We start from the raw sequence: 265,726 nt of genomic DNA on the forward strand, positions 1-265,726 counted from the left end.
GCCCTGTCAGCTCCGAACTCGCACTCCAGGGGCGCCCAGGAGTCCCTCGACGGGCGGCCTGTCTGATGGAAGTCAGGGCCCTCCCCGGACATGGTGTCTTCTCTCTGTCACGCCCAAGGGGGCCAGCTCTCCAGGGAGGTTCCCCCCACCCTGCCGGTCCCTGCCACCTCCTGCCCCCAGAAGGGGGGTCTTTGCCTCCCAAACAGACTCTAGTAAAATCTCTTACCAAAAGATTCCTCTCAGTGTTCAGGAACTTCGGGTTTGGGGGCAGAGAAACTCGGAGCAGCCTGGTCTCTTACTCAGGGGGTACACCTGCCCTTCCCAGAAGCGGCATGCGGGAGCAGCCCCTCGGCCCTGGGGAGCTGCTGGGCTCTCTCCTGAAAAATCGAGGCACTTGGCCAGGACCCCTTGGCCCAGAGCTTGGCCTTCCAAGCAAGAACACACTGGAGGCAGCCGCATCCTGGGGCCCGAGGATCAGGAGGGGTGTGACCCCGCTTCCCCGACCACGCTCGGCACACTGGCTGGGCCGCCTCAGCCCTCAGAGACATCTGGCACCTGGAGCGGGGCGGTGGGAGCCAGAATGGGCACACACAGGGGTTGCCCTGCTCCACTGATGTCAGAGAAACAGGGCAAGTCCTCCTGGCCCGAGGTGGCCGAGTTTTGTTACCCAGCCCGAGCAGACTGAGATACATGCCTTCTGGCATGTAAGTCTAGTGTGCAGCTGGGCCCCAAGCCCAGCCGGGCCTGGCACCGAGTATGGCCATCGCGAGCGGAGTCTGGCCAGGCCTCCCACGCCCGAGGCCCAGTGGCCCTACCCAGCCCACGTGGGACAGAAGAGGCTCACCCAGAACCGTGGTCTGGGCCCCATGGCACCCTCGGCTGCGGCACCCGGCCCTCAGCCTGGCCCTCCGGCTGCAGAGCGGAGCCGGCCCAGCCTGGCAGCTGAAGGGGCAGGGTGTGCCGAGCTTGGTCACTGGGTGGGCCCCTGGGCGTCAAGCCGGCGCAGGCGCGGCAGCAAGGCGCCCTCCTTGCCGGAGGGGACAGGGCAGAAGGCTGTGAGGATAGGATGGCCTCCCGGGGAGGGCTCTGCACCCGGTCCCCGTGTGTGGAAGGACAGCGGCCGGCGGCCTCCCGGCTGATTAGGACCCTAAAAAGGAAGGAGTGAACCGTGCAGGAAAGGAGGTCTGGGCAGAGGCTCAGGGCGCGGGTGCAGCGCACGCGGGTCTCTCTCCCTCCATTTTCTGCCCATCAGCGAGCACCTGCCAAGGAGCGGTACGAAGCCACTTAGACCCCGCCCGGCCCTGCCGGTTGGGGTCACCAGCTGCCTTGGTGCTGGCCCGAGGGGCGCGGGCCACACTGACAGAGACGGACGGAGGCCACCCGTGTGCCCAGCACCATGAGCTCTTAGGGGCCAAAGTTGGTCCAGCTTTCCCTGCCTCCAAATGCCCAGCCTGCCAGCACTCGGGGCGGCACGGGGCCCCAGAGCTTGGCCACCGGGCAGCTCTCTTGGGCCTCCTTGTTCCGGAAGGGCAGGAGGGGGTCCTCGCAGAAGGGGGTCTCAGGGCACGGGTTGGCCTGCTCTGCCCACGGGGCCTCAGCCGACACCACCCCCTGGGGTTATAGGCACGTCTGACCCGTGACACGGCTCCCACTTTCCTCAGAGTGCATGAGGGGGTGGCCCCAACTGAGGACACAGCCACAGCAAGGAGAACACAGCCGGGTGTGCCCCCGGGCCCGACTCTGAGAGGGGAGGGTGCCTCGCTCAAGATCTCCCTGCGGGCTGCGTCCCCAGCAGGAAGGACAGCAGGGCCTGGGGACCCAGGGGTGGGATCAAGTCTCACTCAGCCAGAGCCCAGCAGGCCTGGCCACCGGGTGTAGGCCCCTGACCCACATCGTGCACCCCAAACTCTGCCTTGGCCTCCCTGTCTGGAGAAACTGACCTGCAGCAGGTGGGGCCTAGGTCAAACCGGTCACTCTGAGGGATGGCGGGCTGCACACTCCAAACCTTTGGGGCTGGCCAGACCCTGAGAAGGCCCCTCCGCTCTCTTGCGTGGGGGGTGGAGCCAGAGGCAGGGAAGTCTGTAAGCACCCCATTCCCTGGCTCTCTGCCCCTGCGGCGTGGGGCACTTGGTCCCAACCTCCAGCTGTGGGGGGTCACCTCTGGAATCCAGTCCCCCCCTGGCACCTGAGGGCCGGCCCCCAGCTACTTGCCTCCCTCTTAGGTCCTCTGTGTCTTTATGAGCTTGTAACTTAACAAAGAAACTCATTACAGTCATTTTAATGGGGCTTCCAAGGGGCCAAAAGCAAACGCACACGGCTGGTTTGTCCCCAGTGGGTCCCTAATTGCCCAGTCAGCCTGGCTCTGAGCTCTGACCAGTCCTGCAGGGAAAGGAGGGAGCCTGGAAGCCTGGGGTCCTGTGTCCGGGGACGGAGGGGCCAGACCTGCCTCTCCTTCCTTCCTCTGCTCCCTTCCCCGGGTGTTCCAGGCCAGACCCTTGGGAAATGTCCGTGCCCCCATCTCAGGAGGCTTGCGGTTTGGAGGACCAGAATGGTGGGGTTCCAGAGGCTTTGGGGCCTGGGGACTCCCTAGGGCCTGGCGTGGACGCCTGCTGTGCTGCGCTAGGGGACAGCACCCCACCCCTGCCATGTGCTTCAGTCGTTCCCCCCAGACGGGTTAGGGCCCCTGGTGCGGGGGTCCCACACCAAGGGGAAAGTGAAAACCGTGACGGGAACCCGGGGCCCCGCGTCTCCCTCCCTCTTCCTCTCCCACGGAGCCGACCGGGTGATTTGGAAATGCGGGAAAGGACTCGCTGTCCTTCCTTCGGGGCAGCACGGGAGAATGAGCTCTGAAAAGAACCCCACCCTGAGGCCACAGACGGCCCGGAGAGGAGGAGGCCTGGCTGAGCTTCCGGCAGAACCGTGGGAGGAGGGGCTCTAGGGTGCAGGGTTTCCATGGCAACCATAGCTGCGGGGAACCACAGGGCAGAGGCTCAGGGAACAGACCCCCTGTGGGCGAGGGTGAGGGTCAGGTGGGGGCGGGCAAGAGGTGTGGCCCCTTCTCCTGCTTTCCTAGGCCCCTCTCTGCTGCTGGACCGAGAGCCAGACCTTGCGGGGGGACCCCACGGAGGCAGGCAGCTCCTCTTGGCTGCCTTCCCGGCGGCCCGGTCCAGGTGTAGGTCTCGTCAACACGGGGAGGGGCACTGCGTGCTTCCTGAGATCTCCTATGCCGGTTGCCCTGGGGGGCTGGCCGCGTCCTCGCTCGGCCCCAAGTCCTGTGCCCCCCATAGCTCCCCACCCTGCTTCCTGTGCCCGCCGCTGCCTGCCCTGAGTCCCCGTTCTCACTGTGCCCAGGCCACGGGCCCCCTGAGCACCGCGGTCCTCCCACCCTGCCCCAGGCCGTTGGAACATGTCCCTCTAGCCTGCCTGGCCACCTGAGGCCTGAGTGGGGGTGACCGCATGTGAGGGCAGAGACAGGGCAGGAACCGGGGTTCTTTTTCTGTGACACCTGGAGGTAGGTGGGGCCTTCAGGGAGTCTGGCTCCCACAGATGCAGGTGCACGTTGGGGGGGGGGGCCGCGAGAGGGAGGGGGTCCCACGGAACCAAGCCTCCTCCTGATGTGACATGTGGCTCCCAGGTGGTGGGCACCCAGCACTGGAGGGCCGAGCCTGGGGGAGGGAGGGAGGGAGGGGAGGAGTGCTGAGGGCGAGGCCCCTCCTGCGGGACGCAGGGCCCTAGGGATTCCTCTCATTCCAGCCAGGGCTCCAGACCCCTTACTAGCAGGCCGACCCAGTCCCTCAGCCTCTGGGGGCCCCAGACACGCCCAGTCCCCCCCACCCCCCCCTTGCTGCCTGAGAAGGACCCCGCTGCCTCTGCCCAGACCTCCAGGCCAGGCGGGAAGGGTCAGGCCGGGGAGGTGGGAGCAAGTCTCCTGGTGACAGCCGTCCCTTGCAGAGCGTGTGGTGTGTTCTAGGCCTGTGCCAAGGGCTCCCCAGCAGCCCATCACTCTCCAGGCTTGTGTTTGGGAGAGGAGAGAGACCCAGGGGAAGGCTGGGGCCCAAGCTTGTGAGCTGCTGCGCTGGGCCGGGCCTGCTTCCCCGCCTGTCCCCTGCTCCGGGGGGGGGGGGGCGACATCAGCACGGGCCTGTGGTGTCCCAAGCTGCACACTGTCCCTGCATTCTAGACAGGCGGGGTCCCCACGGTCAGAGGTTTTCTCTCGTGTGACGGCTCTGTTCCGGGAGCCGCTCCCACCCCCAGGACCCCGGGTGTTCCACTTCCCCAGGACAAGGGGGAAAGGTGTGGTGAGGGCCTGGTCAAGGAGCCGCGGCGTACCCACGGACGAATGTCACAGAGCCCTGCCCCCAGTCACGTCTGCGCAGACCTCTTTGTGAGGCCTGGGTAGAGCTCGTGAGCTAATGGTACCCGGCAAGAAGGCCACAAAACCACGTGACCTGAGTCACGCAGCAGCTGTTGTAAGGAAGCACTGGGAAGTGAGGGGAGCGGGGGTCCCCCAAAGACACCCACCTGGTGTCAATGTGACCCAGTTTGGAAAAAAGGTCTTTGCAGGCGTACTTAAGTGAAGGACTTCAGGATGAGACCGTCCTGGGGTCGGCGGCGCTGCGTCCGATGGCCTGTCCCTCCAGAGAAGGGGACAGGCCCTCTGAGGATGGAGCGGAGGTGGGGATGCCTGGAGCCCTGGAGGCTGGGACAGGCAGCGAGGACACTCCCCCGGAGCCTCAGGAGGGAGTGCGGCCCCGGGACACCTGGACTCTGCCGGAGCCGAAAGAGAGCAACGTTGTTCTCAGCCAGTCGGCGTGCCTCGTGGGCACACCAGCCCCAGAGACACCACAGAGGGCTTCGCCCCATGTCCACGGAGCCTGGCGGGTGCTCACAGCGCCTCACCCACTGTCCTGTCACATCACCACCCTAGGGCCGCCGGGACAGGTGCCAAAGGGGCAGGGAGCTTGGCCAAGGTTGAGGGGCCAAAGGGCTGGGGGTGGCTTTTAGCCCCGGCAGCACTCCTGGAATGGGAAACTGGTCAGGGAACCCCTGAAAGGGGAAAACCCGCTGCCTTTTTTGTCTGCCGTCGAGGGCTTCCTCGGGTCGGTTGGGGTGGGACGTCTCCCCTCCACTCACACACACCATCATGGGAACCCGGAGCCCCCAGACTCTGCTGCAAGGGTCAGCCCTCCCTTTCTCTCCGTGTCTCCGTCTCTGTCTCTGTGTCTCTCTCTCTCCATGTCCCTGCATCTGCCAGGCCCGGGCTGGGGACACAGATGGGTCGGGCATCACTGAGGCTGAGCCGCACAGACTGACCTGCCCTCGCCGCCAGGCGAATGTGTCCCGCCTCCCGCGGCTCCGGGGGCGTGAACAGCCGGCCAGCCAGGGCCACAGGAATGCCGCGTGGCCGGCTGTCGTGGATGTCTGTCGTGGATGTCGTGGGTGGTGGGTGGCCTCCCTCGGACCTCCAGCTATTTCCTGGGCACGCGGTCCCGGGGGTAGGCAGATAGACCGTTTCCTGCCAGCTCCCCGCGGCCCGTGCCCGTGCAGCCGCACACCCGCCTGACAGACCCCACTCTCTAAGGACTTTTGAAGGGCCCCAGGAGAGAGGAAATGGCTGCGGGGTGACCCATGAGGGGTCTCGGGACCACGGGAGCAGGCACTCGCCCGGCAACTGTGTGGGACAGTAAGGTCCTTCTCCGGGTCATGAGATCGTCGGGAACACAGTACACCTGAGTGATCTGCTCTGGCCGTGCTCCAGCTCCCACTGGGCCCTGCGGGAACAGCCTTGCTGCAGAGGTGGGAGCGGAAGGCGGGGGGGGGGGGTTGGTCTGGGAGACCACAGGCGAGGAGCAGCCACCCTGGCCACAGGAACATCCCCATCACCCCCGGCCTCAGCCAACACCCAGGGGGCCTCGGGGGCCGCACACCCTGCTAAAGCCTGTATGCCCGTCTGCTCGCCTTCGGATCCTCCAGGCAGCCTGGACACCCTCCACCGGCCTGGCCTTCATCCCGGGCCCGTGGGGAGCCTGGAGAGCCCACCAGGTCTCCCCACTTCCAGGGGCTCAGAAAGAACCCTGCAACCATCCACCATCATCTCCCGCCAGGCATGTCCTGGGGACAGATGCAGAGGACAGATCCAGGAAGGGGTGAGGCAGGAGACCAGGGTGTGATGCCGTCCGTGCCCCTGCAGCCCAGTCACCTTGGCCCAGTCGGGAGACCCGGGACGCCACCGCTCTGTGTGCTCGCCTGTACAACAAGAGGGTGTACCGGTGAGGCAGGGTGCCAGAAAGGCTGAGTGGTGAAGGGCAGGGCAGGCACGTGGCAGTGCCCTCGAAGGGAGGGAGCACCGTGGCTGACGCGTGCTGACAGGAACGCCCGGGCCCTCCGGATGCCGTGTGTCAGCCCTCGAGACCGGGTGCCTCCCAGACCGGGGTCAGCGTTGCTGCCTGTGCCGACCCCTCACGTTCCGCTCAGGGATGTGTCTGGGCAGGAAATTACTTTCCTTCCCTCTAACGCTCCTTTGGGAATGAGGCCCATTAGGGATGGATGGCTGGATGGATGGCTGGATGGACAGAGGGCATGTGCTTACGGCCTCCCGTGGGAGCGCTCTGGCTGGCTGGGGCACCTGGCATCATGAAGTGGGGAGGCAGTTACAAGGCAGAATGTAAAGACGTGCTCCCCCGTCTCTGGGGAGGCTGGGCAGGGTGAGCAGAGCCGATGGAGCTCCAGGAGCTCCTCCCGGCCCAGACCTGTCACCCAGGAGCCCCCTGCTCTCCGTGGACCAGTGATGTGCTTCGTCTCACAGGTGGGGGGCCGTGTAGGCAATGCACACTGGCCTGTCGCCTGGTGGCAGCCCTCATCACAGGCCATCTCCCTGCACGGGTTCTCTGGGCAGGAGAGAGGAGTCAGGTCCAGCCAGGACCACCAGCGGGGCCCAGCGGGGACCAGGCCCAACCGCGCAGGCAGAGTGGTCCCAGTGCCGGTGCTCCTCAAGCTCTCAGCGCACCACGGACAGTGAGGAGCAGCATCCACGCCCCCATGGGCCTTCACGGTCCCTGCAGGAGCGAGCCACTGAACCCTATTCCCGTGGCAGAACTGGGGCTCAGAGAAGGACAGCTTGTGGCAGCTGACCCGGTGCAGGGGACGGGGGCAGTCCTGCCTGGCCTGGCAGCCTGAGCTGTGGACCAGCTCACCGCACAGCACCCCTAGAGGGTCCCGGCTCCCCCAGGAAGCTCTGATATAAAGCAGCGACTCTCCCAGCCCAGGGCCCCTGGCTCCCCAGTCTGCCTGTTTCCAGGAAGAAAAACAAGGTGCAGTGGGTTAAGCCGCTGCCTTCGGCTCAGGTCATGATCTCAGAGTCCTGGGATCGAGTCCCGCATCGGGCTCTCTGCTCAGCAGAGAGCCTGCTTCCCTCTCTCGCTCTGCCTGCCTCTCCATCTACTTGTGATTTCTCTCTGTCAAATAAATAAATAAAAAATCTTAAAAAAAAAAAAAAAACAAGGTGCCTTCCCCGCAGCGACCACTACGGTGGCCGCACATTTCTCCCCCATTCTGCCATTCACATCCCGTCGCTCTGAGGGTCTTCTTGGCACCAGGCCCCCCCGGCTGTAGACCCAGGGGACCCACAGGAGCTAGCAGCTGCAGCCTCCTGGGGACGCTGAGCTCCGGTCTGGCAGAGGTGGGGCCCCAGCCTCAGAATGATGCCCGCTCGGGAGGCACCCCAAGGACGCAGGCCTGGGGCTGTAGCAGATAAGGGTGGTGGCTCCGCCCACAGCCCCCCCACCCCCCAGCCAGCAGCCTGGCCCCAGCCAGGGAGCGAGGCCTTGCCCAGCTCCTGTGGTCACGGGGGAGGGCGAGTGGGATGAGCTGCCAGGCCGCCAAGGCTTCGGGCACAGATGGTTCTCATTCCCGCTGCCTCTCTTCCGTAGGAAAAACAAACTAGCCCTGGGCCAACAGGCTCTTTTCTATCTTCTGTTTAGTTTTGTTGCCGTTGGCCTCTGCCTGTGGGCTGAGGGTCCCGCCGGAGGCCCTGGCATTTCCCTGACCTCAGGGCAGCTCTCCTGGGAAAGTGGCCGCTTCCTGCTCCCAGAGCTGTTGCTGTCCCGTTGGGCCTCAGCCACTCTTCCAGGGTCCGGAGTCCCCTGGCTGCACCAGGAAAGCTGGGACTGAGAACCGCAGGACAGAACCAGGTGAGACCCAGGTGTGCCCAAGGGGCCTTCTGCGTGCCCGCACCCCCTCCCCCCAGGCGCTGCCCTGGGGAAAGGCCCCGAAAGCCCTGCAGAGCCCAGAGTGGGAGGCCGCAGGGTAAGGTGTAAGGTGTCAGCAGGCCCGGCTCGCAGGCACCCACAGAGGCCCCGCGGGGACACAGGAGGGCGGTGGCAGTGGGGGGCCTGGGCGCAGCGTCCCTGCACTCACATTTCACAAGTGAGACCATGGTCCCGAGGCTGAGGCCCAGGCGGTGATCCCAGGTTTGGGGAGTAAGAAACAGCAGGGTGAGGGGCTCCTGGGGCCAGGCCACACAGGTCGCGGTGAGTGCAGATCCCAGGCCCCCTCCGGAGGACCAGGGGAGTCAGACAGGGCCTTGGAGCAGTGTTTCCCATCAGCTTCCCGGCTGTCTCTAAGGCAGGCAGAGGGTCACCCCAGGGCCAGCACCCACTGCCAGTTGAGACGGGGGTGGGCATGTTGGAGCTGGACATGAGGGAGGCAGGGGACTAGCAAGGGGGGCTGGCCGCCTGCCAAATAAAGGCAAGGAGGCCTCAAACGCCCCCCGCGTGGGGGTGGGGAAGCCGGCAGGGCTGCACGGACACCCAGGCGCGCCGCGGGTCCCAGAAGAAGAGCCCAGAGCCAGGCCCCTGCCCCCGTGCCCCCCTAGCCCCGAGCTGGGGAGAGAGGGGGTCCTGGGGGGCAGAGGCTCTGGCTCAAAGGCCCCGCCCCCTCCCCCGGGGCCGCGCGCGCGGGGAGGGACCCGCGGCTCCGTCCGCGCCCCCTCCCCTCGCGGGCGGCGGTGACATCACGGCCACGGCGGGAGGGGCGGCGCCCCGCGCGCATCACTTCCTCGGCGCCTCCCGCGGGCGGGCGGACAGACCGGACAGACCGACGGAGGGACGGACTGACGGTGGACGGTGGGCGGCGGACAGCGGACGGGGACAGGCGCAGGGCGGCGCGCGAGCGGGGTGGGGGGGCGTGCGCCCCCGGCCCTCGGCGAGCCCAGCCCCATGGCCGGTCCGGCCCCGCCCGCCGCCGAAGAGCTGCCCGGCCCGGCCCGGCGCCTCTACTCCAGGTAGGCTGGGCAGACCGGTGGGGGCCTGCGGGGACCGGCGGGACGCGCGGGACCGGCGGCAGGAGGCGGGAGGCCCGGAACAAAGGCTGCGGTGGGCGCGCAACGGGGCGGAGACGCGCCCTCCCTGCGGGCTGGCGGCGGTGGAGGCGCGGGGGAGGAGGGGTGCAGGGGTGGGGGCGCCCGCGGGGGCGGGGACTGGGGAGGACGGGGTCCTGGGGTAGGGGGCACCCGGGGTGAAGGAGGAGATGCAGAGGAAGGAGACACCTGGTGGGGGAGGTGCCCGCAAGGGTGGCGGGCGTGGGGGGGAGGACATGCAGGCATGGGGGGCACTGAGGGGGGGGCTGGTGCCCTTCGGTCGCCAGAATTAGCCAGTGGTCAGGATGGTCTGTTGGCTGGGGTGGGCTGCTGCTTGCTGGACCGCCCCCCACCCTCTGCCCTGGGACAGTGGGAGGGAGACCCTCAGCTTGCCAGCTGCGCTCCTGACAGCTGGGCAGCCTGGCCCAGCAGGTGTGTGGAGGGGGCCCGCCAGGAGCTCCCTCCCAAGCCCGGCACCACCTCCCCACAACAGCGGTTTGGGTTCTCTGGAGGCAGCATGGCTGAAGGAACCCGGCTTTGTCCCCACGGCCCCACTATGAATCTGTGTTCAGGGGACCACAGGCTGGAATCCAGGCTGCAGAGCCAGCCAGCCGGGTGGGGTGTGTGTCTGCCTGAGAAGGCTCCAGCCTCCGGGCCCCTGCATGGAGGCCGGCGGCCCGCGCTTTCTGAGCTGACACCTGCGGGCGTGCCTGCCTGCTGACCCTGGGCCAGGGTGTCCTGCACGGCAATGCCAGGTGTCCGAGCACGTGGGCACCAGGTCCTCCCAGGGGCATGGACTCTGCCAGGAATGCCGGGGGCCCAGTACAGTCGGCACAAGTGCCAGGCAGGGGCTGGACTGGCTGCCTCCAGGGCGCCTGACGGGTCCCCAGCTTGGACTTGGACGGACACCATCATTCCTAGGACCTGGCGGCCTCCCCAGATGCTGGGCCTTCAAGGGGCCCAGCCTTGCCCAAGAGGATTCTCCAGCCCCAGCTGGCCAGTGCGTCAGCAGCAAACGCCTGTTTTACGCGCCCCCCTCCTCGGCACCCCCCCCCAAAGTGCAGAATGAGGCCCTGGTGGTGAGTGAAAAGGTCTGCCGCTCCTCCCACCTTGGTCCCTGTGCCACTGGTCAGACACAGCCGCCATTGTGTGGTCCCAGGATTGAGTGCTGAGCCCCCCGGCCTGGCTTCTGGGCCCCATGTAGGGGGAGGGGTGTGCGGGTGGGTTTCCTGGCAGCTGACACTGGAGGCCCGCCCTAGAGGATCCCCTGCACAGCTGAGCCTGGGGTCCCTTTCGTGCTGGTCCACATCCACAGTCTCGACTTGGCAGTCGGGAGTGTGGGCCGGTGCTGGGGCCCGGCAGTAACACGCCAGGCAGGACACTGACGGGGGGAGCCGTCCTTGGCAGGGACAGGGCTAAGAGGGGACGCTGGCAGAGGCCCTGAGCCCGGCCGTCCTTGCCAGCCGAGAGCTGAGTTGAGCTCGAAGGAGTGAGCCGAGCACAGACTTGGGGTGCGCTGCCGCAAGCCCTCCTGCGGGCCTGCGCGGACACCCCTCACAGGGGTGTTTGGGTGGCCACAGCCAGCTGTGGGCAGGGTGGGTCCCGCTCAGTGCCGGCTTTCGGAGGCCGGCAGGCAGGGGCGGGAGTCGGGAGCGTGTGTGGGCGCATCCTGGACGGGTAGGGGCTGTTAGCTGGAGAGGAGGGAGGCCCTTCCTCTGGGCGGGGGGAAGGCGTCAGGAGGCCGTCCACCCCCTGGCCAGGAAGCCCACCTATGGCAGGGCAGCGGAGGGGCCCTGAGCGGCCGTTTGGTTTAACCACTCTGCAGACAGTCGTTCGGGGGCACCTCTGGGGGAACCTCCCCCAGCAGCTCCTTTCCCATGCCAAATTCCTGCCTGGTGATATGGGGTCTGGGGGACTTGGGCTCGGAATGCACCCAGAGAGGGGTGTGAGTGTGCCCGTGGGCCCAAGGAGTCCCCAGATGGGGCCCTGGGGAGGGGCCGGTGCTGGGGAGGCAGAGGCTCCTTCCTGGAGCAGGGGTTGGGGAGGGAGGGGCCGACAGGGCCTGGGAGAGGAGAGTTCGAGGGAGGGGCAGGCGGCCAGGAGGTCCCTGAAAGTGGGGAGGCCGGGGGAGTGGTGAGCGCCCCCACCGTCGGGTGCCTGTCAGAAGTGGCTCCCAAGCATAAGGTGGCCAGACAGGGCCATCCTCAGGAGTGGGACGGCCTCCTGCCGCTTACCCGTCCCCACCGTGGCTCTTTCCACCGTATCCCAGGCACCAGCCGTGGCACGGCATCTGCAGGCTAACGGCCTGGCCCCAGGGCTCACTAGAAACGCAACCCCCAGCGCTTTCCCAAGCTGGGTGACACACATGTTCTCCACCAGCAATTCCTGTTCCCACCATGCTCCCTGCCCTGTGCTGTCCCGAAAGCTCCATGTGGAAGGGAGTCAGGATGGCTTTGCTTTTGGGGGCAGCGGGATGGGGTGAGCGGGGGCCCTGGCACATCAGCTTGATGGCCCGGACTGGGGCAGACATCCCTGGAGAGGGAGGACAGTGACTGCGTTTAGCAGAGGAGGGAGGGAAGAGGGACACAGCCCCCAGGGAGCCCTGTGCGGTGGGAGCTGGGGGCCTGGCTTGGAGACCAGCCGTGGTGTCTGCCCCCGAGGACCCCCGCAGAGGCTGGCGGGCCAGGTGGGTGAGTGCAGGAGCCTGATGGAGAGCAGAGCAGTTTGGTCCAAGTGAGGCTGGGCTGACGGCTTCTGTGGGGTGCTGTCTTGGATGCCAAGGCGGGGCTGGAAGGGTGTGGGCGCGATGTGGCCAAAGAGTAAGGGTGGCCACCGGGGAGTCCATAACCATCTCATTAACCGGTCAGCCTGCGGGCGGGCGGCAGGAGCTAGGCAGACGGTGTCCTTCCTCCCGGCCACTGTGGTCCGGCCGCTGGGCACGCCGGCCTGGTGGGCCCTTCCTTGCAAGGAGAGGCGACGCATCCCAGGTGGGAAGGCCGTCCCTCCCAGGGAAGGGAGAGGCTGCCGGGGAGCTCAGGCCACAGCCCTGGGGAGCTCTGCAAACTCTCGTCAGCCCAGCCCAGAGCTGCAGGGGCTCTCGTGCCCCGAAAGTGGGTCTCCTGACAGCCTGTGCGGCGGACGGACAGGCCCCGGGCAGTCCTGCAGGGAAGACGTGAGGCTAGAGGGCAGGGAGGTCGGCTCCACAAGCTGGTGCTGCAGTGGGCGGTCCAGCGCGGCCGCAGACCGGTCCCTCACTTGGGTCAGCGGGCACATGCCAGGCGACGGGGCAAACAGCCACAGGCCTGCAGAGGTGGTGTTGGGGCAGAGGCTCCGGAATCTTCTTCCTGCGCAGGGATGTGGGCCTGGCCAGCCTGGGTGGGTCTCAGGCAAGACAGGGGAGGGTAGCCTGTCCTTCAGGCGGGCCCTGGGAGGCAGAGTGGGGGGCCTGGGGTTGATCTGAGGGTTTGGAGCTCTAATTCGTGAATAGGAGCTGGGTGAAAACGCGGTGACCCAGGCCCGCCCTGTACCTGTCAGCTGAGTGGTCCTGGGGGGGTGGATGGGGGTATTGGCAGAAGCCTTAGCGTGGTGGGGCTACTCGGTCGGGACACTGGGAAGCAGGACGTGGTGTGGCCGGCAGCCTGGGACCAGATCCCCCCATCCCTGTCCTCACCTGCCCCGGGCCCTCCGAGACTCGGCCTCACCAGAGCCCGCCGCCGAGTGAACAGGGCCCCCAGGGCCAGTGCTGGCCGTGAGATCCTGCACCTGGGCTGGTCTTTGCCCTGGGCCTCCCCCACTCCCTCGTGTTTCGGTTTCGCTGTGTGCTCTGACTCCAGGTAGTTTCGGGGTCAGAGGGAGCCCCAGAGCGGCACCCCCTTCCTGTTCCCGTGGTCCAGAGCTGCACAGCCTTGGAGGCCTCTACCACCCCCATGCCCGTTGCTGAGCTGGGCAAGTGGCCTGGCAGAGAAAGCCTCTCCCCCGCCTGGGCCCTGCCCTGCCTGCTGACGGTGCTGATCCCCAGCTCTGAGCTGCCCTGATCCCTTGATCCCCCTCAGTCCCCGGGAGGCCCTGGACAGCCTGCCTGAGGACCCGGGGTCTCCTGGAACTTGGGACGCCAGAGCCTTTGGCCCACCGCTCTGGAGTGGGTGGAGGCAGGGGGACCACGAGGCCGGGGCATCCCCGGGACTAGCAGCCAAAGTGCGCCGGGAGCTGGTGAGCCAGGAGGGAGGCCTGGGGCCCCGCCATGCCGGCTGCCTCTGCCGAGGGCCAGCCTGTGGCCCTGAGCCTGGCAGAGAAGGCCGTGTGCAAGGTGGTGTACGGTGCCCCGCGGCCCCGCCCCCTGCTGCTGCCCGTGGGCCTGGAGCTGTGGCTCTACGTGCAGAAGATGCGTAACCTGCGGAGGAAGAGGTGTGCTGGGTGGTGACGGGGGCAGGGGGGTGGGTGCTGGAGGTCAAGGGGCATTGGGGGGCTCTCGGGCTCAGTAGAGGGGGTGGGGCTCCTGGCCCGGACTCCCTGCCTGCGGCCTGTCCAGGGGGTGTCCTCACGATCCTGGAGCCAGGATTGGACTGGCCTCTCTGGGACTCAGGGTGGCCACGCCCGACACCCCTCCGTGGACCCCCCACCTCCTGCTTCTTTGGGCCCCAGGCCCTTCCTGCACCAGAATCCTCCTTCACCGTGGTGTCCAGGCAGGCCCGGGGGTTGGGGGCAGACGCTCCCCCTCTCCTCACTGTCGACCCGGTCAGAGCCAACAGGGTGAGCTCGGTCCGGACACGGCAGCGTCACAGCCCCGAGGCTACTACGTCCCTTGGGAGGAGAGGTTGGCCCACGGCGTCCCATGGCCTGGTGCCCAGCTGGGTGAGGCCTGGCAGGCCTAGATTAAGGAGCCCCACGCGTGGCAGTGGTTCCGGGGGAGGCCGCTGGGGGGCTCCTGCGGTGCGGCATCTGGATGGACCTTCCCAGAGCGGGCGGGTATGAGGCCAAAGCTCTGACCCCCGGCTCTCGGAGGGGCCCCCCAGGCTCGGCTCGAACCTGGCGCGGGCAGGGCGGTGCCAGGTCCCAGAGCCCAGCCCTCCCGGGAGGAGTGGCCCTGATGCTGGGGGTTCGAGGCAAGCAGTTCTGTGAAGGTGGGGGGCTTCCCAGCAGAGAGCTCTGAGCCCATGGGGTGTGGGGTGCTGGGCTCAGCATCTTGGGGCTCCACAGGTGCGCCCTGCCTCTTGGTAAGCGGTGCTGTTGGAAACGCTGGAAGTGCACGTTTTCCTGTCAATGTAGAGGTGAAGTGGGCCAGGCGCCACGGTTTGTATCGAAGGGGGTTTGGTCAAACGGTGGAGAAGCACTGCCGTAGACAGATTTGTTGGTTGGTTGAGGGGAGCCGTGTGCTTCCCCACAGTAACTGCTGACCACTGCGCAACCCAACAAAGCTGAGGGGCAGGTGCCCTGGGCCATGTGGGCCGTTTGGTGTGGACATTTTCAGTTACCTGTAGGCTTTCCACGGACCCGGACGTGGGACGTCGGGGTTGGCCCTCGGCCGTGCGGAACGTGCCCCTCACTTTTCCAGGGCCAGGGTGCCCTCCAGCTTGGGGCCCTACTCTCCCACCCAAGGGCAGGGCCATGGGCCAGGCCTTGAGCTGGGAACCCACAGGACCAGCCAGAAGAGGACGGAGGAGGAAACCAAGGCTCTGAGTGGTGATGTGGCCTGCCCAGGACCCCACAGCTAGGAGGGCCCGAGCCAGGGCCGGCCTGACTGAGTGGCCCCACACATGAGGCTCCCGTGATAGGTGGTCTAAGACCCAGGGACCACAGGACCTAGGCTAGCAGCTGGGGGGCCCAGACCCCACCTTAGGGGCCGAGCAGGGCCCTGCTTCTCTGAAGCCCCCGCCCAAAGGTCAGGGGAGGAGGGTCTGGCGCAGCCTCCGGCTAGGGCCTGGGTTGTCACGAGGAACTCTAGACCCTTGGGGTCAGGCTGGCTTCAGGGGCCAGGAACCTGGAACAGTTTCCAGGGGTTGGGTTCATCCTAAGCGTGGTCCTGTCCTGTTCTCCCTTGGTAGAGCCATGAGGTGGGGGAGCCGCTGTCCATCAGGCAGTCGTGGCCGTGGGGCAGCTGAGCGCTCCTCGGCTCCCAGGGCTGGCTGACCCTTGGCTCCGATGCGGCCATGCCTCCCCCAAGGATGGGAGGTGAGAACAGATGATGCCTGAGCCCGCAGCCCCCCATGGAGACCTTGGAGGCTCGGGGCGTACTCTAGGATGAGGGGGGGTCAGGTTCTGCCCGTGTGGCCTTGGCCAGCTCTCCAAACCTCTCTGAGCCTCGGTTGTCCTTGGTGACGCTCAGGGCCCATCCCAGGCTGCTGAGGCCACCCTGGAGGAGGGATGTGGCTCCAGGGGTGGCCCTCACCCAGGCGCCTGAGACTTCTTGGGAGGCTGTGTTTGGAGCTTGGCCGCCATGGCCTGAGGCCTTGCTGTGGTCACAGACTCACGCCTTTACCCAGAGCCCCTGAGCCCTGGTAGTGGTGGGGGGGCAGTGAGACGCCCTCGGTGAGGTGCACAGGTGTGCCAGCTGGGGGACGGGCGTGCCACCGGCCCTGGCACCTGCTCCCGGGCACAGCACGCACATGTGCAGTGTGGGTCCGGCTGTCGGAGGGCCTCGTGGTCCTCGCGACGGCAGGGTGGAAGCGCGCGTCCCCGGCAGGGCCGCGTGAGAGGCAGGCTGTGACTTTCCTCCCCTCCGCCCAGGATGGAGGCCTCGTGCCTGGAGCTCGCCCTGGAGGGGGAGCGTCTCTGCAAGGCGGGGGACTTCAAGGCAGGCGCGGCGTTCTTTGAGGCGGCGGTGCAGGTGGGCACGGAGGACCTGAAGACGCTGAGTGCCATCTACAGCCAGCTGGGCAACGCCTACTTCTACCTGAAGGAGTACTCCCGGGCCCTGGAGTACCACCGGCACGACCTGCTGCTGGCGCGGTGAGCGCGGGCGCCTGCCTCGGGGGCTCGGGGACCTGGAGACCGGGACCAGCCTGTCCATCGGCCCGTGGGCGTGGCTGGGGCCTGCTCTCCCGACTGTGTCCGCGCTTGTGAGCCTGCCTCCGGGACTGTGTGTGTGTCGGCTGGGGGGGGTGAGGGGGGGGGGGGGGCGACCGCCTGTGCTCCCGCAGGTCCCCACCCTCCCTCAGCCCCCCCGGCCTTGGCTCGAGCTGCTCTCCTTCCCGAACACCCCCCTGCTTGTCTCCCACCCTCTGCCCCTCCTTCGCACGTGCAGTCAGCAGCGGGGGGGCCCCTGAGAGGGAGTGGAGCTCCCCGGGGCTCCCACCAGTCATGCCCACGGGCCCTTCCCCGGCCAGCGAGCCCCAGGTGTCCTCCGCACCCCGCCAGCATGTTGAAAGTTACACTGCCAGGTGCCCCCTTCTCCCCGGTCTCCATCCGGCTCTCCCGGTCTCCATCCGGCGGCCCCCAGGCCCTGACAGCTGCAGGCTGGGCCCCGCAGAGAAGTGACCCCCAGCTGGACTCCCCATCCTGGGGGCTGCCCGAGGGGGCCTCGCCCGCCAGCACAGGACCCCTGCCCAGCGTTGCCCCAGTCCGCTCAGGGCCGGTCCTGCCAGGCCAGCCCCACCCCTGCCCGGCGTCCCCGCGGGACTCAGCGTCTGGAGCCTGGCTGCTCACTCCCCACTGCCCTCCAGGACCATCGGGGACCGCATGGGGGAGGCCAAGGCCAGTGGGAACCTGGGCAACACACTGAAGGTCCTGGGCCGCTTTGACGAGGCCGTCGTCTGCTGCCAGAGGCACCTGGACATCGCCCAAGAGCAGGGGGACAAGGTCAGTCAGTGGCTCCCTGGGGGGCCGGCACCCCCGACCTGTGGCCCCACGCTGGCCCCCGTGGGAGGAAGGTGGGAGGGTGGCCTGGCCCCTGCCCAAGCTAGAGGCCCCGCCCCCAACATCCATGTCGGCTCTGCCTCTCACCGACCTCCCTGCTCTGGGCTCCAGAGGGAGACGTGGCCGCGCAGCAGCAGGGGATGGGGAAGCCCGGTGCGGACGCTTGACTGTCCTGCTCCGTGACCTCCCTCTGTGACCCTGGGAGATCAGCATGGATAAGGAAATAGGGTGACTCACCCCAAGTCACAGCTCAAGGGGGCCAGGCCTGGCTGGGAGGCCCTTCCTCTCCCTGGGCAGCAGAGACCAGAGGGGTGCCCGTTACCAGGCATGGCCACCCCTCCCCTGTGACTCAGTCACTTGGGGTGTCCTCAGAGAGCAGTTGTCACCCGCGAGACCCCCCAGCCCTTCTTGGGGCTCCGGCCCTACCTTAGCGTCTGGATGTGGTGATCGTCCCCCTCCGGGTCCTTGCCTCAGGGGATATATGGACCGGGGACAGTGGGCTCCTCGGGGGCCCGGTCTACAGAGGTCCCCCAACCTCGGTGCCACCCTCAGGTTGGGGAGGCGAGGGCGCTGTACAACATCGGCAACGTGTACCATGCCAAGGGCAAGCAGCTGTCCTGGACCGCCGCGCAGGACCCCGGGCACCTGCCGCCGGACGTCCGGGAGCCGCTGCGCAGAGCCTCCGAGTTCTATGAGTGAGTGGGGTGGGCGGGGGCGCCCGCAGAGCCGGCGGGCCGCGGGGTGTCCACGCTTTCCCTCGCGCTTCCTGACGCCCCGCTGCTGGTCTCGGGGCGCGGCAGGTGCCCCTATCTGACCCCATCGGCTCTCCACAGACCCCTGCATGGCGATGGCCCGGTCAGCAATCCTTCCCCACCCCCGCTGCACCTGTGCTCAGGGTCTGGTGGGGCTCCTCCCCAGCCCCCGGTATCTCCCCACGCGTCAGTCATCCACGGCGGTGCGGAGAAGCCACGTGTGGCATTTAGAAAACATTTGGCTGCAGGAAGGCCAGGGGCGTGGGGCTGAGTGTCTGTGCATGCGAGAAGCCTGGGGCAGACGAGCCCCAACTCGGCCTCAGAGCTCACACGGCGCCCGCTGGGGTGCGCTCCTGGGAGGAGCCAAGCGGAGGCTGCCTGCTCATCGCCCTCTAGCCTGGTTGGGGGGCGGGTGTCACGGGGCCCCTGCTTCCCATGCACTGAGAGGGGCGTGGCTCAGACAGACGCGACCCCCAGGAGGAATCTGTCCCTGGTGAAGGAGCTGGGCGACCGGGCGGCCCAGGGCAGGGCCTATGGCAACCTAGGCAACACCCACTACCTACTGGGGAGCTTCATGGAGGCCACGGCCTTCCACAAGGAGGTGAGTGCACCGCGGGGCTCCCCCAGCCACCTGGCTTCGCCGGCGCCCAGTGCAGGGACCTGGGCGGACCCCTCTGCACGCGCAGACATTGGCCTGGCCGCCCTGGGCGGGTAGGCTGTGTCTGCTGTCTGCCTCGGGTCCCAGGGCTGCTGTGTGACCACCCGGGCCTCGGGTCTGTGTCCTCAGCGCCTGGCCATTGCTAAGGAATTTGGAGACAAGGCGGCCGAGAGGAGGGCCTACAGCAACCTGGGGAACGCCCACATCTTCCTGGGGCGCTTTGACGTGGCTGCTGAGTACTACAAGTAGGCAGGCCTGCCCGCCCGCCCCCACCTGCCCAGCCCAGCCAGGGGGAGGGGGGCCCCCTGGACACCAGCCCAAGGTCAGAGGTGAGCCTGACCTCCCAGCCTTCCCAGGGGCCACGTGGGGGGTTCTGGGCCAACCCAGAAGGGTGTCCTGGCAAAGCCCTTGTCCGGGGGCTGCCAGGGATGGGAAGAACAACCTTCACTCGGTAAGTGCTGGTGGAAGCCAGCCCGGGGCCCTACACCTGCCTCCATGGCCTGAGCGGGCTGCTCTGGAGAGCGGCCCCTGGCGCTGGCTGTCAGAGGAACCCCGGAGCTGCCTTTGCCCCTGACGATGCCCCTAGGGCGCAGGTGTGGTCCGTCTTATAGGGACTCATAGGGTAAAGACCCACGGGGGCTCCTGGGCATCCCTGGCTTGTGCTGGGAGGCTCTACAAGCCTGGCCTGAGTCGCAGAGGCCGGGTCACCAGCCCCAGGTCCCGTGCCGAGCCCTGACATCCCAAGTAAGGACCCCGAGCTGGGATGTGCTGTCCCTGGTCCTCTGCGGAGACCTCTGTGGGACCCTGGGGCTGAGGGCTCTGAGCAGACGGACTGCATCTCTATTGCCCACTGTCCGCCCCGCAGATGGGGGCCCCCCAGCAAAGGGGGCTGCTAGAAACCCTCCTCCCCGGGGCTGACCCCGTGCCCTCCTCAGGAAGACGCTGCAGCTCTCGAGGCAGCTCAAGGACCAGGCAGTGGAGGCGCAGGCCTGCTACAGCCTGGGCAACACATACACGCTGCTGCAGGACTACGAGCGCGCGGCCGAGTACCACCTCCGGCACCTGCTCATCGCCCAGGAGCTGGCCGACAGGTGTGCGGGGCGGGGACTGGGGGGCTGTGGGGGCGCTGGGGGCGGGGCCGGCCCCTGGGGATTCTGGCCGGTCCTCGTGGGCTAAGCCACAAGCTGCTTCCAGCGAGGCCCTGGCCTGCTGCTGACCGCCAGGCGACTCTGAGCAATGCCTGGCCTCAGCCTCCCTCCGTCGCGGGCCCCACCATGCACCAAGTGGGACTCGGTGAGACCCGGTGGGCGCTGGGCCAATTGCTGTGGCAACACTGGGGGCGGGCTGGTTGGGGGTGGGCCCTCATCACCGCGTCCGTCCGTGGCCCTTGAGCACCCTGTGTCTCCGAGGAGACACAGGAGTCTGAACACATGGGCAGGTGTGGGCGGCAGCCAGGGCAAGGGCCTCCGAGCCGTGGGCTGTGCGCCTCTTGCGGGGAGGAGAGGGCTACTGGCCGGCTGCCCTGTCTGGGGGCTCCAAGTGGCCAGCTCTTGCTCCTGGGGGGACGACGTTTTGGAACCGGACAGTGACGGCTATGGATCGTTAAGTGCACGGAGCCCCTGGGCTGGCCCTGAAGGGGTTGCCTTTATCTTGTGTGATTTTTCACCTTAATTGAAAGATTAATGACTTGGGGAGTGCCCCTGTCCTCAAGGATGGAGGGAGCCATGGGGGTGAGAGCCTGATTGGCCTGTAGGGGGCCAGTGAGGCCCAGCAGGCCACGGGCTGTACCTGTGACCTGTTTCCCGCCCTGGCAGAGTGGGCGAAGGCCGGGCGTGCTGGAGTTTGGGGAATGCCTACGTGTCCATGGGGAGCCCCGCACAGGCCTTGACTTTTGCCAAGAAACACCTGGAGATCTCCCAGGAGGTGAGCCCGGCCTGCCCTGCCTCCCCTGCCACCTGTCCCCCACGGCTGCCTTCGCTGGCCTCAGAGGCCTCCCAGTGCCCAGCCCACCTGGGACCAGGCTCCTCTGTGTGCCCTGGCTCCTGGCTGGACATTCCTCCATCCCTCCCGGGCTGTCGTGTGCTGGGCGAGTCTTCAGAGGCCGGTGGGTGCTTATCTCTGCAGTCAGGGCATCAGGGGAGGGGAGCAGGGGGCCTGTGTTCCACCCCTAGAGTGTCATCATTCCCTGTGGGCCCACCCACGCCCGGGTCCTATGTCCCCGATGGGACCTGGCCAGGCCAAGGTGGAAATGACCTGCCACAGGCAGCCCAGGGGAACAAAGTCATGGCCGCCCCCAGGCTCTTCCCCCCGGGAACCCCCAGCTGTTCACCCTTCTGGGGATGGGAGGCAGGGTCTTCGAGGGACCCTGGACCCAGGACCCTCCTACTATGATCAGGTTGTCCCAGGTGGCCTCTGGCTTCCTGGTGCCTAGCCTGCCCCCTTCTCTTGGTTCCATCCTCGGCCCCAGTGACACGGCCACATCCCCCTAGCACACACTCAGTGCCCACCCAGACCCATCACAGCCCCATGCCTGCTATTGGCAAGACCCATAGGCGCCCCAGTGGTGGGGAACAGGGAAGCTTGGGTCAGGAGAGCCCATCCCAGCAAGGCCGGCCCCATGGCCCCCTGAGCATAGGTGGGGGCCCACCAGTGGCCCCAGGGCTCCACTCGAGGTCTGGCCATGGCCCACTCACCGTGTTCGGGCTTGTACTCTGGCAGTGTACTCTCCCCTATGCAGCAGGGCCATCCTCTGCTCTGACCTGGGACCCTGGAGGGGGCCTGAGGGGCCCAAGGGGTGCATGGGAAGCTCCGGGACTGAGAAAGGTGGGGTCTGGGGCAGGCCACCTGCCCTTGAAGGGCGCTCTGGCAGGAGTGCCCCACATGGCACAGGGCTGGCTGCCCGAGGCCCGGGCATTCCTGGGGTATGGAGGTGCTGCTTGGAGCCCACATGGCCCCCCGTTACCCAGGGCCAAAACCCCCAGACTCCATCCCTGAGGTACAGTGAGGCATGGTTCCCTTGGAGGCTCAGGGCTCAGCGACGGTCTGCCAGAGCCTCCTGCTCACCTGCGCACTAACTGGGCCCCGCTCGGCTGCAGGTTGGGGACCGCAGCGGGGAGCTCACAGCCCGCATGAACGTGGCGCAGCTCCAGCTGCTGCTGGGCCGGATGCCCAGTCCCGCGGCCACCGAGAAGCCAGACCTGGCTGGTTACGAGGCCCAAGGTGAGTTCCCAGACAGGGTGGGCAGGGGTCTGGTAGGAGCCCCCCCAGGGCGCGTGGGGCATGGGCGCAGTTGACCCGAAGGTCAGTGGGAGAATTTTGGACAGAGCTGCCCAGTGAGGGTGGTCCGCCCCCACCGCGGGAGTGTCTGCACGGGCACCCCTTCTTGGCCCTGCTCTGGAGCACCCAGATGGGGGGCAGGGGGTCCAGGGTCCAGGGTGCTCAGGGCACAGACAGACGGTTCTATTTCCCCGGATCAGGCCAAGAATTGGGAGATTGGAAAGTAGGGGGTAGAGAGGCATTCAGGGGCAGGGACAGCTTGGACAAAAGTGTGGCCTGAACATGAGGCCTTCAGGCCAGTGCTTTGTTGTCTGCGGCAGTGAGGGCCTGCACTCACCCTGAGCGCCCCTGGCTCATCACCTGGTGACGCCGTGGGGATGGGGAAGAGGAGGAGAGGGCCACTCACCGCCCCTGTCTCGGTGATCCTCCTGCTCCGGGCTGAGGGCTGGGGAGAGGCTCAGGGTGCTAAGCTCAGGGTGGGCCAGGGCAGCTGTAATGACCTCATTCACGGGCTGCGGGTCCCCCCACACAGGTCCACATCATTAGGCACACAGGGGCACGTGGGGACAGAATGTTCCTTGCAAAGCAGAAAATGGATAAAAAGTGTGGGGCCGGGGGGAGGGAGCTGCTCCCTGAGCTGGCTTTCCGGGGGCAGTAGGTGGGTGCGGGGCAGGGAGCTAGCTGCCTCCTCCCTGCCTGCACGGACCCCAACCTATGGTTCTTTGAGTTTTGACCCCAATCCCTTCATGGCCGTGTTCCCCAGGGGTGCCTGCCCGCCCTGCGCCAGCCTCCAGAGCCCGTCAGGCCTGCTGAGGAGGAGGCTGGGGAAGAGGCTGTGGGCGGTGTGGAGGGGCCGCAGGGTTTCCATGCCTAATGCTGGGAGTTTCTGAGCTTGCCCTGTCCTGGGAAACGGGGCACATGTCGCTCCCACTCGGGTGAGGACAGGAGTAGAGGCGCAAAGCCTTCGGGGACCCCAACCACCCTCGTTTTGGAGTGCTGTGGCTGAAGGGGGTGGGGTGGAGGAGGGCTCCCCCTCCGTCCCCGTCCTGCCCCAGGATGCATAGGACGGTATCGACCCTTCGGGTGGGGTTTTCCTGAAGGTGGGCAGCTCTGCGTGGAGCCCCTGGCCCTGCGAGGCCCCCGCCGAGGAAGCCAGCAGCAAGGGAGGGCGAGGCTGGGCTGGGTTTCTGGAAAGGTGCCCCCGGGGGCGTGGCTAGTCCAGGTTGTGCGGCTCTTGTCCCCTTCTGCGAGCTGAGGAAAGGCGGGGCGCATCACGGGCGAAGGGCTGGCTGTGCTGGGAACAAGGCAGCTTCTGTCCTCCCCAGGCCGGCTCTGCTGCCCTGCCCCGTGCCCAGACCCTTCCCAGCCAGGGCCTCCGGAAGCCCCCTTCCCGCCCGCTGCCAGGGCTGGCAGGGGCCGCTCTCCAGAGCAGCCCGCTCAGGCCATGGAGGCAGGTGTGGGAGCCCCGGGCATCTCTGGGGGCCTTCAGACCCTGCAGTGCAGCTTCTGGGGGCAGGCGGGCCCCTGGAGTCTGGGCAGCTCTGAAGGAGAACCCCTGTTCAGGTGAGCCTGGCAGGGGCTGGGCCCTGTGGAGGGGGCACGCGGGACACTCCTGCAGGGGCCGGATCACTCCCTCACGGACTCCGTGCCCATACACGGAGCGTGGGTGGGGGCCTGGCCCAGTTTCCAGAAGGGCGCCTGGAAACGGACCCTCCCGGCCAGGGATGGTGCCCTTGTGTGTACAGCGTGTCAGTCCTTGGTGGGGGTGACGCGGAAGGGGGCCAGGGGAGATCAGGGAGGGGGCTTACCCGCCCCACGTCCTGGAACCCTGGGAGGATGTGAAGAGAGGCCGCGGCGGGCAGGGCCACAGCGGGCAGGGCCGCGGTGGGCGGGTGGCGGACTCGAGCTTTTCTTTACTGTTGCGAGAAAAACAAGAGTCCTTTATGCTTTGCGGCTGGAGGACCCAGAGCCTGGCGCGGGGCGTGGCTCAGTCTGTGGCTCGATCGTGGGTCCAGCCTTGCAGCCCCGTCCCAGCAGAGACCCCAGAACAAGTCTGGGTGGGCACAGGCTCCTCCCAGCCGGCCGCTGGGGCCTGGGCCTGGGCCTGGGTCCGGTGTCCTGCCGGGCGTGAGCCTGCCCTTTCCGGCGAGGGCGTGTCAGATGCAGGTTCCACTGCACCCCCCGCGGACGTGGCAGCCCGATCAGTTCTTAAGAGGGTGGGGCCGGTCCTGAGCCCTGGGGAGCTGGACCCAGTGGTTTTGTGTCTCACAGGGTATGGGCCGTCCATGGACCCTGTGTTTGGCCACCATAGCGGGCTGGAATGTGCGGCGAATGTCTGAGCCACAGATGCGGCTGCAGGCCCTGGCTCCGCCCCGTCCTGGCTGGCGGACCCCGTCATTGGACCCAGCTGTGCCCCACTGTCCCTGCCTGGGAACTGGGCCCACTGTTGTCCCTGGGGCGGGCTGAAGATGTGGACACTCCCCTGTCCCTCCGCACACTCAGCAGGTGGCCTGTCCCCGTTCACGAGCCAGGCACCCACGACACACGGCCGAAGACTTCGAGGCCGCGGGGGTCCTAGCTGTCCTCATGTCTGTCCCTTTCCTGGCTGCTCCACGCTTGACCTTCTGGAGCTTGCCAAATGGACCTAACCTCTCACGTCCTGACCCTGGCTCTGCGTCTCCAGGCCCTGTGACCACGGCTGGCCGTCTCTTTCTTGAGCCCCCGTATCCAGGGTCTTGGGAGGGCAGCCGGGTGGGACGGGCCCCACGTAATGAACACCCAGAAACACAGGCTGCGCATCACGGAGCAAGCCTGCCCAGGCGACCAGTGGTGACAATGTGTGGCAGGCAGTAGTGGACAGATAACGCGCAGCAGGTGTTTGGGAAGAAGGAGCAGCGTGAGGCTGAGTGTGAGTGGCGCATGGCCTTGTGGGGGCCGCCGCCTCCGTCAGCTTGGGAGCAGATCGGAACACCGCAGACCGGGAGGCTTGAAGGCCTAGATGTTTACTTCTGATGGTTCCGCTGCAGCTGGGGACTGGAGGTGTGAAAGCAGGGAGCCAGAGGACGGTGGGGTCTGGGGGTAGAGGGGGCTCTGTGTTTTCTCACAGGGGCACCCACCCCAACACCCGCAGGGCCTCAGCTCAACCCTGATCACCTCTCAGGGTCCTGCTTCCTGTCATCACGGTGCAGGGGCGGTTTGGGTCTTCAATATGGAATGTGGGGGACACAAACATGTGGTCCATAGCAGTGACATCTGATCAAAGACTTAGAAGGGGAGGAGGGAGTGAGCCTGAACTTCAATGGAGAATAGCTGTGCAAAGGCCCTGGGGCCTGGGTAAGCCTGGCTGGGAGGAGCAATGAGGGGGAGGGGGCCCCTAGAGGGTGAACAGAGGAAGCAGATCCAACACGCCCTGCAGGCATCTCTCTGGCGCCCCCAGCGTGGACAGGGTCCAAGAGCAGGGAGGCAGACCCCAGTAAGGGTGAGGAGGGCTCAGATTCTGGATCTGTTTTGAAGGTGGAGCTGCTGGGATTTTGGAAGAGACTGAAGGCAGGGAGAAGCTGGGGGGACACAGCCACGCAGTTAGAAAGCAGGATTGCCCGTGTCGATGGGACAAGCTGCACGTGGGAGGGGCAGGTCGGGGCTGGGCGCAGCACGAGACTGGTAGGGCAGAAATGACGCCGGCGCTGGTCAGACGCAGGCGGGAGTGGGGGTGCTCGGGGAAGTTTCCAGACCTCACCCTCTGGGCTGGGTGGATGGGACGCGTGCCAATGCCTGTGTGGCCGCACGCCCCAGTGAGGGCAGCCCGCGCTCCCGACAGAGGGTGCATTTAGCCAGGCTCAGAGGGCCACGAGGGGACCCGCCCTGGAGCCGGACACAAGCCGTGTCTCAGAGCGGCAATTCAGCCTCCACCGTGGCCTGTGCCTGACCGTCCAGCCAGGCAGGGTCCAGCACACAGGGTGGAGACATCGAATCGGGCCCTGGGGTATCAGGGAGCAGAGAAGACAGGGGCCACCAGCCCGCCCATGGCGGGAGATGGAACCAGGTTGTCGCTGGCTGTGGTGAGTAACGGGCTATGCACAGAGGCCTGCCCATCCCAACGGGCCACTCAGCTGTGGGTGACTCCCAGAACGGAGGTGCCCCTCCATTACTGCGATGGCTGGTCGCGACCCCCAGGCACCAGCTGGTGCAGGATGGATTCCAGTGTTTCTTCAGAGCCGTCTGCCTAGTCTGGGGTGGGGGTGGACGGGTTGGGGTGGGTGCCCTTATGAGGAAACACACAGAGGGGACGCCCCCTCTGGGCCTGCTCTAGCTCCTTCGGCCACACAACGTGGGGTCGACACCTGGGCGCTGCCTGCTGGCCAGGGGCTGCGTGCAGGGGGCAGAGGCAGGCTTGGCCCTGACCGTGGCAGCTAAAGGCACGGGGGAGGGGCCGCGGACAGCCCCACGTCCTGGGCCCAGGTAGCTGCAGGCCACCATCTCCTGGTCAGGCTGCTGCAGCTGTCCCCTCCCCGGCCTGCTGGGACAGCAGTCCCCAACGCCCTCCTCCGAGAGTCACTGCTTTTTCACCCAAGGCCTCTGGAGTGTGGGGGGCAGGGTGTGGCTTCTTCAGAACCCCGGGGCCAGGACAGGGAGAAGGGCTGGACACCTATTCCGCTTTTAGGAAGCCCTGGGCGTTTGGTTGGGCTGATCTGAATGACCTCCTGAGCCGGCCCCTCTTGCTCTGGGGACCGTGTCTCAGGCAGCACGTGTGGGCCCAGGGTGGGGTCGGCCTGCGCTGTCCGCCACGGGTGTTCGCGTGGAGCTCCGTGCCGTGCCGGGGTAGCTACGGAGGGCAGGCCGTCCTCGAGATGCAGCCGAGGGTGTCCACAACACGCCAGCCGCAGTCAGACGCTTCCCCGGGGCTCCCTCCGCACCGCCGGCGACAGGCCTGCAGGCCCGGTCTGCCAGGGGCACCGAGCCCGAGGGCAGGCCGTGGGTCCAAGGTCCGGTGCTGCCAAGACAGGACCCTGGAGCGTCCGCCACACCGCAGGCCTTGCTCACTCTACGCATAGCACTTCCTTGCCTCGCACAACCCCACGCTTGCACAGGGGCCCCCAGCGGGGGCCCAGCCTGTGTGTGGAGCTAGAGGGGTGTTCAGCTCCTGGGAGGACCTGGGCGTGTGTGTGTAGGTTGAGGAGTGAACAGATTAGGGTCCGAGGCCCCATCTGCATGGAGTTCAGTGGGGGAGGCCCCGGGCATGGCAGGAGCTCAGACACAGGACCTGTGGGGAGCACCAAGGCCAGACCCTGCCCAGGCCCTAGGGAGTCTGCCCCACCCCCACTCCCAACTGCTTGTCCGTTGGGGGTGCAAGGTCATACGGACACTGTGTCTGCTTTTGCAAGAGACCGTGAGGTGGACATTCCCCTGCCAGTCCCCAGGGTGCAGGCTGACACCCTGACCCTCCCCAGAGAACCCGGTGGCCTGGGCCAGTCCACCTCTCGGCCCCCAGTCAGTGCCAGGCTGACCGGGCCTGCTGTCTTCCAGGTGCCAGGCCCAAGAGGACACAGAGGCTGAGTGCAGAGACCTGGGGCCTGCTGAGGCTCCCCCTGGAGCGGGTGAGTGGGGCTCGGGGTGGGCGGCTGGGGCCCCGGGGCCAGAGGGGCAGCCCCTGGCGTGAGCAGCTGAGCGCGGAGAGCAGGTCCCCCCGAGGCTGGCCCAGTACTTGCTGAGCCGCCTCCATCCCCCACCCCAGTCTGTGTCGCATCCCCACAACCGGAGACCAGGGTGCCCTCCGCAGCCTGAGACGCAAGGCCAACCACTGGCCCCCGGAGAGGCCCCTGCAAGGCCCTGTCCCCGCCGCCTTCATCCCAGGGTCCCACCAGCCCTGTGCCCCGGGGGACAAGCCCCAGTCCTTACCCACTGTAGACCCCAAGCCCCCACCCAGCCACGGTCTCCAGTGTCCTGGGAGGCTCCCACTCCTGGGTGCTCCCCGCCGTTCCAGATGGAGCAGCTAGGCCTTGGCAAGCCCCCAGGCGACTGGACACGGGGCAGGGTGGGGCTCTGGGCCCACTCTGTACCTGCCAGAAGTGGGCACTGTGTCGTCCTGGGGGAGCGAGCTAGCCTCTTTGAGCCTCTGGTTCCTCCAGCGTGGACGGGGTTCAGTGTGGGGGTCTGTTGGGGAGCAAGGCGCGTGGCTGCCGTGGTCACTCGCTGCTCAGTGTGGGGTCAGCTGCCTCGCTCGCAGCTCCTCCAGGGCCGTGCCCTGCCTCTCCGCACCCCCAGGCCCTCTCGCCCTCCCCTCTCCGACCCCTGAGAGCTTAGGTGCAAGTCTGGGAGACAGGGCTGCTGCTCTCCCTTCTTGGGGTCCCGTGCCGGGGAGCATGGGTTTGGGATTGCTGACGGCCCCCGCCCATGCCTGGCCTTCCTCCCCCTCCCCAGGAGCAGAATGGAGACAGCCACCAGGTGGGGGAGTGGCGGGGACCAGGCAGGGACGTGCTCCCTCTCCCCGTGAGGAGCAGGAAATACCAGGAGGGGCTGGAGGCTGCCGAGAGGCCCCGAGAGGGCGGCCACTCCCCGCTGGACAGCGCAGACGTCCGGGTGCAGGTCCCCCGCACGGTAGGCGACCTCTTCTCGGGTGCCGTCCTGGGCTGCAGACCTGGGCTGGGCCAGGCACCCACCCCCCACCCGCGGGGGGCAGAGGCCACGGCCCTGGGACGCCCCCAGGCCTGAACGCAGGGCACTCGGTGCACGGACAGCACTCCATCTGTTGTGTCCTGGCCTCGGCTGGGCCCAAGCCGTAGAGAAACTGGACTGGAGGCCTCGTGTTTGGGGGTCTGTAGGACGACCTTGCGGGGACCGCAGGCCCTCGGGCCGGCCAGCAGCCCTGTCTGGGTACACAGCGTCGGGAGCCGGAGGCGGACGGATGGTGGGTGAGGGAGCGATGGGCTGGCAGTCAGATGCAGAGCAGTGGGGGCAGGGGACAGGGACCTCCCGCTCCTGGGGGTAATCCGCGAGACGGGGCTAGCCCATCTGGGCTCACGGAAGCCGGTCAGGGTTTGGGAGGCCCCGCGGAGCCAGGTTCAGAGGTCAGCCTAGAACACCACCCCTCACCACCAGGCATGCAGAACACCTGGGTCCAAATGCTTGGGAATTAGTCTAAAAACAGTTTCCTTTGAGGGCTTAATCAGCACCTGCCCCGACACTGAGGAGCGTGGGTGCCGCGCTGGGTATTCTTAGCCCCGGAGGCTGCTCTGTGCCCGTCTTCCCCTTGTGCCCGGGAGGGCCTCTGCCAACCCCGTGTGACCCCGGCACTGCCCTCCAGCCTGCCAGCCAGGGTCTGTGTCCGTGGAGGGAGAAGGGGGAGGAGGGGGGCGCCACTGAGACCCCAGCAGAGTGGGGCTGCCACCCACACCGTGCGTTTGGGGCCCCCAGCCCTCAGGGCAGGGGCCTTGCCACCATCACACGGGGCTTTGGGGGCCCCGGGAACTCCTCCTGGGGCAGAACGTGGGATCAGGACTGCGCCGGTCCCGAGTGTCACGGTCCCTCCAGAAAGTGTCTGGCAGGGGAGGACCCCCAGGCACCAGGGAGCCACAGCAGGCTTTGAACAGGAAGGCCTTTCTCCATGGTAACCTGGCCCTAGCTGCGTCTCTGTTGCTGCCATCCGTGGGAGGGGGTGCCCTCCACCAAACATGGATAGTAGCCAGTGTTCAGGCTTGCCATGTGTAATCCGTTTACAGCAGCCCTAAGAAGGAAAACTGATGCACAGGGCAGCCGAGGGAGGTGGCCTGAGGGCACCCAGCTAGGAATGGTGGAGCTGGGGTTCCAAGGCCGTGGTCAGCTCCTGGAACCCCAGCTCTGCTCCTCAGAGACCTGGCGGGCTCTGGGCTGTGGGGACACCTTTGCAGGAGATGCCAGTGGTGGAGAGCCAAGGCTGGCCCCAACTGGAGGCCTGGACCCCAGTGGCCGCCTGATTCCCCTGTCCCGAAGACACTGGCCCAGCTCCCCACCGTCAGAACTGGGGGCAGGCCCTCCTTCCAGGGCTCTGAGCTCCCTGTAGGTGCAGGGCAGAGAGGGCCCTGGGGGCTCTGCGTCCCCTTCCTGTCCTCCCCTCCTGCCAGGGCTCCTACCCAGTTCCCCCCAGTGCCCCAGGGTCGGCTGGCACTGGGCCCTGGGCCAGCACGAGGAGAACTGTCCTGGGGGCCAGCCAGAGGCCGAGGCTCATCAGACCGCCCGGTGCAGGGAAGGGACCCCGTGGCGGGTGGCAGGGGCGGGGAGGGCGCTGGGCGGGGGTGGAGCCCCTGGGGCTGCTGCACAGGGAGCGGCCACACAGCCCGTGCCCGTGGGAAGGGCCAGCATCCTTCTGGCTCCTCATGCGGCCACGGCAGACCCGGCTCCGGCCTCAGGAGTCAGGGCTGAAAAAAGAGACGACTTCTGGGCTGACCCAGCTTGGAAGGAAGCCGGACCCCCGTCAGCGGCCCCTGTCCATGGGAACGCTGCTTCCCAGACGGGTTCCATCCCCCTCACCCCTCGGCCTGACCGCCCGTGGGCCAGAGCAGGAGCCCTCTGTGCTGGAAATAGTCTTGAGTGTTTACAGAGCGTATGCGTGTGCGTCTGCCTCGTGTGTGAGTGTGCGCCCGCGGGAGTGAGTGAGCGCAGGCAGGGGGGCCCTCCGGGGCGGGGACAGTGCGCCCCTGGGGCCTATTTAAGCACTGAACCTACGGGGGCAGCACAGACGCCACATGGCCCATGCTGGGGACAGCACATAGTGCACAGCCCGGTCACGCCGCTGGAGGGGAGCTGCGGTGCTAGCGTGAGTGTCGGGTCCCGGGCGCGGGAGGCTCAGGGAGCACTGGGGGCCCTGGGACGCTGGAGGGGGGTTGCAGAGCAGAGCTGTTGTCCGGGGGTTGGTGCTGTTGGGGTGAGCTCAGCACCTCTGCACCCAGCCAAGGCAGGGGTGCGGGCAGCCAGCAAGTCCCAGGCCAGAAGTCCGGCGGGACCCAGGGAGCCCGAGTCAGGGGCCCACGGAAAGGGCACAGCGTGTCCTGTGGGGACCCAGGGTGGCAAACCACGAGAGCAGGGCCTCTCTGTTGTCCAGAGCCTCATCCCAACACACCCCCAAACGACGGAGGCCCTAGCCCTTCCCAGGGTCCCACGCAGCTCTGCTCTGGGGCCCTCTCTGCGCAGCCCCAGCTACAGGGGTGATGGGCCAGGGGAAGCCTCTGGTAAACAGTACCTAGCTCAGCCCCGGGAGGCTGGAGTGCTGAGGTCCCAGATGTCTAGAGAAGAGGGGCCCCGCGGCTACACCTTTTCTGGGAGAGGTTGGCTCCCTTTACCTGACCCACAGTCCACCTGCGGTCCCCAGCAGTAGGGGGGTGCGGCATGTACCCCATACCTGGCTGACCCCAGGGCCCCAAGCAGCCTGTAAACAGCCCTGTAGGGAGGCACCTACACGACCCCCACCCGTGCAGAGCTGATGCTTGGCCCTGACCGGCCCTGACCACCCCCGGGCCCCCACCCCGGCCCAGGCCCCTGTGCACTCTGTGCCAGCTTTCGGTTCGCTCTGGGCTCTTTGGGGTCTTGGGCCAGGATGCAGGACAGCAGAGCGCTGAGTCAGAGGCTCCTCCAACACCCTCAGCCTTGGGTCTGGGCCCACGCTGGTGGGACAGGGGAGGGGCCGCTGTCCTCCCACGTGGACCACAGGCACGGCTCCCCTGTAGGCTGTGTCAGGACGACCCACGAGGTTGGCCCTCCCTGGATCCCGCTTGGCTTTGGGGGACCGTACCACCCTGGGGGCCCAGACTGGGCCTGTTTGGGGGATCCCCAACCGAGCTCCCCCGCCCTGGTACCTGCCTCTGCAGTGGGGTGGGGGGGGTCGTCAGGAGATCTGGGCTCCAGCCAGCGCTTAGTAGGTGACACTATTGCTATTGTGGTCTCTCCGTGAGCGAGGCTCTGAGCAGGTCCCAGGAGGCCCCCTCAACCAGCCAAGAGGTGGACAGGCCAGGGCTAGGCAGGGGCCACTGGCGTCAGAGGGAGCAGGGGAGGACCCAGTCTGTAGCCAAGGTGGCTCCTGGAAGCCGCCCCCTCCACCAGTCACCCTCGGAGCCCTGAGAGACCACTGCCTCCAGCCTCCCCTCCTATGGCTGTGTAAACTGAGGACCAGAGGGGGACTGGGTTTGCCAGCTGGGACTCAGGCAGGTCCAGTGGCCCGGACTCCGCTCGCCATCCCCCCTCACTCTGAGGACAACCGCCCCCTCCCTGGCCTCATCAGTGGGGCTTGCCCCTGGGTCAGCCCTCCCCACCACCCGGGCTGCGCACTGAGGCATCACCTGGGCTGCGCACTGCCCCCCCCAGCCACTCAGAGCAGAGCCTGGACACCTCAGCCAGCGTGCAGGGGGCTGGGGGACGGCTGCACCTTCTCTTTAGCCTGAACATCCTGCACCCAGGGTCCTGGCCGCCACACATCTGTCCTCTGGGCCTGCCCACGGGTCTAAGCGCAGAAGGGGTGGGACTGGGGTGGAACACAGGAGCCCTCACCTCCCCCAGCTGTGGCTCCCTGCCTGTGGTGATATGACCTGACACTGCTGGTCCCGGATCCGCCGTCATGGCTGCCGGGGCCCTGGCACAGACAGGCCACTGTGATACGGGAGCTGGACAGCAGGGCTTCCCGCCGGCCCAGGGTCCAGTCACTCACTCGCTACTGGTTGATTCGTGTGTTCGGCTGCCCCGGCGAGTGCCATGCTGGGCGGTCGGGTCCCAGAGCTACCAGCACAGCTGGAGCTCGACAAGCATGTGATAGGGTCCCATGCGGCAGGGGTGGGGGACGTGGGGCACAGGGACGCTGCTGGGAAGCGCTCCAGGAGGGCAAGCGGGGGTTGGTGGTGGGGTGTGGGAGGAGGATGGGCAGGTGGGGGGACGGTCCTGACCTCATCCGGGCGGAGCGGCAACCTCAGTGCTGTCTGGGGGCCTGAGGAGCTGGTGACCGGAGCCGGGCCACCGTGGCTGGGCCAGAGCCAATGCTGACTGCATCCCCCCCTCAGAGCATCCCTCGGGCCCCATCCTCCGACGAAGAGTGCTTCTTTGATCTCCTGAGCAAGTTCCAGAGCAGCCGTATGGACGACCAGCGCTGTCCCCTGGAGGAGGGTCAGCCTGGGGCCTCCGAGGCCACAGCTGCCCCCACCCCGGAGGAGAGGGTCGGTGAGTGCCCCCCATGGAGCTCCCCTTGTCCTTGCCACGCTCACTCCCCACCCTCCAGCGCAGTGCCCCCCCCCAGCCCTTGCTCCCGAGGGGTGGGATACCCCGCTGCAAAAGTGCCCCTTGTCACCACCTCCTCCCCTGCCTCCCCCAAAGCTGCGTCCCGGGAAGCCTGTCATCATACCTGCTCCCTGGGGCATGCCGTGTCGGGGCACCGTGGGCCAGGAGCGGGCGTGGCCAGGAGCAGGTGTGGGAAGCCAGGCTTTCTCCCCGGCACCTCGGAGCCCCCGTGGGTGGGCGTGGGGCCTGTGGCAGGGACAGCCCAGGGCATCTGGGGTCACTGCTGGGAGCCCCGTGTCCCCCAAAGTGTGAAGGGTGGGATGGGGCCCTGGCCTGACCCGGCCCGTGGGGGCCCCCCCTCCCCACCTCGCCCCCCAGCCCAGCCCTCGCGGACGGCCTCCCCGCAGACCGAGGAACTCCTGGACCTCATCGCCAGCTCCCAGAGCCGCCGGCTGGACGACCAACGGGCCAGCGTGGGCAGCCTGCCTGGGCTGCGCGTCACCCACAGCAACCTGGGCCGTCTGCGTGGGGATGGGGATCCACAGGAGCCAGGGGACGACTTCTTCAACATGCTTGTCAAGTGCCAGGTGGGCCTGCGGCTAGGGGACTGGGGGTACCCTCTTCCCCTGCCCGCCCCGTCTCCCTCCATGCCCGCCCCGTCTCCCTCCATGCCCGCCCCGTCTCCCTCCATGCCTGCCCCGTGCCCCCTGTGCCCTCCTCCCCGTGCCCGCCCATCTCCCACCATGTTCGCGCATGGCCCCCCGCGCCCGCCCCCCCGCGCCCCCGCACCCCACGTCCTCCTCCACCTCCAAGCGCCCAGGGCCCCTTCACCTTCGCACGGGATGGAGGCTTCTCAAGCCTGTGGTGGGCTCCGGCCGGTCCGGCTCAGGCCGGCTGCACTGCTGTCACCGGGTGCCCACAGGTGCACCTGGGCCCCCCCCGGACACCCTTAGGCTGGCTGTTCCTCATGGGGCAGGAGCTCTGGCTGGGGGGCACCGCTGGGGCATGGTGCAGCCCCTGGCCCCCCAGGCAGGGCGAGACAGCGGAAGGGTTCAGGGACCTCATGCAAGGCTGCGGGAAAGGCTGCAGCCTGGGGCACGGTGTGCTTTCCAGACGTGCTGTTCGTTCCCACAGAGCAGAGGAACGCGTGGCCCTGGGCGAGTCCGGAAATCCTCCAAAGTGGCCCCTACAGAGAACCCCCGAGCCCCTGGCCCACACGCCCGCACGCGCCAGCAGCTGCACCGGCTCCCGGCTCTTCTGCTCCAGGCCCTGCGCAGGAGTCCCAGGGCCTCCCCAGTCCTGCCCCAGACCCCTGGGGAGCTTTGCACCTTGGGCTCAGGGAGCTGCAGCCCCCAATCCTGCCCCCGGGGCTCCTGAAGGCATCCCTGTCGGGGGGTCTTGGGTGCAGTAAGGGAAGGCCAGCCGGCAGCCCCGCAGCCCGGCCTGCTCGCCCATGCCTGGCGGTGACTCAGTCCTCCCTCCCTGGGTGGCCTGGGCAGAGGCTCCTAGTTCTTGAGGCCGGGGCTCCCAGCACTGCCCGCAGGGCTGATTTTATCAGTAAATGCAGAGAGAGCCACTGGCCAAAACCCCCACGTGGGCCTTGTCCCCGAGACCAAGGACCACTGGGCCCGTGCGCGAGGCCAGGCCCTCCGAGGCGGGGGAGGCCCGAGCTGCCAACCGACGAGTCCGTGTCTGCCCAGTCCTCCAGGATCGATGACCAGCGCTGCCCGCCTCCTGACGTACTGCCCCGCGGCCCCACCATGCCCGACGAGGACTTCTTCAGCCTCATCCAGAGGGTGCAGGCCAAGCGGATGGACGAGCAGCGGGTGGACCTTGCCGGGAGCCCCGAGCAGGAGGGGGGTGGGAGCCCCGAGCCCCGGCAGCAGTGTCAACCCGGGGCCAGCTAAGCCCCTGCAGCCACGGCCAGGCTGGCCCCAGCCCAGCTCTGGGCCTTGGGGCCAGGGGGCTCACTGTCACCTGTGATGCCCACAGCCCCTCGAGAAGCCCATTCCTCCAGAGGCCATGGCTGAGGGCAGGCTCTGCATCCCCTGTGGCCGATGCTGGGCACACGGCCCCCACAGCATCCCTCTCTTGGGGGGACAGGCTCGGGCCAGGGCTGCCCTGGGTGGGTGGGGCCTGCCTCTGTCCTGGACTGGCTCCCACGTGGGACACGGCCTTTCTGCCCGACCTGCCTGGCCTGGCCTTCTCCCCACCCCCACCCTGCCCCAGGTCTGGCCTGTAGCTTTGCTGGTCCCTAACCCTCCCTGGCCTCTCCCCGCTCTGCCCAGCTCCAGCCCTCTGGCCCACCCGGCAAATGTGAAGACTCCACGGCTGCCCCTAAGCCCCCAAAGGCTGCTCGGAAGCCACAGCCACGGGGCCCGCCAGCAACATGGACGCTTCGGTCCTCCCGGGGAGGGTCCCAGGGATGACAGAGCAGACATGCTTGGCCCAGTCCCAGCCCCTGGCCTGCCGGCCCCCCTGCTTGCCTCCTCTGGGCTGGAGGAGGTGGAAGGCCAGCTGGGAAAGCCTGGAGCCCGACGGGACGGTGCAGGCGGGCAGGGGTCCCCACACACGGTCGCCGGGCCCTGGCCCCCAGCCCCAGCTGGCCCCCAGTCCAGAGCAGGCAGGGGCCTTGAGGGAGGTGAGGGGAAGGGTGGGGATAAGCTGTGACACCCTAAACCCTAAGCCCTGAAAGCCCAGGGACGGAGCAGGCCCGGCTGGAATGCCAGCGGCAGCGAGAGCTGCTCCCTCACCACACCAGGGCCGGGGCGGCCGGCAGAAGCCGGGGGTGGGGGGTTCAGCTTGGCTCAACCCTGTGCCTCCAAGTGAGCACCCAGCCCTCAGCTGGGAAGATGACATCACTGCCTCCTCCTGTGGGGAGGGTCCGCCCGCACACACCATCAGCCCACGGGATTGGGCAGGAGACGGGCCTTCTGGGGGGCTGCAGCCCTGGCCTGCCACCGGCCCTCTGGCAAGCCCCTGGCCCCGCACCTCAACCCTGTGGCCCCTAGGGTGTGGGGGCTACCTTCTCCCCAGGAGGTGCCTCAGCCGGGCTCCTCGGTCTTTCTCTGAGGCTCTCCAAGCGTGGAGAAGCAGCCAGACCCCCACCCCACAGTACAGCCTGGGGGCCCCAGGCCCACAGCGACCATGCTCTGAAGGGTGTGGGGTCCGACGCCAGAACACGGGCTTCTCCCAGGCCGCCCCACATACTTGAATGTACGTGCATATTTATTGCTCACGCGTTGTCTGCCATGCTGTCAGTGGGTCCTTTCCAACCCAAGAGGTACATTTTTTTTTGTTTTTCCCAAAAAAATAAAGTCTGCCAAGTGAATTATGTCTGTGTCATAATTAATCCTAAGGATGAGGGGATCTGAGTCCTTTAGGGAGCCCCAGGTGATTGACCTCATCTGGGTAAGCAATCCTGCACTGTGCAAAGGGCCTGGGGCCACCACTGTGCTACAAGCCCACCCCCACAATGGTGCCAGCCAGCCACCTGGTGGCAGGTTTGTTCTGTTCTCCACCCTGGGAGTGGCTGGCTGTGCTAAGTGGACAGAGTCACACAGTGTCCAGGAGCACTTGCGTCTCTAGTCCTGAGTTCTCAGCAGTAGCAGAGCTGTGGCCCACCCGTCCAAGACCTGCTCGGGGCCACGGAACAAGGTGCAGAGCACCCATGATGTCACACCCCTGGCACCATGGCCAATGAGTGCAACGGAGCCATCTGTGAAGATGGGGAGCCCGCTTGGGGAGCACACCCCCAGCAGACACCCCAACCCCCAGCTGCTCTATGGCGCTGTGTCCCCAGGAGGAAAACTGAGGGGTCCGGGGACCCAGCGAGGCACTCCTGCCTCACTCACCCCTCCTGTAGTGCCCCACCGGGCCCGGGGCACCCGCCTGACCACAGGAGGCTGCACAGCCGGGCGGGAGTGGGGGTCGGGAGACCCCTGAGATGCGGGTGGACCGGGGAGGCCAAAAGCAGGTTGGGCAGGAGGTCCGCAGGGAGGACCGCAGTCAGGACACGCCCACAGAGGGGGCGGCCCCAGGGGCCCCGCGGGGCTGTCACAGAGCCCCTGACCCGACAGTCCTTGGTGCTTTGGGAACCCGGGCGCCCAGAGAAGGCGGCTCTGCTACGGGGCGCCGCACTGCCACTTACTGCCTCCAGGAGCTGTGGCTTCCCAGGGACGCAACAGTGTGGACCGTCTCAGGAGCTCAGTAGTGGGGCCCTCCTTGTTGGCTGGTACCTGGCCATGGGGTACGTTCAGCCCGTCCAAGGTCGGTGGGGCCTGGACGTCAAGCATCAGAATACAGGAAATATAAGCATGGCCTATCCCCACGTCCACACCCCGGCCTCAGTTTCCCCATCTGTGGAGAGCAGAATTGGCCTGCGGCCGCAGTCCTCTGTCCAGCTTGGCACGGTCAGGTCCAGCGGGCTCCCAGGGGACAGCAAGGCAGCCAGGCAAAGGCCCGGCCCTGCCTCCCGAGGCCCACGGGAGGGGCAGGCGCAGGGGCTGGCTCAGCCTCCAGGCCGAGTCTCCGGGAGGGAGGCTCTGAGGGGGCTAATAGGTGGTTGTTTGCCCGGGGGAAAGACAGGGGGTAATCGAGTCACACACACACTGCCAACGCCCCGGGGAACAATGGCAGCCTGGGGCGCTGACGCAGTGCTCCAGTGCTCCAGGACCTGCCGGCTGTGGCTGGTGATTAATGGTGAAGGTCACACTTCTGGAAATACCCGCGCTCCTCCCCTAAACAGCACATCCTGAACACACCGTCAGACAGGGCTGGGAGACAAACCGCACGGCCCTGGGGGCAGGGCACCACACGGGGCGCGCAGCCCACCGAGACTCCCACCCCCGTCTCGCCACCGCGGCCCCCCAGGCCCTCGTGGTCACGTGAGCAGCCTGATGTGCGGATCCCCTCTGGCCCGCAGCCAGAGTCAGGGTCAGGGCCGAGGACTGCGCGGGCTCCCTGGTGCCCTGCAGGAAGTATCAGGGTAGGCCGGGGCGCGGGAGGAGCGGGGACTGGAAGGACCTCCCCGTGTCTGGCCAGACGGGACCCAAGGTGGGTGCTGCCCCCCAGGAAGAAGAGTGGCTGACTGGCCATGCCTTCCAGGTCCCCGCCAGGCCCAGCAAGCCCGGGGGCGCGGCCTGCAGAGCTCACCCCCACTGCCCCCTGCCTGTCCCACGTTTCGTCTTCACGTCCTTCCACCTAGCAGGGTCTCCCCTCTTCATCCGGTGGGAAGGCACAGTTCAGAGAGCAGAGGGACCCGTCCGGGGACGCCGGCCACAGCCAGGGGGCTCGGGCTCCCCGCCCCGTCTCCTCCCACACAGACACAGCTGCCAGCAGGCAAGTACAGGGCCCGTCCTCTGCGCAGAGGGACCGTGGAGGACCAGGACCACCACCTGGCGGAGGCTCCCGGGAGTCCTTCTGACTCCGGAACCAGGGACAAGAAGAAGGCGCCAGGCCCCACCATCTCCAAGGGACGTGTGTTTATTGAGAGAAAACAGGCCAGCCCGGGAGGCCCCGGGCCGAAGCATCTTCCGGAAGGCAGAAGACAGAGTCAGCTGGGCTCCGTCTTGCCAGGATGAGTGGGGTCCTGGTCCTCACTCTCTGGAGCAGGGCTGGATCTGGGGTTCCCGGCAGCCTCTAAAACCAGCTCTAGGGCCCCCTCGCCAGCCACTCGGCACACCTTCTCCCCTCTGGCCGCCAGGATTTCTTCAATATTCCTGAGAGAGAAGGAGGTGTCGTGACCCTCCCAGGGCCCCGACCCTGTACCTGGGCTCTTCAGCACCACCCAAGGGCAGCCCAGGAGCCGGGAGCGTGGGTCCCCACGCTGGTGTGGCCATGAGCCCCCCACATGCTGACCTCCGGACTCTGCAGAGCCCCCAGAAGCAGCTTTTACCAACCCGCCCTCAAGCGGAACAGCCCAGGACCCCCAGCCAGGAGGCACCTGCCCTGGGGGGTGCACACCGCCTCACACACACCCCGAGTCTGGAGAGACCGACCAGCCTGCGTGGGCAGAGGACGCAAGTGAGGCACTGGGCCCCCGCCGGAGCTGACCCTCCACACCCCTCTGTGGGGACGAGGGAGCCCATGACAAAAGGGAATCAGCCCAGCGCGCCCCTCACTTCACAGTCCCGGCCCCGACAGGCCGGCGGTGAGGGCCACGCGAGGCTGGGCCCATCCCGGCCCCAGTCATACCTGGTTTCCCCTAAACTCAAACCCAAAGCCCAAACCCAAGGAGGCTGGGGGCGCAGGCTCCCCGGGGCTCCCGACAGGAAGGGGGCCCGGCGGACGCCGCGGTGGGGCCCCGAACCCGCAGGCCGGCGGGGCCTGTCCTCCCACCCTGCCCGCAGGGCCTCACCTCTTCCCAGCCAGGTCTGAGAACCAGCCCAGGTTGTCGGCAATGACGTGGTGCTTCTGGCAGCCGGGGCAGGTCACAATGACCACGCCCCGGTGATAGGCCAGCTTGGAGATGCGCTTGGAGGACCGGCTCCCACACACCTGGGGACACCCGCAGCCCAGGTGACGCCGTGTGCCTGGCCCCGCCCCTCAGGAAGACCCCGCCCCCTCTGAAGATCACTTCACCCCGGGGCCCGGCCTCCTCCGCCTCCTGAGACTGCGGCACCGAACCGGTGTGCTGGGCCCCGCCCCCGGGAACGGCTCCACCCGCTCTCGGAAGGGCCCCGCCCCCGGGGACGGCTCCACCCGCTCTCGGAAAGGCCCCGCCCCCGGGGACGGCTCCACCTCTCTCCTGGAAAGACCGCGCCCCCGGGGACGGCTCCACCCACTCTCGGAAAGGCTCCGCCCCCGGGGACAGCTCCACCCCTCTCCCGGAAAGGCCACGCCCCCCGGGACAGCTCCACCCCTCTCCCGGAAAGGCCACGCCCCCCGGGACAGCTCCACCCCTCTCCCGGAAAGACCCCGTCCTCGGGGCAGCTCCACCCCTCTCCCGGAAAGGCCACGCCCCCAGGGACAGCTTCACCCCTCTCCCGGAAAGACCCCGTCCTCGGGGACGGCTCCGCCCCTCCGTACTGTCCTCGGGTCGCGGGGAGCCAGTTTCGCACCCGTCGCACGCTCACCTTGCAAGTGTAGACAAGCTGGTAGTGCGCGGCCCCGGGCCCCGAGCTCAAACGCCGCCAGCCCCAGACCCCGACCCCGGCCTGCCTGCTCTCCGCAGCCTCCGGGCCGCCCCCGCGTCCCCACAACCCCCTCAGGCCGGGCCCCTGGGGCCACCTGCGGCTCAGTAGCGGCGGCACGCGGCTCAGCGCAGCCCGCAGCATTCCGCCCCCCGACGTCGGCTGCCCCGTCCCGCCCCGCCCCGCCCCCGCCTCCACGCGGCTGAAGCCGCGCTGCCGCCATCTTGGAAGCGGGCACGCGGCGTCAGCGGCCCCTTTCGGCTTCCGTCCGCCGACGGGCAGGCCGCGCTGTGCGGCCCCCTGCAGGCGGGAGGTGCGCGCGCGGCTCGGGGTGTACGCGGGAGCGAGGCGGGCGGAGGACACGGTGCCGGGAGCCCGGTCGTTTATTCACGGCACTGCATGTGACCGCGCTGCCCGCCCAGAGGACGCCCCCGGCCCGGCGTGGTCCCCGCGCGCGGGCGGGCTAGGAGCCCTCGGTGTCGGTGTTGTCGCTGCCCGTGGTGTTCTCCCAGTCCGCCTCCGCCGGCCGCGCGCCGGGCTGCATCTTCCGGAGCGCGCGCTTCCTGCGGGGCGAGCGCGTGTCCGCGGGGCCGGCCGCACCCCCGCCCCGGCCCGCCGCCCCCCGCCCCCGGCCCGCCGCCCCAGCCCGCGCGGCGCACCTGCGGTAGTTCTCGAAGCTCTCCTTGAGGCGCCGCCGCTCCTTCTCGGGGGGCTCCCCGCCGCTCGGGCCCGCGTCCTGGGGGAGGAGCGGGGCTCAGGCCGCCGGAGCGTTGGGGGTCCCCGCCCCGCGGCCGCGCAGCCCGCGTCCGGGGGACCGCGCAGAGCCGGGACGCACGGCCGCCCGGAAGCCGCGTCGCGGGCCAGAGCCCTGGTGCCGCCGCGCCCCGGGGCCTCGAACACGGGCTTCCGACGGCTGCCACGCCCGGCCCGCTGCCCCCCGGCCCGCTGCCGCCGACAAGGGGGGACTCGGCTCCCGGCTTGTGCAGCCCAGAGCCCGTGGGCGGAGACCCCTGGCATCACCCCCAGGCATCCAGCTTGAAGAGTTGGCCTTCCCAGCTTGGTCACACAGAGGCCCGTGCCAGCGGCGCCCCTGGGCAGCAGGGACCCCGGGGCAGCCTTACATTGGGGGTCAGGGAAAGATGCTCCTCCTGCAGAGCCGCAAAGGGCTGCTGTGGGCTGTCCCCGTCGGCCGGGCCACCTGGAATGGAGGAGGAGGCCTGTGGGTCCTTCCCAGCTGTTGGGACCACACCTGGCCGCCTCCTCTCCCCAGAAGCTGCCAGCCAGTCCTGCACCATCTCCTGGGGCATCGCTTGAACCCCAAAAGGCCTCCCGTTGTTTACACAAGAGGACTGGAGCTCAGATGTCAGTGCCCACTCCGGACCCTCTAGGCAGGCAGAGGCTGCTGGAAGCCCACCAGGGCCCCACCATTGAGCTCTGCTCCGAGCAGTTGGGAGCACAACATTCCAAGCTGCCTGGTCCCTTCAAGATCTGCCAGGGCCTGGACAGGCTCAGGGCTCTCAGGACCGTCAGAGGAAGGTGCTAGATGGACTGGTTCTCCTATACTGGCCAGGATGGGAGCCTGGACATCCAGTCTCATGGACGTCACAGGGGGAGAGACCCCAATCCGGGTCTCTCCCGGGGCTGGCGCTTTCCCTTTCTCGGCCTCTGACCCTCTAGCCCGCCCCAGCTCCTTCAAGGGGCCCCACCAACCCTGGGCCGGGGCTCCCAGGGTCTCCGCCTACCACTCACTGCCTGCTGGGTCCTGCCCACCTGTCCCCACGTTGGGGCTCCATGGCCTGAAGTTCAGGTCTCTGGGCAGCGCTGGACTGCTCTGCTCCCTCACTTCTGCACTGGCTGTCCCTCTTTTGCCTCCCTTGGAGGCTGGTGGCAGGTCTGAGGCTGAGGAGGTCTGTCTGGCTTCCCACGCCACCTCCCCACCTCCCCTCTGGCAGCCACCTTTAGAATGAGCCCCTCGACCCCTTGTCACCCTTTGTCACTCCCCAGGCCATCCCTCTGCTATCTCTGTGCCTGGCCCTGAGACGCTCCCTTCTCCCCTGTTTGCACCTCCCACACTCGATGGCAGACTCCCCCCAGGACCCCTCCCCGCCCCAGCGGAAGCTCAGGGAGAGCAGGGTGCCTCAGCGCTGCATTCCTGGGCCCAGAGTGGGCTCCGATGGAGGGACGCGTTCTCAACATCAGAATTGGGGTGCAGGCCCCCCACACCTGGCTCTTGTTTGCTTACTGGGGAGCCTGGGGGTCACTCGTCCCTCTAAGCCTCAATGTCCCCATCTGTAAAGCAGGCTTGTGAGGTCAGTGGGAGAGAGCTGCCCCCTGTCAGGACTGGTGCTGAGTAAGGTGACAAAGAGGCCTCGGCCAGACTCGTCCATGAGAAGCTGTCCCCCGCCTCACCTTTGTCTGAGAGCTGGATGGCCTCCAGGTCCAGGGGGAGCGAGAGCTACCAGGGAGAGAGATGGGCGTCCAGTTAGACCGCCACCCGCCAGGACCCACTGCACGGTTTCTCAGCGACCTGGCAGGAAGGGCCTTCCTGCCCCAAGGACCCAAAGGCGGTCAGCCCATCCGGCTGGGGCCTGGGAGGAGAGCAACTGGCCCAGCTCCCGTAGGGGATGGTGGCCTAGAGCCCACCGAGGGTCACACGCACCTCCTGGGAGTTCCTGGGTGAGCTGTCCTCCAGGTCGGAGCTCTGTGGTCACAGAAGGAGTCAGTCAGCAGGCTGGGGGGAAACCCAGCCTCCCCCAGGGTTTGGGGTGGGGTGGGGCTTGGTGAGGGGGTCCCAGGCCAGCCCCTGTCCTCAAGGGGGCCTCTCTCCAGGCCGTGGCCGGCGCTGGCACCCCAGAACACCCCTCCCTCCCCCTCCTGACCCCGAGAGTGGCCTGCCAGGTTCTGAGCTGTGCCCCCTCCAACCTCCTAGGAGGAGGACCCTGTACAGAGGACAGAGGGGGCTCGGGAAGGCCTGGGGCCTGCCCTGGGGCCACCCGTGGTGCAGTAGCCAATCCAGGCCTGGACCTGGGCTGCCTGGAGTCCCCTCCTTTGGGCTCTGGTGTCTCTGGGGACCCCTTTGCCCCTGAAGGCCAGTCCCCTGGGCTCTACTATGGCAGGGCTGCGGCTCTGAGCATGGGCAGAGCCCTCGAAGGCCCCGAGCCCCCAGGAGGCCCACCAGGACGAGAGCGTCCAGCTGTTGCCGCCTGAGCCTGCCCTCCGCGGCCAGCAGCTGGCCCTCGCGCTGGAACAGCTGGAGCTGCAGGTCGTCCGCCTTCTCGGCCAGCTCCCGGACCTGCTTCCGCAGCGCATCCTTCTCCCGCAGGCTCCTCGAATGCTGTGCGTGCAGCTCCTCCCGCGTGGCGATGGCCTACAGGGACCCCGGCGCTGGGAGACCCCAGCCCCGAGCCCCCCTCCCCACCCCCCGCAGCCCAGTCTGTGCTTGAAGGCTCGCAGGAGTAAGGGAAGCCGAGGGTGCCGGGAACGTGTGGGTAAATCTTCCAGCCCCAAACCCAGAAGAGCCTCCGCCCGCCCCCAGGCAGCCCAGGGGCACACCTCCCTCCCCCGCACTCATGCCCCTCGCATGGCTTTGCTGGCCTGCGGGGGACTAACTTGGTGGCTAGCAGGGCGCGCCCCGTGCTTTACCGCCCGTCCCTCTGCGCACACTGGCCAGACCACACCTGGGGACACAACTCTGACCCCTGCCGAGCGGCCAGTGGGAGCTGGCCCGCCTCCCGGAGGCTAACTCATGTCCCGTGGGGCCCTCGGCCTGAAACAGCCGGGACTGGAGGAATCACTGCGAATGCCTTCATTTCTGTCCCTGCTTCTGACTTAGGACCAGCCAGAGAGAATCCTAGCTGCTTACCGGGGCTGCCCGGCTCTAGCGTCCCTGGCTAGTGGCCTGCCTTGGTGGCTACAGTGACCCCCTCCTCTGCCTGCCCCCGAGGGAAGGTGGGAGCCCCGCTCCCCGGCCTGGTAGTGCTGCTTCCTGCTTCCCACCACCTTAAGGCAGCTCCCGTGCCCCAAGCTCACTCTGCACACTCCAGCCCCCACGGGGCGGCTTTCTGACATGGGACTGAGGAGCCAGAGGTCCCTAGCACAGGCTGCCGGTCCCCTCCGGATGGTCACTGAAGCACCCACCATATCTGACCAGAAAGGACCCCACATGATGTGGCGGGAAGGTGGCGGAAAGCAGTGATGGGGAACCAGTCCAGACAGACTCCCGCCCCTGGTCCCCAGGAGCACAGCCAGCCCACGAAAGGGCCAACAGTGTTTGAAGTTAAAAAAAGCTATTTCTGGGGCACCTGGGCGGCTCTGTTGGGTGAGTGTCCCACTCTTGATTCCGGCTCAGGTCATGGTCTTGGGTGGCAAGATCGAGCCCCACTCAGCCAGGAGTCTGCTTGGGAGTCTCTCTCCCTCGCCCCCCCAACCCACTCACGCTCTCTCTAAAATCAGTAAATCTTTTTAAAAAATTAAAAAAAAAAAAACCTATTTGCCAAACAAGAGAGCTTCCCATTTTGTAAGACAAACATGGACCTATACGTACTTTGGAAAGAATCTGGAGGTACGACCCGCCGGTGGAGTGGTTTTCCTGGCGGCGGGGGAAGGGGTCACCTTCCGGGTGCTCCCAGTTGTCCCCGAGCTCTCTGACAAGCGCCCTCCCCTGAAAGGGTGAAGGGTGAGGTACCCTGCCCCCGGGGTGGGAGGCGGCCTACCTGGTCCCTCTCACCAGCCACCTCCTCCATCTGCCGCAGCACGGCCTCGATGCGGTCCTTGTACATCTCGGAGTCCTTCCGGAGGGCCAGGCACTGCAGCTCGAACATCTCCTTCTCCTCCACGCACTGCGGGAGCGGGCGGCTAGCCCCCGCCCCGGCCCCACGCCCGCCCGTTCTGGCTCCCAGTCAGGCCCAGTTGGGGTAGGGGGAGGCCACAGGAGCCCCTGGGTCCCTGCCAGCCCTGAACTTCCAGATCAAAGCCGGGGCCTGGCCATCCTGGGGGAGTACGGGCCAGGAGTGGGGTGAGGAGTCCATGCCCCTGCACCTGCAGGAAGGGGTGAGGTCGGGGTGTGGATCCCAGGGGCTGCGTGGACACGGGGCAGTCCCTCAGCCCAGCCGGCCACATACCCGGGCATGCAGGGCCTCGCCCTGCCGCAGGGCCTTGCGCAGAGACAGGATGGTGTCGGCCTGCTCTTGGTGGTCCCGCAGCGCCTGCCTCCAGTCCCCCTCCAGCACCTGGACGTAGGGGCTGCTCTTGTCTGGCTTCCCTTCCTGGGGGTGGTGAACAGGACGGAGCGGCAGGAAGCAGCGAAGCGTGAGCGGGCCCTGCTCTGGGACCAGCGTCCTGCAGGGCTGTCCAGCTTCCCTGAGCACCGCCCCCACCCACCCGGGGACCCCCGGCTCCTGGCAGGGCCTGCCCCGCCGGCCACCCCCCACCTGCACGGTGGCCTCCAGCTCCTGCACGCGCGCCCGCAGCAGCGTCTTCTCCTGCTGCAGCTCCCACACCAGCTCCTGGCTGGGCCGCTGCTCCACGGCGTGCCGCAGCTTCAGCGTGTTCCTGCGCTCCACCCGGCAGTCGTCCTCTGCCTTCATGAGGCAGTGCTTGAGCCGCTCCACCTGCGGGCAGACGCGTCAGCCGGCCCGCCTCGCCCCAGCGCCCGGCCACCCTCTGGCCGGGGCGCGGGCACCTCGAGCTGCAGGTCGCGGCTGTGCGTGAGCGCGGCGCCCTTCTCCTCGCTCTGGCGGGCCAGGCGCAGGGCCAGGTCATAGTTCTCCTCTTTGCAGCGCCGGAGCTCGCGGGCGCCGGCCTCGCACTCCTCCCGGAGCCGCTGCACGCGCTCCTGGTGCTTGCGGAGCAGCCCGTCCTTCAGCCGCAGCTCGGCCGCCAGCTCGTCCCGGGAGCCCAGCCGCTGCGTCAGCTCCTGCACCCTCCTCTGCAGCTTCAGCACCTCGCTCATCAGCAGCTGCGTCAGGCCCGACTCCCCCGATGCGTCTGCAACGGCTCGGCCGCGTCAGAGGGCCCGCCCAGCCTGGGGCCGCCCCGCCCTGCTGCACCCCAGGCCTGAGGGCCGGCCGGGCCCCTCCAGGAGACAGGGGGCCCGGCCGAGGGGCCACCCCGAGGTGCTGGTGCTCCCCTTTGAGGATGCAAGCCGAGTCTCCCTGACCCACCCTGCGGCCCGGCCGGGGCCCACCCCCTGGCCCACCGCCAGCACGGGAGCCCTCAGGCCAGGCACACTCCTGCTTCTGTCGTGATCTTGATTGGGAGGCGAGAGGACATGCGTCTAGGCTGGGGAAAGCGTGGCTTTGCCCGTTGGTAGCGCCAGTAGACGCCCGTCCTTCTAGGAGCCGAGGCTTTGGTGGGGTCAGGCAGAGGGGTTCTGACCTGTAAGTCAGTCTGTCCCCGCCACTCCCCCCAGCGGGGGCCTGCCTTTCCTCCAGCAGAGAGAGGAGCAGGACGGAGCCCTGCGCCCCTTACACTCGCTCTTGTCCCCGGTCTGTCCGTCAGGAGGCCAGCCTCGGTGGCCTGCCTGCGGGGTCCCATGCCTCACCGATGATCATGGAGAAGACACGGGTAGGCTCCTTGCCCGTGACCTTCTTGTAGAGCTGCGGGTAGTAGAGCTCCAGGCTCTCGAGGAAGGCTACGTAGCCCTTGTGGCCAGTCCGCTGAAGGATGTCCAGGAGCACACCTGAAACCCACAGGGCCTGGCTGGGCCGTGGCTGTCCTGCCCGCCCGCCCTGGGCTCTCCCCTGGGGCCTCTGCTGTGCCCAGAAGCGCCACCGCTCCCCACAGGCAGGACCAGGTGCGGGTGCTGGGGGTGCCCGCTGCTGTGCCCGGCGCTCCCGGCTGAGGCAGCACTGACCCACTTTCCGCTTGCGGATGACCAGGTTGGGGTCACTGAGCACCTGCTCCTCGTCGTCGGGGCTCAGCACCTTGCACTGGCGCAGGTAGGGCGTGATGCGCGAGGGGTCGATGATGGAGATGAGCTTCACGCGGAAGCTCTCCAGGGCGCCCCAGCACTGGTCCTCGTTCTCGTAGTCTGACATGGCGATGGTCACGGCTGCAGTCAGCGGGAGAGCTGCTGGGAGGGACAGCTGCACGCCGGGCCCTGGCCTCACCCGCCCCGGCCCTCCCTGCTCTGTGCTGGTGCCGAGACCTGGGCCCTGCTGCCACTCCCCTGGAGCCCAGGTTCTCTGTCCCCGAGTCGCTCTGATGATGGTGGGGGAAGACGTGGAGGGCTCCAGGGACCGCTGGTGTCTGAGAACACCGCACGCCCCGCACCGTGGCCTGGCTCTGGGCTCTGCACTCCCTATCCCGAACGTGTGGGGCTGCTGGGCCACCGCCTCCTACCCACTGGCTGGGCCTCCCCAGGCTGAGGCCACGAGCCTGAGGCAGTGACTCGCCCGCCTGTGCCTGCGTGCCAGGCAGGGCTGTGGGGGACTTCCTCCTTCCTGGACGTGGCACCCACTCAGCCTAGCCCCACCACCTCCTCTCTTTCCGGCGGCCGCAGGCGGCTGGTGGTGCAACCACGGACCGCCCACGGGACAGCCAGGCCCGCCGTCCCGGGAGGGGCCACTGCATTGCCCACAACCAGCCCCAGTTGCTGCTCTGGTGCCCTCTGTGGGCTCTCAGGTCCCGGGTGCCAGACACCTCGGGGGTCCTCTCCCTCTCCCACTCAGGTACCATCGTGCCGGCTTGCCAAGGGGGCCATCCGTGTTGGGGGGACCATCCACTGTGGCTCCCTTCCACCAGCGGGAGTGGGAACCACTGTCTGGAGGCCTGGGCCAAGCCAGAAGCCGGCTCCTGGTGGCGGGACCAGAGCTGCTGACCCGCCGCCTCAGAGAGCCCTCAGCTGGTGTGGGAACGTGGTTTCCAGCCAGAGGAGCTAGACAGCACTCCCCAAGCTCCAGGGGGCAGCCAGAGGGGTCTTCGCAGGAGTCTGACTTCTCGTGGCCCTCAGTCACGCCATCCAGCCAGAGGCGGATGGCCAGCAACTCAGCGGATGGCCCTTGGGACATTCAGCCTGCTCCCTGCCTTTGCTGCAGCTGACCCCCTGCAGCTGAGTGCACAGAGATGAACGAGCAGGTGCCATGTGGCCGTGAAGGCAGACGAGGCAGAAGAGTTGAGGTCACTTGTTGCCCTTCTGGGGTTTGTGCCCCAGGAGCCCTGAGCAGAGGGACAGGCGTCTTCCTGGACACCTTCAGAAAGAGCAGCAGCCCTGCCTACCTCAAGGTCCTGGAGGGGCCCCTGCGCGGTGGGATGTGGGTCAGCCTGGGCCACCCTCGTCCGATGAGCGGGAGGAGGTGCTGCCGGCCAGCCGGCAGAGCCCGGGAGGAGAACCGTGCCTTCCTGACGGTGCTGGGGAGCTCCACGGAGCCTGGCAGGTCCTCCCCGAGGGAGCCGCTCCTGGGGCCTGCCTTCTGATTCGCCTGCCTGGCAGGGCCCGGGAGGCGGGGCGGAGGGAAGTGGAAGTCTTGCTTAGAGGCCTGGAGGCCCAGCCCTGGCGCCCACTAAGTGGAAGTGTGAGCAAAGACCCTCCCTGGAGCCAGAGGAGACCAGTGCACCGTCCAGTCTGCTCTGGCCTGGACGCCGCCTTCCAGAGGCTTCTCCAGCAGGGACTGGCTGGGAACCAGCAGTGCGGGCAACCTGCGAGAGGAGGGTGGGAGTCCCAGCTCCGGGCGCTCCGCCGGGGCCCACACGTGCAGCCGCCCACCGCGGGGACGTGATCCTAGGAGGGCAGCGTCCAGAGGGCACACAGCTGGAAAGGCCGCTGCGGCCGGCAGGCCAGGGACCTGGCCACGCTTGTCCCATGTGGTCTCCAGCCTGCACCACAGCCAGCACAGCACAAGCCCGTTTCTTCCAGGAAGCGTCTCCCCTCAGCCAGCTCTCTGCAGCAGGTTCCTGGGAGCCTGACGCCACACAAACTGCTTTCATAAGCGCTGTTCCCCCGCCGGCAGAGGTCGGGCCTACCGTCAGGGGAGAAGGCCCCCAGCCCCGCTCCTGCCGGGGAAAGCCCCCGGCCAATGCATCGCCGGCTGGAGGCGCTGGCTGCCAGGTGGAGACAACAGCTAGGGAGAGGCCGGGCAGGCGGAGAAGGTCCAGACCAGGGCTCCGGGCTCCACCGCCCCGACAGTGCACCTCACCGCACCAGCTCCCTGCCGTCCTCCGTCCCTGGGCCTCCGGCGCGTCGGAGTCTGGCGGGCGCGGGCAGCCTGACGCCCACCCCCCACCCCCGCGGGTCTCCGGGAGGACAGAGGCTGACCTCACGCTTCCAGGACCAGCTGGTTCTGGGCCCTTGATGGAACTGCGACCACCAGTGTCCCTGTCACAGTGGGTGTTTGTAAAAACTCAACGATGGAAGCGTCATGTGATCAGGAACTGGAAATCCGTAACAAAACGCTAACTGGAAAACCCCTAAACATTTGAAAATTACACAGAAACCTCTAAATAACCACGCGTCCAAAGACGCCCGCAGGAAAAGGAGACACGAGCTGAAACAGTGCCAGGTGCAAACTGGAAAGCGAAAGGGCGTTCCCAAGGCTGCGTGGTGGGGGGGCACCCCCGCAGGTGGAGGACGGGGTGCCCGGGGGAGGGTCGCGCGAGGAACGCAGGAACAAAGCTTCTAGAACCAAGCGCCCTGAAAGGCTGCGCACCAAGACCAGAGCTGAGCGTCCCTCAGCCGTGGCGGGGCCGGGGTTTGGGCTCCTGCCAAGCAGCAGCCGAACGGGAGGCAGGCTGGCCTGGGGCCGCTGCGGGCTTTGTGGGCAGCCAGGCTGTCGTTGCTTCCAGGCACCCACCTCGGTGGGCAGTGTGGTCCAGAAGGCAGTGCGGTGGGTCCGCTCTAGGCCCCGTGGCCGCACCAAGACCAGCGGCCACCTGGGAGCTCGTGGCAGGTCCCTCGGTCCAAGGCACAAGAGCGTCTTGTGGAAAGGCCCCCCCCCCAACACTGAGGCCTGGGGTTCAAGGGGCTCCTCAGACTCAGGGCCCAGCCAGCCAGCTCCGGACATGGCCGGAGGAGACTCCAATCCTCTGCACACGCGCAGTCTCTCAGGACATCACAAGAGCCTAGGGCTTGCCTTTTAATAAAAAACATTAGCTATTCCTTTATTCCTTCAAATGTCCTAATTTGTGCCCGAGGGCCAGCCAACCCCTGTGGTCACATGGTCCCTGCTGGTGGAGCCTCCCCAGCCTCCAGCTGCTTTGGCTGTTTCTCCGGAAGCGTCGGTGCGGGGCTCTCTGGGTGGGTAGGCTCACGAGGGTCCAGCACAGCTCCTGCATCCTGGAACACAGAGAAGCCTGGATGGTGGGGACCCCCAGATGGCACTGTAGGGCAAGAAGCACAGGCAGGCACCGTGCCCCACAGAACCAGGCTGGCTGCCCACCTGCAGTCCATGCAGGGACCCTGCTGAGGGCGGGCCCGGGAGCCTGGGTGGGCTTCTCATGGGACATCCCATCCCCCACTGCCAGCATCCCCTCTGTGGACCCATCTGCCCTAGTCCCAGACCTAGGACCTCTCCAGGCACAGCCCCCACCGTGCTCAGAGGAGCCGACTCCTACCTCCGGGAACCTGTGGACCTGGACGTCCTTCCCTCCGCGGGATCTCCACCCCATAAACTCAACTTATCTGTGCTGAGTGCCTAGTTGGTGCCTGCCATCCGCACACTGAGGCCCCAGCAGCACCAACCACGTTACTGCCTGCATGGGCGCACATTCATGCCACAGCTGACACTTATAAAACACGTCAAGTGTAGAGAGGAGAGTGCCAGCAACACAGACGGGTGCCGGGACTGTGGTGCTACCTCAAAAAAGCCACGGGTAGCATCTCTGAGCAGCTGACCACTGACCAAAAGAGACATGATTGAAATAAGAGAAAAGCCTTACAGACAGAGAAGAAAGACAAACAGCACAGCAGTGCAAAGGCCCTGAGGCACACACATGCTAGCAAGCAGGAAGCACCACAGCTGGAGGCGTGGAACCCAGTGGCAAAGGGAGGTTAGATGGCCCACCCCAGGGCCTCCAAGATCCCAGAGCCCTGTATATACCCACACCCAACCTAAGATCATCACACTTGATAGGAGCTCCCAAGGGCCAGCCTACTCTGCACCTGGACTGCTATTGGCTCCCACACGCCCAGAGCATGGCCACAGGGAAGGCCTGCGCTTACCCTGCGCTCACACCAGCCGCCTCCTCTTCCGGGCATGCCAGGCATGCCGAGTTCTCAGCACATCAAGGTTGTCTAAACTGTCTAGGCAGGAAGAGCCCTGCCCAGGGTCTGGGGCTTCCTGTAACAGAACCCAGGCAGAGAAGGACAAGAGTGACTCCCCAGCAGAACATGCCAGGGAGGAAGCTGTGTCCTGACACCGCAGCACCAGGGACACACGGCTCCCCAGACCTGTCCCTGTGGAGATAGGGTGGCTTGTGGATGAATGGAAGCCACAGAAGTGTAGACATGTCCCCCTCCCCAAGCATCCCCACCTGGGGACTCCAATTCCCTTGGTGACGCCAGAGCCAGCGTCCCATGTCCTGGTTCTCCCAGCCAGGCCAGCAGGGCAGCGCCGAGGAACACAGGTGACTGCCAGTGGAGAGCCTGCAGGCAGGACAAGGGACAGGAAGCTCTCCCTCCCATAGCCCCAGCCCCAGCCCTCCCTCTGCTGTCCTGACAGCACAAAGGTTGAGTCCTAGCCGCAGGAGACCCCACAGCCTCCCTGTTGTGGCACACAGTGAGAGATGTAGCTCCCCTGCTGGCCCCAGGAACAGGGCCAGAGGACACCTTGCCAGGAGCCCCGGGGCCACCACTTCCCGTGTTTGTCAGGCTTTTTGCCAGGGAAGAAGGGAAGCAGTCTGCAGCCGTGGCTCAGAAAGCTCTTCTGGGGTACACAGCGCCAGAGCTGGCGGCTGGAAGAATCTCGGTGTTCCCAGACACGCAGAGCCACCTCTGCATAGCTGGTGCCCCAGTGGAGGGTCTGTGTGCACATGGGGTGCCGGGACCCAAAATAACCCACTCCCTCTGGTGAGGCAATGTGGTGGGGCCCCAAGAGGGGCCGAGGGGCTACAGAGCTTCCTTCCTGTTTTCCACACTGGCCTCAGGGCCTCGTCCACAGACTGTGCAGACCTGGAGTTTGCTTCCTCCTCCTCAGCAACCCGCGGGCCAGGACTCCCGACTAGGTGCGGGCGCTGCCGCTGGTGGCGGGGCGGGGGGGCCCTCTGTGCCCACGGCCACCTACCTGAGGGGGGAGAGAGGCCGCCGGGCCGGCCTGAGGACCTCCTGCGGAGCAGCCATCTCTGAGCTCCAGCTCCTCCAGGTCACTCTCACTCTCGGGCTCAGCCCTCGTGGCCACGGACAGGGTGGTGGGGACGCCGTGTGGAGACAGGGTGGCCAGGAGTGCGGGGAGGGTGAAAGTGGCCAGGAAGCGGGCCTTCAGCAGCAGGTAGGCCGGGCTGTCCTGGAGCTGCCGGTGCACCTGTCCCAGTGAGGCCTGCAGGGCTCCAGCCGCCCCACTGGACGTGAGGGAGGTGGCTTTCCGCTCCAAGGCCTTCTTGTGGAGCAGGAGTCCCGACAAGGCCCGGAGGCTGTACAAGGCAGGGGGCTGGTAGGGCAGCCTGGTCCCTAGTGGGGGCACACACACCCCCTGCTGTCCCCTCAGCCACTCCCGCACAGCTGCCTCACTCTCCTGGGACAGGAGGTCCAGGTCCAGGGCACCCCTCTCAGCCCCAGGCCGGGGTGGGCGTAGCCTTTCCGGGCCCAGAGGCCCTGTGAGTCCCCCTGGCCCTGGGGACCCCGGTGTCCCTCCTGGGCCACTCCCAGGGCCAGTGCCCGCTTGCAGAGGTAGCCGGCTGCCCGAGGGGTGTCTGGCTTCAGGGCGGTCAGCTGTCATGGTCTGAGAGGGTATCCTGGGCTCGGCTATTTCCCTGGCCGCTTGGGCCTCTCCAGGGAAGGATGATCCCCCACGCGCATGGGACCCGTCACTGCCCACTTCCACAGAACTTTGGGATGGGCAGAACCTTGGAAGGGTCGCGAGGTCTGTCCTAGAGGGAGGATCTGAGCCTGTGTCCACGGTGGCTGGGGGCCGCCCAGGGTGGCTCTGCCCAGGGGGCCTGGGGCCCCGGCCTGCCTGCATCCCAGGCAGCGCGGGCAGCAGAGGCGCGGACAGTCCTTCGGGGTCAGGGGTCCCCGCTGGCCTAGGAAGGCCCACCACGGCCGGCACTGGGAGCAGTCCCTGGGCTGTGAGCACCCAGGTGACGGGCAGAGAGGCGCCGGCTGCCACGTGTGGCCCGCCCTGGTGCGAGGCCAGAGCTGGCGTCAGGCCGAGGGGCTGGACGGGCAGCCGGGCGGGGCTGGAGCCGGCAGGGGGGACGAGCGGCACCTCCGGCAGGCGCGGCTTCCGGGATGCGGCGGGGGCCCGAGCCTGTCCCGGGCCGTCCTGATGGCCGCTCCCCAGGGCCTGGCTGGGAACCGGAGCTCTGCAGGCTGCAGGAGCAGCCTCTGTGGAGGCCAGGCCGCGGGCCCCGACGGGCAGGGAGGAGGGCTGCTTGTCCTCCGCTGACGCGCTCAGGCCCGTGGCTGCAGGGTCTGCGGCAGCCGGGCCCGAGGCTGCGGGGCTAGGGGGCGCCTCTGGGAGACAGGGCTGGAGCACGAGTGGGGAGAGCAGCAGCTGTGGCGGGAGCGCCACGGTGCCTACGGCGGCCTTCCTGGCCCGGGCCTCTCGAAGCCGCTTCTCCCGCAGCAGCTCGGAGACAGTCTTGGGCTTGGGGCGGGGGCCGCACAGAGCCGGCAGGGGCGCCTGCGGACCGGACGCAGCTCGGCAGGGCCGCAACCCCCTGCTCCCTTTTTGGCTGGTGCTCTGCCTTGCAGCTTCCTGCGCTGGCAGGTTCCGGAGGCCGCGGCCTGCAGGAGACACGTGCAGGTGACCTCCACGTGAGTGGACTGTGCACAGGCCTCCCAGATGTCCCAGCGGAGGGCCCGCAGGGAGGGAGGGCGGCTGCTGGGGGCCCAGAGCAAGAGCCTTAGGATCTCATCCGCACGTTCCCAGACCTCCCGGAGCTCCTGCCGTGGCCAGGGCTTGCTGGGCACTGGTCAGCTTGTACTGCACACGGGTGCCGGCCTTCAGTATCTCCAACACGACTGCTGGGCACCACCACCCGCCTCGCAGGGTCTCCCTGGGCCCCAGACCCTTGCATGATGCTGCTGGTGTGTGGAGGCTGGCGGCGGCCCGAACACCCAGGGCTGGCTTATGTGCAGGGAAGGTCGGAGCCTGAGCAGCTGCCTCGCCCACTCCTGGCAGGCATGCTACTGTCCCCACCGTGGGACTCGGACAAGACCTGTCACCGAGGCCATGGCTGTGCTGCTCAGAGCCCGAGGCACAACGCCCCTTCCCACTAGGCTAGGTGCTGAAAACAAGAGCGGCGACAGACGGTACCTGCGGCGTCCTGTGACGGTGACATCTGAAACACAAGAGCCAGCGCTTCGGGAAGTCCCAGGCCCAGGCCCACTTCTCCACCCACAGCAAGACCCTCCTCCTGCCCTCACCTGCAGTGGGAGGGGGAGTGGGGGCCCCGGGCACCAAGGCCTGCCTCCCTCCCTCCCCACATCCTCTTACAGGAACCACTGGGTGAGCTCATCATGGTGGGGTCAGGGCTGTGTGGTCTGAGGGAGAAGCAGGGGCCTGGCTCTCCAGGCAGAACTCGGGGGCTCTGGGGCCTGGATGGGGCTCCAAAGGGCCAACCCGGTCACTCTGTCATTCCCTTCAGTTGTGACGACCCAGGTACACGGCCTCTCGCTGACAGACCCCCATGCCCGGCATCCCACCCCAGCAGGGCCGATGCCCAGAGCAGTAGATGCCCAAGGGCTCGGAAGCCTCCACGCAGGGCCGATGCGGTACCAGCGCTGGTTCTGCCCCTGTGGACGTGTCGTGACGCCCTCAGGACCGCAGGCAGACAGGGAGACACCTCCCAGGAGGGCCGGCACAAGGGGGCCAAGAGCCAGCAGGGCTGCTCTCAGGGACGGGCCCTGCCTCTAGGGACCCGAGAACACGTCCTGTCCCGTACTTCCCGGTGTTGGGAAGGGGAGGAAGGGGTGACACAGGCCAGGTGAGCCTGTGCCCAGTGCTCATCCCCGCTCCTCACCTGCAGCAGCCCAGGCGCTGGGTCCCGAGCGCCAGTCTGGAGCAGGGCAGGAGTCTGGGCCTTCCTCTCCCGAACGACCTCCATGCAGCCAGCAGTATCGATCTGGAGCAACTGCGGGACGCGTGTGATGAGCACATGGCACAGGCCGGACAAGAGCCCACCCCCCTCCCTGTCCGGGACTGAGATGATGAGGGCGTCTGTAACCGAACTTGAGCCTGCTCTGACCACTACTCAGGGGAGGTCCGGAGGCTGGCACAGGCCCTGAAGACCACGACGCCTTCGCTCAGGCCCTGCCTGGCCTCAGGGCCTGGGGGCATCGGAGCAGAGCCCCCACCGGGCTGGGGTGTGCGTCCCCCAAGCTTCCACACTTCCCAGCACCCCGTCCCTTCTCAAGGAGTTTAACTGATGGTGGTAGGGACAGGGCTGCCCCTTCCACAGGGACCAGCCTGCCAAGCATCACAGGCCACTGAAAGACCCTTTCAAGGCTCTGAACCTTCAGAGAATTAGACCTCAAGAAGTGGGCCCGGCTTCACCCGAGGCAGGCTCTGCCTCACAGGACTCCTCACCTGGATAAAGAGGGTGAACGCAGGGGTGCTGGCCAGCCGGGCTTCCTCCAGCTGCTTCCGGATGCCATCGGCTGAGGAAGCGAGCGTGCGTGTGTGGTTAGCAAGGCCCCTCGTCTCGGGCCCCAGAGAACCCTGCATCCATCTGCCACCACGCCCAGCCAGAAGGAAGGGCAGGAGCCCGGAGAGAAGGCTGACCTTGACTGGCCTTCGGAGCCCCCCAGACAGCTTTCCAGAAACCTGCACGCAGGCACTGTGCGCCTGAGCCCTGAGAAGACCCTAGCTAAGGCCTGAATGCTGGTCAATCCCAGACCATCTCCCCTGGGCTAGTCAGGTTGGAGACAAAACCCAATCAGCCCTCCAAGGGGACCTCCCTATGCACCTCCCTGTCCCAGCAGAGTGACCCTCCATCTGCCCGGGGTCTCCCCACTCCCGGGCTCCACAGGAGGCTCTCAGTGGAGCCCAGGGGCAGTACCTCGGGTGGGTACGGTGGCAGGCCTCCGGGGGAAGCACGGCAGGACGACGTCACCCACCCATGGGCTCACGGCCATCAGAAGTTGACGCTCAAGGAGCCTCCTCTGTAGGGCATGTCCCCGCCACCGCCGCCTGCTCCCAATTGTCCTGTGCCACAGCTGCCGTACAGGGGGCCCGGCCACACCGTCACTGGCGCTGGTCTCCAGGGATGAGCTGAGCAGGCACGGCTGCCTCAGTTTCTCCTGAGTAAGGAAGAAAGGCACCTGGGCTTCCCGGCCAGGCTTGGCTCCCAGACTGCCCATGCCACACCCCCTTCTCCCTGGACTGGGGAGGAGCCCTGGGCCGCCAGGGCAGTGGCGGTGGGGGCCAGCCCCTACCAGCGTCTGCCGCCGGCGGGCTGTGTTGGTCCTGAGCACCTGCAGCACGGTCTCCAGCGGCACCTTCAGCAGACGACTCCCGCTCTGAGGGACAGATGGCGTGAGGCGGGGCCCGTGGGGAGCACAGGGCCCGCAGGGCAGCATGCACACCCCCGCACCCAGATCCCAGCGCGGAGTGGTGGGAACTGTCCTGAAGCGAGGTGGCCTCAGTGGGTCCCAAGGGCCTGGCACCCACGTGCCTGGCGGGCTCGGCTGCAGCCAGCACTGGCGGAGGTCCCTGCTTCTCCAGCTGGCGCCCCTTGCCGATGGCACCACAGGAGCCTGATGGTCACAAATGTGGCAGAGAAGCCACGCACAGCGGGGACTGGTGCATACACTCTGTCCAGACGCCCGGACAGCCTGCCGTCCCCTCAGGTGCCACTGAGGGGAGTCTCTGACCTCTCCCAGCATACACGGCCTGCTCGCCGCAACCCTGCGCGCAGCTGGAGCCAGGCAGGCGGCCAGGGCTCCGACACGGCGGACACGGACCGGACGGGCATACACGGGGCCGGACAAGGTGGGCCCATGCAAGTGGACACTGGGACCCTGCACGGGGGAGGTGTCTGGCCTTTTGCAAGCCAGGAGGACACCCCCTGCTTGCTGCCCCTACCCCGCCGCTGCTCAGGGATGTATGGATCAGAAACGGCTCCAAGTCCATGGGCCCACCAGGCAGTACCCTCAGCAGCTCCCCTGCTCGGCTTGTAAAGCGAACCCATGGGGAAACAGAGGCGGCTGCTCTGGACATGACTCTCCTGAGACAGCCAGAAGCGAGTACTCTATCGGGCCGGGACGGGTATCTGCTCTGCCGCACCCAGGAAGTCCACCGATGTGAGGTCAGACCGGCCCGCAGTGCCTCGGCTCCAGCTTCGCGACCCCAGAGCAGCAAGTGGGACGCAGCACCAGGGCCCATGGCCTACCTTGTGTGCTGGCTCCTCTGAGTTTGAGACGTCAGTGTCCGCTGAGTCTGGGCACCCGATGCCTCTCGTGCTGGTGCTGTGGGTCCCGGAGGGAGTGTCTGCCTGGCCCGCCTCCTCAGTGGGGCGACTGGCTCTGCTGCTCTCCTGAGCCTCGCTGGAGCCCCTGGGAGGGTAGGGGGAGGCAGCACGGCGTCCTGGCCAGCCTTGGGCTCCCCCTCCACATGGCTCACTGGTGCTCTGCCTGGCAGGCACCCACAGGTCCATGTCCGGCACGGTGTGCTGAGCCGATGGGAGCTCCTGGTCACCCGCCCGGGCCTCCGGGGCTTCCTCTGGCTCCGAGTCCTCACTGTCCCTGCTGCTGCTGCCGCCGCTGCCTCCGCCCTCGCCACTGCTGTCCCCGCTGCTGCTGTCCCCACTGCTGGAGCTCCACCGCACGCTGCGGAGGGGCCTCCGTCTCCTCCTCCCCCGACTCTGCTTCTTCTGTGGGGAAAGGCTACTTGGAGGTCTCGGCTGCCCAGGGCTCATGGACCAGGGGCAACCAGCAGGCAGGCTAGCCCTTTGGGGAGAGCCCAAGCAGGCTGGGACATGGAGCACTGGGAGTACAGGCCCCCTGGCCCCTGACTGCCTTGAGGGGACAGCAGCTATCGGGAGAGGCCAGGGCTCTCTGCCCTCAGCTTCCGGGAAGAAGAGACACCAGGACCAGAAACCAGATGTCCCTCTTCCACTCCCCGCTCGGCAGTGATGTGGCCCCACAGGTGATGGGGCTTTGGGACGGACTTTGGTGGAGACGCACCCTGACCATGATCTTCCACTTGCTCAGACACTGGGAGCCCGTCCGGTGCGGCAGCTCAGACGCTATCCTTGCCCAGTGACCTATAAAGCACAACAGCGTGGAAGTTGCTTCCCACAGTCTTTGACGACAAGCTCACGGCCTGAGTGAGAGGCTCTTCTCGCACGCGTGCCGCCTCTGTACATGGCCTGCGTCGCATTCCCGGAGAATGCACGCCCGCCGCGCACGGCCCCCCGCGGGAGAGCAGTTTCCGAACCGCAGCGCACAGCGAGGCCTTTAGAAAGAGTCTAGGGGATGCACGACGGGAGGGAAGAACCCAACTGCGTTTATGTGAAGACGGCCCCTGCCTGTCTGCCACACCCCGGCGTCTACACCAAACACTGCAAATTATTCTCTTCCCGACAGCGCAGGCGGGAGAAGACCGGTGCCTTGTTTTTAGAGCAGGGGGACGCCGGGCCACAGTCAGCATTCCGCGTGTGCCCGAAGCCGGCAAACCCACACCTCGGGTCTGTTCTTAGGAAACACCGCACACAGCGAGCAGACTCAGGCCGGCTCTGGAGCCGAAACGAGAAAGCATGGAAATGCGCGTCAGCGGTTGGGCAGCTGAGGCCGTTCTGGGGTCTTCCTCAGGAAGACAGAACGTGCTGTCGACAACAGCGGGAAGGCACAGGACGCGTGAAGACCGAAGGTTCACGACGGAGGACTACAATGCTACGTTGTAAAGCGGGAAACAGCGGGACCCGGGAGCTCACATCGAATGCCTCAGCTTTATGAAGCTGCCCCAGAAACGGGCCCAGAGTGGGTCGGGCAGGCGTGTGCGGCCGGGAGCAGCTGTCTCCAGGGGAGGAGTGGAGCCAAGGCGCTCCCGAACCTTCCCTTCCGACCACGCGTCAGCGCACAAGGCGGAAGAGCCGCTGCCCCAAGCTGGGGAGATGCCGGGGACCGGAGGGGCTGGCGTCGCCACCAGCCGCGCTCCCAGGGGCTCCGGACAGCAGGCCCAGGACTCACCGACGCCGTGCTTGCCGATCAGCTCGAGCAGCTTCCCCTCCTCGCTGGCGGCCCACCGGCCCTTCTTCAAGCCAGCCTGCAGCCGCCGCACATACCTGCGGGCAGCAACGACACGGGGATATTTTGGGCGCCACAATGCCCTCCTGCAGCTGTCCCCGCTCCCACCGCCGTCCCCTTGTTGGCAAGGGCTCTGGGACCCGGCACCAAAAGCTCATGACTAAAGAGAAAATTCAGATGAACTGAATTCCGTCAACAACCTTTTCAGCGTGTCTATAGGACGCCATTGGGCAAGCCACGGCGACGCGGCTCCGGATGAGGGACTTGCAGCCGAGCACGTATCCGTGCACACAAAGCCACCACACACGGACAACATGGTTCGTGACCGGGCGGCACGGTATAAATGGGCGTTTCTCCAGAGCAGACATGCAAAGGGCCGGTCCACGCACCAATGCTCAACGCCAGGGGCCACCGACAGAAGCCACTGAGACACCACCTGCCACCCTGCGCCGGCTGGAGCTGCCGGGGGTGCTGAGCTCCCAGAGCCTCCCGTGGGTGCACCGCTGTGGGAGACCAGGGCAGCCCTGTGTGTCCCGGAAACCCCACTCGCAGGCGCACACCCAGGAGTGACTAGCATGCCCATCCACACAGATGCTTGTGTACGGGCTCCCGTCGTCAAGGTGCGTCCACAGGGGGAGCGTCAGGCCTTTGTCGTCCACGTATCTTTTTAAACTTCGCTACACCCAACATGGGGCTCAAACCCACGGCCCCGAGATCAAGAGTCGCACATTCCACTGACCGCACCAACCAGGAGCCCGCCCTGGGTTGCATCGTTAAGGCCGAGAGGTACCCTACCGTCCGTCCGACCCCAAAACAACTTTTGTTGTTGACCTGCTCCCCCGCTGACAGACACCCTGTTCCCGCGTGTGGCTGCTATGAGCGGCGCAGCTCTGACTGCACGCGGGCAGGTGCCCGGTTTTGGGGGCCGTGCGGCGGCTCAGCCAGCTCCCGAGGAAGCTCACGCTGTCCTCCGTGGGTGCGGCTTCGTGCTCTCATCTACACCCACCCCCTGGCACACTCTTAAAGCGCCCGTCCAGAGGCGCACAAGGTGCCAGATCGCTGCCGCCCTGGTGTTTCCACAGCGACTGAGGCCGGCGAGCCCGGTCTCCTGTGCTCTCCGGAAAAGGCCCGGCTTGAGCCCTCAACTGTTTGTTGAGGAAACAGCATTTCCCCGGGGCCAGTCACACGCTCTGAAGGTGCCTGGGGTGACAGCCGCACAGCTCACCGACGACAGTGATCCCCGGACCATACCCCTCGCGAGAACATGTCATACGACACGTGGACTCTGTCATTAGGAACTGTTACAAAAAGCCAGGCTGAAGAAAGGAGATTGCCCGGGTGGCCTTCCAGAGACCTTGCAGTCAGGGATCTGGAAAACGGACTTTAGCCACAGGCTCAGGGTAACGTCCCCGGGCCACTGTGGCTTGTGCCTGTACAAAAGCCTGGTTCGAAAAAACAGGGATCCTGCTTCCCGACCAGCCACCCCGGGTATGCAGGGCTCTCACGACCACCCCAGCCTCCACCAACAGACCATCCGGGGCCACAGACGGCTCGCCCACCCTCTTGGCCTCCCCGGAAGTGACCCCAGCAAGGCCTCCCTCCCCAGAGAGGTCCAACTCACCGGTCTCGGCACTGGGCATCGCTCCTACCTGGCACCTCTTCCCGGATTTTAAACCAGTCCTGCTGCCCGTACTTCGCAACTGCTTGAAGCAGCTTCTGCAGGACAGGATGGCAAACACGTGAGCCTCTGCAGGCCACCGCGAGCTCCCCAGGCCGTGTCGGTCTGTTTTGGCAGGGACGGCTCCCCTTGGTGTCTGCGGCCGCCCACTTACCGCGTCTTCCTCGGGGGCCCAGAACCCCTTCTTCAGGCTGGGGTCCAGGCTCTTGGTCCACCGATAGATGAGCTGCATGGAGTCCCTCCCTTCCATGTAGTAGACAACTGGGGACAGACGGGACCCGCGGTGTAGAGGGTGGGTGACCCTGGACGTCCCCCTCCAGCCCCACCAGCTGGTCGCGACCGTGCTGCCTCTGCCCAGGCGGGGCCTCGGGTTGGGGGGGGTGCCCTGCGAGCCGCAGCAGGGGCCCAGGCAGGCACTCACTCCTCCGGTAGGGGATGTGGCTGCCGACGCGCATCTCCCGAACGAGCTGGGCGAGCAGGCGGTCCTCCTCGTGCGTCCACTCCTTGCGCTTCAGGGCCTTGTTGTGCTGCTGGTACTGCTGCAGGCACTGGAAGGCGCTGCGGTTGGTCTTCCCGAGGCCCCAGAGCAAAGCAGAGTGGGCGTCACTGGCATGCACCCTTCTCAGAGCAGTGAGCTAGCGGCTCCCACCAGACCCCGTGGGGACAGCGGAGGGCCTGAGGCCAGAAGGCCACGAAGCATTCAGTCTGTGCGCTCACAGACACACAGCGCGTCCTGAAAGCCCGTGACGCTGCATCCACGTGACCCCAAAGCGACACTGGGCTCCTCAGGGAAATGCCCTGTTCCGCAGCTGGGGATGGAGCCTCCCGCAGAACACGTGCCTCTGACGCCACGGGGGCCGCGCTGATGCCCTAAGCTGGGCACCGACCAGCTTCCCTGAAGCCTCCATCGAGGGCGGCTGAGCGGTGCCTGCACTTCGGGGCGGGGGGGGGGGACACCGTCCTAGGAGAGCTCTGGGGAGGACTGCAGCCTGGCCCCCACATGCGCGCCCGCCCGGCTCGTGAGCCGCCAGTGTCCACAGCAGACGTGGGGCCCAAGCCTGTCCCCTCACTCGTGCCCTGACAGGAAAACCAGTGCTTCGATTTGAACTCTTTTCTCCTAAAGAAAACCCTCGGGGCGCAGAGAACACATACAGCTGGACACGTGCAGCCTGCAGGCTCACGAAGTTTGGGTGTGGGGATACCTTTTAGGACACGATGCCAAGAGCGCGGTCCCGGAAAGACCAGGGCAGCGGGCCGTTGCGAGGACAGAGTCCTGCTGGCCGCGGAAGACAAGATTAGGGCAGCGAGAAGACGAGGCGCAGAGAGAAAAACCCGTGGAAGCCTGTGATTCCAAACGCACAGGACGGTCTTTAAGACTCATCAGAAAACAATGAAAAATAAACCACAAGTCTCCACGGGCACCAAGCCAGCAATGACATGCGGGCGAGAACGAAAGCGTCCTATGTTCAGCCACACAGACGCAGACGCGAATGTGACGCTGCCACGCGCCTGTGAGGACGGCCATGTCTGGAGCCTGGATGCCGCCACATGCCAGGGACACAAGGCAGCAGGACCCTCGTTTGTGGCTGGGGGTCCCGGCATGGGGCGGCCACTGTGGAGGACGGAACCAGGCGTCCGCAGGATGCGGCGGCTCCTTGGCGTTTACGCGGAGCAGCTGAGCACTCACATCTCCACAGACGCCTGCGCACAGACCTCAACAGCAGCTTCCCAGCCACCGGATCCCAAGCGTGACCAAGACACCCTTAGCAGCTGGAGGGACAAAGTGATGTCCACCCAGAAAACAGCACGTTATTAGCGCCACAGCAGCACGAGCGGCCAGGCCGGGAGAGGGCCCGGAGGCACCTGTTCCCGAGAGGACGGGGCTGTCCAGATGGGCTGCACGCGGCAGGACCCGGCTCCAGGCCATCCCGGGAGAGGCCGGCAGGGCACCCGAGTGTGCGAGGCCACCCCGCAGAAGCGTGTCCCCATGCCCTGCCCACGCCCACACAGGGCACCCAGCCCGCAGGACAGCCCTGCCTCCCACGGTCGGCTTCAGGCGCCGGCGCAACAGCACAGGCCCATCCCGGGTTACACGGAAGCGCCGTTCTGGCTGGGGTGCCGATGGCGGGGGCGCCGGACGGACGGGGAGGCCCTGTGCCTGCCTCTCGGTTTACTGCGAACCAACACGGTTCTCAACCAATGCACTAAATAAAACCCCAGAAACTAAAAAAGACTAAAAACGACTTTAAGCCTGACTTACTGAGAGTACACAGCCTAAGTGCGCATGCGCCAGCTTCCTCAGCGGCTCCGTGTGCGGAGCGTGGCCAGCAGACACGGTGGGGGTCGGGGGTGGGGGGACGGACCGTGCCTTTCTGATGCCGGCATGGCGCTCTGACCGAGCAGCTCTACGGACCGAGCTCAGCAGGACAGACAGGCCATCTGCCACCCTCGGGGTCTACACTGGTCTCTGGCTTCAGTTCAGTTTAGCTCAGTTCGCGGTGATCGCGCTGCCTGTCCGCAGCAGCGATCAGCTCAAAAACGGGGCTGCACTCCTCAGCCTCCCAGGCCACGCCGCTGAAACTCAAACCAGGGCACCACCTGAAGGATTCCGGAGATGCCTGAGCATGTACGAGAGAAGCACCTCCCTACGCTAAGGCCCACAGAGGCGGCGAGAGCCACAGAGAGCCGTTCTCAGCACAGCGAGCCTCCAACACCTGCACGGCGCAAACAGGCCAAGTGAAGCCCTTGGTCCTCACCTTAGAAACAGCACAAGAGCCCAGAGAAAACTGGGAAAAGTGCTCCTCTCAGAACCCATCAGAACCAACTCCTGAGCTGGATAGAAACGAGGTAGGCTCCAGAAGGAAGCCAGAGACAGGCCTTGGGAGGGAGGTGGAGGGCAGTTGAGCACTCGGAGACCGGAGGCTGAGGAACCGTAAGCTTCCAGAGACTCAGCCCAGAGAGCGGTGGAGAGGCTGTCCTCTCTGCCAGCCACACCCTCAAGGGCGGCAGGATGAAGAAATCTGCAGGCTCCCAGCGCTGGGCTGTGACCCGTGGCCCGTGGCAACCCCAAACCTGCCCAGCCTCCCCGACCTGCACCCGAGGCCCCTCCAGTCCTCACCCCCAGCTCCTTGGCGATCTTCTGCCACTGCAGGTGGCCATGCTGGGCTGCGATGGCCTTCAGCTGGTCCACCTCCTGCCCGCTCCACTCCTGCTTGTTGATGCTCGGATGCTCCCAGTTCTGCCAGAATTTCCGGATCTCCTCCGCACTGCGGCCACCCTCGAACTGCACCGGCAGAGAAACCCAACCTGTAGGGGCCATCGCTCACGGACAGCTGGCGGCTGGGCACCCGGGAAGAAGTGGGATCCCCGTCCAGTTTGCCAGGACTCACACAGCCAGAAGTGGGGGTTCGGCTCCAAGCATAAAGCCTGAACCTTCCCACTCGTCTGCCTCAGAAAAGGCAGCACACCCCAGTGGGGCGGGCCCAACATGCGGTTGCCCAGATGTCTCGCGGCAGGTGCGGCCACCGGGGACACAGCCTGACTGCCTGAACCTGACCTTGCCGATCCCAGCCCCTGCCCTCAGCAGCCAGGACGGCCGTGAGCCGCCAGCCCAGTGCTGCCCCCACTCACGTTGACATTGGAAATCTTCTCCCAGTCGTGGCCGTCCAGCCTGTTCCCCAGCAAGGTCTCCTCTGGGAGCTGCCTGGCGGAAGGGACAGGCGGCCAGGGTCACGCCAGGCCTTCCGCAGCTCTCCCAGGCCACACCCTCCCTGGAAGGCGCAGCTCACCGGATCTCCTGGATCTCCTTCTCTGCCTCCTTGCTCTGCTTCTCCAGGACCTGCCGCTCTGCCTCGCTTGTCACCCTACTCCGTTTCTGGTGCAAGTACTCAAGCCTAAGGGGCAGGCAGACACACCAGAGTCACCCCCATCACGGCCGCACTCTGGGGGGTAGGGGTGGGCGTGCTGGGGCCAGCGTGGCTTCCTGAGGACCCCAGCACGCGTGTCCTGCACAGGATAAAGCCATGTGTCAGGGAGCGGATGCCAAAGCCTGGCTCCGACCTCAAGCAGGAAACTGCCCACGGGCAGCAGCGGCGCTCCCTCTCCTGGCTGTCACCATGCTCGCATCAGGCCCAGACAGTAATGACTACTGGCCAGAGTCCCAGCTGCCCGCCTTGGGCAGTATGCAGGGAGAGGTTCTGCGGGCGGCCTGGCGACAAGCCAAAGCCTACTTAAGCCTGTGGTCGCCCCTTCTGGAGGCCAGGGAGGAGGAAACCATCCCTGAAAACAAATCCTGACCCACACATCAAGCCGTGACACCAGAGGCAGCCCCTGGGACCCCTGGCCCAGCCACAGGTGCATGTGACATGGTCACATGGTGTCACACCAGCACAACGTAAAAAGACCATCTCATGAACGATCCGCATTCAGACCAGAGAAACTGCCCCAGCAGCACGACTGCACGACTGGGCCTGCCTGGTTCTTGCACACCCGACCTCAAACACAGATGCCTCTTTGGGGGAAAGTCCCAGGGATCAGCGCCTCTCCTGCTCGAGCAGAGGGACGTGGCCACACGGAGTAGCTGTCACCAAGCATCCAGCCCGGACTGCCCCCAGTCACCGGGGAGGCTGGCGGCCGCAGCTGTGCTCAGACTTACTTCAGTAACTTGGGCTGAAGCAGGCGCTGCAGGCGGTCGCTGACCACCGACCTTCGGAGCAAGGCCTTTTCCCAGTTCTTCCCTGACGAGACACGACGACGTCAGCAGCGCCTTCCCCTACCCTGATGCGAGGATGTGGTGGGCACACAACCAGGCCAGGACCACAGGGCTGGCGGGGGGGCCGGCTGCGGGCAGGGGGCCCTCTGCCCAGTGAGCTGGACGCCTTGACCCCTGTGAGCTGGAGCTCACAGCTGGCCCCTGGGGCTGGGCTTTCAGAAAGGGAGACCTGACGGTGAGCTGTAGGAAAGGGGGTCCCCACATAGCATGAGCCAGGCAGGGGCTTTGAGGGGCCAGTCCCAGGGGTCAGGGCGCAAAGGAGTTCACAGAACGGCAAGAGGGCGTCTGAGGAGAGACAGGGCTGGGGCGCTGAGACCCAACAGAGGCACGTACATTTAGTCACCAGGAGCTCCTCGAAAGCCTTGATGCCCTGGGCGGCCTTCTCCCGAGTCTCTTCGTTGGCAGGAGGCCCCTGCCCGATAAAGCACTGTCAGGTCGTGGCCAGGACCCAGGTACGTTCACCTTACGGGCCGAGCACGTCGCTCTGGGCCCCACTAGGACGCTGGAGCCTTTCCCTTGGCCTCCTCGAGCAGCTCAGCCACGTGGGAGGCCCGACACCAGACCCCTGGGCCCAGAGCTGCTCCCCGGGGAGTGGCTGGGGGCCGAGAGGCGTGTGGGGTGGGCTCGGCGGCTCCACAGGACCTCGCTACCAGGCCGGCACAACTCGTCCAAGCTGCCCTGCCCATGGTGCCACCTCTTACGGAAATATCCCCGGGGATGATCTGTGAAGCTGAGGTTAGCAGGCCACGCTCCAGGGCCGGAGACCCTTTCACCGCCGGCAACCGAGGAGAGTTTAAGGAGAGTGGAGAGCATCATTCTGGACAGTCCCAGGATTTCCCAACACCCACAGCTGTGGAGATGAGCGCTCCTTCCACACAGCCTGCTGCCCACCCCCAACCTCCTCGATGAGAGCAGGGCCCCCGCCACTCACCACTCCGGTCACCCTGTCCTTGAAGTAGGGCTTCATGAAGTGCCCTATGTACAGACTCGGGGGCAGGCTCTTGCCGTCCTTTGCCTTGGGGCCTTTGGACCCTGCCAGGTCACACAGGATCTCCTCCTGTGGCAGATACAAGGGGCCCTCTGGGGTCAGGCGGCAGTGACTCCATTTGCGGATGAGGGGACCTGGGCAGTCAGGGAGCAGAGCTCAAAGCCCTGGTTCTGGGGTGTCTGGCCAGGGGCGTTCTTAGGGCCTGGACCTGTCCTACCTGCTGCTCCCGGTTCTGGGCCAGCAGGAGGCTGACCTCCGCCAGCCTCTCCTGGATGACCTCCTGGTAGACCATGTTCAACTGCAGGCAGGTCTCTGGGTCTTCGGGGAGGGTCTTGTCCTTGGGGTCATCCTCACCGTTGCTGGCCTCACCCCACCGCTCCTCTTCCTGGTTACGGGAGGAAACTGCTGCTGAGGAAGGAGGCGCACAGCCGCCACCCCCGACCCCCCAGCCCGCGACCCAGGGCAGCGCAACGAGAATCTAAGCTCATGCTCTGGTCCCAGGACCAGCAGGAGACCCCCGATGTGGGACTGTGTCCAGCGCGTGCCCATTCCATAAGTTCAGACAGGAAAGAAACATCTGGGAATACGTCTCGGGTGGGAACGTACGAGGAACCTCTTTACCGTCCTCTTTCCACAACAGGCGTTTCCATAGCACTCAAGGCTCAGGACAGGCCCCTGTGCCCTTACCACCACCAGGGGACAACACGTGTGAGGATGGCCAGCAGGACCTTTGGGCGAGGAACTACAGTAAATCTACGTCAGGGGCACTATCCTGCCGTTAAACACGGAAATTAATTCTGCACCTACTGCCTTCGTGAAAGAACACGCAACAAACTATAAAAACTCTCTGACGACTTTACGTGTGATCCTAAAATAAACACAAGTAGCACTAAAAAACGGCCGGACGCAGGGTCTACGTGCCGAGCACCGTCTAGGACTGACTTGTGCTGTGACTGCCCCACTGCACGCTGGAAACTGGGGCACAGACAAGCAACCACGGGGCCGGACCCGGGCGGCAAGCACGCCGGAAACCTTCCACGTGTGGCTCCACGCCCACGCTCACACGCATCAGGAAGCTCGGCAGAGCCAGGAGACGTGAATGCCGAGCCTCAGACGAAGGTCATCCTGGAGCAATTTCAATTTTGGTGACAAATACTTGGGGACATATCACCGGCAATACCAAAGACACGGAAAACCTGAAACGTGCTCTGAGCAACCCCCCCTTGGTCCTGGGTGCACTGGCATGGGTGGCGTCTGCCTCGGTGGGCACCACAGCCAGCTCAGGCCAGTAGTTACCGAGCCTGGGGATCCCGCAGCCTCCGAGTCTTCGTCTGGCAGCGAATCTGTGGGAACACAAACACACTGTGCAGGGGATGGCGACGGGAGCCCACAGCCACCACAGAAACGACGCGCAGGTGCAACACAGGGTCGCTTCCTGATGGCCACCGGCAGCGGAAGGGCTGAAGGGCCTCGGGACAGAAGTGCACCTGCATCCCCAGCAGCCAGCAGCTGAGCGCTATTCACCAATAGGCAAGACGGGCCCCGAACCGAGGGCAGGGTCAGCCCAGAGAGGGCAGATGCACCAGGACCACGCAGGGAGCGCTTGCAGGGGCCAGCACCGTCCTAGGGGTGCTAGAGTTAGTTGGGGGCAGGGGCAGGGCTGAGGGCTTGGAGGAGCTGGAAACTCTGCGGAACAGCCTCAGAGCTGCCCCCGAGGCTGCGGAGAGGCCTGAGGGCCCAGTTTCTCCTAGACTCTGACCCAGTGAGCAGGTTCCCAATCAGAGCTGTGCGAGGGGCCTCTGGGCCCAGGGAAGCACCGAGGACAGCGCGTGGGGGTGGCTCTCAGCTGCCCGGCAGGATGGCCACTGACAAGCTGAGCTCTGCAACCTTCCGACCACTGAGGAGGACAGCTGGCCGTCCTCACCGGACAACGCGCTCGCTCCCGGCCCTCTGAGGACAAGCGCTAACGGCCGCCTCGGGGAGTAAAGGCCGAGGTCAGCGTGGCCGAGCACTGCACTGGCCTGGAGGGGCCGGCCGGCTCCAGCTGCGGCCCCTGAGAGCTCACCTGCATCGGAATCCAAGCCCAGGCCGGAGGCTGAGATGCCCACTGCGGCGCCCGAGGAGCTGGGGTCCAGGATCCGCTCGAGCTCTGCAATCTCCTTCGCTATCTTCTCTCTTTCCGCGTTCACATCCATGACCTCAACCTGCCGCGGCACAGGCCCCAGGCCTTCAGAGACCCGCCCTTCGCACATGCCAGCCGTGGGGGGACAACAGAAACCGGCCAGAGCAGGCGGTCCGGCGTGGGGGAGGGGCCTGGACCGTGGCCGGACGCCCCCAAACCCCACAAGCACCCGCTGCCGGCTCCCCAGGCGCTGAGGCCATGTGGACGCGGCCGGCCCGCTCAGAGGCCGTGGCCGGCGGGCGGCAGGGGCGCGGGCAGCGGCAGGGCCGCAGAGCCCGTCTTCCCACGGCCGCACGGACACCGGGGCCGACGCGGCAGGCTCCGGACTCCGGACGCGGGTCACCAGCGCACACGGGCGAGGCCCCGGCGCGCAGCACAGGCACGGCCGGCCCCGGGGACACGCGGCGGGGCTCCCGCACTCACAGGGCGCCCGCGGGACCTGCTCCCTGAAGCAGCGCCCGTGCGGGGGGCCGGCAGGGAAAGGGTCCCGCGGCCTCGCGAGCGCGGCCCGACCCCGGAGCCGGGGGCCTGGGAGCCCGACGGGCCGTGAGCCCAGCGGCCGCCTCCGCCGCGGCGCGGTCCCGGCTTCGCGCCTCCCGCCCGCCCGGGCCCCTCCCCGGCGACGGCCCCGCCGGCCTCACCGCCGACCCCGCCGGCCTCACCGCCGTCCCCGCCGTTCGCACCCCCGACCTAGCCCTCCGCGGCGCCGCTGCCCCCCACACTTCCGGCGACCGCGAGACCGGAAGTCCCGCCCCGCGGCCACAGCGCGGGGCACGCTGGGCCGGGGCCGGGACGTGCTGCCCCCGCGCGGCCGCCCTTGGGACTGCGGAGCGCCGGCCCGGGCCGGGGATGTGGGCGGGGACGGTGGGCGGGGCTGGACCGCCCCCTCTTCCCCTGGCAGTGACCTCCGCGTCGCCGGACCCCGCTGGTCTCCGCCTGTGCTAATTCTATCCGGGTCAGTTGTTCGCTCCGGCGAGCCAAGCGGACAAGAGCTCCGCACCGCGGCGGCCAGAGCCGGAGCCCGCCTCAGCACCCACCCCGACCCCGGGGCCCCGCGCGGACCTCGAGGCCGTCGGGGGGCGACCCGAGCTCGGCGCGGCCCGCGTGCAGTGGCTCCTCCGGGGGCGTGTGCAGGGCGGGGGCAGGGCAGGGCAGGGGCGCCACCCCCCCCCCCCGTCTGAGGGGCGTCTCCGGGACTCAACCGGGTCCGCTGGAAAGCGGGAGTGCGCCTTCCCCTGGTGGACGGAGCAGGCTCAGGGTCAGGGTCAGGGACACCCCGGAGAGCCATACTGGACTGACGGGCCGCCGTGTGACGCTGGAAGTCCTGAGGCGGCGCCGGCCGTGCGCACAAGCAAGCCTCGGCGGGGAGCACTGCGGGAGGAGCTCCGCGCTTCCCGCCGGCCCTCTGCCTGCCCTTGCGGGGGGCAGAGGTCAGGGCCGGCCTCTCATAGCACCCCAACCCCTTGCACACCCAGAAGAGAACCTCGCCCTAGCACTTTGCCTCTGACACCAGAGCCGCGAACCCACTTCTACGCGGCAGGCGGGAGCGCGGGCTATGATGTTTAAAAAGCTGGGCTGCGGGACTGAAGGATGCTCCGCCCCGAGGTCCCAACGGCGCCCACTCCAAAACACGCAGCTCTGACATCTGGTGTGCGGGCCACCGTGGTCAGGCCCCCGCAGCGTGGTGTGAGTCTACCCTTGACGCCACAGGCCACGGATTAATGCTTAATTTATCAGCACAAATCACCCCCTACACAAGATGCATGCCCTCAAGTCAGAAGACAATACCATGCTTCTCAAGCATAAAGACCTGGCTAAGTCAGAAAAAAAGGACAGTTCATAGGAGTTTTACAATTTATTAAATAGAAAAGCTGTCAATTAGAACAGGAGGGAAAAGGGAAATTTATTTAGAAAAATAACATCTACAGAAAAATAGGCAAGAAGGCACGCAGTGCATATTCCGCCTGCCCTATCTGGCAAAGCAGTTGGAAAGGCTCCGTGGAGGGCCTTGTGCCAACACAGGGAGGCTCTGCACTCTGAACTCCTGAAGCCTAAATGTCATGATATAAATCCCCTTTAAACACGTATCGAAACCCTCCAGCCAAAGCACTCTTTCAAACCCGCCCCATGGCACAGAGGTACACTTAGATGGCCGCACACACTGGCCTGCCTGGGTGACCCAGGGCCCCGCATGGGACATCCATGCTCAGGTCTCCCACGGCAGGCACGCCCACGGGCCGGCAAGAGTGGACTCCGAGCCGGCAGGGGCCCTGAGGGAGGTTGCAGGGCCCTAGGCCTTCGGAAGCAGCTACTGACCGCGGCTCCCCTGCTTTCTCTCCTGTCGAAATTAAGGACGAGCCATTGACTTATCTTATAATTAACATTCCAGAATGAACGGAAGACACTCATTACAGAACTGTGCTTTTCAGTTTAGTAACTTCAAAAAAAATCACTGGCTTTTATAGAAACGTCTTCCGATAGAGCATTACTCTGGGAATTACTCTGGGAAGGAGCTCGAGCCCCCAGAAGGGCTGCGGAGAAGCCGGTGCGGCTCTCACACTGGGGCTGCTTCTCCCTGCAGAGGCTGCTCACACTTCGCAGGTCACGAAATCAGCAGGTCATGATAAATAGCTTTACTACGGGTGAGCACGACATATTTTAAAGACACAACAGCATTTCCAAATCTGGTGAGCAGAGACGTCTGGCTGTAAGCGAGGCTACGGCCTAGAAGCACGTCAGGGTTCTCAAGACTCCTCCTCATCTCTAATTTCAGAAATTCTGTCTATAGATTTAAGGATTTCAGCAACAAGATTCAACGTTTCAGCTCCCGAAACCAGCTGCCTGAAACGGAAACATGGCTGTTACGGGCCAGCTCCCACGACTCTCTGATGACCCCGACAGAAGCCAGAAAGCAGCCCCTGGGGGGAAAGTAGACTCCAGCAGCTGCCGCTCCCTCCCAGAGGGGCCCGGCCCTGGGGTAGGCAGTTGGGGCACCCAAGGGGAGCGACTGCAGCGGCCATCTCCGGGGGGGTTCTCCAACGAACTCATCTGCTTCTTATGACGAGAGGGAAACACTGTTATTCCTCTCCGTGCAGAACAGAAGTGTGCGGCAGGTGACGGAGCTGGGACTCCGACCTGTGTGAGGTCAGCGCTCGGTAAAAACCCCTTACTGTGCAGATGGTCCGAGCGCCTGCTAGCCGGGCACACGAGGTGCAACCTCAAGGTTAACAGCGCCAACAAGTGCACGTCTGCTCCCAGAGCCCTGTCTGCTGTGTCTAGTGCGGTCGTGCTTTCAAACACCGAGCTGAAGACCCCCTCCCCCCAGGCCCGCTGGCAATCTCAGCCTCACCCCTGCCCATGCCCAATGCTCTTGGCACCCCCGCACGCACTTTATTGAGGAGTGGGCATTGTTCATGACGACACGGAGGTTCTGCAAGGCCACATCGGTGTTTTGCTTGACCACCGCCAGGCTGGCGCCCTGGCCAGAGCGCAAGGCTTCATTCTCACGCTTGAAGTTGGAGACCTGTGCCTGTGGTGGCGGGAGCAGGGAAGCAGTTTGGCGACCACAGCCTTGGCACAGGTAGTGAGGGAACATGGGCTGGCCCCCGCGGCAGGCGTCTCCTGAGGGGGCTCCCCCGGGACCCGGATCCCCCGTCCGTGGATCCACCCTCAGCACTTCTCCGCAGCATCGGGAAGTTCATGCGGGGCCCCGTGCCATCCCGGACAGTGCAGCCCGTGCCCAGCACCCTGCCGCTGAGCAGAGCCAACAGGGCCGGGAGGACCGGGCAGGGGGAGAGCCGGCAGGGCCGGACTGCGCGAGCCAGCGCTGCTAGGGAGGCTCCCAGACCCTAAGCCCGTGCTGGCCACGCACCTGGAGCAAGCTGACCTCCTGTTTCAGCTTCATGACGTGATTTTCTGCTTTCATAGCCCGTTTCTGTCCCGACAAAAAAGAAACAAATAAGACCAGCACCACGTAACGCGGCAAGACGTGGAAACAGAGTGAAGGTGGCCCTCTGCCCCCACCCAGGGGCCTCCGGCTCGCACCGTGAGGGCCCCCTCCGGGCGCTGCACCTCTGCGGGCTGACGGCAGAGGAGGGGACACAGCCAGCACGTCACTATGCCCACGCACCCTCCCGGCCCCTGTACCGTCATCAGCTCCAGGTTCTGCTCCACCTGCTGGACCACGGACTCCAGATCGTGATAGTCACTTTCCTCCTTGATCATTTTCGCTTCCAGCTTTCGCTCCAGTGTCCTCACCCTGGGGACAAAGAAGACCAGGCTGTCGATCACCCACGCAGCTCACTGTCCGAATGTGTCTGAGAGGCAGCTCGGTGGGGCGGGCGGCTGACCACCACGAGGCCAGCGACCCACAGCTCTGCCGCTCTCAGCAAGCGCGGCTGGAGGGGGCGCGGCGTCGGGTCTGAGCTTTCACTCAGAACACGAGGAGCGTGTGTGACGCGGGTGACCCGCGGACAGGGAAAGCCGAACGTGGTCCCGCCCCGGCGCCCTGTCCCAGACAGCAGACGGATGGGCGTGCTGGCCGGCATTCTGGAAGCAGTGCTGACTCAGGGCGTACGTACATTTCTGTTTGAGTCTCAGAGAAACTCTGGACCTCCGTCAGCTTTCTTCTCAGCTTTGAGTTTTCATCTTTCAACTGCAGAGGAAGAAAACCCCTATTAGAAACTCTGTGTCTCACTCAAACGGAGGCTGCATTTCTGCAAACTGGTCCTGCAACTTCTCAATAAACGAATATTCCGGAGAGGAAGAGAACCAGGAGTGGAGAGCTCTCCCTTTAAAGGCCTAGGGTCACGGACATGCATTTCACTCCTGACCTTCTTTTAAGTGATAATCTCTCCTATAAATGTTTCTTCTACTCAGAACACAGCGAGACATCCTTGAGCTGGCGCCTGAAGTGGACCCTTTCCTGAGGGGGGGACCTGGGAGGGTCTCCGAGGTTCCTGCCCCAGCTGGGCCGCAGCCCACTGCCCCGCACACGGCTCTTCCAGTGGTGCGGCGCGTGGGGGAATCGGTCAATGTGGGGCGCCGCCACATAGGGCGCACCGCAGACCGTGTGGTCCTTGGTGCCAAGACCCCAGGCCACCAAGGCCACCGGGAGGCTCCGGGTCGTCTGCGAATTCGCCACTCGGACATGCGGCGCCACTCAGAGTCCCTCACTTACTGCTTCGTAGCTAATCTGCAGCGTCCGGAGATGCCTATCTCCCAGGGACTCTCCGTGGGCCGCAAAGTCCGTGCTGGGGCTCCCTGGTGGAGAGGCACGAGACTCAGAGTCGCTCAGCGTCCACGGGGGCAGGGTCTCAGGCCCCACCAGCTCCGACGGGGTGGAGAAAAAGGAGATGTATGTGCTGCAGGGTGATGTGCTGGCGGTGACCCCCGAGGGGCGGCTCTGCTCCACAGTGGACGGCAAGTAGGCTCCGTTCCACCCGTCGTCCTCATCCTCGTCTTCATCCTCGTCCAGAAGATCACCAGCCCCTGTGGGGTCTTCAAAAAATGGCTGCTGATATTCCAGGCCATACCCCACGGTCTGGGAGGTCGGGGAGTTGCGGCCAAGTCCCAGTGTGTGTCTCGTGGCTTCCTAAAGAAAACAGCCGGAGGCACAGCTCAGACCCAGAAGCTGCTGGAAGCCTGTCTTCCGAGGGGCTCGGCAGTGGAAAGAACAGCCCCGTCCTGTCTACCAGGAAAGAGAAGAGCCGGGAAGGGTCCCGGGAGCTTCTCCACCCGAGTTTCCCATCGGCGTTAGCTGCCGGCTCCCTGTGCCCCCCCAGCTCCTGCAGCGTCTCCCACGTCGGAAGAGAGATGTCCTCTGGACGTTTCTCTGTGTACAGTCATCGCAGACGACGCCTTGGATCTACCTTTGAATAAATTCTGTTGTTGCCTGGATCCTCTCCTGACAAGCTGAGGTTCTTGGTTTTTAGAAACTCTTTAAAGGAGAACGGATTGGCCTCTGCAAGGTCTTCAAGTTTATCGTCTGAAACAGTAGGACATGAAATAATTGCCAAAAGTCTCCCAAAAGTAATCGAAAAGAAACTTCCCCGTTATTTTTTTTTAGAACACAACCACATCTAAAATTGGGACCACCACCCTCTTCATCCCACCAGAATTCAGCGACGCTAGGACGTGAAAAACCTAGCCAATAAAACAGCTGTCCTTCCACATTCCAAATTTCCTTCCTGGGGTGCCTGGCTGGCTCAGGCAGTAGGACCGGTGACTTTTCACATCGGGGTATGAGTTTGAGCCCCTTATTGGGGGCAGAGTTTTAGTTAAGAATTCTCCTTCCAGGGCGCCTGGGTGGCTCAGTGGGTTAAGCCGCTGCCTTCGGCTCAGGTCATGATCTCAGGGTCCTGGGATCGAGTCCTGCATCGGGCTCTCTGCTCAGCGGGGAGCCTGCTTCCTCCCCTCTCTGCCTGCCTCTCTGCCTACTTGTGATCTCTCTGTCAAATAAATAAATAAAATCTTTAAAAAAAAAAAAAGGAATTCTCCTTCCCACTTCCAACCCCCCGGCTCCTGCCCTTGCTGCCCATGGAGACCACTCCCACGGACTCAGGTAGTTGCCCTGGGGTATAACCATGCTGGGGGCCATCTAGAAGCTCCAACAGCGCAGCCAGCTTAAGGAACCCTGCTCTACCTCTATCCCTTTCCCTGCTCACCCATTCTTCCTTTCTCTTTCCCTACCTGCTTCCCGCTCTCCCCATCCCTAACCAGCAATGACGATCCGAGCCCAGGCGCCAACCTTGTGCAAAGCTGACTCCCGTTTTTCTAGCCCGTGCTGCCTCTTCAGACCCCTGTGGTGTGCCTTCCCACGTCTCTCTCGCCCTGCACATCAGGCTCACTTTTTGTCCTCGTAGCCACGCCCTTCCTACACTGGGGTTAAGGCTGAGTCTGCGGGACTCCTCCACCACTTGGCACACTAATTACACGCTGTCAGACTGACAACCTGCCGTGAGGCACCTGATTTGGCGCTTTGTGCGGGGCAGAGGGAAAGCGAGAGGACTGCCCAACCATCCTACCTCCAAAATGTGTCTGTGGGGCTCCTGGCAGACCTTGCTTAGTACATTTCCCCTTTCCGTAGCCAAAATCTGCAAAGAGATGTCATCACCTTAACGTGATCACAGAGGCCTCTGTGACAACAGCTTTTCAACACAGGGTCTCCGTCCCAGTGACTGCCACAGGCCAGGGAACTGCTCAAGCACAAGCCCCCGGCTCCTGCTGGTGGAGATGCTGTGGCTTCCGTGGGCCCCGGCTTGTGTGATTCAGAAAAAGCTCCCAGTAAGCTCGGATGACCCATGTGGCTGCGTGTGTCCTCCTCTGCCTTGTGATGCCTTCTGAATACACCCTCACAGACCGCCACTCTCCCGGGGCGACCTGATGAGACCCCACCTAAGGGCTCGCCCCCGCCGCAGGGCTGGTCCAGGGAGAGTAACCCCGCACTAAGGCCGGACACTGTCCCATGTCCCCCCACCTCTCTGGGAAAGGGGTGGTTGGCGGTGCTCCCCTGGGGCGTACCTCTCTCTCGGCACTTACCATCCTACACTGGAAGGGTCTGTGCGGGGAGGGGCCGCTCTGCACCCGCGCGCCCAGGGGCCCGCACTCAGCGGCACTGGGCGCCCATCGCCGGGTCGGGAGCCCATCGCCGGGTCGGGAGCCAGCTGGCCGCCGGCGAGGGCCTACGGGCCGGCCGGCGGGGGCTCCCTGAGGCTGGCGTCTCACCTGTGTCTCCCACGGAAGCTAGCACCGGGCTGGGCACATAGCACATAAACGTCGGCCGAATGCCGAGGCAGTGGGAGTCCAGGCCCCCGCCGCGGGGGCGCTCACAGTCCAGCTGGGGCAGCCCGGACCGGCGCTCAGAGAACGCGGAGGCTGCAACAACAACGACAGCGATTGGCCGCGCGCCCCGCGGCCCGCCTCACCTGCAGCCCGGTCCGGCGGGGCGGGGGCGCGGGCGGCTCGGGGGCTCGGCGGGCTCGGCGGGCTCGGCCCCGCCGCCCGGCCCGGCCGCTCACCATCCGGAATGACGAGGCTCCGGGCTCGCGACAGCGGGGGGACGCCCGGGCGGCGCGCATAGCCCGCCATCGCCGCAGGCCCGGCGGCGCCGGCCCTCCCTAGCCTGGCAGCGGCGGCCCCATGGCCCCGGCTCCGCCCCGGCCGCGGCCCGCGTCGCCGGCCCCCGTCGCCCGCCGCCGGGCAGCTGCTCCCAGCCTCTCGCCGCGGCTTCCGCTCCCGGCACCGGAAGCGCGCGCTCGGACGCCGCGGGCCGGCGCCGTAGGGGCGGGGCGTCGGGGGCGGGTCCGGACGTGACGACAGAAGCGGGGGGCGGGGACCCAAGATGGCGGCTCTGGTCCTGGCGACGGCGCGGCGGCTGCTGCTGCGCGGCTCGGGGTCGTGGCGCCGCTCGCGGCTGAGGTGAGCCGGGGTCGCGCCGGGGGCCGGCCGGGGGTCGGGGCGGCGGGCGTCAGCCCGGACGCCCAACCTGCGGCTTCCCCACGCGCAGACGTGGCGCCGCGGGCTCGGGCTCAGGCTTCGGGACCCCGGCCCTGCGTCCGAGGCGCGGAGGGCGCTTCCGTGGCGGGGCCCCCGGGTCCGGGCCGCGAGCACCGTTCGCCCGGCCTCGCCGCCGGGCCTTCTCCCGCCCTGTGCCCCCGGGCCGATGGGGCCCGCCGGGGGCCACGTGTCGCCTCCGCCCGGCCCCGGGTGAGGCCGAGCGCGCGGGGCCTCGGGGCCTCGGGCCGTCGCGCGTTCTCCGCCCGCCGCTCGCTCTCCCGCCTTCCTGGCCGCGGACGCGTCCACCCGGACACCGTTGGGGGCGGCCCTCCGTGCGGGGCGGTCGCGGGAGCGCGGGCGGGGGGCGGCGGCGGGCCCGGGGCAGCCGGGGCGTGTGACTTGGGGAGGCGCAGCGGCGGCGGACGACGGGTGAGCGAGCGCCGGCCGGGCCCGAACGGGAAGGTCGGGAGCGTTGGAGCTGGGGAGCGGGCGTGTTCCGGGCCGGGGCCTCGCGGGGGTGCAGGGGAGCGCTCGGAGGCGCGACCGGGGGAGGGAGCAGCGCTTCTGGGCCGGCGCAGGGGTCAGGCTTCTGTTTGCAGCCGTGGGGCAGAGGGAGATTTGTTTGCTCGGCTCAGCCCCGGGCACAGTGTGGTGCGGTCGCTGCTGTGCAAGAGACCGCAGCTGAGGTCCAAAGAAGTGACCGGCTTGCTGCAAGGCCCCGGGGCCCAGCCGGGATTCGCAGCGAGCCGGGTGATCCTCGTCAGCCCTGGGTGTGGTCTCCAGGGCTGTGGAAACAGGCAGAGAGGGGCCTATCCACTGTTAGTGTGGACGGAAGGAGATGGCCGGCGCCCAGATGGCCACCCCAGGCTCGGGGGTCTCTGGTCTGTGTAACCGCGCGTCTTCTGTGTGTAGGTCTGGAGCCCCTGCGCGCAGAGGGTTCAGCAGCGGCAGCGCCTACCCCCGTGTCCCGCTTTCATCCCCCTTACCCGGCGTGCCTGAGCCTGTGTTTGCTACGGTCGATGGGCAGGAAAAGTTTGAAACCAAAGTCACCACGCTGGAGAATGGGCTTCGTGTGGCCTCCCAGAACAAATTCGGACAATTTTGCACAGTCGGAGGCAAGTACTGTTGCTGGTGTTGCGCGTCATCCGGTTGGTCTCCACGCCCCACACTTGCTGAGCTTAACACCCTGGCCTGAGTTGTGCTGGGGGGGTCGGCGCCGGGAGGATGGCAGGGGCCGGGAAGCCGCGGCTGCAGGCCATGAGCTGCCGCGCTGCTGGTGGGCTCTTCCCCTTTCTGCCTTCCTAGAAACCTCACACTTTCCCAGCGCACACGTGACGCCCACAACTCCGGCAGTGTGGCGTGGTGTGCGGCTGCTGGGACCTAGCCCAGTGGTGGACACACCGGCATCCTCACGGAATTAGGTCGGCCTGTCTGGTTACCATCCGTTTTCAAGGTTCCTCTAGATTGCGTCCAGTCTCTTCAGTGTTTGGCTTAACCTGTCCGTTTTCTTTTTATCGCCAGTTCTTATTAACTCAGGATCAAGATACGAAGCAAAATACCTTAGTGGAATTGCTCACTTTTTGGAAAAGTTGGCATTTTCGGTCAGTATCCTATTTGTAATCTTTGAGACTAGATCTGAGAAGGATTTATCGGTTTCTATGTTCTTTAAAATGGTTATTTCAGTAAGTGGCTAAGCTGCTAAGGTAATTCTACTAAAAGATTTTTAGGTTAAAAGATATTTGATTTTACATGTTTTTAAAGTAAACAAGTTTTTTTTCTCAAAGAATGTATTTTAGAGGTTGCTTTGGATTGAGTACTTAGGTTTGCTTATTTTTACTAGTCGACAGATCGGTTTGACAGTAAAGATGAAATTCTGCTGACGTTGGAAAAGCACGGGGGTATTTGTGACTGCCAGACATCAAGGTATGTCAGGTTACTTTGGACCCACATGGAACTGTGGTTCTTATCCTCGGTCGGAGTCCCCCTGAAACCCACCCCGGAGAGTCTGTGGGGGTTAGTGGTGGGAGGTGAGCCTGGCCTGGGCTGGGCTGGGGGGAGGACTTGTGTGGGGAAGCACGTCGGCAGCATCGTTTAGAGCAGAGAGCGTGCTGCGGAGCCAGGTAGTGCCCAGAGACTGCCGGCTGGACACTAGGGACACAGCAGGCCCCATCCCCCATACGCTCACGGATCTGGCAGAGCGCTGCACCACAGGTCACGGACACGAGAGCCAGCAACCGAGACTGGTGGAAGCACAGGGAAGGCAGCCAACCTGGTGTGGAGTCGGGAAAGGAACCATAGCAAACTCGTCATTGGACTGGTGTGGAAGGAGTTTGCCAAAGCGGCGGAGGGGAGGAGGCGGCCCAGGACAGCAGGGGGAGAGGCTCAGCCAGGAAGAGGCAGCGGGCTTTTTGGGAACGGGGAGGTCCAGTCTGCAGCCAGCACACAGACATCAGGGTGCAACGGATGGGGCAGGTGTTTGTCTACCACGTGTGGCTCTGGCCTCAGCCGGGGAAGGCCGTGTGCACTGCACGTTGACCAGCGGGTTGGGGCAGCAGATGCTCAGGAAGCACGTGATAAAAGGGCTCCCCGTGGCAGGGGTCCTGTGCTTGTGGAAATGTCTCAGAATGGCTCCTGTCCATCTTGACTAGACAGCTGCTGTCACTCCGGTGCATGCTGGAAGTCCCACTAAGATGGGACATAGTGTGTGTTGGTCCTCCATGCCGGGGGCAGGGAACAGCCCCTGTTGGCCTGCACCTGTGCTGACCTCAGTGCCTGGTGTCATTGCTGCTTTCCAGGGACACCACCATGTATGCTGTGTCTGCTGATTCTAAAGGCCTGGACACAGTGGTTGGCTTGCTGGCTGACGTGGTCCTGCACCCCAGACTCACAGGTGGGCCCTGGGCGGCCTGGGGGGGCTGGAGGCTGGGCCCCGGGGAGGCACGTGGAGGCGCTGGCCCGGGGGAAGAGCGCTGTAGGCAGCCCTTGTGCGCAGCTGCCAGTGACTTGACAGTTTCCTTGGAAATAACGCTGATGGTCGGGAAAGTCTTTCGTGTTTAGTACTTCGATGTAATTCTGTGCCTTTTGACATTTTCAGTTAAATTAGGTCTTTTCTTTTTTTTCTAAGTTTTTATTTATTCATTTAATTCATCTTTACACCTAGCATGGCGTGGGAGCTCACAGTCCACGATCAGGAGTTGCACGCTGCTCCGATGGAGCCAGCCAGGTGTCCCGGGGAGGATTTTATTTATTATGACAGAGACCATGGGAGCGGGAACACAAGCATGGGGAGTGGGAGAGGGAGAAGCCGGCTTCCTGCCGAGCAGGGAGTCCGATGTGGGGCTCCATTCTAGGACCCTAGGATCGTGACCTGAGCCGAAGGAAGACGCTTAGCAACTGAGCCACCCAGGCACCCCTCAGACTATCTGTAAACTCTGGGCTGGTGCGCTACCGGAAGCTTCCACGTCCCTGTGTCCATCCCCTTCCTTGGCTTGGTGGTGGCAGGACCTTGAATTCTGTGCCTGCGGCGGGCCGGAGTGGGCCACATCAGCCTGGCCTTGTAGTCCTTCCAGTACTTGCTCCAACAAGCTACCGAAGCGGCCGCGCGATGCCGAGTGGTGCCTCTTTTGTAAATCCTTCCTACCCTGTGCTTTGGGGCAGACGGGTCAGGGGCCTGGTGCCTCTCCTGAGAAGCTGGGGTTTGGGGCTGGTCCATGTGGCTGCCTCATGGCTAAGCCGGAGAAGAGGCCCAATGTCTCTGGGCCCTGCTCCGTGCTGCTGACCCCCTCACTTTATGCAAGCACCCCCAGGTCCACCCAGACGAAGGCCAAGGAGATACTGGTGCCTGCCTGCCGATGACCCTTGGCCCAGCCTGGTGGCGTGGGCCCAGTGCCATTTCTCTCCTGGCTTGTGCGGTCTGAGCCTTGTCTGGGTTCCTTGCAGATGAAGAAATAGACATGACGCGAATGGCTGTCCAGTTTGAGCTGGAGGACCTTAACATGCGGCCTGACCCGGAACCGCTTCTCACGGAGATGATTCACGAGGTACGGTACTAGAGAACCCACAGCACCTGCCTCCGCGTCAGTGCCCCCTTCCCCCGGCCCCGCACCAGCATGGTTGGGAGGGCGCGTCTGCCGTCCTGCAGGCATGGACAGAAGCTCTGTCATTCCCGCACCAGCGACTCATGCGTGTTCTTCATGTCCTCATTCTTGGACAGGATCGTCATCCATTTCCAGAATGAGCATTTTAGTTGACATGCTTTTGGGTTTTTGTTTTTGTTTATTTCTTTTTTTCGAGGCTTCATTCTGGAGAGAGATTTTACTGCTTTTACAAACACACGAAACTGTTCCTGCCAAGCTAGCAAAGCTAAGCTCCTCTGGGCCTTTCCAGTCACAGCTGGTGTCACAGCAGGCCCCGCTGAGGGGGAGACCAGGCCCTGGTCTCTCTGTCACTGTGTTTCTCCCTTCTTTTGTTAGGCTGCTTATCAGGAAAACACAGTTGGCCTCCACCGTTTCTGCCCCACAGAAAACATAGGAAAGATTGATCGAGAAGTGCTTCATTCCTACCTGAGAAACTACTACACCCCCGACCGCATGGTGCTGGCAGGGGTGGGTGTGGAGCATGAGCACCTGGTGGAATGTGCCAGAAAGCACCTCCAGGGAACCCGGCCAGCCTGGGGGTGTGCGAAGGCTGTGGACGTGGACAGATCAGTAGCACAGTACACTGGGGGCATGGTCAAGGTAACTCGAGGTGGGGTGTGTGTATGTGTTGTTTAGTTTCTGTTTTTGGCATGTTCTCAGCTTTATCGCGCCGGTGTTAGAATTAGCCACACATTCAAGGCTTTACCGCGACACACCTTCTGGGTTTGGAGCAGGACATGTTCTTGCTCAAAGCTGAGAGCTTATTAAGAAGGAGTTTAGGGGTCCCGGGGTGCCTCAGTCGGTTAAGTGTCAGCCTTTGGCTTGGGTCGTGGTCCCAGGATTGAGCCCCACATCGGGCCCCCTGCTTAGTAGGTGTCTGCTTCTCCCTCTCCCTCTGTTCTCTCTCTCTCTCCCCCTCTCCCTGCAGTAAATAAATAAGATCTTTAAATAAAAAAATAATGAGTCTAGCTTCCGTGGAAGGCTGCAGGATTGTTTCTGTGTCTGAAGGAACTTACGCTCATGCGTGGTTTCTGTAGAACCCTCGTGGGGTCTTTTGCTTTGTTTTTTTAAAAGTAGGCTCCACACCCAGCATGGAGCCCAGTGCGGGGCTTGAACTCACGACCTTGAGATCAAAAGTTGGACACTCAGTTGAACCACATAGGTGTCCCGTGGAGCATCTTTGGGCTGACCTGACCTGAGAGGCTTTTGAGGCTTGCTTGTTTTCCGTGTAGGCACACTGTTCACTCTTTGCTTGTAGCTGGAGAGAGACATGTCCAACGTCAGCCTGGGCCCCGCCCCGTTCCCCGAGCTCACGCACATCATGATAGGACTGGAGAGCTGTTCCTTCTTGGTAAGTTTCATCTGGGTCCCACCACGTCAGGGAGTCTGGCATCACCTCCCGGCCGAGTTCTGCCCTCACGTCTCCCGCAGGAGGAGGACTTCATCCCCTTCGCTGTTCTCAACATGATGATGGGAGGCGGCGGCTCCTTCTCCGCTGGCGGGCCTGGCAAAGGCATGTTCACCAGGCTCTACCTCAATGTGCTCAACAGGTAGCTTGACTTGCTTTCACTGGCTGTCCCTGTGCCATCAGGCCCAGCTGAGGGCCCTTTTGCACTGTGCCACCGCCTTGTCCCTGTCCTTTGCAGGCACCACTGGATGTACAATGCGACCTCGTACCACCACAGTTACGAGGACACGGGCCTCCTGTGCGTGCACGCCAGCGCCGACCCCCGGCAGGTGAGGGCTGGGCCCAACGCTGGCAGCCTCCGCTTCCTGTACACAGCCAGGCTCTCGGGCGTTTCCTCTGAATTGGAAGAGAGGCTCTTAGTCCGGATCACACCTTTCATCTGTGCCCTCTTCCTTAAAGGTTCGAGAAATGGTGGAGATCCTCACGAAGGAATTTATTTTAATGGCTGGAACTGTGGATGTGGTAAGTACAGCACAGAGCCATCTCCGGACGTCCCCGCGGTGTCAGCAGGTTAGAGAACGTGGTGTGGGGGTGGCTGGCAGTGGGCCCGTCCCCCGTGCTCCCAGCCCCGCCGGCATCTCAGAACAGTGCAGCCCCCTGGGTTGGCCCAGGCCCACGGCCAAGCTCCCCGTCTGCTCCCTGCTGTCGGCACCAAGAACAGTTGCTGCCTGACCCGCCCTGGGCCTGCTCACGCCTGCCTGGCCTGGGGCCTCCTTCGGCTTTGGTTTTGTGGGAAGGAATGAGGCCGAGCGGTCTCCTGTGTCCGGCCGCCCTGTGGACCGTGTGAATTAGAGCCGCGTCACACTGGATGAGCAGGTGCTCAGGTGGTTCTCAGGCTCTCCCCTCATTTCCAGTGTATTTTTTATTTTGCTTTTTTGGTTTGGTTTGGTTTTGTCTTTAAAGATTTTATTTTTGAGGTAATCTCCGCAGTGTGGGGCTGGAGCTCACGGCCCTGAGACCGAAAGCCACATGCTCTGTGGACAGAGCACACCGGGTGCGCTGAGCTCCTGTCTCGTATTTTTTTTTTTTTTTTAAAGATTTTATTTATTTATTTGACAGAGATCACAAGCAGGCAGAGAGGCAGGCAGAGAGAGAGAGGGAAGCAGGCTCCCCACTGAGCAGAGAGCCCGATGCGGGACTCGATCCCAGGACTCTGAGATCATGACCTGAGCCGAAGGCAGCGGCTTAACCCACTGAGCCACCCAGGCGCCCCCTCCCGTTTCGTATTTTAACCTACGTCTTTGTTTCCTTGTTTTTTGGAAGTTGGTTTTTGTCACTTTACTCATTTAGAGATCTTGTTTCTTGCTGGACCAGCGCTTGCATGAATAAGCAGGTTCTGTGCGCGTGCGTAGAAGGCCCGGGCAGAGCGCCCCAGCGCGCAGCCTGAGTGCCCGCGAGGCTGGGCGGACGGCTGTCCCCCGCAGATCTTTCCTGCTCATTCTGTGCTTTTGCAGTAATCACGTGGTCCCCTTTCTAGTCAGGAAAAAAAGTCATTTCTAATAAAAATGTATTTCCAAAAACTCATTTTAAGAACACATATTTAAAAATTTATGTTGGGCCTTCGTTGGTGGCCTACTAGGAAGTACTTGCACTAGTCTGAGGTCAGGGTTAAGTATTTGCCCGCAGTAGGAAGAGTAGGGAGAACCCGTCAGGAATCAGGAGTCCTCGCGGAGACGACCGCACGGGATCTTGGCTCTGTCTCCCAGCATGCGCTGCCCTCGCGCGCCCGCCCCGCCTGTCACCGCGTGTGACCTTCCGTGCCCTCCAGTGTCTGGTGGAGCGCTGGGAGCAGAACTTGAAGGAGTCACGGTGTCCGTCTCACGTGGTCCGCGGCTCAAGGCCAGACCACGGTAGATCTAGCTGGTCCCCTTGGAGCTGCCTGGGGGAGCGGGGAGACCCCAACTCTAGGATCCATCTTGCTCGTGCTTGTGGCCGAGAGTGGGCGACGGCACAGGCGCCACCTCAAGCTGAACCGTGGGGCGGGGGATTGCGTCTCAGGCGGAGCTGGAGCGGGCCAAGACGCAGCTGATGTCCATGCTCATGATGAACCTCGAGTCCAGGCCTGTGATCTTCGAGGACGTGGGGAGGCAGGTGCTGGCCACACGCTCCAGGAAGCTGCCGCACGAGCTGTGCGCGCTCATCCGTGAGTACCGGCCTGCCGGCCAGCTCGGGCTCCTTCCCAGGGGACCACACGGCCCTGCTGACCTGTGGCTCTCGCACCCCTGAGCCCTCGCCCTGGGCCGGCCCTGCCTCCCGTCCCTGAGAGCCGAGCCCCGCGACTCCGGCTTCCAGTGCCTCACAGAGGGGCCGTGCCTGCCACACGGGGCTTCCGGGCACACTGAGAGGTAACGGACAGAGACGCTCCACATGCAGCTCACGGGGGGCTCCCTCTGTGACTTGCACCAAGGTCGCCATGACCTCCCGAGAGTGACGTACAGGAAGTCCTTGAGTTTCCTCTGTGTGTCCCTCCCGCTTTGAGGGACGAATCTGTCCACACTGCATCAGCTCCTCAGAGGGTCCGTGAGCCCACAAGGTTGGGACGGTGGTTCCGTGGTGACGTTTGTTACCTCATGGCAGCTCCCGTGTGCCTCGTCCACAGGTGCATCCTTACCCTGCTTTGGGGAGCCCCTCAGGCCGCGGCGCTCAGCACACTGCTCTCCCTAAGGCCTCATCTTCTGTAGTAGCACCTTGTCACTGGTCGCCGTGTTCCCACACTGCGCTTTCTATGCCCACGCACGCTGAGGCCCCCGGTCCCGCCTCGGAGGGCGGCGTGTGTGACCACCTGCCCTACGGAGCCCCGGGCGGCAGTGCTTTTCCTTCCCTGCAGCCTCTCCCCGGGGCTGCTGCGCCGACTGAGCTGTTCCTTCTCGGGGGTGTCGGCTGCTCTGGGAACTGACACGTCTCGCATTTGAAAATCCTTTAAAACCATTGGTACTTCCCCCTTGGCCAAGAAAACTTCCCTGACCTCAGCCTCACTCACCCTGTCGTTGCCTCGCAGCGGAATCTGGACCCTCTGGAGTCGAGTCCGCAGCCCGGCCTTGGACCCCCGGGGCTGTTCCGTGGCCGTAGCCACGCAGGGAGATGGAGTCCGTGCAGGAAGCGGCCGTTCTCCTGAGGTCCTTTTGTTCCCTGTGCCAGGCAGCGTGAAACCAGAGGACATCCGGAGAGCTGCCTCGCAGATGCTCCGCAGGAAGCCCGCGGTGGCCGCCCTGGGCGACCTGAGTGACCTGCCCACCTACGAGCACATCCAGGCGGCGCTGTCCAGCAGAGACGGGCGCCTGCCCAGGACCTACCGGCTCTTCCGCTAGAGGCCGTTTGAGACGCGGCCCAACTGGGCGGTGGGTGCAGCGTGTGTTTTCGGGTGTGAGTTTAGTGCGGAGATTGATAAACGGTGCAAACCACGGGACTCTTCTCTTAAATTTGAACATGTTTAATGTCATCGAGCTTCTGCTTCTTCGCTGTTGACTAGGCCATTCAGTAGAGCAAAGGTCTGCCCTCAGTGTGGCTAGAAACTGGTGGCTCACAGGAAAGTTCCAGGCCAGCTGGTGCGGGGGAGCAGGTTAGCACCCTTCCTTCCGTCCTGTGCTCCCGGAGGTGAGCCGTCATGCGTCGGTCAGTGCCTGTCTCCCCACAGAGGCCACGAGGCCCATGAGCCCGCCCAGCCTCCCCACAGGCCCCGGGGTAGGGCAGGAGCCCCTGGTTGGCTTCAAGGAGCGTTTTCCTCAGCACAGTGTTTGCCTTCACCGTCGTGAGGATGGGGTGTCTCCGTCAGCAGCGGCCCTAGAGCAGGGTTGGACGCGGGCAAGCGAGCGTTCTCCCGGCGGGGGCCTCTCGTCCTTTCCTGTGAGATGCGCCCGAGCGCACAGGACGGGAGGCGGGGTTCTCAGCCTCGGGGGCCGGTGGGGGAGCGAAGCTCGGAGCTTGCTGGGAGGCGGAGGAGCACTAGGCCCTGCGGGCGCGTGGCCAGATGTGGAGCGCCGCGGGGCCCGTGACGCCAGTGACGTGCGGTAGCTTCGTAGGTCTCAGACAAGAGTGCACGTAGAGTCCCCGGAGTCCATGCGGGCCACCTTGTGGCTGCAGGGCCGCCGCAGTCCCTAGCACTCGGCAGCTGGGGACAGAGCCTGCAGCCCAGCCTCGGCCGCTCGGGTGGAGAGGGCAGGGCTGCTTTGGGGAGACCAACGCGTCGATGTTCCTTCACTTTGCCGGCGCCGCCGTCCCATTTCCATGCTTTTCCAGCACACGCGCCGGTGCCTGCATTTGGGGGGGTGGATGCCAGGCTCTGTGCCCACTGGGGTGGGGCCGAGGGAGACGAGCCTGAGTCGGAGGGAAGGTGGGCAGCGTGGATTGTGCCATTCTCGGGTTACCCAGGGGAAGGGCGGCACCCAAGGGAGATGGAGGGCAGAAGCTTAGCCGCATGGTGGGTGTGCTGTGGGGTGGGGCGTGGGAAGGCAGAGCCTGCGAAGACCGAGGCCCTGGTGGGTGTTGGGTCTGGCGGAGCGCCCATGCAGCTGGATTTGAGCCTCTGACCACATCTGGCTGCTGCCCAGGCCCCGGAGTCTGTTCAGAAGCTGGTGCCAAGCTGCCTGTCCTGCTTTCCTGCTGGCTCCTTCCCTGACCCCGTCATGGCTGGGCACCTCTGACCCCCTCAGCCCGTGGTCCCACCCCACCCCCAACGTGGCTTTCAGGGTGGCTGCCGTAGGCTCAGCAGGTGCCCGAGGGAGGCTTGGTGTGAGCAGAGTGTGGGGAGGCCATGAGAGCCGCGTCATGAGAACCTCTTCCTGCTTGTGCTCCACTCTCTGAAGCTGGCTTTCAGAGACTGGCCCGCATTTCCGCACCCGTCGGGATTTTAACCCGACTTTCCAAGTGAAACCTGTTTCTCTCAGATCTGGCTGCTCTTAAGCGAGTGTCCTGACTTGGGACCCGTGACCTGTGTCCTGATCCCCAAAGACACGAAGCCCTGTCTCAGGCCAGACTGTCTACACGCCACGCCATCACTCGGTCCCATCGTCAGGACGGTACCCAGGAAGGTGCATGAAAAGGCCTCTCTAGGCCCCTCACCACAAAAATCTGTGACAGACATTTTCAGTTCACAATTCAAAACTCAACAGCACGTTTCTTTGAGCAAAATTTTATACAGACAGACAAGTTTCAGGTCCGATGGAGTTGACTGGACCGTCTCATGAACAGACCTTCCCGTGTCAGACCGGCTGTGCCTGGCTCCGTGCTGTGGAAGTGGGCGCTCACAAAGCCGGTACACCTGCCTTCGGAAGGGGCCCGGTTTCCTCCGCTCAGGTCTGGGGTGTCCCCTTCTCCCTTAAAAGTCCCTTTCCTGCCAGCCCCACAGTCGGGGTGGCAGCTGGGCGCAGTGTATGCGAGACCTGCCGTTGGACAACTTTGTTCTCTGAGAGGTCAGGAGAATGGGCAGAGCGTGCAGATGAGCTCTTCCTAGGACTCAGTCTTTGGCCAGAAAGAGTTTAAGATTTAATATATGGATTTATTTAAAAATATAAATATCAAAAAATAAATAATTTAAGATTAGATCGAGTGCCCCTTGGTCTTCCCACGTACAGACCCACGTACAGAGGCTATCTTTAGGAGCCATGGTGGGTGATCACAGGCTCAGCCCCAGGAGAAAGAAGAGATCTAGAATGTGGTGGGGACACCCGAAGCTTTGTTAACGCTATCTGTGGCTGACGCTATGTGTGCCAATGGTCTGAAATCACCAAAACCAGAAGAGGGCAGGGAAATGGTGTCATGGCTGGAGGGGCTGGGCCAGGTCCCCAAAGACCAGAGGCAGCCCAGAAACAGGCCAGGCCTTCTTGTCCCAGTGGGGCCGTGGGAGAGCACTCCCTCCTTGGAAGTCAGCTGGCTCTGGCCTGTCCAGCTGGGCCTGGGCTTGGTCCTCGAGCACCGGTGGGACGGAGACACGGAGCAGCTCACCAGCTTCAGTACCAGGACCCCTGTGCTCAGACGGAGAAGGGCACCTCCCAGTTAGCACTGCCGGGGCGGCAGGTCCACAAGGTGAGCGCTGCCAACATGAGCTGTGGGCGAGCGAGCCGCTCCAGGCCCCACCACAACCCACCTGGACACCTGCCCCGAGGGACCACACGTGTGGCGTTGCCGGCATGGGGCCTGACGCGGGCTGTGGCGTCCGGGAGCGTGGCTGGTTCCATTCCGGGCACTGGGGCTGTGGTACCGCCTGGCCGGTCTTCTGGCCTCCCCGTGGGGTTCTTGGTAAGGAAGCAGGTCAGCCTCGAGCATTGGTCCGTCCGCAGCCCAGAAGCAGGAAAAGTCCCACACAGCAACCTCTTCTGTCTTTTTAGGGGCTTTTGGTCAAGTGACCTCCCACGTGGGTGACAAGGGTCCTCAGGCGCCCTCAGGACACAGTGCAGATGCTGCTTGAGTGCTGACCCTTCAGCGCTTGCTGCCTCTGGATCTCTTTGGAAATGCGTCTTTTAATTCCTATCAAGTACAGTTCTCTGTCAAACTTGCCGGCAGCTAGTGGGATGCTGTGGAAGAGAGGGGGTCAGCTGGCAGGGCCCGGCTGTTTCCGCGGCCTCTGGGAGGCCAACTCTGACGCCTGTTCCCTGTGGGCCACTGGGACCCGCTGCACACTGCAGCGTGGCCACCATCCACGACGAGAAACCCCTCCGTGACCCAGACCAGGCCTGCTGCACACGTGGCAGGAAGAGCCGGCCAGCCCCGACCCGGGGCGTGTCGCCTGTGTGACAGCCACTTCAGATCAGGAATCCCGTTCCCCTCCCCCCGCCCTGGGCCGTGAGAGCGGGACATGTGAGGACATGTGGCCGGGGTACTGACTTGTCTCTCCCCGGCCTCACTTTGACCCGGAACAGGCCGTACACGGGGCGGTGGTCAGATGTCTTGATGCCTGGGCAGGAGGAGTACTTGATGGGACAGATGTCCCCCTTGTGGCGGCTCTTGTACATAACCCGGTCCTGTAGAAAAGAGCCCACAAATGGGGGCCCCGATGCCCCCTGGTTTCTTGGCCTGCGTGCCTGCGGGCCCAGGGCACCGACCGGTGTGTGGGCACTGGGTGCGGACCAGGCCGAGACAGCAGCTTCAGGCCTGAAACCCGGAGCCAACCGCGGGGGTCCCGCCACAAACAACTCAGCCAAGTGACAGCATGCAGATTGTGCCTCGCTGTCCAGGGACCGGCAGCCGACCCCCAGGAGGGCCTCCGTCAGAGGGCACCGCCCCCAGCCCCAACAGCCTCCAAGAGCTGTGGTCACTAGCCTGGAGCAGCTTAGGCCCGAGTCTGACCGCACCCTGCAGGCCCAGCAGCCCCCAGGGCACCGCAGCCTCCAGTCCGCCAGCACGAGTGGCCCCAGACCTCGGCCGCAGAGCCGGGCTGGCCCCAGGGGACTGCTCACCGTGTAGGAGGGGGTCCTCTGCTTGGAGGTGGTGTCATAGGAGTCCTTCCCGATGTCGAACTTGTACGATGGAAGGAAGTGGATGTCCGGCTCCTGGAAACCCTTGAAGATGGACCCTGGAACAGTCCCAGCCCCGTGTCAACCCCACAGGCCGTGCCTTCTCGGGGGCGGGGAGCCCCCACCCACCGGCCCTCACCTTTCTTCATCTCCTGGGTGAGCTGGTCATGCTGGAGCAGGGCAGACACCTTCTCCCCCAGGTCCTGCTTCAGGATGGCCTCCACGGCCATGCGTCCGCCACTCAGACGGAAGTTGAAGTCTCCAAACCAGAACACCCCATCGAACCGGGTGGTAACGTCCGCTGACCAAATGGGAAAGCACGTGAGCCCAGCCCCGCCCGCGCTCACCACGCCTTAGCGACGGGGACTGGTCTGGTCGGTGTCCTGCCAGAGCCACGTGCACGTGCAAGGACCCCCAGGGAAGGCGCTGCCGCCCCGGCCTTGGGAGGAGCGCCCTGCGGCCTCTCGACAGTCAGGCTCACGCTTCTCGTTTCCCATAGCAACAGCCATGCGGGGACCGCGTGACGGCCCACGCTCACAGGAGCCCATGCTTCCCACAAACGCCGCCTCCACCAGGGCGCTGCCCCCGTGGGGCAGCCGGGAGGCAGGAGGGCCCGTGCGGGAGCGGGGGATGCAGAGCGGGGCTGGCGAGGCCGGGCTCCTGGTGAACGCCGGCCGCCGAACGGGCTGACCGCCCCAGCTCGTGAGGAGCCCGCTGCCAGGCCTCAGGGCGGTCTTTTTCCTGTGACCTGGTGACTTTCTAGACTTTTCTGACCTTGATTCTTAAAAGCTCCCGAAGTCTACTTTCACTGAACTACCCGGAGAACAAGGCAGAAGCACGTGGAGGGGAGCTCACCGGCGTCGGAGCGGTAGGGGCTGGTGTCGGGCACACTCTTGGGCAAGGCCAGGCCCTGGACGGTTCTGCTGTAGTCCAGCAGCCGCTCGCTCACCTTCCCGTCGCCAGCTGGGAGAACAGAGCGTGGGGGCCTCTGCAGTGGGGCTCGCAGACACAGGCGGCACCCGTGTGCGCTCTGCCCCCCAGCCAGTGTACCGCCGGGTGCTCCCGGTGTCCGCCCCACGGCCGCTTCTCCGGCGCCCACCACGGAACCGGGCACGACCGGACGACACCGTCACAGGTGGCAGGGCCTCCGCCTTCCAGGCCCCTCCCGGCGGCGACGGGGAGCGGTGTCCCGCACGCCTGGGACTCACAGGTGAAGTGCGACGTGATAAAGAGGAGGGAGGTGCCGAAGAAGGTGAAGCTGACGCCCAGGGCCCCCTTGGTCTTGATGTGAGACACGATGCGGGTGGTCACCGTGGAGCTCTCCACCTCTGCGGGACAAAGTGGGGTGACACGGCTGGTCCTGCTCACCCTGCGTGCCCCTGCTGCACTGAGGCCGGGGCTGCCCCGGGTGGTGGCGCGGAGCACGGTGGCCCACCTACCTGAGCAGAACCAGATGAGGTCCCTGCGGATGAGCACGGACATGTAGAGCGCCCCGTGCGCCGCCGAGTACAGCGTCACGTAGCGCGGGCCCAGCGTCTCCTGCAGGCGCGTCTCCCACTCCCGCCTGTGGACGGAGGCCGGGACAGCCTGGGAAAGGGGGCTGGAACCCCCAGCCCCGCTGCCCCTCACCCTGCAGCCCAGAGAGCCCCGCTGTCCAGCCGCGTCCTGCAGGGTGAGTGGTGGGCAGACAAGCAACACGAGGGCCCCAGACAACCTTGTCCATCTCCGGTACTGGTCCCAGGCCCGTGCTCTCTGGCTACTCTGGGGGCCTGGAGCCCGGCCCCTTCCCCTAGGTCGGAGGCACCTGCACGCGGCAGGCCTCCTGCGGATGCCTGAGGGGGGCACCCGAGTGCCAGGACGCTGCAGACCTAGGAGCCCACGCAGGGGTTAGGCTGTAGCCGGGGCTCCGCTGCTCTTCGCGGCCTCTCCATCAGTGATGCGTCAGCAAGCGAAGCTCTTTTATTCTCAGCTCTCGGAGCTGCTCATGGGCCCGGAGGTGGCTCTGGCAGGCAGCCCTGGCCCCTAAGGCCCACCTCAGCGCCGTTCCCAGGGATCCACGGGGCTGACGGGCTGGGCAGACGTAGGTAGGGCAGGGGTGCTCCCTACCTGTCGGAACAGCCCTCCTGGACCCCGACGACGTACAGATCCTGGGCGTAGTCTGCCTCGGCGGGCAGCAGGAGCTCGTCCAGGTTCGGGGGCAGCTCCTGCAGGGAATCGTGTGTAGCAAGGGCCTCCTGCGGGGCCAGCGGCCCAGCCTCTCCCACAGCCCGGGACCAGCATGGCCCATGCGACACCTCCAGGCAGGCCTCCCTCCAGCCCAACTGGTTACCACCATGCCTGCCTCTGTGCCCCGCACCACCAGATATGCCCTGGGTGGGGAGGTGGTGCTGCCCGGGCCGGGTGCCGTGGCCCTGGACCTGAGCGCTCCTCCCCGTGGCTGGATGTGCGTAGCCTCCGAGCCCTCAGGGCCCTGGACAAGAGCGCCATCCCCTGGACAGGCCCGGTGGTATCCCTGGGACAGTGGGCCATCAGCCCGGGCACCTGCCTCCTCCTCGAGCGCGAGGGAGAATCACTTCTGTCTCTCTCCCGAGCCTGTGTTGTTGGGACTCCTGGTCACTCAGCCCAACCCTGAGCAGGAGGTGGCCCTGCCTTGTTTCCTCCCCAGCACCCGTCCCCCACGGCCAGCCCGGGCCACCTCGTTGTGGAGTGAAGGTCCTTCTGTGCTGCCACCGTGACAACCACCGTGTCCTTTGCTGCACCCTTTGGTGCGCCCATAGTGCAGGCAGCCCACGCCCAGCCCTCAGAGATCAGAGCACCCACATACAGGGGATGGAGACCGCCAACCCAGGACAGTCCTTGCCGTGGGGAGTCGTTCCAGGGAGAGACGGCTGAGCTGGCGAGAAAGCCACCAGCATGGGGTCCAAGCGGCTCCCCTGAAGCAAGAGCCAGTCCTCTGGCTTGTGCAGTCTGGCCCTGGGCGACTGGTGGTCAGGACACAAAGCAGCCGTCACAGCAGAGTGGCTGGAGGTCTCCACTGTCACCTCCACACACAGGTGGCCGAATGAACGAAACCCAAAGTGACCCCAAGGTGACAAGAACCAGACCAGGCCTCGTGGGCTCACCGACAGCCACAGCCGGTCCGGCGGTGGGGGCTGGAAGGGGCGGCGGGGGGAGGTTGTGCATGGGGGTGGGGGCCCCAGGGAGGTCTCTGTCCCCTGCCCATCTGCTGGGAGCCACAAGCTCCCCAGCAGACAAACACGTGTGTCAGAAAAGCACATCCTCCCCCAGCAGGCAGTGGGGAGGTGGGTGAGGCCGGGGCCTTCTGGGTGCCCCGGCTGCTGGGGAGAGCCCAGGCAGACCGTGTGCGGCCGACAGCCCTGGGAGAGAACCGGAGCGGGAGCAGGCGGCTTACCTTCTGGCCCTGCATGTTCCAGGTGGCCACGAAGAGGGCCATGCTGCGGTCCGGGAAGTACCGGGCCAGCTCCTCCGCCCCCATGAGGGCTCCGCTCGCCAGGAGACTCCCCTCCAGGTAGCTCCTGCGGAGAGTGGGCAGCCGGGGTCGAGGATCCGAACAGACGGACCCAGGTGCAGGGGACACCGCCCAGCCACACCTGTCACCCCCCCGCCCCCCGTTTTCAGGAGGCTCTCCCAGAGCTGGGGTTTCCCGAGAGCCCGCGGGTCGACAGGGGGCACAGCGCACGATGGTCCACTGCCCTCTCGGAAAACCATCTCCATTCCCCATTCTACAAACGCCGGCACGCATTCAAGTTTTCCATCACGTCCTCAGACAAGCAGCTTGAGGGGGACATCTAGGCTCTTTGCCCTGGACAGCAGCAGCCAGGGGGATGCGTGACCTCCACCTCAGCGTGGCCTCCAGGGACCTGAAAGCTACAGGGGACATGTCCACCCTTGCAACAACCACCGGTCATGCCTGCTTCAAGGGTTCCGGAGCAGAGTGCGCACGCGCATGGTTCCAGCTGTGTCGGACCCTGGGGACAGCAGCCTCGCGGAGCCCACTCGCGGGGGGCGAGCCTGGGCAGTGATGGAGTGTCACAGGGGCCTGCAGGCTCTGATGTGTAATTTTCATGTCTCGGGAGACTTTAGACCAGGTTTCTGAACCATGAAAAAATTGTCCTCAGCCAGCGGATCACACAAAGTGTGCTAAAACTGCGCTCACACACTTGTCTAGCTGTGGCCCCCGGACTGTTCTCCTGCACACAGGGCAAGCCCAGCACGCGCACACGGCCTGGTCACCGCACAGGGGTGCAACGCCAGCGTCCCTGCCACCTCTCCTTGCGCGGTGTTCACGAGTGCGCCTTTCTCCAGCTGTCTGGGGTCCTCCTCTTGCTGGGAGCTCCCCTTCCAGAACCTTCTTCCAACCCAGCTGGAGATCAGGACATCCCCAGAATCAGCACCCAGGTGACAGCCACACCAGCCTTCGGTCATTTTGTCTCCGAGGTCTTTTTAGTGCCATCCATCCGCTGCAGACACTGACCACCGATTCCCCGCCCCCCGCCCCCAGTGCCATCATCTGCTGTACACACTGGCCGCGGGTCCCCCCAGTGCCCAGAGGGGAGCTTCATCACCTCCTGAGTGCTGGCTGTGTTAGACTCCCTCCCCCTTCCCTACAGATGCGCCCCGATAAGCTCCGTGGATCCTATCCCTACTCCGGCGCACCATGATGGGCTGGTACCCTGATCTGTCCACGAGAACATCCCTCATCAGCCATCACCTTGATGGCCGCGTGCAAATGAGGGCTCTTTCCACCTTCCGGGGCAGCTGGCAGGGCTGCCCCAGTCCCGTTGTCAGGGGTGGGTGGGGGCCAAGGGGGTTCTGTGCCAAGGCCTGGCAGCTGGGCACTGCGGTGCGGGAAGGCGGTCTGGTGGGCTCCGAACACTGGGGTGGACCACCGGGCACAGCCCATCACACCTGGCTTCTGCCCCCCATGCTGCCCTGCCCATGCCTGGGGCGCAGGCCTCACACTGGCCGGCCTGGCCCGGCACCGCAGCTTCCCCATGGATGGCCCATTCTGCGGCATCTGTAATGGCCACCCCGAGGACTTTCCAAGCCTCTGATGACTCTTCACCCCAATTCACTACGAAAACCTCACAGCTTAGTCTTGCGAGTAGGAACCCGCTCCTTTGAAGGAAGTCAGATCGCCCGCGAGGCTCGTGAGCCCCAGCTGACCGCTGTGAGCAGAAGGCAGTTCTCCGGAGCCGGGAGGAGCGATTCCCACACCCTCCCTGGGCGGTGCAGGACATGTACCTGATCGTGCCCAGACAGGGGCCCTGCTGCCTCAGCCCCACTCCAGGAGCCCCGGCAGGCTGTGGCCACACCCCACAGTCAGGCACCCAGAGAGCCCCTGCCTCCTGGCCTCGGGGCCCCCAAAGGATCCCCCACTCTGCGCCTGAGGGCACAGCATGCTCTCAGGACCCACAGGCCGTGGGGTTAGCCATGGTGGTGCCTGCGGCCTGCAGCACCCTGAGCGCGGAGCGCCCGCTCCGACCGCACCCACGTCCCAGCTGTTTGTGGCCAGACCACGAGCTAAGGGCTGTCTTCACACTTACAAACGGCTGGGGAAGAAAACCCCGTGTTTGGTGACATGGGAAAATGACAGAATGCGAGCGTCAGTGTCCTCACGCGAAGTGTGGCCGCCCCCATCTGCGAGCAGCCGCTCCCTGGGCCCGGCGCACCCCACACCCGCTCCAAGGCACGCCGAGGGGCTGGAGATGGGGTCGTTGCACGCGGATCTGGGCTGAGGGATCCCCACCAACCTACTGCTTGCTGCTTGCCTGAAAGTGGGGACCGAGGAGCCGGTTCTGAGACGACAGTCCTGTCCTCGGCACCGTGTGGTGCGCGCACACGGGTAACCGCAGCTGCGCAGAGCGCGCCACGTGCCCGAAACCCTAGCGGCGGGCCCGGTTCTGGCTGGCGCAGCCATGCTTGCCCCCAGCTTCTCCTCCTTCCTGACAACAAGAGCGCACGGGGGGGACCTCTGGGGCCACGGGGGCGTTGCAGTGTGGCTAGTGAAGGACAGCCACCCGAGAGCGTCCCGGGTTTTGTTTGGATGCTAGAGTCAACGACCAGCGCCCCAGTGAGAGGAGAGACACAGACCCTGGCGGAGCACCGCGTGCGGGCAGAGGCCAGCGGGCCACCAGGGCACCGGGAGCTGGAAGAGCAGGAAGGACCGTCCCCTGGAGCCTCCAGAAGGAGCGCAGCCCTGTGGCACCGTGGGCTCTGACTTGAGGGCTCCAGAAGGGGGAGAGAACACAGTCCTGTTGTTTTAGGGTTTCTGCTTTGGGGTCCCATGTGGCAGACACCAGCACAGTGACCTCCCCACCTTCTGCGGACTCTGTGTCCAGCTGGGCGGGTGCCGGCCTGGTCTGGACTGGAGAGGGCAGCAGGTGGGGTGGTGGTGAGAAGTCTGGTGAGGGAAGTGGGGCCGGGGCCTCACTTGGGGCCTTGGGTGCCATATTGGGGAGTGGGTGGCGTGGGGACCCCCAAGTCGAGGCCTGTGTGTACTTCAAACAGTGGGCCCAGCCCAAGCAGGGAGCAGAGGCCTGGGCCAAGTGGCAGGAGTGTCGAGAGCGGTCAGCGGCCAGGCCTGGCACCGGAGGAGCAGGCAGGGGAGGCCTGTTCCAGCCGCAGCATGGGCCCCACAGTGAGGACCCCGGAGAAGACCAGACCTGTGGGCTTGGACAGGCTGGGCTCAGAAGTATCGGGGACCCTGGCGCAAAGGAGAGACATGGGTGGGGGTGGGGAGCGCCTGGCTAGGTTTTTTATAAGCTGTAATAAAGGCCAAATACATTAGCTTCTCAGGTCCCGTGAGGCCTGGAAACCAAGTGTCCTCTGCGGTTGTGGGGCCGATGGGAGCCGATGGCCAGTGGGGCGCACAGCCAGCAGCCTCAGAAGCCTGTCCCGACACACACAAGGGAGAGCAAGCGAGACGCAGAGCTGTGGGGAGAAGGTCACGCACGCCTCTGAACCATGTTTCGTAGCACGCAGCCCTGAGTGGTGCTGAAACACAGAGGGAAAGTTCTGGAAGGCGTGACCCTCTGGGAAGGAGCTGCGAGCTGGGGGGTTAGTCCAGCTCCACACCTCTACACCGCACAGTCTTGTGAGAAAACCTTTGCGTGCTTCTCGTGGAGGCCGCACGCGAACGCTGAAGCCAAGGCCACTGATGGTGCCCACGCCCCGCCCCCCTGGGGCCCTACCTGGTCCGGACGTCCTTGGCGCGGATGGGAGCCAGCAGGCTAAAGGAGGATCTGGCCTCAGAGGCCAGGGGGCTCGGGGGCCGGCCGGGGCCCAGGCTGCTGTGGGCCCGGAACAGTCGGCTCGGCAGGCGGGCCTTGAGGTCAGCCTGACCCGAGTCCACCCGGTCGGTCGGCCGCCGGGAACCGGAGGCCACCTTCTGGTCCACAGTGGGCAGCCTGGCGGGGCTCTGGGCTGAGGCCCCGTCCCGGTGCAGGACGTCCAGGGAAGTGCTGATCATCCCGGAGATACAGTGACCCCAGGAGGAAGGGCTCCCTCCGGCACTGCCCTGGGCCCTGCGGGACGTGGGGAGCTCCTGCCAGGAGGCGCTCAGGCAGGGGGCGGAGTCGGTGTGGGCGGGGTGCCTGGGGACCTCGTCCTGTGAGGAGCCCCTACTGGGGCTGGCCCCGCCGCGAGCCGCCAGGTCCTCGTGGCTGCTTGGAAAACGCCGCCTCCTCCACGCCTTCTCGTCCAGGGACAGAGCTCTCTCCAGCCGGGGCCTCGGCGGCGGCTTTGGGGTGAAGCTTGTTGCCTTGGCTTGTGGGTCCTCGTTGCTGATCTGTGCTGGAAGTTTCGGGGGGAGCACTGGGCTCTTCTCAGGGCCCTCACCGCTGTTGGCAGGTGGGGACCCTGGGTGGGCTGCGAGGTCTTTGCCCGTGTTTGGAAGCTGTCCCTTGAGCATTCTGTCTTCAGGCTGCAGATGGCCCTGGGCGGCGGGCTGCGGGGGAGACGCCCCTGAACAGCCCACGCCCTCTAACCTGGATGGCATAGTCCAGGGGCCGGCTCTCCCAGGCTCTGGCAGCCAGCGCCCCCCTCCCGCTGCTGGGGGACAGTTCCCGCTCTGGGCTCCCAGGGAAGCCCAGGGTCAGGGATGCACGGCCAGACCGTGGCGGGCAGCTGCAGAGGAGAGAAGGCGTAGGGGCTTCCCTTTGGGCCCGGGGCCAGCCGGTGGGGACAGGGTCCGTTGCTCCATGGCTGGGAAGCCAGAAGTCCTGCGGTCCCCTACAGGAACCTACAGGAAAACCGAGCTATTAGCCCGGGACAGCCACGACCCCGGGCCACGTGACTGCTCCCATGGGACTGCAGTGCAAGGAGACAGAGGGACAGGCCGGCAGCCGTCCAGCGAGCACACACACTCAGACGAGTCGCCCGCCGCCCCCTCCCAGGAAGCCACCGCACAGAGGGGACCTGTGCCTTCCTGGGGCTCTGGGGTAGGACCAGGGCAGAACCACAACCCAAAAGTCAAGGCCAGTTGGAGCAGCCTTGGAAGGGGTGAGGGGTCCCCACACCCTCACTGACCTGCGTACCCATCACCGCCGCTCCTCCCGCAGACCCCGCCCCGAGGGAGGCCCCTCCGCCCGCCGCCGCCCCGCAGGCCCCGGGCTCAGAACCTGCGAGCCCGCGGGGCCCCAGGGCAACGACCGCAGCGCAGGAGGACCCCGCCCCCGGCCCGTGTCCCCAGCCCCCGCCCAGGGATCAACCCTCGCTCTGGGCTCGCGCCCCCGCCCCACCCCGGGGTCGCCCCGCACCCTGGATACGCGTCCCCGCCCCTGCAGAGAGTTACCCCACGCCCTGGACTCCCGCCCCCGCCCCCGCCCCCGCCCCGGCCCAGGGGTCACTCCGCGCTTCGGACCTGCGCCCCGTAACCCCGCCCAGGGTTCGCCCTGCGCCCCGGATCCGCGTCCCCGTCGAGGGGTCACGCCGCGCTCCAGACCCGCACCCCTGCCTGGAGGTCGCCCCGCATACCCGCCCAGGGGCCACCCCGGGCCCTGCACCCGCGCCTGGCCCAGGGACAGTCCTGCACCCACCTCAACGCGCCGCCCGCTCACCGGCCCTGCGGCCCGGCGGCCGCTCCCCGGCAACGGGCGTCCGAGAAAGGCGGGGCTCGGTCCCCGCAGCGGCCCCTGGCGGCCGGAGGACCCAGCGCACGCCCGAGGGCGCGGAGCCGTCCCCCTTCCCCGCCCTGCAGCTTCCTGGGCCAGGCGCGGGGGCCGGGGGCCGAGGGTCGACACACTCCGGGGCAGGCCTCCCCGAGGGGCGCACCCCTCCTGCTGTCGGGGGGGGGGTTGGGGGTGGGGGCTCCCCAGCCGACCCACCCCCGGCCAAAGCAAAGCCCCTCCAGCTCGCAGCCCCAGGCAGGGGCCTTGGTCCCCTCACCCCACCATCCACGGTGACCCACAGACAGAAGGAAGCAACAGATGACCGCGCTTGCGAGCGCAAAATACTTTATTTACCAATTTGCGGTGTAACAATTTGCATTTAGGAAAAATAGCAGCTCCCGCCTGGCCTGGCAGGGAGCTTCTTGAATCAAAAGTCGCTGGCAGCCGGTGCGGGCAACGGTGGGCAGGCCAAGCGGAGGAAGCCAGGGGCATGGCGCCAGGAGGGTCTGGGATCCCAGGACCCCCACTGAGCGCGGACCAACGGACACAAGAGGCTGCTGCCCCGTCAACCAGTCCTGGCCTCTCTCCAAGTGAACAAACGCACCCAGACGTGCGTGTGGGCGACACCATGGGACAACTTCCGTGGCCCTTCCGAGATGACCCAGGGCCCGGGGGAAACAGGAAGCCTGCACGGATTCCACAGTTAGACCATTTCTGCATTTAGATTTAAGACCCCAAGCAAACTACGCTCCCCGGGGGAACCTACAGAAATTATTTTCTAATGATTCTTATAAATACTTAAATCTTTTCTGTAGTCTCTTCACACCTAACAAGAACGAGAGAGGAATTTTCTGAACAGTCGATAAAGCCGTAAAGCTCGGAGTCCGGTGGGGAGGGTCCCCTCTGTGGTTCCCCGCAGCTGGCGGGCCGCACGCCACCTGCGGAGCTGGTGTGGGAAGAACAGAGCCTTGGACTCAGAGCGCGCGTCAACAGTCCGTTCCGCCCGCTCTTCCAAGATGCCACCACCCTGAGAGGACGGCAACCAGGTGAGAGAAAGCAAGGCAACTGGACGGCACCGTGAAGACCAGTCAGGACAGAGCGCAGCGCCGACGGTGACACAGAGGGCACCGTGGCCCCTCGAGGTGTCTCGTCAGGCTTGTCACAGACTGGAGAAAGCCCCGTCCAACTTGTCACAGTGAGTTTCAGTAACGTGGACCGATGGGGGCCAGTCCGCGGGGGGCACAGCTGCAGGGCCGCCCCCCATGGACGGGCAAAGCCGGGCCCCTGGCTCGCATGGGGCACAAAAGAAGCTGGAAACATCTTTGCCACCCGGCAGAGATGTGCTTCAGTGACTCGGGCCTCTCTCGAAAGCTAACCGAATTCTTGCCGAGTCCACAGCTCCTCGGGGACTTTGATGCAGAAAGGACCTCCACGGCCACCAGGAAGGCGGTGGGGCCTCTCCTGGGCCCAAGGCTCACTCTTCACTCGGCATTTTAAAGGACCCCGTGGGGGTTGGGGGGCAGCACGGTTAGGTTTGCAGAGACACCTGGGTTCCTCAAGAGCGAGATCTTCTTGCAGCAAAGACGCCTCCAGCCTCACCCGGCACAACGCTCTTCCAGGACGGACAGTTTTACCCTTAAATCACCGTTGGGGAATGAAGGAGCCAAGAGCGCCCCTGCTCCAGCCAGCGGCTTCCAGGGGCTGCGCACCTGCCTCCGGCCACCCTTCAGAGACGGCGGCGGAAGAACAGGTTCGATCACGTGGCATCACTGCGTGCCCATTCGGGGACGCGGGGACGGTGCAGGCGATCCATCTGAGTTCTTGCTGGAGCGGAATGATGGCTTCAGGGTTCCAGATGCTACTCCAGGGTGGGGACCCTTCTAGCTCAACGCTGGGTACTTCCTCTGGCCAATCCTCCCCATCCTGGAGCCTCCGGAGGGGGCCGAGGCCTGCAGACAAGAAGAGCGCTGACTTCCGTGTGCCCGAGGCCTCCGAGGCCGGTGGCACCCTGGGAACACCTCGAGACTCGGGGGGGGGGGGGGGCGGGACCGTCTACACCAACCCACAGGCAGTCCCCCTGGCAACTGGCCAGGCCAGGACCAAATCAGTCGTTCTGAAAGGCTTGCGCTGTGGCCAGGCGTGAAGCGAGGAGCCGGCCGCTGCGGGCGCCGGGAGAGCCTGCGGGCGGCGCGTGGGCGTTGCCGGAGCCTCCTCGCCGCAGCCCGCCGGGAGTGTGCACCGGAGAGTTCGGGTAACATAATGGCTACGAGATGGCGGTAACAGGGTGGGAAAAAGCACATCGTGGGAGTGGAAAAGCAGGTGCACGGTGGCCAGGCTGTAACTTGGGTGGGACACGGCAGCCCTAAGGTCGGGCTGGTAGGGGGATGAGAGTCAGGTGCAGAGGGAGCAGGCCCGGTCACCCCGGCCCGTGAGGACAGGAGCCGCACCAGGACACCTGGGCTCAGGCGAGCGTTTACATCCTAAATGCCAGGACCACCCCGCCCTGGCTCGCCCCACACCGGCAGCCAGTCTGTCTGCTACAGGCAAAAACTGGGCACGGAGAAGAGAGAAGGCAGAGGCAGAGAAACGGAAGGGAACGTTCAGCAACAGCCCCCAAATGCAGGACACGGGCTGGCCGAGAGGAGGGCCCAGGCCCGCGCGTGGGAGTCAGACGCAGACCCGCGGCACAGCGTGTCGGCCGGAAAGCACAGTAGCCGGGAGCGGGAAAGGCCCGACCGAGAAGGGAGAAGGGTCAGCAGGCGCGGGCGGGGGCCAGGGCGGCACTGACCTGTGCAAACGGAGCGGGGCTGTAGAAGGGCACGGCTGCCCCGGGGTGGTCACTGGGAGCCTAAGAACCACAGAGAGCCGTGTCAGCACCGCCGCGACAGCGCTGCACTCGCTCCCTTTGTGAACAGACACACTCCTGGGGACCGCTCCCAGTGATTCTAAGGGAGCCACGGACGCAGGTGGAGACACTTGTCGCAGCCCTGGACGTAATTACGCCAAGGTCCACGGGAAAATGGTGACACGTAAAGCAGCATGCAGAGAGAAGGGCCTCGAAACCAGAACATGCGGGGACAAGGAGTGCGCGGCGCCAAGATGTCCCGTTCGTGCCGACATGGGGCAGTTAACAGACGCTTCTGAGGACTTCAGACCTCAGTGCCTGGCTACGAAAGCCAGTGCTTTAGTGTGCAAAGGAAAAGGTGACACGAAGCCTTCTACTGAGCCAACGGAAGCTCTGTCCCACGATACACAGGAAAGATGACACATTCCTTTATCTCTCGCCCAGACTGGCCGGAGGACAGCTTCCTGCCGCCCCCCGCCTGGCCTATGAGATGCCGTCTCACACTTGGTCAGAGAACGGAAGTCCCTCCTGCCCCGTGGGCTTTGGAAACCCACTCATACACGGTGAGGCCACGACGGAGGCTGGCCATGTGGAAAAACCAATCCAGAAAGAACATTTAACAGACTGCACTCATTCACTAGGCACATCGGGGTCTACGTGCCCGTCAGTGCATCCTCAGGACAGCTCCCGACCCCCCGAGGTCCTGGGGAGAAAGGAACACTACATCCTCCAGTGTGTGGTGGGTGGGGAGGCAGCGGGTCGCGTTAGTGACACGGGCACAGTGGCCAGCCAGCACAGTGCGCTCAGAGGGGACACAAAGGCGACCCAGTTCAACGCGTGTCCAGTGAGAACCGCCAGGCACAGGTACCTGATAAAAATGCTGGCTTACTTCACGTGACAATGAACTCAGTGAACTACAGCGTGAAAGCTACAGGAACACATACAAAACACACACAAATAGAAAATCAGCATGCACGCTGCCGCTCCGAGCGGTCCGTGTAACCCCCGAGAGCTGCAGGATGCCCTCAGAACCGGGACAGTCTGGACGGAGAGGAGCCAGAGTTAGCTTACAAGGCCTGCCTTCGGGGGCAGCTCTTAGAGAGAAAACACCCCCAGCTGGGGGCCCGCGGTGGCCCGGCCATGCTGGGCAGCGCCAGGGGCAGGTGCACTCCAGCCCTGCTTGAGGTGGGGACCCTCAGACAAGTGGGACAGACTTGTGGGACAGACAAGTCTGCACAGACAAGTGGGACCATCTGTTGTACAAACTTGACACCGGGCAGTTTTAAGAGGCTGCTCAACTGTCTCTTCTGACTCGTCAAGACTTGCTTTTAAAGGAAGCAGCCACGTGGACAGTGCACACGAGCGACGTGCCGGGCCTGGCTTCTGGGCAGGTCCTTTTGGCGGGAGGGCCTTACCTCTCCTCCGCGGGAGCCGTCCTCGCCGGCGGGTGGGAGCTCGGGGCCAGCGAGTGAAGTGGCAGAGCTAAACGCCTGTGGGAGGAAGACGATGTGCAGCCGTCCCACCGGTGGAACCACACGGGACCCCACCCCGACCTGGCCCAGCCCGGCCTGGAGGTGCTGGGCTCCACGGAAGGCACCGGTCTGAGTAGATGCAGGGCCCATCGCTCCGCCGCCCATCTCCAAGGAACGCGGATCCCAGGCCCACGACGGCCTGGTCATCCCAACTCGGAGCAGGAAACAGACTTTGAAGCATTACGTGACGCCTTACATGTTAAGCAGCTCATTAGCTGGGGACCCAGGCTCGCAATCCACTGTCCCCCTCAGACACCAGACTCTCCGTGATTCCGTACCCCAGTTTCCAAAATTAAAAACCACCTTTCCGACTATGATTTCAGCGAGACAACCACGAGGCCTCGTGCACACGGTCACACTCCCCATCTGTAGAGGGAGTCTTCCTATACACACGGACTTGGTCCCCGGGTGCACAATGGGCCTGACACAAAGGCTGGGCCAATCCCCCAGGCAGGGTGTGGGGCAAACCCTGCCCGCCCGCCCGCCCGCCCGCCGGGCCTGCAGCCCTGCTCACCTGGGGCTCTGAGGCCGGCTCTGCGCTGGCCGGACCGCCTGCAGGCACCTGCCCTTCCCTGCCGACGCACCCTGCGGGTGGGACTTCCTCTGCGTCTGTGAAGGAGACAGCGCAGGAAGCTGTCGTTCTGTTCACAACAACGCCGGCCTGTCGTTTCCCACAGTCCCATTCGAGGGGGACAGAGAAGGGGGTTCATGAACGAGCAGATGAGCCCCGGCTCTGCCGGGTCACTGTTCTTACGGGAGATTAAAGCCAGAGGAGCTCAGGAAAGGGATCAGAGATCAGAAGGTCCCACACTGCCCACCTGGATTCGGTCCGAACACGTGTGCAGGGATCGGGATCGGGGCCAGGGGGGCAAAAAGCTCCGCAGGAGCCAGAGCCGGCTCGCTGCGCTGGGGCCCGCCGGGGTTCAACACGTCCACGTAGCGTGCTCTGGCTCCAGCTGCACCGGAAAGAGCGGCAGATTTGGGTCAGCGCCCCAGAGCATCCTGTTCCCCCAGGGTCCCCCTTCCTCCAGCGGGAAGAGCAGACGGGAACGCAGCTCTCCACACGGCACAGCCCGGCTGCTACCCCGGGGGAGGTGCCCATTCTACACATCGAGGCTGCCAGAGCCGCACTGCTCACTAGCAGCTTGGGGGCTGCGGAGCAGGGCTCTCGCGCTCTAGAGACGGTGGGGGGCCCCCTGCAGACTCGCCTGAGGAAAACTAGGACCCCCCTTGCAGACAGACAGACTGCCATCTGCCCTGTACTTCCAGCCCTTAAGCTCCGGCATGTCTGCAGAACAAGCAAGTTCTCAAACCAACTCTTGATTTCTGGCTCGACTCTGTTACCTGCTTTCCTAGAGAACATGTTCACAGAGGCCCTCGGGGGCCCTCCAGGACCAGGGGGCGCAGCAAGCGGAGCCTTGGGGAGCGAGATGGGTGGGGGCGGCGGAGCCTTCCTCTGTGGAGGGGAAAGCCGGCTCAGAGCCCTGCCTGTGGACCCGGAGCCGCCGGGACGGTATGCGGAGCGAGGGCCCAGGCAAGCAGAGCGAGGAACCAGACGTACCTCCTCCTCTGGCTCGCTGACGTCCACCCACCGGTTCTTCTTCTCATCCCAGACGATCTGCCGCGATCATGAAAAGTAATGTCAGGAGACAGAGCCGAGCGGAAGCAGCGCCTGCGGCCTCCGGGCCTGGGTGACCAGGCCCGTGCGCACTGGCGACCCCCAGGCACGGGCACGCGCATGCCCCTCGGGGCCGCGCTCCCCAGCACTCACTGATTTGTTCTTGTCGTCCGGCAAGTAAGCTTCTGTCCTCCTTTTCCCCGGCAGCCAACGGGAGAACCAGGACTCGCCGCTCTAAACATGAAAACCATCAGAACCGCCTCGAGGACACGGTGCCGCGTGAGGGGAGCCCAGCACCGAAAGGCCCTGAGGACCGGCTCCTAGGAGGCCCCAGAGGAGCCGCACGCACAGATGCGGGAGGGGAGGGGCACGGTGTGCACCGAGGCCAAGGGCCAATCTGAGAACACAAGTCCCGAAGACGGGCGGGGGCAGCTAACACCATGGAACTGCCCTTAAAAACAGTTAAAATGGTTCACATCTGAACACGTGCCTTTTGGAGCTTTTCCTGTCTGAATGCCAACGAGCGGCAGGCTCTGGCATTCTCCCAGACTGAGCGGCAGCAAGCAGACCGGTCATGTCCTTGTGGGCCCTGGGGACAGTCCCCCGCCCTGTGGCCTTGTGCCGGGAGAACACACATGTCAGGGACGCTCACTTGCATCCCGGCAGGCCGTGCCTCAGCGGAAACACAGACAAGGAGGCAGCGGGTGTGTGTGCTCACACACCCGCCGCTCTGAGCTCCGCAGCGCTCACGACGGGTCAGCGTCCTCTTCTAGCTCAGGCTCACGCACGCTCGGAATCTGATCTGTGTCCCCCTGTGATGCCAGGCGTCAAGGGGAACCGGGGCGGCTCAGTCTCTTGAGCACCCGACTCTGGTGTCGGGTCGGGTCACGACCTCAGCCGGGGTGGGGTCTGGGATGCAGCCCGTGTCAGGTGCTCTGCTTGGTGGGGAGCCGGCTGCTCCTGTGCCCTCTGCCCCTCCCCCTGCTGGTGCGCTAGCCGCTCTCTCTAATAAATAAACACGAGCTTAAAAAAAAAAAAAAAAAAGAGGCTAACAGTTAACTAAAGTTCGATTTGCTAAATGTACGGAAATCAAGAACAAGTCTCGCGTAAACCCACGTGAAGAGAGTAAAGAGACGGTCTGCAGGCTGGGGGACAGCACCGGTGACGCACACATGTCACAGAGGACTTGGGGCCAAGATGCTCAAACGGGTGAAGACAAGCCAGCACCACGCAGGAAAACACACAGGCGGTGACAGGCGCGTGAGAAAGGTGCTCGGCACCCCCACTCGTCAGGGAGCGAAGTGAAAGCTCCAGGAGACACCACAACCCCCGCCGAGAGGCCGCCGTGGGCGGCCCAACCACCGTGTGCGCGCGGGAACCAGGAATGTCACCAGCTGGGCTGGTGACAAGGAATGACTGGGCCTCTCTGGCTCTGCTGGGGTCACCGTGTGCAACTGTCTAGGAAAAGAGCCAGGTCGCACCTTCCCACACTGGACACACAGCTATGCCCGGACCTAGGCATGCCCTGAGAGGAAGGAGTGGTTTCGCCAAAAGAGACAAGGAGCACACGTCATACGTCATCACCCATCTAAAAAAGGGCCACTGGGTGGCTCAGTGGGTTAAGCCTCTACCTTCAGCTCAGGTCATGGTCCCAGGGTCCTGGGATCGAGCCGCGCATCCGGCTCTCTGCTCAGCAGGGAGCCTGCCCCCCCCCCCCCGCCTGCCTTTCTGCCTGCTTGTGATCGCTCTCTGTCAGGTAAATAAAATCTTAAAAAAAAAAAAAAAAAAAAGACCAACATCTATCACCAAGAAAGAGGAAATATAAAATTTTAGCAGCTGCATTATAACAGATACCATGACCCGATGATTTCGAAAGATTAACCTCCTTTACAGGAAGTTACGGGACAGGTCCCAAAGTCTGAAGAGGCCACCATCTGGGGTGGGTTCTGACAGGCCATGGGGACCCATGGGGCCTCCTGGTCCCATTCCAACTGCTCCGGCTAGTGGTCATACAGGACACGGACACACGGGCACTCAGGGAGCTTTGCGTGCTTCAGTAGGTGCCGAGGACAACAGGAAGGCCTTGGCCCGCCGCCAGTGTGGGGAAGTGCTCTGTGGGAGCTGCCTCCGCCCTGGACCCCAAGCCCCCACCCTGCCGGAGCCAGGCCATGTCTCACCTTCTTGGGCTCCCTAGTGTCTTTTCTGTTTGCCGGTGCGGGTCTCTTCACTTCGGGAGCGGACGTCGGCGGCTGCAGAGCACTGGAGCTAGCACCCTCCCCCGCCGGGGGCGCGTCAGAGTCCTGGGACACGCCGGAGGAGCCCTGTCCCAAGGCAACACGGGAGCAGGCTCACCCAAGGCACCTCCCTGGGGGCCCTGAAAACCCGTGAGCCATGAGAGCAGAGCGGGGGAGGGGAAGGGACAGCAGCCCCAGCCTCCCGCCTGCTCCCGCAAGCAACTGTGCTGGGGTGCACTGGGCACTACAGAGCTGGAAGAAGAGGTTTGAGAGTGTGTGTCGAGGGGACGCTAGCTGCGGACGGGGAGGAGGTGTGTTAAAGACTTGTTTTTTTTTTCAGTTTATCGCTTCGCTTATCACTGAGCGAAGACCCCGTCTTCCATAAACTCTCACTTTACGTGAGAATATTTTCATGGAAGAACGCCCAGCAGAAGTCTGGCCTATGGCAAGTGCCTGGGGCAGTGTGCCCACAGAAGCCCTGGTGTGTGGAGATGCGGCTGTGGGACACGCCGCGCAGAACAGCACGTGTCCCTCCCCGCTGCGGCCAGAGCAGCCGAGACACGCGCCAAGAATCTCGAGACGGACAGTGAGGTGTCAGGGACCCTACTGCAGAGAGGGGTGCAGGACCGGGGAGGCCTTTCCGGTTTGGAAAAGTCATGGTCAGCAACGCAGCCTCCCGAGAGGGGCTGTCCGTGCGCCACTAAGTGGTCGAGCTCGTCGGGCCTTCCCAGTGACCCTGCGCATAGCGAGGGCTCTCCGGCCGAGGAGCAACGAGGCACAGCTGCGCGCTTTTCCGGATTCTCCCATTACAGCTGGAGAACAGCAAGGCTGGGCTCCTAATCAACGCAACTTAAGTAAAAGAGCTTGGGGGGAAAAAGAGGGCAAGTACCAGGTTAGCAAATTTTCCACCGAAACCCTCTTCTCTCAGCTCCAGGAGTGAGCTCCTACCCAGCGCCTCCGGAAGCATCGCCCCTGTCAACAGAAGAGAGGACCACTGTGGGCTCCGTGTCGCCGACACAGGACAGGAGCTGACACGATGTACGTGCGACACGGCACAGCTTCTCCCTGGCCAAGGGCCTCCCACTGCGGGGCTCAGAGTCTGAAACCGGAAAGGTTCTCGGAAACGTTTTTTTAGGAAAGCGGGGTGCACGCGGCACCTTATTCAAGGGCAGAGACAGGAAGGCCCACGGCAGGCACAAGAAGCCTCGTGGGGCCCGCTCGCCGCCCCCGGACATCTGCTCCTGCCCGCACGCCGACACGCAGCTGAGTCCCGGAGGAAGGCAGCACTGACATCAGTGAGCCCTCCAGCCTACGGCTTCCGGAACCCTCCGCACATGCTGACAAACAAAACCTGTGTCAAGTTCAGATGACTGAAGGCTCTTCCACCAACCTCCTCCTTCGATGCCAAAGCCCCCAGCTCTGCTCTCGGGCTGGCGCTCCAGCAGGCCTACCTGGGTCCTGGCTCCTGGCCTCCTGGGGTGCGTGCTCACTTTCCGGCAGAGACGGTGCGCAAGGGGGCAGGCCAGGCCCCGTGTAGAGAGCCACAGGGTCAGACCCAGAGGGCTCTGGAAAGCCAAAGACAGCTGCCGGGGGTCCACAGCTGGGCCCCAGCTCAAGGGGGCCCGTGGCTGGGGGGACCGGGAACAATGGCACCCTGGCGGGGAGGGCCGGCTGGCTGTCGGGGAGCGTCGGCGGAGCTGCACCAAGAGAGCAGGGAACAGAAGCCGGAGTTACTGGTGTGGACTCTGGGCACTCGGGGAAGCAAACAGGCGGCCGTTCAACACTTTGTCACACGTCCTCTCCCAGGGCCACGTTCTCTCGTTACGGGGTAAGAGAACCAGTTGTCACGGCAAGATGCCAGGCCCGTCAGTCATTGGGGGAAAAGCAGAACATACGCTTCTTAGGGACAAGGGGAGGACATCATCAAATCTTACGTGGGGCCTGGGCCCTGACTCCCAGCAAGGCCCCAGCGGAACCCGGGAGCAGGGGCCTAAAACAGAGTTCGGAGTTCACGGAGCCCTCCCCGACCCCCTCCTCCCCCTCCAGAGCTCCGCAGGACCCCCGCCCGCTCGGACGGCTGCTTAAGGCTGGGAGACGCAACAGACCCATCGAGGGAGCAAGCGTGGGGAGGGCAGGAGGGCAGCGTTCCACGTGCGGAAGCGGCGGCGGCGAGGGGAAGGTGGGGAGGCCCGCGGCTTCTCCAGCAGCGCGGGGCTCACCTGAAGGCAGCAGCCGCACCCCCTGGCCGAGGTGCTCAGCGCTGGGCACAGGCGGCGCCAGCAGCGGATTGCCGGCGCCCAGGCCCCCGGGCGGGCCGAGTGCCAGCCCATCACACGGGCCGGCCTCAGAGCTCGGGGTGCTGGGACAGCGCTGGGGGAAGGTCCCGTCCCGACTCCACACCGCGGCGCCCTCCTGAGGGAGAGACAGGGCAGGTGTTCCCGACAGCCGGACCCTCGCCCGGCCGCGCTTCAGGAGGGCCCTCCCTCTCCCGGGAGCGCGCTGACCAACGCGCACACCCCTCGAGCGTACTCTCCGCCCCCCACGCGCGGCGGGCATGTGAACCACTGCGGTCGCAGCGTGTCCGAACTCCGGGCCCGAGACCGGAAGCACCCCGCACCTTGAGCTGCCTGTCCACGCGCTGCAGCTGCACCAACCAGGCCGGCTCCACGAAGGCCTCCTGCTCGGGCTTCTCTCGGAGCTGCGGGTCGAAGAGCCGCAGCTGGGATGCGACCTGGACGCACACGGGGAGGAAAGGGCCCTGTTACTACCTGGCGTGACAAGGGACTGTGTTTTCAAAAGCCATCACCAGCCGGAACAAAAGGCATCTTCAGGGTCCGGTCGGATAGCTCCTGCCACCCAAGGTTTCTGAAGCGTGTGGTGGTGACCCGGCCCGACGCGTCGCTCGCACTGCCGAGTCGCCGGAAAGGGAGTGTGGGAGCCGGACTGGCTCTGGCGAGCCGGGCGGCCCGCGTGGAGCAGCCCCCATGGCCGGCGGCTGCCGCCCGTCCCCGACTCCACAGACTGCCCTTCAGGGATCAAAACACTGACTAACCCGGGACGTGCACACTCTGACAGGCCTTGGGGGGGGTGCAGGGACAGGGCGGGGAGCGTGCGGGACGGGGGTGTGAGGAACGCAGGCCCTGAGGAGCAGCTGCCGAAGCTGCAGGAACGGGGACGCGCTGACTGTTCTGTGTCCGTCCGTGGACGCCGAAAACTCCCCACAGTAAGACACTCTCTCAGCGGTCACGGAAGCGCATTCCCTAGAACGAAGGTCCTGGGGGGAGGGTGCACTGGCCGCATGCACCGGCCGACGACCAGCCTGGCCTCACGCGCACCGCCCCCGCCCCCGCCCCCGCAGGCCGCACGCCGGCGTCTGTGTCACGGAGCGAGGCGTCCCGGGCGCGCTGTCCTTCTCCTCTTGAAGCTAAGGCCCAGCTTCGGTTGCGGGCTGGGGTCCCCAAAAAGTTCAAAACCCCACTTCCTGCCCAAGGATGCCTGAATTCCACAAGCTGCTCAAGAAAAAGTCCCCAGCATCTACACGGTCACCCCTCAGTGCCCGAGCGCAGGGATCCGCCGCCGCTGCGGGGCGTCTGAGAACACGTACCTGAGCCAGCTGGCTGATGAGCACGGGCGAGTGCTTGTGTGGCTGCAGCAGGACGCTCTTGGCGATCACCTCACAGTAGTGGAAGGCCTGCGTGGCCAGCCCCATTTCAGCCAGGCGGCAGGAGTAGATGAACTTGAACACCTGGGACCAGGGAGTGTAGCACGGTTGTCCTGACCCACCTCCCCAGCCCCCGTGTCACCCAACAGCCCCAAAGCAGGCGCTATTCCAATGCCCCGTGTGCCTCACGGCCACCCAGCAGCACTGAGCCCCTCCCCAGAGGACTTCTCATGAAAGCTGCAACTAAGCTTCTCAGAAACTCTCTCTTCCTCTTTAGCACACTTTGTAGGCTTGTCACGCAGGGCTCGTCACCACAAGTGCCCTGGCCAGCCAGCAGCTAGCACGGTGGGACAGTCGTCCCCACAAACCCTGCGCTACAGTGTTTATACCCACACGCCCCCTGGGTCACAGAACACCCACCCCACGACGCTCCAAACTGTGCACAGGAAGCACTGGAAACCAAACACTTGGGAAACATTTTAAATGCAAAGAAAATCCTCAATTCGATAGGACTTACTTCTCAAGAGGTACAGATCAAAGGACTCCCCAGGATTTCCAAAAACTATTATTTTGGGGGGAAGAGCTCAAAAGCCCTCAACGAACAAACATCTGCTAGCACTGACCGCCCACTCGTTCAAACCACGGGCTGGTGTGGCTCCTGCACACCTGGAAATTGGGGAAGGAACAGGTCTGCGCCCCAAGAGACTGGGCGTACTCGTAGGCTTCTGTCCTCTGGATAGCTTCATTGGTTGCAAACTTTAAAAATGGCAAACTGTTGAAAAAAGAAATAATTTCAGTGTCCGAACAAGGCACCCAGAAGCACGTCCCACCATGTGACCAACAGCACCCCACCAAGACCGGAGGCCACCGCTGCCAGGTGTGCGCGCACGGTTTCTGGGTCAGCTCACAGAGGGTTGCTTCCTTTCTAAAGGACAACAGACACCTTGACGGTCCTCACCTGTGGTTCGATCCAATTAAAACAAGTTTTGTTGTTTTCTTTGTGTAAACCCCCAATCCGACCTGGGCCATGAGGTAGCAGAAGTGCGCGGCATCTAAGAGACCTTTGGAAGCTGAAGAGACATACAGCAGGCCAAGGCTCAGGACCTCTGAGTTCTCCCCAAAACCTCAACACATAGCGACCACCAGAAGGGCCACACGAGTGGCAAAACCCCGTGGCCCTCCACACCCAACAGTGGCTCTCACGCCCGAGCGTGTCGGGCTCCCCAACCTCCGTGCCCACACCTGACCTACCCAGAGTGTCGCCCATGGTGGCCATGGCCCTGGACTCCACATCCACGTTGCTGCTCAGATTGGACAAAACCATAGCAAGATGCGGCCTCCAATCACCCCACTTCTCGTCTCCACAACACTGAGGTCAGAAAAAAGCCAAACCAACCAACCCTTATCCTCAGAAGGGGGCACCACTTTCATCTCGTCACGGCTGAGATCCAAGAGTACAGCGCAGAAGCCGGGACAAGAGAAAGCGAAGGCTCTGTGGCCCTGGAGGCCAGCTCTCACGAGAGTGAGCCAGGAAGCCAGGCCACGGGGACCCTGGAGAGCCCCTGTTCACTGACCGTGGACGCAGCAGGCATCCGCCCTGACATCAGCTGGTACACTGTCTGCAAAGGGTCATTGATTGGAAGACTGTTGGCAAACCTAGGTAGACACGAGGAGAGAAAAAGCTAAGTTGGCCCTGTTTTTTATTAAACTTTTTTTTTTTAAGATTTTATTTATTTATTTGACAGAGAGAGATCACAAGCAGGCAGAGAGGCAGGCAGAGAGAGAGGAGGAAGCAGGCTCCCTGCTGAGCAGAGAGCCCGATGCGGGACTCAATCCCGGGACCCTGGGATCATGACCTGAGCCGAAGGCAGCAGGTTAACCCACTGAGCCACCCAGGCGCCCCAGCTGACTCTGTTTAAATGACAAACAAAAACAAGGCCGGTTTCATTTTGGTTCTTTGATGACTGTCGCGGGCCTGACCCCAGCCCAGTGTACAAAAAGCCCAGCAGTTTGACAAATGAACTGAGAAAGACTGAAGAATCCGTGCTGGTTTCACAGAGCACAGAAAACTCTGTGGTAAAAAACGGTTACCAGGCTGTCAGCAGTACAACCGCAGGGAAGAGGGCCCAGCATGCCCACGCCAGTGTGACAGCAGCCTGGTGCAGGGGGCACGCCCCAGCTTTCCAAGACAAGCCCTGCAAGTCACGGTGCTTCCAAGAGCTGACCAGGCAGCACGACTAGGCCAGCAGGACATGCCCAGAAATAGTATACACAGCAAGATTCTCTACCTGGTCATGACGCGGGCGTGTGTCCGGCTGTCCATCTTACTTGCAAGCAGCAGAGCATGACCCCATAAGGCATTTTTCATCGCAGACTCTAAAGCATCCTGCAAAGCATGTCAGCAGTTACCGACGTCCCCAGAACTTCGGTGACGTGCGCAAGCAAGAAGCCACACCCGGGGGTCGTCACGCATGGTGGGCGGCAGGGGCAAGGGACCGGAGCGCACTGAAGAGTGCATGAGTCACAGGCCTGCCAACACACGCGCCCAGTTCAGACACGAAGCAATAGCCCGCTTTTCCCAATCTGCCTGAGCCAGAAAGCTGCTGCGGCAGCGAGTCTGCGAAGGCCCGTGCTGCTGGGTCGGCTGCCTGCGGCCAGCGTCCGGAGCAAGCACCCGGATGAGGAACAAAGACGGGCGAGCAGCGGTCCTGCTGCCTCCAACTGTGCTCTCCATGATGACCACCTCCACACGGACAGAGCCTTTACTAATATGGCCCCCCTGCGTCCAGAATCATCTGGGGTAGCACTCAGAGGACAGCGTCTTCACAGAGATGGACGGCTCACAGCAGAGGGAAACGTTGAGCAAAGCTGACAGATCCCACAGCTCCGATCCGTCGTAAAACGTCCACGTGAAAATGGTTTATTTACCAAATATGAGCTTTCCAGCTGCCATCACGAGATCAAAGTACCAAGAACTCTGGGCCCATAAGACCCCAGCCGCCAGAGCGCAGGCGCGGCCCTCCCCTGCACGATCGCGGGGAGCTTCCCTCCATGGCCAGGGCTTGGCGCTGGGCCACTGTAGGGCACCCCCCCCACACCCGGCACCTGCGCCCGAGGTGACAGCTAGGGCATGCCTAACCGAGCGAGAACAGTTTGACTTCAGTCCGGCGCACAAGTCTGTCTGAGACGTGTACACAGCAGGGGCGTACCTGTGCACAGGCAAGTAAGTCTCCGACCCCGGCAACCCTCGGAAGACGGCTCTGCTGCCAGGAGGGAACACACTGGACTCCACAGACACTAGCCCTGGGTCGCAGTCAAGGTGCCACCATTCCCGAAAGCAGGACCGCACACGCTAGGGCCACCCGGGGATCCCGGGGGCTCGTGGCCACTCACCTTCTTGCGGCCATACAGCAGCAGCTCCCGGAATCTCTCCGTCTCCTTCTCGAGGGTGTTGCTGCCAGCAGCCTGGTTGTCGGTGAGAAATGAGAGCTGGGCCTCCCCGGACTCCTCTTCCTCTACCTGCTCCACAGCCTCGTTAGTAAAATCGATCAGGTTGGCCTCGTTGGGGGACTTCCCAGGAAGCCACACGGTTCTGTGGTCTCGTAACAAAAGCTCGGCGAGGTCTGTTCCCACCACGGTCTGTAGGGGCCACAGGAGCAGAAGAACAAAGTGCTTCACTCCACACAGAACTTCCTGTGGCGGGGGGTGGGTGGGGGCTGGTCCAGGTCCGGTGAGGCCCCGAACAGGACTCCTCGGGTGAGCACCCTCCCCTCAACTCCACGTCCGGGGCGCAGCCGGGAGCAGGAGGGACAGACCCCAGGTGACCGGACAGAGGCAGACCCGAACTTCCCTTCACCCCAAACCCCACGGCCTGGAATTCCGCTTCCCCAAAGCACCACGAGGACAGTCTCCCCGAGCGAGTCCCTGGACAGCACCGCTGTCCTCCACACATTGTGTGGCGCGGGATTCCACCCAAGTCCTCTGGGGAAACCAAGCCGCAGGCTACAGAAACGTACCCCGTTCTGTCTGCACAAGAGAACAATAAAATTCCAAAGGAGACTCGCAGACTCTTTGTCAATTAAATTCTGGTTCTGCAAACAGTTTGTCGCTTTGCTCTGTGCGAAGTTAATAACATCCGCTTTATGGGTATCATCCCTGCAAGGACACACGCTCCGTGAGCCGCGACACCCGGGTCTGCGAGGCCCAGCGCAGCAGCCGCCTCCCTGCGGACGCCGCGGACACTTCGGCGGGGAACGTACTTGCCGAGCGGGCCCGGGAATGAGCGCAGCTCCTCCTGCTCCGGCGTGTGCTGCAGCAAGGTCTGAGGCGGGCGGAGGGCACAGAGAGAGAGCAGCTCGCGGGGGGGCAGGCGCACAGCAACACCCGCCCGTGCCCGCGGCGGCACTGGCTAAGTTCCCGGCCCTGGCACCATCCCCGCCAGCCCCCGACCCGCGCAGGCCTGTCTGCTGTCCCACCATGATTTTCAAACTCTCTCTGGAGCACTCAGAACCAGGTCTCCCCTCCAATGGAGGCAGGGCCCTCACGCGTGCTCACAAGAGGCCTGCCAGGACCGTGGAACGGGCCCCCCACCCCACCTGCCACCAGATCACAAAGCTCCTCTACCCGTGACCAAAAGCCACGAGATGAACACAGCAGGGTCCTTCCTGCCAAGCCAGAGCCACGAATAAAGCCAAAACAAATCTGCAATGGAACGAAGTTGGAGGGGACACCCGCCGGGCACTCGGCGCCCCGCCCTCTGACGCAGAAACGGCCCGGTACAACACAACCACCACGAACCGAAGACTCGTGGGAAGAGAGCATCTTCCTAGGTCACTTCTTCAGAGCACAGTCCCGTGACTCAGTTTCCACTCACACAATTACCTCCATGCTGTGAATTTCAACTAGTGCAGGCTGTCCTTCCGAGGGCAGATTCGGGATCACTTTGATGAGCTGACCCCCAGGCCCAAACCTGGCACAGACGTGAGGCACTGAGAACTTCTCCGGAGAAGTTGGTCTCGACGGAGCTACGTTTAAATAAAGGGAGAAACAAACAATCACCTTGCCACTTTTTATTGCTTTTGGACCAATTTGACAGTCCAGCGTTTACGGCTGGCACCCCAGGTCGGACTGATGACAACCACCTGGCTTTCCACCGGAAGGCGCTAATCATGAGACAGCCCATCAAAAAGGAGCACTTAGGGGGCGCCTGGGTGGCTCAGTGGGTTAAGCCTCTGCCTTCAGCTCAGGTCATGATCCCAGGTTTGTGGGATCGAGCCCCGCATCGGGCTCTCTGCTCAGCGGCTCCCTGCTCAGCGGGGAGCCTGCTTCCTCCTCTCTGCCTGCCTCTCTGCCTACTTGTGATCTCTGTCAGAAGAGTAAATAAAATCTTAAAAAAAAAAGGAGCACTCAGGTGTGTGCCCGAAAATGTTTCAACTGTAAAAACTGAGAACGAGAACTATTCTCTCCTAGAAACAAAATTCCTGTAAAACAGCCCCATGCATCGAGCACACGCTACTTGGAAGCAAGGTCTGGCCGCTGGCTGCCGGAGGCCCCCCCAGAGCGTCCGTGCCCCCAGCTCCTCCTTCACCCGGCAGCGACGAGCACGGACACCCACAAGGACGACAACAGCTGACGCCCGAAGCGCAGAGATCTGCACAGGAGCTGACACACACCGCTGCGTCGAGGGCTCCCAGGAAAAGCGTCTGATGGATCGTCTCCAAGAGGGGCTGAGAACGTGGCACAGGTGACAAGTCCGTGCACAGGAGCTTTGCACAGGAATTAGGGAGTTTCCCATGCAAACTACTTACCCAAGTGGCCAGCACTGGTAAACAGTGCGGTTGCACCCAAGAGGCTGGCAGGGAGCCTGTCCTCAAAGCCACACTAATGTGGCTACTATGGACAGGCTGGGCAGCTCTTGGCCGCTGTCACAAGCTCTGGGACTCACAGCAGTCCTTATTCTGCACAGAAGACCAGGCCAAGCCATTGGCAATTCCCACAAGCTGCAATCCATTCCCTCCACTACCCTAGGCTTGAGAGGCTACCCCGGCAGTGTGACTCGACCTCCCTCTGCACCTGTGTGAGCACAGGGTGCCGTGCGTACACACACCTTGCTCCGTGGTGGGCCAGCCCGCTTCGGCAGCATAGCCGTACTCCGGGAAGCCCTGGGCACTGCCAAAATTGCTGCCGTAGGCGCCGTACGCATAATCGCCAGGCAAGGAGCCGGGAGGAGGTGGGACCTCATAGGGAGCGGCAGCCACACTGTGATTTCTGTAAATCTGACTCTGGGAAAACATCAAGCAAACAGAAAAAATCAACTCCTGGAAACACAGGGGACTCAGGCACACGGTCACGTGCGAAGGGACAGGGAGAGGGCCCCCACCTGGCGCGAGTGGGAGCTGAAGCTACTGCGCAGGCTCTGGGCCGAGCGCTCGCTGTGCACGCTGCGCCTGTCCGCTTCTTCCCCGTAAGGATCCCTGTGGGGCTCGGGGTCGTCGTCAAAACTGCCCGTGAAGCGAGGGTCGTACCTCCAGGGGTCATCATACCTCTCGCACCTGCTGGAACCATGGACAGAGGCAAGGAAAGAGGACGGTGGGTAGGTGACGCCAGGGTGACAGCCCTTTGCCACCCAACAGCAAGCACTGTGTCGTCACCCCCTGTGGGGATCGTGACCCTTAAAAGACCAGTCAGGCCCTACCCTCGGGAAAGCGGCCACCTCCCAAGCCCAAGTTCAGATCCCTGCCTTCAGATCTGGAGAAACATCCTTCAAGTTCATGCTGCATGCAGCCGCGCCTCTCCCAGACCCAAGAAGAGGAGGAGCCGACTTCCAGCACTTGTGCTGAGGCCAGTTCCCCTCCCCACAGCCCAGGTGGGAACTGCCAGCAGGGCTTGGTTCTCTTTCAGACAGGGACTCCGGTGTCAGCTGCTCACCAGGATCCCAAACACAATGGCAACTTGGGTAACTGACACACGACGGCAGAGACGCAGAAGCAAAGCTCTGACTACGAGCAGCCCTTCTCATCAAGTGCGTGCGCTGTACCAACCTGTCGCCGTAAGCATAGTTCTCTTTCCTGTACGCATCGTATTCAGCGTCATACCAATACCTCCGGTCACAGGTGCGGGGATCCCTGAATCTGGAACCATAGTGGTACCGGTCCCAGCGACCTAGGTCTGTAAGCAGGGGATTCATGGTTTATGACAACAGGAGACAGAAGACACTCCTCAGAGAGCCGAGCCAGAGAAACCACACCACCCCAGGACTGAAGAATGCCTCCAGGCTCTTAAAGGAACCCAGCTTTCCTCTCCAAAATCAGCATGACCTTGGAGGCCATTAACTGTGAGGCCTGGGTGGTGCCCCACCTATACAACGTGACACCTGCTGGCCACTGGGTGTTCTCGCCACACACGATTAAAAACCGCTAGAAGACATCTCTGTTAAATTTTATTTGTAGTCGCAACTTTTTAACACTTAATCCCATGACTACAAATTTCCCTTACAAGTCTTCTAACATGACCTAAGAAGTTTTAAGAAATATTCCAAAACCCAAAAATTGAAAACAAAACAAAACAAAACAAAACATGTTAACATTGTAAACTAGATGTGCCACTTCACTTGTGCCAGGTGTGAGTTTCCAACGGTACAAACACAGGAGGGAAAGAGGCCTGTGGGGAGTAGCAGGCGGGGTGGCCGTGCTGGGACACCCAAGAGGCTGTGGGCCCAGGACCCTTCCCGGCACCACACAGTAGGGAGAGGCAGGGCCACTGAAGGGCACGTGACGCCCAGCAGGAACACGCCAAGACCAGCAGACAGCACCTGGTGCGGTGGGGACACCCGATGTCTGCACCACACGAGGAGGAGGCCCTTGGCCACGGGAGGCCCCTGGCATGGCAGACATGGCCAGTGCGATCCAGAAGCCGGTGCCCCACTTTATTTATTTTAATCAGTTAAGTAACCACATAAAGACAAGGCTGCTCTGGAACTACTCATCACCACGCTTTGCTAGAAAGTCAAAGGAAACGACTAACGTGATAGAGACATTCACGCTAGAATCAAATCATCACTTCCTAATGAAAGACACCGACGTAAGTATTTCCAGACACAGCTTACTTTCAACTACTTTCGGCACCTGGATTAAAAACACACGAGAACAAACGGAACAGTCTCCTGAGAAGCGATCGCAGAGCAGAGCCAAGCACCGGGCCGCGCCCACGGGGGCCACAGAGAAGCCCACACGCACCTCCATACTCGTACTGGCCGGAGTAGTAGTCCGCATAGTGGTCACTCTGGCTGCTCCATCCGCTTTTGGAATCGTAGTAACCTTCGGGGTACCCGTGCCTGAAAGCACACAGCACCATTAAAGCAACCGCCTACTCCCTTCTGAGATGAGGCTGGGACGTCGGGCCACGCACTCGACTGCCGCGGAGCCGGAAATCCCAAACAGTCACGGGGACAGGCTGGGACCCCTCCCACACAGCTTTTCTCGGGGCGCCTGCGTGGCTCGGTCGGTGAAGCGTTTGCCTTCGGCTCAGGTCATGATTCCAGGGTCCTGGGATCGAGTCCTGCATCGGGCTCTCTGCTCGGCAAGGAGCCTCCTTCCCCTTCTGCCTGCTGCCCCCCTGGCTTGTGCTCTCTGACAAATGCACAGGATTTGTAAAACCCCCCTGGGGTACCTATTTAAGCGCCACATGGCATCCACGAGCCGGCCGCCCTCTGTGTGCTCAGCACTGGGCCCTGCACGCCGAGGCCAAACAAGTTCTCGGGCCCCTGGGATCGCACTCAGCGGGAGCGAAACGCCTGGAGCCGTTAAACCCACGCACACAGACCATGTGCTGTGTCCTCTGAACGCATGACGCTGTGCATCCAGGTGCGGGGCTGTGGCTGGCTTAGCCTCTGGCGTGGGCCTCTTAAAAGTGACTGTTGTGAGGCCGAAAAGGCACCTGATGGAGACCGGCCTCGCAAACCAAGCTACTAGTCTGACTCCGTGCACAGAAAGCAGAACGTAGTGATGTCAGCTGTCAGACCTTCCACAGAGTAGGATTCCTTTTTGTTCCCTCCAACAGAATGAGAGAGCATATGCACGCGGTGACAGGGAGCACTGGGGAGGGGCAGAGGGGGAGACAGAATCCCAAGCAGACTCCACACCCAGCCCAGAGCCCTATGGGGGGGGCTCAATCTCACAACCCTGAGATCAAGACCTGAGCCAAAATCAAGAGCTGGACGCTGAGCCAACTGAGCCACCCTCCGGGGCAGTCAGACTCTAGGGAACACTTGCTAACATTTGTATTTATTAATAACAAGTTTTAGACAATATCTGATATTTAAAGCGTGACTTTTCTCATGGCTCTTCAGGAATGTCTCACTCAGCTGAGGCCGGGCGGCCCAGGAGGAGCACCCTCCCATGGCTTAGCTGTAGGAACAAGGCCCCTTCCCAGGGCTTTGGAGAACCTTCCACCCCACCCATCTGCAGAGCAGAGGCCCCCAAGGACACCAGTGGTGGGCTCAGAATAATGACCTGACACAGGGCAGAACCAAGAGCCCACCACCTCCTCGCTGCCCTCACCACCCAAGCCCGTTCATCCACTAGCAAAGACAGCCACAAGAACGAAAGACACGTCCGTGCAGGGACGTGCTCATACCAGGCCCAAGTGCACATACGCACGCACACACATCCGCCAACCAAAGCAGGGCAGGAAGAACAGGCTGCTCTACAGAGCCGGCACAGGAGAGCAGGGAAGGAACAGAGGACAGAGACACTGTGAGATGGGACGGGCCCACTCCTGTGCAACCCGGCCCAGCCTCCGGTTGGGCGACTTTCAAGGGCAGCACGGGGCCATCTTCAGTGTCTCAGAATAGGTTCCATGTTAACCTGCAGGTGGTCAAGCAGACAGGAACCGGGATGGCGAGTTGTGCCCTGGCTGTGCCCTCCTCCATGCCTACGGGTTTCTAGGAATCACTTGGCCACGGCTTTCCCCGAGTCGGAATACTTAACCTCAAACCTCTCCTTCCAAGTGCTTATCCAAGAGCTAACCCCTCGGGAACTTTCTTACAGAAGTTCCTAGAAGGCTGGGCCATGTGCAGGTCAGTGGTGCAAGGAGAGGGCAGCTCAAAAGGCAAAGGCTCACGGAGACAGAACCTCATCTGCAGACAAGCTATCAAGGACCCCACGATTTTGAAAGGCAGCACACACATGAAGTCTCCACCAGCAATCAGACCTCCTCTATTCTAAGTTCAAGAAGCCACATACTCTGGTAGTAAAACCTACCCCCGTGATTTGTCCCCCCATAACCTGATGGGCGAGTACGGGGGAAGGCTCTGGAAGGCAGGCAGCACCACCACACTGTAAACATGCCTGCTGCCCCTTGCGGCTTTACCCGTGGCTCTGAGTGGGAGCCCCGGGACCCACTGAGGTCCTGCTTGGCTAAGTCAGGGATCTTTCAAAATCCCTCATCCAGGAGTGCCTGGGAAGCTCGGCTGGTTAAGCATCTGACTCCTGATCTCAGCCCAGGTCATGATCTCCGGGTCGTGAGGTCAAGCCCTGCGTCGGACTCCACGCTCAGCAGGAAATCTGCTTGAGATTCTCCCTCCCCCACCCTTCCCTCTGCACTCTTGCTCTCTCTCGAATAAACAGACCTTAAGAAAAGAAAGAAAGAAAGAAAGAAAGAACGAACCCCTCATCTATAACCCCACAGCCGAGATGTGCCTGGTCAGCAAGAGAGAGCAGCAGGGGGACGCCTGGGTGGCTCAGTTGGTTAAGCAGCTGCCTTCGGCTCAGGTCATGATCCCAGTGTCCTGGGATCGAGTCCCACATCGGGCTCCTTGCTCGGCAGGGAGCCGGTTTCTCCCTCTGCCTCTGCCCGCTGGCTCTCTCTCCCTCTATACCTGACAAATAAATAAATAAAATCTTAAAAAAAAAAAAAGAGAGAGAGAGAGCAGCAGGACAGGGACAGAGGTGTACGGGGGCCTCCGCACACGGGGCAGGGCTGGGAAAGGGACATGGGCAGGCGTCCTGACCAAAGAACCAAGCACGTCGGTGATTAGTGGCGTGGCAGAGGCTCAGCACGAGGGCAAAGCTGCCACGGTCTAAGGGCCCCAAACACCCTGGCAGCCGAACACCAGAGCTGTGCGTGCCTCGGCAGTGGGGTGACCAGCTGGCCCCGAGAGGACGCCGCCAAGGGTCTGCCCGCCCAAGCGCTGGCTGACTGCACAGCATGGCCGCAGGGGAGGGCTTTGTCCCATTCCAAAGTGCCTGTGCGCTCTGCCCGTGCTGATTACACACAGAAGAAACACGCTGATACAACTCTTCACGAGCGCCGTCTTTCTCAGGGCACCGCGTTCCTCCCACAGCCAGCGCCACGGGGCCCATCACCTGGCAGGCGGCCGGTCTGAGCAGTGACTTGCTCGGGAGCTGGGTCGCTCAGGCTCGGAGTAGCGGTAGTTCTCAGCATAGGCAGACGCCGTGCTGTCGTAGGACCTGTACCTGGGCTCATACAGGCCGTAGATGTCCTGTTGGAAGAAGGGTGTGCGTAACATCAGAGACCAGTAAAGAGACAATGCATCAAGCCACTGGCACCAGCTCTAAATGGCACCAGGGACGGCCCTCCAGGAGGAGCACTAGACGTGGGGCTTCTTTCATGCAAAACAGAAAGCCTACAGTCAGAAATCTGCGGCCGCCGCTGGGCGGCAGGATCCTCCTCGAAGGGACCGCCCTGGGCCTGCTCAGCAGAAAACCAGTGTGTCAGCGGGCAGCCCCTATGGAGCCGCGGAGACTCTAGAGGGCCCCACTGGGCTTCTGGTCCCCGAGGTCTCCAAAGTGGAGGTGCTGTGACCCCCTAAGTTTGTGCTGTTTCAGATGCCACCTTAGGTAAGAAAACTACCCAGGGTTCCACCTCAGTGCGTCCCCGAGCTCCAGGAAGCCTCCAAGAGAGGATCACGTTTTCCTCTCCTGAGGCTTTCAGCCCCATTGCGGACCAATGAATGGCCACGGCTCAGTCTCTAAGGGGCAGCTGTGCAAAGACCGGGGGCAGGAATGAAGGGATCCCGGCAGGAGATGGAACCAGTCCTCTGGTCTACAAGCCGGACTCTCTGCCATCACCCAGCAAAAGAAGAGGAATCATGTAAAACGGACTTATTCCTGACCATTGCCACAGGCTGTGGCAACAAAGCCAGAGGGAGGGCACCAGGAAGCGGGATCCCAGAGGTGACGCCAGGCTCTGGCTGGAGCTCCGGGGACGCACACGTAGCCACTGCACAAAGGACCCAAAGCAGGTACACTGACCCCCTCACACTCTGCCAGACCCTCGGGCTCTCTCTGGGCTCATTGGAAGTCAATTTCGACGTGTGGCAACAGGAGTCCTACGGGCTCCTTCCAGGATCTAGGATTTGCTGCTCTCGGTGGTTAGCTGTGCGCTCTCCATACATTTCCAAAGATGCTCAAAGCCCTCTAAGGAGACCTAAGCCTCCTGTCGCTGGGGGCTGCCGCCTGGCCCAACCCCATCGGCCTCTGACTGCGAGAGCCCAGGAGGGCCACCCGCCCCTGCCCAGGAGGACTATGCTTTCCAAACCTCTAATGCACACCCCTTTGAACTCGGCTAACCTTGTGTGATGCCGGGCTGCGACTAGATGGCACGAGACACAGACAGCGATCCAATGTGTGTGCTCGAAGCACGCGCTGCAGAGCGACACAGACCAGGCAGAACCCAACTGCAGCAAGGCTCACGTGCCAGCGCGTGCCACCGTGAAGGCCGAGGCTCCCACGCGGCACGGCGGCCGCCCCCACCCCGCTGCTGGGCCCCACACGCCTCCGAGTCTGCGTGATTTCACCCCCCTTGGCTGTTTCACTAGGATGCCATTCCAGACCTCACTTTTACCTCTGAATGTTTTTATTCTCAAGGAGGGACCTCAACGACTACAGATCCCTGCGACTCGCCAGGTAGGTGTTCCACGCCAAAACCACGCTGAAGCTCGCAGGGGCTATCCCGGTTGCCCGAAGCTTCTCCACAGAGAAGCCGCCACTGGGACAGGAGACAGACAGCTTCTCAGCCATGGGAGTCGGCGGATACCGCGTGAAATAGATAATCAGGTACCCCTTATGACGCAATACACAGCTGCGCAGAGTAAACTCCCAAGAGACAGGCTGCATTGGTCATCTGTGAGAGGCGCACTCGTCCCCCGCCACCGTGCCTGGAGCTGGCACTCGGCACGGTGGTGGCACTATGGATCACTTCTGAACTGAGCAACAGAAGCCCACCAGGGCCCACAACTCGAGAGAAAGGAACCACTGGTCGCAGGGGTCAAGTGCGAGCGCCTGATCGTACCTGGTAATAGAGGGGGGCCGCGCCAGGCTCCAGCGGGTACGACGAGGGGTAATGGGACTGGCAGCCATCGTACAGCGCTCTGTAATAGTAGTAAGATGCCAGGTCTGGAGGCGGCGGCTGCAGCCAGGGCTGGTCCGACCGCACGGCTGCCTGGCTCGAGCTGGCAGACGCGACTGATGCACTGGAAGACCGAGGTGGCCGGGGTGGCAGTGGCTGACCTGTGTCAGCCGGAGCTGGACTTGGGGGTGGTGGGACCGAGTTTTGGGGCTGTCCCTGCACAGGTGGACTTCCCGGGTCTGAAGGTTCTGAACATGTCAGTTTGGGCCCTTGTGGAGGAGGCGGTGCTGGCTCCTGCTGGGCTCTCTCGAGGCCACGCTGGTCCTGAGTGTCTTTCATCACCTGTTGGTAGAAATGGTCTGAGTTACGCGGCCCTGGCCCAGGTGGCCTCGGATGACTGCTGGCGGCGTGCTGACACACGGAGCTGTCAGAATGGGGTGGGCTACACATTCTTAGAGAACTTTCCAAAGTCCTACTGGGTGTGAGGTCTAGGGCTCCAGAAGTTTCTTCCCGCTGACTGGCGCGATCTGCCTTATGGCCAGCAGGTGCTGTGGCAGCATTCGCAGGCGGCACCAACGTCACGCCTGTGCTTCCAGCAGGGCCACTAACCAACTCGGGAAAACCGTTCTCTGCGTTGTCAGTATTTTGGCTTTCTGAAACCAAGTTCTTTGGAACTGGATGAGGTGGTGGCTGAACCAGCAAAGTAGCAGGTTGATTAGAAGCTATTTCTGAAGTACCAGGAACTTGTGGAAAACCACTGTGCACAAAACTGTTAGGCAAAGGCAAGCGGGTGAGAGGGCCGGCTGTGTTCCCAGACACAGGGGCGCTGTCTCCAGAGTCCCCCCCCAGAGCCCAGCTGCTTGCCAAGGGTTTATCCCCGACCAAAGCATCTCTCCAGGGATGATTCTTCTCATTAGGACTCGGTAAGGACACAGAAAAATTAATGGGCTGAGCCAAATGATAGCTTCGATCAGGCTGGGCAATCAAGACTGGTGGGTTCTGCAAAGATTCAGTGGGCGGCGAGGATAAGAGACTGGCATAGCCAGAACTTGCCTGGGACGGGAGGGCCTCCTCTTCTCCCATCTTGGGAGGGTTCTCGAGGTTCTCAGAAGCACCAGTGCGATCCCCACTCTGCAGAAGGCCGGAGCCTGGTTGCCGGGCCTGCGGAGCGGACGCGCCCTCATCTGGAGGCTGAATCACTTCCGACGGCGGCGGTTTCACAGGCATGTGCAGCGCAGGAGCGGCTGGAGCTAGAAGGACGTTGCCTCCAAAATCTGGCAACTCGTTCTGTGCCCACAACGTCGTCACTGGGCTCTCACACTTCACAACCCCCTGGGCTCTGGCCAAAGGCCTTTTCTCGGCTGCCAGGGGCAGAATTTCCAGGGGTGGTCCCCCGGTGTGCACGAGCCCGTGCCCCGGCTCCGCAGGTACAGAAAAGGGGGGAGAACAGGCCTGGAGCGTGAACAGGGTCTCCATGTTGTCCGGGGGCTGCTCCAGGTTGCCGGGGGAGGTGTCAGGCGGGGCAGCAGCGGGTCTGCGCTGCTTCTGGTGGGCAATGGCCCCTCTCACCTCACCCACCATGTTGGCGCGATCGGCCTCGATGGGTTTGACTCCAACTAAGTGGGATTTCACTGGTTCAAAAGAACTATTTGCACTTGTCTGAAATATTCCAGTGGGTTTTGGGGGGCTTGGGGTTGAGGGCTGGGACAGGCTGCCGTGGTGACTCTGGTTCCCAGTGGTCTCGTCGGTCTCTCCTCCCACAGGAGAAGAATCAATTTGCTTAAAAAAACTCCCTGGAGACTCATCTTCAGGTTTTCCAACTTCTTGCTGAATGAAAGTGCCTACATCTTGGGGCCTGGCTACACTCGGGAGATTCCTGTGGCTCTTGCTGCTGTAACCGGATGACACACCATCAGACTGCACGGGGTGCGGCGCTGAATCTGGGGCCTCGAGATTTGGGCCCCCGCCCCCAGAGTGGCCCACAACGCCGAGCCTGGGAACGGCTGGCCCGGACAAGGGCCCATATCTGACCTGATCGCTGGGGGAGGAAAGGTCCAAACTCTGAGGCTCACTTGGCAGAACTTCCTGATTCTGAATGAATTCAAGGTCTTCTACATTCTCAGACTGCGCGCTGCTGGTCGCGTGCACCCCTGCGCCGGGTGCACCGCCCCACGCGGTCCCGGGAGCACTTGCTGCGGGGGGGTGGTCAGGTGGGGCGCCTGCGGTCTGATAAAAGTAAGGGTGCGGGTGTCTTCCCTGCTGCGTGGCCTCGCTGTTGGAACCTCTGGGAAAGGCCTGGTAGATGCCACCTGCTCCCACGTGTGCAGGAGGGTGACCAAGTGCGGGGCTGGGGGAGAAGCCACCAAAGTCAGACCGACCAGCAGAGCCGGTGTTTTCGGATGAGAGGTTCTCCTCATTTTCTGTCTCCCCTCCTTGGAAAACCATGGGGAGCGCCCCGGAGTCCACTTCTGACACGGCCCGGCTGGTCCCGGCCCCTGGGGGGCAGTGCAAATGGCTTTCTGGGCTAGTACCCTGAGTGAGGGGATTACTGAGAGCAAAGTCCGGCAACTGCTCTTTGTTCACTCCTGGATTTGGCCTGAGCTCCTGGCTCGCCCGAGTACTCCCAGCTTTAGAATTTTGCCTGAACACATTTTCAGGATCAAAGTTATTTGCTGAACGGTTTCCACTTTGCAGGCAGGCTGCCTCATTGCTTCCATCACTGGCTAAGGGTCCTGGCAAAGACACCAGTGGGTTGAGCTGCTCGTGGCTGGGACCATGATGCAAGGTAGACGGAGCAGGGAAGTGAGAAACGCTGGAGGTGTGGGGCAGCGCATTCTGAATAGGTCCTTCCGGGCGGGGCCAATAATGTTGACCTGAGGGTTGTGCGCCTCCCTGCCCTGGTCCCCACTGCCCTGGCATCTGCTGACGAGGCTGAGGGAAGAAAGGGGATGGTGCTGATGCCGTGGCACTGTCGTGTGGGTTCTGCCTACTCAGGGGCCTATCGGGCCCAAGCGTGTTTGTATGCGGACGGCCCCCATGAGAGCTGTCCACACCCGCTCCTGGAACACACTGAGGATGTGGCAGAGTCTGAGTTTCAGGTTCTGAGCTGGGAGCCACTGTGGTACTCCTGTTCCCCTCGGGATCTGATGGTACTGAAGGGGTCAGCACACCGGAAAACAGACTGCCATCTGCTCTGGGCTGCGACATCGGTCCTTGGGGAGTATCCTCAGCATTCGTGTGAGCCACAGACAGACCAGGGTGCTGAAGGAACGCTGGTGGGGCCGGGCCTTGCGGAAGGGGTGGGCTGCTTTTGGACGAACTGCCCAAGGATGTACTTTGTAGCGCCTGTCTACTAAAAGCAAACGGATCCGTCACCGGCTGCAGCGGGCAGGTGATCGGAGTTACGGGTGCATTATTATTTGCCTGTCTCCTGTACGGTCTGTTGGACCAGAACATGCTCTGAGGAGTCCCAGCTGGAGGAGGCCCAACCATGCCTGACGGGGCTGCCTGCGGCGGCGGCTGCATGACTGATCTTCTGCACAATTAGATGCTGCTTACAGAAAGAAGCAGGATATAGGTTTTCCTTAATCTAAACAGAAAAAGAAAAAGAAGAAATTAGCATAAAATCCATATATTCAAACTCCCAGACAGAATTAGGAAAACTAAAAAAAAACAGAAAGAGGCTGGAAACCACTTAAGAGTCTGCGTCTTCGGTCCCGAGGCCAGCTGTTTCTGCTCCCACCCCCTCCTGTCCAGAACTGCGGCCTGGAGGGGCTGCTGCTGCTGCGAGGGCCACTGAGTGAGCAGGCAAGAAGGCAGACAACACCAGCCCGGGTGCAAACGCAGGCCGCGCCCGGAGCTCCCGGACTGACTTCACACAAGTCACTGCCTTCTCTGTGGCTCGTAACCCAACTGAATACCAGCGCAGAATGCCTGATGCCTCCGCAACACCCTCACCGAGCAGGCAGAGATGAAATACAAGTGGACTGCTGGTCTTACCACCAGGTATGCTGGTAACTCCCCAAATGACCACCAGACCCCGAAAGAGCCTCCTCCTCTATTAACACTGCACATCACACTTCTCACACAGGCTAACGTCAAATCTGGAAAACACAAGTTGCAGATTTATACTGCCATTTTAACGAAAGAGCATTATAGAGCACAAATCAGTACAAGCTGCAAAATCCAAAATAAATAAAAACGCCTTTTATGCCCCCGTGCAAAAGGTCTCCTTTTCTGTGTGATGACTGCTAGAAGAGCATCAGCAGGACAAGTGGCCTCTGCCCACCAGAGCTGTAACAACTATGCCCGGGGTGAAAACCCCAAGTAAACTTAAAGCAGCTTTAAAACTGCCCAACTGACTTCATTCAAAAATTTTCAATAACAGAATGCCAACAAAACTTTTAGAGAAAACAAAGGACCAAACTCATCTTTACAGTATTTTTTCTTGCTGGGGTGGGTTTTTTTCTAAATAAAATACATTAAGCATAATCTTGAACAGTTAACCTGTACTTTTAAGACAAAAACCCAGTCACTGTCTTTTTCTATGTGTAAGTCCTTCCCCCTAGTACCGCCCTCACAAACAAACAGGGTACGCTCAGCCTATCACGGGGATAAGTCAACATCAGAGGGAGAAACCGCAGAAGGACTCCAGAGCCTAACCCACATGTTTCTGCAGAGGTACAACATTAATGCTCTTGGAAATCTTTCTGGCAGCCAGATACAAGAACGCACTTATGAAAGTCTCTTAAATATAGCTATTTACAAGTTAAAGCTCCTATGTCTCTCTGGAAACTAGTCCCCGGAATCCATTAGTCCACTACCACTGCTGCCCACACATGCCCTGTCCCAGGCCAACAGGAAACCTTCCTGGGGAAGAGCACGCTGAAACTCACTCACATTTAATGCACTGTATCAAGATCAGCACTGGAGACCTCACCGGGTTATAAGCCGCTGTTTCAAAACCAAGAACGCTTACAGCTCAGCTTTCCATGGAAAAGAGCCTCTCCCAGGCACCCTCCAAGACACAACTTCCTCCTCGCAAGGCTCTAGCAGAGGACCCTCGGCCATTCTAAGCAGCATTTTAAAGCTTTTCTTTAAAAAAGAAAAAGAAAAAGAAAGAAAGAAGAAAAGAAAAGAAAAGAAAAGAGAAGAGAAAAACCACACATGGCAGAGGCCCAGAGGATTACCCAGCGGAGGTGTGACTGGGAGAGCAAGGCTGGCTGCCCAGCTGAATGGCGCCGGGCACACTCCCTTTCTGTGACCCGTCTCTTCATCTGTAAAGTGAGAGAGGCAATATGACAATTTCCAAGGTTTCTTCTGAGTTTTATCTTGCAAAGTTCTACCCACAGCAGATTCTGGGATGCCTTAATCCCTACTGTTGTTTAATAGGGAAATGTCATCAAAAATGTAACTGCACAGGTTTATACTTACACGCTTTCCTTGAAGAAACTTTCTTTAAAAACGATTTTCTCCCAGACTAAAAACCATTTTATAAGCAAACGCTATCACTTCCCTATAGAGTAGAATCCCCTACTCTCCCCGCCAAGCCCGAAATTGAGAGCTTTTTAAGCAGTATGCAGACTGCATCCAGAACAACTGTCAACATTCTCTCCTGACCCCAGGGGGCTCAACTCCCTCCAGGAAGTCATCCTGTAACCTCGGGTCACCTGACTTAAAAAGGCAGTATTTCAGAGGCACCAGGGGCTGCTCTTACAGAGGCATAACTACAAATTCCTGACTGTGGGACCGAGATGCCTGAAGCCCACACCTATCCACTCAGAGCTGCTGCCTCAGGCAAGGAGTGTGTAAACCCACAGGAGTGCCAGAAGGCACCTGGGAGACCACCCTTTGCCTACCATCTCCCTCTCGGCAACTGTGAGTGTGGATGGCCCGGTCAGACTCTGGGACACTCCACCCAAAGACACCATAAACTCCAACCTTCCTAAGTACAGGATCAAACACATTTAGAGGAGGGAGTCTAAATACTGTTAAAAATGGCAAAGATCTGGGCGCCTGGGGGACACCGTCGTTAGGCATGGGCCTTTTGGTTCAGGCCCTGGTCCCAGGGTCCTGGGATGGAGGCCCACATCCGGCTCCCGCGGGACAGGCAGCCTGCTTCTCCCTCTCCCACTCCCCCCACTTGTGATCCCTCTCTCGCTGTGTCTCTGTGTCAAATAAATAAATACAATCTTTTTTAAAAAAAGTTTAAAAAAGTGACAAAGATCCTAAAGGACGCGCGGACATTCAGGAAGGAGCTTTACAGAGCAAGAAGGAATCATTAAAATCAACAGGCTACGCTAGAGAGTGCTTTCCGGACGATTTGGGGAATCCCTCCTACTTAGGGCGACTGTATTGCAGGAACATGCCCCCGCCTCATCTCTGGAAGACAACAGCCCCCGAACTGCAGGAAGCGGCAGGGGAGGAACACCTGCAGGGAGCCGGCGGCGCCCAACTCGCACAAGCACCCATGTAGCAACAGCAGGCGTGACCCGGTTCGCGCCCGCCGCCCCCGCGGCCGGCGGGCAGCGCTCGTTAACGTCCGCGCACCTGCGGCAGCCGGGCACTTCCGAGGGTCTCCGAGCGTCTGCAGGCGAAGCGGCGAAAACCGACCCGAAGCGGCTGGGGCGCGCGCAGACCCGCGGCCGCGACGTCTGCGCCCCAAGAGCTGTGAAGCGCTTGTCCCGCAGCCCTCTGAGCCTCGGCGTGAAACCCGGGGGCCGGCCTTCGCCGCGACAGCTCGGTCGCCCCGCCACGGAGCTCCCGACGGGCACCCGCGCTGCGAGCCGCGCGCTCACCAGCACCGACGCGGACAGCACCGCTCGGCACCGAAGAAGTCCCGCACACGCCGGCACTCTTCACAAACTTGCCGGCCCGCTCTGCCCTCCAGCCATCGCGACACCGCCTCCACGCAGGCCTCCGGGGCCAAGCCAGGGGTCGGCACAGCCGAGCCCGCCACAGCGCCGGCCCTCCCTGCGGGGTCCACCTCGAGTCCGACGAGGCGGGCGCCAGAGCCGCGGCAGGCGGTCCGCGCGCCCGGCCCCCCAGCCCCAGCCGGCCCCGCGGGTCCCCACCCGCCCCCGGCGCCCCTGCCCGACCCCGCGGCGGCACCCGGAGACGCGCTGTCCGCTCCGGGCTGGGCCCGGCCCGGCCGTCCCCTTCCGCTCGACCCCGGCCCTCACCGGCGCGCCACAGGGCTGCCAGGGCTGCCGCCCGGCCCGTCCGCGACCCCCCGGCCAAGCCCTCAGGAGCCGCCGGCGGAAGCCGGCCCGGCTGCACCGACGAGCGCAGACACGACAGCCGCAGCAGCCATCTTGGCACATCCGGCTCCGGCCGCCGCGCCGCCGACGTGTCCGACCGCGACGTCAGCGCGCGCCACGCCCGCCCACCACGCCCATCAGCCCCGCCCATCGCAGCCGCTTCCGAGACGCTTCGCCCCGTACGTTCGCTCCGCCCTCTCCCTCGCCGGCCACCCATTCGTCCGCCCCGTTGACCCCGCCCCTCACCTGCGACCAATCTTTCGGCGTTCATCCCTTCGTCCCGCCCCCTTGGCCTCGCCCCTTGGCCCCACCCCCCTGCGACCCGCCCTTCGCCCACCTGCCGGGCCGGGCCGGGCGCGCGGCGGGCGGCTCGGAGGGGTCGCGCTGGCTCCGCCGGCTCTTTCTCCCAGTCTTTTCTCGTCTTAGGGTGGGAGGAAAGTCGGGGCTCTTCCGTCAGACGCAGGCGAAGAACCAGCCTTGAACGACCGAGGCCAGCGGGCGCCCCCGCCGACAACGGCTACTCGGCGGCGCCCTGGCGCAGGCGCGACCCTCCCATCCTGCCGTTGGACTTGCTCCAAGGCTGGAGGCCTGCGGGAGGTGGCCGCGCATGCGCCGGCGACGCGGCGGGCCGCGCCTGCGCACCTCGCGGCGGCTCGCGGGTTGCCTGGTTACGGCCGCCGGCGGCTCGGGGTTCCAGTTGGGCCGGGAAGTTCGCTTCGGTCGGCGCGGCCTCGGGAGCCCGACCCTGGCGCCGTCCTGTCCCCTGCCTCCGAGCCCGCCGCGGCCCCCCGGCTCCGTCTGCGCGGGAGCCGGGACCGGGTTCGGCGTCCCGCGGCCGTTGAGCCGGCGCCCCGTGCTGCGCGCGCCCGCCCCGGGACCGGCCGCCGCGCCTGGCCTGCCGCTCCTGCCCGGGGACGGCGGGGACGAGGCGGTGCTGCCCTGTGTGTCCTCGGTTCCCCGCGAGGAGGGGAAGCAGGCACCAGGCCGCGCCCGCTCACCTGCATCGCTGCCTGGTGCGGAGGGCGGCCGCCCGCCCGCGCCTGCCCCGGCTCGGTCCGCGCCTGCCCCGGCTCGGTCCGCGCCTGCCCCGGCTCGGTCCGCGCCTGCCCCGGCTCCGCCCGCGCCTGCCCCGGCTCCGTCCGCAGGGCGGGAAGAGGCGCGCCGCTGCCCACCCGACAGCAGCCCCCGGAGCCCGCGCCGCCTGCCGCAGCCGTGCAGCAGCAGCCGCTGAGGCCTGCCGGGGCGGGAGGACTCCCTGGTCACCCGTGGGCCTCGGGAGCCTGGGAAGGAGGAAGGAGTGTGCCTCAGCCACCTGCGTGCTGTGACGTTGGCCGGGAGCGGCCACGCTGTCAGGGCCCCGGGGCCTGCCGGGGGACTTTCAGCCCATCTGACGTGGCCACGCTGCTAAGCTAACATTTGCCTTGCAGAAATCAAGGTCCCAACCGATCTGAACACAGAGTCCGCGTGCGCTGGAACTCAGCCCCGGCCGCCCTCGGTTCACTTCCTGCTGCGTCACCTTGTCCCAACAAGCGGCTTCGCAGAGACCGGGGTCCCTGTTAACTCCCCGGGAAGGGGGAAACAGAGGCAGAGGTGCAGGAAGGGCCCATGCCCTCCCCCTCTTGTTAAGTCTCCTGAGCAGAGGTCCTCACGGCCTTGGCCCTTCGTGGCCTGGTGTGCAGGAGAGGGATCTGGGCCCGCAGGAAAGCCAAAGGTCAGGCAGCCTGGGCTCTGAGCCCCAGGTCCGCCGCTTTTGAGCTTCCTTGCTCCTGACCATCCCGTCCTCACCAGCCGGGAGTCCCGGCGGGGTGAGCACCTGTACAACGTGCTCTTGGTGCTTTAGCCGAGCAGCAGGCAGGAACTGGACTGTCCCGGGCCCGTCAGGGGCAAGGGGCCTGCGCCAGGTAGGGGGGTGCACCGCCTTGGCCACAGCTGCTTGAGCACAGTCCTTCCCTCGACCGGCAGCGTGTCCCTGTTCTCTCCCTCCTCCTGCTTCCTGGCCCACAGAGGCTGCATCCAAATGGTGCCGCCTCCCTGAAGCCCGCCTGTGGGGGCTGCAGTCCGTGGCCCTTTCCTGAGTGGTCGTTAGTTCCTCACACAAAGCTCCATAATGAGCTGCAGCCCTGTGGACAGCGCGCCCGGACCCAGGGCTCCACGCTGGCCAGCACAGCCGTCCTCCGCTCCCAGCAGCCTGCGCGGTCCAGAGAAGGCTGTGCTGAGCACCTGCGAGCGGGCCTGGGCGGAGCGGGGCTGGGCGGAGCGGGGACAGGCTCTAGGACACGACAGAGGCTGAGTACACGACAGAGAGCCCGCTGGCGGCTCTCCGTCACACATGGAAATGACAGCATTTGGGGTATATTGAGTTAAATAAACCATTACGTTTATTTCATGTTTCCTTTAATGTAGCTTGTTGGAAGTTTGAAGTTCCACACGTGCCTGGTCCATTTCCATCAGACAACACTGGTCTAGACCTTGAGCACATTGTGGGAGGGGGTCAGGGGCCCCCCATGTGGCAGCTGAAGGCTGGTGGCTCACAGCCACGAGCCTCTGCCCCTCACGCCTGCAGGGCACAAAGCAGTTGCAGGAGGGCGGTGTGTAAGTGGGTGCTGGCGGCGCAGCTCTGCTTCCTACCAGGTGCTCTGCTCAGCCTCTGACTCCAGCCCTTGGTCCTGGGCACTGAGGCTGGGGGCACAGGAGGGGTCCTGCTTGACTCAGCCTGGAGAGAGCAAGGGGCTGTCCCTGTGAGGCAGGGCCAGCTGAGAGGTCCAGGGGAAAAGCACGTTAGGGCTGCAGAGGTGGGAAGAGCGGCAGGGAGGGCTTCTGGAAGAGGAGGCCGCACAGCCGAGCAGGTCTGAATGCAGAGGACGGGGACGTTCGTTCCCTCAGGAGTGTACAGGTCGGGGGGCAGAGAGAGCTGGGTGTTCACGCCTTCTCTGTGGCCCCCATGCTGTGGAGCGCCAGTTGGCGGTGTGTAAGGAGTATAAGGAGAGGGAAGCACCTCTGTGGGGGCAGCTAGGGGAGAAAGTCAGCAGGAGTAGAGCCACCCCAGACCCCAGGGGGCACCTCGCAGGAAAAAATCCAGACCCTGGCTAATCACAAGCATGGCACCTTCTCTCTTTTCTCCTCCCTGGCACCTGCAAACGTTCCTGGCACCTTGCAAGCCTCGGAGAACGTTCTTTTCTTGTTGAGCCAAGTACTAAACATGCAAGGTGACATAGTGAGAGGGGTGTCCTAGAAAGCGCAAGAAGGACGCTAAATCCACGCGAGGCAGGCCACAGAGCCAGGCGAGAAAGTAAGTCGTGTCCCGGTAGCTCCCGTGGGGCCCTGGGGAAAAACTGAAAGAGACCTTTTTCACAAAACTGTATGCGTCGTTTGCTGAGCAGCTGCTGTGTGCCAGGCATGGCTAGGAACTGTGGCTGTGGGACTGACTGGCCAGGCCTCTGCCCTGGGGAGCATGGACACTGGGCACCTGCCAACGTGTTCAGTGTGGGCGCACCTGGCAAGGCCTGGGTCCCAACTGCTGGTGACAGGGTAGAACCAGAGATGGAGGAAAAGGTGCATTTGTGGCTGAAGCAAACAGAAGCTTTGTAGAGGCAAGGGGCAGGAACACAGACAGTGGGAGGTGGCCTCAGGCGGGAGTGCCTTGCCCGGGGCTCTTCAGGTCCTGCACTTGATTTCTGAAAGCAAGAAGGCTCTCAGGGTCTCCCCACCAGGGATGACATCATCAGTCTGGCTTCTCCCTGGCTCCGGCAAGGTGCTATTGAGAGCCAGAAGCCCAGGAGGTGGCCTTGGGGCCTCAGGGGAGCAGTTAGGCTGCTGGGCCAGACTGGTGACTCCCAAGGGCAGGACCCAGCTCTCTCGCTGCTGGCTGCGGCTGCGGCCCACTGCACAGCACCAGCACACACGTCAGCCAAAGGAGCATGCAAGACAGGAGGGCAAGAGCCCCAAGCGTCCGTGGGGAGTACTTTCAGGCCTGGGGCATTGCGGATTGGGAAGACAGAAGGGCTGACCTAGAGCACAGGAGAACGCCCAGAACTGCCCGGTGCCAAGTTCCACGCTGGGTTCAGCACTAACTCCTGAGCATTCATGTTCTTGTCTACAAGTGATGTGGCTGAGCCGTGGGTCTTCCCGAAAGGTTATGAGAACATGGACCAGGAGAATCACCCACCCTGGCTCAGATGGGTGCACTTGGGGAAGTCACCTGCCCCTCTATGCCTCAGCTTCTCCATCTGTAAAACGGGGTTTCAAGGGAGGACTGTGAGCGATTTGTGAGCAGCAGCAGAAATCAAGTCCCGGTGGGACCGCCTGCTCTCCCGAGGGGGCACTAGCTGGACGCTGCCAGCAGGTGGAGGCAGAGAGCCGCCTTTGAGTCGGCAGGCCCTGCAAGCCTGCGCCAGGGGAACTCCGGCTTCAGGGTGCGGGCATCAGGGGCACCTCGGGCTCCTGTGGGATCTGGCCCCGGTGCAGCAGGATGAAAGATTCTGGCTCCTCACATCACCACCCGACCGCGGCCCTCTCCAGGGCATTGTTCCTCTCTGGACTCCCCTGGCCCCGGGAGCGGGGGTTGGTGGGCTGAATACAGCAGGTTCCCCGTAAGTCCTCCCAGAGCTGGGCTTGGTGGCACGGCAGAGAGCCTGTGCTTCTCCGGCTGCGCGCACCGACTTCATCCTCATCCGGGGGCTGAAAAGTGTTTCTCTCCCATATAGAGCCCCTGCATTCTGCGTTACCCTGTCCCTCGCCAGGTGCTGCCAGCCGCCTCCCTTTCCTCTGTCCTACAGACAAGGAAACATGGAGAGAGCAGGTGACTCACTTCAGGCCACACTCTCCTGGGGCTAGTGCTTAGGAAGGAGCAACGTCCAGACAGGGTGACTGAAGGTCTAACGTGGTGTGTTTGCTCTGAGACCAGAGGCACTTTGACCGTGGACACGCTGCGATGTCATCGAAAACATAAAACCGGATGGGCAGTAAGTAGGACCACAGAGAAGCCTAGATTTGCAGTAAGCACTGGGCACATGTCACGGGCTCTCTGGTCCAGGAGCAGCCCCAGGGCTGCATGGAGAACCTCGCAGTCCAGCCTCCAGACCCGTTGCACGCTCGCCCTGTCGCACCCAGAGCGACGTTTTTGTAGTGCAAATGCCAGATGGGGAGGACCTCGGCTCCCGACCGGGGCTGCCGCTGGGCTTCAGGACCACACGGGCGTGCAAGCGTGGGGAGCACAACGGTTTTAGAACTCATCATAACGGCGGCTGTGCCGTTTCTGCGTCCTTAGTCACACACCGGGAGCTTTCTGTCGGCGACCTCACGGGTCCCCTCCACATGCTCAGGAGGGAGGCTGTGAGCAGCTCCTACTTTACCTCTGAGAACACCCAGGCTCAGAGGTGCTGAGTCACCCGCCTCTGGTCCAACGGTGGCCATGAGGAAGGTGAAACCGAAATGACACAAATCGGGAAGTGGGGCCGGGCACACAAGGCAGGCGCAGCCGTGTTTGCAGCCTGGGCTCACCGGGGGCGGCCCCTCAGGCTGCATCCGCTCGGGACCCGCTGGGTGTGGGGGCCCTCTCCAAGACCCACAGGACACACAAGCCCGACCGAGGGCTTCCCAAACTCGTCACTGTGACCCCAGGCAACACTTTGAGATGCGGGGCTTATGGTCTCCGTGTGCCCTGGCGTCCAGCCGGACCACATTGCTTAGGTTCCTGCTTGAGGCACTTGGACAGACTAACTCTTTGGCACTGTGCCAGGGACCCCCACTGTGGGGTGGTCCCACAAGGAGTGGCCCCGGGATGCCCTCCACGGCCCGTCTGTGCCGACAGCGCTGTCTCCTCCTGCGGGGCTCTGGGTTGGTTTCTAGATCAGGCCAGCCCATGAAAGACCCGTCACCGGTCTGCAGTGGGACCCGAGTGGCACCAGCGTGAAGATGGGCTCCAGCACCGAGCCCAGTCTTGGCCAGCCAATATGCTCTGGAGGCTGTCAGTGGCCATGGAGCAGAGCTCAGCCCCTTGGCAACCCTGCAGGGCTGTTAAATCTCTGGGCACGGATGCCGTCCCCTCCTTGCTCTGGCCAGAAGGGGGCAGAGCCACATCTGGGGATCGCGCTGGAAGAACCATGCTGATGCCGTGTCTCGGGCTTCCTGGGTGCCGACAGGTGCCGGGAGGCCCCCTGGGAACCTGTGCCGTCCAGTGTGGCGGGCATGAGCCACACGGGGCAGCTGAGCATGGGGCCGGTCCACACGGAGGTGTGCTGAAAGACCAAAACACACTGGGTCTTAAAGCCGTAGTATGAGAGAGAGAAGAACACAAATGATCTCGTTAACTCTTTATGTCAATTACACGTTGAGATGCTAATATTTTGGATATATTGGATTATCTAAGATGTACTAATAAGCTTTTTTTTTTTTTAAAGATTTTATTTATTTATCAGAGGGAGAGAGCGAGCACAGGCAGACAGAATGGCAGGCAGAGGCAGAGGGAGAAGCAGGCTCCCTGCTGAGCAAGGAGCCCGATGTGGGACTCAATCCCAGGATGCTGGGATCTTGACCTGAGCCGAAGGCAGCTGCTTAACCAACTGAGCCACCCAGGCGTCCCACTAATAAGCTTTTTTTGGTTTCTTTTCACTGTTTTTTATGTGGCTACTGAGATATTTAAAAAATTGCGTTTGTGGGCTGCATTGTACTTCTGCTGGAAGACGCAGCTCCAAAGAAGGTCCCCCGCTCCAACCCGCAAAGGAAGGCTCAGGGACGGGCAGGCGGCTCCGGTGCTGGTCTCACGTGCTGGAGTGTCGCAGAGTGCGAGCCTCCTGAGGAGGGAGGGGACCCGCGGGCAGGGGCTCCCGGCACCCTGGCCGTTGGCATGTGCCTTTGGCCCTTCAGATCGTCTGCTGGCGTTGACAGAAGTGAATGTGCTCACCTCTCGGAGGCTGGACATCTGGGATGAGGCGCAGTCAGGGCGGCTCCTCCTGAGGTCTCCCTGCTGTGCTTGTAGATGGCCATGTGCTCCCGCATCCCCACCTGGTGGTCTCCTGTGCGTGTCTCTGTCCTCCTCTGTTCCTGAGGACACCGGCCAGACTGGAGGAGGTGCACCCGGACGGCCTCAGTCTACCTTCATTCGCTCTCCCCATAGGGCCACGTCCCAACATTCCGAGATCTCGGGTCTCACTGAGAAACTCTGCAGGGGACACAGTTTAGCCCTAACAGATGCCCCAAGCCAGGGCCCGTGTCCTCTCGGGGAGGACCATGGTGTCTAGACGGGAATCATTCTGAGGGTGAGGACTGGCTGAGAATAGGCTGGCTCAGCGCGGACATCAGGGAAGGAGGACCACAGGGTAGAGGGAGAGCCCGCTGGTGCGGGGGGCCTCGAGTCAGGGAGCAGGTTTGGGCCCCAGGGAGAAAAACGGGTGGGAAGCTCAGCCAGTGGTTCTGAGCCAGGTGGGTGGGGATGAGTCCCTGGGGAAGAGACTGCTGGGCTGGCAGGGCAGGACAGAGCCTGCAGCTCTGCAGAGCCCACGCTTCGTGGCCCCGCAGTCGCTCCCCAGACCCTGCAGGCAGGTCCCGGGGCCCCCAGTCCACCTTCTGTCTCTCTGGGCCCCCCTGTCCGGGGCAGTGATGTGTCCGGCTCAGCCTCCTCCTGTCCTCCTGTGTTGGGGTCTGGCTGCTCCGCGCTGCGAGTCAGGCCTTCCCTCCTCTCCAGGGCCGAAGAGTATTTGCCGTGTGCTCAGCATGGGTTCTCTGGACCAACGGGACCAGCAGGGCTGCACGTAGGTATCGAGAGATTTCTGATGAGGAGCCGGCTCAGAAGGTTATGGAGGCCGAGGAGTCCCCAGGTCTGCAGTCAGCGAGCTGGCGCCCCGGGACCGTGGGTGCTGGAGTTTCCAGCCTGAGTCCTAAGGCCTCAGAACTGGCAGAGCTGACAGTTAAGTTTTTGTTGGGAAGTCAGCAGGCTTGAGTCCCAAGAAAAGCGGATGCTTCAGTCCAACATCAGAGAGAGGAAAGGAGCTGTGTTCCCGGACAAGCGTGAGGCAGAAGGACTCCTTAGCCCTTCTGGGCTGTGCGGGCCGTCAGCTGATGGCGCAAGGCCCACCCGTGCTGAGGGCCGCACATTCAAATGTTCATCTCATCCAGAGACACTCTCATGTTTGGCCAAATGGCCCAACCAAGCCGACACATAAAATGAGCCATCACGGTGTGGCCTACCACACATCATTGACCCATGCACCAGCCAATGGGCTTTGGGCCGTTCCCACCTCTTGGCTGCTCTGACTCATGCTGCTGTGAACAGGGGCGTGTGTGGACCTGTTTGGCCCATTGGTGTTTCTTTTGCGCGTACACCTAGGATCTGTGTCACGGGGTGCTGGGAGATCTTGAGGCAGATCTGAGACCGGGTCTACTTCCTCCGTGCACAACTGCTGGGCTGCTCACCGGACTCCATTTCCTGGACCCTCTTGTGCAGTCTACACAGCCTGGGGCCTGACACTGCGTCAGGTGGGAATGAAGCCTCCAAACTCAGCGAGGAGATTTTGGGCTCGCACCTGGGCTTGCGGAGGCTGGGAGGCACTTTGCCACAGAAGGGGATGCCAGACTTTCCCTCTGTTAATCTGGTTTGGATCCACCAGCTGGGGTGGGGTCCGGTGGAGGCAGGAGGGAGAAGGGGAGGCCCCTGAAGGTGCCTGGCAGGGGGAGGCCTCCTCGGTGGTACTCCCTTGGCTTCACAGAACCTTCCCCACTCCCCCCATCACCCCCGTGGTGCTGCTGCTCGGACACTTCTGTGGCCCCCTGTGCCCTCCTACTGGGGTCTGGATTTCCCACTGTGGTCTCTGGGCCCCTCCCCGTATACCTCCTGCCCACAGTGGGCTCTTGGCTGCCATCCCTAGGTTGGGTAAGCGGTGCCCTGTCCCTCTGACTGAAACAGATGGGGGAAGCCTAAATCAAGCCTGCTGTCATGACAGCCACGTTCCCAGACCCAGGAGGCCCCTGCAGGGGGGCCCGGCCCACACGGCCCACACAGACGCAGAGACACTGTAGAACCTCTAAGAGACTAGGGCTGGATGATCGGAGGGGGCAGAACTCCTGGTTCCCTTGGAATAGAACGGCCTGCCCTCCCTTCCTCCAAGAAAGGGAGCCAATGCCACCACCAGGTTTAGCAAAATTGGGATGACCATCAGCATTACTTTTATTGCATATCAGTTAACAAAAAAAGATGAAAAAAAAATACAGCATTTTCATCACCTACAGTTTTGCACGTAAATAATTTTTAAAAAGTTTTTTTTTTTTTCTGTAAACTACACTCTATTTTTACAAAACACAACAAGAATCGACATCTTAGGGCGTGTCTGGTCATGCCCACCAGGGATGGCACAACATTGGCCCTCGCAAGGCCAGGGAGGCTGCCTGGGGGAGGCCATGGGAGCCTCGCCTGGGTTTGCTCTTCGGAGCTACAGTCCAGGCGGCTGCAGGTCAGGTCGCAAGCAGAGCCATGTCCTGACGTCCCTCGTCAGCGTGACCCCGACACACTCGTTCATTCAGATTTTTTAAACAAAATCCACCTTTGACAATGTATTTACAGACATTTACTCTGCCACAGGCTTATACTTGATTTTGCAAGAATCTGCTCCCTCCCCAGGCACATGCCCCCCCCCATTACCGGGAGGGGTGGTCCTTCTGCTGGCTCCTGTGCCCCAAGGGGCACCGTCTCAGCTGCTTGCACCCTTGAGCCACGCTGGGCCCTGGGATGAGCCGCCTCTGTGAACCGAGGCCAGATGCAGCCGTTTTTTCCAAAGCTTGGGCAGAGGTCGCTCTGGGAAGTCTCTCAATGGAACGGGCCGCGAGCTGAGCCCAGGCCCACCGGTGCCGCCGGCCCATCGGGGTCATCCAGGCAGTGTCTTTCCCCAGAAAAGGCTAGGATTCCTCCACGTGGCACCCCAGGTGAGCGCCCCACGGCCACCGGACTCCTCATCTTACACATGCCTGAACATCCAGGCGTGGGGGCAGAGGAACTTCTGGAAGGAACAGGAACTCACAAGACCAATCCACAACTAGGCAATAATACTGAACCCGAAACAAAGATTCATGATCAGTACCAGGAAGTGTGCTCCAGGATACCCCAAGAACACATCTTTAAAAGCATGTTTTCCAAAAAACCATTTTAAAAAAGCCACCAAAATGTATAAACCCCATCATTTGACATTTTATGTCCCTATTTTAGATGCAAATTAATCCACGTGCCAAGGTGTGACGAGGGTTTTTACTGTGTCTGGATGCATCTCCCACAAACAGGGGATGCCGGGTGGGGAGCATCCGGGGTCATGGCAGCGGGCCCAGGCACCCTGGCAGCAGTCTGGACCATGCCAGTTCAAACCTCCCTTCTCCAGCATTGTTTCTTTTGGGATTTTGAAGGAAAAAAAAAATCAATAAATAAATGGCATCTATAAATCATGAATCTTTGTTTGTATTTTACAAATACGTAACCATATTTATCACAAGTAGGAAAACCACGGCTGAGAACTAGTTTATTTTCTTGGAACAGATAAAAGTTGTTACCTGGAGCCATAGAAAACATTACGTATAAATAAAAAGGCAGTGTTTCCTTGTAAAATAAAAGTACATAAATAAATACTAAAAAAAATTAAAATCCTTGTCCTTTTATTTTGTATAAAAACTTGTTTCCTATGCAAACGTCCCTTCGGTCCGTCGGGTGCGGGTGCGGGTGCGGGTGCAGAGCCCGCAGGCGCCCGCGCCGTCTACTTGAGCGCCTCGGGCACGTGCGCGATGTGAGCCTGCGTGCTGGTGGGTGGGCTGGAGATGCCCTCCGACCAGTCGGACACGTGCGAGTGCGGGGACGAGCTGGACCACTGGTCCGGGGACTCGGGGGACGGGGTGAGGAAGGGGTGCTCGGGCACCTGCAGCTGGTGGCTGGGGGTGTTGTCCGCGGGCGAGGACGAGTAGCTGTGCTGCGAGGGCGGGGTCAGGAACTGGGCGGTGGTCATGGGCGGGGCCAGCGCGGCGGGCAGCGCGGTGGGCAGCGCCTGGCTGTCCTGCGGCAGGACCGTGTGCACCGCCAGGCCGCCCGGGCCCAGCGGCGGCGGCACGTCCGCCTGGCTCGGCTCGCCGCCCAGGAAGCCCCGGCCCAGGTGGCCGGCGGCGCCGGAGCTCACGCCCAGGTGCGGCTGCGGGGGCTGCGGGGGCAGGGGCTGCGGGGGCGGGGGCTGCGGGGGCGGGACGCCGGGCGGCGGCAGGCCCGGCTGCTGCATCTGTAAGTTCTGCGGCGGCGGCGCGGGCTGCGCCTGCACCAGGTGCGGCTCTAGGTGCGGCTGGCCGGCCAGGCGTGTGCTGGGCAGGGCCTGGTAGCTCATCATCTGGGACAGGGCGGCGGTGGTGGAGAGGCCGGCGTGCAGTGGGCCCAGCATCCCGTGCTGCAGGGGGGGGGCCTGCGTGCCCAGGGGGCCGGGCGCCACGCTCCCGCGCAGCGGGTTGTACTGGCCGGGCACCAGGCCGTTCTGCAGCCGGGACAGCCACTCGCACTGGCCGTTCAAGCCTGCAGCACCCCCTACGCTGAAATTCACGGCGGCGCTGCCTGCGCCGGCACCCAGGACCGTGCTGGTGCTGGAGGCCACCGGCAGGTGGGAGAGCCGGGGCGGGCCCCCCTCGAAGGCCAGCCGGCCGCCCGCGCCCAGGGCGGCCATCTCGGGCTTGGCAGCCACGCTCAGGTGGCCAACACCCAGGTGGGCGTCGGGCATGCCGGGCAAGTGGCTGAGGGGCACGGACGGGGACTGCTGGAACGGAGAGGACAGGAGGGGTGGCGAGGCCACGTCCGACAGGTAGCCGTGGGGTGACTCGAGGGAGTCCACGGGCGACAGCACGCTCGAGCTGTCCAGCAGGCAGCCCTTGCCGTCCTGGGATTTCTTCCTCCGCGCCTTGAGGTCCTTGGCTTCCTTGCCGCCGCAGGCCAGGCCCTTGGTGCTGGGCTTGCGGGCCTTCTTGCCTGGCACGGCCGGCTTGAGGTTGCCCAGGTAGCCATTGGGGGAGCAGAGCGGCGGGGACAAGGTGGGCGCGCCGCCCAGGGCGGTGCCGTGCAGCGGGGGGCTGCGCACCAGGCTGTACTCGTCCAGCAGCCGCACGATGTCGTGGTGCATGCGCTCTTGTGCGATGTCGCGAGGCAGACGGTCCATGTGGTCTGTGATGTCCCGGTTGGCGAAGTGGTCCAGCAGCACCTTGGCAGTCTCGTAGCTGCCCTCCCGAGCAGCCAGGAACAGGGGTGTTTCCTCCTGGAGTAGACAGGCAGGCAGGTGAAGGGGTCACCCGCACCCATGCCCCGTCACCAGAGGGATCAAGGCAGAGAGACGCTCACGAGGGGCCTGTCCTGTAACCCCACGGTCAGCTGCCCACGTCAGGTCTTACAAATAGCCTTAAAGTCCATCTCCTGAGCCGCTCTGAGGCGGTCGGCGGGACCCTGCGTCCTGAGTCACCGGGACTTCAGCAGCATAGGGAACAAAGACCCTGTGGGAGCCTATAACCAGGACCTCCCCCTGGCCACCCGCACAGCACAGCCATGAGAGTGCACCAGCTTCAGGGGCTCAGGGACCCCACCGTGTGTCCTTGGGCACCAGGGTGGGGGTGCCCCATCCCAGACAGTCCCCAAGGGACTGTCCCTTCCTGGAGCCTCCGTTTCCCTGTCTGCCACCCGTCCCCAGGAGGCTGCTGCATGGCCGGATAGTGCCTCCCTGGCTCACATAAGGCTTTGGCCATAGCCTGATGCCCTCTGGCAGACCCTGCCTTTCTGAGGCTCAGCCTCCCCAGTGGGAGGGTAGGGATCATATGTCACCCACAGGTGACTCAGGAATGCCAGGGTCCAACAGCTGCTTTGTCCCCCAGGAAGGAAGGAGAGACATCTGGGGGGTCAGGGAGATGCAGGCAGGGCTCAGCTGCCGGGGAGCTGGGGTGTCTGCCTGCACCCTGTGAGCCCCAGAGCTCAGACTATGGGCTTTCCTGAGCCTTGGGCACATACTGAGCAATGGTGAGCCCCAGGAACCGTGGTACCACCAGAAGGAAGGGAGCCACTCGGCTTCACACCTGGGGCCTCACACTGTGCCAAGCCCCATACCCCACATCCAGCAGTGCTCAGGCTCTCTCTGCACCACCTGCTTCAACCCTCCACACCCTGGTGACCGCCGAGGACAGAAGGTGTGGTGCCGATCTCGGCGACGCGGGACAGCCATGGCCATGCCACGTGCTGAGCACGCGAGTGCTTGGAAGGCGTCGGGAAGGGCCCAAGAGTGAGCTGTGCACAGGCCCCGAGCTCAGGGCTCGTCGTGGGGCCCTCCCAGCTTTGGAAGTCAGAGCCCAGGGGTTTACGCAGAGGGGTGCGGTGTTGCCGTGCTCAGAAGAAAGGTGTGGTGCCGGGTGGAGGGACCCGCCAGCCCCGGCCCCGGCCGCGAGCCTACCTTGTTGCTCTGCATGTCTTTGTTGGCCCCGTTCTTCAACAGCACAACGGCTGCCTCCACGTTATTCACTGCGGCGGCCCAGTGCAGGGCAGACTTGCCTGCACGGGGAAGCAGAGGCTAGGCTGGGGCAGCCCTGGAGGCGGTGCCCCCCCGCCCCGCCGTGGGCCGTGCTGCAGCCTGCCTTACCCAAGTCGTCCACGGCGTTGACGTCCGCGTGCGCGTTGATCAGGTCCTCCAGCATGCCCTCCACAGCCAGCCGGGCGGCCAGGATCAGCGGCGTCGTGCCGTCGTGCATGCGGGCGTCCAGGTCCGTGGCTCGGTTCCGGATGAGGATCTAGACAATAGGGCAGGGCTCAGGCTTGGCACACCAGGGTCGGAGGCTGCTGGCCTGGAACTGATGCCTGGGAACCAGCCCGCAGCGCCACAGAGCCCCTCTTGGGGTCCACACGGGCCCAGCCAGTGTAGACGGCAGCAGGAGCACAGGAAGAGTGGAACTGCGCTGGCCACAGCCGGGGGGGGCAGGGTCCGGGGCGCTGGCCATGCTGCCCACACGGACCTGACCCCCGAAGCCCAAGTGAGTACGTCTCATCCTCACCCTGCGCCCGGCTGCCACCCTCCCCACCCACCCCAGGACACGGAAGGATTAAATCTCTGCCCAGCCACAGTGGGCAGAGCCACGCCTGGACCACGGACTGAGAACTGCTGAGCTATGCCGTGTCCATGCAGGACACAGAAGCACCAGCAGTCCCTTAAGTGCTGCTGTGCCCTGGGTCCCAGGCGGGAAGGAGGGTCATGGTTCCCTGGTGGGGCAAGGGGCAGGGTGCCGGGCAGCACCAGGGCTGGCCTCACTCCCATGGAGCGCCCACGGGATTTACACGTCCGCACGCCTGAGAGGCCGTCAGAGTGGACACAGCCAGAGCCTGAGTCCAGGGGCTCGTCTGCCCGGTGCTCCCTCAACAGCCTCATTCCGTTACTTCTACAGGAGGATAACGCACCACAAACCAACCACTACGGTAACAGCTTCGTGACAACCCCGCCCCCCCCCCCATTTGTGCCCAACCTTGCCTGTTCGGGGCAAGGACGCCCAGAGCCTGGGGACTCGTAGCAGGGAATCCGCTGGTGGCTTTGCAAAGGGAGTCTGTGCAGGGACACCCCATCCCTGGGCTCCCTGCGAGGTAACGCCCTGGGGCCGCTGCTGCAGGCGACAGCCGTGCGGCCCTTCTCACTGCCACGAGCCACGCCTCCAGCCAGCCCCCCGGCCCCCCCGCCAGCCCCGGGCCACGTCAGCCTCCTGCAGGCCCCCTCCAGCCTGCCATCCCCGCATGTGCCGGACTCGGAGCGGCAGGGCTGCCGGGATACTATGGGCTCCACTCAGTGTTGGGCTCTGGTGCCCCGTGGCCTAGTCGCGGCCCGGACCAGGAGGCGGGTGGGCGGGCCAGGGGCTGGTGAAAGGGCGCCCGTGGCAGCAGCTGCCCACCTGGAAGACTCCCTGTGCGTCGGCAGACACGGCCGCGTGCAGCGGAGTCCGCCCCATGTTGTCCTGGATGTTGGCATCTGCGCTGGCCTCCAGCAGGCGCTTGGCCGCATCGGAGCGCGAGTAGCGGGCGGCCAGGTGCAGGGCGGTCTCGCCGGTGCGGTCCGTCTGGTTGTGCAGGCTAGCGCCCTGGTAGATGAAGTCGGAGATGACGGCCGGCGCGTCCTCCTCGTCCTCACTGTTGCCCGTCTCCAGGCCCCCGCCGCTGCAGGAGGCGATCATGAGGGGCGTGAAGCCGTCTGTGTGAGAGCGGGGCGAGGGCTCCGTCAGGAAGGCGGGCCCCCAGCGGCGGCACTGGCGGGCGTGCCGATGGTCCCGAGTTGGTGGGCGCGTGTGGACGGGCAGCCCAGCCCGTGGCACCCGGGGCCCTCAAAATCAACTTGAGCTTCCCGAGGGTCAGAACCAGGTCCAGCCGCCAAATGGCCGGTGGGCAAAGGCGACCCAGTGGCTCTGCTTCCTGACCTGCACGAGACCCTCACCAATAACCCAGCTGAGAAGAGACCACACAAGAAATGCGTGGCTGGGAAATCAGCTCCTCAGACGGATGTTTCAGGACAAGCAGTTGATTGGGTGGGCAGAGAGCCTCCCCCCGGCGGGAGTGGCTACGAGCAGAGCCTCCCGGGAGGTCCCACCTGCTCCAAGGAGGGACACAGCTTCCTCCCCACCCCCTCACACCCCCGGTGCTCAGCTTCCAGAATGCCGACCCCTGGCAGGCTGCTGGGTGAGGGCGACCCTATCCTGAGAGCCTCTGGGGGGCGGTGCAGGCGGCCGGCTGTGCTCCTACCTGGCCCTCGGACGTTGACGTCGATGCAGTCGGCGTCGGCTTCGCCCTGGGGCGGCGTGGGGGCCATGGCCGACACGCGCAGGTCGGCGGCGTCCAGGTGCTGCTGCGTCCACTGCCGGTGGTCTGTCTGGTCATCCCGGTCGGGAAGAACCACCGGCTCCTCGAACTGAGGAAGGGGTGAGCGGAGGGCCCCGTCACGTGCAGGCTGGGGCAGGGGTGTGGCCGCCTGGGGAGGCCCCGGAGCCCGCCGGACTCACCCGGAACTTCTTGGCCTCCAGGTCCTCATCATCCCACTCATTCTGGTTGTCGTCTATGAGGGCGCCGTCTGAGGCGTTCTTCAGGGGCCTAGGAGCAGGGGGGCGGGAGGTGGGACTGAGTGGGGCTCTCCTGAGGCCGTGGACCGCGCGAGGCGTGGCCTGTGGGTCGGCAGGAGTGTACCCCGTCTCCCCCAAGCCCCCCAAAGCCGCGGTGCGTCCACTAACTTGAGGCCCACGGAGTCCTCGCCGAGGGGCTCCCGCCGCTTCTTCTTGCTGGTCTCCGACACCTTGAAGCCCTCGGGGAACCAGAGCTGTCCATGCTGCCGCCGGCGCTTTCGGGACAGCAGCACCCCGCAGCCCACAAAGAAGAGCAGCACGAAGGCGGCCACGGCCACGTACATGAAGTGCAGCTGCGGGGGCGGGGGCGGCTCCACCGTCTCACCTGCGGGCGCCCGGACATCAGGCGGCGGCTCCGCGGCAGGCCGGCAGCCGGGGGGCCGCGGACTGGCTCCGCGGCTGGGCGCCTTCTCACCCGCTCTCCTCCATCCCGCCCCCCAAAATAAGGTCATTTTCTACGCGATTAATCAGAATTGCAAACTATCGCTAAATTCTCTCCTGCACCAGCCGACTATCTGGAGACGGCTTTTACTTTTTTCTCCTTTAAGGGAGAGGGATTAGCCAACTTCAAATCACTGCACTTGCATTGAGCTGTTAAGACAAAGGATTTAGGGGGATTTTCGAGATACAAACTTCAACACTTCACATGACACCGATCAATTCTTCCCCCTCTCTCTCTTTTTTAAAAAGCTGTAATGATTTTGAAATAATACCCAACAAAGAAAAATCAGGGGAGCGAGCGGGGGGAGAAAAAGGCTCCCACTCTCTGGCAGATGTGTCCGTCCCCTGGGCCAGCCGCACCAACAGCTGTCACTACGGGTAGGGAGGGTGCACCAGGCAGAAAATCCCACAAAAGTGCTTCCTGAGCTCTGGATGGCATGACACGCACCCGTGGGCAGAGAACGGCACAAGGAATGCAAACACTTGGTGGGGGGACTGGGAGACATGCCCCCTCCCAGGCAGACTTTCCTTAGAAGCCGGCAAACCGTCCCCCGGGAGCAGGGCCGGGGCGGACCACTCACTCTGCACAGCCTCGATCTTGTAAGGGATGTTGAGGCTCCCCAGTGAGGCCAGGGCACCCAGAAAGGCGGCCACGTCCGTGGCGCTCTGGAAGCACTGTGAGGACGACTGGACGCACTGCCGGTTGTCGATCTCCAGGTAGACGATGGATCTGGGGGAGCACCCAGGTCAGGGGGCTCAGACCTCCGGTCTGCTTCTGCAGTCACCCCGTTTACCCCCGGCCCACAACATGGTCGCAGTGGGGGAGGGGGGCACTCCCAGGATGGGTGAGGTGGCCCCGGGGCCACAGGGAGTCCCGGAGGCAGAGAACCACCCTGGAGGCGGACTGTGCTCTCTGCGGCCCACCAAGTTCAGCACCACATGTAGCAGGGCTGTGGCACCTGAGACCCTCAAAGTGCTCTTCCAGCCAGACCTGCCGCCCTCTGCCTTCGTACCAGGGAGCCTTCGTACCAGGGAGCCTTCCTACCAGGGGCCGCAAGCATTCTTCTCCCATCTCAGGAGGACAGAGATTCGGGGAGTCCAGTCCTTCTCTGGGAGCTGACCCCAGGCGCTGCACCCCATACCCCAGAAAGTGCCCTGGAAGCCCCCAGTCTTGTCGGACCCTCCGTGTGTCCCGCCAACAAGTTTGGAGGGCCCGGGGGAGCCGTGGGAGCTACTCACCCGCGGATGTCCATGGGGTCCAGCTCCCTGCGCCGGCGGCCGGCCCCACCGCCCGGCAGGAGGGCGGCCTCCACCCGGTCCAGCAGGGCACCAGACATGGCCCAGCCGTCGGCCGCACGCTTGATGGGGTGTTTGCGCAGCTCCTCCTCGCGGCCGTAGTACGGGAAAATCATGGGCTGGCCGTGGGCGTCGCGCTTGAACACCACGTTGGTGTGCAGCAGGCGGCTGAGCTCCCGCAGGAAGTGCAGGGAGCGGTTGCGCAGCTGTGCGGGCGGCGTCAGCACCACCAGCACCAGCGTGCCGGCCGCCAGCCGCTCGGGCACGTGCTCTGCGCAGTCCAGCCCGTCCCACTCGCACTCGGCACTGTTGCAGCCCTGGTCGCAGTGCCCGTCGCCAAAGTGGTCCTTGCAGTACTGGTCGTACAGGGGGCTGTGGACAGAGGGACGCGGGGGTGCGCGGGCTGTCACCAGGCCCCGCCCTGCCGGCAGCCCCCACCCAGCCCGCCCCCTCCGCAGGACCCCCGCCTGCACCTGCCTAGCTACCTGTGCCCCAACCCCCCTCCCCTCGCCCTCCCCGAGCGCTGCCCCGGCCGGCCCCCCGCCTCACTTGCACTGGCCCTCCGCGCGCTGGCAGTCGAAGCCGTCGAACAGGCAGCCCGCGGAGCTGCACTGGCCGTCGCAGCGGCCGTTGCTGAAGTACTTCCAGCACTGCAGCGACTGCGAGCAGTTCTGCCAGGGGTCGTTGAAGTTGAGCGAGCAGTCGCCGCCGTCCCAGCCGCACGCGTGGTTGTTGCAGGCCAGGCTGCACACCTTGTTGCCCGCCTCCTCGCGGCACTCGGGCAGCGCGCACGCCTCCTCGATCTGCGGCGGCGGGACGTCCAGGCCCAGGCCACCCCCGAAGCTGTAGTCCAGGATGTGGCACAGGAGCCCGTTGAACTTGGCGGGGCACAGGCAGCGGTAGAAGGGGCTCTCCGCCGTGGGCTCGCAGCTGCCCTGGTTGTAGCAGGGGTTCCCGCCCACGCAGGGGCTACCGGCCGGGAACTGGCACTCGGGGCCGGTGAAGGCGCCCAGGCACAGGCAGGTAGGGCTGCGCGGGCCCGAGATGCACGTGCCGCCGTTGAGGCAGCGCCGGCTCCCACAGGCGCGCGCGTCGTTCTCGCAGGTGGCGCCCTCGAAGCCCTGCGGGGACAGGCGGCAGCCGCGCGTCAGGGGCCCGCAGTCCCTGCACTGGACGGCACAGCACCCCCCACCCCGCCACGCACCGGAAGCCCAGGTGTTGTCAGGGGCGCTCTGGGAGCTGCAGGCACTGAGCCCTGGAGCGTGCGTGTCTGCTGGGTTTCTCGGAACCCTGACCAGCAGCCAGGACACCAGTGTGGGCCGGCCCCTCCTCACCCCTGTAAGCGGGACCAGGGACAGAGGGGCGTGGCCAGTGCCCCCACCAGGGCGTTGTGAACCCCAGATGCCTCTGAAAATCAAGTCCCAGCAGAAAGCCTGGGTCTGGGAGCCAGGAGGACGCAGCCCAGTTCCAGCCGGCCCTTATCCTCTGGCGCTCCGTGATCGATGGCAGCATGGGGGCATCTCCCACCACCGAACACCAAGCAGCCCCACGTGGCACCTACCGCCGGGCACTTGCAGATGAACCCGCGGGCCGTGTTGGAGGCCACGGCGCAGGTGCCCCCGTTCTGGCAGGGCCTGCCTTTGCAGCCGTTGATGACCGACTCACAGCGGCGTCCTAAAGAGGAGAGCGGGCATAAGGCACTGGCCGCGGACAGTCCAGCCTCGGCCCCGCCCACCCCCAGCACCCACCAGTGTGGCCGGCGCGGCACTCGCAGTAGAAGTCGTTGACCCGCTGCACGCAGTTCTGGGTGCCACGGGCGTCGCAGGGGTTGGACAGGCACTCATTCACGTCCCCCTCACAGCGCTCGCCCACGAAGCCGGGTGGGCAGGTGCAGCTGTAGCCGCCCACCTGGTCCACACAGGTGCCGTTGTTAAAGCACTTGGGGCCCCGGGAGACGGGGTCGATGGGGGGGCTGCAGTCATCCACGTTGACCTCACAGTGTATGCCTGTGGAAGCCCGGGCGCTGTCAGGGACCTGCGCTGGCCTCATGCTGGCCTAGCTCCGTCCCAAGGGCGTTCCCTTCAGCAGTCAGGATGGGACCACACAGAGGCTCGGGAGAGAGGACGCACCCACAGGGCCCTCCCGCCCAACAGGCTGCCCTGTGCCAGTGGCCTGGCTACGCTCCGTCCCTTGGATTTTCCTCTGCTCAGCGCCACAAGGCAGAACGGAAGCCGGGACTGGGTCTGGCATGCTTGTGGTCGGTGTCCGATGTGCCCACTTGGCCCCGGACCCCAGCCCTGGGGTGTGGTGAGCCCTTACCCTGTGTGCCCCGGGGACAGGAGCACTTGTAGGTGTTGGGGAGATCGATGCAGGTGCCCCCGTTCCGGCACGGCTGGGACAGACACTCATTGATTTCCTCGGAGCAGTTCACGCCATGGTACCCGGCCACACACTGCGGGGACACAGACCAGGGGTGGAGGCACGCGGCTCAGTGGGGGACGGAGTTGCGGCCCTCCGCACCCTTCGAGGGCTGCCAGGGCCACACGGGCTACCCTCTTAACCAGTGAAGGCTTGAGTCCCTCATACGTGGCCAACCCGGAGGAAGACCTCCACCCAGTGGACGCTGAGGAGGGTCAGAGCCTGGGCCAAAGCTCGTCTCGTGAAACAGGGGTCACCTCTCAGCAGGTGTCGGCTGAGCCCAGAGGGAAAGCTCTGGGGAAGAGGACACAGAGGGCGACTCGACGCCATATTTCCGAGTGGTCTTCCTCTTCCATGGATGCCGCCACCAGGCAGTCCTCCCTGATTGTCACGGCCCTCCCTTCCCACGACCCTATCTGTCTGGTTTCGCCTTCCCTGCCGTGCTTGCTCGCAGCCTCGGGCCTGGCGCGCGGTGGCCTCCCAGCAGCATCCCCCGCCCCCGCAGGACCGGTGCCCACCTCACAGGAGTAGCCACCAGGGTAGTCGGTGCAGGTGGCCCCGTTCTGGCAGGGGCTGGGCGAGCACTCGTCCACCTGGTCCTCGCAGTAGCTGCCTGTGTAGCCCGCCTGGCAGCGGCAATGGTGGGTATTGCCCGCATCCACGCAGAGCCCCCCGTTTCGGCACAGGTGGGTGACGTTGATGTCTGGCGGGGAGGTGAGGGGCAGGGGCGTGAGCCGGGGTCGGCAGGCGGGGGACCCCCGGGGGGCACCGGGTCGCCCGCAGCTGGTTACCTTGCCGCTGGGCGGCCACCTCACAGGACACGTTGGGCACGTCGCAGTAGAGGCCGGTCCAGCCGCTGCGGCACTCACACCGGTACAGGGCGCTGGTCTGCCAGCACTTGCCACCGTTCTTGCAAGGGGAGGAGTCGCACCAGCGCACCAGGCTCTGGGGGCGGCAGAGGGTGCCCGATGCTCACTATCCCCCCAACCCCGCCCGGGCCCACCCACCCGTCGGTACCCAGCACACACCTGCCAGAGTACCCCACGCCCGGAGTGGGGGCTGGGAGCCCACCCCACAGACGCGGAAGCTGAGGCCCGGGGGCTGCCCCTCCCTCTGCTCAGGGGCCGGCTGGCCGGGGTTGGGGAGGGGGTCGCTCTTTGTCTGGGCCCTCAGCTAATCCCGATTGGCCTTTCCTGAAGGAAGGTTCTTCTTGGGAAGTAAACTAGTCTGTTGGGACTTTCTGTAACAAGTATCTGACGTGGATATATTCAATAAATATACCTCTTTAATACTTTTGTGTATTTTCTATAAAAAAGCTGGTTTTTAGCTGTTTCCCTCCCCTTCTTGATCTTATTCCATAAACCTCTGCTCCTGACCTGAAAGCCCCAGCTCTGCACTTGCTTCCTCCAGGGACAGTGCGGCCTTGGGCCGGGCCCTGGGCTGGCAATTGGGGTCCCCGGGAGCCCTGTGACCACGGCCGCCCCTGCCCTCCTGCTTTCCTTTGTGGCGCAGGGAGGCTGACGTGAGTGGGGCCCGCGGGGTGGCTGTGACGACACGCTGGGGGCCGGTGCCCCGCCTTGGCCACCACCTGCTGGGCCCCCCCACCGCCCACTCACTCACCTGGCAGTTGAGGCCCGTGTAGCCCTGGGGGCAGGTACACTTGTAGGTCCCGTAACTGTCCTGGCAGGTGCCCCCGTGCAGGCAGGGCCGCGAGTCGCACTCGTTGACATCGTGCTGGCAGTAGCTGCCCGTGAAGCCCGGCGGACACAGGCAGGTGAAGGAGTTGATGCCATCCACACAGGTGCCCCCGTTGAAGCAGGAGCTGGAGGTGAGCAAGCAGCAGCGGGGAAGGGTGAGCGCGGCTGTGGGAACCCGCCGGGCAGCTGCTCCCTTGACTCAGACAGTGGCGGCCGGGGCCCCCCCGACAGCCAGAGCAGGTGGGACATCGTGTGGCTGACCTCAGAGCCAGGGACCTCAGGCCCTCCTGCCACCCACTTCCGCTGCCTTCCTTACAAGCCGAGCCGAGAGCTTCGTAACACAGGAACGTGCAACTGAATGGAAACGCGCAGAATAAAACAGAACCCGTGTGGCCACCAGGAGAGAGCCGTGGTGGAAAAAAGGACGAGACCACGGAGTGTGGAGTTCCCTGGCAGCCCGGGTAAAGAAGGAAACAAGGTGGGTCAGCGTTGGTGCCGTGGGACAGAGGAGGGCGCGTCAGCTCTTCCGGAGAAACTGCCAGGCCTCCGGGTTCTCCCGCTGGCCCTCTGAGGATCCAGGGGACCCTGTCTGACTGGACGGGCAGTGAGGGCTGGCCCAGGGGACACCTGCTGGGTGCACGGGGCACCGCACCCGGCCCCCGGCCCGCCTCCCGGCCGCCTCCGCCCGCGGGCCGGGTCGCCCGTGGCACTCGCCTCTCTGTGCAGTCGGGAGTGTTGTTCTCGCAGTGGATGCCGCTGAAGCCGGCGGGGCAGGTGCAGGTGTAGCTGTCCACGCAGTCTGTGCAGTTGGCCCCGTGGCGGCACGGGTTGCTGGCGCACTCGTTGATGTCCTCCTCACAGAAGGGCCCCTGGAAGCCGGGCAGGCAACTGCAGAAAGCCGTGTTGACGCCGTCGGTGCAGGAGCCGCCGTTGTGGCACGGGTCTGGGCGGGGACAGAAGGCAGGCCTGAGGCTGGCCGACGCCGGGGGCCACACTCCCCAACACGCTCGCCAGCCCCAGGCTGTGGGGCGGGGACAGAACGTGCAGGCCTGAAGACCGACGGAGCCGGGCTCTCAACTCCCCTGCTTGCTTGGCGGCTCTGGACAGCACGCTTGGTTTCTCGGGCGGGCTGAGAGCCCTGCTCCTCGGTGGGCCCCAACAAGGACCGATGAGGGCACGCCCGGTGGGGCCAGGCACGGTGCTGCAGGAGGAGCTCCCAGAACCCACCGCGAGGCCCCGGCAGTCCGGCTCTGGAGGCTTCTGAGGCCACCCAGGACCACTCTCCTCGGTCCACACGAGGCTACCCCCTGGCACGTCCCGCGTATGCCCCCGGCGTGCCCCCAGGTGCTGCCACACCCGTCCTCCCAGCGGACCCCAGCCTGCTCCCTGCCCCATGGCCACGCGAGAAGCTGCAAGTCCCAGAGCATCTTGGGGGGCCAGGCTGGCAGGGCCACTCACTCGGCCGGCAGTCGTCCACGTCCGTCTCGCAGGTGTGCCCCGTGAAGCCCGCACGGCAGTGGCAGCGGTAGCCGCCGTCGGTGTTCTGGCAGGAGGCGCCGTTCCGGCACGGGCTCTTCACACACTCGTTAATGTCGACCTCGCAGGTCTGTCCTGGGGGGAGGGGGGGTGTGGGTTCAGGTCCCTGCCTCCGGGCCTCTCTCCCCTCCTCCTGGCAGTGGGGCCTCCCATGGCCCAGGACAGTCCTCTGGGGACATCCCAAGAAGGAAGGGCGCTCGGACTTGGGAGCCCCCGACCTTGGGCCGATGACAGAACTCAGGGCGGTGAGGCCCCATCGGGCCTGCACCTGCTTCTTGCGCCCCTGCTCCCGGCTGGCTCGGCCCCTCCGGCCCCTGGGGGCCGCACCCAGGCAGGGCTGCAGGGCAGGAGGCCTCACCTTGCCAGCCCATGGGGCAGACGCAGGAGAAGCTCTCGTAGTCCTCAGACTCCCTGCACACGCCTCCGTTTCTGCAGGGGCCGGGAGCACACGGGGCCAGCACCACCTCACATGTGGCTCCTGAGGGGAAAGGGGACAAGGGCTGAGACCCAGGGAGCCCGGCCCCGTGGGCCCTTGCCCCACGGCATCTCCCTATGACCGGCCCCATGGGCCCTTGCCCCACGGCATCTCCCAATGACCGGCCCCGTGGGCCCTTGCCCCACGGCATCTCCCGATGACCGGCCCCGTGGGCCCTTGCCCCACGGCATCTCCCGATGACTGGCCCCGTGGGCCCTTGCCCCACGGCATCTCCCGATGACTGGCCCCATGGCCGGTGAATGGTGCTGCACTGGGACCCCCAGCAAGCTCCTGGCTGGGTCAGGACTCAAATGGGGCTCTGAAGACCAATCAGAGGGAGGCCCTGCTCGAAAACGTCTCTGCAGTATACAGCCTGGGCGCCAACCCCTTAGGAGCAGACCGGCGGCCCCCCACAGCCTCAACCCCTCCCTTGGTCTCTGGGAGGCCTGAGAGCACAAGGGCTCTGTGCCACGGGCAGCCAAGGCCTGGTCCTGGAGGCCCTGGAGGACCCCGAGCAGAGGCCGGACAGCAGGGGAGGAGCCCCAGTGACACAGGACCACGGCACAGGGAAGGGAGTCTCGCTAGGAGTGTCACACTGGGGTGACTTTACTCCCTGAGAGCCCAGCAGACGGCCTTCCTGTTTACAGCCACGGGGGTCGACTCCCGGGGAAGAAAGGAAGCACTATCTTCCCCATGGCCCACTATCTCCCCAGCCCGCTGGGTGATTTTCCAGAGCCTTTCTTTCTATCTGTTTCCACGGTGACCTAGGCAGGCAGGAAATTCGCCAGAGTTTCCGACAATTGTGCAGAGGGAAGCAGGAAGTGGGCAGACGGGAAGCGGGTCAGCACAGGCCAGCTCCTCCCCATCAGGCCCGCCGGCCTCTGATACTGCGTCCGAAAGGGACCCGTGTGTCCCCAGCCATGGGGCCCCTGGGCGGCTACCAGCCGGGCACTTCCTCATCGAGGCAGGAGAGAAAATCCAGGTCCCCAGCCTCGATCAAAGAAAATACCACACCGGCCACCAGCTACCCAATGTTGTGGAGCCGCCAGCACGGGCCCAGGCCCCCACCCCACCTGCCTGGCCTGACAGGATCACCTCCAGACCTCCAGGCTCAGCAGCAGTGCCCCCTGCCCACTCCCAGGGGGACCCAGGAGGGACCCAGGCGGGACCAATTGTGGACTTTTGTTCTGCAGCACTCTGTAAATCTCTTCCACAGAGGGGACCGTGTCCTGCGATCCGTTGGCGGAGCCAATGGCAGACGCCAGGACACCCAGGGAAACGCCTCCCGCCTCTGCTGGTCCTTACAGAGGGCTCCTTGTTCCCCAGCACAAAGAAGGCCGTCAAAGGGATCCCTCAAGCCTGGCCAGCAAGGGGGGGGGGGGTGCGTGCAGTCTGGCCCCAGGGGCCCATGCAGTGTGGACACCGGGTCGTGGAGGCCAACAGCCCAGGCCCAGCTCCTAGCTCTGCTGTAGAGGACCCCAGCTCCCGGGTGGGCCGGCTGAACCAACAGTCTGGGACAGACTCCTATGGCGACGCGTCCCCAGCTTTCCGTATGTCTGCAGTGAATCTGGCAAGGACCCCCGCAGGGGGAGGCCCAAGCGTGGCCAGGCCTGAGCCTCAAGGCAGGGCCCAGAGGTGTGCAGGCCAGCCGCTGGCCAGCTGCTGCGGCGCCACGCCCCTCCCCCAGCGGCTGGGCCCGCCCGCCCCGCCCGCACCTGTGTAGGGCAGCGGGCAGCTGCACTTGTAGCCAGCCACGTCATCGATGCACGAGCCCCGGTTCAGGCACGGGTTGGAAGCACACTCGTTGATGTTGGTTTGGCAGTTGGGGCCTGGAGAGAGAGTGCCGACAGTCGGTGCGCCCGTCACCGTGGGGCCGTGGAAGCAGAGCCCCACGCGGTCCCCACCCCGGTGGCAGCTGGTGCCTGTGGTGGGACCGTGGGTCGGCCCAGAGTCCCCCCCCCAGCCCCGCTCACTCACCACTGAAGCCCTCGCGGCAGGTGCACACGTAGCCGCTGGTCATGTCCCTGCAGGCGCCACCGTTGGCACAGGGGTTGGACTCACACTCATTGTCGTTCACGTCACAGTTGGCTCCACTCCACCCAGGGTCACAGTCACACTTGTACCTGTAGTGGGGACCACGGGGCGGTTCACGCATGCCCATGCTCCCGGCTCGAACACCATCCTACAGTCTGACGGCAGAGGTGCTGGTCCATGGTCCACTCTGACTGTCAGAGCCCCTTAAACTGGGGGTAACAGCACCCCAGGCCCGACACAGGGTTTCCACCACCTCTGGGACAGCCCCGCAGCCAGGAACATGGTCGGGCCCCCTGCCACTCAGCCAGCACGTGGCCTTGAACACAGAGCAAGGGCTCCCTGCCCATTCCACAGCCCCACCCCCACAGGGCAGTGCAGGGCACGCAGCGGGTGTCAGAGACCAAGCGAGCTCCCGTCACCCCCTGCCCTCGCACTGCTGACACCCCATGAGCAAGGTTCTCCCACACCAACCAGCTCCCCAGCTCTCAGGACGCCAGCCGGGTGTCCCACGACACGCCGCAGGAGACGGGCTTGGGCGCACACATGGCACCTGCATCAGATGCCCGTCTCATGGGCCAGGCAGTCACCCACCGACTGAGTGTCCCAGGACCCAGTCTGTGAGGCTAAGAGTGGGCCAGGACGGCTCACAGAACTCGCAGGGAGAGTGTGCTTGCTGGGGGAGTGGTCGGACGGAGTGAACCTCAGAAGCAACCCAGCGGAGGCACCAGGCCTCCCGCGGTCTGGGTGCCACCCTCCCGGCAGCTCCCTGCGCCCTCCGCCCGGAAGCCCTCCCGACCCCTGGTGACTCGGCTGCACCAGCTTCCATGTCTGGCCTCGGGGCTTCACTCCACCTCCGGCCCCTCCGCTTTGCTGGGAGGTCACATGGCTCACCCCCCAGGCCCCCGTCTTTGGGTGACCTCAGCCACCTCACGAATGTGAACTCAGTGCAGTTCGGGAGCTGCCAGCAGCCGGGACAAGGAACGGGACAGATGAGCACGGCACACGTGCTCCGGGTCACCTCGGACCTGCACTCCAAGCCAGCCCGTGTGGGGCTCTGCCCCCCGACAGCACCCCCACCACCCCGTGCCTACCCGTTGAGGCTGTCGCGGCAGGCCCCATGGACGCAGGGGTTGCTGCTGCATTCGTTGACCTCGGACAGGCAGGTGGGGCCGTGGTAGCCCTCGGCGCAGCGGCACGTGAAGCTGTTCACGCCGTCCTCACAGGTGCCCCCGTGGTGGCAGGGGCCGCTGGCACAGTCGTCGATGTTCACGTTGCACATGCTCCCTGTGGGCGGGCAGGGCTCAGACACGCACGCTCCGGGGGCCCCGAGCTCCCCCGGCAAGAGGAGGCGCCTCAGTGAGCAAGCGCCGGTTCCCCTCTGCTGACCCGGGGATGCCACGCAACCCCCTCCCTGGGTCCAAGGGGGCTTCGGCATGAGCGCAGGGTCCCTGGGGACAGGGTCCGCGTCATCCCAACTGCCCTGCCTGCGGCAGATGCAGGACGTGCGCGTAGGCGTCTGGCTCTGACCAGGGACCAGAGGCCCGAGGGTGCCTGTCCTGGCGCTACTCAGAGCCCCAGGCCTCCTGCACTCTCCGCCACACGACCGCGGCGGGCAGCCAGGGAGCTGGGCCTGGGAGGTGGCCCGCAGCACCCTGCCCTCGGCAGTCCCCGACCTGGCTCGCCTGGGACCCTGCGCCGCTCACCTGTGTAGCCGGGCTCACATGCGCACTCGTAGCCATCGATCTTGTCCAGGCACGTGCCTGAGTCGCAGGGGCTGCTGGCGCAGTCGTCCAGGTTTGTCTCGCAGTTGGGTCCTGGCGGCAGGCAGAGCAGCGGTCAGCCCCGGTGCCCGCCCCCAGGACCCCCACCCCCGCACCCCGTGCCCCTCACCCCCGGCCCCCGACCAGGCACCTGTGGTCCCCTTGAGGCAGGCGCAGAGGTAGGCGTTGTCCCGGTCCTGGCAGGTGCCGCCGTGGCGGCAGGGCTGGCTGTGGCACTCGTTGATGTTGCTCTCACAGTGGTGGCCCGTGTAGCCCGGTCGGCACAGGCAGGTGAAGGTGGCCACCCCGTCCTTACACACCCCGTAGTGGCACGGGTCGGGGTCACACTCGTCAATGTCCACCTCACAGTGCGGCCCTGTGTAGCCTGCAGGGCAGGGCCCGGAGCGTCAGGGCGGCTGCTCCCGGAAGGCCACCAGCTGGGTCTGCCTGTCCTGTGCCTTTGCCCACGGGAGACCCTCCCCTCGCCCCCGTCCCCGCCCGTCCCCGCCCGCCCCCGCCCGCCCCACGGCCCCACCTTCCGTGCACACGCAGGTGTAGGTGCTGGGCCCGTCCAGGCACTTGGCGCCGTTCTCACAGGGCGTGCTTGCGCACTCGTCCACGTCATACTGACACAGATGTCCGGTGAAGCCTGTGGCCAGGGGAGGGGCTGCTGTCACTGCTGTCCGAGGCAGTGGTGCCGGGGGCCCCCGCTGAGACCCAGCTGGACCGGAGCGGGGAGCTCCTGCGATGGGCTCCCCGGAGCCTGCTGCAGCCAAGCCCGGGCTCGGGACACCGCCCAGTCTCTCTTCTTGTCCCTTTTAGCTCCTGCCCCTCCAAGAGGCCCCTTGCCCAGCTGAGCTCAGCTGCTGTGGCCTCAGCCGCGTCCGGCTGTGAAGGAGTTCCCCAGGGTTTGGGAGGGCTGATTTATACCCTGCAGGCCCAAGCTCTGACCTGCTAATGCTTCCTGGGGCCCCGCACCCTAGGCTTACAGACCCCTCCCGCTCTGAGCCCCTCAGACGATCCTGACGGTCACGTCCACTGCGGGTCATGCCCACTGTCCATGACGGGTCATGCCCACTGCTGGGAGTGCAGGCCAGGCCGACTCCCTCCCAGCTGCGAGCCCTCCGAGAGCCAGGCTGGCCCCTCTTCCCCACCCATGCCCCTCAGAGGTCCAGGGAGCACACTGCTCTCCCAGGGTGCTCTTGTCCCCAGGGAACCCTGGCAGCAAGGAGGAGTTCTGGGTCCTGGGTCCTCTCATGCCCCCAGCAAGGTGAGGGGCCGGCAGCCCCTGCCCAGCCTGGCCTCGTCATTCCTAAAATGAAGGCCTTGTCCCCCACCCCAGAGGCAGCTGTGTGGCACCCCCTCAGGGCAGTAGGGAGACACTCCTACAGGATGAAGCCCAGGAACCGTCCCCCTGCAGCAGAGTGTTGGGGCTCCCAGCCCAGAGTGTGGGGCTCAGCGGCAGCCCTCCAGGGGACGGGTCTCACCTGTGGGGCACTCGCACAGAAACTCGTTGATTTTGTCCAGGCAGCGGCCGTTCTGGAGACAGGGGCTGCTGGCACACTCGTCCGTGTTGATCTCACAGTGCACGCCCTCGTAGCCTGGGGTGGGGGACGGTGAGGGGGTTCAGGGGCCCATGAGCAGCCTGGGCCCAGAGGATGCGGCGCCCAGCTCCCGCTGCCCGCAGAGCCCACAGCCCAGCACCCCAGGGCCCGCCCTGCCAGCCCAAAGGCCGGCCCCTCGTACCAGGCATGCAGATGCACTGGAACTCCCCAATCTGGTCCAGGCAGGTAGCGTCATTCTGACACGGGTTCGAGACGCACTCGTTGACGTCGATCTCGCAGCGGGGGCCGGTGTAGCCCTGCAGACACTGGCACTCGAAGGAGCCCAGTGTGTTGATGCACTTGCCCGCGTGCTCACAGGGGTTGGCGCCTGGCGGGGGGCGGGGGGCGTGCAGCGGCGGTGAGAGTCTGCTTCAGGCACCCCAGCCTCTGGACGGTGTGGGGACAGGCCCGCCTCTCCCATCAGACTGGCAGTCCTCCAAGCGATGGCTCCCCCATCAGATTGGAGACACTGGTCCAGCAGCCCCCTTGGCTGTGCCCCCCCGCAGCATCCCTCGCCCTGACGCACCTAGCGAGCACTCGTCCACGTCCTGGCTGCAGGCCGGCCCCGTGTACCCCGAGGGGCAGGTGCAGATGGCCTTGCCGTTCACAGGGTTGGTGTCACAGTTGGAGCCCTCGTTGCAAGGGTTGCTGATGCACGCGTCATTCAAGTGGCAGAGCAGACCTGGCGGGGCGGCACCGGTTAGTCAGGCACCCCCCCCCACCCCGCCTGGGGATGACCAGCCTCCCACAGCCACGCGACCGAGCGGCCCCGTCAGGCTCACGATACCCGGGTCATGCCGGGAGGTTCGTCGCCAGCAGGCCCGCCCCAGCGCGCCCCAGCCTTCTTCCCTCCAGAAAGGCCCCTCTCGTGCCATCTCTGGGGGCTCCGGGTGCTGCCAGCAGCATGTCCCAGGGACGGTGCGCCCGCCAGGTGGGGCCGGGGGAGCCGCCGAGCAGGCGGTGCCCTCCCCCTGCTGCCTGCCACCCCGGGCAGCCCCGCTCCTCCAGCCTGGCGCTCACCCGTGCGGCCGTGGGGACACTCGCAGTAGAAAGAGGCCACGCGGTCGTGGCAGGTGGCGCCGTGGAAGCAGGCAGCGCTGGCACAGTCGTCAATGTTCTCGCTGCAGTCCTCGCCCGTCCAGCCGTTGACGCACACGCAGGTGTAGCCGCCGTGGCTGTTGTGGCACGTCCCGCCGTTCTGGCAGGCGTTCGGCATCAGCTGGCACTCGTCCACGTCCTCGGTGCAGTACTGACCTGCCGGGCCGAGACCGTCCGGCTGGGTGAACGCCGCCGGGGCCCTGGGCCGCGAGGCACGGGGTCCGCCTCCGCCGCAAAGCCTTCCCCCCACCAGCCGCCCGAGCCGCTGCCCTGCCGTGGGCATGGGGCTCGGGGGCCATGCTGGTGCGCCGCTCACTGGATGTGAGCCCCAAACGCGGCCCAGACCCAGAGAGCCCGGCTGCAGCATGGGGCCGGCCGGGGCCAGGCTGCGGTTGGCCCACGCGGGGCAGCTGAGGTCGCGTGGGTGTGGCCACGGGGGCAGGGACCTCAGGCGCTGGTGGCGGGCCAGGGCTGCCCAGGCCACGCCGTCCCTGTGCGCCAGACCGGGCGGCCGCACCTGTCCACTCCGGTGGGCAGCGGCAGTTGTAGGTGTTCACGCCGTCCACACAGGCCCCTCCGTTCCTGCAGTTGTTCCCGGGACAGTCGTCCACGTTCTCCTCACAGTTCTGGCCGGTGAAGCCTGCGGCGGAAGGAGCGGGGGCCCGGTCAGGCCCGGCCCGCAGCTCCAGCGTCCTCCTGGCTGGACCCACTGCACCCACAGGTGGGGTGCTGCCCCTCTGTGGCCTGCCCTGGGTTGCCCACTGCCTTGGGGCCTTTGGGGTCCAAGCCTTGTCCCCTGTTCTCCGTGGGACCAGGCCCCACGTTCCAGTGCCCACGGGTGACATGCTCCTCTCTGAGCGACCATTTGGCCCAGGGCCTGCTGAACAGACAGGGACTGGGGAACGCAGGGCTCTGGAGGCTCACTTGGAAACAGCCTCGTATAGTAGAGTTCCCTGTGGCTGCCTCCAGGCCAGGCACCATGTGGGGGGTCCCCACGGCGCCCCATGGGGGTGCAGCACATGCCCCGTCTTAGGGAACTGCCCTGGGGCTGGGGAGGGTTCCAGGCAGGGGACCCACACGTGGCCCTCAGCTTCCCAGGGACAGAGGTGTGGTTCCTCCAGCTGGGGCCAACCTCTGCCTCACAGCCTCCCCGCTGGTCGGCTATTAACCTGCTCAACCCCCACTCACTCAATCATCAACCAAGAAAGGTGTGCTGGCAACAGTCCAACCTACAGCCGCTTACTAATTAATGCCCCTCCCGGGGTGCCTTTGAACCCCTCTTCTGCCATTGGAGCGGCCGTCTCCTCCCTCGGGGACCCCTACCCTACCAGTGCTGTGGGGGCCAAAGCAAAAGGCCAGAAAGAGCCAAGGTGCTAAGTGGGTAGCATTCTGGAGGACGCTCCCTCCAAGTGGGAGCTCAGAGCCCGGGCTGTGGCTCCCATATGTGCTGGAGCGGGCCTAGACCATGGTTTCCCCCATCCCTTTGACAAGCTCCGGACACGGGGTATCCTCCGGTGGGTCCTGCAGCCCTCACTGTGGCCCCGGCAAGGCAGGCTCCTTATGAGCCACGTGGCTGGATCGGAGGTCCCAGGCCCGAACTCACCGGGCCTGCAAAAAGGCAACTGAACCCAGAACCCAGGGGTGGGCCTGGCAAGTGGGCTTAGTTCTCAGTCCGCCTGGGCGATCCAAATAGCCAGCAGCACTGGGGCGGTCAGGTAGGAAGCGGATCACCCAGCACTATCCAGGAAATGCACGCGCCTGGCATCTGCACGCAAAGGCGTCTGATGCAGTGACAAGGCCCAGGGCTCTGCGGCCAGCAGGCAGGCGGGACACTTCCCTTTTGCTGGGGCAGGGGCGTATGGCAGCCGGGGCAGCCCCCCAGCAGCCCCAGGTCAGCCCCGTACGCTCAGCAGCCAAACCCGGCGACCCCACCATCTTAGCTCCTGCTCCTCCCCTGCCCCAGGCCCAGGGAAGTGCCGGCCATGCCGCCCACAGACTGCAAGGTCTTCAAGCTTCCCGTCAGTAGTTTTTAGATCAGCAGCAACAAAACTGACTCAGAAACTACGGTGCCAAGACCAGCCCATGCAGCGGGGCCGGTGGAGCTACCGGGGCCAGCCGTGGGTGGCTGCCCCTCACGGTCCCCCACACCCACAGGAGACAAGCCACCAGGGAGGCGGGACCTGTCCCAGTGAAACAGGAGGTAGGCTGCAGTGGGCTTCACCACTGGCACATGGTTTCCAGGGAATTCAAGAAGAGGGAGCTCGTGCCCAACCCAGGAGTTTCAGAGCAGGGCGAAGAGCCAGGGGCCATGAGTGCAGGGGTGCCTAGGGGGCAGAGGGAACACCTGTCCAGCTCGATTCACCCAGGGTTGCATCTCACCGATGAGCCTGCCCTGGGACTGGGTCCCTACCAAAGAGGGCAGGGAACAAGTGTTAGGGGGTCACAGCGGACCCCCCCAGGGGCGGAGTGATGGCCAGGGACTGGGATGACACCTGGACCCCATGCAGTCCACCTCCTGACTGGTAACCCTTCTAGACCCTTCCCTGCCCCAATACTGGACACCCCATTCCCACAGCCCTGGGGCTCCCGCAGCCGGCGGGACAGTACCTGGCAGGCAGGCGCACTCGTGGGTGGTGTCCCCCGTGGGGCGGCAGGTGCCCCCGTTCTGGCAGGGGGAGGGGCTGCAGGGCACGTAGGGGAGCTCGCAGTGGGGGCCGGTATGGGTGGCGCGGCAGGTGCAGCGGTAGGAGCCGACCTCGTTGTGGCACGTGCCCCCGTTCTGGCAAAGCCTGGGGTTCTGGCTGCACTCGTTCACGTCCTGCCGGCAGGTGGGGCCGTGGAAGCCGGGTGGGCAGCCGCAGATGTACGAGGCCTCGAAGGGCAGGCACTGGCCGCCGTTGGCACAGGGGTTGGAGGCGCATGGGTCGGCCTGCTGGCACGTCTTCCCTGGTGGGCGAGGGGCAGTGAGCGGGTCACACGGGCTTCCGGCTGGCTGTGCCCAGAGCCTCCTCCAGGCCCCAGAGGTGGCTTCCGGGCACCACGGAGGAGCCCACCCCGCACAGACCTACAGCGGCATCTCTTTAGTCCCCAGGACCCGACAGCAGGACATGGCCATATTCCTGTGGATAGGGACTGAGGTGCCCGGGACACATGGCTGGTGGGGGGAGGCAACCTCGAGACCTGAGCCGGTCTGTCCCCTCCAGGGCCCGGGGCGGCCTCAGAGCTCCTCACCGAGAGCTAGCCCGTCCCTGAGCTCAAGACCAGACAGAGGAGCCCCATCCTCGTGGAGGTGGGGAGGAGCGGGGACCCCCGAGCAGCCGAAACCAGACAATTTCAGGGCTGGAAAGGGGCATGCCGACTCTAGGGCAGGGGTCACCAACCCCAACGGCCTGAAAAGAGCCCTAGAGCCTCTCCCTGCCACACCGACGGGCTCGGCCTCTGCCCTGCGCGTCCCGGCACGTGGGCAGCCGGGGCAGGGCCAGGGTTAGGGGTCCTTAGGGCCGCCGCCCGCTCTCACCTGACCAGCCCGGGGGGCAGCGGCACTTGTACTCGGAGAGCGTGAGCAGGTCACAGGTGCCCCCATTGCGGCAGGGGGTAGACAGGCAGGCGTTGTCTCGGGGCGTCAGGCAGAGGGGCCCGGAGAAGCCCAGGCGGCAGGTGCAGGCGTAGTCCACCAGACCACCACGGTCCACGGCGTGGCACGTCCCAGCATTCTTGCAGGGGGCGCTGAGGCAGGGGTTGGGCGCCTGGCACCGCTGGCCCGCGAAGGCCCCGCTGCAGCTGTGGGGGACACACAGAGCGGTTACGCATGCCAACGCCCCGGACCCTGGCCTGGCCTGGCCCCCGCTCCCCACCCCGGTGTCGGCAGGGCCTGCAGCTCGTGTGGCCGGGTGTGGGCTGGGGGCTCCTCTGGGGTGGCGGAAGGTTCTGGGACCAGACATGGGAGGTAGTTGCACAAGACCACAGACGTGCCAACCGCCTCCGAACTAGACGCTTTAAAGTGGTTAACTTCACATTCAGTGAATTCCACCTCAAGTAAAAAAAACGATCATGTTAATTGGAGCATCAGGCAGAACGCACGGTGGGCACAGCCTGGGCTTTAAAACCCGCGCGGGCGTCGGCGTGAGCGGCTGGGCGAGCTGGCCGAGGGGGCCACACGGCCGGTGCCAGCTGTGCCCTAGGAAGGAGCGCTCTGCGGCTCGCCTGTCGGGGGCTCGTCCGCGTCTCCCTGCTAGCTCTCCTGAACCAGCGAGCCTTATTTGGGTAATAGAAGGGTTCATGGATCGCGAGCACAAGAGGCCTGAGACGTGGGACACTGCTCCCCGCTTCCTTTCTGAGGAGGAGTTCCCTCTGCTGGGGGCTCTTAGCTGACAGGAACACCACTGGGACACAGTCGGTGCCCCAACTCCACCCCCTGGTCCCCCACGCCCAGTGCCCAGACACGGTTTCCCCCTTTGGGATCAAGTCTTCACAACATCCAGGTGACATCAGCCGCAAGCAAATACACCCATTTCACGGCAACAGAAATCAAGGTGCCCAGAAGTGCATCCTTCCCGAGCCCTCGGTGAGACAGCCCGGGGCTGGGAGCAGGGCGTGAAGGCCGCCACGTCGGCCAGCTCCGTGCCCTGCCCCAGAGCCCGCTGCTCAGGCTCCATCAGGAGCGGACAAACTGGGAAGGGGGCGTCTCACAGGTTCTTTGCAGGGATGGGGCTCTGCACAGACCACCCCCATCCCAGAGCACCTCGGACACCTGTTGGCCCAGTTTCTGAAGTCACCCTGTGGCCTCGCACTCGAGGGGAAGTGCAGTGAGGCCCTGGGACCAGCCAGGCGTCGTTCTTCCCAGGGGCACAGGCTGTGAGGCGTAACAGGGCCCCGGCCCGCCTCCGGCCCACGGTAGCCTGGGAAGGCCGGGATGCCACACCCACAGCTCCAGGCACCGGGTGGGCAGGCCCTCCGCCCCCTGGCAGAGGCGGGGTGGGCAGGGAAGCTCAGGCCTCCGGAAGAAGAGGGGGCTCTCCTGAGCATGGAAACGCCCCATCGGCCAGAGCCCCGCCAAGAAGGGGCTTCCCCCGGCCCTGGCACCGAAGCGACAGCCACGGCCATCCCACGGGGACCCCACCCTCAGCAGGTGGCAGCCTGCCAGTCCTCACTGCCTCCCCCCGGCCTGCCCCAGGGGCCAGAGCCAGAGCCACAGGGGTGGGTGGCAGTCTGGGGAGCCGGGGTCTCAGGGTCTCCGCATCTCTCAGCAATGAGCTGCCCCTGTCTGTCCCCAAGGCCTGGGCTGCGTCTGTCTCCCTGCAGGTTTTTATCTGTGGCGGCCACTTGGGGAGGTGACAAGGACAACCCAAAATGGCCCACCCTGGCCCACCGTCTGTTGTCAGAAGCCAACAGTCCCAAGCCAGCTGGCCTCAGGAAAACCAGTCGCCCTTTGCGGGGCACAGGGAGGGATCAGGACGGAGCCAGGCTCCTGCCCGGCCCGCTGGGGAAGCAGGCTGTGGGGCTGGCAGCTCTGGCACGGCCCCCCGACACACCACCACGCTCCAGGACTCTGGGGAGTTACTGACCGTCTGCTCCTGGCCTCAGCGGTACTGGGAGACCGGAGAGAAGCAACGGGAGACGGGTGTGTGGGGACACAGGCAGCACCTCCCCCAACCTATCAATGCCCTCCATTGTCAGGCAGGAGCTGGCCACTGCTCCCGCTGCGAGAAAAGGCTCTTTTTCTCTCGCAGCCACTGATGGGGCGTGCGGGTGGAGGACGCTGGGCCACTAGAGCAGGGTGGGAGCCTACCTTGACCACACCGCCCCCTCCCTCTCGGAGCCCTGCTGGTTTGAGGGGAGGGAAGCCTTCAGGGTCCCCCAGGGAGTATCCCTGGGTCTCCCGGCCACTAGACAGATTCCTAACTTGTTGGGATGCTGGGCATCCCCAGATGGACTGGAAGGCTCATCCCTAAACTCTCCAGCAGTGGGACAGCGCCCCTGTGAACAGCCCCCCTGCTCCGGCTCAGGAGGGGGACTCTGGTGGCAAGACCATGGGACAATCCACCAGGATGGGTGGCATCCTCGCCGATGAGGCCAGCAGGGGAAAGTCGCCAAGACGTCAGGCGTTGGTAGCGTGGACAAAGGCTGGCCGGGGAGCAGGTGCGCCTGTGGCCGGCGACGCGGGCGGCAGCTGCTCCCAGCCGGGCGCCAAGCAGGGCGGGCGGGGCAGGGGCCAGGGAGGCTCCTCTGTGGGGGAAAGCGGCAGCTGAGAAGGCCCATTGTCTTCCCCAGTCCTGCCCAGGCCAGGCAGACACTACCGTGAAGGCATGCTGTCCAGCCTGCTGGCTCCTGGGCTGGGCCTGGACGTGGCCACCATCCGCCACCAGCACCCCAGCTCCAGGACGGCCAGGCCCACGAGGGAAGGGGGGGTCCCTGTGGACCGGACAATAGAGGCAGATGCTTTGTGGGGCCGTGTGGGATATGACCTATAACAGGGCTCAGCCAGGAGCCTGAGCCAAGGGGAAGCCCTGAGCCAGACACAGGGTCTGGGATGGCAGGTGCTTGGGTTAGCTTTGGGCCAGTCCTGGAGGCCACCCTTTCCCCGCTGTGCCTGTCCCCCCTCCAGTCCCCGACCTTGCCATCTCTCCCCTCTGCCCCTGTGTCCACCTCTCACCCCACCTGGCCACAGCACGGGAGCTGCCCAGGGATGGACACCTGTGGGCCCCTCTGCCCACAGCCCCCAGACTTCCCAGAGGGGGCTGGAGGGACCAGGAGGCCGGTCTGTCCTCCGTGCCGGTCCTGGAAGGCTGCTCTAAGTAAGTGCCTGGTGGGAAGGGGCCCTGGCCTAGCCAAGGGAACAGCACCCGACAGCGGCCAGCCTGCAGCGGGCCCAGAGCGGAGCCTCGAGTGACCCGAATGAAACCTCCTGTAGGTCCGCATATCCTCCTGTCCAGGCAGGGTGGGGAGCCCAGGGCAGGTGGGGGGAGCCCCCTGCAGACCAGACAGGGACAGTGGCTCCCTCCTGGAGGCCACCCAGCATCTGTCCCCCCACCTGCCCTTTCTCCCGTCCTCTGCGCTGCCCGCCCGCTCGTCAGGCCGACCCACGCTGGCTGTGGCAGGTGAGGGACAGGTGGGCTGGGGGCTCGGGGGGAAGGCCACGGAGGGGGCCGAGACGGGCCAGGCTTCCAGCAGACACCCTGGCTCACGGAGGACCGCCAAATGGCTGCTGGGCCTGCTGTCCCCAGCCCTGGCCGGCTTTGTTCCCACCTCCGTATTTCCACCCACTCCCTCCTGCTCGCCCCTGCCCTCCCCGCCCGCGCTCCATAGAAATGCGACTCCAGAAAGCATCTGGAGGCAGATGTTGCTGTGACCTTTCACCCGGGACTAATTCTAAATTGTGCTGTTTTCCTTTCTAAGCTAAGCAGCCATCTGCCACCCCCAGGGGACAGATGACAGCTCCCTCAGCCCCAAACTAGGAGACAGAGAGGGAGGGAGGGGTGAGGAGAGCTGGGCTCGGCTCTGCCCTCAAGGAGTTTGTGGTCCAGAGGGAAGCACGGGGCCTGCGCCCTGGCCAGCTGGGGGGCCGGGGCAGTGATGGGGTTCCCCTCCCTCTGTCCCTGCAGGAGGAACCCGATACCCCAGGAGAGCTGCTTCCTGGGGGTGCAGGGGGAGTGTAGTGGGAGCAGAGGGGCTCTGGGGGCTCGGGTGGAGGAGGGGCTCTCTGTCCCACTCTGTCTGGGCCTCGGTTTCCCGAGTGCAGTGGAGTCGGGGGGCGCTCCACGGACTGCACGAGCTCAGAGGGCCCTCGTGCATGCCGTCCGGCGACCTCACCGTTCGGCGGAGGGGACTCACGCTCGCCAGCACTGGATTTGGTTTCTGTGTGATTCACCGCGTCTCTGGGAACACACGGACGGACCCAGCTGAGCTCTGCGTGTTTATGGAAAGTTGTGGGGACGCAAGGACGTGCCCTCCCAGGGGCGACCCACGCCGCCGGGACCGGGACGAGCTCCAGTGCAGGACCGGGACGAGCTCCAGTGCAGGACCGGGACGAGCTCCAGTGCAGGACTCGGGCGGGCTGGCGGGGGGACACTCCAAAGGGGAGCAAGGCCCACGCCTCCCATCGCGGGGAAGGAGCGCCGCGCCCAGCCCAGCGGGCAGCCTGCAGCCAGGGCTCCTTGCTATGGAGAGCCAGCGGGATGCGCTCAGCGTCCCTCCTTAACGGAGTCCACCCAGCCCCGCGGAACCGCCCATCTTCCCACCACCGCCGGCAGGGCCCGTGCCCCACGGCCACAGGATCAGTTACTGGGGAGCAGCACAAGGAGGTTCACTCCTCACCACCCCGGCCCCCAAGCTGCCCGCCCCCCATATGGCCCCCGCCCTGCCTGCAGCGGACTGCCTGCCTAGAAGCCCCCTCCCACAACACCCCTGCTGCCCCTCCACGAGTCTTCTGCCCAGGAAGCAGTTCGGGGGCCCCTGGGCTCCTGCTGTGTCCGGGTCAACCAAGTCAACATCACCGATGTGCACTGGTGCCCAGGGCCGGGGAAGCCTGGCTGCTCCTCCCAGAGCCCAATCCTATGCTGTTCAGCCAAGGACGACCACCTTCCAGCCAAACCACCAACACCAGACATAAAACTAGGGCTCGCCCACCCTGGGCAGCTGGGCCGGGAGTGTTGGAGACCCTGGCCAGGGGGGAAGAGAACCATCCATGTCCCAGCCCACCTAAACGGGGCCACCTGTGGACTTCCTCGGGTAGACCGAGGGCAGGTCAGAAAGACCTCAGACCTGAGGTCCCCAGAGCTACAGCCATGGGTAGTAGGGTCAGTGAGCTCAAGTCTTTCTCTTGTCAAGGCTTGGCGGGGGGAGGGGAGGAGTCCTAGGACCTCGGCCCCTGTCTCGGGCAGGGCCAGTCCAAGTCTCCCCGCAACCCAGCAGGGGCCACCTGTCTTACAGGAGGCAACAGCTGAGTGATGACCACAGGCTGGGCAGGGAGCTCGGCGACCTCTGTGGGCCTCCCCCAACGGTGGCCCATCTGGGGACCTGGCGCCCTTTCCCACTGGGAACGGCCAGGACAGCTCAGCTCTGGGGAGAGCACCCCCACACTGGAGATGTAAGAACTGAACCAGCGCCCAGGCTTTCCGGCCCCAACAGCTGCTGACAGTCCTGCTGGCTCTTTGTCTCGAATCTTTTCCCCAAGTTGCATCTTTGGAAGGTCTCAAATATGCTGGGAAGAGGAAATGCAGGAAGAGCCCAGCTTCCTTCCCCGGCTCTGGGGGAAGCCCTTTGTGTGGGGGAGGAACCTGTTCTCCTGGGAAGTCACCTTTCCCACCGCAGGGAAAACAATGCCTCCAGTGGCTCATTGTCCCCATGTCACTCAGGGCTGCCCCACCCTCGGCCTGGGAAGTGGCCAGTGGTCTGGAGGGAGGGAAAGACCAGTGCAGGAGCCAGTGCGGGAACCGGGACACACTGAGATGGCCGAGCAGCCGGGGAGAGACAATCCAGGCCCACCTGTGGGGTGGGGAGGGCTGCTGCTTGGCACAGCCAGCAAGATCAGGGTCTCCCAGGGTCACAAGAGAGCCCCGTGGAGATGAGGTATGTGAGGAAAGTCTGCTGCCCACCCCCACTCAGAGAATCCCCCCAGCCCCTCACCCCCGGTCTGCCAAAAGACAGAACCCCAAACTAGAGACAAGGGTGGCAGGTGTGACCTCTCCTGGGCTCTCCCGAAGGCCCACTGCCCCCCACAAAGGCAGGGGCCTCTGCTCCCAAGCAGGATGGAGCCCAGACCCACACCCCCAATCGCTCAGAAGCAATGAAGGAATCGACAGGCACACGAGGCCATGGGGAGGGCTTAATCCAAAACTCGATTAATGAAGTCAGCAAGCGCAGACTGAGCTCCCGCCAAAGCCAGAAATGACTCTGGCAACTTCCTGCCTCCACTCCCAGGAGCAGATGCCATCTCAGGAGACGTGGGGAGAGGAGAAGCCTGCACAGTGACACCCCTGACCCCCGGCCGGCCAGGGTGGACCCCCAGGGGCACTTGAGCGCCTTTTCAGAGTCTGCTGAGTACGCCAAGGACCCTCTCACATGGCTTCCAGAATGAAGACACAGAACCTGTGCTGAGACCCCACCAGCTTCCCCTCACCGGGCTCCCACGGCGGCCCTGCAGGCACATACTGGGCCCATTTCACAGATGAGAAAACCAGGGCCCAGGCACGTTATGCCCACTGCAGCAGCTGGACTTGAACACAGCTCTTAACCAGCAGCCAGTCCCCCAGGGGCCATCAGAGCCAGGCTGCCCCTGTCTCATCCGGAGGCAGCTACAGGTCCAGCAGGAGAGTGTGTGTTCCCTATACCCCAGATACCCCGCCCAGGAGGCCTGGATTTCTCACCTGACCGCCCCAGCCCCCGAGGGACACAGCAGACAATGCATTCCTACCCCCAGCTCAGCTGAAACACAAAACCCGGGGTGGGGGGTGGCGGTCTGGGAATCAGGAAGCCTCCCAGCCAGCTGTCTCTGGGCCCGGCTCCCCTGCAGCCCTCGTCCCGCAGGAGGGCTGGTCATCCTCCTCCACGGGGCTGGGGGGCTTTCCTAGCCATAGGCGCTGGCGCGAGAGGGCCAGAGCTCACAGCCAGCCTGCTCCCTGCGGCACACAGCAGGGCTACCCTGCCTGCGGGGACCTGCAGGGCCACCTGTGGGTTCCCTCTGGCCGGGCCGCAGCATGGCAATATGGTCCGTGGTGGTCCCAGAGCTCACTCCCATCCTGCCCCTCTCACCAGCCCTTTCTCTCTGGCCCCGCTGCCCACTCATGCCCACTGAGCACCCCCACCCTAGACCAGGCCCCACGCTCCCCCCACAGGCTTGCATACCAGGCTGTGTAGCTCTGGCCATCGCCCCAGGTCCGGCACGGCCTCCGAGGTGCCCTGAGACACAGCAAATGCCAGAAGACAGAGGCCAGGCCTGGGGTCGAGGAGGTAAGAGGGAGCCTGCATTGTCATCGTCTGGGGACACCCGGCTGTCCGGAGACAGCTGGCACGGGTCTATGGCCCTCAGGAGGGCATTTCCCTGCAGGGAAAGCAGGCGGCTCTCGGGCTGTGCTTGACCCTCTGCCCTAGCATGAGCTTGGCCCAAGTGCCCGGGTGGGGCCTGTCATGAGGGGATGGCTCTGGTGCGGAGAAGAACTCACCCCACCTGTTGTCAGGGACCGACCGTGTTAGAGCCACGTGTGAACCCAGACAAACCGAAAGGGGACACAGACTCGGAATCACCCCACACAGGCCATGAGGGTTGCACCTGCCAGCCAGGAGTTCTACGGGACGCCTCACCCGGCTCGAGGCACCTGGTCCCAGTCCTCCCCAAGGGAAAGGAGCTCAGAGAGGTGAGTGGGCAGCCCCAGGCCACACAGCACGGTAGGGGGGTGGGGGGGGGAGGAAGCGCATTCACCGGCCTGTGCTGCTGATGGAAACGCCACCCCAGCGCCAGAGAGCGGCATGCTAAAACAAGGGAAAGCCCTGCTCAGGGCAACCAGCTTGGACTGCCGCTCCTTCCAGAACCTGGAGCCACCCAGCGGCCTCTGGCCTCAACTTCCTGCTGTGTGCCCACCTCCAGCACTGGCCTGGACTCAGGAGCAGAGCTCAGTGCCTGCCGAGCACCAGGGGAACAGGCTGCCATGCGCTGAGCCCCAGCTGAGCGGTCGCTGGGACACATGGCCTGGCCTGCCGGGCTCTTGGGCAGACACGGCCGAGGCCGCCCTCACTCTGACCCCGGGGAAGGGAAGCGGGGAGGGGGCCGCCCCGCCCCGTGGGCCGCCCCATGGGAGCCGGGACCAGCCAGGCGGACAGGTTGGCCCGGAAGGCCCAGAGGTAGTCACTTCGCCCAGGCCCTGGAGGGCGGGAAGACAGAGGCTCTGAGGGGCGGGTGGACGTGCGGCAGGACCCTCCCCACCGCCCGGGCTGAGCTCAGCGTCGCTCTTACTGAAAAGCTGTCGGGGGGAAAAACACACACACTCAAAACTCTGGCTTCTTCCCCAAACCTCTCATTTCCAGTAACTGTGCAGTTTCCGCTCACCAACAACCGACACAGAGGAAATGGTGGGAGGCAGGTCCCCAGCCCCATGAAGGGCCCTGCTGCGCAGGCCTGGACAGACCTTTCCAGAGGCTGCCAGCTGCCGCTCTCCACGCCTACACCCCTCCCGCCGTCCTGCAGCGGCGACCCCCCTCTCCCCCTGCCTGTCCTCCGCAGCCTGGCCAGGCTGGTGGGAGGCCTGTGCTGCTTCCTCCTGGCAGCTTCCTGTCCCGGAAGGGGACACCCCACCAGGGCAGGCGCACTGAGCAGGCTCTGTGACCCAGGCTGGTCGGCGGAGGATCAACCGCGGATCTGGCTGGGTCCTCGGTTCTGGCCCCCTGGGCAGATGCCTGTGGCTCAGCTGTGACCCAGGCCAGGCCACGACCGTGGGGTGAAGAAGGCAGAAGACCAGCAGCCGGGCGACCGCCCAGGCCCGGAAGAGTCCCCAGGGAAGGGAGCAGCCGAGGGCCCAGGGGCCACCACGGCATCCTCCTGTCCTGTTGCATGACCCCGCGTGGGTCCAAGAAGTCTTGGGGTGGGGGGTGTCTCAGATGTTCTGGGGCCACCTCTCAAGCCCCAGCTTCCTGGGGCCCACTGCTCTGACGGCGGGATGGTCGTGACCATCCACCCAGCTCCCCAAGGCCTCAGCTCCCCCACGGGGGAGCAGTTTGCTCAGCAAATAAACACTGTCAACAGTGACAAGGCGCCGCTTACCCAGCTTAACGGAACCAACTGCAGCCCTGAGAGCTCGCGACAGACAGCCGGCCCACTGAGGGGTGAGCTGGGACAGCTGGGGACAAATCCTCACCCACTCATTAGCATGTGGCCAGGATGGGTCCCAGCGCCAGACCGGCACCGACGCCAGAATGTGGCCACTTCTCTGGCGAGCATCTCAGCGCCCCCCCCCTCCACGCCCACCCATCTCTGAGCAGCCTGTGCACAGGGGAGGGCCCGGGGAGCGAGCACGGGTCCCCACCTCAGCAGGGCGAGCTCTCGGGCTGAAGGGTCCAAAGCCACGGCTGGGCCAGGACCGTGTGGGGCGTCCCAGACCGTGACCCAGCTGGGGGCTGACCGCTGTGTCCGGGGGATGCTTGGGTTTGGAAACTGCATGTGTGGGGGTCCGAGGCCAGGCTCCCCAGTGCACACCTCCCCACCAAGGCCCACTGTGAGAGCAGGACCCCAGGCCCTTCTTCCCCGAAGCTGTGCACCCCGGAGAGCTGCCTTCATTTGCTGGGGGGCGGGGCAGGGAGGCGCAGGTGTGACCTCCTAAGAAAGCCCCCGGCCCCCGCCCAGGAGACAACAAATGGCAGTGGGGGCAGGAGGAGGTCGGCTGCCCAGCGGGAGACCGAGGGGTCCACCACCCACTCAAAGAAGCATCAGGGGGGAAGCCAGGGAGCAGGGGCTTAAGCAAAGTAATTCGCCTGAGAGCGCTAATGACTTGACACACTGATCCCCGCTGATCCCCGCCCCCAGCCGGGAGAAAGCTGTGCAGGGACGCTGCCACCACTTGGCGAAACACTGCGGGGGGAGAGTTTCTGCCCCAGAATTCCACGGGTCTCAGAGAAGCCGAGAGAGCCGCACTCCCACCGACAGGAGTGAGCCCGGGTGCCAGCATGCCCACGTCTGCCTGACCGGGAGGGACCGTGGTGCTGCCCTGGGGGAGACACGGAGCCTACCTTAGCCCGGAAGGCAGCGTGCAGGGACCCCGTCTGCATCTAAGAGCGAGGGCCGGGCCCCAGGCCTGTCTGTCTTCCACAGGGCCACACCCAGGAACTCGGAGCCCATCCTGCGAGTCCAGAAAGGCCAGTAGGCGACGACCACACCCCCGCTCCCGGGGCCTGCTGTCTGTCCTGCGGCACCGCATCTCCTCTCCCGTACGGCAGGGCCTGCGTCTGCCAGGCCTGCCCCAGCACCTACTAGGCGCTCAGTAAGACCTTCCTCCCGCCGCAGCCCTGCGAGCTCCTTGGGGCAGGCTGGTGCTTGGCGGCCAGTGAGAGCAGGGTCCAGAGTGGACATGGAGCCTGAGCAGGCCAGGGCCACAGGCAAGTCAGGCCTTCCCGGGTGACTCCCCTGGGGACATGCCAAGCCGCACGCCTAGGGTCACTGGGACTGCAGGCCGGCCACCCAGGCCCAGAGACTGAGTGCCAGTTCCTCCAGGAAGCCTTCCAACCCCCACCTCCTCTGTTACTTCAGCCTGAGACCACAGGACCTGGGTGCTGACGCCCAGCACCAGCCCATCCCGGACGTCTCAGGGACATGGGGTCCAGGGCAGGTGGGTCCCACAGAGGGACACTGCCCAGAAGCAGCCACGTCGTGGGGCTGTGTGAAACATCCTGGACAGGCAAATCGGGGGCAGAAAGCAGATTAGGGCTGGCCAGGGCTGGGGGCTGGTCTAGAGCAGGAGCTCGCAGGGCTGTGGAGCTGGGGCCCGGGGCCTGGTGCTGCAGGGCGGTGGCCGGAGGATGGTTTCTACTGAGTGCTTAGTAGATGCTGGAGGCGGATGAGGCAGACGCAGGCCCTGCCGTGTGGGAGAGGAGATGCAGTGCCGCAGGGCTGGCCTGCGGACGGACAGACGGCAGGCCTCAAGCCGGACGGCGCTGGTGCTGGCACAGCCTTAGGAATGCGGCAGGTGCCCGACGGTGCACTCCAAGTGGCTAAAACAGCAAAACTCATGATGCCTGTGACTAATCCCCAAAATAGTCATCTATGCAGCCCCCAACCCATCTGTCAGCCCCTCTGTCCTGGGGTGGGGGGTGGGGCCCAGTCTGAGAAGACACCCCAGGGTCCGGGCTGCTCCCGGAAAGGGCCTTCCTTGGCCTGTCTGCCCTTCACCAGAACACCTGTGCTTCAGCACGCCCTCCCCAGTGGGCACTGCCCAGCCCGGGGCGGGCATCTGCTGGGAACACACCGGAGCCTAGAGTGGGGCCCAGACTCACAGAACCTGTCCTCCCCACCAGCCCCGCCTCACTGCCAGGCACCCCTGCCCCGCCCCGGGCATTTAAGGGCCCGTCCCAGGGTCCTGCTGGGATGCCACGGAGGGGAACGCCGTCTTGTACAGAGAGGGAAACTGAGTCCTAGGGAGGTGATGTGTGTCTGAAGGGGCCCCGCCACCTTCGAGGCCGTGCATGGCAGGACATGGGTGGGGGCACACACAGCCCACCAGAGCCAGCTAAGCCCCGGCCGTCCCAGGGAGCCTCGGGACCCACAGACACGCCGGCCCCACAGTCCGATGCATCAAAGCCGGCTGCCTGTCACGGCCTCTAGCGAGTTGCGGCTATGGCGGCACACGGAGCCGACGTAGGCAGAGACCCAGCCCTGGCCCAGCCCCTTCCCCTCGAGGCCTCAGTTGTTCCCACCTGTAAACTGGCTTAAAAAAAATAAGCCAAGCAGTGCTGGCCAGCACCAGTGGGCGGCGGCCAACACCTAGAGGGGGTGTGAGCCAGCCGAGAAACGGGTCTGCCAGGGCCTTCGGGGGCCGGTCAAGGCGACCATCTGTGCCTGGACATCTTGCGGCTATGTTGTTGAGGAAAGCAATCTAGACGCTCGCCCCGGTCTGCAAGCCGCATCCTCCCACTCTTTCTAGACAAGATGCGAAACAGGAAAGGGGCCCTCCCCACTCCAGGACGGTGCACCCCTCGACCTGGCGTGGCCCCGGCTGCCCGTGGAAGGCACGGTGAGCGCAGGGGGGCCGTCACCGGCCCCTGTGGAGTCCCGTGGGCCCCTCCCCTGCCGCCAGCTGCTGGGGGTCCCAGCCCCGAGCTGAAGCCCCCGCCATCCTACTGAAGAGCTTCTCCTCCATCAACAGCTGACCTGAACCCACCCTCTTCCTGCAAAGGGCACAGTTTCCTTTCTCTTTTAAAAAAATATATATATATTTCTTGCTACAGGAAAAACGTTAGCCACGGTGCAGGGGCAGGGCCTGGCCCCAAGAGGAACCTTCCTTCAAAAGAAGGCGGGTTCCTTGAGGTCTCCACACAGAGCGGGTAAGCACGGGGGCAGGTCTGGTTCACCCTGGGTGTCTCGCCCGTGTGTGTCTAAGCCAGTCCCGGGTCCCCGACGCCGCAGAAACAGAGGAAGCCCCACGGTGGCCTGGAGAGTCAGGCTGTCCCTCCCCCAGGCTTGCCCAAGACTCTCAGGTGATTCAGTGGAAACCGCCAGACCAGGTGACGGGAGCTGACGGAACAGTCCCTCTGAAGCTCGGCCCCGTCACTTCCCCCGCCCAAGCCTCCCAACCTCCTCTGGTAAAGGGAAGTTGTCCCTCGGGCCCTGCTTCCTCGGAGAGCAGCCAGGGAGAGCTGGGGACAGCACGGGTACGACAGGGCGGCGGGTAGGGACACAGGCTTGGAGAGAGAGAGGGGCAGGGCCAGGCGCCACTTTGTGCTCTGCCATCCTGGCAGGGAACCCCCTCCCCCCGCCCGGTGCCCGACCCACATGTGTCACAGGCCGGAGCCATGTCAGCCCCGGGTCAGGCTGCCCCGCCCACCACGCTCACCTCCGCCCGACACGTCACACCCACGTGGTGTTGCCGGGAAAGTCACCCCATCACCCCCACCAGGGCCCAGGCTGGGGCGGACCAGCGCCCGCCAGCCAGCACATCGGGCAGCACCCGACAGGTGCTCAGAAGCATCTTGGGGGAGAGCACAGGGAACTGGGGGTGTGAGCCAGCGGCAGTAAAAAAACCGCCAGCTCCGGGGAACCCCTCCCCGGGCAGTGCCTTTTGCCGCCTCTGAAGGGACTGGTGGGCCGACCAGACACTCGAGAACGAGGATCCTGAAACCCGCCCGGTCAGCTCGAAGGGAGAAGCAGGGGGACCGGACACTCGCCCGGCAGCTATTACTCAATCTTCACACCACAGAGAGATCAGTCGTGGGTCAGAGCTCAGGTGACCCGGCGACGGGGTCATAGAGCTGGTGGGTGGCGGAGCCAGCCTCAAACACGGGCTGGTCCTGGAGCTAAGCCCCCAGCCGCCAGCCCGCTGGCCTTCTCTCCCAGGTGCTCCAGGCACGATGGCGCAGCCTGTTTCTGCGATCACCTGGGCGGCGGCCTGGGGAGCAGACTTTCTCACGGGTCGGGGGAGCAGCTTAGCAATCCTGGGACGTCAGCTCCCGCCCCCCGGCTGGGGCAGCCCCCCACCGTAAGGCTTTCAGACGGAGGATGCACGCTCACCCCAGTGGACAACAATCCCGTTGGGCCTTCTCCTTCCTCCAAACAAAAGAAAAGAGGAGATGGCCTCGTGAGTGTCCCCCAACCCCCAGCACTGACTGCCCTGGGCCTGGGGCTCGGCCCACAGGGACAGGCCCCGTGACCCTGGCAGCCACTGGCCCACCAGTCTCGGTGCCGGTCCTGGGAAGGCTTTCACACCAACAAAAACCTCTTCCCCAACCCTGAGCCCTAGAGCCACCTGACTAGTGGGGCTCTGGGGAAGCTTTCTTCTCTTTCGGGTGGAAACATATGACTCACCAGGTACTAACGTGTCCGGCACTGGGACACTACCGTCTCCATAGGGAAGCCAGCAAACTGACCCAGAGAGGTCAAGGACTTTCTGAGAGAGTCCAGGATAAATGCTACAGAGTCGAAATTCCTACCTAGGCTGGCACCAGGGGCCTCCGCCTCACACCTTGGGGGAAAGAAAGTGCCTTTCCCGCTCAGCTTCCCACCCAGCAGACTTTCCAGCGCCTCAAGGAGAACAGAAGGTCGCAGCAGAAGGCACTGGCCCCAGGCGCAGAAGGAGCCAGGGCCCACCACAGGAGTGGCCATGACGTCCCTGAGCGGCATCCCGAGTCCAGACCTGGGCCTCTGCACAGCTGGGCCTGGCCGGCACCCCATCCCTACTCCCCAGTCTCCAATGCAGTGCGACCCAGAGGTAGGGCCTCTGAGGACAGGGCTTCCGTTCCGTCTTCCAAGTGGATCTGTGGGGTGTGCACAATGGGGTTTCTGTGGGCCGAGCTCGGCTGAGCGCCAGGCCAGACCGAGGCAGGCTTCCCGCCAAGGAGGAGGGGGCCTCAGGCCCCAGTGGGGAGACAAGCCTGCCACCCCAGCCCCCAGTGGCTGGGCTCAGGCTGGCAGGGTGCTAGGACAGAGGGAGGGGAGGGCACGCTGCACTATCGCTCTGTGCCCTGGAAGGGTCTCACCCCAATGGAAAGGAGGGGGCCACATCCCAAGGCAGCCCCCTTGTGGCCCCGGCTCCAGCCCAGGGAGACCCCAGTGGCTCCTGGGCCAGGATGTCCCTGCTCCTTGGTGGCACTGATGAAAGATGGCTCCCACTTTGCCCAGCACAGCGCCCCTCCTGCCTTCCCAGAGCCTCTGCAGACACGCAGGGACACCCCCCCCCACGCCCCATGGGTGAGCGCTGCCAGAGCAGGGCCGGCCGGCGGGAAGGGAGTCGGGAGTCATGCATCATGCATTCTGGGAAGCCACGCATAATTAATCACACGGCATTAATCCGCCTCCCGACAATAGCCCCCGCGCTTCCCCTGAATCCCAGCTGTCGGTCTCTGAATGAAAGGAAACAAGATTTAGGGCATCAAGCGTTGGTGAGGCTTCTGCAGGAGAAGAAAAAGGACCCAAAAAAAAAAAAAAAAAAAAAAAAAAAAAAAAAAAAAGTAGTGTGCATTCATTAGCGTCTGACAAAGACACAGTCCTCTTTGTCTATTAAACCGCTCACAGACCTGCTTAATTGGCTTCAGTTCGGGGAGGGTGGAGGCAGGGAAGGAGGGGCTGCTTGCCCACCGGCCAAGGGTTGTCAAGGGAAGGGGCCCTTAGCAGTGGGAATGCAGCTCGCCCGAGGAGGACGGAGGACCCGGACCGGCTGGGGAGCCCCTGCTTCCTCGGTGCCCCTGCCCCCCACCCCAGGGGAGGAGAGGCCCTTCCTCCAGCCACCAACCGCCTCCTTGGACTCCCACCTCACCAAGTCAAGCCGCAGGCCAACGGCACAACAGAAACACTCCTCTGCGGCCGGTGTGCACGGGCAGGCCGGGTGCGAGACTGAACCAGGAGCCCCCTTCCCAAACGGGCGAGCCGCGGGAACTCACCCCACAACACACATTCCTGCCCCAGCTTCAGGGACCAAGGCCCAGCAGCCGATGGGTGGGGTGATGGGCCGGAGGGTGGGGGGTAGGGGGATGGCGGGGGGAGGTTGGAGCTATAGATGCCAAGACAGAACCGAGCCCTGGCAGGCACGCGCACCCCCCCAACCTGGGGGATGAGCTCCCCAATCTCCCCTGAGGTCAGATAGGGGGAGCCAGGAAGGCCCAGAGGGGCGGGTCTGGCTTTGAACCAGCCCATTTCTGACTCGGAGGCACTGCCCAGAGGAGGCACCCCCCAGGGACCGGGCCTCTCTGAAGGCCCACAGCCTCTCTGGCGGGTCACTTGTTTCTCAGGGACTTTAGGGAGAAATGGGGTACCAGGAATTCCCACCGAGCACACCCTAGGAGTCCAAGGTGGCCCATAAAGGCGTGCTCGAACCTCCAGCAGCCGGACCAGCTCCGCACACACAGTGTAATTGCTGGTGATTAAGTAATTGCCAGACTTTGTCCAATAAAAGTAGCACGTGACCGCGCCCAGCCTTCTGGGCCATCTCCACAAGACAATGGCCTAGTGTTCTGTCCCCGCTGGCCCTTGATGCACAAGGCAGGGTCTCTGCTCCCGACAAAAGCAACAGGTCCCCACAGGGGCGCAGGGGTGCGTACTCACACACAGGCCTCGGTGCCGTTGGGGAACACTTCACACTTCCCGCCATTCAGGCAGTTCTCACTGGGCTGGGAACATCGCAGACCTGGGGAGGGGCAAGACGACAGGTCAGCCTGGGCGGCGGGAGGGCCCTGAACCCAGGGAAGGGGCCCCCCCAAGTGGCATCGCCACCCCTCTACCTACAAGGTTCTGCGTCATCATGGGCTTGCTGGGGGCAGGGGGCCTCAGAAACTCCCAAATGTGAACTCCGAGGGGCTTCAACACTCTGCCCAGAGTTCCGTGGTCAGAAATGGGGAGGAAGGGCAAAAGGCTGGCTGGGTGGCAGGTGGGCAGGTCACGCTCAAAGTGGACAGGGTGGCCTGAAATGCCATCTGGACAACAGTGAAGAAATCTGACATGACCCTGGGCCACTCTCCCAAGCATCCCCAACCCCTCTTCAATGGGGCTTCAGCGGGGAGCCCAGGGGGGCTGGGCCCCTATCCAGCCACCAGGACTGTCTTGCTGTTCAAACATGTTCTGTGAGGGGGCGGTGCTGAGGGGTGGGGTGGCCACACTGCCCCCAGCCCCAGCTCGTGGGAAAAGGCGACAGCTGCGAGGCTTGACGCCCCGCCCGCCTAGGAATCAGAGCAGCCCATTGTCACCAGGGCCGCCTCCTGGGGCACCGGGCTACACCGGGCTACACCTCACCTCAGGGACCTGGCCCCGCCTCTAGGATACCCAATACCTGCCCCTGGGGGGCGGGCATCTTCAGCTTCACCCAGGGGAGGGGAATGAAGACACGCGTTTGGAAGGAATTCGACCCCCTTCCCCAGAAGGGATTAAGCCAGTCGCTGCCTCCCCATCTTGCCAGCGCAGTGTAAAATAAGCCCCTCCGGGGTGGGGACGGGTGTGACTTGGGACCCCACCTCCTGGAGGGGGGTGCTAAGTCTCTCCTCCAACTTTTAGGGGCCAGAGAGGAATTAATCTCCACTGGATCCCTCGACGTGAAGTGGAGAGCAGGCGCGCCTCCTCCACGTCCCCCTTCACCCTCGCAGGATTTCCAAGCTCCAACTCCGCAAAGTGAAAGTCCCGCCAGTCCCGGCTGGGGGTTCCGCACCCCCGCGCCACCCCCGGCCCCCGCCCCGGCCAGACCGCCGGGGGGCCTGGCTGGAGGCAGCGATCGCCCGTGGGAAGGAGACCCCCGGGTCCGCGCCGGCCCGGCCAACTCGCCCGGCCCTTCGCCAACTGTCCTGAGTGGGGAGGAGGCCGGCTCGCCTAGCGCCCCACTGCCCACCACGCCCGGCAGCCTGGCCGCGCCGCACAGGGCAGCGCGACGGCCCGGACCCCACGCTCCGCGCCCCAACATCCGCCCGCGGCGCGGGCCAGCGGCAAGGGAAAAGATACTGGCCCCCAAAGCAACAGGAAACCAAAACCGACTCGATTCAAATCGAAAAGCAGTAGGCAGCTCGCCCGCCTGCCCCGGCGGCAAGCCCCACGCGTGGCTGACGGAGGGCGAGCCCAGGGCTGGGCCTCCCGGGGCCCCGGGGGCCCCCAGCGCCCCACGCCCGGCTTCAAACCCGGCTCCAGGCGCGGGCGGCGCGGGTCCACCCGGGTCGGGCAGGCGGCGCGGGGGAGGCTCGGTCCTTTTCCCCGAGTCCCGGGTCGCCGGGTCCCCCCTCCCCGCGCGGGCCGCCCGCTCCCCGCCGCCCGGGGCGCGCGCGCAGGTCGCAGCCAAAGTTTCCGGAGGGCGCGGAAAGTTGCGGGCTCGCGGGCGGGCGCCTACCTCGTGCGGCGAGCGCGGGCAGCAGCGCCAGGCAGAGCAGGGGCGCCGGGAGCGGCCGCATGCCTGCCCCCCGCTGCCCGCTGCGCCGGGTGGCGGCCTCCTGCGCCGGGACGGCGGGGCTCGGGCGCACGGGCGCGCGCCGGACGGTCCCACGAGCGGGCGGCGGCGGCCTGCGGCTGCTCTCCGCTTCTCCGCGGGCGGGCGGCGCTGGGACCCTCGCGGCCTCCGGGCCCGGCTCGTGCCCCCGCTCGTTCCCCCGCTCGTTCCTCCGCTGCGCTCGCGCCCGCGCCCGCGCCCCGCGCCCCTGCGCTCCCTCCCGCGGCCGAGGCACTAGTGAGGCGCGGGCCGCCGTGCGCCCCGCCCCCGCCCCGGCCCCGCCCCCCGGGCCCGCCCCGCCGATCCCTCCGCACCCCTCGCCCTCCCTGGCCTCGCCCCTGCGCGCGCGCCGACCGCCTGCCTCTGCTCGGGCTGGGCGCGCGTCCCGAACCCCCGGTGCCCCGGCGCTGGAGGCCGTGGCGGGGCGAAGGGGCGCCGGGGCCCAGCCCTAGGGACTACTTCTTGTTCGAAAGTTTTCAGCGGCAAAAAGTTTGGTTCCGGACTGCGGAAGGATCCGGCTTCGACGGTCGCCGCGCTCGGCGACAATTGGCAAAGATTTGCATCTCAATAGCGGAGGAGGCGCGGGCGGAGTGGGCACAGGGGAGTCTGAGGGGACCGTGCGCGGTGGGGATGGGCGGCCAAGGCCGCGTAGGGGTCCCCAGGCCCGGGGCGGGAGAGGTCGTGCCCCCGACAGCCGTACGTAAGCCCTGAACCAGGACTCTCCTCCCAGCAGCCCTGAGGGCTCAGTTGCAAGCCTCCAGGAGACCCGACGGACACCCTAGCTCTAGCGACCCCGAGGGACGGTGACACCAGAGCTACGGTTTCTGGAAAGAGAGTTCTGGGGGCCCCAAGGAGACAACTTGGGGCCAACGCCTGGCCACACGATTGCGCTGCCACTCCCCCGGGAGGGACCCGCCCCTAGACGCTCCTTGGTCACAGTCCAGCCCCTTTTCTGGTGCCTCCAGCCTAAGATGCCCCGGAAAGCGCAAGAGCCCCCCAGTCCCGTTGCTAGCGCCAGTGCAGCCCTGGGCGCCTCCCACGTGCTCCTTCCGCATGATTTATTTCTCCGCCGAGATGCCAGATTTGGGCATCCTGTGCCCAGCCGGGTTAAGCGCTGGGCGTTGGAAATGTCTGCCACAGTCCCCCCTAAAACCAAAGTTAATGGCCTGGCCCTGGGGACAGACACCCCTGTCCCAACACAGGGCGGTCAGCACCGCGGGAGGAGGCACAAGCACCCGGCGCCATGTCCTGGGGGGGCTCCTGGGGTAGGTGCTGCCAGAGGGGAGCCTCAAAGGCTGAGAGGGCACTAGCTGGGTGAAGGAGCCTGGGGAAGCAGCACTTGCACGTCCGCAGAGCCCCGGGGCTGGCCGCGAAGCAGCCCTTACCAGGAGCGCCGCAGCGTGGGCAGACTGGGATGGCTGGTGGTGGCCGACTGGACACCTAACTCTTCTCAGCGCACCTGTCGCGGGGCTTGTGTGTGGCACTGGTGGTGGCTGGGATGCTGTGAGTGCTGGAGGGACAGCCAGGCCAGGCCAGGGCAGATGCCCCCATCTCCCCCCAGAAGCTGGCTGCACTTCCCAGAGCCTGGGGTAACTTCTCTTGGGGCCAGTGCCCAGGAGCTGAGGCGCCTGGAGGCAGAGACATGTTTATGTAAGAGCAGCGGGGGCCTGGAGGAGCAGATTGTTCATTATAGGAAGAGGGTGGCTGCAAAGTCCCTCTCTGTCCCCCCTTCCTAGCCCACAGGCACAGGGCTCTGCGCACCACACCCCCTCTACCCTTGGGGAAGAACTGAAGGCTTCAGGAGAAACCCCCTCCTCCCTGAGCCACTGCCTGGGTGCCCTCGGCTGGGGCCCTGCTTTCTGTCAATGGGCTTTGGGCCAAATGTTCAGCCCTGGCTTGGGAGCAGCTTTTCATGCTCCTGCCTTGGAGCAGCTCAGGAAGGAGGGGAAGAGGGGGGAGCTCCAGGGGAGGAGGCAGCTCTGGAGGAAGGATGGAGGAGGGAGCCTTGGAGGGGGGAGAGGAGGAGGGAGCCCTGAGGAGGGGAGCACTACCTGGGTCTGCCCAGTTGTGCTGACTCCACTCTGGGCCTCTCCCAGGAGCCAGGGCTCTCCTCAGCCCCTGGTAGACAGGACAGCCAGGCTTCCCAGGCTTCCAACCCCTGTGCCACCTGCTGCCTGGGGCACCCCCATGGGCAAGAGGGGCCAAGGAGACCCAGGAAAGCCAGAGTAGCTGGGGCTGGGAAGGGTTTGTGTTTGGCCAAGGCAGGGGCTGGCCTGAGGCGGGTGGGGGTGGGCAGCAACACCCCCCCCCCATGGGGATCCAGAGCTCTCTCATTCACAAATTAAGCCTGAGTTTTCAGGCCTGGCCTGACTCTTGATCAAACTTTCTAGGCCAGGGGTTTGGAAGGCAGGGAGGGGAGGGGAGGGGAGGGTTCGGCCAGTCTGCGAGGACATGTGGATGGTAGATGTGGGGCACAGGCCACTCCAGAAACCTGATGGGGAGTGGGGGGTGGGGCGGCGAGGGGCTGGGCTCCCGGTTGAGACAAGGCTTCTGGGCAAGGGGCCCCAGGGGGCTGGCTGGGGAGCTTGAACCAGTAGGGGTGAGGCTGCAGGGCTGGCTTCTGGAGGGGCTGCTGGCCATGGCCAGGGGCCAGCTCAGGTTCTCGGTGTCTCCCCTGGCCAGCTTTCAGGCCCCAGCGGAGAGAAGGGCCCCACACGCCCACCTTCGGCAGACTGATTTGGGTCCGCTCCTCTCCCTGCTGCGTCCAGATGCTGGGGTGCCATGGTCAGGGCGGGCTGGGGAGGCCATGCTGACGTTTGGGCCATTCCTGCCCCCATAAGAAAACCCCTCCCGGCCCATTTGGCAAGGGGGTGGTCAGCAGTGACTCAGCCTGCTTTGGGGGCAGGGGGCAATGTGTTTAGAGCTCCCCAGGATTCTAAAGAGCGGCGAGGCCCAAGTCTCCTGGTGGGGGGTGCTGGGCCCGCTCTTCCCGCTGTGGTCGGTCTGGGTGCTTCTGGGCCCCCCGGAGCCCCTCGTAGCCCTGGGGGGTTGGGGAAAAGCAAGCAGATGCTCCTGAGTTTTCAGAAAAGCTAGGCCAAGGCTGGATCCTGGCCAGGCCAGGTCTGGGCGTCCGTCCGCAACAGCAGGTGGGCCCATGGAGGGCTGCGGTGGGCCAGGTGGGCACCACCGATATGGTTCGAGAGGTAGGGGCAGCTGGTGGGACTTAGGGTGTGAGCCCAGGTCTGTTTGGTGTGGATTCAGGGGTTCTGAAGCAAAGGGGAAGGAGCTAGGGCTCACAAACTGGACTGAGGGTCTGGGTCTGGCCCGTAACAGGGGCGCTGGCCTGACCTGGGGGAGGGGTGCCCTCCAGAGCAGCTGTGGGAAGGTTGCGGAACACAGGGGCAGGGCCTCACTCACTACCTTTTGAAGCTGATTGTAAAACATATCTGACCTTCTTGTAAAGAGAATCCGGGGGCCTGAGGAGTGTCCAGCCTGTTACCCAGCCACAGCCAGCCAACGCCAGGTGCGGGCCCAGCACCAGACTCTGGCCACTGGCCCCCCAAGGGACCAGCACTGCCCCCTGGGCCTCAGTGGCTCTTTTGCCACATCCTTTCCAGAGTCCTATCTACTTTTTCCTCCTTGCGACCAAGCAGGAGCATTTCCCAGAGAGCTGAGAGTTTTCCCAAGGTGTGGACTTAGGGCTTTGTGGCCCTGTTTCGGGTGGACAGGCGGGGCTAGCCACCTAGTCCCCTGCGTTGGCTGCGGGGCCCCTAGCGTGCTGTTGTGCTTTCCTGGGGATGGGTTCAAGTAGACCTTGGAGGGCTCCCCCTTGTTCTGAGGAGGAAGGGCCTCGGCCGGGCTCTACAGTCACTTGCCCGTTTGCCGCTTGCTCCTCATGCAGGGGTTCGGCCTAGGTGTGTACCCGGCCGTCGGCCCGAGGAGCGGGCTGGCTGGGGCCACCTGCAGGGGCTGGGCGTCTCCCTGGGGGCCGGTCAGCGATGGGTCAGAGCCCTGCTCTGTTGTCTGCACGTCTCGTCCTCTGCCAAAATGACCCCTCACCCCTTAGTCTTCTCTTCCTAAGGAAGCCGTCGCAGAGCCCCCAGATGACGTCTGTCACTCCCTGTGCAGCTGTGACTAGCAGGAACCTGGGGCTCTGCACCGGGCCCTGCCTGCGGGAACCCCGTACACCTACTTACCCTGATGGTCACTGTGCAGCAGGCCTAAGGCCCTGCCAGTGAGCGCCAGGAAGGAGGGTTGGCATCACGGAGGCAGGCCTGGAGCCCGGGGAGTACATTGCCCGGGCAAGTCCCTGAACAGGTAGCTGGCCTTCCTGAGCAGGTGAGCTAGTGAGCATGGGCTGGAGTGGCCTGTGACGACCACAGACTTGTCACTTGAGACACGGGCTGCCGGGGAGCCAAAGCCTGACAGAGACCACCTGCCTCTCCCAGCAGCCCCTGCACTGCTCAGAGCAGAAACCCCCCACTGCAGGTGGCCCTGGGCATGGCATGGCGTCCTGTGCCCTGAGAAGGAGGAGCCCCGCGCGGACCTCTCCAGGCCCCTGGATCCCCTCAGCGGGCCACAGAACTGGAACCCAGCCCAGCCGGGCCTGGGGCTGGGACACTCAGGGTTTGGTGGCTCACCTCTGGATGTCCCTTGGAGGCTGAGGCTCCAAGGAGGAAAGCTCTGTGGGGACTCCAGGGTACTGGTTGGATGCTGAAAGAATCAGGGGAACCCCGTGGAGGAGGGACCTCATGGGCACAGGCTCTGAGAGGGTTTTGGAGCTCAGACATGACCCTCCAGGCAGGGGCTGGCCAAGGGGGCTGGGCCCCAACAGGGAAGCTGTCCCCAGGCCCCGGGGGGAATGGACAGGACACCGATGCTCTGAGTGTGGTTGTGGAGCCCAACCCAGCAACAGGGTCTGCTCTGCCCACACCAGTCCTCACCCCATGGGGTCCAGGACCCCTCAGAACCTGCGGAGGAGGGGGAGGGGGGGTCCGAGGAAGACAGCTCTGGGGACCTTTCACCCTGCCCAGCGGGTTGGCTGCAGCCCAGAACTTTCTCCAGAAAGAGAGGGCCCCAGGGGACGAAACTGCTCAGCCCCACCCCTCAGGCTCGGCTTAGCACAGGCCTGAGTCACTCCGGGAAAGGCCGGCGGCTGCGCAGGGAGGGCCCCTCCCTCCCCTCCCTCTCTCCCTGTCTCCTCCTCCTCTTTCCCTTTCTTCCTTTCTGGGGTTAAAAATAGCTGGAAATTTCCCTTTAAAAGTCAGTCCACTTTTATTTTCACAGGGAAGAATTGCGCAAGAGGGGCCAGGCGGCCCTGCGGCCCAGGTGGGGCTCCGCCATCCTTGGCCTCAGCCTCTTTCTCAGGCTCCCCCCGCTCGCTCCCGACACATTTAAACATGTTGAGAACTTCCGTCCTCCCCCACACTCCCCCCCCCCGCCCCCTGCCACTGAGTGAGCCAGAGAGCGAGGGGGCTGGTAATCGGGGTTCGGCCCACAGGGCACCGGGGCACGTGTGCTCCTGCAGCAAGCCGCAGCTCAGAGGGCGGCAGGTAGAGCCCGGCTGGAGCTAGCTCTGCGTCTCCCGGGGGAAGGGAAACCCCTCCAACCCCCCCCACAACCCCGTCCTTAAGTAAGACCAGAATTCTTCTATATTTCTGCTTGACAGCTAAGGAAAAAGTCGGCCAAAAACGAGAGACGCCTGAGTGTTGGCGTGGGAATGTTAGCTTAGTCAGAGACTCGCTCAGGGCCATTTAAATAAAAACAGGCTCTTTGGTGGCAAATTCCAGCGGATGCTCTGGGATTGGAGCTCCGTGCCCAGAAAGGGGGTTTTGCGACCTTTCTCTCTCCCGCCCTGGGCGCTCTCTCTTGGCTCCCCCAGCCTCCTTGTCATCACAATCAGCGTTTCACTGGTAAACATTTGGTGCAATAATTTTCAAAAATCAGCAAGGAAAGGCAAGTCTTTCTTGTGGTGGGCGTGCGTTGGCCCAGCTGGAGGAGAGGGCTCCTGGCCCGCCCCAGCCTGTCTCGGGGTTCCTCAGCCACTGTAGGGTCTTTGCACGGAGCAGATCAGATCAAAGCGCTCCGCCCGGCCCGTCACCCTGCAGAGGGGAGACAGCATACTCTCCCCAGGGCCAGTACCAGCAGGCAGACCCTGATGGGATTAGGGTGTGTGTCTGTCTATGGGGGGCCTTGCAGCCTAGGCCAGGATCTGGATACTGGCGCCCAGGGCCACTGTCAGGCCAGGTCCGGGGTGCTGGGGCTGGGCCAAGCACCCCCACTAGAGACTTGCATTCAGGCCGGTGCCCTGCTCGGGGCGGTGGGGGTGGGAGTTGTGGGGTCCGGGTGTGGGGGTCTGGGTGTGGGCTGAGCACCCAGCACGCGGGTACCTTGTGCATGGGGCTGCCCCATGAGGCTGGGCGGGGAGACCCTCCAGTGGTGCCACGCATGCAGGGGCTCTCCTACCTTGAAGGAAAGCTGGTTCCTGGAGGGCAGGGCTGGGGAGGGGTGAGCCTGCGAATTGCAGGGGGCGGGATGCTGCCCGTGAAAGGGACCTGCACCCCTCCCCGGCTCCCTGAGGCCCTCACTCCAGGGGGCCATCCGGCCTTCTTTCCCAAGTGAGACTGTACGCACACACATCGGCTTCCCCGCTTAGGACGGCAGCCCCGGAGGTGAGGTGATTCGCGGGAAGAACACGCAGGTGTCCCCGTCCCTCCTCCCACAGCCCCGTCCCTCCCCCACCGTTGCCGCCGAGGGCCTGCGGGTCCCAGGGACCCAGACGCCATGTGCCGGGCCATAGGCCACAGCACCCTGCCTGCCCGCCTGCCCAGGCGTCCGTCTGTCTGTGGAGTTGGGCCCCTTCCCCGGGTTAGCAGTTACACGTCCGGTCCCGGTACCTGGGCCGACCCTGGCTCCAGTGACTTGTGTCCGTGGGACCAGAGCAGCAGGGACACATGGGACTGCGAGGACCACCAGCAGGGGCAGGGGTGGGGACAGGCAGGAGGGACCCCCACAGCCTCTGTAGGGAGCGTGCCCTGGGACGCCTGTCAGACTCCCCACCCCAGGACGGGGGGAGAAGAAGCCTCCGCAGTGAAGGTGCCTTGGGAGCATGACCCTAGGGACTGACGTGAGGGCTGAGGGCAGTGTAACGGGGGTTCCCTCATAGGTGGCTTTGGGGCATCCCAGGAGGGTGGAGAGGGCAGAGGTTCTCGGTCCCCTGCCTCCCGGTCCACCGTGGGCACGTGGGCACATGGGCACAGCCGGTCCCGCTTCAGCTGTAACAGGCACCCAGATGCCTGATGTCGGGGGGTTCACCTCCCCGCCACAGCAAGCAGGGAGACGCCCCTGTGTCCACTGTGTCCATTGTGCCGTGGTGCCCGGTCGCGGGGAGGTCGAGAGATGACAGCTTGACCCCGTGACTGAGGCCGGGTCGCGCAGGCTCCAGGCTTTCCAGGAAACACACGGAAGAAATGCACGGGCAAGCTTCATAGCCGAGCTGCCGCGTCCATCCGTCCTGCTCCGTCCGTCCGTCCGTCCTGCTCCGTCTGAGCCCGGGGCCTGACCCTTCCCAGGAAAGGACACAGCGGCCCTGAGGGATGGAGAAGGGATGTCAGCGAGGGTGGGTGCCAGTCCCCGAGCTCCAGGGAGCCCGTCCGAGGGTTTGGTCTCCTCCGTGTGCTGCTTCCCCAGGGAGCTGGGCCGTGCCGGAGACCGGCTGAGGCGTCCTCCAAGACGTCACGCTTCCCGTTTCTGCACGTTGAGGAAGGGGTTGGTTTTCTTAAATTTGAAGCCCCAGCCTGGGCCAGGCCGCCATCCCCCCGGTCCGATGTCCCGCGGTTCCTCACTCTGACTTCGGGGAGCCGTGGGAAAGCGGGGAGTGGGGTCGGCTCCCTCTGCTGCCACCCAGGCTCCCAGCCCAGCAGCGGGCGTGTGGAACCCCAGAACCTCATCTCGTCCTTCCCTCAGTGGGCTTGTGGGATTCTGGTTCCACGGAGACTGGACGGCAGGGAGGCAGCTCCCCGTGCAGGTGCCCCACTCCTGCCCGCGGCTGCTGGCCTTGGCCAAGCGGTCACGGCTTTCTGAGATCCCCTCCTGTCCCTGCGAGGGGTCCAGACAGGCCTGTGCTCAGGGCCGCACACAGCAGGGGAGGCCGAGCCTGGGGCGGGTTCTGGCACGGGGGCCTATAGGACTCAGGGACCGTGGGGCCGTCCTGTGGGCACTTCTCCCCCGCCTTGCCCAGTCAAGAAGGGCACCAGCGCCCAAGGACACCGCGTAGGAACCCAGGAGCCCAAGGGATGGCCTGAGGCTCTGAACAGCCTCCCTCTGGACAGAGTGGGAGGAGCCGGTGCCCGTTTCCCCGAGGCACCTGCCCCCTCCCCACCTCGGATTGCCCCCGTGGCACGTGTGGCCCACTCCTGAGCTGGGCCCTGTGTTGACAGCAGTCCTGGCCTCTGTCCCATGAGGCCCTGAGGAAGGATGGTGCCGTGAGGTGTGGGGAGCCCTGTCCTGGCTAGTGCTGCCTCCAGGGAGCCCGCCGGCCTGCCCCACCCCAATGGGAGGCCCCAGCTCCTTGGAGCCCAGAGCCTAGGGCCCTGTTCCCACCTGGACCCCTCCACTCGGCTGTGGGAGGGCTGTGACCCCTGAGCGATGCAGGTCAAGGTCAGGGACCGGAAGGGCAGAGACTTGGATGGCCTGAGAACTTGGCCTCTGAGGGGGCATCCTCCTCCTGGTCTCAGCAAGCCGGTGGCAGCTGCAGCTCCTCAAGGGGGAAACTGAGGCAGAGTGCCCGAGGACGGGGCCACACCGTCAGCCGTTAGAGGCCTGGCCCCTACCCTCATCTCTGGGTGCGAAGTTACTTTTTTTTCTCACTTCAACACCAACTGGGGAAAAACAAACATGTTTGTATTTATCAGTTACATTTTTTTTACACAAAAGAAAACGGTATTTTCCCCCATTGTAAAAATTCAAACACGAAGAACGAGCCTAAAGAAAGTCCCGCCGTCTGCAACGCCCAGCAGAGGCCACGTTTAAAATGAAACAGGCGCTTCTCTCATTCTTAGAACCCCAGGGGGACAGTCTTGGACCGTGTGGCTGCCAGCACCCAGGGCTCCTCTTCCAGGCACCTTCCTCAGGCGCCCCACCTGATGGCTAGGCCCAACATTAGGGGCAGGAATGGTAGTTTTTTCCATAAGGTTTCATTCAACATGGTTTATGCCCCTGGATCAGGGGGGACAAGCTGGGGGTAGCTGCAGTGTCCGGCACAATGCGGACGCTCAGAGTGTGGACGAACGCATGAGTACAGTTGAGTGGCCTTCTGAGCCATACCCAAGAGGGGGCATGTGATCCAGGCTGGCCAGGACAGAGTCCATCTTCCACAAGAGACGCTGAGCCGGGGACTCTCCAGGGAGGGCAAGCTGCTGCTGGCCTGTCCAGCTGGCATGTGAATGACCACTCGGGGCTTCCTGAGCTGACCCTCTAACCTGTCAAACAGCAGCCAGCAGCTCCTCCAGGAGGCCCACTCACTGGTTTCTGCACCGCTGCCAGGCCAGCCCAGGCCGAGAAAGCCCCCGTGGCCAGCCCTCTTGGGGCCGAGTGCAGCCCCTTGGCCGCCACCTATCTCAGCAGACACTGAAGCCCCTGCTTTCTCCCCAGGCCATCTTGGCCCAGGGGGTGGCCGCAGTGCCAGCCCCTCCCCAGCCAGGCCCAGCATTGGGCACCCGTCCTCCTGCTGCCCCCCTACTCACTTCCTCTGCCGAGTGGAGCGGGGGCTGTGTGGCCCGGCCGCCGGTTGAGGGGAGGGCGTACCGGCTCTACCTGGTGCGCTCTCACGCACGGAGCTGTGCTGGCCCCCTGCGCCCCTGGGGCTGAGCAGGTGTTTCCGCTCGGGGGATCTCAGAGCCACACAGCAGGCATCAGAGGCCCCCAGAGGCCACTGTTTCTGTTTATACTTCGAAGAAAGTTCCCACCTTGGCAGCCAGGCTGCTGTGTGTCCCCGTGAGGCTCCTGGACACTGCCCAGCCTCGAGCCCAGCCTGGGAGCTGGCCGGGAGCCAGACGCACCAGCCTGGCCCTTGGGGGCAACAGCCTCCCCTGGCACTGGGCTCTTCAGCCCACGGCCCCTGTCCCCAGCATCCTGCCCGACCCCCCAGGACAGGAAACGTCCCCCAGGACTGTCCTCTCCTTCGATGACGGCAGAAAGCCCGGGTCCGAAGCTTCGTCCTGCCACTCCCTGCCTTCATGACCTTGAAGGAGTCACCTCACCTTTCAGAGCCTTACTTTTCCTCTTTAGAAAACGGGACTATTCCTTCCTACCCCACTCACCCCACAGGTCTGGCCAAGGATTGAAAAGTGAGCCCAGGCTGGGAATGCCAGATGTTAGGACGACCTCAGGCTCTCCTGGTCTGATGGTCCACGCGGCCTGACCGCAGGCCGTCCTGGGCAGCCGGAGCCGCCTCGGGCATGTGGGAGTTCACACAGCAAGGCAGGCACTCGAGTCCCCTTATAGGATCGCGTGGAGCCCTTCCCAGAAGCATGCCATCCCCGAGACACCTCCACAGCATCCCCCAGAAGGGGCTGTTCTAGACTTCGGAAGGCAGGGGCCACCACCACCCTGCTCCCAAACCAGACTGACCCTTGCAAATGTGCTTGTCAGGATGGGTGAGTCCTCCTCGGGTCCCGGACTCCGACTGGTTCACATTCACAACTGCGGGCATTTACTGAACAAAGCCTGGGCCAAGCTGTGCACCTTGCTCTGGGCACTGGGTTTTGGCCTTCAAGAGCCCCAGCCTCACAGGCTGTGGGCAGGTAGGTGGCCTGCTATAGCTTAGCTGGAGGCCCTTGACGGAGGAGGGGGCAAAGGGGGGGGCCTGTCCCCCCTACAGGGCCCTTCCTCTGCAGGAAGGAACGTAAGCGGATTTGGAGAAGCCAGGAGGACTTCGACCTGGCAGTGGGAGAGGACCCTGCCCCAGCCAGCCCCGCTGCTCAGGACCTGGGGGCCTGAAGCTGGAGATGGCTTCCGACCATCCTTTCGGGAACTGGCCCCAGCGAAGCCGGGTCAGGGCCAGACTCTGGGGCACAGTAAACAGGAAAATCAACGGGAGGCAGGAGGCGCGGGGAGAAAGGAAAGGGCTGGGTCAAAGGGTCTCACAAAATGTTTAAAATGAGCAGGAAATGATGACTTCTCAATGTCTCTGTCTCCCAGCTGCTGGGTCCCAATGCTAGGGACCTGGGATGTGTGGCTTTGGGGAGCGCCTACTTGACACCCCAGATGAAGCCCCAGCTTCCCAGCCAGCATTCAGTGCTCGCTATGGCCCGGCCCCAGGGTGGGGGCCCCATCTGCGGAGGGGCCTGGTGCCCGCCCCCAGCATGGCCCCTAGTCCTATGCCCCTCCTTGCCAGCTGGAGCTGTGCATGGGAAGCTGAGGCCCAGCGGGGAGGAGACCCGCTCGAGGTGACCCCAGGGGTCAGCAGCCGGTCTCTGCTTCTGGGTCTGGTGGCTTGGCCTTGACCACAGCTCGCCTTTGTCAGCACACCCCAGACCTTGGTGGATTCTGGGGACCTCTGAGTCACCACTCCCAGGGGAAACCGGACCCTGGCATCCCACGGTGTGAGAATTCCTTGAAACTGGGTGAGCTCCGCGCAGGTATCCTGCTCAGCCAGAGCGCATGTCTCCCGGGCCTCTGCGATGTGGGCAGAGGACGGCTCAGCGGATGGTCCAGCCCCGTCCCAGGTGGCTTCCCTGTGCAGTGATGAGTAGAAGATGTCCGTGGTCCGGAGCCAGTGGTGTTCTGCCCCCGGGAGCTTGTCCTGAGGAGCTTCGGCGAAGCCCGAGAGCCTGCCTCCCAGGCCCCTCCGGCGGCAGTCGGGGTAACTGTCAGAGACCGGGATCAGCCCGGATGGGAGGCGCCCTCGGAGACCAGCGCTCATCTGCCTGACCGAGGACGTGCAGCTGTTGAAAGTCATGTCTGTGGAAAGTTCCAGCAGTGTTAGAGATGCTGGCTCTGTGATGGGCGGTGGGGAGGGCCGAGCACGGCGTGGCCTCAGCCCAGTGCTCTAGCTGGCCAGAGCGGCCAGAGCCTCAAAGGCACGACCTGCCCACGATGTGCCCACGTGGGAAGGAAGACACCCCGGCTGCTGGAGAAACAGTCGCGTGGGTTCCTGCCACGGTCTGCTCCCATTCGTGGTCTGTGGTATGGACCATCTTACAAAACCGTGTGGTTTATGGGCTCGACTTTCACCCCAGACGTAGAGGCCCTCCACCCAGGCCCCCAGCGTCTGTCCCTGGGTCAGCATGTGCCCCAGGGGGTCCGGAGGGGAGTTGGGTGGGAAGCGGCCAGTTCTCACAGCCAGGACCGCCCCCCCTTGGTGCGTGGCCTCCCACCTGCTCCCCCAGAGGCGGTTTCTGAGCCCCAGGCCCTCGGGACGCATGGCTGGCTGTGGGGTCTACACCAGGGCCCCAGCCCCCTGCTACCTCCTTGCCCGCCCCGCAGCCTGTGGGGCCGTAATGAGGACGTGGGTGGGGCTTGGCGTCCCGGCCCTGAAAACGGCCTGGAGCTCCAGGGCGATGACCTTCTAGGAGGGTCCAGACAGCGCTTCTCCCAAGGCCAGCAGGGCTGAGCGAGGAAGGGGCGGAGGGCTGAGCCGGACCCCTGGGAGCTCCAGTTCCAGGCTCCAGTCCCGTTGCCTTTGGGTACTGCCTCCGGGCTCTGGTGGGCAGGGAGGTCCAGCCAGTGTCCGCAGGGCCTGGCACCGAGCAGGCCCAGCGAGTGTCCCAGGATGGGCGAGGTTCAGTCCTCCCCCGACCCCACTCCCAGAGCGGCAGCAGACGGGTCTTCCCTCCCCGCGAGGCAGGGGTGGTCCCAGAAGCGGGGCTCCAGCAGGGCATTCCAGTCCTGCAGCTCGGGTGGCGGGGAGGCAGTGGAATGACCGTGCCCGGCCTCGTCCCAGTGGGCACCACTCTGACTGCTTGCCGTTTTAAAATCATTTTTTTTTAAGTGCACTCTATGCCCAGCATGGGGTTTGCACCCAGGACCCCAAGATCAACAGTCGCACGGTCCCCCCACTGAGCTGGATGGGCGCCCCATGATTGTGTTGTGATTTGTCATCACAACAAACATGTGAGGTAGGGCCGTCCAAAGATGAAGAAACCAAGACCCACGGTAAGAACGGGCAGCGGCGGGACTCCAACCGGGCCGCCCCACAGCTGCCTCAGCACCTCTCCGAGGTCCCACGGGTGCTGGAACATTTCTGGGGAGACGGTCGGAGCCTCTGGCAGAGCACACAAAGCCCCCAGGACCACACACAAGCTAAGAGCCAGGGCTTGGGGTCCCGTGCGCAGATCTGGGTCTCCCCTGGCCCCAGGGAGCCTGGGACTCCTGGGACGCCTCACCTCTCTCCTTGCCTCCCGAGGGGGCTCATGGAAGCTTCTCCCTTGCACAGCCTTAGGGGCCTGGACACTCCGCCCAAAGCCCCACGGCCGCCCCGGCTCAGCACAGGGTCCCCGGCTCGGCACCCCCACGGGACGCCCCTGTTCCTCAGGCTGAGCGAGGCGGGCGTCTGCTCTCCCTGCCGGCCAGCCCCAGGCCACGCTCCCCTGTCCCCTGCTGGAGATGCCCCGACACTCCAGCGCCTCTGCCGCGATGATGCCTGCATCGGGGGTGGCGAGCCCAGCGGCCTGCGGGGAAGCCCGCTCTGCGGCCTCAGTGTTCTCGCCCCAAACCTGGGGCGGCACCAGCTTCCTCACAGGGCTGTGTGCAGGTGGAGCCAGGGGAGACCGGGATGGCCTCGCGGGGACAGGCTGGCCTCCGCCCCAGCACGAGTGAGCGTCTCAAGAAGCAGTAAAGGAAGCAGCCGAGTCCTGGCTCGTGCTGCGGCACAAGGAGCGTCGAACACGGTAATCCCCGTGGAACGGCCCCGGCGCGGGGAAGGGGGCGTGCGTGCGGCGGGCCGCGTGGAGGGGATGTGTACTCTGGAGGGAATCCCAGAGACGGCCGGAGGCCGAGGGGTCGGCGAGCTCTGCTCCGGGCTGAGGACCGGGACCGGGTGCTGGCGGCACGGTGGAGAGAAAGTACCAGATGCCATCAGATCCTTCCCTTCAGACGTCCATCTTGGGGCGCCTGGCCCGCTCAGTCCGTAGAGCCTGCGACGCTTGGTCTCAGGGTTGCGAGTTCAAGTCCCACGTGGGGGTTAGGGATTACTTAAAAAGAAAACTTGAAAATAAATAAATACATACACACGTACGTCAAGTGGGCACTTTTATGTTCTGAGTCGGGTGAAGCCCCTCTCCCCGGGCAGCAGGCCCACCTGGTCCTGCCCCGTGCCCGGAGGTCAGCCTGGCGCTGTCCCCCTCCCTAGGGGAGCAAGCTTGGCTCCAGGAGGGAGGTGACCTGGTTTGGACCCAGGTCCCTCACTGTGGATGGGCCGGGAGTCCCCTGAACGGGCCCCCTTTTCTGAAACACGGGTCTGAGGTGTGGGGGAAGGTGAGGACCAGTCAAAGGGCCCCGGGTCTTTGCTCCCCCAGGTATCCTGGGAGGCAGACAAGGGCTGGGCCGGGCCTGGGGGAACCTGGGGAGGGGGCGCTGGCCTGCGTGAGGCCACGCCGCTTGTCCAGATGGCCTGCCCTGCCACCCACCCCTGGCATGGCTGACCCCGCCCCTCTGGTCCCTCCAGCCCCTGACCCCAGCCCAGGCCTCCCTTCCCCTGTTCTCGCGGGGCACACAGCTGGGGCCCCGGAGCAGAGCCAGGACCCTGGGCCAGGGGCCAGAGCTGGGCTGAGACCTGCTTCCTGTTGGCCCCAACGGGCACTTGGGCCCTGCCTGAAAGGGGGTCCAACCCCAGGACCGGGGAGGGTGTGGTGCAGAAGCTTCTCTCTGTCCTGGCCCCTCGCTGGAGGCCTACCCCCCCTACACAGCTGGAGACCACGCTGGGTCCCCCAGACGCAGCCCCTCACACCCCCACCATCTCTCTGCCTCTGAGATATGGTCCTCGGGCACCCATTCTAGCCCAGTGTCCCCTCTCTGGGGGGGTCTTCCCCCCACCACTGCTCAGGCCTAACTCATCTCCATGGCCTCACTGTGCAGAGGGAGAGGTGGGGGATCCTAGAGCCTGGCGGACCCCGGCATTCACCCGCTCTGTGCCCGCCAGTTCCCGGGTGACTGTCCCGGGCTGCAAGTGCGTGCATGTCAGGGGCGGGGCACCCCACTCGGCCCTGGGCTCTGCTGGGCTGTTGTTGCTGGGGGGCGTCCGGGCTGGGAAGCCGTAGCGGCTTCGGCTTTGGGGAGGGAAGGAGAGAGAGGCTTCCTACGCACTGGTGCTTGGGCTCTGCCGGGCAGACAGCTGTGGTCCAAGCTGGCCCCTGGCCAGGGTTGCGCCGGGTCAGCGGTCAGGGAGAGGGCTCTTGCTGAACATGCCACTCGAGCCCGCTCCCCCGCACCCCAGCCGCGGTTCGGGTTATGTGCCCTGAGACCCCCCTCAGACGGCCCAGACTACTGCTTCGATGACTCCTGGGCCAGGCCTGGTGACCAGGGCCCCCACCATCTCCTCCTGCTTGCTCTCTGCCCTCTGGCCATCACACCCCACCCCGTGTCCTTGGCAAGCCTCTGCTGCTCTCTGTGCCTCAATGTCCCCACCCTCACCACGAAAGCACAGCCTCACAGCACCACCGGAGGCCCCGTCCCACTCGCCACGTGCTCCTGCTCCCAGTGCTGGGTCCCCCAGGGAGCCTGTTCTGATGGGGGAACCTTCTCTACCAGCTCCACGGAGCAGCGTCCCAGAGTCCTGCCTCAGCCCTGGCAGGCCAGGACCGCGGCCACGCCCATTTTACAGGTGGGAAACTGAGGCAGGGCGCCACTGGCCCAAGGTCACAGAGCGCAGTATGTCTGGGAGGGCTCTGCCCCGGTTTGCCCCCTCGGAGCTGGCGAGAATGTCCGTCTCTCTCTCTGCGTTGTCCCCAGGGAGCCGGCCAGGGCCCAGCCACTGGCTCACAAAGAGAAGGAGGAGCCGCCCTCCCCCAGCTCAGGCCTCTTGGGGATCCTGGCCTGGTACGAGCCCCTGTCCTGGCTGGCGTGCTGCCTGTCAGTGTCCCCCTTGCCAGGACCAGGTCAGGGCCCCGGAACCCCCAAGCTCTCCACGGCTTCCACAGAAAACCTGCTTCCGGGACAGTGCAAAGTCCCACCGCTGGGGCAGGGAACGTGAGCAGACCCTTGGGCCTCTGGGCCTCCTGCTGCCCCTCCGGGTCCCTTTCCCTGAAGCCAGCCCTTCTCTTCCCTTGTCTACCCCCGCCATGTGCCAGCCTCGCCGGTTGCTGATGCCACGGGCAGCCTGCCCCTTGGCTGCGGTCTCGCCCTGACGCCGTTCATGCTTCCTGGCCTTTCTTCTCACGGTTCCCTCTGCCGCCAGGTGCTCCCGCCCTGTGCCCCCCCCCCCACTCCTACTAGGACAGCCCAGCACCTCCATCTCTGAGAACAGCACCAGTCACACGGCAGCAATCTCTGGGGTGCTCACTCCCCCGCCTGTCGGCCCACTCACCTCCCATACCCTGGGGGGTGCAGGCGCCAACCCACCCCCTCATTTCAGACAGGAAGCAGGTGCACCTTCTGGGCTGCCGGCAGTCCCCCCTTGATCTGCGGGATGGACTCAGCACTGTGTCTGGGATCCCCTAGCCTGTCAGACTACGGCGGCTTCCTTCTCACAGCCCTACCAGATTTCCTTCCTTTCACTGTCCTCCTGCTCCATGTCCCCTCCTGTCTCCTCCTTGGGCTGAGAGATACTCTCTCAGGACAGGAATCTCCTGCCCCATTTTACAGAGGTCACCTGGGAGGCTGAAGGGTCACAGGTAGTGGTTGGTGGGTGCCTAGGTGAACAGGCCATCCTGGTGTTGTGCAGTGCACAACCTATACCTCTGTGCTTGGCAGCCGTTGGTCACTCCCAGCTGGTGCCCAAACCTGGCTCATCTCATCCCTCTCCACCTTCAGTCCCAACAGGTGTGAGTGACAAGAAGATTCAGAAGCTTGGCAAGGACGTGCTGGGCTGGCCAAGTGCTCCAGAGCATGGCCCTCTGCGGGCTCAGGCAGCATTCTTGGGATGCTTGTGCCCCATTCAGCAGCCAAGGCACTTGCAGTGCAAACATTCAGGGCCTCACACACAATGGTTCCCGCCAGCCTGGCCAGGCCAGCCAGACCCCTCCACCACCTCCTCCCCACCACCATTGTCCTTCTCTCTGGGGAGGGGCAGTCAGAGGGTGGAGGGACTGGCAGGGGGACCAGGCCCCACTCTGGGGTGGCTGGGAAAGATGGGAGAGGATGAATGGCCATGCAAATGAGACACTGATGAACCCAGGCCAGGATTCCCCAGGAAGGGGGCCCCCCACAGGGAGGGGAGACTGCCCCCTCGCCTCCTCTCCCATCTCTGGGCTGAACTGCCAGCGGTGGAGGGAACCTCCTTTTGTGGAGAGGGCAGCCTGCTCCCCGGGCCTCCCCTTGGCCTGGCATCTGCCTTCCCTCCGTCTGGGACCCCAGCCTGGGAGGTGCCCCTTCTCGCGGCCTGGTCTTCTACAGGAGGACCTTTGTCACATAGGACAGTCACCGTCCGTCCACAGTGTTGCCCTGTGGGTCCTGCCAGGGTCCTAGTTGAAGGTAGGGCCTCCTTGGTCAGGGCTGAGCTCTGGGGCCAGTGCAGCTGTGTTTGATGAATGAATAAGCAACCTTGTCACCCTCCCCCTTCCCCTACACCTGCAGAGCTGGACCCAGACCTGGAGCCGGTGGCCTGGGTTTGGTGAGACCCCAGCACCCCCCATTCGGTCCCTCCCTACTGTTGCTGGCCTCCTGCTGCTGCTCCCTGCGGACAGGCCAGGGAGGACCCAGACGGTGCGTGGAAGACAGCCTCCCTGAGGCACATCCGGGGCCCACAGAATATCCCACTGTGTGCCTTCTACAGTCCACGGATGGGCACTTTGGGGTTTTTCTGGCCAGCTCAGGAGCTGAGCCGACCTGACTTGGGATCTGTGGGCTGGATGCCTCTCTGGGACTGGGGCCACTGGCTCAAAGGGTTACACTTGGCCAGATTGCCTCTGCGAGGTTGCCACCACTTAGAGCAGCATGTGCCAGCCTGGGTCGTCACGGTGCCACAGCAGCGTGCAGCAAAGATGTCGTCGCTCTCACAGGTGCACCTGTGACCATCGCCAGCCTCGTGGAAGTTCCGGCGAGCACATCTCTCACCCACAGGGAAGCTGAGCATCTTTTCACACATCCGTGGGCGTCTGTGCTTCCTTTCTCACGGACTCTCTGCTCAAGTCCTTTGTTTTTTTGCTTTTCCTTACCGGATTGGTTTTTTTTTTTTTTTTTTTTTTTTTAAGATTTTATTTATTTATTTGACAGAGAGACCACAAGTAGGCAGAGAGGCAGGCAGAGAGAGAGAGGAGGAAGCAGGCTCCCTGCTGAGCAGAGAGCCCGATGCGGGACTCGATCCCAGGACCCTGAGATCATGACCCGAGCCGAAGGCAGCGGCCTAACCCACTGAGCCACCCAGGCGCCCCTCCTTACCGGATTGTTAACCGGTTTTTATTGATTTGTTGGAGCTTTTTGTATAGGAGAGAATTGAGCCCTTTGTCTCTGTGATGTAGTTTGCAGACATCTCCCTACGTTTCTAAGCCGCAGACCTCGATAGCTTCGGGGGGTTTGCTACGCAGAAATTTTCTTATGTCTTTGAACGTAAAAGAAGTTGTGTGTGTGTGTGTGTGTGTGTGTGTGTGGTTTTTGTATTTTGTGTCATGCCTAGGAAGGTGTTCCCTCGAGTTAATAAGGAAATTTCTTCCCTGTTTCTTTCTGGCCTTTGTGGTTTTATTTTTTACCTTGAAACCTGACCTGTTGGGAATTTATTCTGAAGTGAAGTGTGAGGTACAGACCCAGCTCTTTCTTTCCCAGCGGCGGCCTGCCCTGCCACGTATAGACAGGCACTTGATGACCCATCTTTCCTCACTGATTCGGAATGCCGACCTCGTCATACACTGAACTCCCTTAACGTCTTTGAGTCTGTTTCTGGGCTTATTCAGTTCCATTAATCCACCTCCTTATTTTTGTGCAGTATCACGCTCTTTTAATGAGTTGTAGCTTTATAAACATTTTAATACTTGGAGGGGCTAGTCCCCTCTTGTCACCTTGGCAGAAACTGCGGGATGCCACCCCGGCATCTGTGGCCTTCTCTCTTCCTTCTTCGTCACCTGATTTTAGGGGAGGCAGCAAAGCAGGAACCACCTGCTTTTCCCCGCTTCATCGCGGCTAGCTGTGGCCAGGGGCAGGGTTCTGGTCAGAGAGAGAAGCAGAAGGAAGGTGTGGCCCTTCTAAGGACTCTCCCTGTAGAGGAGAACATGAAGGCTTCTCCTTCCTTTCTCCTTCCAGTTGCCTGGAATGTGGGGGTGATGGCCAGAATCCCAGCAGCCACCTTGGGCCACCCAGCCAACCCAGAAGGGAAGCCACACCACGGGGGAGGGGGTGGGCAGGAAGATGGAAGGGTCCTGAGTCTGGGACACCTCGGAGCCCCCATCGCCCTGGGCTGCCTCCCTGGCTCAGGACTTTTTTCACAAGACAGAGAAAGAGGCACCCACCTGTTGAAGTCTCTGTTGTGTGCAACCAAATGTAACCCCTATGAGCACACACTTCTTTCTTTCACAATTTTCTTGGTTGTTTTGGCTCAGGCAGTTTTCCGCACAAGCCTTAGAACTAGTTTGTTTGATTTAAAAATAAGTCCTGTTAGTTGTTTAAAAGCAGAGTGCATCCGTAATAAATGATGGATTTATTAAAGGGAGTCAATACGTTTATGTTACTAAGTGTGCATTAAAAGGCTGGGCCTTCCTCTGCGCTGAGATCTCGCTGGGTGACCCTCAGTTGCATCTGAACGCTCTTTTCATACGAATGCGGCATGATGAAGCATCTGACTCTTGATTTCGGCTCAGGTCATGATCCCGGGGTCTGGACATCGAGCCCCGTGCTGGGCTCTGTGCTCAGCTCAGAATCGGCTGGAGATACTCCAGCCCCCCATCGCCAGCCTCCGCCCCTCCCAGTGCTCTCTCTCTCTCTAAATATATACGTATATGAACCTGGCATATTTCTTACTGATTTTCTATTTTATAATGTCTATAGCCAGCATCTAGAGACTCTGTTCTTTCATACCTCAGCTACTGGCTTGGTGTTTATGCCCACAGAGGGTCTCAAGGAATTCCTTTGTTGTTTGAAATCTTTCCGGTTTTTAGGTGCTTAATAGGATCATCTACATAACCATCATTTCCTCTTTCCGCGCAGTTGTCCTGATGCCGGCTTCAGCAGCTGTGCTTCTAGAAGCTTCCCCATGAGGAACAGCTCGGTCTGGGGTTAGGATATTTTAACAAGTTAAGGAAGTAGTTCTCTAGTCAGATTTTATTACGTTTTTTTTTTTTTTTTTTTTTAACCGAGAATTTTGTTGCATCTTGTCGCGTGCCTTTCGGGCAGCAGATGGAGAGGTTTTCTTGTGTTACTGCAAGGTGAGGTCGGGTACGGGTCCGAGTGCGAGCACTAAACAGATGGAGCGCTCCGAGGAGGTAATTTGAGGAGATTTAGTAAAAGCTGTCCTCACGGAGGTGTGGGCAGGGATTAGGGGGAGAGCAGCCCCCAGCCTGGGAGCCCTGGGCTTGAGGACAGGACCAGTGAGCGTGGGAACAAGCGAAGAGGCCGCCCCAGCCCCCCCCAGCCCGTCTCCCTGGGGCTCTTGGTTGAGGGAGGAGCCGCCTGCGGGAGGGGGGGCCCCAGCCAGGACCCCGGCTCCGCTGTGTTCTGAGGATTTGATTGGCTGACGTGGGTCCCTCGGCTCAGGCTGGCCTAGCCCCAGACACACTCAGGAATCGGCTAGGTCTGCCGGGCCATGGGGGAAAGGGGGAAGGGAGAGGGGGAAGGGGTCCTCCGTTCCTGCCCACGAGGAGCTCACACCTGGCAGGGGACAGAAGGGTCTCAAAGAAGAGCCTGCAGATTCCAGGCATGTGACCCCGGACAGCTGAGCCCGGAGCCACCTGGGGAAACAGGAGGGTCCCAGGGCTGGAGTGGGGAGGCTGCAGGGGGTCAGAGGTGGCCTAGCTCTGGAGCACGCAGGGTCTGGCTCTCGGGTGCGCTGCGTGAGCCGCAAGGGTACCCCAGGCTGCCCCAGGCTGCCCTCCTCAAGCCTGGCACAGCTCTGCCACCGTGACTGGGGGCCCCCACCTCCGGCCAGCCAGAGCAGCCAGCTTCGGGGGTGGGGTGCCTGCTGCGAGCTGATCCCCCGCTCCGCCTTTCAGGGCCGCGGGGTGTGCCTGGAGGGGCCCCTCGGAGAGAGAGGCCCCGTCTTGCCCAGAGCCCTACCCGGTGGCAGCGGAAACAGTCCCTTCGTCCCATTCCCTGCTCCGTCTCCGCTCACCTCCCAGTTCTTGTATGAGCTTATTCTGCGAGGGGAGGCGAGGACCAGGGGCCGGGTCTGCTGAAAGGCCCTGTGCTCCCAGGTGGGAACCATCTGGTCCTGGCTCCGCCCCTGGGGGTCCCAGCTTTGCGACCTCCTCTCTGAAGTGTGACTAATGGTGCGAGCGTGGCCTTGTCTGGAGAGACCCCCGACAGCAGGGAGAGCCCTCAGGATGGCCAGGCCGTCCTCCTGGATGGAGCAGCTTACAGGGGCCCGTCCCGCCTCTATTTCTTTCTTCTGGTCTCAGAACTGGGGGAGAACACGCTTCTGTGGTTCACAGCCGGTGACTGTCTGGCTCCGGGGTCCTTCCCCTCCTGGGGGCCGCTCCTCTCTGCGTCCCCAGTGGGGCCTCCCCTCCTCCCGCCCCTGCGCAGGGCCGCCCCTCATCTCTTCCCCACCCCCTTTGCTATGACCGCTGACCTGGGGCTCCAAACCCTACATCAGGACTCAACCCCCAAAGCACATGTCCTCCGGGACGTTTTCCCGCAGAACCCCCTGACTGAATGCCGACGGCCGAGCAGGCACGGCCCCCCTGGCCCAGGGAGTTTCTCAGCCTCAATGTTTCTGACCCTGAGCTCCATCTTCGCCCAGACCGGTGTTTCTGCGGGTTTCCCCTCGTCCGGCGTGCTCCAGCCTTCCTCATCCTGTAAGCGGCAGCATCTCGACACCCTCCGTCTCCAAACCCTGCAAGTGCTGGCCGATGCCCACTCCCCAGTCAGACGTCAGAATGACGTGGAATGTACCCCCCCACTGCCCCCCCACCGTGCTCTGCGAGCAGCCGGAGCTGTGTGCGTGGCCTCCCGGACCCCACGGCCCCTCCCTCACGCCACTTCAAACCTGCTCAGCACTTGACACTGGCTGTTCCCTCTGGCTAGAACACCCTTCCCTGCATTCCTTCCTGGCTGACCGGGCCCCTCGCCGCCTCCACCTGCAGCTCAAGCTGCACCAGGAGCACTCGCCCCTCCGTTCTGCGTGTGCTGTGTCCCCAGAGCCCAGGACTGTGCCTGAGGGCCGTCGGCTCCCTCCTCGTGGGTGTTTGCACAGTAGGTGAACACAGGAGGACTGAGATGAAAACAGGTGCCAAGTGAGCCGACCCCGGGCGGGAGGACCAGCATCAGACCGGTGAGGCCAGGGCGGCAGAGGGTCTCCTATGCTGAGGGACCCCCAACGACGCACCCAGAGCCCAACCCCGCGGAGGCTGTGGGGCCCCTCCCAGACACAGGCTGCTTGTCAGGGGACCAGTCCGGGTATTGTGGACGGAGAAGCAGTCTCCCAGTCCAGCGGCCAACAGAGGCCCGGGCGGCCGGAGTCTGTGCGCAGGGACCTGGGGCAGGGGCAGGCTCTGCTGCTGTCCTTCCCCTGAAGGTGTTTTATGTCCCAAAGTGTTTGTGGGGACGTCAGCGCGAGGCAGGGAGGCCGAGAGAAGGAGCAGAAGCGCCGTTTGCTCCAGGCCAGACCCCGCCTCCAGGCCCGGGGTTGCCACACGGCAGGGGGGCGAGGGCGGCCAGGCTGGCCAGTGCTGGGGCTCTGCTGCGGGCACCCCACAGGGCACAGAGTCTGGTCCTTCTGGGGCACTGCTCCAACTGGAGCGCTGAGCACAGCTGCTGAGCAGAGCCGGGAGGGCTCCCCACGCCCCCGAGCCACCAGGTCGGTGTCCTGTGACCGAGAAGTCTGGGGGGCGAGGAGGGTGTCTGCCCAGAGCGACCTAGCCAGGCAAGGGGCCCTGCTGCAGCCTCACACCCACCATCAGGGAGTCTGGGCTCCTGTCGGGCTCCCCTCACCCCTCCCGCACCTCCCCTGCTCCCCTACCTTCCAGAAGGGCTGGGCCGTCTCTGGGCCCCACGAGAGGGCTTCCTGCCCTGGTCTCTGGGCTGGTGGCCCACCCACGGCGCACCCCGAGTCCCACTGTGCCCCCAACACAGACACGAGGGGGAAAGGGAGGCAGAGAGGGCCCCGAGCTCTGCAGAGTCATGCGGGCACAGAACCACCTGAGTTGGTCCCTGTGCGGGGCCGATGGGCTCAAGCCTGCCATGTTTCCTCTCACTGACCTCCGTCCTTCTCCCCTGGGTCTCTCCCGGTGCACCCGAACTCCCGGGAGGCCTGAGGTGGGTCCTGAGGGAGCAGAGCAGGGTGTCTGTTCTCCCTGGGGCCCTCTGGCTCACTGCAGATGGGTGAGGGCAGTCACAGAGTGACCCCCCCCACCAGACCGCCTGGGTCAGCCTCTGAGTTCGCTGGGGCAGGGCTGGCTGCGGGCTGGGCAGCAAGGACTCCTGGAGGTCACTTCTCCGGCCCCCCCCACCCGGTGGCCGGCATCAGAGGCTCTGTCTGCAGAAGGATCTAGGCCTGTATCAGGGGTGAGCAGCCCCTGACCCACTGGGCCCCGGCCTCCCTCCTCCTGGGAAGGCAGCTCACCCCCATCCCGGCCCAGCCTGTGTGTGTCCATGCCCACCTGTGCCCGCCTGCATCTACCTGGGCCTTACCTGCTATGCCCCTCCTGAGCCCATGCAGACCCCTCCGAGTGGGAGACCGCACCTGCTAGCCTCTTCCTCACCCCCTTCCAGCAGCCTCTCCCTGCCGCTCCGGGGGCGTGGGGGCCCCCTGTGCAAGCTGGCCGGCTGGCCCCTGCCCGGAGCTGTGGTGTCCTGTCTCACCGCAGCCTGAGATAAGAGCCTGGCTCAAAGCTGCTTTGTTCCACCAACAAAAAGACATTTCTGCAACACTGGGAGCCGGGCCACAGGCCGGCCCGCACCGGGGAGGCCCCAGCCCAGACCGGGCTCCAGCTAGGGGAAACCTTAGCCCAGACGGGGCTGCGGGAGCTGGGGACGCACCTGCCACAGGCTTCTCAGGCCCTCGGGCCCCCAGGAGGTGTCTCCTTTCCTGCCCTGGGCCTGCCCACGGTCACCCAGAAGCTGCAGGGCCCAGAGCCTCCCACTTCTCGACAAGGAGTGCCGGCTGCCTTCAGGGAGAGCACAGGACACGCTGCCGGGACCTCGCACGGAGGACAGTCACAGGCGGGGGAGGGGTGGGACAGGGAGGCCCACCTGCCGGCCCCAGCTCGGCCTCCTAGCTTCTGTCCCTGCGGCTCCCTGCCAGGCTCACTGCCCCAACCCCTTCCCCAGCTAACCCTGCCTCAGGGGCCTGGGGACCGAGTGCCGGGACCAGGGAGGGCCCCACTTGTGCACGCATCTCGTGCTGGACTGGGGGTCCGCCGTATTTGTGGTGGGTGGCGTGGCGGTCCCCAGAACACGTCCACCTGGAAGCTGAGGACGAGACCTGACGTGGGGGGAGGGTCTTGGCAGGCGTCAGGTGAAGATCTGGAGATGGGCTCCGCCTGCACTAGGGAGGGCCCAAATCCAGTGACCGGTCCTGCGAGGAGGAGGCGGTGTCTGGGAGGGGAGAAGCGTGCACAAGGCGCAGAGACGCAGCCGCAAGCCCAGGAAAGCAAGGGTGGCCGGCCACCCACGGGAGCTGGCAGAGACCTCCCCGGAGCCTTCAGAGGGTGCACGGCCCGGCCACGGTCGTGACTTCAGACTCCGGCTTCCAGAGTGACCGAGAATACATGTCTGCTCTTTGCAGCCAAGTCTGTGATTCGGCTGCCCCAGGACCCGCGAGTGTCACGTCAGAGGCTCTCCCAGGCATGGGGCTGGGGGGGGGGGCCTCCTGGACCCTCCCACACCCCATCCCGGGCTTGTCGGGGTCCCCAGCCACCTGAGTCGTGCAGCAGGACCCCCCTTCTCTGTCTGGCTGCAGGGGCTGCCGCGGACAGGCCCATAATGGGGGAAGTGCCTCCGTCTGCCCCGTCTCCAAGGGGTGTCCTGGGTAGTTTGGGAGCCTAGCCTCCGCCCTACCTGCTCCAGCCCCTCCCTCTCTCGGCTTGGGGTCTGCAGCCCCCCCAACTTCCTCCCCGCTTTCCTGTGGCCTGGGCCACAATGAGCAGCTCCCTGGGGGGCATCCATGCATTCCCCCTCCCCCAGGCTGCCTGGAGCCGGCCTTCCTTCCACCTTGCCCGCTGCTCCCCACGGGCCGGCGGACGGCTCCCTCCGACCTTGCCCGCATGCCTTGGGTCACAGGGTCACAGGGTCACAGGCCCGTCCAGCAGGGACCCAGGTCCCCCTACTCACAGACCCAGAGTGGGTGGAGCAACCGGCTGCAGGTCCCACAGTGCGTGAGTGGTTGTCTGAGCCTGGACACAGGCCACCGGACCTGCTTCCCTGTGGCGCAGTCCCTGCTCTCTCCCCGTGGTCCCTCCAGGGCGTCCGCCCCCAGCCCAGCGCTGAAGGGATTGGGCCCATATGCTTCAGGCAATCACGTCACCTTGGGTCTCACATGTGCAGGATGGCAGACAGTGGAGGGAAGTGGGTCAGAGGCCCGCTGGAGGCAGGGCTGTAGGGTAGGGGTGCGGAGCAAGGCCTTTCTGGAAGGGGCTGGGAGAAGGGAACGCACAGCCACTCTTCCAGCCCCGAAGCACAGGACACAGCCTGTCCTGTGTCCTCGGGCACGTCCCGGCCATGCGTTGGCTCACTCTCTGCTCCTTCCTGGGTGCCTCATTCATTCTGCGAGGATCTGCGGGGTGACAGCATGAGTCAGGGCGGTGGGGCCTCTGGGAGCCGCCGACACGGTGCGCACCGGGAGGTGGGAGTCTGCGGGCCCTCGGCGTCTGCAGAGGAGGAGTGGGGCCTCCTGAGCCGTCAGAGAGGCGGGGGGTGGCGGGGGCAGGCATCCGTGTCCTAGGCGGTGGACCCCGTGTGGCTGGGACCCGGATGCCCGGGGGCACCCCACCGTGCCCCACAAACCAGGGAGAGGGGAGCCAGACGCCAGCCCCCACACTCCCTCTGCTGGGGGCCCGGGGGGGGGGCCTGTCACACTCACATACACTCTCCCGTGGTCTCCCAGGCTCGGGTCCCAGGAGCGTGCTTACGGGCTGGGTCGAGGCAGGAAGTACCTGGGGAACGTTTATTTGCAGACACGGGCTGTGTGCATGGGACCTGAAGGTCCTGGTCCCGTGACTCCTGCGCAGAGCGGGGGCCATGCTGGGGAGCAGGGGTTTCTTGACGTCCCCGGGGGTGGCGGGGCGGCCGGCCCTGGCCCTTCTGTGCAGAGAGCAGGTGAGGGGCACTTGAGAGCTCTGGGCCGGGTTTGTCTTCTTGGACTGCATCCATCCCCCCACCCTGGGCATCACACAGTTCCCTGGTGACCTCTTGGGCTCCCCACCAATCCTGCCTGCTCCGTGACCAGGACAGGGTACAGAGCGCATCCGGCGAAGGGCTCACGCAGCTGCTTCTGGGAAGAAGGAAGCTTTGGGTGCACGTGTCGGCGTGTGAGTGTGTAGGCAGGTGTGCAGGTGTCACCGTGGGGGCAGGAACACGGCCTCACCTGCACATGCATGTGCACACACATGTAGGCCCTGTGCATGCGTTGATGCAGGCGTGGGCTTGTGTACAGGCCTGAGACCCCCACCATGTGCCCGTGTGAGTGTGCGTGTGTGTCCTCAAGCAGGTGTTTGTGGACGAATGTGCCCACATGGATATTCACACATGTACGCTCAGATGTGCCCACGCGTGCACATGCACATGTGTGTGCTTATGTATGTGCGGGACAGGAACGGGGCTGTCATCAGGCTCTGGGGCCCGCGCCCGGAGGATCCAGCACGCGTGGGCGGAGCCTCTGAAGGTGCCGGAGGGCGGACAGCAGGGGTGGGCAGCAGGCCGGCGGGGGGCCGTGGGCAGAAGCAGGCACTCCGCTGGCAGGCTCAGGGAGACAGAGGCACAGCGAGGCTGATGCCAAGAAGGAGGCATGTGCTCCCCCAGCCTGGGTGGGGTCTGCCCCGGGGCCTCCTGGTCCTCAGGACCCTGGTCTGCACCGCGGGGAGGGGGCGGCGTGGACTCCGGTCTTTCTCTGAGCCTGGCCAGGCCTGCCTGCGCTCCAGGCTGACGTTCCCCCCAGCCCCCGGCCCCAGCCACTTCCGCCTGCGCCCACAGGCCCCAGTCCCAACATCTGGTTGGTGTTTCCAGAGAGTGGGGGGTGGGGGTCCGGGAAGCCCATCTGCGGGGCCTGTGGGAGTCTCCGGAGCTGTGAGAACAGAGTCCGGGGGGCGGAGTCCCGCCTCTGCTGGGGGGGCGGGGAAGCCAGAGCTGGAGGTGACCAGGCCAAAGCCACCGCAAGGAGAGGCAGGGCGAGCGGGAGAGGACCTCTCTGGGCTCTGCTAGGGTATACCCCAGCTGCCCAAATCCCTAAGCTCCGGCCGGCACTTGCTGAGGGGTGGTCCCGAAGGGTCGCAGGCCTGTCCCAGGTGTCCCCTGCTGGTGGCTACCTGCTGTCATTCCTCCTCCAGGCTCAGGCAGGGCCACCCTGCCGGTGTCCGCCCCCCGGGCCTCCCAAAGGGACCCTCCCTGGGGCTGAGTCCCCTGTGTGTGCATGGCCTCCTGCTGCAGGCCTGTCTGCTGGTCCCCGGCCTCCAATCGGAGGCAGGAGGCTGCTGGGCGAGCTGTGCATGATGGCCAGCTGCCCAGCAGGTGGGTGCAAAGGAGGGGGTGGGGCATGTGGGACCCCTGCATGGATCTGCTGGGCACAGGCCCCAGGCAACCCTGGCTGAAGATGCTGGGGGGGCCGGCAGCCCCTGCAGAGCACCCCCATGCTGACAGCGGCTGGTGGGGGGGAGGCTCACCGCCTGTACTCAGCCCTTCCGGATGAGGTCATGGGAAAAACTTGCCTCAGACACACTCCCCCAGCCCAGGGTCCCCAAAGCTGCCCAAGGGCTGAGGGTTTAGTCTGGCTCCTCCTCACTGTGGGGAGGAGTCCCCACCTCTGGGGGGCCCAGTCCACCCCCTGGCTCCAGTCCTGACCCCCACCCCCCAATAAGGAGTGTGGGCATGTTTCCGGGTTCAGACTCCACCGGCCTTATCTGTCCCTGCTGCTTTGATTTGTTGGGCTTTTAAGTCCCTCCCCACACCGGGAGCCTGCGGCTTCAGGAAAGCCGTTCCCCAGGCGCCGGAGCCTGGAGGAGCCTGGCCGGAAGGGGGACAATTAAATTCAGGGGAGAAAGAGTTAAAGAGTCTACCCCCGCCCCCCACGGCCTCTGGGCTCCACAATGCACCAGGAAGTAAACAAGAAGAGCTTGTTTCCATTTGTCCTCGAAAAATACAAGGATTTCCTCTCCCACTGGTCTGGTCTGCCCCTGCAGGCCCCTTTGAACCCCAGAAGGTCAGGGCAAGAAACAGGCCCTGGGGTGGGCAGGGAGCTCCCCAAGCAGCCCCTTCTCACGTTCCCAGCCATCTGTCCCCCTCAGAACCTGCCACTGGGCTGGGGTCCCTTAGGGTTAGGCACCTGGCCGAGGCCCTCTCTGACTTGTTCACAGAGGCCTACTGTGCGCAGGTGTGGCTCTGCTCTCAGGAGTTCACCACACACACACTTGACACCAACACTTCCAGGGCATGTGTGACTGCCCCGAGGCGGTCAGGAAAGGCCCCTTGCCACCTAAGTGACCTGAAGAGCTGGGGCGGAGCATCATGTCAGAGGCAACAGGTTGTGCAAAGGTCCTGGGGTAGGAGGGTGTTTGGTACCTCCAAGAAACAGAAGGAAAGGAACTAAGGCTGTAGGGGAGCCAGGGGCTGGGGCAGGAAGGTCACCATGGTGGTCAGTAGGGCCCATCACACAAGGTCTCCCAGGCCACAAGGAGGCACTGGGTCTCAGACCTGTTACCATGGGAAGTCAAAGGCTTTAAGCAGAGGATGCTGTGGTTTATGACTACTTTTTAGAGGTTCACCCTAGCTGGTGGTTAGACGTGAGGAAAATCCCAGGTTTCTGGGGCACGACCTGCTGAGAGGAGCGGGTTTGGTGGTGGGCATCCAGGGGAGAGGCTGCTGGGAAGGCAGGGGGAGGCAGGCTGTAGCTCCAGGAGGGGAGCTGGGCTACAGGTGGCCTCTGGAGCCTGTCGCCGAAGGAGGGGATGGTCTGGGGCCACGGGGAAGCTTCTGCCCGGGAGGCTGTGGGCGGGTCCTTTGGAGGCCCCCTGGCCACCCTGGGCTCTGTTTCCTCATCTGGACCGTGGGGGCAATGATACTACCTTCCCTGGAGTCGTGCCACTGAACGAGGCCACAATGTATTCATCTAGTGGGTTCCAGGTCCCCTTTAGAAGGGGCCTCCCCAGTGAGGCCTGGGTTGGCAGCCCCCCTAGGAAACCCTCCTAGATTGTTCCGTCTTGCCCGCGGACTCACCACTGGTCCCCACACTAGTGGTTCCCAGCGCCTGCCTCTCCCTCCCTCCCCCACCCCAACTCAGTGGCACTGCCCATGTCCCCTCTCTCGTGGCTGGGGTCCACATCCTTACCCGCTTTGCCCTCACACAGGCCCTAAGTGCCCAGGGTGACAAGTACCTTGGGGCTGGAGATGCCAACGCACGGGCTGTCCCCAGAAGCTCTGGGCCGAGTGCTTCGTGCTGCCCCTCTGGCCCCCCCGTGCCCCGAGGCTCCTGTGTTCCCGCCTTCCCTGCTGTCCCCAAAACAAAGCTGCTCCGTGGATCCTGGCCTCAGGCCTGCTTCAAGGGGGACCCACATAAGGCTGACGGGACCAGAGTGGCCCCAGGATTGGGGTGCTCAGAGCAGGGCCTGGGACATGGCTGCTGTCCTGCCAGGTGACTGAAGAGCCCCACAACCCCTGAAGGGGAGGTCTGCCCCCGCCGCGGAGGTCTGTCTCCCCAGCACCTGGGAGCCGCAGGGGTCGTGACGTCCGGGTCGCGGCCAGTGTCCAGCCTGACCTCCTCTCCACCCATAGGCAATGACTTTATGGTGTGGCCAGTGCTGGGGATGGGGAATCCGGGCTCCAGGACCAGTGGGAATAGGTATGACCGGGAAGGCACAGAAGTCCCTGAGGGGAGAGTCAGGGTGCTGACCCGAGAAGAGGGGACCCTGTGACCTGGAGTAGGGCTACAGAGTGGGGGTGTCTGAGGGCTCCACGCAGAGGCTGCATCTGGGCAGGGGCCCCACAGGACCTGCCTCCCCTGTTTCCAGGCCAGCCCCTGTCCCACAGCACAGGGGGAGGAAAGGAACTGGCCAGAGAGAGGCGGCAGGACCCGCTGACGCCTCCCCACAGCCAGGGGTCTGGAGGACGCGGGGCCAGAGCAGGGGCTGTGGGTAAGTCCGGAGAGGGACAGTCTGTTTATACAGGGGTCCTGCCTCAGGGTTTAGGATTTAACCCCGGAGCTGGTTCTGGAATTCAGCTCCCCTTGCCCAAAAGGCGGTGGGAGAAGGAGGCGGGCTGGTCAGAAGGTGAGCTCTGGAAGAGGCCAGAGGACCCTCCGCTCATCTCCGTCCACCTCCGCTAGCGTAGCGGGGAGGACACCCCAGGCCAACGCGCTCAGGGAGGAGGAGGAGCAGGCGCCGCACGGCTGGGGTGCACTGTGGCTGCCATTCCCTGTGAGCCATAGTGGACAGGAGGGGACACTGTCCAGAGCCTGGCCCCCCAGGACCCCACACTCCTCTGCTGGGGAGTATTAGAGCAGCACAGCAGCCAGGGGGCCTGCCCTGGAGACATGGGGCACCCGCTGTGGGACTCGCATCCTCAGGCCCATACACCATAAGGCCGAGGCCACGGGGCTCGCGGGCAGGCAGGGGATTATCCCAGCGACACAGCTAAGAAGAACCAGGACAACATGCTGACCCCAGCCCCTGACACAGTAGGCTCGCTCCCCAGACCCTGAGCCGGCATTGCTCATCAGACCGAGCCCACCACTAGAGGAGGGACCCCATAACTCCAAAGCCAAGTTGTACAGGAACATGGGGGCTCCCTGGTGCTTCCCGGAGGGACCTGTGGCTGGGCCCTGGAGAAGGGTCATCGGGGACCACAGTGAGACAGGTTCAGCCCCGTGGTGATGCAGTCCCGCCCAGCTGTGTCTCCCAGGGGGGCTCACGGGCCGGCCGAGGACTATCTCCTCCTGAGGATACAACGGGAGGGCTCTGCTTAGCAGCTGGCAAAACCCTTACGTGAGCTCCTTTCCTTGTGCAGTGAGAGCCTGACCGTCAGGAAGACTCACGTCGCAGCCATGCCCCTCTGCAAGACAGGAACTCAGAGGCAGACATCGGGGAGACGGCAAGCTGGTGCCTGCTCCGAGGCTACAGAGGGGCACAGGGGGCGTCCCACACTGTGTCCGCTGGGCTCCCTGTCCTGGCTCCTGCAGAGGTCAGATGGGTCACCTGGCGGATGAGCCTCTGCAGACCTCAGGCACCTGCTCTGGCTCCGAGCCGATTGCCATGCCCGTCAGGCAGAGTGGATGACACCGACGGACTCCAGTCAGGGGCCAGGAGAGGCAAGCGACGGGCCGGGGAGCCTGGCATGTCCGGCGGCTTCTCCGCCAGGCTGGCGTATGGGGGCCCGTGGTCTGGGAGCCTAGGGCAGAGCGTGGCCGGCCCAGAAGCCCTCAGAGAGCCGGCAGGGACCGCTCCAATGGCAGAAGGTTGTAGGCGCCCTGCTGGGAGCGACTCCCCCGCCCAGTGCAACAGGGTCAGTGCTCTGCCAACCTCTGGGGGTCTGAGGGGCCCGGTACCGCCCTGACCCTGTTGGGGGGGTCCCAGAAGACTGTTGGTTTTGAGTGAGGCCTAGAGAAAGAGAGAGTTCTGTGCAAGTTCTGGCTGTGGACCGAGCTGTCCTGCCTCGTGGGCCGGGTGCCAGGATGCTGACCCGTGCACGCAGCCGGAGTCACACCGTGGTGTGCCAGGCCCGGGGGAGCCCCTGGAGGGCTGAGTCAGCCCAGCGCCGGCAGCAGGCTTTCCCTGGAGGGGCGGCTGCCTGTGTGAGCCCAGCAGACACCCAGAGCCCTCAGCGAGCTGAGTGGGGTCCCCCCAGATTCATGTCCACTCAGAACCCCCGCAAGTGACTTTATTTGGAAATAGGGCCTGTGCAAATGCCATCAGAAAGGCTCTCAAGATGAAATCATCCTTGATTAGGGTGGGCCCGGCACCCAGTGTCCTCAGAAGAGAAGAGGAGAGGCAGAGACACGGAGCAGAGGCCACGCGAGGACAGATGGAGCAGAGACTGGGGGATGTGGCCACGAGCCAAGAGACAGGGAGTCACCGGGAGCTGGAGGAGGCGGGGAGGGCCGTCCGCCCGCACCCCTGCAGGGAGCGGCCCTCCCACACCTGGACTCAGACCTGTGGCCCCAGAGCCGGGAGAGCCGCTCTCATTGGCAGCCCCTGGTCTGTGCTATGCTGTTACTGCCCAGGGACCCCCACAGTGCTGACCACGGACATGGGGGGACCGTGAGCAGGGCTGCCCACCGAGCTGCTAAATCACGGGGGTGGGCGCCCATGTGCTGGGGTCCCAGGGTCCCTGGATGAAGTCCCACCCGCTTGGCTTCCCCGCGTGTAACGAGAGGTCTGGGGAGGGGCAGGCGGGCAGGCCCGTGGTGGACACACACCAGAGGGTACGCGCGTCACCTCACTGCCACCCACCCAGGGAGGGGCTGCGGAGCTGGGATTAGTGTCTGCGCATCCTCAGCCGCCGCCCTCCCCCCTCCCCTCCCCTGCGCCCAGAGCCACCGCCCTCCCCCCTCCCCTCCCCTGCGCCCAGAGCCCGCCCAGAGCCTCCCCTCCCCACCCCCCACTGCGGGGCCTTTCCTCCTCCGTTCCCACCCCCCGCCCAGGGGGGAGGGGTCCCGAGGGGTGCCCTTGATGCCGGAGAAAGTGTCTGCCGGTCCTGCTGTGGAGGCCCTGCGAGGGAGGAACTGGCGGACAGGTGCCCCTGACAGGGCTGACGCTGCCACGGCCCAGGGGGTGGCCCTCGGGAGAGTGTCACCCGCCGAGTGCCCCGGCCATGCACTCCCGCCGGTGGGCACGGTGGGGCCGCTCTCCGACCCCCGTCTCTTCATCTGCTGGGTGGGATCGGTCACAGCACGGAAGGGTCCAGGAAACGCTCTGATGGGTTGTTGGACGCGGGCGTGTGAAGTCTGCAGGTTTGCGGGTGAGGACCTCGCCCTCTGCAGGGGGCGTCCTGGCTGTGGCGCAGCCCCAGGCCCTGAGCAGGAGGGTGATGGCTTGTCAAGTGAGTGCGGAGCGGCTTGGGGACTGTGAGGCCAGGCTGGAGTCAGACACAGAAACACGGGGAGGGGGGCGCACTCAGGCGGCCCCCAGCTCAGATGCCCCACCGGGAGTTCTTAATTTTGTGGGTGTATGGGATTTCCTCTTTGGTTTACGTTACCAGAGGCCACAGCAGGTGCACAGGGCTGAGGGGGGCGTGGCGGCCGCGCCCCTGCTCTGTGCCCTCTGGCCCTCCTGCCAGGCCGTGGGGTGGCAAGGAGTGAGGCTCCCAAGCCCGGGGACGCGGTGGGCGCTGGAAGCCCCGTAGGCACCGGGGAACGTGTTTGCTTGATCCCCGCTGCCCACCCATGGCCGCACACAGGCCGGGAGCGGCGGCCCTCCCTCCTTCCCGGGCGCTCGGGGCATCTGCAGGGGACAGCCAGGCCCTCTCTCTGCCACGTCCTGGCCCTCTGGAACAGAAGTGCGTCTGTACTGGAGAAGAGGCGGGTTATGAGAAAGACCCTTCCCGCTGCAGGGTTTTACGTGTGGAGGGGAAAATGCTGGGCCTCGCGGGTCCTTCCAGAGCGGCCCGCACAAAAGCCCCTTTGTACCCCCACCCCCACCCCGGTGCCCGACAATGGCACAGAAAGAAATTATCTTTTCAGCGAAAGATTAAGCAGGCGTCCGAGCCCAGGCTGGCTGGTTTCCATGCGGCTGGGGCGCTGGGGGGCCGGGGTGGGGGCTGGACGCCCTCCCAGCCTGGGTCCGGTGGGCCACTTGGAGACCACAGGAGGCAGCACCGCTGGGGCAGAGAGACTCCATCAAACAGCCCCGGCGATGAGGTGCCCGGTGGCCCCAAGTAGCAGATGAGGACACTGAGGCCGCCCAGCTGCTGCCCATGCCCCCAGGCTGGCTCTCTCGGGCTCTGCTGGGTAGGGGGCCCTCCCTGCCTTGGGAAAGCGAGGGGCCCGGGCCACCCAGGCCTGCGTCAGACGGTGAGCCCTCCAGGGGATGGGGAAACTTTAGTCTGCCGCGCTCACCTGCCCGCCTGGGCCCTCCCCGCCCCCGCCCCGCCTTGCCCCCGAAACTCCCAGTTTCAGTCTTTACTGTGTCCAAGATGGGGGCTGGGCACCCCCATTGCTCCTGAGAAAGCCCCTCCCGGCCCCAGCTCCGTGGGAAGGGGTGCCAGGGGCTGGGCTTTGCCTCGTGGGGCAGGTCTGCAGGGCCCCCGGGGAGACGGGTGTCTCCAGGAGCTGGGCAGGTCTCGACAGGCTGCCACCACCTTCAGCCCAAGGCTGCCTCCAGAGACCAGGCCCAGCACGGGCAGGGGCCCCTGCAGGGTTGGGGGCCATGGGAAAAAGGACCAGGCTGTGAAGGGAGAAGCCCTCAGACCGCTCTCTGTCCAGGACTGGGGCTATTGGAGGGTTTTGGTGGGCTTGGACTGTCTGGAGCTCTGTGGACGGGCTCATGGGGCTCGCTCCTGCCCCGCCCTCCCTTGGCAGGTGGCATGCACTGCCTTCAGGCCCTCAGGGGGGGGAGGGGGGGCGCAGGTGGTGGGAGAGGGGCCTTGAATGCTCCAGGACTGTGAGGGTGGGTCATGGGGGAGGGGCTGGTGGGAGACAGGGAGCCTGTCTCTGGGCCTGGCTCTGCCCACACGGACTTTCTTGGTTCACCTCCGCCCTCCCCCACCCTGCAGGCCTCACCTCCAGGCCCATAAACTCCCAGAGCAGAATCCCCAGCCATCGGCACCAGGGAAAGCGTCTGAATGCTGGGATGTCCCATTTACAGATCAGCAAACTGAGGCCCAGAGCCGAGTTGCCCAGAGTCAGGCGGGCTGAGGGAGTGCCTGGTGAGACCGGGTTCCTGCCTCCAGCCTCGGGAGTGGACACGGTGGCAGCGCGGCTGAGGGCCTGGCCCCACGAGGCCCATCTTCTTCAGGCTTCTGACGTGGACGCGGGCCTGTCCCCGGGGCTCTCAGGAACCCGGGCACTCGGTCGGCAAGGCTGCAGGCGGTCTGTCTGCTGCCCGTCAGAGCCCAGCACAGCCTGAGGGGCCCACCTCTGGTTCTAACCCAACATGTGTGGGGCCCTTGGATGGAACCCAACATCGTCCTGAGCGGTTAGAGCAGAGAGAGGCGGGCAGGGCACGTGTGTGCGCATGTGCATGTGCGTGCAAAGCCCCGTGGGTGTGAGCAGCAAACCGGTGAGGCAGGAGGGCCTTCCTGGGTCCTGGGAGGCTATAGGGCCCCTCCATAGTGCATTGTCTTCCCCTTCGCAGACCAGGCCCCTCCCCGGCCCCTGGGCACCTGCGGGAATGCAGGTAACCGGAGAACGGGCTGAGGCCACAGCTGCCACCCTGTCCCCATCCGGCTTCCCCAAGACCCCCAGCAGCATCCTGAGTCACAGCCTGGGACACGAGCCTCCCAGCTGGGCCCTGACTGTGCTCATCGGCCCTCACGTTAGAGCTGGGTGCACACGGCCAGTCGCGGTCGGGGCCCAGCCAGGCCACAGGGCAGCTCTGTTGAGCCCTGGCCGATGGGGCCTGCGGGCTGTTCCCATGGGGCTCAGCTACCTAGTGGGCGGGAGCCAAGGGGACCCGTGTCTCCCACCTTGCTCAGCGCCCGTGAGCTCCTCCCTCCCTGTGCCCGCAGGGGTCCTCGTGAGGACACCTGCCCTGAAGCCAGCCTTGGGGGTCAGCCGCAGCCCCCCTCCCAGCTGCCAGGACTGGGATGCCCCACCTGCCCTGCTCGGAGTGGCCAAGGGTCTCCAGGCGGCGGAGAAACTGGGCAGAAAGGACAGAGGACAGGTCCCTCTCCTTCCAGGGAGAGGCTCACCCGCTGCCTCCCAGTGGCCCTGAGCTTCCGTCCCTTCCGCCCGCCTGCTGCCTTGTTCAGGTCCCGTCTGTCCCCACTTGGAGGAGCGTCCATCTCAGGGAGCACCAAGGTCTACGTGCAGACGTCCGGCCAGGCACATGCGGTTCTCGATGGATCCTGGCAGTGGACTGATGCCTGGGCTGGCAGCGTCATCACCGCACTGAGCAGATGAGGGCCTGGGGGTGGGGGACAGGCCGCCCTGTCCGCTCCCCTTGCTAGAGGTTCCAGATGTGCTTGGGGACCGCAGACCGAGCCCTGTGGGATAGGGGCCTGGCGCTGAGCCTGGTGCGGCTCCTTCCAGGAGGCCAGCCCTCGGGGTGGCTCCCCTGTGCCCCGCAGAACCCTGGGAAGCTGTCTGCCCCATCCTGGTCCTCAGAGGTCTGTCCTGGGGGCAGGCAGGCACCCATAGGATGCTGGACCTGATGTCTTGAGATCAGAAGGGAAGGGAGCACAGGACAGACCAAAGGGGGTCTCACTGCCACTCCCTGGTGTGCCTGCCCTCCCCTCCGCAAGAACGAAAGGTCCCTGCTGTGGGGCTGGGGTGAGCTCGCAGAGCCAGGCCCCCAACCTCCAAGCTCTAGGACAACACACCCTCCTCCCCTCTCCCCTTCGGCTTCGCTCCCACCTCACTCCTTGGCCCCCTTCCGCCACTCAAGCCCACCGCGGGGTCTGCCCAACTCCACCACCCAAAGGGGTGGCGACCCAGCCTCTGGTCCCAGAGCGGAGCCCCTGAGACCTGCTCCCCCGGCACCCGCAGGTCTGGCGGGGATGGGGGCTGGCACCTTGGGAGGCACCCCAGGGAGGGACAGTGAAGCTGGGAGCCCAGGGTGGTCCTGGGCCTTGATGCAAGGTTCCAGGGCCCAGCACCCACCCCCACCCCCTTGCCAGGCTCTAGGCTGGCTCAGGAAGGCAGCGGGGGCGGGGGACAAGGTGATTGCCATTGTCCTGCTCCCTGGGGCTTGGCCTACGGAGGGTTGGGGGAGGGCACATCCCCGGAGCTCATTCCGCCACCTTAGCCCTGGCCGTGAGGCAGGCAGTGAAAGCACAAAGGGCCCTTTGTCCTGGCCGCTGGGCCCTGCTGCCTTGCGGGTAGTGTCCAGAGCCCGCTGTCCCTGCAGGGCCATCAAGGCCAGGCAGAGCCTCATGGTACCTTGGGGCCTGTCCTCTCCCGCGACACCCCAGGGGCCAGCTGGCTCAGGGGCCTAGTGGAGGCTGCCACCCCCCCGGGCTTCAGTTTCTGAACAAACCCTTCTCCCGGCAGCCCCCAGACCTCAGAAACAGGGAGCAGCAGGAGACGGGGCGGTGGGGGGAGGTAGACAGAGCCAGGTTGGGGTGTGTGTGTGTGTGTGTGTGTGCGCACACGCGTGCACACGTGTGCCCTCTGCTTGGGACACCATGCCCTGTGCTTGGGTGTGCAGACACCTGCCCGGGCACCTCCCTTCTCCGCCCTTTCCCTCCGCCCCTCGCCCCAGCACCCTGCCGCTGTCCCGCGCTGGCATCCACCTGCCGGGACACTCATCTCCAGGCAGCTGCCCCCACCTCCCAGCCTGGGCCCCGAGCCCCTTGGATTGGTCTCTCTGTTGGTGTAAGATCTCAGTGCAGCCTGACCCCGGGCTCAGGGAGGCGGGAGTCGGCACTGCCCCCCCCCCATCCAGGGACTCCTGGGAACCCAGGGACAGCCTCCTGGCTGAGGACCAAAGGAGGTGGCAGGGACAGACACTGGGTTTCCTGGACTCCTCGCGCCGCTGGGAGCTTCGGGGCCCCTCGCTGCATCTCTGAGGCCCAGTCTGGGACTGGCACGGTGGAAACGGGCACAGAGCCTCTCCCCGGGGGCAGGCAGCCCAGTGCCGTGGCAGATGGAGAGGGAGGCTCAGACGGAGGCCGAGCGGCTTCAGGGCCCGGAAGGCACCTCAGATGCGGGGGCCCCACCGTGGATTCCCAGAGGTGCTCTTGAAAGGGGCCTTATAATGGCCAGCAGCCAGGCCCCCTCGGACACAGGTGCTCTCGGTGGCCCGGAGACGGGGGTCCAGAGCGCTGGAGAGCCGCTGAGGGCTGGCAGGGGTGGCCCTGGGGCAAGGGCTAGTGCCAGGCCTGCAGGGTCTCCGTGTCTCTGGGCAGTGATTTTCGGAGCCAGTGGATGAGGGAGGGGTGGTGTCCCCAGGGTCCCCTCACCCTGGTGGGGAGATGGTGCAGGGGCATCCGACACCTGCCACCAGGATCCTGGAAATGTGGGGACAAACTCTGAAACCGGGAGGAGGCGGGGCGGGTTCCCTGGCCCAGGGAGTGACAGAGCATCTGCAGGCTGACGGTCCCTCCGGCCTCCGGGGGGGCTCCTTGTCCCTCGCTGGGGTCGACCCTCCTCTAGAGCACAGCTGGCCTTCGGCATTCTCTGTAGAAGCCCCTGCCCCGCGCTGTGCTCCCGAACCTGTCCCAGAGAGACATGTGGGACCCTAGACACAGTGCTCCAGAGATGCTGCGGTTGGGGGAACTATGTGGGGGGCGGGGGGAAGCCCTGCCCCCCTCATCAGGGTCCTGAGGCTTTGGGTTGAGCTGGTGTGAACTGCTCCGTCTGCTTCCTCCCCCACCCCGGTGAGGCCCTTCTCTGCTCCCGACCCGTGAAACGCCCGGAACTGCTCTGTATGACCCCGGCCCTCTCTCTCGGCTTGAGTCTCAGGCCTGGGACAGCAGAGTGAGGAGGGGGACTGGGCCACCATCAGCCACCCCCGATCGAGAGCATGTTGCCCACTTTGTAGACAGCAGCTCGGCAAACCTGAAAAGCCCACATTCTATCTCCTCTTTACAACTGGGGACACTGAGGCCTTGGGAGGTCCGGCCAGCCGCCCCAGGGGAATCTACTGGGTCAGAGGCTTAGAGGTCTGGGGCCAGGTGTGCCTGACTTTGGTGTTTGTGCTTGGAGGCCTGACTTTGTCTCTCGGGAAAGCTCTGGGGCCCAGGGCTGTCTTCGACGTGCGGTCAGCTCCTGTGAGCTAGGGAAACTGAGGTCAAGGGAAACCACGTGGCCCCAGTCTCCACAGCCAGCTGGAGGTTGCAGCTGGGATTTGAGCCCCGGGCAGGCTCTTCCCCATGCTGGGGATGCTGGCGGGGCCTGGGCCGGCATGGGCCCCGGGGAGGACCGGCATTCGCCACCAGCTGGTGCTGCGTCGGGGCCGGCTAGAGGCTGTCCTCTGGCCCCGGCATCGCCAGGCCCCAGATGTGATGGAGCCGCTGTCCCAGCCTGGGGGCCATGGGAGCTTCCCACCCCTTGCCGTGGCTCTCCAGTTGCCAGCAGGCCAAGACCCAGCCTGCGGGGCTCTGAGCAACCCGGGACACCCTTCGTGTCTGCATCCCCTCTGAGCCTCTGTGTTCGCACCTGTCGGACGGGGCGGGAACAACTCCTCCCGGGTCAGGGCTTAGCCAGAGGCCCATGGACTCCTCTCAAGATGGTCTGGAGCTTCCTGGGTCTGTAATCCCCCTGAAACTCTGAAAGTCGGGTGTGAAATTCTGTGCGGTTACGCATTTTCCCAGGGAGAGGGTCCGCAGTGGGTGCCAGGCTCTGGGCTGTCTTCAGCCCCCCAGAGAAGCCCACGTGGCCGTCGCAGGGCTGAGGAGGCAGCCAGGAAAGCTGGGGTTGGAGCTGTACCAGTCACCACTCGGAGGAGCTGGTGAGGCCCAGGGCCCGGGGTGATGGGAGCGCTGTGCCCGGAGTGGAGGGCTGGGGGCCTGGGCTGACAGGTTGCCCCGTGCAGGGGCTGTAGGAGGACCACTGGCTGGCCCCGTGGGAGCACCCTACAGGGCTCCGGCCTGCCTGAGCTGGGGGTCGCCCTGGGGCCAGGATTTCCTGAGGGAGTGTGTGTCAGAGCCGGTGGCTGGCTGGGGTCCCCGACGTGGCGGCTCCGGGACAGGAAATCCACGTCCCTGTGGGCCCCGATCCCACTGCTTAGGGCTCCCCGAGCCCCCAGAGCAGCTGCCGGGCGGGTCCTGGGAAGGGAGGAAGGAAGGGAGAACAAGAGCTGCCCACAGGGTCTTATCAGCCTCTAACTCCAGGCCCTGCTCACAAGACCCGAGAGCTGCTGCCGGGAAGTCAAGTCCCCAAATCTGGTCCCTCTTCTTCCAGCCTCCGATGGCCCCCGCACAGCCCCCAGCAGGCCTTGCTCTTCCTTCCATCATCTCGGCCCAGACGTTCACCGCCCCCACCGAAGGCTCAGGGAAATGCCTCCTCCTCCAGGAAGCTGGCTGTGATAGCCCATCCACGGCTGGCACAGCAGGCCAGGCCCTTTGACCTGTTTGTGTGCATGTGGGGTGGGGAGTGGGTTCTGAGGATCTCGAGCAAGTCAGAATCTCGGCTGAGCTTGAAATGTGCTCCACTCCCCAGAGAGGCTCAGGGGGGCCTCTGCGGCTGGAGGCACCTGGGTGTCCAGCAGTATAGGGAAACTGGGGCCTAGCATGTCCTGCCTTACGGGGGGCTTCTGGGGGGCAGCCTGCCATCCACTGCCCTGACTCTGGGCCACACTTACCACTGACTGGTTCCTTCCTCTGAGAGCTGCCTGCCTGGGGGCCTTCCCAGGCCCAGGGACCTGCCCCTTAGGGCAAGGCTTCTGCCCCCCTGGGCTGCACACCCCTGGCCAAGGGCTGAGAAGCAGGGCTGGGCAGGGCCAGATGAGCCCGAGTCCCAAGGGCACTGCACTTGCCGCTCCTGTTGGCCGAGGGCAGAGGGGGAGGGGCAGGGCTGTGGTCCCCCGTGGGGGTGCTGTTGGATCCCCAGTGTGAAGTAAGCTCAGTACCCCCCAGGCTGCCTCAGGAGCCCCCAACCCACCCAGGTTTATGGTGTTGCTGGACCTGGGCTGCGGCTCTGAGACCCCGGGGACACCAGGGACGGGGGAGGCTGCAGCAAGCGGACAGCCCTGGGTCAGCAGGGCCACACCCCATTTCCTAAGGATCTCAAGATGCCCCACACTTCTGTTCTCTCCTCTGTGTTCAAGTGTGGATGCTCCAGGATTCCGTGCTGAGTGTGTCGAGGAGGAGGTGCACGTGGATGTGGATGTTGGATGAATGGAAGGGGAGGAGGTCGCTGGACGGACGGAGAGGGGGTGGCCGGGTAAGTGGGTGGGGGAGGGGTGGGTAGAGGGTGGATGGGCGGACGGACGGATGGATGGGCGGACGGACGGATGGATGAGTGGACGGCGGGGTGTGCCGGGCCTGGAGGAACTGCAGGTGCGGACATGTACTCCGCTGCGTGTTCGGGACGGCCGCTCAGAAGCCCCTTTCCTGGCTGAGACCCGGGATTTGGGCAAGAGGCCGAGGGGCTGGAGACTGACCCAAGCAGGGGCTCAGGGCTCAGGGCTCAGGGCTACTGTGCTCCAGGGTTCGGTGCTCAGGCAGAGAGGGTGGGGTGGGGGCGGCTGCGGCTTCAGGCCTTCCAGCCGGTTCTCCTGGTTGACCCAGGATCCCCCGAGGGCTCAGCCTGGGTTCTCCTTCACCAGCACAGGCCCTGGCTGCCAGCGGAAGGGGGATGGGGCTAGAGTAAGGCCTGGCCTCACGCCAGCCCTCACATGGGAGGCTGGTGCCCAGGCCCTGTCCTCAGTCCCTGAGCAGGCAGGGATGTTCTGTGCTGGAGCGGTGAGGGTGGGGGTCTGGGCTGGCCCTGCACCTGCTACCCTCACCTGAGCCCGGGCCCCTCCAGGTGCAGCCCCAGGTGGGAGAGGGATGTGCCCTGGCCAGGATGGGGGTTCCTGGCACAGCCCTGGGGTCCTGGCCTCCTCTGCCTGCCTTCTTCCCTGGGAATGAAGTGCACCAGGGTTTGGCCATGATTTCTGCCTAAAACCCCAGGCATCACCATGTCACCCTTCATTCTCTGGCAAGAAGCTGGACGCCGGGTGGCGGGACACTGATAGATGAAGGGAGTACTTCTAGGGCCTGAGGGTATCCCAAAGGCCACGGAGACCCCCAGAGCAGCGGCGAGGGGAGGGCCCCGGTCCCCCGCCATGCAGTTACACAATGTGTGGGTGGCCCAGGGGGAGCAGGTCAGCCATCTCCCCCCTTGGGGATGGAAGCCAGGGAGGCCCGGAGCCCAGAGACCCTGCCCTGGGTCCTGTCCGGGGAGCTCGGCCTGCTCTGCCCTGGGCGTCCGCAGCCGGTTTCGCTCCGTGGGTGAGAGAGAGGGAAACCGTCCTCCCTAATTAGCCTGGTGCAAAGACGCCTCCCGCCCCCGCAGACCTTCCCACTTCAAAGGCCACTGGCCCACAGTCAGGGAGGGAAAGTTTCTGGGTGTCCGTGAGCCTCCTTTCTCTCCGGGGCTGGAGTCCGGATGGCATCTGTCCCTAGCAGCCCATCTCAGGGGCCCTCACCCTTCCAGGAGCAGGCCTCCGGGTCTCGGGGTGGCCGGGAGCTCTGACCCAGCGGGCCCCAGCTTACTGGTCAGCCAGTACCTGTGGGGCGGGCACTTCCCCTGGGGACCCCAGCCCGCCTCCTTGGCCACGGGGCTGGGCAGGCGGGGGTGGGAACCCGGTCCCCATGCTGCTCTGGCTGTTTTTCTAGCTCTGGGCTCTCCTCTGCCCAGCAGCCCCTCTGATGCCTAGGCTGTGGAAATCGAGCTCTCCGGAGCCCGTGAGTCCCGTGGGGCAACACCCCTCCCCACTTATGGCTCTTCTGAGTCAGGGTCTGTCCTGATTGGCTCACAGTTCTGGGTTGCCCCAGAGCCTCTGGCCGCAGACACACAGAGAGCCTTCCCCTCCCAGACCACACAGCCACCCTAAGGTGGTGGAGGGAGCTGTGCTGCCCAAGGCCAGAGCTGGACTGGAAATGGGAGGCAGGGCAGAGGAACAGGGCCAGGCCTGGCAGAGGGCTCTGGGCAGGGGGCCCGGAGGATGCTTAGGTGGGCAGCTGCTCCTGACGCGGCATGTGGGGGAGGCAGAGGCCAGGTTCCCAGGCCAGGGATCAAAGCAGGTGCAACTGGTGGCTAATTACAGAGGGAGCCAACATATGCCTAGGGAGGCTTTGTGGGTGAGGCCAGGAGGGTGACGTCCCCGGCCTGGGGGCAGCCGGACCATCCCCCATGAACCAGGCAGCTAGAAGATTCCCATGGGGCCAGAAGGGAGTGCATGCCAGGGCTGAACCTGGGATAGAGCCCATGAGCCTGAGATGCCAAGGGGAGCATGCTGTGTGGGGGGAGTGGCAGGGTGTGAAGGCTGGCTGGGTGGTATTAATAGAGGTCTAGTGTCCAGACTGAAGAAGGTGATTTCCTCTTTAGTCTGCAGTGATTGGGTCTCCTAGGCTCAATCCTGCTTATGCTCCAGGTTTGGCCCCCAGCCCCTTGGCCTGGGAGGTCTCCCCCAACCCTGGGGCCCTCACCCGCCCTTCTGGGTGGCTGCATCCAACACCTTCCCGCCCACCCAAGAGCTGCCTTCTGGCCCTGCCGCCGTGTGTGGAGGCGTCAGGGACAGGCCTGCCCACGGAGAGCGTGCTCAGCATGGGCTCAGTTAAGGCAACCCTCCCTGGAGCCATCCTCCTCCAGGAAGGAAGGGGGGGGTCCCAGGATCCCCCAGGCTCACCAGCCCCTCTTCCATTTTACACGGAGGCTTCCCCATCAGCTGCTTCTTCCAGGGCTCGAGCAAAACCCTGAGCGTCTGATCTTGACTTCAAAGGGACCCCTGCCTCAGCCTGGGCTGCTGGAGTGTGTGGGCCGCCCCTGGTTCACCTGTCCCTGTGGCCTGAGGCTGGGGGGGAGGCGGAGGAGGAGAGAGGGCCTGGCGGACCCTCCTGGGGCCCTGTCTTGGGCGGGGGGCTGGCCCTTTCAGCCTTTCCCGCGCCTCTGTTCCTATCTTCGTCTCTTCTCTGGACGTTTCCGTGCCCCCTCCTCCCTCCGCCCCCCCTCCGCCCCCCTCTCCTGGGCACAGGCCCCCACTCCCTGAGGAAACAGAAGCCACAGGGTCTCAGTGGGGGGACATTGGCAAATGGGCTAAAACTCTCCTCTCAGGGGTGAGGCCCAGCACAGCTGGGCAGCCTCAGCAAATGGTGTGTGTGGCCAGAGCCGCCCCGCCCCTGGCTCCCAGCCCCCCACGGACTCCTCCGTGGCCCCACTGGGCAGGGTGCCCAGCTTCTGGTGACCGAGAAATAGGCCCGAAGCTGCCTGTGTTCTGAGGAGGGGATCTGGGGAAGGGCAGGGCCCCCCGGCCTTGCACGGAGCCCATCCCCAGCCCCGTCCTGGGAACCTGAGACCTCCCAGGCAGGGCCACGTGGAGGGGTCCCAGCAGGCAAGCCCCGGAGCCATGGGCCTGGCGACTCCGACTCCCGGGCACAGGCCGGCCTGGCCCTTCCCTGCAGCTGCCCCTTGAGGGCATTCCAGGGAAATACCCAGGAGGCCAGGCCGCACCCCGCAGGCTTGCCTCAGCCACCTGCTGCCCGGGTCACCTTCCTCTGCAAGCAAGGGCCCCAAGTGCGCTCGGCCTGTCCTTTCTCAGAGCCTTCTCCCCTCTCGAAGGGGAGGCTGCTTTCCACCAAACACCCTGAGAACTGGGTGCCCACCTGCCAAGGGTCTCTTAAACCGTGAGCTGGCCCGACGACTAGGGGTGACTGTGGGGGAAGCAGCTTCTCCAGGAATGCTGTAGGACCCCGTGGCCTAGCCCCGGAGGGTGGGGCATCTTGGCCCCTTCATTCGGCAAGTCTCTTCTGGCACCTGCTTTGTCGGGTCTGTGTGAGGTGCTGGGGGCATGGAGGGGACAGGGTACCCCATCCCCTGGGAATTCTGGGGGTGGGGCACAGAGGGAGGCGGGGCAGGGCTCCAGACCACCAGGCAGTCAGCTGCCCCCATGCATGGGGTCCCAGGTCCCCTGGTCTCTGCCTGAGGAGGAATGGATGCCATTTGGGGTTTTCGGCTGCCCTGCCCTTCCAGACAGGCTGCTCCATGGCGGCTGCCCCCCGAGTCCTCCCCAGAGAAGACCTGACCGGCAGCTTCGGGCAGAGCACCACCATGAGCCGGAACCCTCCAGAAGGCTCGGCTGGCATGGGGGGCCCAGAGGCCCCGCACCATTACCTGTGGGCAGCCAGGGACAGGGAGAGCAGTTTCTGGGAAGCCAGTGCGTGGGGCGGTCCTGCCTGCGTGTCAGGGCACAGGCCGCCCATCAGCCACACTGGGGGAGCACTGTTGGGGGTCATGCTGGGGACGTGGGGGCTGCGAGCCCTGCCCAGACCCAGCCCCGAGCACCAGCGCCCACCAGACGCCATCAGGGGCAGCAGTCACTCCGAGTGCAGCTTTGGGGCCACAAACCACCCCTCACAGGCCTTGGCGTTTTCCAGCCTTGCTCTGCTCGTCAGCCTCAGTTTCCCTGCCTATAAGTGGGGATGGCATGCCCGCCCCCTGAGCTGTGCGAGGGCAGGGGGCAGGAAGCGGGCTGGTGGGCGGTGGCAGGTACTGTTAACCCTCGGGGCCGGCCAGACTCTCCCTCTTTGTCCTCGGGGCTGGGCTCCGGCCCCTTCTGCTGCAGCAGGAAATCCCTCTGGTCACAGGGACCTCGGTGTGGGCCAAGCAGCAGGGGGCCGGCGGGGCAGGGGGGCAGCGATGCCCAGCATGACCGGCCTGCTCGAGGGTCAGCTGGTCAATGGGGTGCTGCTGCTTGATCCTGCCCACAGGCCGTGGGCACCAGGCCAAGAGCTCAGGAATAAAAATGCCTTTGTGTGAGGAAGGGCCTCAGACAAAGAGCAGAGCTGGGCTCTGGGCGTGCGAGAGGGGGCGAAACGGCACCCAAGCACCCAGTAACAAGGACCGTGCTCCCAGGAGCATCGGCGGGGCCGGGACACTGGTGAGCAGAGAAGGTGCTGGTCTTTCCCCCAGGCTAAGCTGGGCAGGTGGCTACCAGGGACCAGAGCCGGGGGTGAGCGGGCGGTAAGGGGGCTCTAGAGGGACTGGAGGGTCCAAGCCAAAAGAATGCATTGAGGGGGCGGGGGGTGCTGAGTCCCCTGTGCGTCCAAGGGAGCCCAGTGAGGGTGAGCCCAGCTGGCTGCTGGCCACAGCTGGCTGGCACTCTCCTTCGGGCCTAGGGAGCTCTGGGGGCTTCTGGAACCCTCTAGAAGCTCCCGCCGGAGTGCTGTTTGGTCATGGATTCTCCAGCCCCAGGCCCAGTATTCAGCTCAAGTCCTGGGCAGGTCTCAGGAAAGGGGGGGCAGCAAACTCCTGCCATGCCCCCCGAGATGGGGAGCACATGGACCCGCGAGGAGGCAGGACCGGCGACGTCCCCAGTCAAAGCTGGGAGCGGGGCTTCCCTCTGAGCCCAGCATGGCCCCGTGAAACACGGAGCTGGCCTCGCGGCCCCCCAGGGCTGATCCCTGGGCTGTCCAGCATGCGTGGGTCCGGGGTGGGCACTCACTCCCCCACCTGGCCCCCAGGGCGGCGGCCCCGTGTGTGGAGAGAGGAGCCTCGGTCGGTCGTGTCCGGAGCTGGCCAGCGAGCCTTCAGACGCCGCCGGAGGCAAGAGTCAGCCGGGGCTGCCGCGCGGCCCGGACCTGCCCCTCCTAGACCTGCGTGCGCCCCGGAGAGGTGAGAACACGCGAGCGCGGCAGCCCCTCTAGCTGCCTCGTCCAGCGCAGGAGAAGGGATGAACGAAGACCGGTCCATCCGCGCCGCGGACTCCGATCCAGCTAGGGGAGGGACGAACCCAGAGAGCGCGGAGGGAGAGCCACGCACCAAAGGGCCCGTCATGTGCGGTGTCCAGAGCTGGAGCGCCGCGGACCCAGAAAGCAGCCCGGTGCGGGGGGCTGGGCGGGGAGACGGTGAAGATAGGGTTTCTCCTGAGCTGATGAAAATGTTCTAGAATTGATTGTGGTGATGCCTGTATTTATGAACTCACTAAAAACCGTTGAATTGTAGACTTTAAATGAGAAATTGTATGGCATGCAAAGTACATGTCACTGATGCCGTTTCAACAACAAATAACTTTGCAGGCCTCCGCGCGGGCTGTCGCCTCATCACCGCGGTGCACCGCGGGGGCCGGGGGTGGGCGGCTGTGGGAGGCCAGATGGGCTGGGAGGGGGATGGCCCGGGCCCGGCTCCCATTTGCGGCAGGCGCTGTGGTGTTTGTTCAAGAGGCCCGGGCCCTGCTCCTGACCTGGCCAGAGGCCTCCTCCCAGCCTGCCCTTCTCAGATCCTTCCCAGAAGGATGTTTTTCCAGGGACCTGCTGAGCGAATGGCATTTGGATTCTGGCCTGGGAGCCTCGTGGGGAGGGACCCCACGTCCCCGCCCGCTTGGGAGTGGCCTGTTTCCTCCGGACACTCGGATCTGGCCAGAGCCCGGCTCTGCGTCTTCTCAGCCCCTCCGAGCCATGGGACCCCTGGGCTACCAGTCCCATGGGTTATCCTGGGTGTCAGAGAGGCTGCGTGCAAAGCCTGAGCCCCCAAGTGGGAAGCTTTTTATCACTAGGAGGGCCTAGGGAGGGACTTAGGCAAACCCGATGTGGCCCTCCCCAGGGACATCAGGTCCTGACTCAGCAGGAAAGGCCAGCGTGCAGAACTGGGGAGGTCCAGGGCCGGGTAGCCTCAGTCTGGAGGTCTCAGAGAGCCCAGCCCAGTGGCCCATCTGGTCCCTCCCCTGGGTCCCCTTCTCCTCCCCCAGACCCCAGCCCCTAATTATAACCACACTTCCCACAGCTAGCCCCCACTTGGCCAAGCTCCACACCATCCGGATCTGCTTGGGGTGGGGGGTGGGAGTTTTCCCAGAAAAGGGCCTGTGAGTCACCAGCCAGCCCAGGAAGTGGCTGCCTCCTGTCCAGCCAGCTCACCACTGGGCCTCCATTTGGACCAAAGCGCAAGAGGCCATTCACGCATGACCTCAGAGTTGACCGAGAGCCTTCTGCACCGAGGCCTCAGAGAGCTTGGCTGTAGGCGAGCCTTCGAGGCAACAGTGGTGGGCCCTGGAGGGCGGGGAGGGCCTTCCCAGTGAGATCAGCTGGTGGGGAGCCCTGCGGTCAGAGCAGACAAAGCCCAGAAGGGAGGCCGGGAGGCTGAGCTAGACCACTTCCCAGCCTGAAAGGACAGAGCCACCAGAGCCTTGCTTTCCTGGCACTCAAGGCCCTCTATGCCTACCCTATAGCCAGACTTCCGCTGCACACACTGCACCCGCACTACCTCCGAGCGCTGGCCTCCCTCTCACCCCTACCCTAGCCAGGAACGTCCCCTCTGGCCGGAGGCAGCCTCGCCCTGGCCCTCGCTCTGTCCTGTCTCTCTCTGCGTCCATGACCCTTTGGATCTGAGAGCACAGATGGCTAGAGCCATTGTGGAGCTTTCAGTGTACCCGGGGGACACTAGGCAGGGGAGTCCAAGCGTTTTCCCCAGTAGACAGACTGACCTCCGCTTGCCTCACCAGCCCAGCTATACCCATGTCCTGGTCCTAGCTGCAGGCGGGGTGGGGGCGGGGGTTGCACACCTCTTTCCGGTGCCCCAGAGCGTACCCACCCCTCCCCTGCTTTCCAGAGCCCCAGCCAAGGGGCGTGGGGGGCCCAGGGCAGGATTTTCTCCATCGCACCTGTGCCTGTCTCTGCTGCCGCCCCCCCCCCCCACCCAGAGGGGACAGTGACGGAAAGGATGTTGGGGGGCTTTGCTCTCTGGGGTCAGGAAAACATGGCTCTACCCCCATCTTCCGGCATGTGAGTCCTCCCAGACCCCCAACCGACGGCAAATTCCAGAGCCCCCGCCCCCCTCCTCCCTGCGGCCGAGCTGCCCTTCCCGATGGAGGCGATTTCTTCCGCTCGGTCCTCCCATGCTGGCCTCCAGAAAGACCCATTAAAGCTGAAGCCAAAGCCAGGCAGGTCGCAGGCCAGCTCTGGGACCTCCAGCTGTGCAAACACTCTGCGGGGCCTGGGGAGGAGACCGCCTGACCCCACTCCTGGCTGCTGGGGAGCGGCCAGGGGGTGGGATCAGCAGCCGGGGCCTCGGGCCCAGTCCTCCCTACACTGGTCTGGACTCCAGCCTGCCCCATCCTGGCCGGGGTTTGTCACCATGGTCAGGTTTAAGCCCTGGGCTGGGGAGACCCTCGGGCTGTGGGAGGTAGGGGAGACCCACAGCTCTGGGCCACCACGAGGGTGTGGAGGAACAGGGGGAGGGACAGGTTTGGAGGCATCCTTGGGGTCCAATGGGATCTGGGCCCAGGCAGGCCTGGAGACACAAAGCCCCTAGTAGGGAGGCCAGACGTGGTGGGGCGCGTGGCTCTGAGCTCGGTGTGGGACCCACGGCGGAGAGTGGACACGTCGCCCATGGCCATGGTCTTTGCGGCCTTCTGCAGTGGGGTCCTCCCTGGGGGAAGCGCTGGTGCACATGGGATTGTCTGTGTCTCAAGCAGGCACCGGGACCACAGTGGGCCCGAGGGGGTCTCCTCCAGGAGGGGTGGACTTCGAGCAGGGATGGATGGAGCTGAACGTGCCAGGATAGGTGGCTCCTGAGCCCCCAAGGGAGGGGACAGGGCAGCTGGGTGCAGGACTTGATGAACCCAGGGTTCAGGGGTAGGGCCCCCAGGAGGGGGTGGCCCAGGCGGCCGCTGGTGGAGTCCTCAGTCTACCAGGACGGGGTGCGGCCACCGCCCGCCTGCCTGGACAGGCTCCTGGTGCGGGTGAGCTCACGGCCCGCAGACAGCTCTGGGGGGCGGCGTGGGGCATTGGTGTGAGTCTCAGTGCTTCACAGAGGCCATGGGTGAGAAAGGAGCACCGGGGCGGGGTGCCATCCGCCAGGTGACTAGAGTGCGTCTGCCCCCCTGGTCCTGAGATCTGCCGGGAGCCGGCGCAGCTGCTAAATGAAGGAGATGGTGGAGGAGGGGTCCTCCATCGGCGTGGCTGCAGGGCGATTGCTGGGTTGGGGTGATCAGGAGTCTTCCCGGAAGAGCTGGCCTCTGAGCCTGGACCCTGTGGTCAACTGTTCCGGGGGCTCCCTGGACAGGGTCTGAGCCGGGGGGTCTGTGAGGACAGCAGGCAGGTGCAGGGCTGGCCAAGCTGGGCGAGGCGGGGAACCGGCCCACCAGCTGAAAGGGAGAGAGGTGGGGGAGGCCCGGGCCTGCCCGGCCGCAGGCAATGCGGCCAGAGGACCGAGTGCGTGGGCTACTGGCCGGCCCTGCTCCTTACGGCGGGGAGAGGCGTGGAGAGGGTCTGGTCCGAGCAGGGCTTCATGCTTTCAAAGGAGAAGACGCTGGGAACTCGGATTTATTGTCAGGCAAGATGTGTCGGAGCCTCCGTAAAACGGAGAGCAGGACCGACGGCGGCGGCGGGGCAGCCTGGCTCTGTGGGAGCCGGTGGGGGTGGGAGGGGCGGTGGAGATGGCGGCGGCGCGGGGTCCGGGGTCCCGGCTTCCTCCCTGCCCGCCTCCCACCACCTGGCCCGGCTGTGCCGTATTCAGGCCCCTTCAGTCCCCAGCAGGAGACCTCTCCACGGTGCTGCCTGTCCAGCTTCTGTGGCAGGTCCTTACGAGGTGACCCTCCCCCAGGGCTCGGAGCCCACGTGCAGGGCCATGAGGCCCAGCTCCCCGCCCAGAGCCCCCCGCCAGCACGCTGACCCAGCAGCGGGAGCATCCTGGCCTCGGACAGCCCTGTCACCTCCTGCGCCCTTACCCCTTCTACCGGTGAAGAAGCTTGGGAGATCGGCGAATGCTTGGGGAGGGCCTCATGTCCCCCAAATCTGGCGAAGGAGGACAGGGAAAAGCCAGATGTACACACTAGTGGGTGGAGAAGGGCTCGGGAGGCTGTGAGCAGAGAGGCAGCAGCAGCTAGGACAAGACTTCACTTTTAGGGAGGCTGAGACCTCTTCTAGGTGGAGTAGTCCTAGAGGACTTTCTGGAGGAGGAGGAATTTCAGGGGCCCTTAGAGGCTAGACATCTCTCTGGGCCCTAGTTTTCTCCCCTATGAGATGGGAAAAGAAGCTTGTTCTATTTGCTGCATGGGCTTTTTATAGAAAGGAGCTGGTGAGCTCACGGCCACCCACCCCTCCCCCCGTTACACCATGTGCTAAAGGGATCCCAGAGCCGTTGTGTCCCAGTGAACACAGGGACCCTGGAGGCCGAGCCCTGGACAGACTGAGGCTGGCTGGCACTGGGGATCCCCCTGGCCTGCCTCACCGAGGCCGGGAGCAGCCTCAGGGCCTTGCCACAGGCTCACGAAGCTGAGCAGTAGGAGGGCCACACCCCCACCGGCCCCCGCTGGGAGAGCTGGGTCCCTGCTCGCTCCCGGCAAGGCGTCCGCAGAGCAAAGAGGAAGTGGGGCTGGTGCAATTCGGTCCTTCGTGTCTGCGATCTCACAAGCTTGTGCAACGAATGTGACCCGGAGAGCTGGCTGCCTGAGGCCGCACGCAACAAGCAAGCCCAGGGGTCACCCGGGAGGCAGCTTGCGCCCTGGGCGGCCACAGGTCACCCTCGCCCAGCTGGGGCCAGTGGGATCCCAGATCCTTTGGCCCTTCTGGCTGCCGAGGCCCATGCCTGCCCCCAGCTTCAGTGCCCCCTGCCATGGGCTCCGAGGGCTATTCTCCCCACTCATGTGCGTGTGGCCACTGTCCTCCCGCTGAGCAAGGCCAGTCTGTGTCCGGTTGCCCTTTGTGCCCTGACCCCCCCCCCCCAGCACAGAGCAGGAGCCTGGCCCTCCGGGGGAGCTGGTCTTAGAGCCATCGTGGTTGGAGACCCAGCCCAAAGTCTGCAGCAAGACCCTTTCCACTTATGTACTCGGGGGTCATGGACGGATCCACCCACAGAGCCAGAGAGCGAGCCCTGGGACAAGGCCAGGGCCACACACCAGCCCAGGGCCATGCCCGTGGCCAGGTGTGCCCTTAGGGCTCCTGTTGGAAAAGGGGAGCCGGGAGGGGGTCCAGCACGGCTCCAGGTGGAGCATATGTGGATGGAGCCAGGAGAGGTCAGGCCACAGGGGCCGTGACACAAAGGCCAGGGACCTGAAGATGCGCCCGGTTCTGCCCAGGGGGCCCTCGGAGGAGGCCCAGGCTGCCCCAGATCCACTGCCAGTACCAGTAACACGTGGTGGGAGCCCAGTGCTCCTCCTACGGTGCCCAGTCGGCATGACCCTTCCCAGTCTTTGGCCTGGTACAGAGTCAAGATGGCTTGGGCACCCCCAGGTGTAATGGCCTCCCCAGAGGACAGCCCAAGCCAGCTTGGGTCTGGGCTTGGGAGGGGCCTCGAGAGACCTGGTTATCTAGGCTCCCCTGACAGGGTGCTGGATACAGAGCCCAGAGTCCCCAGCCCAGTCAGTTATCAGGGGGCCGCTGCCAGCGTGACCTCACCAGGCCCACACTGGGCCCGGGGGCGGGGGTGCCCAAGGCGTTCCCAGCCCGCCCGGTGCCGGCAGCCTCGCCCGGCCGACCGGAGATAGCTGCCCCAAGCAGAGATAGGCTGGGAACCCTGCCACGGGGCCGGCTCCCAGCTGGGGCCGCCAGGAAGGGATGTGGGCACTGGGAGGGGCTTCGCAGACTGTCTCCGCGGAGCAAGACCACGGGGCTGAGCTTGCGCATCTGTTGGAGAGACCAGAAAAGGGAAGGGGGCTGCCGGGGGCCACCAGGGTATTTGAGCAGGCTCAGACTAGAGCTTGGTCTCTGGGTCCCTGCCCAGAGCGCCCTCCTCCCAGGACCCTGGCCTCTGCAGGAATTGGCTGGGTGCTGTCTCTCTACTCGGGAGGGAGCTGCAGGGCAGAGAGGACAGGCCCGCTCCCACGGCACCAGCCCCACACGCGGCTCCCGGCCACACAGCTCTGCTTGGCACGGCGGGCTCGAGCCGGTGCCCGAGGCAGTGCCTCCTCCGTGCCAGGCCCTGTGTGTGACTTGTGGCTGGGGAGGGGGAAGGCCACACCTGTTACCTACCTCGAGCCCTGGGGCCTGGCCTGGGCTTCGAGAAAGCAGAGTGGGGCCCGCCCCCCAGGGGGATCCCAGAAAGCCCCTCTTCCCACGGGGACACGGGGCCCAGCTTCCCGCCAGCATCCCTCCTGCCCTCATGACAGCAGAGTGAGTGCCAGGCTGTGGCAGAATCCCCAGTCCCAGCTCAGGCCCTACCGTGTTCCCGGCTGCTCTGTCTCCAGGGCACTTCTCCCAAGGCGAGGAGAGGGAGGGGGCACCCGGGGCTCGGTTCCCCTGCGTCCCCACAAAGGCCTCGTCCCGCCAGTGGGTACGGATATGAAGGAAGGGTCTGGGTCTGCATCAGCCCACTCCCACATCTCAGACTCCCCGCCCCCCGGGCCTGGGACTCTGCCCAAGAGCCCCGTCAGATACCTCGGTGGGCACCCCCGGCCACAGGGGAGCGGGCAGGCTGTGCTGCTCTGGCACTGACCCCTCACATTCGGGACCCACATACGGTTCGTCTCCTGGGAGCCGCTGTCAGGCAGGGCCCACGGGAAGGGGACCCTGGAGGCTAAGGGGAGATGGCGGGTCCTGCCCGGGCATGTCCAGGAGGCGTCTCCAGCACAGGTGTGATCAGAGCTGCGGAGAAGCAGCAGGTGTGGGTGGCTGAGTGGGCGCTGGGGGCTCCCAGGACCTTCCAGCCCCAGGCCCAGCCTCCCTGCCTCTTCCTGCTCCTCCCGGTGGAAGGGCAGGTGACCTGCTGCCCTTGGCTTCCTGTTCCCAGAAATGGCCACCGCAGGTGGGGCTGGTGACAAGGGCCTTCCTTCCTCCATCACAGATGGCGAAGGAACAGTGGTGACTGGAGATAAACAAGCCGAGGCCCCTCCCTGTGGGGAAGCTGCCGGGCCAGGGTCTCCCAGGTGGGCTCAGTGGAGTCAGCCCTGCGGCCAGAAGCCCTCTGGAGGCCAGCCACCTCTGCACACCAGGACCAGGGCCTTGGGCTGCGGCCCACACTGAACCGGGCAGGGCTGCCCTGTGTGATTGTGCAGGTTGGGCACTGCTCACGGACTGCAGATTGTTGGTGCCACTGTCCTGCCTGCATAAGGTGTCTTTCTACAGAGCTTTCTAGAGCAGCTCCAGCCCGGCACAGCACTCTGCATCCTCTGCTGGCCTGCGCCTGCTCCCCTACATGGCTCCTGGGGCCTCTCCTGCACCCACCCACCATGGCTCTCAGCCAGGGTCTCCCTTTCCGGGGGAGTAGGTCGTGCTGGCTTTGTGCCCACTGAGACATCTCTCCCCCTCCCCCGAGACTGCAGTGCTGAGTGAGCCTCTGGGCAGGGCCTGAAGACAGTCCCTGCTCTAGGTCCCGGAGGCCCCCTGCCGCTGTCCTGTGGGGAGCAGAGCCCAGACTTTCTGTACAGGGGTCTGAGCATCCCCACGCCCGAACCTGGGAAATGCCTACCCAGCCACAGGTGTAAGGCCTGCCCGTCCCTCAGGGATAGCTCTGTTCGGCTACCACGCCAGGCCATCCTGGCCTTTGGGAGGTGGGACACGGCCCACTTCTTCCTGGGAGCCCCCTGGGGTTCCTGGCCAGAGCCCGTGTCTCCCCCAGTTTCATGGGACTCTTGAGGGGCCTCTGTGGGGCCTAGCCGGGCTCTCGGGACATTTGAGGCTCGGGGAACATGGGAGGCCCTTGGCCAGGGTCCTGCTGTGAGGCAACCAGGCTCGCTGACCCTGCTGGGCCCTCTGGCCTGCCCAACCCGCACTCCCAGGCAGCTCAGAGAGCGGGCGCTTGCCCGGGCAGGGCCCCTGCACCCAGCAGCTCCGAGGACGGCACTCCCTTCCCCCTGCTGGCTTATGCCCCCTCAGGGGTCAGCATTCAAGGAGCTGCCCGCCCACACGTCTCACCCACCTGGCTCTGGGCCCCTCTCCCTTGCTCACTCCTTGTCTCCAGCGTCCCAGCGATGCATATAGGACCCAGCACCACTCACAGGACACAGACACAGGCCTTGGTGCCCCCCGGCCCCGAGACCCCACCCTGTCCTCCTCTCGTGCTGGGGGGCAGGGGGTTCTCCAGGGGCTCTGGGGCCTCTCAGGCCTGCACACCTGGCCCCAGGGGCCAGCACAGCTCAGACTTCAGTGACCGGGACCAGGAAGGAAACGCTCTGGCGATGGGGCAGCCCCTCGCTGGCCAGTGGGCCACACTGCCTGGTTCAGCCTCCTGGTGGAACAGGCACCGAGCGCCTGCTGAATGCCGCTGGGGGGTACTTAAGGGGTGCAGGGGGGACTGGGGGAGCTGCAGCCAGGGACCAGGTCTGGAGGGGCCAGGACAGCTCCAGGAAGGGCCAGGGCTGGGGCTGACCTCCTCCTCCGGGCACAAGGAGGTGGGGGCTTGCTGGGACCCACACCCCGGCCACCTGCCACACCAGCCTCCTCGGCTCGGGATTTTCTCACGCTTGAAGCTGGCATGGGGGAGCGGGCCAGGCCGGGACTTGTCCTCCTGATCCCAGGAAGGTGGGCGAGGCTTTCCTCTGGGCCCAAGGGCAGGGGCCTATGCAAGTCCAGACGCGGCCTGGGGCGGGCGGAGGGTGGCCGGCTTGCAACACCGGCTGAGCAGCTGCCCCAGCCCGCCCTGACACCCCCCCCCACGAGCCAGGGGAGGAGGCAGATGGGGGAGAAGTTCCCATCCTTCTGAGATCGGATGCAGGGACACCGGCCAAGGCCCTGACCCTCTCCGGGCCTCAGTTTCTCCCCTTTGAGACTGAGGCTCTTCGGAGTGGTTTGGGCACCTCCGTGGGGTGATGTAGGTCCCCAACTTGGCACCTCGACAGAGCCTGTGCTGGGTTCACCCTGCAGACCTCCGAGCTCCCCTCCGGAGAGTGGGGTGCTATGGTTGTCACCCGTGCTGTGGGGACACTCCAGGAAGAAAACCATGTGTGTAAGGTCTTCACCCTCCTGGCACTCCTGGCTGTGCCTCTGGAGCAGGAAGGACATCCTAAGGGCCCCTTTCTGATGGGCTGGGAGTGGGGGGCAGAGGCGGGTAGCCCCCGATTCCTGGGCCTCATCCAGCCCCAGACTGAGACGTGGGATGCATCTGGCCAGAGCTGGTGCCGTTGGCCCTGCCCCACTCACCGGCCAGTCCTTCCGAAGCTGCCGACCTTCCTGGTGAGGGACCAAGATCCCCAAGCAAATCCATTGCACTTGAGGTCAGGACGGCCCACGGGTCTCTGTGCATCCCACTGGGTCCTGAGGGGTGGGGTCCATGGTGTTAAAGACCTACAGGCCCCTCTCTGGGCACCCCCACTGCAGCTCCTGTGAGCCCCTGGCTGTCAGACTTGCTGCGGGGGGACACGGGGCAGGCTGGAGGATGCAGTAGACAGACCCTCCCTGCTCTGGTGTCACATGGGGAAACAGTGCCGGTCCCGGGCGAGGTCTGGGAGACAGGCTGAGCCCCCCTGGGGAAGTACTTGGCCATTCTGGCCTTGGTGCTCAGGCGCCCATCTCGTCTGCCCCCTTTGCTGGGCAGGAAGGCGGGCACCAGGGTGCAGGGCTCTGGGCAAGGGACCCCACAGAAGCTGCTTCTGCTGCAGTCTTGGGCTGCCATCAGAGGCTGGGGAGGGCAAGGCGTGGGTCCCCTGGGAGGCAGCCCCTCGACACCCCAGTGCTCCCCAGCAACTCCCCAGGCAGGCGTGGGAATGTGACCGGCGGGGGCAGGTCTCTCCCCCAGGAATGAGCAGCTGGACGCCAGCCAAGGACACTCAGATCCAAAGAGGAAGCAAAGCGTCTCGCGGCAGTTCGACGAGAGCCACTGGGGGCACAGACGGGCCCCGGCCAGCCCCGACCCCGGCCAGCCCCGACCCGGCCACAGACCGACCCCAGCCAGCCCTGACCCCGGCCACAGACCGACCCCAGCCAGCCCTGACCCCAGGCACAGATTGAGCTGCCACCCCAGGAACAGACTGAGCTCTGACCATAACCTTGGACTGATTCCTGGTCCCGATTACAATTTGACCCATCATCCCTGTCACAGACTGAGCCCCGACCTCGGCCTGAGCAGAGCCCTGATCCAAGTCATGGACTGATCCCTAATCCCAGCTGTAGACTGAGCCTGGCTCCCAGCAGACTGGTTCCTATTCCCGGGTACAGATGGACTCTGGCTCCAAGCAGAGCTCCAGCCCCAGGTCTGCAGACCTCAGGCTGCTTTGATGGCCCCGTCCCTGGCTCTTGGTCTTCTCACAGATGGAGACCTCCCTGGGCCGCGTCAGCAGAGGCCCAGCCCCAGCACCTGGAAGGTGACTGTCCAGTCTGCTGGGTGTTGTGTTCCCTCCTGGTCCTGCATTTTAAAAAGGGGACTCAGGCCAGCTAAAGCGGGGCGCAGAGGGGAGACCAGAGGGCAGGGGCTGGGTGCAGAGGGAGCCAGGGCTGGCCTGTGCGCAGGTGGGAGACTGGGTCACCCTGGTGGGACCCACTGTTTGCTGAGCACTCCGTGTGGGTCAGCATGTCCCTCCACATGCTCTCTTCCCCGCCAGCCCTGAACGGTGGTGAGTGCCTGCCCCACTTTGTGGAAGAGGAACTTGGGTCAGTGACAGGATCAGTGCTATGCAGTTGTCACGTGGCCCCACTCAGTGTGACCCGAAGCCGGGTTGGTCAGCCGCTTACCGCGTGGAGCAGGGGCTGCTGGGGAGGCTGGGGTGCCTTTGGGGGAGGGAGGAGCAGCCAGACACCCCTCTCTGGGAAGTCCCAGTCCCAGCGGGATGGGGGCGGGGGTTCAGCCTGGGCTCTCAGGTCCCTGCAGCCAGGAGCTCCAGCTCCCTGGGCCTCCCAGGGTCCAGGCTGGGAATCCTGTGCTTGGGCTGGGCGGGGGCGGGGGGGGCAGCTGCTTATTTGCCGCTCTAATCTCTGTGCCTTATCTCTGCCTATTTGCCCATCGAGAGTTCAAACACGGCAGAGGTCACAGGGGGTGTGGGGAGGGGCTGACAATGTTTGCTCGGCTTCTCCCAGCGGCGTGACAAATAGCAAGGAGCGTCTTGGCTTGGAGGGATGTCCCGCGGGCACCAGATGCCAGGTGGTGAGCCTGCGGTGTTGACACTGCCCCGCTCCAAGGCTGGCTTCCGATAGCGTCCGCCAGGGCGCGGCTAGAGGGGCCGTTCTCCTAGGGAGGCACTGAGGAATGGCTGCAGCGCGCGCCGCCCCAGCCCACACCTGCCTGCTGGGAAAGTCCACCCCCGGCCCTGGCCCCTGCCCCGGGCTGCCGCCAGCAATGCCCCCGGAGGAGGCCGGGCCCAGCCAAGGCTCCCAGCTCTTCCAAAGGAGGCGGCGCGCGCTGGGGGCGACGGTGCTGGGATGTTCCGGGAGCCCACGTGGAACTTGTGCGGCTTGTTTCCCAGCCGCTAAATGGGTCCCTGGGGCCCCGCACCACAGAGGTGTAGGGAGACAGCCCAGCGGGCCCTTGTCCGTCTCCCTCCCCAAGGCTGCCCGGGCCCCTTGAGTGAACGGGGCTCAGTCTGCCCTGCCCTGAGGTGTGCTTGGCGGGCCACACCCAGCCACGCCCCGACTACTTTTCCTTCTGGGTTTATTGGGGTTTAATCACCATCACTTGGTTTACGTGGCCTCTGGGTCGCTTCAACCTTCCCTGGGCCCCCAGCGATGGGTGTCTGCCTGCCGGTCCTGGAGGCCGAGGGGGCCCAGCACACAGGCTCTAGCCCCAAGGGAGCCGCCCGCAAGGCTCCCCGAGCTCATGACCTCAGGGGCCACTGGACCCACACAGGGCATCCGCTGGTCCAGTGGGCGCCGTGTGGAGCCCGGGCCAGGTTCCCAGGTCTGGGCAGGCAGGCCCGCCCCACGTGAGGGAGCCCATGTGGCCAGCATGGGCTCGGGCAGCTCAGGACCTGGGCTGGAGCGAGCCCGGGTTGGGCCCGGGCACTTGGCCTTCCAGGGCGCCGACCTCCGTAAAAGACAAAAACAGTGAAGGTAGGACTCTGTGGCTGCATTGGTCTAAAGACAAATATATTAATATTATATGTGAAAGCACTTTCTCTTTCTAAAAGCTTCATATTTTTCCTCCTGACTTTATTTTAAAGACTTGGCGAGGAGACGCTGGGAGTCCGTCTCACCACCCCGAGATCGCGACCTGAGCTGGAGTCGGGAGTCAGACACCGAACCGCCCGGCCATCCAGGCGCCCCCTCCCGATTTTATTTTTTGTTTATTTATTTTTTGGATTTTACTTTTTTATTTGACAGAGAAAGAGAAGAGAGAGAGAGAGTGCAAGCAGGTGGGCACAGCGGAGGGAGAGGGAGAAGCAGGCTCCCCACCGGGCAGGGAACCCAACGCCCAGCACCCCGGATCCCAGCACCCCGAAATCATGACTTGAGCCGAAGGCAGACTCTTCACTGACGGAGCCCCCCCAGGCGCCCCTCTCCTCTCCTGATTACCCTGAGCCCCTGAAAGTCTCTTGGGCCCTAGTCCCTGGGCGTGATGAAGGAGTCTGCCCTGGGGACTTGGAGGCCCCATGGAGGGGTCTGACCAGGGCTGGGGGTCAGGGAAGCCGCTCAGAAGATGTGACACCAGAGCCCGGACCCAGACTGGGGAGGAGCCAGATAGGGACCGGGGAAGGGGGAGGGGGGAGGGGAAACGGGGGGCTCCTAGAGTTGGGCAGAGCCTGGAGGGGGCAGCCTCCAGGTAAGGAGGTTGAGGTGGGGCCTGTGGGAGGAGCAGCACGGGGAGCTGCCCTCGTCCCTGTCCCCGGGGGCTGGGGCTGGGTGGGCACTGTGTGATGACTCGGGGGTCCAGGGGACTTAAGCAGGAGGCTACTGGGCCCGTGAGGGAGGCTGTGAGGTGAGGGTGAGAGGCTGGCGTCACAGCCTGATGTGTGTGTGGGGTGGGGAGACGCAGGGGTCCCAGCAGGAATGGGGTGAGCAGGAGGCTGACTCTGCCCCAGGCCTTGGCTTCCCCACCTGTGCGAGGAAACGTCGGGCTAGATGGGCTCCAGGGAGGCTCCTGGTGGCCGGTGGAAGGACCTATGGCCCTGGGGGAAAGGTGGGAGTTTCCAGGCTGAGGGGTCTTCACGCAGCATTCCGGGAGGAAGATGGGGGGTGGGGCAGGGCGGCTCCCCACTGAGGCTTCCCAGACACCGAGCTCTGCCGCCTTCTGCCCTCCCTCCTGGGGCTGGCTGCCGGCTGGATCTCCCCGTCCACCAGTAAGCGCCTCCCCTCCCCCGTCCGGATCCCTTGGCCAAACCGCCATCCATCAAGCTGGCAACACCTGCCGCGCTCCGCGTTCCCACGTCCCGCTGCCTGCCCCGCCTCCCACTGGACTCAGGGGAGCACAGGCACACAGCAGCCCCTCGAGGACCCCGAGGCAGGGCTGCCCGGGCCTGGAGGCGGTAGCTCTCTGTCCTGCTAACCCCGGGGAGAGCCCCCAACCAGAATACTTCCCAGGAGGAGCCTGGCCCTGCAGACCCTGAGCCGGACTTGCCGTCGCGTCTGACAGATGAGAAAAGTAGGGCACAGACCTCCCAGATGTGCCTCCCTCGGCTTTGTGCCTGCAGAGGAGAGGAACACAGGTGGGCAAGGGCCCGGCACCCCAGATAGATGGGGACACTATCGGGCCACTGACAAGTGCTTGGGGAGCTGGACGGGCAGGGAGGGGCTGTGCTGGTGCAGGGCCGTCTGTTCCAGGGTTCCCTGCATCCTGTTGGGGGGACCCTAGCCCAGGCACTGCCCTAACCAGCTTCCAACCCTGTACCTCAGTTTCCTGGGCAGTACCAGGACCTGTGGCATCCCTGACTCTAAGCACAGATTGGACGACCAGGAGGAGACCGGCCCCCGGGATGAGACCTCGGAAGCTTTCCAGCAGCTTCTTTCTGGGCAAACAAAGGGCCTGCTGACCATATGCTGCTGCTCTGATTTGTTTGGGCTGGGACAGCGGGGACTGGCGTGCCCCACCCGCCCACCTGCACACATCACAAGCTCTCCTGAGCCTGTGGAGGCCTCCCTACTCAGGGCTCCACACCCCCAGACTCCCCCCAGCCCCTCCCTGGCTGCCTGGGGGGTGGGATCCACACCACACCGTTAGCGGGGGCGAGGCTCAGCTAAGTCGAGCGGATACGCAGCCCTGCTCTAGCCCTGGAGAGAGGAGGGCAAGTGTTGGCTCCCTGAAGCGTGGCCTCCTCCCCGGGGCCCCCGACGACGTATGCCCCTCCCCCAGGGACGGAGCCCCAGGTCACAGCACAGTGGGGTCCCCACCTGCTTTGCCCCGCCCCTCCTGAGCCCTAAGCCCCCAGACTCCCCCCTGTTCCCCTGTCCCGCTCCTCCCTGGCTGGGCGGGTTCCTCTGCTCCCTACCCCAGCACGGAGGAGGGGGAAGGTCCTGTGCTCTATCCCTATTGGGAGACCACTTGGTGGGGACTGAGACTCCTACCTGGCAGGTACACCCCAGTCCTTGTCTCCAGGCGCCGCTCCTCCCAGTCTTCCCCCAGCCCCCCCACCCCGGGTGATTTGTGAAAGACTATGGGACGGGAAAACATCTCCGTGAGGCCTGGGAGCACCCCCACACTTCAGAGCAGCTCTTGGGGCTCAGCCCCCGGTTCAGAGGAAGCAGTCCCCAGTCTCTTACCGCAGAGCCTATCCCACCCCTGCACCTGCCCGCAGGGTCTGTTCCCAAGCTCCTGACGCCACCTGCCGGGCGGAGTCGGTGTTGCTGGGGCTGCGGCCCCGAGGGCTTCAGGAATGGAGGGCGCTGGGGAGGGAGCGGGTTGGGGGCGGGGCTCAGGAGAGGAGGAATGGGGGGATTTAGGAAGGGGGGGGCTGAGGCAGGGAGATGCTCAGGTGAGGTGGGTGCTCAGGAGGGGCGGGGCCTAGAGGGGATGGATCAGAGGAGTCCTGTGAGAGCTTACGTACACACACACACACACGTGTACGCACACACACACACGTACGCACGCACACACACACACACACGCACAGCCGGCACACACACACACGCACACGTACGCACGCACACACACACACACACGCACAGCCGGCTCTTCCTGGCCCAGTCCTGCCCCCCCATCCCCTACTCCCCCACCACCACCCCCTGACCCCTGGCGGTGGGCAGCTCAGACTCAGCCGCCCAATCCCAGAGGGCCTCCAAGGATGGCCCTGGGGGTGGAAGCCACGTGGGGTATGGAGACCCCAAGGTCTGGGTGAGGGCAGAACCTGGCGAGACGGGGACCCCTCACTCTGGCAGTCTGAGGCAGGGATGGGGAGCCCCGGGTCCCACGTCCGGGTGGGAAAAAGGGAAGCAGGGAAAGCTCCTGGAAAGACACAGACGAGGGGCAGCTGGGGGGCTCCGTGGGTTGGGCTGCTGCCTTCGGCTCGGGTCATGGTCTCAGGGTCCTGGGATCGAGCCCCGCATCGGGCTCTCTGCTCCGCAGGAAGCCTGCTTCCCTCTCTCTCTCTCTCTCTCTCTGCCTGCCTCTCTGCCTACTTGTGATCTCTGTCTGTCAGATAAATAAATTAAATCTTTAAAAAAAAAAAAAAAGAAAGAAAGACACGGATGGCGCGGACAGGCGCAGAAGCCCACCCAACCAGAACCCAGCCGCGTCTGTTACAAAGACTCACGTATAACTTAAAACCTTGCCTGGTCCAGAGACTTCCCTGGTGAATGCAACCGCACGCTCACGGGAGAAATACCAATTCCACAGAGACTCTAAAAGAAAATTAAATATCACGAGGCCACAATATCCCAAGACCAAAACCAGATAAGATATCCTAAGAAGAGAAAATTAGGGACCAACATCCCTCATATACATGGACCCAGACATCTTTTAACAAAACAGGCAATCTAATCCAACAAGGTACAGAAGGGCTTCTGCACCTTGACCAGGGAGTTTCCCTCGGGAAGGCAAGGCTGGTTCAACATCCTCAAACCAATCCGTGTAAACCACCATGCTACGACCTCACCAAGAAAACCCATATGATGTTCTCGCCGGGTGGGGAAAAGCATTTGACAAAATCCAGCACCATGCGTGGTATGGACTCTTAGCAAACTAGGAAGGGAAGGGAACTCACTAACATGCCGAGAGCTTCTGTACAAAACTGATGGCTTGAGTCTCGTTCGTGGTGAGAAGCTGCAGCCCCCGAGGCCAGGAGAAAGGTGGGGACGTCGGCTTTCCCCACCACGGTGAGAACAGGGATAGGAGACGTGAGCTTATGGGTGGATCTTCCTAAAATCACGACAGCAGCTTATTAAACAAGACGGTCCAGCAGCCAGTTTAGAAAAAGGAGTTACATTTCTATTGGCTAATAACAAAACACTGGAAAGTGACCTCTGAAAAACTTTACAATAACATCAAAACATCACATGCATAGGAACCAAAATAATGAAGAAAACAAGCACAAAGGAATTTTGAACAGGAAACTTGGCTGAAAGAAACCACGAAAGGCCTGAGATCTCAGCGAGATTAGAAAACCCAGTGTTTCTAAGAGATTGATTCTCTCTGAAATAATGGGTGGACTCACTGCAAATTCTATCAAAATCTCATCAGGCTTTTAAAGTTTTCGAAGAGCGACGTCTGGGTGGCTCAGTTGGTTGAGCGGCTGACTCTTGGTTTCGGCTCCAGTCGTGGTCTTGGCGCCCCGACATCGGGCCCCACTTCAGACAGCACGTGCCATGGGAAGTCAGCTTGGGATTCTCTTGCTCCCTCTGTCCCTCTTTCTCTCTCTGAAATAAATAAATTAATTAAAAACAAAGTTTTCGATTAGATGATTCTAACTGTAATTGGGGTTGCCGAGGATTTAGAGCAGCTGAGAGAATTCTGAAAAAGTAGGTGAGGTCCAAGGACCTACACCGTAAAGACCACCAAGCAAAGGTTGTCTAGACAGCACGGCGCTGGTGGAGGACAGATGAAGGGGTTCATGAAGACAGAGTGAGGACTCCGGGAATAGACTCACAAGCACGTGGCCGTCTGATTTTCAAGAAGCCGTGTCAACTCAGTGGGGAAAGAAAATCTTTTTAACAAACGGTGCTAGAACCACTGGATATCCACACAGAAAAAAATTGGGCCTCAACTCTCAGTTCCCTCCTTGCCCCAAAACGAAATTGGAGTAGATCATATGTCTCAACATGAAACCCAGAACCTTTTAGAAAAAAAAGCATAAGAGAAAATCTTCTCAAGCTTAGAGTAGGTGAAGATCTCTTTCAGGTCACAAAAGCACCAGCCATACAAGAAAAATCAATAAATTGGTTCTCATCAAAGTAAAAATTTTGTACCCCTCAAAAGATACCACTAACAAAGTGAATAGGACATCTGAAAGCTGGGGGGAAATTCACAGCACAGTCTTTGACAAAGGCTTTATGTTGGAAGATGTAAAGAGAGCCAATGAACAAAATACAGACAACCCAATTTTTTTTAAGCAGACAAAATATTGGAATCAGCATTTCACAAGGAGATGCACACATGGCCAGTAACTCACGGAAAGGTGCCCAGCACCTAGAGAGGTCAGGGTAGTGCACAGGAAAATCACAGCGAGACACTAGTACGGACCCCTGGAAGGGCTGACGTCCAGGCCGACAGCGCCGACTAGTGGTAAGGATCTGCCGCATGGGCAGCGCGAGGATTTTGCCAGCGGGAGCTAAGACAATCCAACCACTCAGACGCTGTGGGAGAAGTTTCCCGAGTTAAGTGTGCATTTGCCCTAAACCCCAGCCATTCAACGATCAGGTATGCATCCTGGAGAAATGAAAACATGTGTCTCTATCATCTGTTTCCAGGTAACAAATTGCCTCCAGCTTGGCGGCTTAGTGGGATCCCACTGGTCTGCTAGAGGATCTGTAGGTCACATGTCCCATCTGGCTGGTTCTCAGGAGGCTGAAATGGACGGCGGGGTCAGGCTCTGCGGAGGCTCAGGGCAGAACTGGCTCCCACGTTCATCCAGGTTGTTGACCAAATCCAGTGCTTGCTTTGCAGGACCCATTTCCTTGCTGGTTGTCTCTGTGCCTACGGGCTACCCTCACTCCTTGGCAGATGCACCCCTATATTTAAAGCTGGCGACAGAGTCACTCCCTACCTCTACCAAAGAAAACCTGCTTTTAACAAAATTGTGTGATTAGATTATTCTCACCCAGACGATCTCCTTTGGCCCCGTGCGGCAACCGGGGGCAGGAGTAGCATCTGGTGGCATTCACAGGTCCCACCACGCTTGACACAGAGGGGACACAAGGGCCAGATCATCAGGGCCAGTCCTAGAATCAGCCTACCACGGTCACCAAAAACCTTGTACTAGAACGTTCCCGGAAGCCTCATTCAGAAGAGCTGGAACTCGGAAACCCATGGAGCGCAGGCGGGCGGCCGGGCAGCTTGGTGTAAGGACTGCCTGGGTCCGGGGCTACACCGAGCGCTAAAAGGACCTGCAGGTGCACCGAGAACAGTGCAGGGGTAGGACTGTTCCCCACGGGAGCACAGGCAGCAGTTCTGCACCCACGACAACGCGACCCGGAGCAAGTAGGGAAGCAGCCGGCGGACGCAGGAGGCGGGCTGGTCTCTGTTGGCGCAGGACTGACAGCACAGCGGCGAGGTGCTGGCGTGCCCCACGTGGGGAAAGGTTGGCACAGGGTGCTCACAGGTGTTAGACCCCTATAAATGTGGGGGGTTCCCCTGTGGAAACGAGTGTCCACACGCAGGTCCTTGGGTGCATATCCACTGCCCGGCTCACCCGCTGAGAGCGTCTGGAAGCTGTGGCTTCCCGTGGCAGCGAGCACACCCGCATCCAGCCCTGGGTGTCCAGCGCCGCCCCCCGCCGGGAGGGACGGGGTGGGGGGTGTCCTTGCAGCAGCGCTGACCCTGCGAGGAGGCGGGAAGTCCGCGCGGGGAACCTAGAACCTCTCAGTGCCAGAAATAAGGAAGTGCTCGCCCCCCAAATAAATGTGAGGGGGTATGTATCCGGAGGGGGGACCCGGGAGGACCCTGGACAGACGAAAATCTGAACAGAGCACACACTTAGAGCGAATGACAATGTACATTCAGGGGTCGGGTCTACCCAGCGCACCAAACCCGTGGCAGGTGCTATTAACGGACGTGGGGAGGAGACCGGTGGACCTCGGCACCGCACGGTTCTGCGGCTTCAGTGTGAGTCTAGCCCTATCCCAAAACAAACCCTTCACTTAAAGTGCCCGCAGCTAGGCTACAGCTCACGGGCCGCAGGGGCAGACTCCAAACCCAAGCTGCACTCCCAGCAGCTCAAAGTTTCTGCTTCTGGGTCAAAAACGTCAAAATGAAACCGCACCAGGGCCTTCCTGCTAACCATGCTCAGGACAGGGTTCGGGTCTGGTTTTATTTTATTTATTTATTTTAAATGTTTTATTTAGTTGTTTGTTTGAGAAAGAGCTCTCAAGCAGGAGGACAGAAGGAGAACTCACGGACGGGCCCGTCCCAGGACCCGAGATCAAGGCCCGAGCGGAAATCAAGGTTCGGGTGCTTCGGGCTGAGCCGGCCAGGTGCCCCCCGGGGCTGCTTTTCAAACTGTCCTCCTGGGTCACACCGGAAGAGTCCTCAGTCTGCCTGGTCTCAGCGCAGGCCCCGGAGCCAGGGGGCCCGTGCCGTCTTCCTCGTGGTGGAGGCCGCCCCTCCCTCGGGTAATGCCTTCCCTGTGTCCACTTCACTTTTTAAAAAATTATTTTTAATTGTGGTAAAATACACATGACAAAATTTATCATCTTCATTGCTTTTAAGTGCACAGTCCAGGGGCGTCAGGCCACTCACACTGTCGTGCGCCGTCCCTCTGTCTGTCCCCTCCATCCGTCCCCAGAACATGGTTCTCTGCCCAGACTGGACTGCGTCCCGGTACACACGGGCCCCCTTTCCCAGCCCCCGCCCCCCAGCTCGCCCCCGCCCCTCCCCCAGTCCGCAGCCCCAGCGCCTGCTCTCCGCCTCTTGAGTCTTTTTCTTCCTGCTCTCCCTGTGTTGTGGGAAACACAACATCGCGTTTGCTATCTTGACCGTTTTTGAAGTTTCGTGGTTCAGTGGTGCCAAGTGACCGGCCACTGTCCACCTCCGGGACTTGTCCTCGGACAAGTAGGAAACTGGTCCCCGTGAGACAGCAGCTCCCTTCCCAGTGTCTGTGGGTCCCACGGTCCCGGAGCCTCACGGGGGCCGATCCTGTGGCGTTCGTCCCTCTGCGTCGGCTGCTGTCACGGAGCGCGGTGCCCTCCTTCACGGAGCACCGCGTGGACTCCCACCTTCTAGGGCTGAGCCACGTTCCACGCCGTGGACGGACCACGTCCGCTTGCCCATTTACTTGCCGAGGGACACCTGGGCTGCTGCTACCTCTGGGCTGTTGTGAGTGTGGGGTTTGGGTATCTCTTCCAGACCTTGCTTTGAATTCTTTTGTGCAGACACCAAGAGTGGAATCGCTGGGTCGTATGGTAACCCTGATTTAAAAAAAAATTTTTTTTTTTTGGTAACTCTGATTTTCATATTCTGAAGACACCGCACGCTCTGCCCCCGGCCGCCACCGCGGTCCTGGTCGTTCCTGCCCACTGTGCAAGGGCTCCCACTTGCCACCTCCGAGTTTCTGAGTCTTGCCAGTAGCCGTCCTCCTGGGGCGGGAGTGGTGTGTCACCGTGATTCTACTTGACTTTGAGGGTATGGAATCCAGGCCTCAAAACTGCCCCGATGGCCCCCGGTGCTGACCGGCTGGGACACCTGCATCAGCTCTGGGCTGCTTTGGGGTGGCTGGTCCCTCTCCTGTGCATCATCTTCTGCTTCCTTGCACGTCCTCTCCTCTGGCTTGGATGCCAGACATTGAGGTTTGCTTTGTCGGGTGCCGGTGTTTTGCATTTCTGTCAATCTTGAGCTTGATTCCGGGGAAGCAGGTGCACTACCTGGGAACGGTGTGTCCTTCCAACCCTCGCTTTTCTGGTTGGGTAGGTGCCCATTCGGGGGCCAGTAACTCCGCACCATAGAGGCAAGCCCTTCCTGAGAGCTCAGCCTATACCCTGCAGATGGAGAGTCTCTGGTGCAGCCACTGGGAGCCGGTGCTAGGTTGGGGCATGGTTCCCTCTAAGGCAGATGCTTCCTCCCCTGCACCCGGGCACGCCCTCCCAGGCCGGGCTGGCCAGTCCTCCATTGGGGGCTGTGGACGGCCAGCGCTCTGTGTGGCTCTTCCCCTCTCACACTCCCTCATATGAGCTCTAGCCACCTGGTCCCCAGACTGTCATCCAGGGGCCTGTCCAAGGCCAGGGCAACCCCCTCGAGGCAGTGAGCTGGGACAGGGGTAGGGCGCATCCCATTCCTGCCTGCATCTCTCAGGGGCCATCATTGCGTGTCACCTAGTGTCCAGCCTTAGAAGCTGCTGCTTCATGTTTTTTGTTTGTTTGTCTGGTTTTGTTTAGGGCTTCAGGTGGGAGGGTAAATTCTCCATCCCAGCTGGAAGAGAGTCTCCTAGGCTAATGAAGATGCCCCACGTCTGGTGCTGCAGTGACCACACGTGGTACTCGATGGACAAAACTCTGAGCTCGTGTGGCCCAGCAAAGCCACCTCTGAGTAAATGGCCGGCAGCATTGCACGCAGGAGCACAGACCCTCCACGGGGCGTCCCTCACTGCGGCCACCGTGTGGAAGCAACCCAAGCAGTCGTCGGAGGAGTGACTGCGCTAGACGTGGTCCATCCAGACAGCAATAACAACACTGTAGCAGTAACGGTAGCAATGACAATAATATAATACACGAGTAACAATGACATAATAATAATGACAATATTATTCAGGTTTAAAAAGGAAGGGACTTAAGACACCTGCCACCCTGGATGAAACTTGTGGGCGCTGTGCCCAGTGAATATGCCACGAAAGGACACTCCTGTAGGTTCTGCTCACCATCGGTGTGACGCTTAATCTGTGTGTCGCCGTGACTGGGCACCCGTGGCCCAGTCGGGCCGCATCCGATCAGACGGCCCGACCACAACAAGGAGGCTGACGCCCTGAGCTTGAGAGCGTCCTGCTTCCTGACCGCCCTAACGGGGACACCTCCCGCCTCGGACCCCCAGGAAAGCCGGCCCCCCTCCTCTGGCGCCTTGTTCCTGCAGATCGGGGAACTGGTGCCAGTTGCTTGAAAAGTGTGTCGTTTGCCCACCTCGGCTGGATGTTTCTCTGGACAAACTGACTATGACCGCCCTCCAGTCGGAGACCCACAGACGAAGGGGGCGGGGCCGACGGAGGCGCGGGGGGCGGAGCTGAGGGCGGGGCGGGGCGTAGCGGGCGGGGAGGGGCTGAGGGAGGGGGCAACGCCGAGCCGGGGGCGGGGCCGTTGCTGAGGGAGGGCTGGTGGGCGGGGGGAGAGAAGGGGCAGGGGGGCCCGAGGAAGGGGGCGGGCCAAGGCGGGGCTGAGGGAGAGGCGTGTCGGGGGAGGGTGTGGGAAGAGGGTGGGGCGGGGCCGCCCTGAGGGAGGGGCCAGGAGGGCGGGGCGGGACTGGGCCTGCAGCAGGAGGCGGGGCCGCGGGGTGGGGGCGGGGCCGCGCGGGTGGGGGCGGGGCGGGGTTGCTGCGTGGGCGGGGAGGAGCTGTGCGGGCCTGGGGCAGGGCAAGGTGTTCGGTGGCTGGGCGAGGGGAGAGGTCCGTGTGCCACCGGGCAGAGTCCGGGGTGGGCACCGGCCGCGTCCTGGGGGCGGACGCGGCCGGTGCCCGACGCGGGAGCGCTGCTGCCCCGACTGTGCGCGTGGGAGCGGGGAGACGGCGAAGCTGCGTCCGCAAACCGCGCGCCCCGAGCAGCTCGGCCCCGCGGGGAAGGGTCGCAGGGCGCCGCCCGCGGGCCGGGTCCGGAAGTCGCCGCTGCGGCCGCCAGCGCCCGCGCCTGAGGGACGCTGCGGCAGAGGCCGATGGCCCTGTGACCGCGACCTTGCCTGCCGGCTGCAACGGCCTCGGACTTCCAGCAAGACCTGCGGCCCCGGCCCGCGGGCGGAGCTTCTTGCCCGGCTCGTTGCCCAAAGCCGCGTGGTCCTCAGGAGGCCGCCGCTGGGAGCCCTTGGTCCCCTGTCCCCTCCGCGCGGGCCGCTCTTCAAGCCCACGGTGGTCCTGGGACTGCGTTTCCCGTCATCGCGGGGAGGCCCCTGGGCGCTCGGGCTGAGGGTTAGGGAGTTAGAGCCAGACGCGCCGGGTGCGGGGTGCGGGGCCACTGTCTGTGGGACCCCCACCCCCGCGGCGCAGCACAGCGGGAAGCCTTCGGCGAGCCACACCCTCGGGCTCCTGGGGGAGCGCCGGTCCGCCTCCTGCCCTGCTGCTCCCCCAGGTGCCCTATGACCAGGCACAGCCAGCAGGCACGGGGCGCTGTCAGGGAGTGCGTGGCTGAGGGGAGCTGCCACGAGGCCCAGGATCCCCCTGAGGCTTGAGGCTGATGTGCTTCCAGCGATGCTGAGATCCAGCCGCTGGCCACTCGCGGGTGGCAGGACCTCAGGCAGAGACCCTTGGCTCAGGCAGGTGGTCTGGCACAGCTCCAGGGTGAAGCCTCAGGAGAGCTCCCTGGGAGGGTGCCCTGGCCGTTTGCGGTGCAGAATGCAAAGGGCAGGTTCTCACAAGCAGAAGGAACTGGCCTTGGCCTTCTGGACCCCTGCCATCCTCCCCACCCGCCCCCCACACCCATCTTGAGTAACTTTGGCAAGAAAGGACACAGAGGACCGCCCTGTACAGTTGCACAGGTTGTCAGGGGAATGTGTCTGGCCATATGTGTTCCACACTCAGTGTTCCAGGGCTGCCCAAAACCCTGTGGCCCTGGCTGGGCCAACTGGCCCTTGGACATTTCCGTGGCCTGGGGCCTTGCCCACGTGGTGAAACACCGCCACCCAGTGGACAGTGGGTGAACTGCATGAGGCTGGGCCCACTTGCTCTTTGCAGATTGCTGTAGGCGGGGTAGCAGGGTCTGTGGGGACTACCAGGCTGAGAACCCTCTGCCTAGGTGTCGGGGAAGGGGCTCCTCACAGGCTCAAGGCCCTCCCTGCCCCATCCCCTTCCTCCAGTCCTGGAGGGACAGGAATGGACAAGCCACCCTGTGTTGACCCTCAATGCAGGAAGGCCTGGGTGCCCCTGAGCGCCAGGCCCCGTGTCTGGGGTGCGTGCAAACACGTGACCATGTGCCAAAGGCCTTGCTCCCAGAGCGGCTCCTAACATGGTGACAGGCGCCAAATGTCCTGTGAGCCCCTAACCCTTCTCCAGACGGCTGGTCCCAGAGATCAGCGGACAGCAGGGGGCTGGGGACAGGGTTTCCCGGGACACCCCGGTGCCCCCAAAGCAGTCCAGACGGCCGGGATCAGCAAGGGAGGCCAGAGGCCATCAGGGACTTCCTCTGTCCCCTGGGGTCAACAGCAGCAGGGCCTCTAGCCAGACTGGGTCCCAAGTGTGGACGTGCTCAGGACACAAGACCCAGCCCCTCTGTGGCCCCCGTATGCACCCCGCCCACCAGCACAGCACATGGCTATGGCCCACACTGCTCGAGCTGCTGCCCTGGCCCCACTGGGTTCAGAGTCAGGCCCGGCAACACTGCGGGGCCTCGCTGGCGGCAGCAGGAGACTGGGCTGGGCCCCCTCCACTCCGTGGGTCAGAGGCCCCCGCGAGCACGAGCAGGAGGGACTCTCACAGCCAGACACTGGCTGAGCGCTGCCCACAGAGGGGGCACAACTGTCACCTGATCCTAGGTGAGGTCACGGAGGTCACATCCCACAGCAGAGGCAGGACGTGAGCCCCACGACCAGGACCCCCTTGTTCCCCATGTTCGAGTGACGGCCCGGCCCCTCCCCACCTGCCTGCCTGCCCCCATCGCCCAGAAGGAGAAGCATCCGGGGCTCCTGCCTACAGCTCTGGTGCCTTCTTGAAGTTTGTGTCACTGGGACAGCCTGCGTGAGCACGGGTGCCGGGGGCGTGGCCACCAGGACCCTGTTGTCCCTGGCTGAGCACTACCTTCGTCCCGCCCCACAAGGCCCATGGCCCATTCCCACCAAGACAGGCACTCCCCTGCTGGCCTCACACGGGCACCCTCCAGGAGCTCCCAAAGCCCCCACTGCCCAGCCCCTGACCCTAGGGTCAGCTTCCCCAGGCAGCAGGACTGAGAAATCTCTCTGTGCTTTGGTGGGTTTCTTAGGGAAATGGGAATGATTAGCCCCTGCGGTTTACACCATGAAAGCGCACAGGAGCTGGAGAACCTTTCGGATAAGGCCTCCACCTGGCCACAGGGGCACCCCAAGAGACCCTTGCCTGAGGCTCCAGACAGACTTGACCTGGGGCCACCAGGCCCTGGCATGTGTGTAGGGGGAGGGACGGAGCAACATCACCTCCAACCCAGGGCTTGGAGCTGGGGGACAGTCACACCCACCTTTGGGTTTAATGTGCTTGGAGATGGGGGGGACCCTTGTACTACTCCTGACAAGCCCCAGAGGACCAGCTGTGTCTCCTCCAAAGTCCCTACCTACTCCTGTGTCCTCCAGGCAGTGGTGCGGAGGGAGAGCGTCTTGTGGGTTTTGCCTAGGGTGGGACTCCTGGGGGCTCACTGGGAGGCCTGCCGCAGCTGGGGTACGGCTCTGCTGATGGGGTTAAGGCTGGGCCTGGCCACCCCACCTCAGGGTAGGCAGTCCCCCGGCAGATTTCATGCCATACCCCATGCACAGAAGGTCCCAGAAGACTTGGCTGCTCTGGGTCCTGCCACCCTCACCAGCCCCAAATCCTGCAAATCTGCACTTATGAGGGAGGAGGAGGGAGCATGGATGCGGCCACCAGGGGCCCCAGCCTCAGCCTGACCCACTATAACCCTGCATCCACCAGAGGGCAGCTGGGGCCAGGGGTGGGGTCGCTGGGCCAGGGCAGGAGGCTGGCTTGGCTGGGACCTCGCAGTTTCCTCTATAAAATGGAGCCCATGGTGCCTGCCCCCCAGGGTAGTTCGAAGGGCCTGTAGGACAAGGCCGGCCACCTGTCCCCCGACCCCCATGGCTGACCCTGAGTCCTTGCGGGAAACCCAACCGAGCCCCCAACACCTGATACCTGCGGGACCTCCTCACGTGTGTCAGTCCGGACACACCAGGGTGTGGGGCAGAGGGGGAGGGGGACGTAGGCTCCCCACTGAGCACAGAGCCAGACATGGGACTTGATCCCAGCACCTCGGGACCATGACCTGAGCCAAAAGCAGACATCTCACCCACTGAGGCACCCAGGTATCCCAATCAAGACAGTTTTTTAAATAAAACAGAATGTGCAGGGCGCCTGGTTGGCTCAGTGGGTTAATCCGCTGCCTTTGGCTCAGGTCGTGATCCCGGGGTCCTGAGATCGAGTCCCGGCATCGGGCTCTCTGCTTTGGCGGGGAGCCTGCTTCACCCTCTCTCTCTCTGCCTGCCTCTCTGCCTACTGGTGCTCTCTGTCTGTCAATTTAAAAAACAAAACAAAAAAAAACAGAATGTGCAGACCGTGGGCGTACAGTGGGGTGGGCTGTAGCGGCGAGCTTCCCCAAGGGAGCCCCCGTCTGTTCCCCCCTCAGCCCTGCTGCATATTCCCAGAGGGACCGGAGCGCGAACTAGGACCCCGTCAGCCACAGCCGCCGGATTGCTGAGCCTTTGACAGCTCGAGGCATCTGCCCGGCCTGGTCACTGTCACTCTGGGCCGCAGCTTCCTCCTCTGCCCGCTGGGGGGCGGGGCGGGGGGACCATCGGCTGTCCCTCAGCAGGCAGCCTGAAGAACGCTGACACTCCCTCGAATCACCGTCCAGAACCCCCGAGGCCAGGTGGCCTGCACCCGCCGCCCCCACCGCGTCAGCCCTGCCAGCCTCCCCTCGCCCCTGCCCAGTGCCTGGCGGCGTGGCCAGGCGCAGGCAGGAAGGCGGGCAGAGAGGAGCGTTTCCGCAGAGACCCGGCAGCCCGGCGGGTGCAGGCCTGATAAGGGCCCACATGGCCAGCCGCACGTCCGCCTTTTGTCCCCAGCCCCGGTCAGCCTTTCCTGCCGGGGCGGGAGAACCAGCGCCCGGTAGTGGCCCTCCTCCTCCTCCCCCTCCTCTCCACCCCTGTGCTCAGAGGCCTGGGGGAGTTTGAGGCCCCGGGTGGCAAGGGCTCCAGGCCCACCCAGGCCTGGGGCTGGGCACCTGGACAAGCTGCCCACAGGCACCGAGGCTTCCTTCCTGCCTGGCCCCCCGCCTCGGCCAGGGCCCTCTCCCAATTCTTGGGAAGCGGCAGAGTGGGTCCCCAGCCCTCCCAGCCCCTCTAAGCTCACCACTCCTGTGACTCAGGCCTGTCTCAGGGGCCCTCAAGTACAGATGCTGCCCATGTCCCCACTTGGGGTCCCAGGGAAGCCTGGGCCTGGCTCAGCCCGTGTGCTGCCCCCTCGAGACTCACCCCCGAAGCTACTCCACCTGCCACCTGGCCCAAGATGACCGGGTCATCACAAGTCTGACGGCGGGCAGAGGGAGGACCATCAGCTGTTCCCCCACTGCCCACAGCGACCACGACTCTTGGCCACACAGCAGGTTTGGCGAGCTGGGCTGAGGGAGGGATCCTCCAGTCCCAGAAGGGGTCTCTTCACCCCCCACAGACTGCAGGGGTCACCCTCAACCGGGGGCCACCCAGGCCCGGGGTGGGCAGTGGGCAGCACGGGTGCTGCAGACAGAGCCGGAGAGCCAGGGTCACACCATGCCCCCGATGTCTATTTCTGGAGCCCGGAGAGAGGGCCTGGGCCCAGAAGATGTGCCCTCTTGGGCTGAGGTCCCCCTGAACATGCCCTCACATCTGATGGGGTTAGTAAGAGCCAATCCCCAGATGTGTTCCAGGCCATCAGCAGGACCAAATCGGTCCTCTCCCCAGCCGGAAACTCGCACCCCTCAAACACTGAATGCCCAGGGCCCGCCCCCAGCCCCCAGGAATCATTTCCTGTCTCCACGGACTTGCCTCCGCCCCACAGCTCCTCTAAGTGGAACCAGACGGTGTTTGTCCCGTGTCTGGCTTCTCTCACACTACAGGTCCTCGAGGCCCGCCCCCCCCTGTAGCGAGGGTCTGTCTGTCTTGCCCTTTCATGGCTGAATAACGTTCCACGGTATGGAAAGGCCCCAGTCCCCCTCACCCATGGACTGACGTTCGGTTGTGGTGAACCCCGCAGGCAGCAGGTGTCCCGTGCGTCTGCCCAAGCGCCCACTCCCAGCGCCTTCTGTGCGCACTCAGGAGCGGAACAGCCGCGTCAGACGGAAACTCAACATTTGCTCTTGGAGAAACCATAAATGAGCCACTGGTTCTTGAACGCATCTGTTATAAACCACGGTCCTCCCGGGGAGTCCCACCCAGCTTGGGTAGGAGCCCGGCCCAGACCCACGCACAGCACGGAGGGTCTCAAAGGCGCGGAGGGAGGAGGGGGCTCTGTGGGGCAGTTCTGAGCAGAGCGAGTCTGAGGGAGCGTGGGGTGCTTCAGCCGGGCCAGGAATGTCCCAAGATTCCGGGGGAGGGGAGCCCCTGGGGGAACACGTTGACCAGAGCCGTGAAACTGAGCACCGGGCACGTGCGCCTCTTGGGGTGCTTGGGCAGGAAGCACGTGGGTCTGTGCCACCACACGTCTGCCCGGACCTACGAGTGGACGCCTTGGAGCGGCCCTCGTGCACACTCTGGACTCTGGGCGGTGACCGCACAGCCCTGCAGGGTCGTGGTGTGTAGTGCAGTGTGTGGCAGGTGCTGATGGGGGCTGCCAGCGGTGGGGGGAAGGCAGGGTGTCGGCCGGCACTCTGCGCTTTCCTCTCGATATTGCTCGGAACCCGAAACTGCTGTAGAAAGTCAGATCTACCAGAAAATGTGCCACGTCTGATTGTGAGCGCTGAACGTGACGTGGAGCCCAGTGCACTGGACCTCAAGGACGCAGCAGCTCCCATCAGCCGTGGACCTGGCCGGAGCCGCCGTGTGCACCCGGCACCCTTGCTTCTAGGCCCGGCGGGGCACTGGGGCATGCAGGAGCCCCGAGAATGGCGGTTCCTCTCGCGTACCTCCGTGCTCCGAAGGCACTGGCTCTTTCAAAAGCTGCTCGCATGACTTCACAGCCCAGACAACACACAGAGAATCTCCTTTCATTCTGGAACGGCAAAACACTGTCTAAATAAGGGACCCCCGGCCCAGAGAGGCCTTCCTGTCCCCCGCAACCAGGGTCCGGCTGACTCCCCAGGGCAGAAGCCTCACCCCTGGCCTGCATCCCTCTGCGGGGAGGCTGGGGTCCAGCAGCACCTGGCCTCGGGGAACAGCCCGGGGAGGGAGGTGCATGTCTTCCTTCTCCATTTGGCTCCTTTAAAGTGGGGGGAGCTGAACAGGGTGAGGGCCAGGGCGCTCCCCAGCGTCCTGAGCCAGACCATCCCACACCTCCCCAGCAGGGCCGAGCCCTCTGTGCTCCGCCCCGCCCCACGGACCTGGCGGAGCCTCCTGGCTGGGACCTGCTGGAGCGGGGACATCCCTCCCTGACCACGGAGTGAAGGTGGGCCCTGGGCATGACGGCCGGCTGGGGCCTGCTTCCTGATCTCCCATGGGGCGGTGCCGTGGTCCACCCAGAGACGGCCAGCTGGCGGGGCCCTCAGGGCCACCGGGAGGGCTGGCGCTCCCGCAAAGCAGCCTTCCCACCTCTCCCAGGGCCGCACGTGGCCGCCTGGACCACGGCCTGAGCAAGGCGTTTCCGGCCATTGTGCAGAGCAGGGCTGGCTCAGGAAGCTGAGATCCGCAGGCAGGGCCTGGGGGCTGCCGTGGGCTCCGGGCCGTCCTGGCTGAGAGGCAGGCTGTCGTCATCTGGGACAGGATGGCAGTCCCCAGACTTGAGGTGACCCCCTCACCTGTCGCCTGCTCGGATGCGGCAAGCAGAACCGTGGGACTGGGGACGGGACGGCCCTGCGTCCCCTCCCCCACCCAGAGAAGGGCACAGGGACACCTTCACAGGGTCATACACAGGGGCAGTGGGGAACGCCGAGCTGTTCCCCAGAACAGGGATGGGGTGTTGGTGGAAAATACACAGGGGGTCAAGGACAGGGGGATCCAGCACCAGGCACCCGGCTCGGCTCGCCGGGGACTGCTCTGATTCCAGAACAGCTGCTGACAAAGCTGGCACTGGGACAAACTGGGGGTTTGGGGCTGAGGACCCTGAAGGTGACCCTCCAGGGTTGGAGGACAGGGAGTGGGCTCCCACTGTGTGGGGGGCCCAGGGTGGCCTGGATTCTAATCCCAGCTCCGCCGTGAGCTACGCGACCTGGGGGGCACTTGCTTCTCTGAACCTCAGTCCACTCCTGGCACAGTGGGGGTCAGGAAGGAACCCTAAGATTTACCATGGGGTGGCTGATGAAGGACACTGGGGCTAGAGAGGATGGGGCTTGCCCAGGACTTCCCTGGACCCAAGGATCCTGAACACACAGCCACACACCAGACCCCAGCTGCCCCCAAGTTGGTGGAGGGGCCCTGCCTTCTTGTCCTGGCTTCAGCTTAGGGAGTGAGGCTGGAGACACTTCCCAGGCTCTGAGAGGGGACAGCGAGACATTAGGCAGGGCCGTCCAGAGGACGTTCTGAGGGACTGCTGGGGAAACCTGTGCCTCGCAGGGGCTCCACGGCCGAGTCCAGCACGTCCAGGGCAGGGACAAGCTCCCGTGGGGTGCAGATTTGACCTCTGACTCCAAGTCTGCAGCGAGGGGACAGCCCACAAGCTGTGTGACATCCCCAGAGAGCCTCCTGGGGCCTCAGTTCGGCCCCGAGCTGGCCGAGAGGAGACCACAAGGTCCACATCTGCCCGTGCCCTTCCTGTTCCGTCCCAGGGTCCCGACGGGAGCGGAGCGGCCCCTCCAGCCGTCATGGGGCTGGGCAGGCCGGTGATCAGAAACCACTGGCTTGGGAGATAGTTTGGGACAGCTCCTTAAACAAGCAAGCACAGAGCTGCCACCCGACCCCGGAACCCACTGCCAGGTACATCCCTGGAAGAGGCAGACGCACGGGTCCACACAGAACTTCGCACAAGCGCTCATGGGGGCCAGGCTCACAACAGCCAGTGGTCAAAACGCCCCAAATGCCCCTCCGCTGTGGGCCCCGCACACAGGAAGAGGCAGACCGACACGGACACACACGGACATGCTCGGACAGGCAGACGCGTGGACACACATGTACACGCAGACCCACACGCACACATGCTGTAGCGTGCACGAGCCTCCAAAACAGCAGGCGGAGTGAGAGGAGCCAGATGCCAAGGGTCACACAGCGCATGACATCCCTTGTGCGGCTTTCCAGAAGGGGCACGTCCAGAGGCCGGACAACAGCGGTGGCCTAGGGCTGGGGGTGGGGACAGGACCCGAGGGGGAGGGGAATGACCGCTAAGAGGTTCGGGGTGCTTTTGAAGCAAGGAAATGCTCCAACTGGCGGGACGTTGGCCGCTGGGCTCTGTCACTGGACTGAGAGCCGCTGCCTTGCACAGTGGAAATGGGCGCACATGGGCGCACAGGGTGCCCCAGAAAGCTGCCTGGTGCTGGAAAGAAGCCAACAGCTGCGTCTTGGTTCTGCGGAGTCACAGCCCCCCTGGAGCCCCGCCTGAGGTCACGCCGCTACGGGGACCGAGCCAGGCCGGGCACAGCGCCCGGCTCGCCTTTGCCCTTCTGCCTCTGGGAGCCCTGCTTTCGCTCAACGGGAGGCACAGGGCGGCGCGCCGGGGCAGGGTGCCCAGCAGGCAAAGGGGCACGAGGGGAGGCATTTCCACTGGCATCCTGGGCCTGGTGCGGGGTCTCTGTCCCCCACACAGGTGGGCCTTGCTGGAAAGGATCTGCGACCCTAAGCAGGCAGGCAGGGGTCTCCTTCCCCACACCCCAGGACCCCGGGGCCAGGCTCCTCCCCTCTGGACCTCAGCGTACCCACAGGGGAGAGGAGGACATGGACCCATGGACCCTAAGACCCCAGGAGCCACCCAGGGACCAAGGTGGGCCTTGTACCCCCTTTCCCAGCAGTGGGGCATGTGAGTTTTTCATCAGGAAAGACCCAGACTAAATTTATGCCTGGGCCAGAGCACGGCTGTGGAGAGGTCAGGCTCAGCCCCCACCCTGGCCTCCTGACGCAGTTCCCCTTCCCCTGGGTCCGGGGGGGTTTCCATTGTTCTGGCGGCCGGGCTCCCAATCGGCCGGCACATTCACTTCCTGTTTCCTGGCTGAGAGGAAGCCGAGATTCCTGGCCCCTTTCCTCTCTCTCTCTGCGCCCCTAAGGAAATTGAAAGCTGATGACACTAACAGGCGGCTGTGGAGCCGAGGTCGTGGACTGGGGTGCTGGGGGCGCCTCAGGGCCCCTCCCCCCAGCTCTGTACTTGGGGTCACAGGCCCCTTGGGCATCTGGTGGAGTCTCGGATCCCTCTTCCCTGTGCCCCAGGAAAGCCCCAGCACAAACTGCCTGGCATGCTGGGGTTCAGAGGTCTCTGGACATGTCCCAGGGCTCCCAGACCCTCCTGATCTGATACTTAGGAAAACTGAGGCAGGGAAGTCTTCCGGCTCCTAATGTCCCCGACTTCACTGGTGCCCATGACGACCCCAAGGGTGCCAGCCAGTCTCCCTGGGGAGGGGACTCCCACACCCCTGTCAGTTGCCCACGCCTCCACTGACCGCTGGGATGCCAGGGTGCCAGCAGCCAGCCTGGGGGACAGGGACCAGCTCATCTGTCCCCCAAGCCTGACGCGCCCTCCACCCATGTCCCTCACAGAGTCCGGGAGTGTTTTGGCTCTGGGTTAGAGGTCAGGCTCTGCTAGTGACCATCTCTGTGGCCCCGAGAAATCATTCCTCCTCCATAAATAGGGTCCGATCCTGACCCGAGGCTCGCTCGCAGGGGGAGCACGAGCATGGTGCTGACGGGCCTTGGTGTCTCTCTTGTTAGCTTCCCAGCTCTCCCACAGTGGGCAGGGCGGTGGGACAGGATGGCCCCCTCGCGCAGGGCTGGACCCTCGCCCACTCCACCAACCTGCCCCCTTTGAAAGATCTTCCCTTTCCGTCCTAGGAGATAAAGTGTTTTTCCCTGTCCACATGGATGGCCGCCCCATCTGCCTGGCTTGGCAAATTGCAGCCCGACTCTGAGTGGGGCTTCTGTCCAGGGAGCCAGAAGGGGAGGGCAACCCCCCTTCCTCAGCCTCCACAAAGGAGGGAGCCCCAAGGGGGTGGGGGTGGCCTCCACAGCCTGGAGGAGCCTGGGTTCCAGACGAAGCTGGCACTGGGACAAACTGGGGGTTTGGGGCTGAGGACCCTGAAGCTGACCCTCCAGGGTGGGCGGGGGATGGTGGTGGTGGTGCAGGGTTTGGCCTGACCACAAACGCCCGCCCCCGGAGCTTCCAAGCAGGACCCAGTGTCCACCTCAACCTCAAGCTGACCAACAGCCCCGGCACAGTGGTGGGGGCTCTCAGTGGTGGGGAGGCCCCTGGTAGCCAGGGACACACTGCACACTCACAGCAGAAGTGACACAGGGGATCCCCCAGCTTACTCTCCAGTGGGCAGCCCCTTCTCTGTCCGCTGCCCAGACCCAACACCCTGGGACATTCACTGGGCCTGTAGCTTGCAGGCTGCTCAGACAATCTGAAGCCCAGAGCTCGGCACCCTGGGGACCACATGGCCCCCCACGTGCCCCATGGCTGGCTCTCAGCCCACCCAGGTGTCTCGTCTATAAAATAAGTCTTTCTCCCCATGTTACAGAAAGAATAGTACGTTAGCCCGGCAAAGTCATCAGAATGGCTGAAATCAGACACTAGGCAGTAGCAGGTGCTGACGAGGATGTGAGGCACCCAGAACACCCCAGCCCTCGGGGGTGACCTGGGCAGTCCCTGATGTCATGCGTCTCCTGGGACCAGTAATTCTCCTGGAGAAGGCCCAGATTTAGGCACCCAAGAGAAATGCCAACACCCCGGCACAAAAATGTTCAGAACGGCACGGCTGGTAACAGCCAAAAGCGGCAGTATGTGCGCGGCCCTGCCCTCCCTGTGGAAGACAGAGCTGCCCAGGGGACCGGCAAGCCGCCGCCAGCCACACAGCCACACCGAGCGTGTGCAGACACGCCTGGAGTGGGCGAGGCCAGACCCACGGGCACACTGTCCCGCACCATACTTAGAACTCAAAGCGGGTGAACCGTGCTGTGCCAGTGGGGGCATGGTCACCTGGGGGGGGATGGGGGCATCCCCTGGGGGGATGCATGCTTACCC

The 265,726-nt window shown here is 64.3% G+C and overlaps 9 protein-coding genes across 33 annotated transcripts; 2 read left to right on the forward strand and 7 right to left on the reverse strand.

Moving 5' to 3' along the window:
- The first annotated feature begins 8,998 nt into the window (after positions 1 to 8,998).
- GPSM1 (G protein signaling modulator 1) lies at positions 8,999 to 36,452 on the forward strand. Its single transcript, XM_045082715.1, is given in 15 exon segments — positions 8,999 to 9,280; positions 16,079 to 16,300; positions 17,014 to 17,149; positions 17,759 to 17,901; positions 18,436 to 18,559; positions 18,746 to 18,861; positions 19,552 to 19,707; positions 20,431 to 20,539; positions 21,712 to 21,835; positions 27,416 to 27,486; positions 28,310 to 28,486; positions 32,908 to 33,064; positions 33,500 to 33,708; positions 34,822 to 34,966; positions 34,969 to 36,452. Coding segments are annotated over 15 exon segments (2,349 nt in total). The 5' UTR covers positions 8,999 to 9,215; the 3' UTR covers positions 35,364 to 36,452.
- Positions 36,453 to 38,589: 2,137 nt separating this feature from the next.
- Positions 38,590 to 40,501, reverse strand: DNLZ (DNL-type zinc finger). The gene is made up of 3 exons (XM_045082718.1): positions 40,198 to 40,501; positions 39,480 to 39,619; positions 38,590 to 38,841 (listed from the first exon to the last, which is right to left on the reverse strand). The coding sequence occupies exons 1-3, from the start codon at positions 40,396 to 40,398 to the stop codon at positions 38,676 to 38,678; spliced, it is 507 nt and encodes a 168-aa protein (XP_044938653.1). The 5' UTR covers positions 40,399 to 40,501; the 3' UTR covers positions 38,590 to 38,675.
- A 118-nt stretch (positions 40,502 to 40,619) lies between these two features.
- Positions 40,620 to 50,229, reverse strand: CARD9 (caspase recruitment domain family member 9). Of its 2 annotated transcripts, none has more exons than XM_045082716.1 (13): positions 48,472 to 50,229; positions 47,108 to 47,305; positions 46,796 to 46,933; positions 45,935 to 46,239; positions 45,684 to 45,863; positions 45,375 to 45,518; positions 44,967 to 45,092; positions 43,430 to 43,621; positions 42,914 to 42,955; positions 42,664 to 42,709; positions 41,376 to 41,452; positions 40,914 to 40,990; positions 40,620 to 40,817 (listed from the first exon to the last, which is right to left on the reverse strand). In XM_045082716.1, the coding sequence occupies exons 2-13, from the start codon at positions 47,289 to 47,291 to the stop codon at positions 40,718 to 40,720; spliced, it is 1,611 nt and encodes a 536-aa protein (XP_044938651.1). In that variant the 5' UTR covers positions 47,292 to 47,305; positions 48,472 to 50,229; the 3' UTR covers positions 40,620 to 40,717. The 2 variants fall into 2 exon arrangements, with proteins under 2 accessions (XP_044938651.1, XP_044938652.1); XM_045082717.1 differs by having other exon boundaries at positions 47,108 to 47,323.
- An 88-nt stretch (positions 50,230 to 50,317) lies between these two features.
- SNAPC4 (small nuclear RNA activating complex polypeptide 4) lies at positions 50,318 to 69,951 on the reverse strand. 6 transcript variants are annotated; one of them, XR_006607478.1, is made up of 25 exons: positions 69,875 to 69,951; positions 69,096 to 69,234; positions 68,327 to 68,373; positions 67,248 to 67,415; positions 66,974 to 67,099; positions 66,376 to 66,454; positions 65,926 to 66,007; positions 65,060 to 65,164; positions 64,902 to 64,974; positions 64,390 to 64,554; positions 61,693 to 61,840; positions 61,426 to 61,532; positions 61,215 to 61,309; positions 59,537 to 59,631; positions 58,532 to 58,611; positions 57,739 to 58,218; positions 56,783 to 56,866; positions 56,407 to 56,647; positions 55,935 to 56,005; positions 55,369 to 55,479; positions 54,663 to 54,687; positions 52,470 to 54,130; positions 51,721 to 51,832; positions 51,410 to 51,527; positions 50,318 to 50,524 (listed from the first exon to the last, which is right to left on the reverse strand). XR_006607478.1 is itself a non-coding variant. In XM_004756964.3 (23 exons), the coding sequence occupies exons 1-22, from the start codon at positions 69,280 to 69,282 to the stop codon at positions 51,417 to 51,419; spliced, it is 4,341 nt and encodes a 1,446-aa protein (XP_004757021.2). In that variant the 5' UTR covers positions 69,283 to 69,802; the 3' UTR covers positions 50,318 to 50,524; positions 51,410 to 51,416. The 6 variants fall into 6 exon arrangements, 1 of the variants encoding a protein (XP_004757021.2); XR_006607480.1 differs by having other exon boundaries at positions 69,896 to 69,914; XR_006607479.1 differs by having other exon boundaries at positions 69,854 to 69,912.
- A 1,101-nt stretch (positions 69,952 to 71,052) lies between these two features.
- Positions 71,053 to 77,440, reverse strand: ENTR1 (endosome associated trafficking regulator 1). Of its 2 annotated transcripts, XM_045082729.1 has the most exons (10): positions 77,231 to 77,440; positions 76,938 to 77,087; positions 76,238 to 76,306; positions 75,083 to 75,198; positions 74,392 to 74,805; positions 73,793 to 73,866; positions 73,359 to 73,470; positions 73,084 to 73,146; positions 72,602 to 72,741; positions 71,053 to 72,053 (listed from the first exon to the last, which is right to left on the reverse strand). In XM_045082729.1, the coding sequence occupies exons 1-10, from the start codon at positions 77,298 to 77,300 to the stop codon at positions 71,957 to 71,959; spliced, it is 1,305 nt and encodes a 434-aa protein (XP_044938664.1). In that variant the 5' UTR covers positions 77,301 to 77,440; the 3' UTR covers positions 71,053 to 71,956. The 2 variants fall into 2 exon arrangements, with proteins under 2 accessions (XP_044938664.1, XP_044938665.1); XM_045082730.1 differs by lacking the exon at positions 76,938 to 77,087 and having other exon boundaries at positions 77,138 to 77,440.
- Positions 77,441 to 77,506: 66 nt separating this feature from the next.
- Positions 77,507 to 86,751, forward strand: PMPCA (peptidase, mitochondrial processing subunit alpha). Of its 5 annotated transcripts, none has more exons than XM_045082728.1 (13): positions 77,507 to 77,630; positions 78,621 to 78,823; positions 79,230 to 79,309; positions 79,549 to 79,631; positions 80,504 to 80,598; positions 81,648 to 81,748; positions 82,181 to 82,444; positions 83,103 to 83,195; positions 83,276 to 83,394; positions 83,491 to 83,581; positions 83,712 to 83,774; positions 85,311 to 85,455; positions 86,455 to 86,593. In XM_045082728.1, exons 1-13 carry the CDS (start codon positions 77,554 to 77,556, stop codon positions 86,457 to 86,459), a joined length of 1,419 nt encoding a protein of 472 aa, XP_044938663.1. In that variant the 5' UTR covers positions 77,507 to 77,553; the 3' UTR covers positions 86,460 to 86,593. The 5 variants fall into 5 exon arrangements, with proteins under 5 accessions (XP_044938663.1, XP_044938661.1, XP_044938662.1 ...); XM_045082726.1 differs by lacking the exon at positions 86,455 to 86,593 and adding an exon at positions 86,311 to 86,444; XM_045082727.1 differs by lacking the exon at positions 86,455 to 86,593 and adding an exon at positions 86,184 to 86,314.
- A 1,673-nt stretch (positions 86,752 to 88,424) lies between these two features.
- Positions 88,425 to 99,896, reverse strand: INPP5E (inositol polyphosphate-5-phosphatase E). 6 transcript variants are annotated; one of them, XR_006607482.1, is made up of 12 exons: positions 99,311 to 99,398; positions 97,975 to 99,023; positions 94,173 to 94,296; positions 92,867 to 92,964; positions 92,200 to 92,324; positions 91,969 to 92,088; positions 91,616 to 91,723; positions 90,900 to 91,061; positions 90,704 to 90,819; positions 90,132 to 90,268; positions 89,395 to 89,821; positions 88,425 to 89,272 (listed from the first exon to the last, which is right to left on the reverse strand). XR_006607482.1 is itself a non-coding variant. In XM_045082720.1 (11 exons), the coding sequence occupies exons 2-11, from the start codon at positions 98,778 to 98,780 to the stop codon at positions 89,689 to 89,691; spliced, it is 1,929 nt and encodes a 642-aa protein (XP_044938655.1). In that variant the 5' UTR covers positions 98,781 to 99,023; positions 99,820 to 99,896; the 3' UTR covers positions 88,425 to 89,688. The 6 variants fall into 6 exon arrangements, 5 of the variants coding, with proteins under 5 accessions (XP_044938655.1, XP_044938658.1, XP_044938657.1 ...); XM_045082720.1 differs by lacking the exon at positions 99,311 to 99,398 and adding an exon at positions 99,820 to 99,896 and having other exon boundaries at positions 88,425 to 89,821; XM_045082723.1 differs by having other exon boundaries at positions 88,425 to 89,774; positions 90,132 to 90,201; positions 99,311 to 99,403.
- A 323-nt stretch (positions 99,897 to 100,219) lies between these two features.
- Positions 100,220 to 132,843, reverse strand: SEC16A (SEC16 homolog A, endoplasmic reticulum export factor). 9 transcript variants are annotated; one of them, XM_013058525.2, is made up of 32 exons: positions 132,331 to 132,514; positions 130,339 to 130,425; positions 125,093 to 128,738; positions 123,145 to 123,281; positions 120,016 to 120,113; positions 118,822 to 118,948; positions 118,161 to 118,335; positions 117,888 to 118,062; positions 116,663 to 116,805; positions 116,041 to 116,102; positions 115,798 to 115,936; positions 115,175 to 115,420; positions 114,070 to 114,167; positions 113,356 to 113,437; positions 113,033 to 113,150; positions 112,740 to 112,851; positions 112,448 to 112,553; positions 111,725 to 111,865; positions 110,738 to 110,851; positions 110,340 to 110,532; positions 109,572 to 109,817; positions 109,010 to 109,092; positions 108,064 to 108,207; positions 106,040 to 106,120; positions 105,830 to 105,886; positions 105,613 to 105,724; positions 105,087 to 105,224; positions 104,783 to 104,877; positions 104,152 to 104,226; positions 103,605 to 103,664; positions 102,680 to 102,739; positions 100,220 to 101,840 (listed from the first exon to the last, which is right to left on the reverse strand). In XM_013058525.2, exons 3-32 carry the CDS (start codon positions 128,672 to 128,674, stop codon positions 101,772 to 101,774), a joined length of 7,068 nt encoding a protein of 2,355 aa, XP_012913979.2. In that variant the 5' UTR covers positions 128,675 to 128,738; positions 130,339 to 130,425; positions 132,331 to 132,514; the 3' UTR covers positions 100,220 to 101,771. The 9 variants fall into 9 exon arrangements, with proteins under 9 accessions (XP_012913979.2, XP_012913983.2, XP_012913980.2 ...); XM_013058529.2 differs by lacking the exon at positions 130,339 to 130,425 and having other exon boundaries at positions 125,093 to 125,491; positions 126,203 to 128,738; positions 132,331 to 132,513; XM_013058526.2 differs by lacking the exons at positions 130,339 to 130,425; positions 132,331 to 132,514 and adding an exon at positions 132,746 to 132,843.
- Positions 132,844 to 141,534: 8,691 nt separating this feature from the next.
- NOTCH1 (notch receptor 1) lies at positions 141,535 to 184,688 on the reverse strand. Its single transcript, XM_045082732.1, has 34 exons — positions 184,375 to 184,688; positions 182,616 to 182,697; positions 166,404 to 166,666; positions 165,494 to 165,832; positions 163,404 to 163,526; positions 162,809 to 163,042; positions 162,315 to 162,470; positions 161,931 to 162,116; positions 161,672 to 161,785; positions 160,720 to 160,833; positions 160,336 to 160,569; positions 160,128 to 160,238; positions 159,516 to 159,708; positions 158,368 to 158,513; positions 158,106 to 158,219; positions 156,274 to 156,393; positions 155,838 to 155,990; positions 155,094 to 155,322; positions 154,303 to 154,504; positions 153,474 to 153,627; positions 153,201 to 153,385; positions 152,584 to 152,716; positions 152,013 to 152,270; positions 151,826 to 151,938; positions 150,814 to 151,385; positions 150,208 to 150,636; positions 149,550 to 149,698; positions 148,636 to 148,852; positions 148,411 to 148,498; positions 148,154 to 148,319; positions 147,313 to 147,608; positions 146,022 to 146,169; positions 145,836 to 145,933; positions 141,535 to 144,659 (listed from the first exon to the last, which is right to left on the reverse strand). Exons 1-34 carry the CDS (start codon positions 184,433 to 184,435, stop codon positions 143,136 to 143,138), a joined length of 7,704 nt encoding a protein of 2,567 aa, XP_044938667.1. The 5' UTR covers positions 184,436 to 184,688; the 3' UTR covers positions 141,535 to 143,135.
- Positions 184,689 to 265,726: the final 81,038 nt, after the last annotated feature.

The sequence above is a fragment of the Mustela putorius genome, unplaced genomic scaffold (genome assembly GCF_011764305.1).
Source record: "Mustela putorius furo isolate JIRA1106 unplaced genomic scaffold, ASM1176430v1.1 tig00000596_pilon_pilon_pilon, whole genome shotgun sequence".
In the NCBI taxonomy this organism is placed as follows: Eukaryota; Metazoa; Chordata; class Mammalia; order Carnivora; family Mustelidae; genus Mustela; species Mustela putorius.

What these genes read in the sequence shown, in the direction of transcription:
- DNLZ (XM_045082718.1), bottom strand. Translation starts at nt 40,398, where the DNA reads ATGCTGCGGGCTGCGCTGAGCCGCGTGCCGCCGCTACTGAGCCGCAGG. An exon ending in AGCTTGTCTACACTTGCAAG is followed by an intron (nt 39,620 to 40,197) that starts GTGAGCGTGCGA and finishes GGGTGTCCCCAG; the next exon opens with GTGTGTGGGAGCCGGTCCTC. An exon ending in TCAGACCTGGCTGGGAAGAG is followed by an intron (nt 38,842 to 39,479) that starts GTGAGGCCCTGC and finishes CTTCTCTCTCAG; the next exon opens with GAATATTGAAGAAATCCTGG.
- CARD9 (XM_045082716.1), bottom strand. Translation starts at nt 47,291, where the DNA reads ATGTCAGACTACGAGAACGAGGACCAGTGCTGGGGCGCCCTGGAGAGC. An exon ending in GCGAGGCCCTGCATGCCCGG is followed by an intron (nt 45,093 to 45,374) that starts GTATGTGGCCGG and finishes CCGCTCCCGCAG; the next exon opens with TGCGTGGAGGAGAAGGAGAT. An exon ending in AGCTTCGAGAACTACCGCAG is followed by an intron (nt 40,818 to 40,913) that starts GTGCGCCGCGCG and finishes CTCGCCCCGCAG; the next exon opens with GAAGCGCGCGCTCCGGAAGA.
- SNAPC4 (XM_004756964.3), bottom strand. Translation starts at nt 69,282, where the DNA reads ATGTGCGAAGGGCGGGTCTCTGAAGGCCTGGGGCCTGTGCCGCGGCAG. An exon ending in CTGCGGGATCCCCAGGCTCG is followed by an intron (nt 67,416 to 68,326) that starts GTAACTACTGGC and finishes TCCCGTAACCAG; the next exon opens with GAAGAGGAGCGGTGGGGTGA. An exon ending in AGGACAGGGTGACCGGAGTG is followed by an intron (nt 66,455 to 66,973) that starts GTGAGTGGCGGG and finishes TTTATCGGGCAG; the next exon opens with GGGCCTCCTGCCAACGAAGA.
- ENTR1 (XM_045082729.1), bottom strand. Translation starts at nt 77,300, where the DNA reads ATGGCGGGCTATGCGCGCCGCCCGGGCGTCCCCCCGCTGTCGCGAGCC. An exon ending in AGCTTCCGTGGGAGACACAG is followed by an intron (nt 76,307 to 76,937) that starts GTGAGACGCCAG and finishes ATCTCTTTGCAG; the next exon opens with ATTTTGGCTACGGAAAGGGG. An exon ending in TCTGAGACTCAAACAGAAAT is followed by an intron (nt 73,471 to 73,792) that starts GTACGTACGCCC and finishes CTTTGTCCCCAG; the next exon opens with GGTGAGGACACTGGAGCGAA.
- PMPCA (XM_045082725.1), top strand. Translation starts at nt 77,554, where the DNA reads ATGGCGGCTCTGGTCCTGGCGACGGCGCGGCGGCTGCTGCTGCGCGGC. An exon ending in ACACTGGGGGCATGGTCAAG is followed by an intron (nt 82,445 to 83,102) that starts GTAACTCGAGGT and finishes CTTTGCTTGTAG; the next exon opens with CTGGAGAGAGACATGTCCAA. An exon ending in CCAGCGCCGACCCCCGGCAG is followed by an intron (nt 83,582 to 83,711) that starts GTGAGGGCTGGG and finishes TCTTCCTTAAAG; the next exon opens with GTTCGAGAAATGGTGGAGAT.
- INPP5E (XM_045082720.1), bottom strand. Translation starts at nt 98,780, where the DNA reads ATGCCATCCAGGTTAGAGGGCGTGGGCTGTTCAGGGGCGTCTCCCCCG. An exon ending in CAGGAGGGCTGTTCCGACAG is followed by an intron (nt 92,325 to 92,866) that starts GTAGGGAGCACC and finishes CTCCGTCCACAG; the next exon opens with GCGGGAGTGGGAGACGCGCC. An exon ending in CCTCATCTGGTTCTGCTCAG is followed by an intron (nt 92,089 to 92,199) that starts GTAGGTGGGCCA and finishes TTTGTCCCGCAG; the next exon opens with AGGTGGAGAGCTCCACGGTG.
- SEC16A (XM_013058526.2), bottom strand. Translation starts at nt 128,674, where the DNA reads ATGCAGCCGCCGCCGCAGGCAGCCCCGTCAGGCATGGTTGGGCCTCCT. An exon ending in TCATCAGCCAGCTGGCTCAG is followed by an intron (nt 110,852 to 111,724) that starts GTACGTGTTCTC and finishes GTGTGCGTCCAG; the next exon opens with GTCGCATCCCAGCTGCGGCT. An exon ending in ACACTAGGGAGCCCAAGAAG is followed by an intron (nt 106,121 to 108,063) that starts GTGAGACATGGC and finishes TTTCATGTTTAG; the next exon opens with AGCGGCGAGTCCTGGTTCTC.
- NOTCH1 (XM_045082732.1), bottom strand. Translation starts at nt 184,435, where the DNA reads ATGCGGCCGCTCCCGGCGCCCCTGCTCTGCCTGGCGCTGCTGCCCGCG. An exon ending in TGCCGCGACAGCCTCAACGG is followed by an intron (nt 158,514 to 159,515) that starts GTAGGCACGGGG and finishes TCCCCACTACAG; the next exon opens with GTACAAGTGTGACTGTGACC. An exon ending in CGTCAACGTCCGAGGGCCAG is followed by an intron (nt 147,609 to 148,153) that starts GTAGGAGCACAG and finishes GCTCTCACACAG; the next exon opens with ACGGCTTCACGCCCCTCATG.